Source organism: Crotalus tigris, unplaced genomic scaffold (assembly GCF_016545835.1).
Source record: "Crotalus tigris isolate CLP2741 ecotype Arizona unplaced genomic scaffold, ASM1654583v1 scf7180000023625.2024221, whole genome shotgun sequence".
Classification (NCBI taxonomy): domain Eukaryota; kingdom Metazoa; phylum Chordata; class Lepidosauria; order Squamata; family Viperidae; genus Crotalus; species Crotalus tigris.
The window spans coordinates 790,488-1,034,280 of NW_024100087.1; the positions used below are offsets into that span (position 1 = coordinate 790,488).

The window sequence follows — 243,793 nt, forward strand, 5'->3', positions numbered from 1 at the left end:
AATTAAATAATAAAGCTGTTATCCTGAGCTGTGTGGGCTATGTAGTCAGTATTTGATTTGCAGAGAAGCAGTTTCACCAGTTTTAGAATACTGTAAGCTTCAGGTGTAAGTGGAATGGGAAGAGGCATTACCTTATACTTTGCTTTAATCAGAAATACATTTTACATCGGCCTTGTTATATTTAGTCTCGCTGGGCAGCTATTTTGACAGATAACAGTTTTGTTCAAAACTATATTCTTCTGAATTCATAGTCAATATGTATCAAAAGGGTTTTATATGCTTATCACTGCAGCTGTTATGACTCTCTGAAAGTGTTTGTCTATGTAGGTTACTTTATAAAAGGTAGTCCTGAAAAATCAAAAGTAGGCAACCTGTGGCCCATAAACTAGGTAACCTACCTGAGTACTAATTTTGAAGTCCCATAGGTCTCCCCTGTATTTTCAGGCTTTCAGCTTAGTTACTTCTGCATTTGGAAGATTTAGGAAAGATTTGCAGTAAAAAATTAGATTGATTATGGAAAGAAGAGTGAACGGTATGATTTTGCAGTGGTTCTCCTCTCTCCAGGGACAGTTCCAGTCCATAGGAGGGAAACACCAAGCTTAGCTACTTTTCCTTATTGATTTCATGGAATGTCTGATAGCATTATTCAGAAAGCAGGAACAGCCAGAAAACTAACCAGGCAGAATAAAACCATTGCCTCAGGTAAGAGATGTTGCAAATCAGGGGACTCTGCCAATTTGTCTATTCATTCAATTGTGAACCTATAGGCCTTTCTGATGCAAAAAAAGAGAGTCAGATAAAAACTGTACATTCAGTTTCACGAAGATGAGTTCCATTTATCCTCATAAAAGACAAAATCAAAAGTGCTTTCAACTTGATTTCTTTTGAGAACTACTTGGGATTAGGGCAGGGCAAATTCAATGGGTAGCTATACTGACTTTTCTATATCAGATATCATAACTCAGAAGTGATGTCAGAAGATTATTTTCGTGTTCAATTGTTCAATTGAACAGTGTTTTCTAAATGTTCTTAATAGTGTTAAATTTATTACATTCACTACAGAAATTAGCTTCTCATAAACAATTTCACACTTAATTCTTTTGTTAAGTTTTCAAACTCTTGTTTCAGTTAGAAAACCTACAACTTGTTTCTTCTTTCTTTATAAACCATCCCATGTTGATATTCCAGTAGGCAGAGACAGTGTTCAGTGCATGGTATTTATTTTTAATGGAACTAGGGAACCTGCCTGACATGCATGTGCTTAGTGGAAAAATCCAGCTGAGTTCCTTAAGATTTATTCCCAAATAAATTGAGTAGAACCATATCCCTAGTCTTGCTTGACTGTAGCTGAATATGTTAAACCTCTAATTAATTTTTCTTTCAGATGCTTCAGGTTTTTAACACAAATCTGTATTTGTTCATTTTAATATTGTACTCTAATTAACTTTAATTTTTCCAAGCTATGTGATTTAAATCTGGTAACTTGGAAAGTTAATAAGATTTCTGGATACTTTCTTTTCTAACAAGGATTTATTTTTTAAAAAGTAACTGCATAAGAAATTTTAAGAAACAGGCACTCCAAGATTGCTTTCTGCAGTGATTGGAAGGCAAAAAAAAGTATGCTCAAGTAGTGTGTTGTAAAACAATTTAACCATTTCTCCAAATTCTTTCTTCCTTATTCAGTAGCCATATATTTATGTACATCATAAAATATGTTTCAGGGAAGACATAGCATATTATTTAATTCTTCACCTACAGTGCTACTGAAAAATAAATCTCACCAAGTTCTCAAAATCCTAATAGAAGTAGTAGATAGAGGATTAATGCAGATTATATTAATTCTATGAGAAGAGAACATGTAAACAGTCTAATCATATGCTATTTACAAGTGGAATCTAATCCATAAAATCTTCTTCCTCATAAATTTACTAATTCAAGGCACCAGAGATTATGCAGAATTCATTAATATATGAATCTTCCAGGCAAACAAGATAATCTATTAAACAGTAATGTGGAAAGTAGAAATGACTTTACACTAAAAATAAGAAAAGGTTGCTTTTGCAAAATGTTTGGGAATAAGTGAAGTACTGTTCCTCAAAGTAATAAACTAGCCTTGCCTCTGAAAGCTTTGTATGGCTACTTCAAAATCTGTCCAGGTGAATATGGACACATAAACTTGCAATGCTTTTGTTAGGGGAGTACAGCAAAGTGAAGCTATTGTGTTGATATATACATGCAGACAGTAGTGGGTTACTTTCAGAGCAGTTGTGTGAGCGTTCCATAGGTGCAGCTGCTTTAATGCTTTAAAGAGGCATTTTTTGCTCATGCCAATGTATTCTGCAAACTAATCATGTCTTATTTATAATCTGAACTAATTATCAGACTCAATTTTGGATCAGGAATATTGTTCTCAAAGAAGGAATGCTCAACTAGAAATCAGCAATTTTTCCAGATGCAAGCACCATAGCAAGATTTCACATTGTGTTATCAGCATAACAACTCAAAATTAAAACAAAAACAGAAATAACAATGATACATTTACAAAAAATTTAAAAAATTAAAATATCATGATGTAGAGATATTTCCAAACATATATGTGCATGTGCACACACACACACACACACACACACACACACACACACAACTAAAAGTATTGCTGATTGGCTATCAGCAACACAATAAGGGTAGAGAAGTAATTACAATTTATCTCCATGATGTTAATCCCTAATGTGGGATCTTACACAAGCTTGGGTCAGATTTCTCTTGTTTATCTCTAACAATTCCTCTGGATGTGTCCTCTGAAATTTAATCTCTTCCAAAGTTCCTCAGAAAACCAAAAGAACTTACCTCCCCTCCCAACTGATGTCCACAGAGAGAATACATAGTCCAATCCAAGGTCAGAAAGTCCCTAAGACCCCAGCCAAACAACCATCAGATCCTTGGACAAAACCCCAAGTGCCATCTGAAAACCCTCCAATATTAATAATACTGAACATGGTTGAAATATTCTAATAAGTGGGTTGAAGTCATAACAGCATCTAATAATAATAATACTCAGGGAGAGGCACAAAAATCATAAATCAACTGTTAATTCCTACTGTGCTGTCTTGATTACTTGATTCTTAGAAGTTTAGGCTGCTATTTTAACAGTGTTTTAGATTCAGCATTACTGTTTGCCTCACTATCTGGATTTCATTTTCACTTATAATTTCACCTTTTGTTTGTGATTTCATCTCCTGCTTGATGGGACTTTAGCAATTTGGTTTTCAGATTGCTGCTAGTATAGTTGATTTTCTCCTAGACAAGGAAAACAGTACAGAAAGTTTTGAACAGACATCCATGAAAAATAGTGGCAAGGGCAGTGTTTGTAAAGGCATCTTACTCAGTATGGAAGGCTTGTAGTTTGATTTATTTAGGATCTCAACAGCTTTAGCTGATTCTTGGTGGTTTACAGTCATTCAAATCAACTCAGTGAAACAATAAGGCATGCAACAAGAAACAACAAATAAAAAACAATAAAAATAAAAACATATGATATTGCATAATTATTTTGTTGGAAGTTAAATCTGCTCCATGTCTTATTCCAAGCAAGGAGAGAAATGCAGACAGAGGAAAATAAATTTGAGGCACCCTGCAATTGGAAAGGAGTTTATTGGCCCAGACACAGCAATGACAACAGCAAGCATTTCTGGGGGCAGCTGGCAAATTGATGAGTTTTTATGTTCTTGGGGCTTTGTAATTGAGATGTCTGGCTCTGTGTATCTTTTATTATTTAATTATGTTGCAAGATTTCTATTAAGGTCTGCAAGGTCGTGACCAGCCCTAAAGATAAAGGGGAAATGTAAATTCTTGGTGTTTGTCTTCCTGATCTAATTCTATCAGACTAATCTTGTCAGTTTCAGCTCCTGGTCTATTCTGCCATCTATTTGGAGATTGCTTTAGCCAAGTCCAGTTTTACAGTATATACATTGTTTTATGAATAAAACTTAGTTTCCTTAAGTTTTGCCTGCAGGCTGTTTTAGTGGAGGAAAGACTGCAGCTGCTTTATGCCTTTGTTAAGGAAAGCTTTCTTCTCCTTTAGGAAAAATATTCTATTCTGATTCTTAAAATATTCTGTGGAATAAGTGTGGGGGTGGGATGGGGGTGTTCCAGTGATGGGATCCAGCTGGTTCCCACCAGAACCAGTAGCTATTTTTTTGTTGCCCAGGCCCAGAATGGACTTCCGGAAGCGGCATCCACACAGAGAACTGGTTGTTCACATATTTGAATCCCACCACTGGGGAGTTCCTACAATTCATATCCATTAATGTGCAAATAGCCTACAGAAAATCTCTACTTTCAAGGCATTTCTAAACAATGCCAATATAGACACAACTGAATCTTTGGGAGAAGGATGTTCCAGATTATAAGAGTCATAACAGAAACTAATGCCTTCTGTCCCCAGCTGTTGTTATCTTCCGGCGATAGGGTATCTTTAGCTTTCTGATATGACTGTATTCAGTCTTCTACCTGGAGAAAGTGGTCCTAAAAATATCTCAGTGCCAATCCATGCAAAATTTTAAAGGGATCCTTAACTAAAGTGCATTGAAGTTGACATATAAGTAGTGCTAAGGTCAGGTGTTCAATTCCTAGAGTTCACTTTAGAATTCCCACTGGAATTCTTCTATCCCAGTGGTTCTCAACCTGTGGGTCGGGACCCCATTTGGGGTCAAACGACCATTTCATGGGAGTCGCCAAACAACGCAGTCCGCCATTTTTTCCCCCTTTTCCTTAGCTGTGCTACTCCCTTTTATTCTATTGGCTTTTGAAAGCCAATAGAATAGACTCTCTTGAATAGAGTCTAATTCTATTGGCTTTCAAAAGCCAATAGGAATTGTCCAGGCTGTCTCTGCCCTGCTGAGCCCGCCAAAAGTCCCATTCTGCAAATGGTGCTGCACCAGTTGAGTAGTCCTCGACTTACGACCGGTTAAGTAGTCCTTGACTTACAACCGGTTGGGAGTCGCGGCATTAAAAAGGTTGAGAACCACTGTTCTATCCACTATTATTCTATGCACTATTTACTATTTCTTCTATCCACTATTCTGGGAGGAGTGGTAGCACCGGCACCACTATAGGCATCAGGAAAGGAAAGACTGCTGTAAGATATAAACATTATGGGTTAAACATGGCTGTTAACTTATGAAAATTGTACTTAATTTGCCAGGCAGGGTTATGCCTCCATATTTTCTTTGTTTATGAAATTAAAAATAGTGGGAGCAGATCACACAACAATGCAAATTAAGTGTTAATTGTATCATCAGAGCTTAAAATTGTTCAAACAGAGCTCACACAGTGCAGATTTAATAAATTTTCTGCAGGGCTGTAGTGTGGAGTCAAGGAATTTTACTGGTCTTCTTGTGTGAATTATATGTATTTTAATGGCTTAAAAAAGTCAAAACTGAAGCCCAGACCAGATCATTGTGAAGTATCAGCCATGCCTTACCCCACAACATGCTACTATTTATTTCTTAGATATTGATGCATTTATTTCATAAATAACAACTTGTCTTGGTTGATTCTGAGAACCTATCAGATAAACTTTTATCAAAGGCTATCGACAGAAAATATATTTAGTTATTTTGCAAAACAAAGATAGCGTTTACCAAGAAGGATGGGTGGTGTTCATTATCAAACTTTTAAGAGGAAGCAATCTTAAGCTTCGCCCTGTTAACAGTAGAACTACAATCGACTAGCAGCACGTATTCAAGGAAACATTTCACAGATACATTTATTTTTTTAAAAAAATCCATTAAGTCATTAGAAAACTGAAATTCTAGTAAGTGCTATACATCAAATGCAAGCCCTATTTGTAGTAAAATAAGGAGCATCTGCAGACAGAATCAAAAATCGAGATGGTGTTGCAACATGTAACTGAGGCCCTAAAACTTTTTTTATATGTGTTTGCTTATGATGCATGTTAAAAAAATAGGGGCTCAAAATGACCCCACTAGAAGATTAGAACTATATTTTATTGAGACAGGCTACAATAGTCAACCCCATTGGATATGAGTCACAAGGAGGGGCACTTGGAGTGTTTTTTAATGATAGTTTATCAGCTTCCTGCACCTGTTGTCCTAATGGCTTCTGTATATCTTCTCCAAGATCTTCTCTGTGGCTGCTTATAAAACCGCACATTTTGACTTTCCATTCCAGGAGGATATCTCAAAATGAAATCAAGATTCAAATTTCACAATTTTTACTGCCCAGTCAACTTCTAACGTTTCTCACTTGGACAAAAGAGAGGATTTCTACCTCTTCCTTGTTAGGGTTATAGTCTAATCTGGTTTCCATATGTCTGCTTCTGACAGAAATGTAATATGAAATCTGAGAAAAAATAAAAGCAAATAACACAACAAGAAAGCCAACAGTTTCCACAAATGAGCTTAAATATAGGCACTGCTTTTAAAGAGAACTTAAGGAATCACTTTGAAGTCCTGTGCCACTTTGAACTAGAATTAGAGAAACTGAAATTAACTTAAGGAAGTTATTATGCAGGAGTGTGAAAAGATGAGGAAATAGAAGAAAGCAAAACTGATCTTAAAACAAGCTGCAGAAATTGTAACCAAGAAACAACAAAGTCATGAATGACAAAAAATATTAGGTATTTGATAAAGAATTTTAGGGAACAGTTAGAAGAGACAAGAAACAAAGTTTCAACAGCAGCTGTAAAAACACTGAAGATGCAGATATAATGGAAAAGCAAGTCCTCCAAAAATCTGTGAACTCAAAACTTCCAACTTTAAATTAAAAACTGTTCTTTAAATATCAAACTTGGTTTAGTTATGTGACATATGATATATAAAGAAGCCATTGTTTAAATTTAATCAAAACTTCAGTCCTGAATGTGTAGTGTTAATTTTACCACTGCTACACATTCCTCAGGTATGATTTCTAAATCTGATATTGTCAGCAAAGTATTTCTTCTCCAACACTGAAGTTAAATTGTTAATTGGTTTACTTTTTTCATTCAAACTTTAGGTCACATTGCTGTATGAATAACTACTTAAAGACACTTAATTAGTTGAACTGGTAAGATGTTTAGATGGAGTTAGAATCAAAGAATAAGTAATGGTAAATAGTTTGCTTATAAAAATCTGCCACATTATTATTTCATCTGCTATTATATAATATAAATTTCTTAAATTATACTAAGCTATATGCATTGTAATCTTAGTATTTTAAGATATGCCATCTGACATTTTTTGTATTTTTCTTTCTTGTTTCTTCTGTGTGAAATTCACTTTTGTATAAAGAGGTATATAAAGAACCATTATGGTGCAGTTGTCAGGTACAAGCAACCAGGTCCATATGTTCAAACTCACTACTTTATTATATTCTGTCTATTATACAAGAATCATCCCCAGACTTCTAGACTTCACCTGGGAACAGATAAATAAGATTCTATGGATCTTAAGGGGAGTTCTGGATCTCTTGTGTCTGCAAGGATAATTTCATGCTTCAGACCTACCTGCTACCTGGCTGGGTGTTTCCCAGCAGTAGTGGTTAAAGTGCTGGCCTTGCAGTTCAAAGATACATGGAGGGCACTAATTTACAACTTCCTGGATCATAGCCTAACTTTAAACTGGAACACTAGAAGAAAAACTAATAAATAAAATTCTGTATCAAATAAATATTTTGAACCTTGCCTGGTTAGGAGTCTGAAGAGGGTGGCAATCATTTACTACAATGTAATTTCATATAAAGAATGAAGGTGACTCTTAAAGTACCAAACTAATAGATTTTAGTTTAGTATAATGGAATTTCCATATCTATATCTATATCTATACACATATATGCTAAATTTTTGGATTGCTGTCACTCATCGGCACCTCAATGGACTTAGGGTCACAGCAAATGATCGAGAGGAGGCAGATGGTGCTAATGAGTGACAGCAAAAGACTTGGAGCCAACATGGACAGGGACAATGACAACAAGAAAGAACAACCAGCTGAAACGGCAGCTTCGCATATGGAAATGTCAGAAAAGCGGCGAGATGACTGCGCACGGCAGAACGCACACTCTGCACGGGCGGGGTGAAAGGAGAGGGGCAGGGCGCCGAAATTCAAACAGCTGTCAACAAGCGTGACGGAAACAACAGAGCAATTAACTACGGGGGGGCAGGAGCCAAATAGATCGGTAACACGCTCGTTAGCCAAATGGTTGGCATTACAGAGGCTATAAGAATGTGATTCCCAATCCTGGCTAGAACTCTGATGATGTCAGCAGATGCTGACGAAAGCTAAGTTTTCAAATAAATTTTTCAGTCTTGGTGATCTGTGTTTTAGTTTTTTGAATATATATATATTATTCGGGTTTTCTCCCATGTAAAATTGGAAGTGTCTTGGCGACGTTTCGACGAAGTCCCATTCGTCATCTTCAGGCTGGTGTTTTCAGCTTCGTGCTTCGAGCAGCAATGTGTGGTCTTAGCTGTTTCTTCCTTTTAACTGCCAGTGGGGGTATGAACTGATTGGGTGGGAGCTTGGCTGTGTTCTGATTGGGTGGAGGTGTGTTCTGATTGGTTAGGGGCGTGGCTGTGCTCTGATTGGCTGGGGGGTTGGCTGTGCTCTGATTGGCTGGGGGGGTTGGCTGTGCTCTGATTGGCTGGGGGAGTGTTCTGTTTGGGTGGGGGCTTTGTGCTCAGGTTAGTCTGAGTTGCAGGGGGATTTAAGATGGTGGGCTGCCTTGCTATTTTTTGGCTTCGCGTTCGTGGTCGTTCCTCATCTTCATGGTGGGTGTCAGTTTGCTTCATGTATGGATTGGAGGGGTTTAAAGTGGCTAATGATGCAGCTGTGGTCTGGCTTCTGGTTTGTGGTTGTGCCTCATCATCGGTGTGGCTTTGGGTTTGCTTTTTGCGTGGATGTGTGGTGGTGACATCCTGTGTGGTTTTTGTGAGTGTGGGTCTGGTGTCATTTTTTGTGTTAGGGAGTCGTTTGTCAATAAGGGCGGGTTTCCAAATGGCTGGTAGGCGGGAGGTATCATCTCGCTTTGTTCATGCTGTGTGGGCGTTTTTCTATCTCGATGGCTTCTCTGATTATTCTGTTATTAAAATGTTCACTTTTGGCAATGGTTCTGGTATTTTTAAAGTCAATTTCATGTCCTGTGGCTTTAAGGTGTTGGACCAGGGAAGATGTTGGTTCCTCTTTTTTGACTGAGTTCTTATGTTCTTCAATGCGTGCACTTATTCTTCTGTTGGTTTGTCCGATGTATGTGTTGGGACAAGCAGTACATGGGATTTCATATACTCCTTGATTTTCTAACTCAGTTTTATCTTTGGGGTTTCTTAGGATGATGGATATTTTTCTGTTTGTGCAGAATGCTGTTTTGATGTTGTGTTTATGGAGGATCTTGCTGATTCTGCCTGTGGTGCCTTTTATGTATGGGAGGAAGGCTTTGCCATTTTCTTGTTCTCTGTCTTGGATTTTAGTGGGGGTTTCTTTTTGGATTAGGTTTGTAATCTTATTTTTTTGGAATCCATTGGATGTTAGTACATTGGTGAGAGTGTGTAGTTCGGTTTTTAGGTGTTGTTCATCAGCTAGGCGTTTTGTTCTGGAGATGAGTGTCTTGGCTATGGAGTTGATCTGTGCTGGGTGGTGGTGTGAGAGAGCGTGCAGATAGCGGTTTGTGTGTGTTTTCTTCTGGTAGATGGTGTGTCCTAGGGAGCCATTGGATTTGTTATAGACTAAGACATCCAGGAAGGGAAGTTGGTTATTAGCTTCTGTTTCCATGGTGACTGTATTTTGGGGTGTAGGCTGTTGAGATGTGTGAGGAAGTTGTCCAGCTTTTCTTTCCCATGTGGCCAGATTATGAAGGTGTCATCTACGTATCTGAGCCAGAGTTTGGGTTTGTGATCCGATTTTTCTAGAGCTTGGGCTTCAAAGTGTTCCATGTAGAGGTTTGCAATGGCAGGTGAGAGGAGTGATCCCATGGGTGCTCCTTCTGTTTGTTTGTATTTTTGTCCATTATAGATGAAGTAGGTGTTGGATAGGCAATGGTTGGTCAGATCTAAGATGTGTTTGGGGGGGTATATTTATTTTGGATAGCTGTCAAGGCTTCTTTGATAGGCACTTAGGTGAAGAGGGATATGACATCGAAGCTCACGAGTAGGTCGCTGGGCTGTAAGTTTTGTTTCTTTATGATCTCTATAAACTGAGCCGAGGTGGCACAGCAATTAGAGTGCAGTACTGCAGGCCACTTAGCTGACTGTGTTCAGCAGGTCAGCGGTTCAAATCTCACCAGCTCAAGGTTGACTGAGCCTTCCATCCTTCCGAGGTAGGTAAAATGAGGACCCAGATTGTTGGGGGCAATGTAATATATATATATACATTGCTTACTGGTGTACACTGCTTAGAGAGTGCTTGCATTTAAAGCGGTATATAAGTCTCATAAATAAATAAATAAACTGGAATGAGTTTTTTACGTGTGAGGTGATGGATTCTGCATAGGGCTGCAGTTGTTTGGCGAGAAATTTGGCTAGGTTTTGTAGAGGTGCGCCTGTGGAGCTGACTATGGGTCTGAGTTGGGTTCCTTCTTTGTGTATCTTGGGGAGACCATAGAGTTTGGGACACCTGGATGATTTCTCTCTGGGAATGATTCTTTGCTGGATCTCTTTGCTAATGGGGGAGGCTTTTATTTTGGATCTGGTGGTTTTTTCCACGTAGGTGGTGGGATCTGTGTTTAGGGGTTTGTATGTGGAATCTTGGAGTAGGTTGGTTAATTTGGTTTGGTAGTCAGATGTGTTCATAACCAATGTGGTGTTGCCTTTGTCTGCTGGTAGGATTATTATGCTGGTATCTTCTTTCAGGTTACGTAGTGCTGTCTGTTCCTCTTTAGGTAAGTTGCTTTTGGGTGGCTTGCTGGTGCAGAGGATGTTGGTGATTTCAAGTCTGATTCTGTTAGCGTCGTCGGTGTTGATTTTGGTCAGGCTGGTTTCAACTCCACATATAATGGTTTCAGTGGGGATGTGTTTGGGAGCAACTGCAAAGTTGAATCCTTTGGAAAGGACATTGGTTTCGGCTTTGGTGAGGATCCTTTCTGAGATGTTATGCACTGTTTGTGTCATGTGTGGCTATGAGGGAGGAGGGGTTTGTTTCTGGTGTTCTTGTAGTCTTCGGAGTTTGTTGGTGTGTGTGTCTGTCTTGAAGATGGTCTGTGCTTTGGCTCTCCAGATGGCGAGTTGTTTGGATTTGTCCCAAAGTGCGGGGTGGATCTTGTTGCTGAGTTTGAGGTGAAGTGTTAGGAGATCTTTGTTAATTCGGTCTAGGAAGAATCTTTTTGTGTGAAATTCATTTCTGATTAGGGCCAATTCTGTTCTTTTCAGGATGCGTTTGGTGGCTACAGAGTTGGAGTGGAATTTCAGTTGGAAACATGTGGGGATTAAATTTTGATCTCAGCAGTTGCGTAGGAATGCGAGGTCGCATAAAATGGAAGCTCTTTGGACTTCAAGTTTTTCATAGGTCCTGGTCAGATGGTGGATTTCCTCCCCGTAGAGGTTCAATATTTGTTTTCTGAGGTTTTCGCGGGTGTTTGTATGTAGGTCTTTGGTTATTCGGGTTTTCTCCCGCGTAAAATTGGAAGTGTCTTGGCGACGTTTCGACGAAGTCCCATTCATCATCTATATATATATATATATAATTCTGTGACTGCAAACAAATCTTTGAGCAAATATGAATCTTCTAATTTATTTGACAGATGGAAAATGTGAAATTGAAGATGATAAGATATTGATTAGATATATTATGAAAATTAGCAGCAGTCTAACAATCAGTCACACTGAAAACAAGTATAAAGGATTATATAGTCATAGAAATATACAGCTTTAGTGATGAAAGCAGAGATCAATGATAGATGATAGATGACATAAATACAGATATCTGGCAGCACAAAGCTTTACTACTGATCATTTCACAATCTCTGAATTAGTGCTTTTGCAAATATCAAAAAGACTTGCCATTTTTGGAACGCAAGTTTTTCATGATATTCTATGAGCACAATTAATTTAAATTGGTCAGGGATTTTCCTGTTTTGCTGTAGTTCAAGTGAAAATCTCCATCCAAGAAAGGCAATCCAAATTAGGAAAAGGCTCCTATTGTTAATATTGGAGCATCTTTTTCTTCCCCTAATATTAATTATCACTAAAGGGAATTATTGTTATTGTAAACACACCTATATTCTGCAAAACTGATTCGTCTGTGCCTAGCAAAATTGTTTTTTTCTATGTCTAGATTTAAAAAACAAAACAAAAACCTGTTATGGTTGCTGAACATGTAATGAAATCAACATCTGTTTGGTCTCTGGTGAGAATCAGATAACTAAGCATCAAAATTTTCCCTTTTAATCTCAACATTATTGCATTTTTGAGCTACATATTGAGACTGAGCGCAGATGATTCTAGAACAAATATTTGGAGTCCTCTGTGAGTTGCAAAATGGCAAGACAGAAAGGAAAGCTTTCCTTGTCTCCTTCAGAAATACACACACACACACACACACAAACAAAAGAAATCTTCCAGTATATGCTGCTCTTAAATATTGGAGGAAGGGGAAAAAAAAATTGTTTCTAATGTGTTGGAATAATTACTACCTACATGACATTAGTCTCTACAAAACAAAATGCAAATGCAAACTATAACCCATTGCACCAAGTGCCAATTTTGCAGTGTTTATTCATTCTTCTTTTTGACAGTTCCCATAAAAATATATAGAGAAAAAAAGCTATGTGCCTGATCAAATATACATATAACAGATGAAACACAGCTGTTGTAAACTTTTCTAGCCAGAAGGGTTCATTGTGTATCAAATTCATCATCATTCTTTTAAAATTGTCAACAGGCTTAAATAGGGAGAGTGAAACCAAAATAGTTTCTTATCGTATTTTTTTTATATATCAAGTTTACCACCACCCCATTTAATACTTACTCGTGATATTAATTCTTGCCCTTTTCTAATGCATGTTTGTAATTTAATGTATATTGTTGGTTAGGAAGAGATTTCAACAGTTTCTTATTTTTAAACTGAAATATTGAATGGTATAAAATTGAATAAAATATGAACAACAGAAGTGTTTTAGTAAACAGGCTGACATAAATGTCCCCAGCATTTATATATCCCACGCTGAAAACACTAGGTGGATATATCCAGAGGAATTAATTAGGCATCAGTCCAGTTCTTTGCTCTTCAAATATTAACTTAAATATGGTTTTTTTATTTCATAAAAATGAATTACATTTATTTGCTTTCCAATACCTAAAACAGATGTTCAGGTCACCTAATGCCAACAGGGAGTCTTCATTAGTTATACAGTGTAACAGTTTTAATATAATATCATTTAGGATCTTCCACATTTTATGTAAAAAGATAGGCATTCTTTGCCAATAACAAACTAATGGAATATACTTTCCATAGCTATATTACAATTATATTCCATTACATAAGCACCGCTGATCCTGTCTTACAGACCAAAGAAATATTTTTGTTCTGCGCTGCAAGATAGTTCCAAGTGCTAATGAGGAAAAGATCCTCAAGGCTCTTTAACCCAACTGACAAATATCTCGTCCTAGTAATCCATGTAAGGACAAATGGTACAGCCATGGAATTGAAAACATTCCGAGAGATAAAAAAGCAGAAGCAGCAGGGTAAAGAAACTGAGAGCAATGGAATGACTGACTTCTTTAATAATGGAATATAGTTGCAAGGATGAAGGATTCCTGGCAAGAGATCGAGTATACCAGACTAGAATAGAGAAGAATGCACCTGAACAGCACCTTATAGAGGGCTTTAACATGAATCTTGTGGGAAGAGAACTCAGAAAATAGAACAGAACAGGGAAGTGTATCCACAATATGGAGACATCCAGTAATGAGCACAAAATACACAAAATAAGAAGGAATAGCATATGCAAAGAGTACAGGAAACAAATTGAAAAACTAAATGCAGCAAGGTAAATTTGATTTAGAAGGCATTATTGAACCATGCTGAAACAAAAGTTCATTTAAAAAAATAAGTCATGAGTGCAATGTAAAAATTGAACAATATGATTTCTTCAAGGGGAATAATTCAGACAAATGAAATGTAGAGTGACATTATATGTTAAGGAAGCACACACATATGCTGAGATCCAGAATTTGAGTGTAAAAGTCCAGTTATATGAGAGCACTTGAGTAAGAATACAGAGAAGAGGAAACAGTAAGTTACACTATTATTAGGCAGAAGGGAACATGCTTTGGGCCACTAAGCCAGTCAGAAATTCAGACATACCATGTTATAGAACTTTTAGGAAAGAGAGAATAGAAATAATGAGAGATTATAACCACCGAAATATCTGTTGGAAAATCAACAGACTAATAGATTCCCAAATCCTTCAGTACACTTGCTGACAGTCTCACTTTCCAGAAGTTTGAAGAATAGGCAAAGAGATCAACTCTCCTAAAACCTTGTCAGTGTACATTGCTGGTTAAAGAGAAAAAAGCAGGTGGAACGTGGAAGGATATTGCCACATAGACTACTGGGTCAAGATACTATGAAAAAGAAGATTGGAACATAGTTTATAGACATTTCAGAGTGTATGAAAGCTAATTTAAACAAACATTAAGAAATAATAGGGATGTCTGCACAGAAATCCATAAGTCAATGGAAATACTTTAACAATGGAAGCAAGGTTTATGTATAGATATAGGTATAGGTATAGGTTCAAGTACCAGTACAGATGCAGCTATTGTGTATATCTGTTTCAATAATAAAAATAATAGAAAAGGGAAGAAGCATATTCTGCTGCTAGGATAATATGATAGGATACCAAGGGTTGATGACATCTATGTCTATTCTTGATGTAATTCAGCCTTCTCCTGAAACTGCAAATGAATTGGAATGGACCTATGCAAAACATTAACAAATTGACAAAGGGTAATCTCTTTACTTTTCCAAGGTAATTAAAGAGATTGTTAGGGCACAATAGGCTCTCATGAAGTTTAAATATTCAGGGCCAACCCGATTATGTCTGAGAACCTTGAAGGATCTTGCAGTCATTTCAGAGCCTTCTATGATGTTTGAGAAATCATGGACATAGTGTCAGAGGAGTGGAGAATGGCAAATGTTCCTATATTCAAAAAGGGATGGGCAGGAGAGAAGACTGAGTAACTATAAACTATAAAAATATGTTGATTCTGGATAAAATATTGAAACATATGTGAATATTAAAAAAAGGGTATTGCTTGGCAAGAACCAGCATTAATCTATCAAGAATAAATAATGTCTTGTTTAATACAGAGACCAATTTAGATGATCATGAGAATGCAGTGGAAATAGTGTACTTCAGCAAAGCATTTGTCAAAACTTGCATGGCATTCTCTTATAGATATGTCAAAATGTGCAGTGGACTATGCTATTCTTGGATGGATAGAGATAGTTGAACAATTGTTTCCAATAAGAATAAATCACTAGCTTCTTGTCAGATTGGACAGAAAAATTGAGTGACTTATGGCATGCTGTCCTACATAGCTCTATTTTAGTCCATGAACTATTTGACATATCCTCATGTTAGATAAAGGGTACATGGATAAGGAATTTAAAACTATGTGTATCAAACGTGTGGCTAGAAATAGTGGGGATAGAAAACACTTCATGGGAGTGTGGATGTGGATCTTGACAAGTAGAACAATGGGAAGAACCAACAAAATGATTTTAATAAGATAAAGAGGAACTATTACATTTATTTAGGAAAAAAATCACAGACATGAATATAAGATGTAGAAGGGGAGTCTATACATGAGAGAAGAATCTGGCTATCTTGTTGACTCATAAGTGTTAAGTTCAAGATTCTCTATTCTGCATTGCAGATGGTTCTCTATTAGTAACTACTTGTTCAGCGACCATCCAAGCTTACAATGACACTAAACAAAAGGTACTTACGATCAGTTATCACAGTATTGGTTGTCGCAGTATCCCCATGGCCTTATGTACATGATTTGTGACATTCCCTGCTGGCTTCCCACAAGCAACATCAATAGAGACGCTGTCAGGAAGTTGAAAGTTGCAGTCATGCAATGTTATACTTTGCAACCACATTGCTTAGCCATGGAAATCCAACAAAGCCACTTCCAGGAATGCAGTTGCCCAAAAAATATGGAGCCGCTGGAATAGAATCAGTACAGGCCATGCCAGAATTAAGGCAAAGCTCTTTAAATGGGGAATGACCGAGAGCCCGCAGTGTGACTGTGGTGCACTGGAACGAACTATAATACAGTATATATAGTTCAAAAATGTCTCCTCAGAAAATTTCAAGGCATCTGGATGATTTCATTGCAGCCACACCCGAAACAGTTAACTTCCTTAAATATCAAATTATAACATCTATCCCATTGCAATTCTATCACTCCATATTATGATTATTTTATTATGGTTTTATCTTAATTTAATACAGTATATGATCTCCTATATAGGATTGTCCACATATCTTATACATACATACATACATACTGACAATTTATTTAAACTAAATTTGTATATCAGTGATTGTATGACATCTGCTAAATAAATAAAAAATAACATAAACATGTAAATAAGCAAGCCAGCCATGGTAATTCTGGTCCCGATTATTGTTGTTAAATAAGGATTACTTGTAGTTAAGTATGTCCAGTTCAGAATACTATATCTGATTTTAGGAAGGATGCTAACAAACCGGAGCATGCTTAGAACATCAGCCGAGATGATAAGCAATTGCCAAATATCTTGCAGGAGATATTTATAAAGAACAATTGGAGACACTGGACATAGCAGTAGAGAAGATATGGGGACACATGATAGTTACCTTTAGGTATCTAAAGAATTTCATGCAAAAGATACAGCAGAATGTCAAAGATTTTCCAGAAGATAGAACAGGGGGAAAAAAGAGTTTAAATGACAAGGAAGTAGGTTTCAGTTAGATATTTTAAAAAAGTGTAAGAATATGAGCTGTTCAACAATGGAACAGATTGACTTTGGAGGTGATGGATTTTCCTTTGCTGGAGATATATAAACTGTAAAGATGGACAGCCAATTGTCAGAGAAGCAATAGTAGTGGAGCAATTACTGATATTTTCACACTAGGCAGGGATTGAACTAGATTGGGGGTATCAAACTAGCTGCCCATGGGCCAGATGCATCACATACAGGCCACACCCACCCATCACCACAAAGGCAAAAAAAGTGGCTATACATCACAATACGTCACGTGACACAATCAAGTTTGACACCCCTGAACTACTTTTTGTGCCATATCTATTATCGGACGTTGGCGATCATGTTGGCGATCCTGTTTTTATCAGCAGCCGCACGAAAAAGTGCTGCTGAGTTTTGTCCAAACCAATCCCTTAGACCCCTGAACTAGATTATCAGAAAGCTCCTTTCTAATTTTTATATTCTATCATTTTCACTTGTTTAAAATCTATTTGTCATATTGCTTTTTTAAAAAGCACTTCTGTCTTTAACATATCTCTTCCCTACTATTTTTCCATTTTTTAAAAGATTAGCATTAAGTTCAGGCATTTGTATCATTTAAAACTGCATAAATCGTAAGTTTAAAGTTACTATAATGAGATTTCTTAATGCTGCTACAACATACAAGATTCTTCAGAAAATCCCTAAGATAAATTAGGAAACAGATAAAGTATTGCTTTTTGAAAATGTTAAGAAATCAATTTTTCAAAGAGGAATACAAACAATTAAGTCAGAAATACAATCTAGGTGGGAGTTTCCATTGAACTTTGTAATTTTTAAGTCACAAAAACATAATTGCTGCTATTCAAGGAATAACCTTGGTATGATAAAAGAAGATTTCAAGAAAGCAACCTGTAAACCTAATTGAATAAGTAAATGTGGGACATTGGAAGCTTCTTCACAGATAAAAGAATTATAAGATTAAAAAGGAAAAACAAATATGAAGTTAGTGAATACAAAAATTGAACTATCTTTTTGTTGTGTTGCATTTTTCTTTGTTTATTATGTTTATATATTATGTTAACTTTATATTATTATATTTGCAATAGTTGCAAATGATGCAGTTGAATATAAGACAAAGGAAAGGGTAAGGGAAAAATATTGTATATAGGAAAAGAGATGAAGGACAAGGGCAATGAATATACATATATATTTTCTTCCATTTATAAAAAAAATGTTAGTAGCACAACTATATACAAGGCCTCTGTTTTAAAATACTTAGTATCATTAATTATATAAGGAATAGAATAATAGACTTTGTAGAAAATTCATAATGAATGATTGTTGCAAACTAGTTTTCCTGAACATAAAATGTTTAGGTGGTATGGTTAAGACATATAATTATATAGGACTTTTAGATATACTGGGGCATAATTCTGAACAGATTGCAAACTTTCTTTTAGTGCTAATAGTTCTTAGATCTGTTATACCATTAATTATTTAAAAGGTATTTCAAGAAATACTGTATTATTTCTATTATTTATAATAGGGAAATAAACATATACTGCAGTTTGACAATAATACTATGCAAGTTAATTGCATAGACGTAGATAAAATTTTAAATGTAAAATCTCCTCAAATCAAACTTCTAATCATCTCATTGACAAACTTGTGTAGTTTTTTAGGAGGAAGAATATCCAAGTTGTTTGTTATTGCTTCTGTTAGGATTTTATTTTAAACAAATTAGTTTATTGTCCTTTGTTTAGATTTTTTGAAATCAAACTTGGTTAGGTGCTGCAACATAGTTGAACACAATTTTTTAGGACTGTGCAAATTCCAGGTCTTCTCAATCCATTCTTTGAACTCATCACAGTTGCTCCAAGTTCGGGCATCTGTCTCAAATCCTTCCCAAGGTGTTCTCGTCATGCATTAAATATAGACTATGACAGTTCCTCCAACCTATCTAGTGAAATTAAGTGGAATGAAGGAACCACTTGAAATGAGTCTGGAAAATGATTTGCACAATCTATGCGAACGATGTATTTATTGAATTGGCATTTGTAGCAATACTTAGTGTGTAAACTGAAACTGATAGATTGTTCTATAGAATTATAGTAAATAATGATTCCAAACACCAGCACAGTCAAGTACAGTTTCTTTAAACCAGATTGAGTAATCCAGAAGAAAAATATAAAGCTTTAAAATTACCAAAAAATTGGTCATTAAAAATAATGACTCTTACATGAATTTCAAATTTCTCATTGTTTTGAAATGGACACAAAATGATAGTTATGCCATTTTGTATCCATTTCAAAACAATGAGAAATTTGAAATTCATGTAAGAGTTTTTTCTTTTTTCTCTATTTATTTTTTTGTTTTTAATTTGCCAGCTGGGTACTGTGGGAGCCATTAAGAAAGATTCTGAATTCATGTCTTTCAATTCATGTACATTCTCTTTGCATTTGAATGAGCAAGAAAGTCAGAAAATATCTAGAAAACAGATCTACTTTTTACTCTGACCTTCAAAGCATGAGTAATATTTGTGGATGGATATATCTTTTCAAAATGTTAGTATTTGCAGTTTTATGGTTATGATATTCTGTTTCTCGGATGATTAATTACAATTGTTCTATTGCTCAGATTGTGAAGGAACCGCTAGGCTAAGATGGCTCATACTTCTAGTATCTTCTGGTTGCTTTTATAATGAGGATAAAATCATGTCAACTTTTACAAAAGAAGGAGAATATACATGTCCCGGAATATTGTTGCAGGATCCAATCTGGGTCTGTCACTGGGACCAGAGGTTTAATCTTTTGAGCTTTCAGACTCATGCTGGAGCCCATCAGCAGGGAACATTTCTCTAGCAGAGTGTGTAATCTGTTCTGTGTGTGGTATTTATATGGTCCCTGTTGTATGTGTTCTTTTAAATGTTGATTGGGGTATTGATGGCTGGCTATTAAGTCTTTGGCTGTTGTTTGCCTCGCCTCCTAAGTATTTGATAAATTGGTGATAAATCAGCACTCCTGTTGACTGACAAGGGGCCTCTTTCCTAAGCTTCAATCACTTCCCAGCTATTTTTGTGCCTGCTGATCCAACAATATTAGTACCTGCAAAACTGAATGTATGTCCTTGTTCATTGCGCTGTGAGGCTACCAATGAGTTTAGGTTTCCTTGTTTGACTGCTCACTTGTGTTCTTGCAATCTGATGGTTAGCTTCCTCCCAATCTGTCACAGGGGCAATCCATGCAAGGGATCTGGTAGATTACATTGGAAGTATCACCCACCTCCAAGCGATCTTTACAATGCATAATTTGTCCTCGTATGGTAGCCTCTGGGCGGTGTGTGATGCCCACTTGCAGATCTCCGAAATGTTTTTGATGTATGGCAGAGTGTGCCATGCCTATTTTCTTCCTTTCTCTACCCACTGTGTTGCACAGACATCTTGTGAAAAATTATTTTGGGTACCCACTCTGCCTGAATTGTTTACGTACGTACCTGCTTTCTAGCTATTTGGTTTGCTGTAGAACCAAGTTATTGGCAGATGTTAGAGCATTTAGGATGTGGAGAAAAGTTGAAGAGGATGACTGAAAGAGATATCAATTTTTGAGAGCTGGTTTCTGTGAGATCAGAGTGTGCAAGGGTTTTTGTTCCAGTACAATGCAAAAAATGATAATTTTTGTGTATTGGTGGCAGTTTCTGCAGCCATGTGCCCAGATTCAGGTAACTCCTGAATGGAGAGAATGTGAATAGCAGGAGCAAGATCTGCCTCTATTTGTTTGAGAGGTAATCTGCTGAGGCCGTCAGCATGGCCCATCTCTTTTCCAGGTTTGTGAATGAGTGAGTAATCATATGCTGATAGGAAAATTGACTATCTCAGCATACGTGGGGAAATAATGTGTGGTGTCTGTTTGTTAGTAGTAAGCAAACCCAGCAGAGGCTTATGGTCTGTGTAGACCATGAAATGGTGGCCATATAAGAAATCATGGAATTTCTTTATGCCAGCCACTATGGCCAAGGCTTCTCTGTCAATCTGAGCATAATTCCACTCTGCAGATGACAGAGTCCTTGAATAATAGGCTACAGGGACTTGTATCCCATCAGCCTTCAGGTGGCTAAGTACTGCTCCCACCCCATAAGGAGATAAATCGCATGCGATGCACACAGGCAGTTGCTCATTGAAATGCGCTAAAACAGCATTTGAAGAGAGCAAGGCCTTAACCTCATTGAAACTCCTTTCATGGACTTTAGTCCACTGCCATGGAGCCTGTTTGTCTAAGAGCCGGTGTAATGGCTCTGCCACAGCAGCCTTATGTGAGAGAAATGTGTGGTAGAAGTTTAAAAGCCCCAAGAAAGCTTGCAGCTCGCTCTTGCACTTGGGACTTGGGGCCTGCTGAATCGCTTGAAACTTGGATTCAGCAGGGTGGATGCCTTGAGCATCAATCCTGAAACCTAAGAAATCAGTGGAAGTGACTCCTATTTTGCATTTATCTTGCTTCAATTTAAGGCCTGCTTGGCGGAAATGAAGCAAGACAGCCCTTAATCTTTCAGCAAGATTTTGAGATGACTCTCCAGCAATGAGGATGTATCGAAGTAGGGACAGACCCCAGGAATACCATGAATTGTGCGTTCCATGACACTTTGAAATATTCCTGGGGCTACATTAACCCAAACTGCAGTCTTTTAACCTTAAAGGTCCTTCTATGTGTTACAATTGTTTGGGCCTCTGCAGTTGCTTCATCAACAGGTAGCTATTGATAGGCCTGTGCCAAATCAAGTTTTGCAAAAAGGCGCACCCCTTTGAGAGAGGCCAGAATGTGACTCACAACAGACACTGGATATGCGTGCTGTTGCAATGCTTTATTCAGTGTACACTTATAGTCTGTACATATGTGGACTTCTCCATTAGCCTTTAAAGGTGTTACTATGGGTGTTTCCCATGGACTAGAGTCCACAGGTTCTAGAATGCCCTGCTGGAGCAGTTTGTCCAGCTCTGCATCTATCTTGCTTTTGAGGGCAAAAGGCATCCTTCTAGGCTTGATCCTGATGGGCTTGATAGTTGGGTCTAAACATAATGCAATGGAAGGCCCCTTGCAGGAGCCAAGCTCTGAGCTAAACACATCAGCAAACTCCTTGCAAACTTCTGCAAGGCCCAACATTTGCAAGCTGTGAAGCCCAGTCACTTGGATTCCAAGGGCCTCAAACCGATCGAGTCCAATAAGACTCGTGAGTTCACCCCCAACTACCACCACATCTAGGAAGCCCTCAAAAGCCTTATGCTGCACCTTGAGCATAGCCTTCCCTTTCACACTGACTTTGGAATTCTGGAAGTCAGTGAGGATTAAACTCGATGGCCTGAGTCTGACTCGGAGGCCACTACTACTACAAATCTTTTTGAATGTGTCAAGTGAAATGATTGATAGAGCGGACCCTGTGTCCAACTCCATTGATAAGGGAACCTCTTGCAGCTTCACGTCAATGCGAAGTTTTTTCTTAAGGGGTTTGTGTGTCCCTGTCTTCAGAATACTCCTGCACAATGCACAGAAACCCATCCTGTGTTGGCTGGGGACCCTGGTACCTTTCTGAAACAATTCTTCCCGAGGTTGCTCCTGCTGGTGACCCAAACAGATGGAGGCAATGTGGCTTTGCTTACCACATGCCTGGCAAATGGCGGAGTGGAACCGGCAGTCTGTTCGCTTGTGGCGTCCACTGCATCTGAGTCACTGAAGAGCTACTGGGATCTTGTCTGGCTTCTCTCATGGCCGTCGTGCTGCAGGCTGGTGCAGTCAGTCTACCTCTTCCTCCGGTTCTGGATCTTGAACTTCTTGGGTGTCTTCTCGATGGACGGTTGCAATTGCTGGAGCGTTTCTCGTGAGCCTCAAGGCCTTTATAGCACCGCCTGCTGCCTCTTCAGCTGCAACTTCACGCAAGACATCTTGGAAGGTGACTTCAACTTTGGCAAAAAAAAAATTGTTGCAGCTCTCCGCTTCTAAGGCTGCAGACGAAACGATCTCTTAAATGTTCTTCCGGGTCCTTGAATTCACAAGGCCTGGCAGCTTGTCTCAAAGCAGCAATGAATTCTGCAGCAGACTCACCAGACTTCTGGTCCCTCTGCTCAAAAGCATGCCTCCAAGCAATTACAGATAGCTTCGAATGAAAGTGATCCTTTCAACATGTTCTTCAGGTCTGTGTAGGTTACAGACTCAAGCGGTGCAGGAACTACTAAATTTTCGGCCATGTCGAAAGTGTCCTGACTGCAGATGCACAGCAGGGTTGCTGCCTTCAAACCATCTTCTCGAACCTGGTTAACTTGCAGGTAGTTTTCCACCAGGGCCATGTAAGAGTTCCAACACTCCGGGTGAGACACGTCGAATTCGCACAGCCGGCTGATCTTCAACATTTCTGGCTTCTCTTAGCCTCGCTGCAACTCCGGCTGGGAAGAGGCCCATTTGCCAAGCCCACCTCCAGCGTTTGCGTACTGGCAGGTGAGTGCAGATCTGGGTGCCAACTTCCCAGCTTCTAGCTCTTTTTGTAGAGGCTAGATTCTTCGAGTTGTCTTCTTCTTTGCAGCGATCCCACCTTTGTTGCCACTTTTGTGTATTGGGGTTCGCAACATTGAAGTGACACACAAGTTGTTAACCAAGTTCTTCTTTATTTGTTCCATGTTACCACTCAGCAACCCAACAGGCTCGCAGGCCTGTTATAGTTTTCCCCACAGCCAATCATAAATCCCCTTTATTCACTCCTTGCGCCTGTGCGCAAGACCGGCACCAACCAGTCTGGTCTCGTGCAGCTTTTAAGGTTGCCCGGAACTATTTGCAACATTTCTGGGCTTGCTGAGTTTCCTCATCAAGCCCAGAACACAACAATAATAATGGGCTTTGGAAGCAGGCAGAGAAGTCCCTCAGAGAATAATTGGCTGTTCAGCTGGAGTATGTTGAGCAGTCAGCAGAAGACTGAAGTTTGGTCCTGGTGCTACAGCCTGCAGTGGGTCGGTGGCAGCACAGAACTTTAACAATATCACTAAACAGCTGCTTATATATGATTTATGGATGCTGAATTTTTTATTAGGGTCTCAACTTTTCTTTCTTTCTTCCAACTGATTTTGCAATTATTTTTCTCCTTTTTTGCCACCCACAGCTCTTTCTGCAAATGGGTAATCGCATTCATTTGTTAATAAGTAAATAACAGCAAATAATTTATTTTCCAATAAGAACCCGATAAATATTGACCCTCAAAGGTTGATGGGACTATCCAGGGACTTTATGATTAGTAAAATATAATAGTACTATCTTTGTAATGATAGACCAGACCAGGCCGGTTGGTTGTTTTGAAATAGCTATTAGAGTTCTTAGGGGACACAATGGCTCAGCTTGCCAGCTGGAAAACTGACAACCCAGGTTTGAGACCTGAGTGCCATGTGATGGGGTCAGCTCCCATTACTTGCCCCAGCTCCTGTCAATCTAGCAGTTTGAAATCATGCAAATGTGAGTAGCAATAGCTATTAGTGCTTAGATTTATATACCAGCAGCTTACAGAGTGCTTAGATTTATATACCAGCATCTTACAGAATTAGCCTACTGTCCCACAATCTCATTTTAGCTCCTCATTTTACCAGCCTCAGAAAGATGGAAGACTGAGTCAACCTTGAGCTTGGTGAGATTTTGAACTGCTGAACTGCTGGCAGCCGGCAGTCAGCAGAAATAGCTCGCAGTACTGCATTCTAACCACTCCAGCACCATTACTAAATAGGTACCACTTCAGTGGGAAGGTACCAGTGTTCTGTGTGTCTCAGCGTATAATCATGCTGGCCATAGGACTATGGAAATGTCTTTGGACAATGCTGACTCTCTTGGCTAAGAAATAGAGATGAGCATCACCCCCTAGAGCCAGAAATGACTGGAAAGGGGAAACATTTCTCTTTCCCTTTATTTATGTATTTGGTTTATAGTATATGGCTCATATACTATAAACCACTCATTCTCAGTGATTCTGGATGGCTTACAAACAATAAAAAAACAATACAAAAGAATAAAAAACAGTAATCCCCCCACCTCCCTGGTGAAAACACACAATCAAATGAGCCATACTCATACTTCCAATGTAATCTACCAGATTGCATGACCACAGAAATGACTTCAGACAACGCTGACTCCCTTGGCTAAGAAAAGGAGATGAGCACCACCCTCTAGAGCAAACATGTCAAACTCGTGACGTCATGTGACGTCATGCAACATATCACAACTTTTTCCCCATTGCCAGCAGTGGGTGCAGTTTTGGTGTGACGCATCCAGCCTGCGGGCCAGCAGTTTGATATGCCTGTTCTAGAGTCAGACAAGACTGGAATGGGGGGAAATTTACCTTTACCTTTATTAAAGTTCTTATCAATGTGAGGAACATTTCTCCCTCTGTCCTATCTGGGTCCCAAACTAAAATGTGTTCAGATCAAGATTGTTGTATTTTTTTTTTTTTACTTTGCTTTGTTTCAAGCACCATTGTACTGACTTACTTTCAAAAGCGTTCCAGGCAATGTGCAAGGTTTTAAAGCAACATTCAGGTAAAACCATAAATAAAAGATGAGAACAATCACAATATTTAAGAGTACCTACAAATAAATCAAAAGCTTCAGCAGTTGGAAATGACTATATCTGGTATTTAAAAAAATATTAATTGTACATAGTGAATTGTATTTTAGATACTTGTTCAGCTATTTGAGAAAGTTTATAAAATATACATGAGAAAATCTGCATTCATTTAAAAAAAGAAAAATGGTACTTGAGCACAATAGCCTGTCAAGGTTGAATTGCTAAAATGCCTGCTAATTTCTATTGCTACTCAACTTGCCATAGAAGTTGCCATAGAAATAGGGGGGAGGGGTAGAAAGAATCTGGAGGAAATGGAAGTTTAAGAAACTGTCCATGGACCGGGAGAACCTACAAGAATGCCAAGGTCACTAATGCAGGTGTCTGATAGAGAGGTGGACTATTTTCATAATAAACTAAAGACATGTGATTGCACAACATGAACACTTGGTGGGTGGGAGTTAACAGAAGCTATTGTTAACTAGGCAGATTTTCTCACAGGAAAATCAGAGCTGGTTTTACTTCTTCAATTCCTTTTTTTTTTATTGAAAATTTTTAAATTTTACAAAAAGAAGAAAATTCCCTTCCCCAAACCCTTCCTACCCTCCCCAACCCTCCCACAACCTTCCCAGAGCTGAATACAGGCTTAATTAAAAAAATTTTTAAAAAATCTTAAGATACATATAAACCATAAACAAATCTAAATACATTCATTAAATAAATTGTAAAATAGTTAACAACAATATATATAAAAAGAAATACAAGAAGAAAGAAACAGAGAAAAAAAATCCAATAAAAAAAGAAAAATTAAAAATTAAAAAAAATAATATCTATGAAATATCTTAAATTTTAAATATAAATTATTCAAAAACTAAATAATATTTTTATATCCAACTTATATTGTATAAAATCTATCCATTTTTTCCATACCAGGAGGTACTTCTCCTGCGATTGATCTTTCAAGAAAGCCGAAATCTTTGCCATTTCCGCCAAATAAGAAACTTTAAGAAACCACTCTTGCAAAGTAGGCAAAGATTCCTTCTTCCAACATTGCCCTACTAACAACCTGGCGGCTGTGATTAAGTTTAACATCAATATAGTCTCTTTACTATCACGATCAGAAACAATACCTAACAAGAACAATTGTGGGGTAAATTTTATCCTTCTTCTAAAAATTCTTTGGATATTCCACCATATCTTAATCCAAAAAGCTTTTATATTTTTACATGACCACCAGATATGATAATAAGTAGCATCCAAACATCCACATCTCCAACATTTAGGCTGCAAATCAGGATACATACGAGACAATTTTTTGTGGATCAAGGTGCCATCTATAAAACATTTTATAAAAATTTTCCCTTAAATTTTGGGCTTGTGTAAATTTAACATTCCTCACCCAAATAATCTCCCAAGTATCTAATAGAACCGGTTCATCAAAATTTTGTGCCCATTTAACCATACATTCTTTAACTAATTCTGCTTCTGAATCCAATTCTACTAACACCCCATAAATTCTCTTAATATGAGTTCGTCTTTGATCTTTTATTTGTTTTAACAAATTCTCCTCTTCTCTAAGCAATCCCACGTTACGATCTATCTTCCACCTCTCCACTATTTGTCTATACTGAAACCATGAGTAAGTAATATTTTCTTGTGTTAAATCTTCCAAAGATTTTAATTGCCAGTTTTTACCATCCCATCTAAGTAGTTGTGCATAAGAAACACTATCCATCTTAACTCCTCTCCTTATCCCTTCTATCGCGTGCCATGGTATAGCCCATAATGGGATTTTAAAATCACTTCTATAATATTTCTTCCAAACCCGAAGTAAAGAAGTCCTTATAATATGAGATTTAAAAACCCTATCAACCTTTTTATTAAAAATTAAATAGGTATGCCATCCAAAAAGTAAATCCCAGCCCTCCAAGAGGAGTATTTCTACATTTGTTAAATTAACCCAATCACTAATTAATGTTAAAACAGCAGCATCATAATACAATTTCAAATTCGGTACCTTGAGTCTACCTCTCTCACGAATATCTTGTATAATTTTAAGTTTTACTCTTGTTTTTTTCCCTGCCCAAATGAATTTATTGATACCTTTCTGCCATTCATTTAAATTAACCTCATTCTTTAAAATGGGTATCATTTGAAATAAAAAAAGAAACTTTGGCAGAACATTTATTTTAATCGCTGCAATTCTCCCCAATAGGGATAGTTGCAGCTTCTCCCAATTTTCCAAATCTCTTTGTATTTTGACCCACAGCCTTTCATAATTATTTTTATACAATTTTATATTAGAGGCAGATAAAATAACCCCCAGATATTTTACCTTATTAACAACCTCAAAATCTGTCAACCTAACCAAAGTCTCCTTATCCAAATTGGTCATGTTTTTAGACAATATCTTAGTCTTATTATTATTAATTTTGAAACCCAAAACCTGTCCATACTGATGTATCAATTGTAATAACTCTATTACAGAATCAGTTGGTTGAGATAAAGTAACAACCAAGTCATCTGCAAAAGCCCTTAATTTATATTCTTTTTTATTAACTTCTATTCCTTTTATCTGCTGTGATTCTCGAATTTTAATCAACAAAATTTCCAAAGTTAAAACAAACAGCAATGGTGACAATGGACAACCCTGTCTAGTCCCCTTCTGAATTGAAAACACCTCTGACAAACCCCCATTAACTATAAGTTGTGCTGTTTGCTTTTGATAAATAACACGAAGAGCTTGTAATATGTTTTCTCCAAAATTCATTTTCTCAATTAATCTTAACATAAATTGCCAATTCAGCTGGTCAAAAGCTTTTTCAGCATCTAAAAATATCAATCCTACAGAAACTTGATTGTTTTTATCTAAATATTCTAATAGGTTAATAATTTGTCTAACGTTATTCTTCATATACCTTCCAGTTATAAAACCCGTTTGATCCATATGTATTACATGATGCAAGACCCTCATAAGTCTATTAGCTAAGATTTTTGAAAAAATCTTATAATCTACATTTAAAAGAGATATAGGTCTATAATTCTTTGGTAAAGTGAGATCTTCGTCTTTTTTTTTGGAATCAAAGATATAAAAGCTCTACCCATGACAAAGGGGTCTCTAAACCCTGTAATATATTGTTGAAAAGCTCCTTTAAAGGTTGAATCAACTCTTGTACCAAAGTTTTATAATAGATAGATGTCAATCCATCAGTACCCGGTGCTTTACCTAATTTTAATTCTTTAATTACAGTCTCAATTTCTTCACTAGTAATCAGGCCATTAATTTCTTGTTTCTGATCTTCTGTTAGTTTAGGAAAATTAGCATCTTTTAAATAATTATCTATATCTGAAGCCTATACTTTAGTACTCGTATATAATTTTTGATAATATTCTAAAAAAGATTTCTTAATCAACTCCTTCTGATATACCAATTTACCATTATAATTTATTTTATCTATAATTCTCTGTTTCTGCTTCTTTCTCAATTGATAAGCCAACCATCTCCCTGGTTTATTAGCGTTACAAAATGTGTTTTGTTTCATATACAGTAAATTAGTTGCGGTTTGATCAGCCATCAACATATTAAATTGTGATTTAAGCAATTTTATAGATTCCTTAATCTTCTCATCTATGGAGTTTAAAATCAAAGCTTTTTCTTTTAATTTAATCTCATCTTCCAACTCCTTACGTTTCTGCACCTGCTTCTGTCTATGAACCTTATTCATTTGTATCAAAATCCCCCACATGTAGGCTTTACCTGCATCCCAGACCATTGACATTGAAGTTCCCTTATACATATTTAAAGCAAAATAATCCTTTAATTGCTCCTTTAATTTTTGAACATTCTTTTCTTGTCTAAATAAATTTTCATTCATCCTCCAAGATCTCCTCTCCTCTTTTTCATTAACCAATTCCATCCAAACTGGATTATGATCCATCAATGTCCTAGGAAAAATCTTAACATTCTTCACCCTAAAATATAAATCCGTTGTAATCAAGAAAAAGTCAATTCTTGAGAAAGATTTGATGTCTATCCGAAAAGAAAGTAAAATCTCTCTACTCCAAGTTATGTTCACGCCAATAATCTCGCAGCTCCCAGTCCTCTTTCAAATCAAAAAAGGCTTTAGGTAATTTAGCCTGTTTAAAAGAAATAGAGGGTCCTTTTTTGTCTCTTTGTGTATCTAAAACACCATTCCAGTCTCCCATTAGTATAACAGATCTATAGTCCAACAAAATTAGTTTTTGATGTAACAATCTGTAAAATTGTTCCTGTTGTTGATTTGGTGCATACAAACCCACTATAAGTACTTTCTTGCCATACAGACCCACTTCAATCATAACATATCTCCCTTGGGGATCAGATTCTACTAAACAGGCTGGTAAATTTTGCTTAACATAAATAACTACTCCCCCTTTTTTCCCGGGAGCAGAAGATACAAAATGAGATCCCAAACGAACATTAACTAAATATTTTTGATCTTTAGAAATGATGTGTGTTTCCTGAAAACAGATAATATCATTGTTATGTTGCTTTAGGTAATGAAATATTTTCTTTCTCTTTTGGGGGGAGTTGAGACCATTAGCATTCCACGTCAGGAGCTTTACCATCTCCCTTAACCAAAAGCCTGGAGAAGACTGCTTGAAGATCTGCCATTGAAGAATGTGCTGCAGAGCTCTTGGGTCTTGCTCCTCCCATAGGCACTGAAGCAATTTCTTGTAGAACTTCTTTAACTTCTTTCTTCTGTTGTTCCTTTTCCTTACGTCTATGGGCTGCTCGAGTCATTCTTTGCTCTTTGATCTCTGCTTGTTGCAACCACTCAGCCTGTGATTTTCCAACATCCATCAATACTACTTCTTCAGACTGCTGTTCCACCTCCTTGCCATCCAAGACTTTCTGCATCATAGGTGGTGATGAGCCTGCTCCCAGGACCGACTTATAAAACTCCTTTGCTTTAGAAACAGTGTTAAGTCTATAGCGCGTCCCCGCATGACTCACCACGATGCCCGTCGGAATCTCCCATCTAAATGGCATCAATCTTTTTTTAAGTTCATTGGCTAAGAAAGCAAACTCTTTTCTTCTTCTTAAAATTTTAGATGGAATCTCCTTTAAAATGATGACATCTTGAGCAGCAATCTGAAACCTCTTATTATAAAAAGCTTGTATGATTTCATTATGCAGAGATCTCTTCCCAAAATAGATTACCACATCTCTTGGCAGATTTCTTTGCTTTGCAACCCAAGAGTTAACTCTAAATATTTTTTCAATTTCTCTAAATATTTCCTCCTTCTCTCTATTCAGAATGGCAGCAAAGTCATTTACTACAATCTCTCTCAAGTCTTGTTGCATGTCTTCCCTCAACCCCCTGATTCTTAAAGCATACTCCATCTCCCTATATTGAGCCATAACAATATCATCTTGTGAAATTTCCATCTTTTTTTCCATGCCTTCAAATTTATCTTCCAAGATCTCCACCTTGTCTGCCACTTCTTCCACTCTAGAATCCAGCTTCTCAACCACAGAAGCAAGTCCTGTTAAAGCCATAACTATATCTTGCTTCAAAATAATATTATTCTCCACTAAAAGCTCTTTCACTTCCCCTCTAATTTGAGATACAGCATTTCCCATTATGTCTTGCATATCTTTTACCGTTACTGCTGGCAAAGGGGGAGAGGGTAGTGGTGTAGCTTTAGGTTGTTGAACTGGTAAGATCGCCGGAGAAGAAGCCACCTTAGGTACTGTAGATGTTACTTGCCGCTTTGAAGCCATTTTCAAAAAGAAAAAGTTTCGTTTCTTCTTTCCTCCTTCTTAAAAAAAAATTAAAAAATACAAAAGAAAAAATCCCTTTAAAAAAAGAGAAAAATAACAAAAGAAAGTTTAACAAAAAAAAAAAAATCTTCCCAAACCACAAATCCACTTTAAGGAAAAATTTAAATAGAAAAAACAGTCTAATCCATTACATTCCGTTTCGCTCACTTTTTTTTTTTAAAAAAAAAGACTTTCCAATCGCCATTTTACTTTCACTCTCACGAAAGAAAAAAAAAAGAAGGGAAATAAAAATCAACCTTTCAAAGTAAAGTCCAAATAAGCTCCAATAAAAAATCCTTTATCCAGCTCTGTCCGCTTTTAAAAATAACTCACCCGGTCTCTTTAAGCGTGGAGGTGGGAGCGGCGTCTTGCTTTGTCCCAACAGCTGGGACAAAGACAGCTGGGAGGCGGAGGCAACCCGAACTCCGAGGGAGCACTCTTTTCACCCCCCAAAGAAAGCTTCCTGGAGGGTCTCAGAGGCTCTACCTCTATTTGGGTGATACTCCCCTCCCCCCCTTTGCCCGGGAGGGAGGTTTTGAGCCGCAGAACAGCTGGTGCCTGCTGTTCTCTGCGGTTCTAACGCTTTCCCAGGAGGACGGCTACAAAGTAGCCGCCATCACCAACGCTGATCCACCGGAAGTCAGCACTTCTTCAATTCTGAGATGTGCACTCAATAAAGTATTATCTTTTATGGCATTTCAAAGCCTTGAAGATTCCTTGATTTTGAGTTCGCTAGTTAGACGGTTGACAGCAGCATAAAAAGAGTTTTAAATTAGGATCATGAGAAAAAAAATATAATAGTCAACATTTCCAAGTTGGAGTTTAGTGGACTTTATAAATCAAATCAAATCAATTTATTATTACAACCGAATAAAAATAAAACAAAACTAAACAGAACCAACACAAGAAGACATAGCAATATATTACCATTGATGATGTAACCAATGGGTGACCAAGGTCTGCCTAGTTTTACAGACAGTATAAAAAAACTAGTTAGCTTCAGAAAAACTGAATCATACTGACCTGACAATAAAAATAGATTGACTATAGTCTAATGCTGAATAAAAACACGTAATAAAATTGATTATAAAAGATTATTTAAAAGATCTAAAATTTTTATTTATGTTTCTGGTGAATCCCCAGTGCTAAAGTGCAGAATCTAGCCACCTGCGCCATGATCACTGCCTGCTCGTCCTTAAGCAGCCACTGGAGATAAATACGTTTCAAACAACCAGGATACCTATCAATTATGGGGAGGATATGGTTTTTCCAAATAGCTTTATAGAAAGAACATCGAAGGAATATGTGTCCAATGGTCTCCACCTCTCCTGAGCCACAGGAGCAGAGTCTTTCTGCCAATGGAGTCTTTTTATACTTGCCGTACAGGATGGCTGATGGAAACACATGGCACCGTGCAAGCGAGAATGCTTTCCGGTGATTTACTGATTCCAACTGACTAAGACACCTGGCAGGTGTAAACACGTATCTAATAGAGTCTGGAGCCAGAAACAGTGGAGCTATAACTAAGTCTGCTTGCCTCTCAATGTCCTCTACCCTTTGACGCAAGCTTTGTTTTGCTTGGTTGTAGTCCAATTTGAGAATTGAGGCTGACGAGAACCTAGTTTGGCAAGATTTTACTCGACTGTCTTGATCCATGAAGAGGAGAATTTATCTTGAAGAATTAATGGAGCAAGGCCTTATGGAAAACAATTAAGCCTTAGCCAGATGTTTAAGGAAGCTATACAGATTCTTGCTACGACTTTTATCAATCCTGTCTCCAGGTGCAGGAGTGCATTTGGGACACAGCGCGGCATCTAGAGAATTGTTCTGATAAATTTCGATTAACCTCTTTCCAGCTGAGGGTCCGAGCAAGATCTTGTAGAGAAGCTGTGCTAGCGACTTGGCTAGAAAGAGCTTAATTGCAGCTGGAACATAGTGTCCTCCCTTGTGCGGAAAAATTTAAGAATGGCATCCGCCAATCGTTGGCCAGAGGCAGATGTGTATTCTCCATGGGCTTTTTGTGAGCCAGTGGCATGGATGACCACCCCTACGCATTTAAAGGTGGTTACCTGCTCTATTTTGTGGCTATTTAAATACCATAAGTACCGTTTTGGCCTTTTTGCAAAAGCCATAACCTTTGTTTTCTCATAATTTATGTCCAGTTTATTATATTTGCAATACTGGACAAGGACTCGCAAGGCTCTTTTAAGGCCAACTGGCATCCTGGAGAGAATCACAGCGTCATCTGCATAGAGCACCAAAACAATGCTTCGGTCACCTATTTTTTGGGGGGTGGTAATTTGGATTATTTAACCATTTTACCATATAATTTATGTAAAAAGTGAAGAGCAAAGGAGCCAAAATGCACCCGTTTAACCCCCTTTTGAGTTTCAACTGACCTCAAGAGAGACCCTTGCATATTACACCTCACCTTGAGGAATGTTTTGGTATGTAAGGCACTAACAGATGGAGGAGTCTGTGATCAATTGAGGCAGCTTCCAGCTTCTCCCATAGCTTAGTCCTTGTAACCATGTCAAAAGCTGACTTAAGATCTATAAAGGCAGAGTATAATGATACAGGTCTTTCTGATGCATATTTTTCAATCAAATGATGAAGAACTAAGCACTGACCTATGGTGCCTCTCCCCTCTCTAAACCCAGCTTGTTCTTTGGCAATCAGGTTCTCAAGATCCAGCCACTCCTTTAGTTTATCTTGAAGGTGTTTGGCATAGAGTTTGCTGATTATATTTAGCAGACTTATTGGTCTGTAATTGGCAGGATCGTCTCTCTTTCCCTTTTTATAAATTGGGACCACAATTGCCAAGCACCATTCCTCTGGGACATGGCCGGTGGAGTCAATATAAGTGAATAGCGCTGCCAGGATGGGTAGCCACCACTCCATATTATTCTTTAGTAATTCAGCCGAAATGAAGTCAGCTCCTGGAGCCTTCCCGATCCTGAGTTGGCCAATGAGGGATTTAATTTCAGACTCTAAAACTGGAGGCTACTCAGGTAAATCCTTCATTATAGACCTTGTACTCTCGCTGGAGGGATCTTCATACATTCTCCGAAAATGAAGTTCCCAGGTTATAGGAGATATATGACAGTCTAATGGGGTATAGATTCTTTCAGAGTGGCAAGCTATTAAACGCCAAAATAAGGAGGAGTTTGCTTTGCTGCCACAATGAGCTGTTCCCAGGAAGACCTTGTGTCTTGTCTCTTCTGGAATGCGATCAATTGCTTGAATTGTTTTTTGAGTGTAAGTAACTGTTTAAGAATTGCTTTATTGCCATATCCAGTCTCGCTTTTGTACTCCTTGTATGCCAAGTTAAGGGCTTGCTTGGCTTCTACGCAATCCTTATCAAACCATGGTTTGGAGGTGGTACAGGAAACTGAGAAATTTTGGTCATGTGCTAATAATGGTTGTAGCTCATAAAGTAAAATTTTATATAGTTCTAAAAGTGAATCTGGTTTCCCCATTGATTTTGCTTATAAGAAGGTCACATGACCCTAGAACAATCGTCATAAATATGAGCCAGTTGCCAAGCATCTGGATTTTGATCACATGACCATGGGGATGATGCAATGGTCATAAATCACTTTTTTCAGTGTTGTTGCAATTTTGGTCACTAAGTGAACTGTTGTTAGTTGCGGACCACCTGTAAAAAGTGTGGTTTGTGTCCTTTAAAAGGTCTGCCATGGTTGTGAACAGGATGACTGATCCTGTTGTCTTTTGGCATTCAAACCTGCATAAAAGTGCTGTCCTATGTTCTCCTCAAAAGGAGCAGCCCCCAGAGCACATGTGAACAACCACTCTTTATTCAGAGAGGTTCCAAGGAACCAGAATATTCACCAGATCCTTGTTCTTGGCTGTGGTCCTCACCTCTACTTTTGTGGAGTAGTCTTTGGTTTGGCATACCTCCCTTGGAAGTGCCAAGGAAATAAAACAATTCGTACACCAATCTTCAAAGAGCACTTGTTATTATCCAAGCCTTCTAATTGGATTGGTAATAAATGGGCAATTGTGTGTGCTTGCTTATGTTTTTAAATGCATGGAGGTTCTCTGATTTGTGGCTCAGAAATGGTTTCAGCTTGAATTCGGAGACATTTCTACCCACTAGCAAGGTTATTCTGTTCTTAAATGCTTTGTTTTCAGGCGTTGCTTTAGTCTTTTTGGGGTATGTAGACATTTTTTCAGGAATAACCTGTTTATATTCACTATGAATATCTGTTCAGGTAAATGTGCTTCTGCTATGTTATCATCAAGTACAGCTTCTTCATCAGTGCTTGCAGCTTCACTTGATGTGTGCATGCTATGGTGATTACATTTTTGCTGAAGTTACATAAACCAGCCCACAGCTGGGAATGAATGTTTCTATGTACTCCTCACCTTCTTGTTTCTTCAGTGTATTGAGAAAGCTGTGTGCCTTGGTCTGAATGAGAACAAGGTTAATTAGCTTCCTCTTTTGTATATGATATTCCATCCAAAGTATAAGGAGCTTTTCCGTTTCATGGATGAGCCCTTTTCTCTGTCTTGTTAATTCATTCATGGTGATCCTTTCATTGCCTCTCTAATCCTTTCATTATCCTTTGCAGTAGTGGAAATGGTAGAATGGATCAGGCTTTCCTCTTGCACTACAATATTCACCTTCTTCCCAGCACTATACACTTTGATGATTTTCAACTGCAAATCAAAAGACCCAATCAACCCAATCAAATGTGAGTTTGAACCCTAATATGGATGTGGCTTACTGTAAGTTTTTGTCAGTACTATCCTGCTACAAATTTGTGCTACCTACCAAGTATCTGGTTCCCACACTGCATATCCCATGTTTGTTTAAGTTGTTCTTCTGATCATTTCTGTCATCTTATGGCAACAGCCATTACTGAGGCATCATAGTCTCCATTAGTGACAGAGAGGTGGCTGGATGATGCATTCAAGTAATAGGATGGATATTGTTGACAAATCATCAAAATGTATTAAGCCAAATCAAACTGTGTGATATGTGAATCTAATTTATGCTTTGTGTCATTTTTTTTTTTGTAAAGAAAACCTGAGAGAAGCTAAGAAAAGATTATTACCAAAATGAAGACTGGAATTTTTTTTTCATTTTGACATTGTTATAACACTTTTTTCCAAATGAAGATGGCACTCATGAGAAGTAAGCAGGAAAATCATCTGAACATCACCAATTTGGTATTAGGGCTGTCAGTACCTACAAATTACTCTTCGTATTATCTTGATGTGGTATTCCTTAAAAAATATTACTTTGACTTCTGGATGCTCTGGAGCCCAATGATTCAGACAAAAGGATTGTATCAGAAAGAGATGCCCTAACTTCTTTTCACTGCTAATGTATTGTGAACTCTGATCCATTTACCTGGCTGGAATTCTGAGATATATGTTGAGATCTGATACTGCTTAGCAGTATTAAGAATTGGATTCACAGAGTGCAATAACCTATGTATTGTTTAACCATGACTTAAAAAAAATCGTAACAGAATTGACTGGGTTCATACAGTTCATTAATGCATAAGAGATATATAGATAGATGATAGATAGATAGATAGATAGATAGATAGATAGATAGATAGATAGATAGATAGATAGATAGATAGATAGATAGATAGATAGATAGATAGATAGAAGAGAGAGAGAGAGAGAGAAAGAGAGAGAGAGAGCGCCTTTATTGTCATTTTACTGTGGGCACTATGGCACACATTAAAAATGAAATTTAATTGCTTGCTCTCAAAGTGTACACATACATAACACACATTTAAACATACTATATACAACATATGTATAGACCTACACCCTTACATATAAGTAACATATAAACTATATAAAACATGGTTTATATAGTCAATTAACCCAACATTTTAAGCCAAAGTATAATGTAGCTAATTAAGTTTTAGTTTGTTTTGAGAACAGGGCCACAGAGGCTACCAAAAGAATTTGATTAGTAGAGACTTGACAGATTAGGTAAGTGGTTCATGAAATAAGTACGATTCCATGAAATTCTCTAAATATCAGAAATCCTCACTATAATGCATATAATTAGAAGCGCTGCAAACTGTTTTCACAAATGACATGTTTAATCCTCTGTAGTTTAATTGTGAATCTAAAACAAGTGAAGCAGAGTTGACATACTCTCCCTTGTTAGACATATGACCATGTTCTAATTTAAAAATGTTGAGGACACCACTTCAGTTAGATAAATTAAAGGATAATGTGCTACACTAGTCTGCTCACGTTGCTAGCTGATAAATGAAGGTATGAAGGCAATAAAGTATATTTTGCTACAAAACAGGCAAATGACAATGTATAGAAAAAGATACATAAGATACATGGATAAGATACATGATCTTAAAGACATAAGTTATTTTTCAGCTTCAAGCTGCATGGGCTACTGATATGCTTCCAGATACAATTCAAGATGGGTAGTCACTTTTAAAGCCCTCATGGCTTGGTGCTGGATTACTTATGGAACCATCTCTCCCCAATGGCATCTACCTGTCCTATTAAATCCAGCAGGAGAGGTATGCTTGAGTCCTGTTACAAGAGAGTACCTTCTCACAAGACATAGGAAGAGAACATTTTTGCTATGGTGCCCACCCCAGAACATCATTCCCCCTGAGATCAGACATGTCTTGACCTTACTGGCCTTTTGCAAAGCATTCAAATCTTAGTACTGCCGTCAATCCTGGGGCCCAGACAGTGTGCATAATTGAGGGATCTTATGCGTGCTCTCTGCTGGTATGTAATTTATTTGCATGATTATTGACTGTGTTTTTATATTTTTAATTCTGTTGTAACAGTCAACCACCCAAAATTGTTTCTGAGAGATGGATGGCGATATAAATTGAATAAATAAATATATTAAGCAGCCACTTTGTGTTTTGGTCAATTGTAAAATATATTTTTAAAGTGTACTTATATTGCATTTTTTATTCTTTATCAGCTGCAGTCATCTCTTCAAAGTGATAAGAGCAGGAATCCACTGTAGGTCAGTACTATTTTTATTTTAAAACTATAGTAACAGAATCCTGAGAGTCTAAATGTGTTTTCCCTTTCCTCTCTTTATTTTTGTAAGAACTAGTGAGGAGGGTTGTTTGTTTGTTTTGTTTTTTGAGATGTTTGCTTACATTCCATTTCTATCCTGGATTCAGTCCTGTCCCTCAAAGCCACTCCTTCTGCCTTTACTTCCACCTAGGGTCTCATTAGTAAGATGGATGGCTATATAAATCAATTTAAATGAATAATAAATCAGTATTTTATCCAAGATTTTGAACACTGCCAGTGATTTTTTAAAAGAACAGCAAACTGTTATATACTTTTCCTATTCCAAATAGCTTTTGAAATGATCTGTAGGTTGCATTTGCAAAACACACTTGATCAAGTCGTTAAAGATCTAGTGGTTGCATTTGCATAATGTGCTAGCCTTGGTTGATTTTAACTTAATTCATTTTTGTGCTTTAATGAATTGTACATAACTTGTCCATGTGGTTAGTTTTTGTGTTTATGTAAGGTGTATATTGCAAAAAATGAGTTATTAATAACCAAGTTAATCATTATGGATGAATTAATTCTATTTTTGCATGGAATGTAGTGTATACAGAAAGAGAAAAAGTGTGATGGACAAGAAATACAAATATCGCTGAAGGAAAACAATTGATGCATAATACTGCATAGTTCTGTGTCTAAATAGGCAGCTAAATACATAATGGGAAAATCATAACAAGCCATTCTAATGGTCTTGTCTTAATCAAGCCAGTATAATGTATGATCCACCAAGTCAACCACAACTCATCACCTATGTCTGACTATTTTGGAGTAAATTAATCATTTTAATTAGAAAGAACATCTAATTCAAGGTCCTATTAGGCAGAGATGGATAAATGTCTGTCTAGACGCTGCTAAGTTTAAGCATTGTTGTGTGCACTTATATTAGTCTCTTCAAAACTGAAGATATCTCACGATCATTCTTTTAATGTAACTCACACATTTCCCTATTACTACTATCTATCTATCCAATTATCTTCTTTTAGTTATGATGGAAGCATCATTAGAGCTGTAGTGAGTATGGTGGATGAAAGAGTTAGAAGTAGCAATATTAATGGAACTAGAGTATAGCTTTTATAAAATTGCATTATTTACTACTATGAAAAAACAATTTATCTGTCTTAAGCAGATCACTTACTAGATTTTAATATATTAAATAATACATATAATATAATAAACTCAATATGTTGGTGCAATTGTTAATTAGAGATAGATAGATAGATAGATAGATAGATAGATAGATAGATAGACACACAAAATATGGATTTACATATATATGTATATATGTGTGTATGTGCACACACATACACACACACATACCCTAGAACAGTGGTTCTCAACCTGTGGGTCAGGACCCCATTTAGGGTCGAACGACCATTTCACGGGGGTCGCCAAACAACGCAGTCCGCCATTTTTCCCCCCTTTTCCTTAGCTGAACAGAGTCTAATTCTATTGGCTTTCAAAAGCCAATAGGAATTGTCCAGGCTGTCTCTGCCCTGCTGAGCCCGCCAAAAGTGCCATTCTGCAAACGGTGCTGCACCAGTTGAGTAGTCCTCGACTTACGACCGGTTGAGTAGTCCTTGACTTACGACCGGTTGGGGGTCGTGGCATTCTAGGTTATGCCCTAGAATGACCATTTCCTATATATATTTGATTAACCAGATAATGTTGAGAAAAAATATCCATAAAGGCTTTAATAATTTGCATGGAAATCTCATTTAAATTCTGTAAAGTGTGGTTCCTTTAAAATCCCTGCCTGAACTGACAAAAGTTCATTTATTTACACCTGATAATGTGGTGAGTTTGCTATCTTTAATTAAACGGGCTATAAACTGGAGAAGATTAAATAACACTATCTCCTCCATACATTTGCAATAGGCTAATTTCCTAGAAAGATTCACTCTGAGTTCAAGCCTGTTTTATAGCAAAGCATTTGGCATTAACCCAAGATTTGTTGTAACCATTTTAATGAAATTCTTTAAAATGCATCTTCTTGTATATGAAGGTTTCAAGTTTGGAAGCTAGACTGCAAAGCTAAGAAAACATCCTGGAAGAAGGCCAGAGGAAACCACTTCTGGATTGATGCTAAGCATACTAGATATATCTATGATGTCATCAGAAATTGGTAAGACCATCAAGGGCATGAACAATTTGGGACTGAGAGCCCTTCCTAGCCTTTTACCTTATAGCTATAATTTACTAATCAATAGGTGAGGGCTGGACAAAATTACATTTACCCTATTTACATCTAAATTTAATTTTTAAAAATAGATCCCATTAAGATGATTGCTCTTCTACACTTATTCATTCCCATCTCTGTATAATTGTTTAATGACCATTTTTGAAGATACATTCAAAAAAGGGCACATAAGTCCTTCTGCATTCAGTGTAGAATACTAGTCTATGGTGTGAACATGCTAAGACCACTTTTTCTAAATCTCTCCTCCAGTATTTTGGGGATTTTGTATTAGTTTCCTGAATTTACAGTTAGCCATCTTATAATCAGTGACACATTTGGACATATCTAATTTTTCTCCATTTCCACCTACCACCACCCGTTTTATGGCACACAAATATACACACTTTTTTTTCTTTCTTCAACGCTTTCTAAAAAGCAACAATTGCATCTTTTCTTTGTCACAGAATCATAGCATTGGAAGGGGGATTTAGGTCATTGAATCACCTTTTCGTTGCAGGAATTGAAAAAGGGTTGTCTCGCTTCTATTTAAATAAAGGCTGTTATTACACATCTCTGGGCCATTAATTCCACCATCAGATTTCTCTGATAGGAAGTTGTTTTCTCTTGCATTCAACAATAATTTGCTTTCTGTGATTAGAGGCTATTATTTTCTATCCTGCACTTTTTAAAGAGGAACAAATCTTGATCATCTTCTGGGTAACATTTTTCCATGTGTCAAAGAAATTAATCATACGCATCCCATCCTGGACTTCTTTTCTCAAAGCTAAACTTCCTTCTATCTCTCTTCATGGGACTAGCTATGCTTGTTACTCATAAAAGAGTAATAAGATTAGATAAGGTTACGATTTTTCTTGAATTATTTTTTTGTTCATAATTTTTGGCAGTTACCTAGGTAAGGTGCTTTGAGAAAAGATGCAGTCATCTGTGTTTCTCAGCCTTTAGAGATGGCAAAATTTCTGTTGAATAGAAAATTGGTTTTTCTTGAGCTTGAAACCTAAAGATGAACGATGCCAATGTTTATGTGTATTTAAAATCTTCTCACAGCATCCACACAGCATTGCAGACATGTTTCACGTATCATTAGATGAGCTAGCAAGAGGGCGGAATTGCTTCTTAAGCATTGGGTTAGACATGCAAAGGTAATATCTCAAGAGGTCTTAAGAGTTCACTGTTGGGCAAGCCTTTGTGTTATAAAATGTAATGAACTAATGAACTATAACATCATGGTACCTGAAGGGTAGCATTTTGGCCAAAACACTATTGTTATACTACTGGCCTGATTGTTCTTACTGAGATGATTTATTCTGTTACTTTTATCATTCTTTTTCTAATCTAAAGGTAAGTTATGCCAGAGCTACTGTAGGATCTGAATACTTAACATTTAGGTTATTTCATTGCTGTTGTTGTTTCCAAACCCTGTCAGTAAAGCAACACAAAGATGCAAAAAGATGATAGTCCCTTGTTCTTCCTTGTAATTGTACAGATCAAAGAGTTTCTCTTAGTCCATCTTGACAAGCAGAGCTTGTCACGTTTTCTTTGTGCTCAGCTATTATGGCCTACAGAGCCACTGCATTTAATTTCAGCCTGTCACTTTTCCCTGTAAATGCCTGGATTGGAGCTCTGACAAAATTTATAAGCAGTGTCAGCTGGTGGCATTTTCCCTTTCACTCAGCTTGAATGGAGAAGAAAGTGATAACTGACCAACGTTTCTGGAAGATGTAATTGCATTACAAAACCATAGTAATAATTATTTTAAAATGTTTTTAAAGTAAACAGATTATTTCCAAGAAGATGTACAAAAATATACATGTACTAACTGTGAAACATACAGTGAGCTGCTTATTAAATATCTAAGGAGAATATTTTGTTTTTAATTTCTGTACTACATATTGCACTTCTTCTATGCTGGAACTCAAAGCAGTATTTTCAAGGGCTCCCCCAGCACTGAACAACGAGAGATTTGTTACAGTTCAGCAGGGATGCTTGCGTATAGATTTTCAGTTCAATTGGCAAAGTGATAATTTTTGCTGTTTGTTGGCTTGTTCTAGTAAACACAGATGACTAGCTCTCGTCTCTGCTGTATCTGTTTTATTAGAAACTATACTTGTCTAATATCAGGGGAGTAGGAGTTGTTGCTTATTATTGTTTTATGTTAGTTTTTTATCTTTGTAAGACCCTGGGCGTCATTGAGAGTGAGTTGGGCAGCCATATAAATTTTCTTAAATAAATAAATGAAGCTTCAATTTTTCTTTAATTTCAGAAAAGCATTAATATTTACATAAGATACTTTTAAAAGATTAATTTTAGAAAGAATGAAAACATATATGTAGAAAAGAGGTTGATGTCTACTGATTGGAATTTAAAAAAAAAAGTTGGATTGTTGAAAATTTGATAAAGGCATAAATAACTCACCAGCACCATCTCCTGGTCAGCCATATATTTCTCTGTTAATATGGAAAATAATAAAGCCACTGGTCAAGTTTTCACACTCATTAATCCATGATAGTGTACCAATAGTTTACTGAATAAAGTACATTTGCTTATGCGCTCAAATATGTTGAAACATAAATCTTGGCTTACAAATCACTAAATCAAAACGTATTCCAGAACATTATAAATCCTGTGGAGAAAAAAATGTGGTTTTAAATAAAGTTCAAGGAAGCAGAGCATAAATAGGAGGGAAAACTTCAAGGGCAAAGTAATGTCCACATCCAAGCAAAAAAAAAAAATCAAGTTTTACTAATAAACTACAATACAGTTCACAGTAGTTATATAAATAGTCTGGCTATCATACTTAAAAGAAGTATTTATTTATTTATTTACTTACTTATGAGTCTGTATGGCTGTGGTTAAAGACACTAAGCTTGTCAGCTGGAAAACTAACAGCCCAGGTTTGAGACCCAAGTGCCATGCAATGGGGTGAGCTCTCATTACTTGCCCCATCTCCTGCCTACCTAGCAATTTGAAAGTATGCAAATGTGAGTAAATAAATAAGTACTACTTTGGTGGGACGGTAACAGTGTTCCTTGTGCCTCAGTACAGTCATGCTGGCCACATGACCATGGAATTGTCTTTGGACAATGCTGACTCTCTTACTGAGAAATAGAGATGAGCACTGCCCCTAGAATCAGAAATGATTGGACAGGGCAAACATTTCCCTTTCCCTTTTTTTATTTATATGATCTCCCACTCATTCTCAGTGACTCTGGGTGGCTAAAACAATAAATAGTAATTCCCCCCAACCCTTGGCAAAAATACACAATCAAACGAGCCCCTTGATCGGCTTCATCCCACTTTGGGTTTTCAGGCCCATTAACAGGACCAGGTCTTTAGGTCCTTGCAAAAGTGGAGGCCAGTCTCATCTTTTCAGGGATGATATTCTAAAGGGAAAGAGCGACTATAGAGAAAACCGTTCTTCCAGGGTCCGCCAGATGTACTGAAACAGGTCCCACAACATTCCCTGACTCCCCACTCTATTGGGTCTGTGGAATGTAAATGGTCTTTCAGATAACCTGATCCCAAGCCATAAAGGGGACAATTAGCACTTTGCATTGCATCTGGAAGCAAATAGACAGCCAATTCAGTTCCTGCAGGAAAGGTAACATGTACACATCTAGGTCTGCACAAAACCATACAGCCACTGCATTTTGAACTAATTGGAATTTCTGAATGCTTTTCATGTGCAATCCATGCAGAACACATTACAATATCAAGACGGGGGGGGGGGGTGATTAGGGTGTGACGGTGAGCAGGGATTGTTGGTCTAAAAAGTACGTAACTGGCGCACAATCCACAGTTCCGCAAAGCCCTCCTGGTCATGACTGCCACCTGTTCCTTGAGCAGGAGTTTTAACTTCTATTATTATATTAAGCAATAAAATTATCCTGCAATATCAGTATTTTCAGAAATCTGCATTGTGAAATTTACCTTTATTTGAATGCTTTTTATTCTACTTTCAGATTTTGGTTGGTACTTTTAGCGATTTCTACTTCCCTCAGTAATTTAAAAAATGCAGGGGCATCCAGTACTGTTCTCATTGTAATAATGTAGTAAATATTTCTACCATATAATTATGGGTAAAGTTATTTTTCAAAATACAATAACAATTAGGTTTATATAAGGAGACTCCCATCTAATTTGTAGTCAAATGGAACTTGGAAGTGCTTCAGACTACTCTGCATTTGTCTGAGAAGCTTGTCCCTATTCATTCTTCATTCTGTTGTTCAAGAAAACTGCAGCTCCTCTTTTTCATTGTCCAGCAAAATGTTATAATAAAGGGTAAAATTAATCACATAAGGATATTATATACAAAATGAGATACTGCCATCTTGTTTGAAGAAGTTAAAGATGTTCCCATTCTAGACTGGATTCAAAGTTCATTCCTAATTGAAGTATAGAACAGTATTCTTACCATACATAAGACTGTAACCCTTTACATAGCAGTAAATTTTTAGCTTTAAGGCATTTGAACAAGTCAGTGAACCAGTGCCTCTCTTCTCCTTTTCATTTACAAAGATATTTTACACTATTTATTAAAGCAGGAATATTACTTAGAAATTTACTAACTTAGATGTTTTCTTCATTATGTATGTTTGTGTTCTATACCTCAATTTCATCAAAACTCTGTAATAGTATAAGGCGTATTATTATTATCATTATTATTGTTGTTGTTGTTATATTGTGACATTTTCAAAATCTTTCTAACTTCAGCAGAATATAAGCATACAAGCAATCTACACTGAAATTATAAAAGACCCAGAGATTGCAGATAAAATTGTCTAAAGGTTAAAGAAAGATCCTTCATGCTAATTCTAACAAAATGTAAATATGGAAAATATTTTTTAAGCTTAAGTGAAGCCGTGTATTCACAGTGAGCCTAGCGGCATTCCTTTTATTGATCCTCAGAGTACCATAGAGACATCTCAGCCATTCAGTAGGTTATAAACATTTTTAATTGTACCAAAATCACATTACATGAGGACAGTCAATGCATAGCTCACAATTTTAAATCTATTAGCAGATACATTCTTTATGAGTAAAAAGTGCAAGATATATAGTGCAAATTTAGCTAAGAGGAAATTTGGTTTTGTTTCTTGGAATGCAACTTACTTCCACTTTTGCTGAAATGAAGGAATGTTCTTAGATAGTCAACCATTAGCACTATCCTCTCAAAAGACATTGTGCAATTATTATAGCTTTTCCTCCCGATTCTTTGTGTGATGAAAACAGTCAGAAACAGCAGTGGAAAACTCTGGTTTTCCTTCAGGAAAACAGTGTCATCTTGACCAACTGCAAAACTTTAGTAGGCCCTAATTGTATGCTTTGCCTAGAAGCACCTCATATTTTGTGCTTTTGATTTTAAAAATAAAAGCCCATTTATTTAAAAGGCACTTTTGTCGATTTTTTTCAAAGGAATGTGCACATGAAAGATTGGATCCAAATTTGTCCCATTGATTTTACTGAGACTTAAGTAAACAGCAAACTGTAAATTTCAATTATGTAAAAAAAAATGCACGAAACAACATAACTCCCCTAGTAAAGAAAATAATCTTATGTAAGCAAGCCAGTGCAAGAAGAAGCATCATAATACATGATTAACAACAGTATACTGCTTCTGGCATAAAAATGCCAGCATGGGTACAGAGAAGACTGCAGATCTATGTAAATACCATACAACTAGAAAAAGGCACAAGGCATGATTTGAGATTCTGTCCTCTGTGTTATTGTAGATTTCACTAGTCTTCTCCTCCACACAGCAGCAGAAGCCCCTTCCTGTAGTCACCAGATGTATCCTTCTATAAAGTACAGAATCAATCAACAATGAGTCCATATATTCTTAAAAAGGAATAGTTTTTCCAGTATTGCTGACTATTCTCTAATCATATGATGTAAACAAACTATCAAGCAAAGTATTTTTGTTCATCAAAAATCTAGAACTGCAAAACCAACACTGTCTACAAATACTACTACTAGCAAATGATAAATTCTAACAAAAAGGAAGTTTAAATATGCTGTTGCCCTTGATAAAATGCCTACACCAGAACTGGTATGTGGGTAGGCTGAGTTGATCAGAAGTATCAGATTCAAGCTCATCCTCAGCCATAGAAACTCATTAAGTGATTTGGGAGCAATCACTGTCTCAGCCCTAATGGCCCACAGAATTGTTGAGGGTATAAATTTTGAGCTCCTAGCAGAAGAGTGGAATATAAATTTAACATACAAATAATAACACAAATTCTTCAACAAACCATGATTATAAAATGCTTCTGTTTTAACTAACCTAGCTGAAACATAATTTAAAAGCCTGAAAATTAACACATGAAACACCATACTTTCTGTTACAAATAATATAATTAATGGATAAGGTAAAATTTACCTGAATTACATGGTGCAAACTTTTTGCAAAATCCCTTCTGAATGCTTGCCTAATATCAAGTAGATCTTTTTCACTTCTTGAAACCATGATTCTGATCAATGTATCATCATCAGTGCCTGCTCCCTAGTAAAACAAGGTTAAGCAACCAATTAAAGGCGCTGGGCAGTAATTCTACTAAGCCCCATTGTTCAATTCTTTCTGCTGCAGCCACTAAAACAAAGTATCTAATTTAGTTAAAACTAAATAATGACTCAGCATGATGTAGCAAATGCTGGCAACTCAAGAGGAACAATTCATTTATTATTTTTTATTGCTTTAATAACAAAGGTTCTTAAACTGTTGGACCCAATTACCCCTTTTCCCAGCCTTGAATAGTGTCATTACTCCCATAAAAAGCCAGACTCTGTCATTTTATACCAATATCTCAACTTGCTAACAAAGCAATTACAAATTGGTCCATTAGTTCCACTATATGCCCAAGTCTCCCGAGAATGGCAAATAAATTTGATAAATAAAAAAAATTAAATTAGCCCCTTGGAGAAAATTGTCTTCAGTTTTAGAACCCCTTCTTTAATGCAACTTTCAAAAAAAATTCAAACATGGGAATGCAGGTAAAACAAAAATTGTCAAAACAAATAAAAAAACCAATAAAACTAAAAAATGGCTACAGCTATGTAGAAATTGCTGCAACTTTTTAAACAACATATTGAAAATGGATCATATGATGAACACTTCACATCGTAATGTGATAATAATAATTACTACTCAATACTCAAATGTACATTTCAAATACTATATTGTAAATGTTACAAACACTGAAAGAGCTGAAAAATCCATAAAATGAAATGTTTCCTCGTTTCATTTTATTATCTGCTTTTCAATATCTTCAACAATAAACTAAGGCTGAAATCCTACAGATGTGTTCCTAAAATATAAAGTTCATTGAACACAATGAGCCTTATTTCTGAATAAATATACATGGAACAAAAAGCCAAAATATTCATGTTCAAGAAAGTAACTTAAAATATTGTCAATCTTGAGGTTGTTTAAACAATAGTGGCTGAAGATGCTGATTTTATTTAAAAATGATAAATACTTACTTTCATTGCATAAAAGAGACATTCAGCAAAATAGGCAGGAACACTTCGAGCACACTTCACTGGAAGAAGAAAAACAATCCATCTGAATCACAAAATGTTTTAACATTATTTTATCATATGACAAGCAGCTTATGTAGATGGCATTTATTCCCCTGAAGACAGAAAAGTAGTTTTCAAGTATTTACAATAAATTATTTGATCCACAATTTCTATCACACATTATTATCTATTTAAACTGAAGAGAAACAACCTTTGACAATTCTCTGATCAGAAGTATAGTGCAATCTATGACACTGGATTTGCCTAAAGAAGACCCAGGTTAGTTCTTCATTTAATTGAAGGGCTCATTGGATGACTTTAAGCCAGTTGTTCTCTTAGTCCAACCTTCCTTGTAGTAGAGGAATTGCACCACCAATACTTTGTGCTATTGGAAAGTTTAATATAAAGGGATCTCCAACTCATAGCATGTACAAACCAATTAAATATGTCCTTGGGAGATGACCGTTAAGAAGCGCCAATTTAACAGAATGCTACATTCTGAAGGACGTTACTTACTAGCATTCTTCATCTTTATTTTTGGCAAGTTGCTATACTTTCAAATTACTTCTCTTCCCTTCCTCTAGCAGAGCTACCTGTGACATGCATAGCAACATGGTTATCACCATTCCACAGCCTCTCAGTGAACTTTGGGTTGACTTCTCCTTTTATATGAGCCAGACAGCTAAGAATTTCCAAAGTTCCTAGCTAACATGGCCATGCCACTACCTTCCTCCATTGACTGGCTAACTGGTGACTAAGCAGAAACTATAATACTAATAATAATAATAATAACAACAACAACAATAACAATAACAACAACAATATAAAGTTGGAAGGGACTTGGAGGTTATCTAGTCCAACCCCCTGCTCAGGCAGGAAAGCTAAAGGGACTTTGTCTGAGCAGTTGCGAGGCACAAATGGTGACATTGCTTAGAAGTCATCAATATTAGGGCAGTGGTTCTCAACCTTTTTAATGCCGCGACCCCCAACCAGTCGTAAGTTGAGGACTACTTAACTGGTCGTAAGTCGAGGACTACTCAACTGGTGCAGCACCGTTTGCAGAATGGGACTTTTGGTGGGCTCAGCAGGGCAGAGACAGCCTGGACAATTCCTATTGGCTTTTGAAAGCCAATAGAATTAGACTCTATTCAAGAGAGTCTATTCTATTGGCTTTCAAAAGTCAATAGAATAAAAGGGAGTAGCACAGCTAAGGAAAAGGGGGAAAAAATAGCGGACTGCGTTGTTTGGCGACCCCCGTGAAATGGTCGTTCAACCCCAAATGGGGTCCCGACCCACAGGTTGAGAACCATTGTATTAGGGGGAGTTAGCTGTGCTTGACACTTCCCTGAGGCTCTGCCTGGTCATCCCCTGCAAGGATAAAGTTATCTTTTCTGCTTTATCATTTTAAATCTGGAATTAAAATAAATGAACATAAGATTGTCATGAAATTAAATATATAGAGATGATACTGAATCATTCTGTTCCAGAGAGGTATTTGAAAAGTCATTAACACTTTTTATGTAAAGACATTTCTGTTTCCAAAAAAAAATGGATCTAATCCACAGTACATCTCATTGATCCTATTTTATTCTCTTTTATAAGAGCTGGACTTAGAGTTTGCTTTTAATCAGATTGGACATTTAAAAACAGCCACTTATTAAAAGAGGAAGCAGATTAATTTTATAAGAGGTAGTCTTCAATTTATGACCACAATTGAGACATTAGATTAATTTACATCAAAAGTCCTTGCAGTCATGTCAGACGCAATTTTGTGACAATTTTTACATTTTTACATTGGCATATTTGCTCCAAAACATATTTGGAACATACACAGCGATAGAACCACTAGTCATGCCACTGCTGCTTAGGTGAGTATGATTGGCGGCTGCTCCTTGTGTGGCATGACCATCCATTTCACAGCTGCTCAGCCCAGTGCCTCCTGGGCTTGCAACAAAGGGCTTTATGCCCTAACTATAACTTACAGAGCAATAGAACTGTTGTCTACAGTGCAGCTGCTCAGTCCAAAGCCTCTGTAGCTTGTCTGGAGGTCTTTAAGTCTGGGCAATTTTGGAGTATATTGCTAGCAATCCACAAACCATCCAGACTGGAAGGAAAACTGGAAAAAACTGACAGGAAACTTCTCCTGCAACACTGTCCTGAAGTGATTTGAGGCCACTTAGTTAAATAGAATCTATGTTGCTAGAAACACAGGCCTAGCATATGCAAGCTTAAGATTAATCAAGAATAGGACTATACATTACCAACTGCCAGAAGCAGCTTTTCTAGTGCACCAGATGTTTCACGATCAATTGTTTCTTCAATTTGAAAGCCAGAAATAGTCATGTATTTGTCAAAAACTGAAAGATCAAAAAAGAGATAAAAGGTGATATCTACATTTTAACTATTACTTATTACTTACTTTCAACTTCTTCAAACAAGCTTAGAAAAAAAAACATACATTCAAACTCATATACATTCTCCATCATATGGGCAGGACAATTAAGTGGGCTAGAAAGGGGGAAATTTAAATATTTAGAAATAACATTCCACCTTAGTGTGCATCTATTATATATATTTATTAAAGTTATTAAAAACATGTATCACTACTCTTTTCAATACTACTCACCCTTTCTTAAGTGAGCTGTACTTCGAGTACCCAGAATGGTAATAAATTTTTCTTCATCTGTTCCCCATTTCAACTCCCCAGCTCTAAACAACTCCTGTTAGAATAAAAAAAAAGTTCCTCATTAATGAAAAGAAATAGTAAGATTGTTCTGTGTTCTACATAAAGCTAAGAGTCCACTTATCTTGGATAAGTGTCCAATATTAGATTATGAGTTTACCGGAGAACCTTTGAACCATCCTTAACACAATTAGTATTTTTGCATTCATTCTTTTGGCCACTTCAATATGATTCCCCATCAGTTTTCCCAAAACTGCTGCTCTCCAAATGTGTTGGACTATAATTCCCACCAATCTCAGTAAGAGCCCATTATTTTGGTCCTTTCTCATTTTCTCATGAAACAACAGCTTCACACTGTGGAATGTGGTTGTTTCAAATACTTTGTAAAAGAAAATAAATTCTAGATGCTAGTCTGTTGCTTATTAAAAAAAAACAAAACCCACACAATTTAAACCATTTCAGAATAGACCTTATAAATGATAACAAATATATAATAATGTACTTTTACACCATACTGAGGAAACTGGATTCACTTAATGACCATGTAATTTACTTAATGAGTGTGATTCATCTAACCCAGGCATGTCAAACTTGCAATGTCACATGGCAGTTTCGGCGTGATGCATCCGGCCTGCGAGTCAGCAGTTTGATATGCCTGATCTAACCACTGTAAAAATTGTCACAAATTTGCGTCTGACATGACTGCAAGGACTTTTGATGTAAATTATGGTCTCAATCATGGTCATAAGTTGAAGACTACCTCTTATAAAATTAATCTGCTTCCTCTTTTAATAAGTGGCTGTTTTTAAATGTTATTTCTATCTAATTAAAAGCAAATTTTAAGTCCAGTTCTTATAAAAGAGAATAAAATAGGATCAATGAGATGTACTGTGGATTAGATCCATTTTTTTGTCATTGAACAAATGGCCATAACTCGAAGATATTACAATCTCAGTTATTGTCAATTTCACAAGTTAATCCAGACAAGAAGCATACCCAGAAGTATTAGTTATAATTTTATTGCAAGGTCTGTTAACAGAATCTTGGAAGTCTGCAAGTATATCTCTCTTTTCCCCCCCCTTGTCTTTATAGTCCAGGAAACTAGGGAGGGTCACTTCTGACGCATTTGGCAGGACCCCATTCCTTCTGAGGACATGGCTGCCTTTTGTTACTGTATAGCTCTTCCTCTTGTCTTCCAAGGACATTCCTACATACCACTACAGCAGCGGTTCTCAACCTGTGGGTCGCGACTCTTTTGGGGGTCGAACGACGCTTTCACAGGGGTCACCTAAGACCATCAGAAAACACATATCTCGGGGCTTCCGGTGGGAGGCGACGGCGATGGCGGCTAGCTTTTAGCTGTCCAGCTGGGGAAGTGTCAGAGCCGCGGAGCGCAGCGCGCATCAGCTGGCCCACGGCTCGGAAATCCCTTCCCGGGCAAAGGGAAGGGACAGAGAACGCAAGAGTAGAGGTAGAACCCCTGAACCCCCTCTGGATTTATTTCTAGAGGGGGTGAAAGGAGTGTTCCCTCGGAGCTCTTGCTGATCTCCGCCTCCCAGCTGTTTTTGCTTCCTAGGAAGCAAAAGAAACCGCCGCTTCTATCTCCGTGTTTACAGCATTTTGGTGAGTAATTTTTAAACGGACGGAGCAGTTTAAAGGATTTTTTGTTATATTTTAGGTGTTTATTTTTTTATCTTTTGATTTTTACTATTTTTCCTCCTTTTTTTTGTTATACTAGTGAAAGGATTTAAGATGGCGTTTTGAAACTGTCGGAGTTTTTTTTCCTTTCTCTTTTGTTTTACTTTCCCTTTCTAAGGACTGTTTTTTGCTTCTGCTTTTGCTTTTGGTTTAGAATTTTTTTTTTTGAACTGTTTGCTCTTTTACTACTTATTCTTTGGATTTACTCTGGACTTTTAATGACTATAGTTTGTCTCTTTTTAAAAAAAATTTTTTTTTTCTTTCCTCCTCCCTTTTTGGCTGGAGGGGAAAGGGAAGTGACAATTGTGCTTTTTAAAATGGCTTCAAAGAGGCAGCAGCCTTCCTCAGCACCTAAGGTTATTTCTTCTCCTATAACTTCCACTGCACAGCTACAACAACAATCTAAACATGTACCACCGGCTCAGCCACCACCCTCCCCTCCTCTACCTGGACTTTCAGTACAAGAGGTTAGAGGCATAATGGGAGAGATTGTAGTTCAAATGAGAGAGGAAATGAATCAATTTGTTTCACAGATTAAATCAGAAATTAAATCTGATCTCAAAGAAGAGATAACGGGGATAAAGTCTAAATTGCAAGAAAATAATAATGAACTACGACAAGATATATTGGCAGCTGTTTCAGGTTTGGCTACTGTGGTGGTTAAGCTCGACGCAAGGCTTGAGGAAGTGGAAGACAAAGTTGACTCTTTGGATGACAAAATTCAAGACGTGGAAAGGAAGGTGGACTCCTCACAAGAAGATATTTTGATGTTTCTACAGGAAACTCATATTTTACTTAAAGACCAGAAATATTTAGTTAATGCTCGTTTGGGATCTCATTTTATATCTCCTGCTCCTGGGAAGAAAGGGGGAGTTGTTATATATGTTAAACAAAACCTACCAGCTTGTCTGGTAGAATCAGATCCCCAGGGGAGATATGTGATGATTGAACTTGGTATATATGGTAAGAAAGTACTTATAGTTGGACTTTACGCTCCAAATCAACAACAGGAACAATTTTATAAACAGTTACATCAAAAAATAACTTTGCTTGATTATAGATCAGTGGTATTAATGGGTGATTGGAATGGTGTCTTAGATACACTAAGGGATAAGAAAGGTTCCTCTCCTTTTCTTAAACAAGCAAGGCTACCTAAAGCCTTTTTTGACATGAAAGAAGACTGGGAATTAAGGGATTATTGGCGGGAACGTAATCAAGAGGAGAGAGACTTTACTTTTTTTTCTGATAGACACCAATCTTTTTCAAGAATTGACTTTTTCTTGATTACCACGGACTTGTATAATAAAGTAAAGAATGTAAAGATTTTTCCTAGATCACTGACGGATCATAGTCCAGTTTGGATGGAGCTGATTCAAGAGAAAGAGGAAAGAAGATCTTGGAGAGTTAATGAAAATTTGTTTAGACAAGAAAAGAATGTTCAAAAACTAAAGGAGTGTTTAAAGGACTATTTTGCTTTGAATATGTATAAGGGGACTTCAATGTCAATGGTATGGGATGCAGGTAAAGCATTTATGCGCGGTGTTTTGATAAAAATGAATAATTTTTATAAGCGAAATCAGATTCAGAAACGTAGAGAACTTGAAGATGAAATTAAATTAAAAGAAAGGGCTTTGATTTTAAATCCTTCTGATGAGAGTATTAAAGAATCTGTAAAGTTATTAAGGTCACAATTTAATATGTTGATAGCAGATCAAGCTGCAACCAACTTATTATTTATGAAACAAAATACATTTTGTAATGCCAATAAGCCTGGGAGATGGTTGGCTTATCAATTAAGAAAGAAACAGAGACAAAGAATAATAGAGAAAATAAACTATAAGGGTAAATTAGTTTCTCAGAAGGAATTGATTAAAAAATCTTTTTTGGATTATTATCAAAACCTATATAAATCTACTAATATACAAATGCTAGATATAAATAAATATTTAGCTGAGGCAAGTTTTCCTAAACTGACTGAGGATCAGAAATATGAAATTAATGGTTTAATTACTAAGGAGGAAATTACCTCAGCAATTCAACAATTGAAATTAGGGAAAGCACCGGGTACGGATGGGTTAACAGCTGTTTATTACAAAGTTCTAATAGAGGAGATGATCCAACCATTACATGATCTTTTTAATGGTATTTTACAGGGTTTAGAGATTCCTCCTTCATGGCGTAGTGCTTTTATATCATTGATTCCAAAGGAGGATCAAGATCTTACCCTACCAAAAAATTACAGGCCTATATCTCTTTTAAATGTGGATTATAAGATATTTGTAAAAATTTTGGTAAATAGGCTTATGAGGGTGGTGCATCATCTTGTGCATAAAGATCAATCAGGATTTATAACAGGAAGGTATATGAAAAATAATGTCAGACAAATTATTAATTTACTAGAATATTTAGACAAGAACAACCAAGTTCCTGCAGGGCTCATATTTTTAGATGCTGAAAAAGCATTTGATCAATTGAATTGGCATTTTATGTTAAGAGTAATGGAAGAAATGAATTTTGGTGAAAAGATATTACAAGCCCTTACGGTAATATATCAAAAACAAACGGCACAACTTATTGTTAATGGAGGTTTGTCGGAGGTTTTTACAATAGAGAAAGGTACTAGACAGGGGTGTCCTTTATCGCCATTGTTGTTTGTTTTAACATTGGAAATATTATTGATCAAAATTCGAGAGTCTCAGGAAATTAAAGGAATATATGTTAATAAAAAAGAATATAAGTTGAGAGCTTTTGCGGATGACTTGGTTGTTACTTTGTCGCAACCTGATTATTCTGTAGTAAACTTATTACAGTTGATTCATCATTATGGTTTGGTCTCGGGTTTTAAGATTAACGTAAATAAGACTAAAATTTTACCTAAAAATATGTCGAGTCAGGAGAAGCAGATTTTGGTCAACTTGACGGGTTTTGAGATTGTTAATAAGGTAAAATATTTGGGGGTGATGCTGTCTGTTTCTAATGCAAAATTATTTAAAAATAATTATGAAAGGTTGTGGGTCAGGGTACAGAAGGACTTGAAGAATTGGGAAAAGTTGCAATTATCCCTCATGGGAAGAATTGCAGTGATAAAAATGAATATTCTACCCAAGTTTCTTTTTTTGTTTCAAATGTTACCAATTTTGAAAAATGAGATTAATTTAAATGAGTGGCAGAAGGGTCTCAACAAATTTATTTGGGCAGGGAAAAAACCAAGGGTTAAGTTTAAAATTATGCAAGACTTCCGTGAGAGGGGTGGACTTAAGGTACCAAATTTGAAATTATATTATGATGCGGTGGTTTTAACATTAATTAGTGATTGGGTAAATTTGACAAATTCTGAGATACTTTACTTAGAGGGATGGGATTTACTTTATGGGTGGCATGCCTATTTAATATTTAATAAAAAAATAGATTGGGCTTTTAAATCTCATATTTTAAGAATTTCTTTACTTAGGATTTGGAGAAAATATTATAAAAGTGATTTTAAAGTACCATTATGGGCTATACCTTGGCATGCGATAGAAGGAATAAAAAGAGGGGTTAAAATGGATATGGTGTCTTATAGACAGTTACTTAAATGGGATGGACAAAACTGGCAATTAAAATCACGGGAAGAGTTAGCACAAGAAAATTTTACTTATTCTTGGTTCCAATATAGGCAATTATTAGATAGATGGAAGATGGATTGTAAGGTGGGTTTTCTTAGAGAAGATGAAAACCTTATTAAGCAACTGAAGGATCAAAGACAAACCCACATTAAGAGAATTTATGGGGTTTTAGTTGAATTGGACTCAGAAACGGAACTAATTAAAGATTGTATGATTAGATGGGCGCAGAATTTTGGTGAGCCAGTTTCATTGGACACCTGGGAAACTATTTGGGTGAGAAATGTCAAATTTACTCAAGCACAGAACTTAAGGGAGAATTTTTATAAAATGTTTTATAGATGGCACCTTGATCCACAAAAAATGTCTTATATGTATCCTGACGTGCAACCCAAATGTTGGAGATGTGGTTATAAGGAGGCTTCTTATTATCATATTTGGTGGTCATGCAGAGAGATAAAAGCATTTTGGATTAAAATATGGTGGAATATCCAGAGAATTTTTAGAAGGAGGGTAAAATTTACTCCGCAATTATTTTTGTTAGGTATTGTTACAGATTGTGATACAAAGGAGGTTGTATTGATGTTAAACTTATCACAGCCGCTAGGCTGTTAGTAGGACAATACTGGAAGAAGGAATCTTTGCCTACATTGCAGGAATGGTTTCTTAAAGTAGCTTATCTGGCAGAAATGGCAAAGATTTCGGCTTTCTTAAAGCAACAAACGCAAGAGAAGTTTTTTGCTGTTTGGGATAAATGGATAAAATTTATACAATTTAGATTGGGTATACAAAAATATTATATAGTTTTTTCATAAGTTTTATTTTCATATATATTATAGATAATTTTTTATATATATAAATATAAAGTTTTTAATTTAATTTTTATTTTTATTTTTTAAGCCTATATTCTGCTCTGGGAAGCTCAGGGGGGGGGGAAGGGAGGGTTTTTTTTTTTTTTTTTTTTTGGGGGGGGAGGGCTGGAGGATGGGGTTTTTTTTTTATTATTTAATATATGTATTGTTTAGTTTTATTTTTCTGTATATGTTGTCTCTTGTTTTGTATTATTTTTCCTTTTTTGTAAAATTTATAAAACTTTCAATAAAAAAAAAAAAAAAAAAGAAAACACATATCTCCTCTATCCGGCCGCCGCCACCACCCTCCTCCTCCTCCGGCTCCTCCGCCTCCAGGATGCCCTTCTCCAACAGTGCCTGCTCCTGCTGTCACAGCGGCGTCGCGCGTGCCGACGCCGCCCCAGGCAGGCTCAGCTGCGTGTGTGGCTGGGCCAAGCCAAGCCGGGTCTGGGCCGCTGCTGGAGCTGCCGCTGGGCTGCTCCACCACTGCCGCCGCTGCTTGCTGAGCTGAGCTGTGGCACCAAGCCAGTCCCCATGCCTCTTGGTTGGCCGGCCGCGCTCTGCCCCCGGCTGCCCTCCACGCCGCGCCAGAGCCTCCCCCACACTGCCCTGCCAGCCTCCCTCGCCTTCAGAGGCCGCCTCAGCCCTCTGGTGCCAGGCGCAGCCCTGGAGCTGGTGGGCAGGAGCGGCTCCTTCCCAGCTCGCCGGGCTCCAGGCCTTGGAAGCAGCCAGGCGGTGGGGAAGAGGGCGAAGCAGCGGCAATGCCCGCATGTGCGTCGGAGGCCAGCCAGCAGGACTGGGAGGGGAGAAGCAGTGCCTTCCGAGCGGGAGCTAGCGCTCCGGCTGTAGCCCTCTCATGTGTGACAAGTCGGGGAAGGGTCGTGGCAGTGAAGGGCTGTGCGGCGTGGAAAGTGGCTCCCACGACCCTGCCACTGCGATGCGCTCAGGAGGCTAGAGGGGCAGGTAGGTCCCGGGGGCGGCTGGGAGAGGGCAAGAGGTGCCGGGATGAGGATGGGGGCTTCAGGTTGGCAGGCACAAGAGGGCGGCCAGCAGCTCCGAGGCATGCGGATCCTCCGCGTGGCTTCCGAGGCCCCGGAGGTGCCGCCACCTGGCTCTCCGCCAGGCTGTCTGCCAGAGCCTCCCCCACTCCCCGGGTAATTGTGTGGAGATGCTTGTGCTTCCTTGGCAGCGCTTGTGGGCAAGGCTGTGTGCCCAGGCCAAAACGCTGTGCTTTTCCTACCACTTCTCCTCCCATTGGTCAAAGAGGCAGACACAATTTCCCTTTCCCTGGTTCTTTTCATCTGCGCTGGAAAGGACAATTTGGGCTATTTTATTACCGGTACCTGTTGCTTGTTTTATTACTTGTTGCCTTTGCTGAACCAGGGAAAATTGGTTAAAGTAATTTTCAGGATCTGCAGAATGCCTCCAAGTAAAGCCGCAGCAATTACCCAGCCAATTTTCCCTGGTAGGCCATCTGTGTGTGTCTCCAGACCTTACTGGACTACAATCCCCAGCAGCCCTAAAAAGCACTGTGGAAGAGTGGGAAATGCTGGGAGTTGCAATTCATCACCATCTGGAAAAACATGACTCTCCAAAGATCCTTCTTTCCTTCCATCCATCCATCCATCTCCTTCCCTTCCCCTTCTATCGCTCCTTCCTTCCTTTCCCCCTCAATCTCATTCCTTCTCCATCTCCTTCCTTTCCCCTTCAATCTTCCCTACTTACTTACTTCCATCTCCATCTCCATCCCTTCCCCTTCAATCTCTCTCTCCTTCCTTCCTTCCTTCCTTCCTTCCTTCCTTTCCCCTTCAATCTCCTTCCTTCTCCATCTCCTTCCTTTCCCCTTCAATCTTCCTTCCTTTCCCCTTCAATCTCCTTCCTTCTCCATCTCTGCACTACAGGTATCAATATTATTCAACCAATTATATCCTGGCAGAAACAATCTTGTATCATTCTATCTTTACTATTCAGTTGGCATTTATAGCCAGAAGATAGCAAATCATTGGCTACCTTTTTGGACCATTTTGGACAGCCTCACAAATAACTCCTTAAGATCCTCTGCCCGTTTCCTGCTTTTCCCAAAGGTGCACTTTGGGGACAATCATGACTTGGATAATTGAGAAGCTCGATAGACATTCCTTGCTTTATTTATGTACCGTATATGCCAGCATACAAGGCGACCCGGCGTATAAGACGACCCCCGTCTTTATCGCTGAGCCGCATTCCTAGAACGTCGTCTTATACGCTGGAAACTACCAGTATTTTCGGCATATAAGACTCGGCGTATAAGATGACCCCCGTCTTTGGCGCCGATTTCAGCGCTCGCAGAAGTCGCCTTATACGCCGGCATATACGGTAGTCCCCTCCTGTCCCCTCTGCATGACAATAGATACTACTTTTGAGGGATCTACTACTTGGTTACACAAAGAATATATTCATGTACTATTTGATAGCTGGCACAATACTAAGATCTTTATTAAACAAGGCATCCAAACAGTAGAGAACAAACTGTGTGAAAGCAGGAGCAGCATAAAGATGGCCCTTTTTGTCTTCTTTTTTCTGGGGGAGCACATACATCTCTCAAGCTTATTTGATTTAAGAAGAAATGTGATCTTCTATGAGCAACAAAATTATTGGTTGCTACCACTCCTCTTTCCCTATGTTAAACCAAATATTAACAGAACCACGGAAAACATTATTCAATGGACTCTTTGCTTTCCTAAGATTCCTGGAACACTTATATGCGCTGAATTATTATTACTTTGAAATAATGTTAGGCAAGTAGTTTAGCACTCCTTCTTTTAAATCCTTTTTTAAAATCCTTTTAAATCCTTCATGCACTCTGAGTAATATTAATCATATGTCATACATCAAAGTCAGCCAGTACAGTATAGTACCCTCTTCTCCATCTGGTGGTTTTCCATACATGTTTGACTTCAATTCGTATAATCTCAAGCCCTTAATATTGAAAATGTACCAAGTTATTAAAAAAAACTGGTACATTGAATAAGAGTTAAATTGGAAACAAAGAAACTAAGTACTGTCATGCACAGGTGCTGGTAGACGTCTGAGTGAACAAAGCAAGAAAGGATCAGTTACGAAACTACCAATATACACAGTGATTGCCCCACCAGCTTAATCAATCTCATTAGACAATTTTTAATTTCTTGGATACAACTAGAACAATAAATGAAATGCATTCTAAATAATATTGAAGTTGCTAAAAATGTAGTCCACCAATATCTAGAGGGAACCACTTGTTCAAGGCTTTTCCATGGATGTGAGACAGTCGTATTTGGCAGAACCTCTCTGCAAATAAAGCAAGCCTGGACATTCCTCCTCCTTTCCCCATTTCATATAAAAAGCATCAACTGGAGTTACAGGTTAAAAAGTAACTACTTCGCTGTGTAGAGGCCAGCTCCAGGTAGTTATGTAGAAACTGGACCTCCAACTCTATAACAATAGAGAAGTTTGTCTCCTGTTCAAGTCCTTTTAATTATGGCTGATTCAGCTTGCCTTTTTAAGATTAATCAAGGTCAGTTAGGTGTTGCCACTTAATTAGATACCAGATTTATAGATTTCAGTACAAAAATAATGTATCCTGTGCAGATCTCCAGGACAGCATTCCAAACTGATGTTTTTGAAGACATGAAAATGTAAAATATATCCCCTATTTCCAACTTTTAAAAGGGGATATCAATTATAAACTTTTAAAGCTCTTATTACCAACTTTTTCATTTTTGTACTGTGTTTCCCCGAAAATAGGACTGGGACTTTTTTTTTTTTTTTTTTTTTTTGCCTCCAAAAGAGGCATCAGGTCTTATTTTCGGGGGAGTGGCTTTTATACTCACCTCCAGCACCAGCTTAGCCCTGCCCAGCCGGCCCACTTCTTCTGCGGCCGAAGGAGCAGCTTCATTCTGCAGCTGCATTCTGGCCTGCAGTCAAGCCTTTCTGGAAAGGCCTGTGATTGAGAAATGCAGGCCTGGCTGCAGAAGATGCCACAGAAGAAGTGGGCTAGCGAGGAGAGGCCTAGCTGCAAGGTAAGTGGGTGCAGAGCGCATGGGGCAGCTCCACACTCTCACCCCCACCCTAGCTTGATTTTTAGGTATGTGCCTCGCCCCAAAACCAGTGCTTATTTTTGGGTTAGGGCTTATAGTAGTAGTAGTAGTAGTAGTAGTAGTAGTAGTAGTAGTAGTAGTAGTAGTTATTTTGAAGGATGAAGACAATAGTCTCTATTTTTTATTCCTCCAAAACTAAATGATACCTGTTGTCTCAAAGACCTACTTGCATAAACATTCAAACTAGAAATAATTTACTTGAGATAGTTTGAGAATGAAACCATACAATTCAAAGGGAGATCTAGGATCTACCACTGATTTGAAAAAATAATTCATTTATTTACTTATTGTGTGTGTGTGTCTATCTGTGTGTGTGTGTGTGTAATTTATTATTATATATTTATTATTCAATTATTTATAATAATTGTAGTTATACAATTATTGTTCTTCATACAAGGGAAAAATAGCTAGAATACCTGGCTTCTTTATGGTAATGATATTTCGCTGAAAAAATTGCCAGTAACTTTTCCATACTAACATCAAGCTCGTTCAATCACTTGAGAGCTCTTACATTCTTATGTCCTGATGATGCCATTTTAGATATATTTAGATGAAACAGAAAGAGGGAATCTTTACCTACCTGAGCATCTTGCTCAATTAAATTTTCTTTAATCTGGCCATCAGGGTCTCTGTTAGCCTAAATAATACAAGAAAAAGATTTATGACTCTGTGAATCAAGAGTATAAATAGTATTTAAAAATCAATGGTTATTATGTCATAATCAAATCTTTTATATCTGGATTTTCTTTCTTTCTTTCTTTCTTTCTTTCTTTCTTTCTTTCTTTCTTTCTTTCTCTTTCTTAGCAGATGCTTTGGCTTTTGAATTTCAGGTGCTCAAAGAGCTGAATAAATAGTATGGCAAAGTACCCTGAACTGCCAGTGCTATTAAAAATGCAGCACAACTGCAAGTCCTGTACCCATAAAGACAGAAAGATGGAAGTCAACTCAAGACTAGAGATAGGAAACAAAAATATCAGTGCATCCATGATATTTCTGTAGTCATATTTTGAAAAAGAAAAATTCATCCAGTTAGGCATCTTGCAGCTCCAGAACTGCATGTGACTTCCAAACCAACTCTACCCATTCACTTATCCTTCCTTTCTTCTTCCTCAAGAAAGCCTATTAGCTGCCTGCAGTATGTTTCCAAAGTCCAGGCTCAAAGATCCAAGGAACACAAGTTAACACAAGAGCAGGTCAATTTCTGAACCATTTATTTGATTTCAATCTTAGGAGCTTACTTGTAGAAGAACTACCAGCATTCGCTGATAGTAACCAGAAGTATCTGATGTTATATGATCTTCTAAATCAGCTCCATATTCTGCAAAAAAAAAAAACCTTGCATTATTAAACAAAATTTAACTTATCCCTGTATAGAACATCTTGTATCAAGAAAATTGGCTAAAAGATCTAAGCCTTCTTAGCACACATGTAAGATATTTCTCAGATGAGAATTATGATCACACAAACAGTGAGATTAAATAGAAGTTGACAAGGGAGTATGATGAAGAATTTAAGGATGAAAATTCATACAAGACAGAAACTGCTCATTGATTGCTGCGTTTCCTGACTAGTACTGATTTTTTTTCTTGATTGGTGCTATGCACTGAATGCTGTTGATTACAGACGTTGCTATTCATTGTCCCTTGTATATAATAAGAGCACTGCTTCTTACTGACCTAGCTGAAGAAGTTACAGGGTACATATATAGAGAAATCACTTCTTAGAAAGTAACTACATAAACAAAAAAACAGAGACAATCTTTTGTCTGTTTTTTGTTCACATCCTGCACATGTAGACTGATTACCTAGAAGACAAGTTGAAGGCAATCAGGCTAAATAAAACTGTACACAAATGTGTGTGTGTACATACACATACACCTTGTCTGGAATGTTGAAGAATTGAAGACAGAAAAGCATAATTATATTGTCTAAAGCACTTAAGTACACAAAATAAGCTGGAGCACCCTTGACCAATTTTTATTACAAGAAAAATTAAAACAACACATTATATACTACAGAGCACACATGTTGGAATTTTATAAAACCTCCACCCCACAACCCACAAGTTACCTTCCTGATAAGCTTGCTTTATATTCCGGATTTCAGCAGGTGTCCGAGATGCAAGAATTTCAGTCAAGACTTGTTCATCAGTTCCTGCCCCCTAAAACCAATGTAATGAGTTCATGAAATCATATTATTTTTCTTAGTATTAACAACCAAAATATCTTACAGTTCTACAATTCTGCTTTTATGCTGCAATACCAGATCAAAAATGTTTACTTTATAACCAAAATATAAAGAAATACTAGTATAACTCCAATATATTTGAAATAAACCCATAATGTTCAAGAATGCCTATTTCTTAGTTCAAAAATGCCTAACCGTATGATCCATAAGGGTGGATGAAAACTACATAAATAGATTCCAACTGACTCATACAGGAAATTGTGGCAAGGCTTATTGCTGAAATTTGAATTCCTGTAAGACATTCCTTTTGTCCAACAGATTTTGCTGATTATTATTTTTTAACTCAGAAAAGTTCAGATTGCTTCTCGTTTCTTTATAACTTGTTCTAAGGCAGGGGTGTCAAACTGCCAGCCTGCGGGCCAGTTGCATCATGCAGAGGCCGCACCCATCCCAGCTCCAGCAATGTGAAAAAAGTTGCCATACATCATGACACACCACATGACGTGGCGAGTTTGACACCTGTGTTCTAAAGTATTCCAAGCTTCCAGGTGTGCAGTGAGACACAAATATTTCATCTCAGGTGCAGAGGGTACCATGTCCCCAAGCTCATTTTTCATTTACTTTCTATATGTGTCTCTTCTGCCAACTCCTGGAGTAAATAAGAGAAAAATTAAAAACTTTTGGCAGTAATAGAGTTTTGTTACTATAATTAACAAAATGTTAAATTAACAAATGTTTAACAATAAAGACTTTTGTTATTATAATTAACAAACCTATCTGCCAGGATTGCTTTTTGAACATTTGAAATTTTACTGTAATTTCAGCAAATAGTAAAACAATCTTATATTTAATGAAGGCAACTGTACCGTATATTGGATCTTGTTTGGTATTCCAGTCTATTTAAAACTTATAAATATATATATACAGATAATATGCATAGAGCTATTTTCAGACTAGAACTACATAAAGGATTTATTCTTAAACTATGCAGATTTCTTTCTTGCAGCACCTAGTCTTCCCTAAACCACTCTAATAATTGCATTAATATTTTTCCATCTTCCTGCATTTAGTTAATTGTAATTTACTTATCTGCCAGTTCATTTAGTTGCATCTTTGTTCTAGTACTCACATACATACAAGGAATTCCTGCCAAAGGAATATATTTTAGGGATCAGTTTTTTTCTGATGTGGCATCACAAGTTAGTTTTGCTCACTAATATATAGGCAATTTCATGAATAATGACCCAATAGAAATTTATTTTCCTGCTCTGGGAATTTTGGCATGAAATACAATGCCTACCATATATTGGAAACACTTCTGCATAGAATAAATATTTTTGCAGAATTTATAGGAAAGTTTCATAACTGGCAGCTGATACAATAATGGTTATAGAAATGGATACAACTAGAGTAAAGAACTGTTTTACACAACTGACAGAAAAAAACTATATTCACATAGTCACTATCCTACTATTTCTTTAACTCACTCGCTTTGGAAATAACAGGTCAGTGATATAAACCTTATCTTGGATGTGAATATAACCAAGTAATAGTGTGGTAACTAGAAGATACAAGTAGTCCTCAACTTACAACCATAATGGGGACCGGAAAATTCATTAAGTAGTGTAGTCATTAAGTGAAATATCATATGACCATGACTTCTGACAGTTCCTGCTGGATTCCCCGTTGACTTTTCATGTCAGAAGCCATATGGGAAGGTCATAAAAGGCAATCCCATGACCAAGAGGATGCTATAACATTTAAAGTGTGAGGACCATCGTAAGTCACTTTTTAGTGCCATCATAATTAAGAATGGTCGCTAAACATTTCAATCTTGGCTTATTTGAGAATATTAAAGCATATAAAATGGCCAGTTTCAATAACATAGAAGAGTAAAAAACACCCAAGACTTAAGTGACAGAAAAAATCATATTATATTAAGCATGATTCATTTTAACTGTGATTGTTGATGAACAAGGGACAATGGCTGGGTTCACATATTGCACTAAGGAGAAGCAAAGGCAACATTACAGCATAGCACAATTTAGAAACTTGGGAAAAATGGCTAAACTTTCCAATATGGCTTAGGGGTTAAGAACTATCAGCAAGGTTGACAAGGGACCACATAAAACCCACTGTTTTTTAAGTGAGAGCATGTACATTGGTAAAGGAGAAAATGACCCCTCCTTCAGGTATCCAGATAACTACCATTTCTTACCCTATCAGAGACGCATAAATGCACCTGCTCTTACGAAGAGATGGATGATAGCCATGAGCTCTTCAGAGAGAAACTTGTAAAGTTCTAGTTCCTGAGGTGGAAAAGTAAAAACTAGTGCAACTGGATGGGCCAGGAGAAATAATCAATGGCTGCTTGTTCTAAGCTTCAAAAGTTAAAGAGATCTAGTCACTCTGCAATCAATATTAACAGTACATTTTTAATCATTAACACAGAGTGACTGCCATAAAATACCTTTCCAAAGTTCCCTCCTGCTGCTGCTTCTATGGCTGAGAATATAAAGAAAAATCACCTGATTTCCCATCCTACTTCTTTCTTCTGTCCAGCAGCTTATTGAAGTTATCACTTGAATCAGGTGATCAGATCCTAAGTATTAGGGGTTTTTTCCACTGACTCAGTAAGTTAAACTGTATCTATCTTCTTCCAAATATTAGCATTAAAATCAATATTTGGCTGCAATGCTACATAGGGATTTTTGTTGAGTGACAGTATTGGCAACAAAATTACCTACTATCACAAAGTTCCATGGAATATTTTGAGTAATATTTTTAACTCACATGCTGAATTTGAATGACAGCAGAAACTGTCTACAAAAATATTAATTATCCACAACTTGCATATTATAGAACATTTTGTTATGTAAGTTAAAAGGGACAGTCAAAATAATTAGGGAAGAGGAGGTGGAATATTTTATGACAGGGCTGAGAAATGTCTCTTAAGTAGGAAAAAAGGTAACAAAGAAGATGGCATGTTTAAAAGGCATGCAGTAACAGAAGATGCAGAAAAGGCAGAAAGGAATTTTCTCTTTATCACTACATTAAAAACTGATCTCATAAGGGAAGCAACCTGACAACAGTTTGGAACTCATAGTTACATAATAAGGCTGTGCAGTAATCTTGAGTCTGTGGGCAAAAAGGTTCCCTGTGATTGTGGAAAAAAGTGCAACTGCTTTAGTTCCAGAAAGATGCTATATTTGCTGCATAGCCCTATTTTATACGCACATATATATATTATGTGGTGATAGCTATAATTATCTTGCAAAGCGAATTCAGTTGAATTAATCAAATAGAAGTTGCTTGCACTTTTGTGCCTTTAATAACTTGGACTGGGTGCTTATTCATCATTTCATTCCACTTTATCATATTTTTTTTCCCCAACCATCAAATAGCAACTATCCTATGAGCATCTACCCTCTACATTTATACACTTACGTTCTTAGTCAATTCTTTATCGCACCCTTTAGTTATTGGGATTATTCAAAGTCCCAGGTCATTACATTTTGTTTAACATCACATGATTTAGAGCAATATGTAAATACAGTCCGTGTATCTGATCTTCCCTTCCAAAGATACTTTTTCCCATTCAGTTTCTATTTGCTGTCTTATTCTTTTTTTCTGTGTCAGTTCTCTGGGCACTGAGCAATCCTTGTTTTTTTCCCAAAATCTTTTTCTTTCTCTTTTCAATTTCATGGGTTCTCCTAATCTCTCTCTCTCTCTCCCTCTTTCTCTGTCTCTCACTCACACACAGTGTTATTTTAATTCAGTAAGCAAAAGCATTCAAAATATCCTTCAAAATACCACAGGATGGTTATTATCTTCAAATACAGTTTGCGTTTTTCTGTAACCATTTTGCTAATTCCTATCCTGGAGATAGATTTCCTCTTCCCCTTCTACTTTGTATACAGTTTATTTAATTAATACAAAACAGTTGTAAGGAGTTGCCTAAAAATTGTCCAACAAAGCGGTATAAACTGAAATTCAAACATAAATGTAATTTAAAAGGTGCACTGTTACCTGAAGATTATATTTTACATAGTTTTATACCAACACTCTTATTCAAGTCCATAGGTAATGCTAAAATCTGTTGAATTGAAAGTAAATTTTATTACAATAAAAACACTATAACCAAACAGATCAATTGTCATAATTGTTAACTTCAAAATTAAAAGGAAAGATTCCATCCTAGATAAAAGAACTTTTTAATTTAATGTTGTGCCATTCATTTTACCTTAATGGCATGTTTTAATGCATGAGCATCATAAATCCGTTCAGGTCTCATCAGGGAAACTATGAGTGTCTCCAGTTTGCCCGTAAGTTCAGATTTAAGGTCATCAACCATATCCTAAGTGACAGAATGAAGAATGAGTAATTAATGAGAAATGCATATCAATGCCAGTCTTTCAGTTATAGTTATTGCAGTATCACTTATATTATTAATATCCATATAAACGTATGGAGATATATACATACATTCTCTCTCTCTCTCTCTCTCACACACACACACACACACATACACACACGCATTTACACAGAAATGAAGAGTAAGAGAAATAAACAAATAATAACCAGCCAACCAAAAACATTAACTATCATGAAATATCTGTAATATGAAAAAGCACAAGTAGAATCACCTGCTTACCCGGCCAAATAAGGTTTTAAATTGTACTGCAATTTCCTGGCGTTGTGCATTGCTTCTGCCCACTAGAACCTTCAGGATTGGCTCTTCATCAGTTCCTTAAATTATGCAAGTTAAAATAAAATCATTCACTGAAAGAACACCAGTAGTTTATAAATGAATATAAATGAACACATTATGTCCTTATATTCATATTCTTGAAATCATATCTTACTTGGAAAACTCTATTTTAATGTAAAGGTAGTCCTCACTTCTTAAGTGACCACAACTGGGACTGGCAACTCAATCATTAAGCAGAGCAATCACTAAGTGAAATATCATGATTTTACATTTTTATTTCAGCTTTCCTTTGCTTTACATTCCTGTAGAGGTCATAAATGCAAGGATTCTCTCAAAGCTACCTTTTTGTCACCACTGTTACTATGAATAATGACTAAATGAGTCAGTTGCTACAGTTACTACACGCTACACACACACACATATATATTCATAATCAAAAAAGTAGAATGTATATGAGTTGTCACCCATGAAAATATTTGCATCAAAAGGAGAATTCACAAAGAAAATCAGTTTGTAATATCCACCTTTACTTTATTCAAGCACTGTTTTCTAACCAAAGCTGTGTGGATAATTGAGAATAATTATCAAGGCCTATGCTTCTTTTCAAATCTAAGATGCCTGAGCATCTTTTAAAAGAACAAAAGCAAAAACTGGCAGTAGAACTTGAAGTAATTCTGACTCACACCACATAATTAGGTAGCCAGTAGGATTTAACTATGTGACAACTTTCACAACAGAAAGCATATGTATGCACCCTCATTAAAAAAAAAAAGACTCTGAACAAAATTGCACAGCTTGTGGGTTTGATACTACTGACTAGCAAAAAGTTTCATAGAATTTCCTCCACATTTCAACACACCATTTGCCTCAATATTCAGTATATGTCGTAGAATCTCCAACTAGACTGAAGGGAGGGGTTAAGAGGGGGCCGAGCTTGGAGTTCTTGCACTGCAGGAAGTGGAACAGGCCTGACCTCCCCTAGAATCTCTAAAATCCTATTTGACCATTCCCAAGGAAATACAGTCAATTAGCAAGACTCTTGTAACATAGGTGACCAGCAATAAAGCTTCTGTTTGAGACTATCCCCAAGTAGTTCTGGATGCTTCAACCTGACAACATAAATCAACATTTTGAAGAAAACATCTGTTTCCTATTCACTATCTGGCCTTCAGAATTTGTTTTGCATTAATAAAAGTTAAGATAAAGTTAAGTCAATATTTGTTTTGTATGAATAAAAGTTAATGGCTGTCTCAGTATCTTTATCTTAACTTTTCAGGAATTCCAGTTAAAAAAAAAACTAAACACCAAAACAATAGTTCTATTGTCCTGAAGAAGATTCTACATAGTAGTCTCAAGGGTGTTTTTTCCAAAAGGCTCTGCCTACAGCCTGGCGTTTGATCAAAGTTTAGGCACCATTTAATAATTCAGAGAAACTAGAACATGTTCAAAGAGCAACAGTGGCAACAAGGGGACTATGAAGAGAACTGAAAGACCTGGCAATGTTTTAATTTGGATTCTTATACTATAGAAGGATTTGGTTTCAATGGCCTAAATGGCCCCTTCCCATTCTAATGAATGTTTTCTTATTATGTCACCCTGACCAGCTCAAGGTTGACTCAGCCTTCCATCCTTCTGAGGTTAATAAAATGAAGGCCCAGATTGTTGGGGACAATTGCTGACTCTATAAACCGCTTAGAGAGGGCTGTAAAGCACTATGAAGCAGTAGATAAGTCTAAGTGCTATTGCTATCAAATTCCACTTATGCAAATGCCAATTAAAAAAATGCCAAGCCAAAGCATAAAGAGAACTTGATGATCACACTAATACATTTCTGATCATTGTAAGGTTTACTTTCAATTTTATCTCATATGCAATCAGAATCTCTTGAACTTTATTTTAGCCTATCTGTCTAATGTTTACACTGCAGAAGGAAGCCAACTTTATTTCTGAACATTCCCTGAACAAATTAGTTCCTGATCCAGATTATTAGGAAGCCTACACAATGAAGAGTCCCTGCCACCGAAACTTCAGCCCAAATGCACGGCAGACAGGAAGGAGAGGGATGATTACAGAGAGCTCATCTTCGCACAATTGTAACTGTATGTAGGGAAAAGTTTCAATAGGGTGTTATTTTGCTTCTGCTTACCCAATCCTTTCATTGCCTTGCGAAGAACTTCAGCATCAGCTCTGGCATCAAATCCAGGGAAATCTTTTACAGTACCTCTTGTATACTAGAAGGAAAATAAAATTATGTTCATGCAGCATCCTTTTAGTAACATTATACTGTAAAACTGATAATCAAGAAGCATGAGTTATAAAATCTAAATGCTGATCCCTTAGAAAAGATAATCTGTTGTATACCTAATAGTAATTAATCCATATGATCTGGCACAATTTGCAAATTCATGGTAGGATTAAAATATTGAGTACAAAGCTTTCTTATATGGTAAAAGCTTGAACTCAAATATTACAAATCAGATCTGGAGCAAAGATTGTAGAATTTGGAGGTTTAAGAATCTGATTTCTAACAATCCCTTAGGAAGGCATTTGTGGTCTCTCTGTGTAACAAAATGATGTGCAATTGTGTATGTGTTTAGGCGCTCTGTTACAGACAAGAAGAAAGAACATTTCCACAGTTTACTGATTAAAAAAGGTGTTGAAAGTTAAAAATAATTTTCTTATTAAAAATAATTTAATAAGAAAATAGTTTAACAATAGCTTCCTGGCAGCTCTTTCATAGCACAATTATATTAAAAATAATTCATATTCTGTGATTTATATAGAAGCTATATGGAAATCAGTTATAAAGAGCTTACACCCTGAAAAAAACTTTGATATCAATTAAATCAGCTAATACAATTCTGATATATAATTTATAGTCTGTCTAACCTGTATATGTAGTAATAGTCCTAAATATGCAACCAGTCATTTGATAATTCTGACGAATAGTTCCAACAATTCTAAAGAGTGCTAGATTGGAGAAACTATTCTGATGAGTATGTGACATAATTAACTATTAACATGCAAGAATCATGAAATAATATTATATTCTTAGACCTTCATTTTCTCAGTTGTTCACCTGAATCAGTGATAAACAATCCACAATATTTCAAATGCTGAACTTAAATTCCCAGCAGCCCCATTAAGCATGCCCAATTGTAAGTGTTGCTGGGACAACATGTCCCACAACATGTTTAGTAGAACAGGATTCTTGCCTTAGTCTTAATTATTCTAGATCTCATCTCATTACAGGAAAGTGGTAGCATGAAACCTCAATATTTCAATCTAAGGGAACATTTTCAATATCAGTACATTTCACTGTAGAGGACCAACTACTTCCTTATTCTTAATTTCTTAGAAACTAGCTATATTCTTTATTTCCAGAAAGGAAACTCAGATATTGCTTGTTCAATTATTAAATATTAAGTCCAGATTATTGTTAAAAATTAGCAAAAGGGACTGGCATAGAAAGCCACCAAAACTGAGTGAAAAGAAAATGTATAACTGCCATGTGAATATTAGTCATTTGGAATTTGGCAACAGATATATGTCTTTTGAATCCTGAAATGGATCACCATCTCCTAATGGAACAGCTATCCTGACAAACAAAAACAACCATACTGATAGTTCTTATATTCTCTGGCAAGTGGAAAGAATAACTAGTCTTCCTCCCTTTGAGGCTGAAGAAGTACAGTATGAAGATTCATTCCAGCAGTTAGCCATCAGTTCTCTCCAGCTCTTAAATTCGGAGAATGCTGACAGCTGCTTGGTTGCAAAAATGGATGCTCCCAAGTGACCTCCTTTGCTGCATATAACAGCTTCTAATGGAAAATTATATAAGAATAATTATGAATTATTATGGGCAAAAGTACAAAAGGATTTAAATGATTGGAAAAAGTTGCAATTGTCGTTGTTGGGGAGAATATCAGCGGTAAAAATGAATGTTCTACCAAAGTTTCTCTTTTTGTTTCAAATGCTACCTATTTTAAAAAAAGATGCAAACCTGGATGAGTCGCAAAAGGGTATCAATAAATTTATTTGGGCTGGGAAAAAAACAAGGGTAAAGTTTAAGATTTTGCAAGATGCCCGAGAAAGAGGTGGGCTTAAAGCACCTAATTTGAAATTATATTATGATGCAGCCACCTTAACTTTGATAAGCGATTGGCTTAATTTAACAAATAAAAATATTCTTTCTCTTGAAGGGTGGGATTTATTGTATGGTTGGCATGCATATTTGATTTTTAATAAGAAAGTAGATCAGGCTTTTAAATCACATATTTTAAGGAATGCTTTTCTTCGAGTTTGGAAGAAGTATTATTATAGGTTAAATTATAAAATACCTATTTGGGGGATTCCTGGACATGTAATTGAGGGAGTTTCTAAGGGGATGAATTTTTATAAAATTTCATATAAGGAATTATTAATTTGGTCAGGTACTGATTGGCAGTTAAAATCTTTAGATGTACTAAGACAAGAAAATATCTTACAGTCATGGTTTCAATACATACAAATTGTGGATAGGTGGACTGTAGATATGAAAGTTGGAATAACATTGGGAGATGAAAATTTGGTAATTCAGATTAAAGATCGGAATCATGCTCATATTAAAAAAATTTATGATGAGTTACTAAAACTGGACTCGGAAACAGAGTTGGTAAAAGATTGTATGATTAAATGGGCCCAGAATATCCAGGAACCGATTTTATTGGATTTATGGGAGACTATTTGGATTAGAAATGTTAAATTTACACAGGACCAAAATTTGAGGGAAAATTTTTACAAAATGTTTTATAGGTGGCGTTTGGATCCTAAAAAACTGTCTTGTATGTATCCTAACTTACAACCCAAATGTTGGAGGTGTGGTAGTACTGATGCAACTTATTTTCATGTTTGGTGGACCTGTAAGAATGTTAAAGCTTTTTGGATAATGATTTGGTGGAACATTCAAAAGATTTTTAAAAAGAAGATAAAGTTTACTCCTCAATTATTTTTGTTGGGTATTTTTATAGATTTAGATGTTAATGAAACTATTTTAATGTTGAATTTAATAACCGCAGCAAGGTTACTTGTAGGTTTATATTGGAAGAAGGATTCGTTGCCTACTTTAGAAGAATGGGTATTCAAGGTTTCTAATTTAGCAGAAATGGCAAAGATTTCTGCTTATTTAAAGGATCACACACAAGAAAAATATATTAGGGTATGGAGAAGATGGATAGATTATATTCAGAATAAATATGGAACTTTAAAGTTCCATTTATTTTATGATTAAATTTTTTCTTGAAAGAAATAATAATTATTATTTATAGAATTTTATAATAAATGATTTATAATAGATTTGTTTATGTTATTATGAAGTTAAAGTTTAGAGGGAGTTAAGGGTTAAGTATGAATTTGATTATTGTATAATTTTTTTGTTTTAAAAGTTATAGATTGTGTTTGTTTAGTTTACAATAACTCTGTATTCTGCTCCAGGAAGTGGGGGGGTAGGGGGGGATGGGTGGGATTAAGTTGGTTAGATAAATAGAAATGTTAATGTATAAAATAGGTAGAGGAATTTAGAGAGAGATGCCACTCGGGTATCTCCCCTGAACTGTATCCGAACAGGGATGAGAGGGGAGGAGGAAGGGAGGGAAGGAAGTAGGTTGGGAGGAAGAGATGAGGGGAGAGAGGTGAAGAGAGGAGAGAGGGAGGAGGGAAGTAAGGAAGGAAGGTAGAGAGGGCGGATACAGTCAGGGGGGAGATGGACGAGCGACACCTAAGGTTTTATGTATGAATTTATTTCAAAGGTATTTTATATATATATAATGTATTGAATGTATCAAATGTATTGAAAAATGAAAAATAAAAAAAAATTAAAAAAAAAGAATGCTCCCAAGTGACCTCCTTTGCTAATCAGTTAGCTGCCAAGCACTTCACAAGAAAGGCATGTATTATTTATTTGGCCAATCAGACACTAGGAATGCCTTCTTTCCAATTTACTATAATGTGCAAGCCAGATCAACTCTGACTGCCCTTCTATTGGAAAGGCTGTCAGAGACCTACTTTTCTGATGGTGGTAGGAAAACTATGAAAACAATGCTTCTTCTAATTAACAAGGCCAACCAATAACCCAAGGAAATTAGCTGTTCTGGGCAATTTATTCAGTTATATTATGAATGAAAGCAAAAACGTATATAATCTGAGTGCATATTCTAGATGTTCAAGATGGAAAAGAAAAAATGGAATCTGATCTTCCAACATTAAATAATTGGATTATGTATGTCCCTTATTATTTTCATCCCTACACTTTATTGAAATACAAGTGCTCACAAATTCCAATAGGTATCACAGAGGAAACAATGTAATCACTGAAAACTACATGCAGCATTTTGCAATAAATTTCCACACATACATGAAAATACAAATAATTCCATGCAAAGAACTATCTGAGACCCTAATCTTGCAAGTAACAACGTAACTAGGATTTTGTTGTGTAAATGCAAAGGGAATCAGTTTGGTGGAATGATTAAGGTGCTGACCTAGAAATGAGGAAACTGAGTTTTAGACATGAAAGCTTAGACATAAAAGCCAGCTAGGGTACTTTGGGTCAGTCACTTTCTGTAAGCCCAACTCATTTCACAGGGTTGTTGTTATGGGGAACCTAGGAAGACGGACAGAAAGTGAAGAGGAACTAAAGAGCCTCTTGATGCGGGTGAAGAAGGAGAGTGCAAAAGTTGGCTTGAAACTCAAAATTAAGAAAACCAAAATCATGGCATCCGGCCCTCTCAATTCCTGGCAAATAGATGGGGAAGAAATGGAGGTAGTGACAGATTTTATTTTTCTGGGCTCAAAGATCACCTCAGATGGGGACTGCAGCCAAGAAATTAAAAGACGCTTGCTCCTGGGGAGGAAAGCTATGGCAAATCTAGACAGCATACTAAAAAGCAGAGACATCACCCTGCCAACAAAAGTGCGTATAGTCCAGGCCATGGTTTTCCCAGTTGCAATGTATGGCTGTGAAAGTTGGACCATAAGAAAGGCTGAGCGCCAAAGAATTGAGGCCTTTGAACTATGGTGCTGGAGAAGACTCCTGCGAGTCCCTTGGACTGTAAGGCATTCAAACCGGTCAGTCCTAGAAGAGATCAACCCCGACTGCTCTTTAGAAGGCCAGATCCTGAAGTTGAAACTCAAGTACTTTGGCCACCTAATGAGAAGGAAGGACTCACTGGAGAAGGGCCTAATGCTGGGAAAGATTGAGGGCAATAGAAGAAGGGGACGACAGAGAATGAGATGGCTGGATGGAGTCACTGAAGCAGTAGGTGTGAACTTAAATGGACTCCAGAAGATGGTAGAGGACAGGAAGACCTAGAGGAACGTTGTCCATGGGGTCACGATGGGTCGGACACGACTTCGCAATTAACAACAACAACAAAGGAAGACGGAATATTATCTATGTTCACTGCCTTGAATTACTTATAAATAAAGGCAGAATAAAAACAATCTAAAAAATATATACTAAAGAAAAGAAACAATGGAATTAATTATGTAGTTAACTTTTAGACATTTGCAAGAGAAAAACCCAATTTTTCAGGGATTGGGGTTTCTTCTGACTGAATGCCGGCCACCATACCTATATTTCTATTAACCAGCCACCAATACAATGAATACTACTTGAAGCTGCAGGAAGAGATTTCAGATCAAACTATTTGTGAATGCTCAGCCGAATGGGGAGCAAGGAAAAGTGCATGGAAGAAATGATAAGCCAAAACTCTAATCTCCAAACTAGAGCCCTCCTTCATTCTACAATTTTTACCACCTATGGTCAGCATGACTGCTGATCCTTGCTGTAGAATATAATAGCTAACAAAATGAAAGCATTTGGAAGATAATGCTGGCCAAGAGCCAAAGAAAATAATGCTCCTCATTGGGAAATGCAAAGCAAACAAAAAACCAAATTAGGGTCAAATCAAACAAGATATTCTAGAGTCATTTACTAATGTTTGCTTTACTTTTAAATGAAAGTTCATTGTTGTAAACCAAAGTTAAGGCAGGTGAAATACTGTAACTTGTTTTCTTTCTTTATTCCAATGTTATTTGGAACTCATGGGGGAAATTATGTTTTAATATCTATCTTTTCCATAGAGGAAGTAAGAAGATAGGAAATATTTAGAAGATAACATCAGGATGACCAAAGTCCCACACACCCACTCCCCCCCCCTTTTTCATCAATCAACCTTATGGGATTGGATTTTATCTTGATTAAACACATAAGTCTTTCATGAAAGAGGGAGAGTAAAGATGAAGTCACTGTCTCTTTTCTCCCACCCTCTGCTCTGTGCTGACCTTGAGGGAAGAAGGCCAGTCAGTCATCCATATTTAACATACTTTGTTACCTAAGAAGCTTCTGCACAAAATGAAAACCCCAGAAAGATTTTTTTTCAATCATGTAGTGTACCTATGGTTAGAGATGCTATCTCTTACATAAAATTGACTTTAACTCCATAATTCAAAAATGTACAATCTGACATCTTTGACCAAATGTTGTCTCAAGAGACAATCAACTCTTGTCAACAAATTCTAATGTTTAATATTAAAAACATAAATTATTACATGTATGAGGGCAGAATAATTACTATTTGTACTTTAACTGCATTTCATCACAAATGAAAGCAATTCAAAACTCTGTCGTGTTCTGGACTTAACTATTTTTATCTTATCCTTTGCATGCTTCTCAAAAGCCAATTGTGTTCCATGGCCCAGGAAAAAAGCTACAAAACATTCTGAGCCAGACAACACTTTTACTCATGTACACAAATGTAAGTTATTATATTTAGTGTAATTTAGCTATTTTATTTGGGAATTGCATATATTGCCACAGATAATTCTGTAGAAAGATAGCTTTCATTATATTATTTTCTCTATTAGCATTCAAATTAGATTCTAAAATTATTGTTGTCTCTTCTTTTTATTATAAACATTTAATCTTGGGAGAACCTATTTCTACCAACTTCAAACATTTACATTCAGGCATACCACATTTTCTACAATTATGACCAATCTTTTGGTTATTTTCTATTTAACCAGAAATAGCATTAGAACAATTCAGGAACAGCTTGGACAAATTGGTAGAGACCAAGGGCTACATTTAACTTTTGGGGCAAGTGACTGAGGATCACAAAACAGATGGATTATAGCACATATATATAGACAGGTTAAGTTTGAGTACACTACTTAGTTTTAATTACAGCGCAGCTATTTTGGATCATATATTTTTCTTCACTCGAACGTCAGGAAACTGTAGAGCTCAATTTAGACATGTTTCCAACAGGTTCGAAAGGGACTGCTGAAGATGCACAAAGTCCTGAGCATAGCCTGACCACACCCAATTTAAAGCGCTATGTCAAAAGCGGCAAGTTCTTGCTTTCCTAGTCTATGTATTTTGAGAATCATCTTATACATTTATTGCATTTATTATATATTTATATTTCCTTTGTAGTTTTTTTGAAACGACATAAACAATTTCCTATTTGCAGCTACTATGGAAACAATATTGTTAGAAGTGAAGGTTAAGAAAACTCCAATTACAAATTAGCAGGTAAATAATGTAATGTAGAAGGGAAGTTATTCTAGATATCAGGAAATGGCACTACAATGTAACATAAGACTAAGCATATATAAGATTATCTTAACTGCAGTTAAGACTGAAAGATTACATTACTGGCATACCCATTTCTCATACCCCATTTTATTTTTGATGGATTTCTTTGAATATTGCATCTCCAAAATAAACATGATGTAGGAGAAGCATGGAGACCCTCCACTTGATGTTGTGTTCATTTCTTTGGGAACTTTTTTAGGACAATTGGATGAGAAAAAGAAGCCTTTTCCATCTGTCTAGAAATCTCACTCTATTTCCTAGACTGCAAAGCAAAATGTTAGGAATCCTGTATCCTTCTCCCTTTGTGAAGAAAAAAATGGGTAGGAAATTTAAAAATGGACAGAGAGAAACAGCTCTCTGGTGTGTTTAATGGGAAAGCAGACTTTGAGGAAACAATTCTAAATACCAGTAGTTGGGCGTTTTTTCAAAATCCTCCAGTAGCAACTAAAACTAGAGACAAAAGGCTACTTTCAAAAACATTCATATGATTGTTTGTGAACACCTACATAATGTCCTGTTTAGTTTATGGCAGACATTTTTAAATTTGTGTACTATAAAAGGGGAAAAATATTTAAGAATGCATTTTTTTCTTCATTTCCATTAACACTCATTTTAAAAATATTGCTGGGGCAGAAAATGCAAAGTATACCCACTTGAATTGCTTTAAAATACAAAATATTAAGATTCAGAACATAATTATACAAAAACATTAATGACTTTTGTGTCATAACATATTGGCATTTGTATCAAATTAAGATCAAAGCATAAAAGGAACCATGAAAAGATACTACACCTTTCTTAAGAAGACTTCCAAGGACTTTAAATAATTAAAGCACCATTTCTAGGTATAGTAAAAGCAAAACAACATACCGTGTTTTTCAATGTGTAAGATGCCATTTTTTCCTGCAAATACCCTGTTCAAAACTCAGGTGCATCTTATACAAATGCAGCGTCTTATACATGAAAAAATAATGGTAACCTCTGCAGCCCAGGGCATGCGGGTTCTTTACATGCCACTGCCATGCCGCCTGGTACAGGAGGATATCGCTGACCCGAGATGCCACCTGGATGAGGAGAAAGCTGGCCCGAGATGCCACCTGGTGCTGAAGGATCGCGCTGCCCCAAGGATGCCACCGATCCCACTGAAGCCACCTTCTATGACCCGTTTTTCACCGGTGCAGCTCGGGCTGAAGCCATCAGAAGCCCGGGGAAGCCACCTCAGTAGAGTGATTGACAGCTGAGGGGGTGGGCGGGACTAAGCCCGCAGAGCGCCGTCTGATTGAAGAAAGTCACCTCCCTTGTGTGATGGCATGGCCACTTGTTTTAAGTGCCACTAAAGACGTGGTTTAATATTTAAAATGTTTATTTCTGAATTTTTGTTTAGAAAATTGGGGGCCGTCTTATACAAGGGTGCGACTTATAGATGGAAAAATACAGTAATCGCAACCCTACCAAAGTTAAACATATAAAAAACCAAGAAATTGAGTGTTTGCCAAGCGAAACTGTTTTGGCTGGCTGCCTAGAATAATGATATAAAATTATAAAATGCAAAGGATCAAAGATAAAAACAATTAAAGTCACTAGGTCCAGAAGAGGAGGAGGGAAATGAGGTTGTTTAACTTCTATTAAAATATACATTCAATACAGAGCAACAGAAGAATAGACTTATCTCCTAACAATAACTATCAAAACCAATTGTAACCTACGTTTACACATAATGCTACTTTTAAGGAAATAAACTGATCTTAGTTGTTTAACAGATTATCAGAATACCCCATACATTTAAATAAAAGGGGGTAGTCAATCTCCCTGTAGAATTAGCAATACAGAAGAACATGAGCTGTGGTTTCTATGGCACCAGTGTCCCACAAGGGGTTTTCCTGCATTTTCCTTCCAAAATAATATTAGTTATTTAAACTTCCTACTTCAACGTATTAAATAATAGTCTTGAAACTACTATCAAACTACTCTCCATTTCTATTCCAATCCAATGCTGAGTATTAGAAATCTAAGATTTGAAAAAAAAATAGATCAAGATTTCAGACTATTTGTCCCATCATATCTACTGAGAAGTGATCCTCTGCATGTTCCCATTGTCCAGCCGGTAACACAAGTAGTCCTCATTTAACAACCAGTCACTTAGCAACCGTTCAAAGAGCATATGACCAGTTCTGGAGTTCTAATAGCCACAACTCCAATATCACCTGTGGTCATGTGATTGCATTTTGGATACTTGGCAATTAGCTTGCATTTATGGCCATTTGAAGCATTCTGGGATCATAAGATCACAATTTCTGGTGTTTATTTTCACTTTCAAGCAAAAAAACACCCATTGAAGAAAATGAGTTCCTTTAATGGCCATTGTGTTCATTTAACAACCGTGATGTTCACTTAAAGACTGCCACAAAAAAGGTCAAAATATCATGCAAGATCATATGGTGACCCACTTAATTACTGCCACAACTTATGATGATAATTCTGGGCTCAATTACAGTCATAAGTAGAGGACTCTCTGTAGCTCTACTTTTCACATGGCCAGACATGTCTGAAGAAGAAAAAACATGCATTTTGCTTGGCAAGATGACTTCCTTCATGTAAATTGTCATCCTAATTAACAATGATAAAGCAATCATTGTTAATTAATCAGATCAACACAGATTGGCTTCCCTTTAGAATTTTTATGCAACATACCAAGATTGGAAGGTAGAAAAGATGTGAATTCAGAGTTATGCATTGCTTCATTTCATACACAGGCTTTATAACATAATTTTAAATTATATTGTGAATATTATTTATAATTTCTGAAAGTTTCTAATTCCCACGTCCGTATTCATAAACATTCCAATAGCAGTTTTATTCCCTCAATTCAGTGACTGAACTTTTTAGCAAACACAACCGACAGATGTTCCATATTGCATCTATCAAAGTAGATAGATTATATAATCTATTAAAACATGATGAGACAAAGAGCTATACATTTGAAATACTTTAGTTATTTCAGTTCAAATCAGTTTCTTTGCTACTTAGTCATTTCTCTGGGGTTATGAAATGAATTTAGGATCCATTTAACATAATCTACACAATAAGTGTTCAGAGGAGTTCATTTGTTGAACCACTTGTAAAGCTATCTTCACTTTGGAACTCTCCCTTATGTTGAGCTATAACTGCCAATGTCCACCCAACACAAACCAAGTTGGTTGATATAAATTTTCACAACTGTAGACCAAAATCTGGAGGCCATCAAGTTAAAGAAAGTCCACATAGGATCCAGAAAGTGTACAATCTGAAGTGAGCTATGCCTGAACAGCATCAAGCAGTTCAGGCATTAAAAGTTAGAGCATTTAACTTTTATAAAGTAAATGACATTTGGGACTTTTGAGTCATACTATGAATGACCTCAGTTCATCACATTCCAGGTTATCATTTTTGCAAACTTCAAGAAAACTCTGTAAACTTACTTCAGATTTAGTCTGATTCAAAAATATTCAAAAAAATAATTTGACTTGTAAAAAAAAGATATAGAACAGCCAATCCAATACAAAAATGCAAAAAATGCAAAAAGAATGAAAAGGAAATTCATTATGTAGTTATTGGTTCATCTTTTCACTGCTAAAAAGAAGATATACCAACTCACACCAAAAATTTGCAGTGCAAGAAAAAGTTGGCTAAAAGAATGGAAAATGGAAGAAAAGCTTGACGTGGAATCATTTGAGCAGGATGAGATCATCCTGTTCCCAACTTGGCCTCTTTAAATATTTAGATGAATTTGCCCAGATCAAATCAGCCTAGAGTTACAAGAAAAACAGAGAGGAAGAAACTGTCCTATATCCCCAAACAGGGATTTCTTATTTCCTGTCATTTATCTTCAGAGTAGCTGGCAAACGATAAGAAAGCTAACTGGTTGGCTAGGAATTCTGGGAGTTGTAGTCCCAGCACAGCTGGAGAATATCACATTGAGGAATACTAACGTAAAATGTCATAAGTGCAGGGAGCAGAGCCACCAGAGTTGAGTCAGAACTTAAGGGGGGGAAAAGTGGGTTAAAAAGTTATTCTTTTCTTAAGGCCAAACGTTCTTTTGGAATTTCAAGCTAACTGGATTAAAAAAAAAACAAAACTATTTCGCAGGAATTGCTGTGGGAATCAAATGAATGACAGGTCGCCCTTCGGGGTTTAAGGATCGCTGTGGGTGAAGAAATTTCATTGAACAAATGCACCACAAAATTGTCTTGCAAAATGGCGGGAGCGTTACAATTTATTTATATGTTCATCGAATTGATCGGCTTCTTTCAAAATTTGTTCCGCCCTCTTGCAAGTTAGTTTTAAAATTACACAGCGAGGAGAAAGCAAGGAGGGACTTACCTTTGCCATGGCTTCGGGGATTGTTTAGGCGAAGACCAAAAGCTGCAAGGAAAAATGAGGGACAGGGTTACGCTTCGAGAGTTCCAAAGAAAGAGCGGCCAACAAGTACCGCTACCCAGGAAACAAGCCTATAAAGCCGAAAAAGCAGGGCAGCTCTCTTTGGTTTCTTCCGAGCAGCTCCGGTTCCGGAGTACCTCAGTAGGCACCCCCTCCAAATCGGGGTGCCGATTCCGGAGTACCTCAGTAGGCACCCCCTCCAAATCGGGGTGGTCTCTGCTGAACCCCAACTTTCTGCCACGGGCAAACGCCCGAGCACTTTTTCCTGCCACTTTTCCACGCCCTGTTGCTCCAAGCTGGGTTCAGCCAAGGCCTCCGAGATAGAAAGACCGATAAGCGGAGCAATAAGAACGCTCCGCAATGGCTTCCTCCGCTCGACCTTTCGCTACTTTCTAGCCTCAGTTTTAGCTTCCCGAACTAACTAGGGCTCGGAAAGCAGCCCCCACCTCCGATACGCACCGTAGCCTTAAAATGAGAGGGCGAAGATGCGAGACGCGACCGCCACTCGCGAAGCAACGGAAATTGGACAGAGCCGGAGAAAGTGTGCGTCGCTCTCGCGGCCTGCCACACCCTGCGCTCAGATTCTCCCCGTGGCTCCCCGCTGGAGTCGGTCGTGGTCTTCCTGCCTGGAGCCCCACCCCGGATTACTCTGCTACTCCTCGGCACGGCGGGCCCTGGGTGTCTCTTTCCTTTTCCTCCCGGCTCAAATGATCACGAAAGTCGGCGACTTAATAATGGGCGGATGCTTGAGACGAAGCTCTTTCTGGGTCATTATTGGTCCTATGCTTTACTTACACCCACCACTTGCACAATTAAAGTAACAAAGGGCAGTTGTAATAGTTGCAGCTGTCCTGTGATAAAAGTCTCAGTTCAGGGACCGCAGTCGCCCTACAAACGAAGGCATTCTTTGTTTCATCGTGGTAAAAATCATACCCTCATTCACACAATGAGCTACATCTATCCACACAACATTTTCAGACACAAATAATGAAATTGGCAAAGCTGTGAATTCAAAGAAATTCACTTCCTAGTAAATGGTTATAAAGAAGAAAGATCCATACTGTATCTAATCTAAATAAACCAAAGGATTTGCCTGTGGAAATCTGTCCAAACAGGCGAGCTGTTTCTTTGAACAGAGGTAGTTACCTTAAACTTGTGGCTATTTTTAGTTATTAATCATAAATAACCAAAAATTATAATTTCACTAGTAGGTTTATGCAGAGTTAAATGTTCAGTCTGGTGGGTCATGATATCTATGTAGATCTTCAAAAATATGGAAACTGTTGCAGGTGATTTGTTCCTTCCTCTTGAAGTTATGCCATTTTCCACCCATTAAAACCAAAGATGTTTTGAACTATGTAGTTTTTCTGCACCATTTCAGAAATGAAATTCATAAATAAGAAAAACGGATTTTATGTGTGCAAAAAAACCCTCTACTGTCTCTCTCCAGAAATATTCCAAGTTTTTTAAATTGCCATTTTAAAATAAAAATGATGAAAGTAAACCGTGTAATAAAGTTAGGACAACTGAGAACTGGCCTTAACATTTTTAAAATTCATAGAACCTTGGAATTCCTTTGTGAGCTTTCTGATAAAACAAAACAGAGAAATCTGTATGCTGCAGAAACTAAGTTGAATTAGCCCAACTACTCTTTGAAATCTCTAAGATAGAACTAACGGAAATTCCACATAACAGTTGAAGTTCTGTGCTGCTCCCACCTATACTGGGGGGAAAAACTTTTAAAACTTCAGTCTAGATAAAGGTTTGTTGGCAAAGGGGTCAGGCTGCTGCTCAAGGCAGACTGGACCCATTGCAGACCCTGATTAGCAGCCCTTGCCCTGATTCTTAACCATCCCATCCATTTTAAGCTGGTATGAGTGTGTCTATCAGAGTTCCCCTTCTACTTTTAGGGATTGTTACCTTTTCATTAGTCCCCATTCTTTTCCTGGTTATCCAGATGTTTGCACATAGTGATGGTTTCACATGTTTTTCCCATATTGTGTCCTTTAACCCTTTCCTTCTTTTTTCCTTATGTATGTATGTATATATTTTTCTTACCATTTCACACTACAGTATTTAAAGCAAATGTAATTTGATGACCGGAAGCACTACATTATTTTGGAGGCAAAAGTCAACCTAACCTTCCTGGCTGGACATTGAAATCCAATGTAATTGATGAGTATTTATTTGGGAAAGGTTGTTATGAGTAAATAAGCACCCACCATGGTATTCCTGGGCATTATCACCATCCCCTTCCTGAATGCAGGAACAGATCAGGTCCTCCCAGTCCCCCGCCTTGTAAAGTTTTCCAAATTTCATTCAAAATTGTTTTTATATCCGTGTTAATTTGAATCCTTTACAATGGACGGTCTTCAACACCTGGTTTCAAACTGACAGATGCAATTTAGTTGGTTGCAGTGCCTGCCAGGCCTTTTTTTCTCAAGGGCTGGTCACTGTCCCATGCAACCATTTCATCCTGGGCTGCCAAGACTGCTGTTCTCTGATGATTGGCAGCTGTCATTTCCCCATAATCTTGTTGTTGATTTAACAATGGGCTGTTAAGTCAATGACCTATCCTCACCACTTGAAGGGCATGCTTCATTCAGTCCTTATATCTCCTAGTGCAGTGTTTCTCAACCTTGACAATTTTAAGGCATGTGGACTTCAACTCCCAGAATTCCACAGCCAGCATTGCTGGCTGTGGAATTCTGGGAGTTGAAGTCCACATGCCTTAAAATTGTCAAGGTTGAGAAACACTATCCTAATGGGCACCCTTTTGGATTCTGTCCAAGCTGAATGAAGCATGCTCCTTTACCCAGAGTACTGCAGGCCTTTCCTTTTCTTCCCTTCTTTTTCATTTTCTTTTACATCTTCAAATGGCAATAGGAATGTTGCTAGTTTATTCCTATGATATTCTTCCTTGCTACAAAGTTTCCATACACCAACAGAAGAGAAAAAAGATGAAAGAACGATCTTATCTCCTGCTGCTTTGAGCCGCAGAGCTGCAGAGCAAGGATCATACCACAAGAGGGGGAAAACAATCAAAGCAACAAAAAATGATTAAAGCAATTGTTACTATCAAAGATAATTTGCAGAATGGTGTGTAATTCTATGCATTCAAACATCTGGGAAGCCAATGGCAAGAACCTAGAATAAGTGGAAGAAGAACAATACCTCAGTGGTGGGCCCAGGCAGGCTGATTCACACAAGAGCCAGCCAGCAAGGTTTACTTTCTCTAGATGGGTGAAAAGGGCAAATAACTGGAGAATGACCCATCAGGTCCTTCAGTTGCCATAGTTCTGAGTGAGCACCACCATGGCCCCTTACCACCCCACCACAGTCTGAAGTGGAATTTCTTTCTTTTTTTTTAATATTTTTTTATTTTTCCAAACTCTCCCCCATACATATACCATAATACTTATCAGATATTAACATACATTACCTCCACACTCACATACAGATACTTTTAACAAAATGAAATACATACATACACATAACTTTGGTGTTGCTCGCCCATTTCCCCTTTCACCGTATCCACACTCCTTCTTCTTTACTTCTTTCTCCCTTTCTTCTCTTCCCTACTTCCCTCTTCTTCCTCTCCTCTCCTTCACCACTCTCCTCCCCTTTCCTCTTCCTCCAGCCTTCCTACTTCCTTCTCCCCTCCTTTACTCTTTTCTCTCTCCTCTCCTTTCTTCATCCCTCTTCAGATACAATTCAGGGGTAATGTCCGAGCAACTCCTCTCTCCAAATTTCCCTATCTGTATTATATACAATAAGATTAATACTTCTATTTCTCTAACCTTCTCGGTATATACTTCTATAAACATTTATAAAGCCTGCAGTTATTCAATACTGTGTCGCCTGGGTCTCCCTCCTTATCTGCTCCTTCTTCTTCCATCTAAATTGATGTTAACTATCTTTTAACTGTATTCTCTTTTCAGCCAATCATAAAAAGTTCCCCAAGTTTCATAGTAGTCTGACTCTGTTTTACCTTTAATTGTCATTGTTAGTCTATTCATTTCTGCACATTCCAATATTTTCCCAATCACCTCTCCCTCTGGGGGGGCTTTCAGTGCTTTCCAATTTTGTGCAAACACAATCCTGGCTGCCATAATTATATGAATAATTAAATATGTTTTTTCTTTATTGTATTTCTCTGGTAGAATACCCAACAGGAATATTTCTGGTCTTAGTTCTATCCGTTGTTGTATCATCTTTTCTATCCATGTTCTAATTATATTCCAATAAGTTTTAGCTTCTACATACGTCCACCACATATGGTAGAAGGAACCTGGTATCTGATGACATTTCCAACATTTCATAGACCTGTGAAGTGGCATTTCTGAAGTTGCCTCACAAAGCAGGTGGGAGCCCAAGAGAGACCAGCAGCTCAGGCTGCAGTATGGAATTGCCCAGAGTCTACTTTCTGGTTAGTCGCCCATCACTGTACTTAGCTTGGCACAGTACCTATTGGTGGCAATAACAAATTGAATCTGGCTACTTTTTGGAGATAAGGGCAGGGCAGTGAAAGGATAATTGTTAGTTCATAATGTCACATGGCATAAAAAGAATAGCACAATAATCATAGACAATTGTTTCAACAGTTTATCCATTCAGGAACAAAAACAAAGATGAGTTATTGCTATATTTTCCCTCAAATATTCCAAATGGCAACATGCTAGTCTAAGTAGAATAAAAGCTTTTCTGTTGGAAAAATCTTCAGGTATGGGGAGAAAATCAGTAAAATGGTCTCTACCGTGGTGGTTCAAGGCCTTAAGTCTGTTTCTCAATGCATTCACTTCAAAGATCTCTGACCCCAGTAAGGGCTTTTTCAGGCCCAGACATTTTCAAGAATGGAGCTGAGAGACTCCAGTGAATAGTTTTTTATTACATCTTTCTTCTAAAAGGCATTAGATCTATTGGTAATGATGAATTTAATCAGGGACTACCCAAAAGACTAATTTCATCCAAAAATTTAATTTGGAAAATCTCATATAGTTCTCCATGAAGGCAAAGATGAACTCAGGAATGTGTTATTTACATATAAGGAAATTTTGATAAGTTTCTTAGAAATTTGAACTGTACAGTTTCTGAAGCACTCCAATCTTTGAGGCAACAAAAAATATGCAAAGTACAATGAGAGCCCAGCAAATCAACCCAAAAATGTATTAGTAGCTGTTGGAACAAAATTATTAACAAAATTACTTAGAATAATAGAAACCATCTAGGCATGGACTGAAATATCATGGAATTGATACAACAATACACTGGGAGATTTTAAATAACATTCCAAATATTTTTTTAAAAAAACTTGATCTGTTTGATTTGAAAGCCATTAATTTACCATTTATTTGACTATTTGCAAACTGTTAGCAAACAGAAAACCTTTACTTCTATAATAGTTAATTCCAAGTTCTTTTTTATGATAAAATGCTGCAAATCCTCTCAAGTGTCACCAGAGATCAAGCTGGGTTTCTGAAACAATAACTGCACCATCATCGTAAAGTAGATAAGATAAGAGTTATTGGCTAAATTAAGAGTGATATTCTTTTTTGATAGAGTATGCCACAGCTTGATACCCTACATGAAAGTAATTGTTATTGTGAGACCTCCTGTGGCAGCATGTCTAACCTGCAGATAGCTATTTGTGTGCACTATCGTGATCAACTACAATAGTTGTCAGCTGATGGAGGGGCTCCCAGTTTTCTCCACAACCTCACCTTAGCAGTGAAAAGCTTTCTGGGAGTCAATGAAAATGGCATAAAGACTGAATGTGTTCCACACTGAAGCCATCTTGTTCCTTGTTCTAAATCTCCTCTTACATTAACTAATCAAGTACTGAATTGTATGTAACAATGTTCAGTGTACAGTTTGCTGGTGATACTTAGCAGTAATGTTATTTGCTTGGAACAATAGAGAAGTCAGTTGTCATTACATTCTTCAGGGGTAATTTTTCTCCTTCCCAGTCTAGTCTTCCGTTTGGGGATTTTCTGGCAGTATATCATTACAATATTAATCAGGTCCAACTGGTTTTAACGTTTCTGAAATCAGCCAAGATGAGCTAGGCTTTGTTGTTCTTCCTTCCTCTCCCTCCCCAATATAATTGCCTTTGAAGAAAAAGAATGCACATAAAGTCCATATAAATATATGAGACTTAAATGGTAGATTGCATCTGAGAATAAAGTTCATAAGCTGAATATGTTGAGAACAGGTATTAATGAAAGATGGTAGATAATTTATTGATTGGTTACATAGTACATTTTGCTCACTGGCGAGAGTGAATATCAATGATGTTCAACATGTATTCTTGCAACAATATATGTACACCCTTATTTGGTTTCTTACGTTGTCTGTGCTTTGTTTTATTTCGACCCATTTTTATGTGCATACAAATAAATTCAAATGACACACAAGTTTAATAACTTAATATTAAAAATAAAGAAATGGGATAGCATTGTTACATCAAGTGCCTTCATACAGAAAAATATATGATATCCTGTGATATCCACAATTGCAAATACCTCAGAAAGAGTTACTATGATAATTAAAATTGGGGCAATTACATGATAACATATATTTTAACAAATGTTGACATTTGTAATGTCTAGAGCAGCGGTTCTCAACCTTTGTGTGACGGCGACCCCGTCACACGGACGCGCCACACATGCACGGCGCCGGCCCCATGCACGGCGCAAATGTGCGGCGGCGCCCCCATGCACGGCGCAAATGCGCGGCGCCTCCCCATGCACAATGCAAATGCACGGCAGCACCCCCATGTGAGGCGGGCATGCACGGCAGCGGCCCCATGCGCGGCACTGCCCCCTGAGGGGGGCAAATGGCGGATCGCGTTGTTTGGCGACCCCCGTAAAATGGTCGTTCGACCCCAAATGGGGTCGCTACCCATAGGTTGAGAACCGTTGGTCTAGAGGCAGTGAAATAACTTGCATCATATATTAAAACGTAAGTCCCAAATAGCAGCATTTGCATGCTGACATCATTTTACCTCTTTTGCCATTCACAAATATTACTATTTTGACCAAAAAGAGATTTGCAGACAGTGAAAAATAGATTCAATGAGAGTTCGTAATAAAAATCTTTTGTAATAGACTATCATCATTTTGTATACATTTTGTTTTAGAAAAAAAAAGTGAGGATGCTTGAAGCATTTATATCTCCCCTTAATATTGTAGAAATGTTTTACTCAAATGAGTAAAGAACAATATCTATGTATACAATCTTTTATTTAAAAATACTTTGTATTGTTATTTCTTTTTTGCATAAAGACAAGAAACCCTGAAGTTTTAGCACCACTGAATTTTTGTTTAATTACTACAGATACATGTATAAGTAGAATTCATACATCTAAAATTTATTGAAGTTTCTTTCCAATAATGTATATTATTGCTGCCATAGATTGATTATATTTCATTCATTCTTGTATCCACATTTCATAAACATTTTGTATTTGCAATGATATAAAACATTTGATCAATTCTTGTATTAAATTATCTGGTTTATCTTTCTTAATTGTAATCAAGTTATTTTTTTCCAAAATCCTCTAATTTATTTCCAATATCATAAGAGTATTATAAATTCTTTCATCAGGGAATGCTATTTTAAAAATAGACTTTCTAATCTACTTATTACATGTATTCTATTGCATTTAGATCCTTTTTGTTTTTGTTTTTAAACAGTGATGCATATTCATACTAAATCAACACATTCACATAGAATAACGATTTCCCAATCAATTTTTGCATGTATGTATGTAAAAAAAAGAGAGAGGGCGGAACAGTTAAGGCAGTCACAGGGAATCAGGAAGAGTGGCCCTGTCACGAGGGCAGTGAGTAGGCAATTGGATCAGCAAAGGGATAAAAGGAACTTCCCACGCCCTAAGCCCCACTCTGAGGACGCTGGCAGAGGACCAGCAAAAGCTAAGTTGTTTTAATCTTGTATATAACTGTTTTTATTGTTTTAAATGTTGTTTTAATAATAAATAACTGGAGTATACTCTTCCCGGAGATCGAAGATTGCATCATTGAACAATATATATATATGTTTTCTGAGGTTTTCGCGGGTGTTTTCTCCCACGTAAAATTGGAAGTGTCTTGGCGACGTTTCGACGAAGTCCCATTCGTCATCTTCAGGCTGGTGCTTTCAGCTTCGTGCTTTGAGCAGCAAAGCAGCAAAGCACGAAGCTGAAAGCACCAGCCTGAAGATGACGAATGGGACTTCGTCAAAACGTTGCCAAGACACTTCCAATTTTACGTGGGAGAAAACCCGAACAACCAAAGACCTACATATATATATATACATACACCAAACCAAATGTCAGAAAAATAAAATAAGATGAACACTATATCATTTCACAGGATTGTATAAAACATTGCAATCATGCATCTTACAAGTAGTAAACACAGGAAATATCCCCACTTCCATATAATGCAGTGGGTATTTTTTAATGAGTTTAATAGATTATCATTTGTTGTTGTTAATTGCAAAGTCGTGTCCGACCCATCGCGACCCCATGGACAACGTTCCTCCAGGTCTTCCTGTCCTCTACCATCTTCTGGAGTCCATTTAAATTCACACCTACTGCTTCAGTGACTCCATCCAGCCATCTCATTCTCTGTCGTCCCCTTCTTCTATTGCCCTCAATCTTTCCCAGCATTAGGCTCTTCTCCAGTGAATCCTTCCTTCTCATTAGGTGGCCAAAGTACTTGAGTTTCAACTTCAGGATCTGGCCTTCTAAAGAGCAGTCAGGGTTGATCTCTTCTAAGACTGACCGGTTTGAACGCCTTGCAGTCCAAGGCAGGAGTCTTCTCCAGCACCATAGTTCAAAGGCCTCAATTCTTTTGCGCTCAGCCTTTCTTATGGTCCAACTTTCACAGCCATACATTGCAACTGGGAAAACCATGGCCTGGACTCTATGCACTTTTGTTGGCAGGGTGATGTCTCTGCTTTTTAGAATGCTGTTTAGATTTGCCATAGCTTTCCTCCCCAGGAGCAAGCGTCTTTTAATTTCTTGGCTGCAGTCCCCATCTGAGGTGATCTTTGAGCCCAGAAAAATAAAATCTGTCACTACCTCCATTTCTTCCCCATCTATTTGCCATGAATTGAGAGGGCCGGATGCCATGATTTTTGTTTTCTTAATGTTGAGTTTCAAGCCAACTTTTGCACTCTCCTTCTTCACCCGCATCAAGAGGCTCTTTAGTTCCTCTTCACTTTCTGCCATTAGAGTGTTATCATCTGCATATCTTAGGTTGTTGATATTTCTCCCAGCAATCTTAATTCCAACTTTTGATTCATCTAGCCCTGCCTTTCTCATGATGTGCTCTGCATATAAGTTAAATAGGCAGGGCGACATTATACAGCCTTGCCGGACTCCTTTTCCAATTTTGAACCAATCAGTGGTTCCGTGTTCGGTTCTCACTGTTGCTTCTTGACCCGCATATAGGTTTCTCAAGAGACAAATGAGATGGTCTGGTACTCCCATCTCTTTAAGAACTTGCCACAGTTTGTTGTGATCCACACAATCAAAGGCTTTTGCATAGTCAATGAAGCAGAAGTAGATGTTTTTCTGGAACTCCCTAGCTTTCTCCATGATCCAGCGTATGTTGGCAATTTGATCTCTAGGTCCTCTGCCTCTTCGAAATCCTGCCTTTACTTCTGGTAGTTCTCGATCCACATACTGCTGGAGTCTAGCTTATAGGATTTTAAGCATAACTTTACTAGCATGTGAAATGAGTGCAATGGTGCGATAGTTTGAACATTCTTTGGCATTGCCTTTCTTTGGAATTGGAATGTAAACTGACCTTTTCCAAGCCTGTGGCCACTGTTGAGTTTTCCAAATTTGCTGGCAAATTGAGTGTAGCACTTTTACTGCATCGTCTTTTAAGATTTTGAATAGCTCAGCTGGAATACTGTCACCTCCACTAGCTTTGTTGTTGCTCAGATTTTCTAAGGCCCATTTCACTTCACATTCTAGGAATAGATTATCATAAACGCTATTAAATAAAAGGGGTAGATTTGCACATATATAAAATGTTTATTCAATTCACAGATATCCCAGTCCATTCCCAATTTTTAAATTCATTCTTGAGTGGCTCTCCCCAACATAATATCTTTCCATAACTTCCCAGCAGAAGGCTCTTCTTAAATTTGATAAAAAGTGACTTTTTCTCAAAGAGATTACCATTATTATTGTTCTTAACAGTAAAACTATGTAGCAGTATAATTATGAAATTCAAACTGAACAAACATTGAAAACTCTGCATAATGTTTATTTCTTTAAAATGTTCCAGCTTAATGGACCTTTTGGAATAATGTGTAAATAGAACATTCTGTTCTCTTTATTATTAGTGATAAAGATCAGTGCTTTTTAAGCTACTTGTTCTTATTTCAGACTCAGAATTTGCAGAAAGATAAGTGCACAAATTAAAAGAGAATACAAATTTTATTTATAGAAACAAAGGAAAGACATGAATGAATGAAGATTTTGATATCTGAAATTTCATTCTGGTTTTTCATTTACTTTAACAATATCTAATATTCAGGCACTGTTATAGTTATATCCCAAAGAAGTATCTGATCAAATTTGTAGTAGGAGGAAGAAACTTTTATTTATATGTAAATTTTAATTGATATTGTTTATTACTTAGTCATATTTATCTCATTCCATAACCATTATTGATTATTCCATGATTTGTTTATTCTCTAAAGACAGCTATCTTTTTATCCAGGTTCTCTTTTTGTTTTGTTCCCCCCCCCCGCCAAAAAAAAGCAATCCAATTATATCTTTGTTTGCTTGTTTCAAGAACAAAGTGGCCCAGCTTTCAGTTCTAATGCCAAGCAGTATAGGAGATCCATCTATAAATAAAAGATAATCTCATCTGAGCAAAAGCATTAACATTATATCTTGTGTAAATTAGCAGATTGGCAAAACTAGGCAAATTATATCAGGGCAGTCACCATGCATACCATACTCCAGTTCCTAAATAAAGAGAAGCAGTGAAAAATTGTCTCTCTCCCCTAATACCTAAATTGTATTCAGAACTGATAACAACATATGGCAGAGTTGATAATAATATTTGGCAGCCTTGAATTGGCTTAACCTATTAATAGAGAAGGTGTTAGAAGAATTGAACCAAGCATTTCTCTCCTCAGAAAATTATTTGATAGTTTGGAGAAGACTGGCATAATACTGAAGTCAGATTAAATTGCATTTCATATACAAAAGACAGCCAGTTAATAGTTAGGTTTTAGAGTGCACTACTTGGGAATAGCAAGCTAGTTTAGGGAATACCTGACCTCAGAAAGTTCTGTTCCCCAGAGAGGATAATGGCTGTTATCCTTTGGAAGGATCCACCCTATTCCCCACACCCCAACTCCAATATCTGCCTTTTAAGATTTGTAGAGGCATTCCTCCAATCTGGGAGATATAAAGAGAGGATAAGTCCCAAACTTAATCTAGGTCTCAAATCATTAAATCTGTATTCTGTATTGAGGCTGCCCAATCAGCTCTCTTTCAAACTGTTGTGAGGCTAAGGAGCTCGGCAGGATGAAAACCCAATTTCAATCTTGCAGCTAACTCAATATTCAATTGCAAACAATGGACTCCCTCAGCAATCTTTAAACAAAGAATAATCCTCTTTTGTAACATTCCTGAATTTGAAAGCCTCAGGACAAAGATGCAACCAATTAATTATACAAATGAGCTATTCATAAGAGTCCCAAAACTGTATCTCCCGAAGACTAGTTTACAGCAGGATTGCACAAAGATTTTAGAGCCAAGACTATGTTTGCATTTGAGCATGGGGAACATGCCAGGAACTGCAGTTTAAATTGCTAGTGGGGAATAAAATTGGTGGAACCATGATATAAATTTAATTTAATTTAGTTGGCATTTCCAGTATATGTAATGAGAATTAATACATTTGAATGAAATACAATTATTTTGCTTATTCTTTAATGATTTGGTGATCGTAATCTCTTGGAAGTCTTCTGGAGGCTAGGCGTTACATAATGTCTCTAAACTTATATTGCCTTCATTCATTATAATATTGGAGAATTACAGGAATAGAAGTCTAACATATCTGAAAATCAGGTGCTTGATGAAAGATAGTTAAAATATCAAGAAGTTGCTGCAGACCCTGTTTGTCAAGTAATTTCTACTGGTGAAGTCCAGGAGAAGAGTCTTCTCTGCCGTGGCTCCTGCCCTTTGGAACACTGGGCCCCACAGTGAACCGCACCCACCCTTTGGACCTTTCATAAAGGCTTGAAGACTTGGCCTTGCCAGTTGGTCTGGGGCCCCAACACTGTAAATTATTACTATTATTATTAAGAGTATTTATTGCTTCAATGTTTCATTGGCTTTTAATGCTTGTAAGCCATGCAGAATCACCTCTCGCCGAGATGGGCAGCAAACAAATCTAATGAACAAGTAACAAAGTAAGTAAGTAAAGAAGTAAGCAAATAAAATATTACATGCTATAGTACTTGGAAAATACAGAGGGAATATTAAAGGATGAATTCAAAATGTCTTTTTTTATTTGGCTATTAATATTTCAATTTTATTGTGTAAGCCAGTTTCAAGGTAATATTACCAGGATACAGGTTTTAAATAATTAATTTCACTCAATTTCCTCTTAATGTAAATAAAATTAACTAATCTCTTGCTTTTTTAAAAAAAGTCATTTTTGAGTGCCTTTTAGTTAGCAATTAATCAAGCAAGCCTTATCATTCTACTTATTATACCTTGTAATTTATACTGTTTTTATCATTTTCCTGCATTTGGTCAATATTTTTCTAGTCATTAGTTGCTGTTAATGATAAGTAGCAGCACTTACTATGAGGACATTAGTGCCAAACAGACAACTGCCTATTTTATTTTATTTTTTTGCAACTTTTGCTTAGAGCTGAAATGGACCAATCATCTCATCTACCATAAACCATCACTGATTCTTTGTTATCACTGTTTGTTTGTCTAGTCATCTCCAGATTGTTGATCCATTAATTCACTTGAAAAAGGTCTGAGGTTACAAAACCGTATTTGTTATTTCATGTAGCAGGCAAAACAACTGCCATCCTAATCATCCCAAAGAATATTCTTTCAAAACAATCATCAGATGTTCCTTTAGTCCAGTTGTTCTCAACCTTTTTAATGCCGTGAACCCCAACCGGTCGTAAGTCGAGGACTACTCAACCGGTCGTAAGTCGAGGACTACTCAACTGGTGCAGCACGTTTGCAGAATGGGACTTTTGGCGGGCTCAGCAGGGCAGATTCAGCCTGGACAATTCCTATTGGCTTTTGAAAGCCAATAGAATTAGACTCTATTCAAGGAAGTCTATTCTATTGGCTTTCAAAAGCCAATAGAATAAAAGGGAGTAGCACAGCTAAGGAAAAGGGGGGGAAAATGGCGGACTGCGTTGTTTGGCGACCCCCGTGAAATGGTCGTTCGACCCCAAATGGGGTCCCGACCCACAGGTTGAGAACCACTGCTTTAGTCCCTTTATCAAATCAGAAGTTATTTCATCTGCCATACTGGTAGGCATTATTCCACAGTTGCTCTTTTAATCTTTTTTTAATTTATATTGTTATTGATGGATACAAATTATTACATTATCTCATTTTATTGGAAATTTACCATATTAACTGTATATAGTTTTACCTTACCTTATTTGCTGCCTTTAAAATATACTGCTCAAAAAAAAAATAAATAAAGGGAACACAAACGTATAGGATCCTATACGTTTGTGTTCCCTTTATTTTTTTGAGCAGTATATATAATATAAACCACACAGAGAGAGAGAGATACATATGTATACATACACATGATACAAAATTCATAGGTTTAAAATGCTTATTAAAGAGATCTTCTGAGACTCTCCTTAACAGAAATTAGTAAATAAGAAGTCATATTTTTGATGAGGGAGGGAGGGAGGGAGGGAGGGAGGGAGGGAGGGAGGGAGGAAGGAAGGAAGGAAGGAAGGAAGGAAGGAAGGAAGGAAGGAAGGAAGGAAGGAAGGAAGGAAGTTGGGAGGAGAATGTACATATTGCAATTCAACATTAATGTGGAAGCAGACTGTAGTTCAGGTTGACTATCTCATAGCATGGAAGTCCTGAGGAAGTAAACAGGCATTAATTTAAAAAACATTACAATTATCATAATAACTAAATAATCAGCAATTCCCTTTTATTTTCATATCCCATCCATTAATTGTTAGGGCCATTATGAAAACAAAACACTAAACATTAAAACCCTTTGTTCAATCCCACAACTCTGTATAAAAATATGTTTTATATTATTTCTCGTTGAATTTCACACTGGATTTCCACATGGGCTTCATATCTGAATTGGTTACATTCTCAAGTTGCCACAAAGACCTCAGAAAATGTTTAATAAGACTTGGTTACAATCATCCTGTGGCTGCAGATGTAAAACCCTTATGGTATGGGCTTCTCTTATTATTTTTACAAATAAGACCAACATCAATATGATTGAGAATATATCCCTGGAACATAGGTTAAGGATACAAACAAGCTTCATGGTTATATCCTAGTATTGACAATCTATCAAGAAATCAGAAACTGTAGATTTTCCATGCATAAGGTTTTCCTTAAAACACAAGACATTTATACTTGGTATGCTGCAATAGATTTATCAGCGTTTGAATTAGTCTTAGAAAAATTAAATTACTTTCAAGCAATATAGATCAAAGTTTTTGAAGTTTATTATATAATTTCTAGGGCACAACAAGAAATAACAGGTCAAAGTTCATTAAAAAAAGATCCAATTTAGAACTAAGGAGAAATTTCCTGACAGTGAGAATAATTAAGCAGTGGAATGGCCAACCAGCGCTCCATCACTGCAGGTTGTCAAGAAGAGACTGGACAGCCATTTGTCTGGAATGGTATATATAGGGACTCCTGCTTGAGCAGGGGATTGGACTAGTCACTAGAAGACCTCCAAGGTCCCTTTCAGCACCATTAATCTATGTTATATGTTCTAAATTACTATGCAATTTATTAATTGCTGTTTTTGTTTTGTTCCTTTAAATCTATTGCATTGTATCCATTAATTCTATTGCTTTTAATTACTATGCATAATCAAATAAATTTGGCCACAGAAGTTAAAATATAATTTACATAAATTAGTATATTGCTGGTAAAAGCAATAAAATATGGTTCAAATTTACAGACAGGGAGAAAGTCATATTTGCACATTATTGTAAGATAGATACTACAACATATTAACCACATTGTGAATAAGTGGTGTGCAAACAGCTTTTTACTCCTGCTTCACAGATTCTAAACAAATTAGTTAGGGAAAGGATAGTGATAGGACAATAGGGTCTATATGTTTCAGACCCAGGATGTAGCCAAGATGGAATCTGCAGCTGAAGAAGTTGTATGTATCAGGTGAATGTAACTTTTGAACCAGAGATTGTTCAAACAAACCATAAATCAATTTCAAACAAGTCTTTTTAATACCTTACAAGTCCTGATTTGTTACTGTACAATCCTGAAATGAGAGATCATAACACAGTATCCCTTCTGAATAGATCCAAAATATACTCCAAGGCTGGTGAGTATTTGGATTTCACGAGAATAGGAATTTGGAATTTCATTAGTCAGGCAACATTGAACTCATATAATTCTAAGATTTTATTAATGTTCAGGATAACTTTTATTGCTTTATAGCAAGTACAAAGAGTTGATTCATGGTATAATGGAAAGACAAATTTACTCAGCTCGCAACAGTGTGGGTTGCTTCAGATAATGGCATAAGGAAGAGATGGTAAAATGGTAAAAATTGATAAAAAATGACAAGGAATGATAAAGTCAAAAGAGATTATAGCTTAGCTCATATGCTGATCCTTGATAAGTGCATCTCAATAAAGAAGAATCCCACAACATCCAGTACATGTAGAACAGCCTGACAATGTTTCTCAATCTCAGCAGCTTCCAGATGTGTGAACTCCCAGAATTCCCCAGCCAACCATCTTTCTTACACTTTATACTAGACTAGGAAGAGATAGATTAGAAGGCCTGAGGTAACATGGGAAAAAAAGGCATTTAGGGAGGAACAGAATAGGAATTGTTGGGCTATGCAAACACTCAATATTTTTGCAATATCATGAAATAAACAAGTATTCCTTGCTAAACATGTAAGACATATTCCAATCAACCATTAAAGCCAAGTCTACTACATGTAGAGGGAAGGTTGTTTTTACTATTGGTAGCATTGCACCTTTATATACATCTACAACACAGCTGTCAAACTCGTTGCATCACGTGACATATCGCGACGTATTGTGACTTTTTTTGCATTGCCGGAGCTGGGGTGCGCGGGGCTTCCGTATGATGCAACCGGCCCATGGACCAGCAGTTTGACACCCCTGATCTACAATTAAGTGAAATTCTCACAATAAGATGGATGATGAAATGTAGTCACATAGAACACTTCTCATTAAGCTAACTGTATCACATTTACACCTAAGTAATTTTGATGAGGGAGAGATAGTTTTGTGCAGTGGTTGAGGCAGCAGGCTAGAAATCAGGAGACTGTAGTTTTAATTTCATCTTGGGCCAGTCATTCTCTCTCAGCTCTAGGAAGCAGGCAAGGCCAAACCACTTCCAAAAACTTTGCCAAGAAAACTGCAGGGACTAGTCCAGGCAGCAGTTAGGAATCAAAAACTGACTTGAAGACATTTCTCCCCTCCCCCAAAAAATAAAATGGCTAAGCCAGCATCTTATATCCTGCATTGAGCCTTGTGAAAAAACGTTGCTTCTCTGATATGTCACCTGCCTGAAAATTACAATTATCAGACCACAGCTACTGCAGTTATTGCCAGGACCTGACAAAAACCCTCCCTACACATACCACACATATACAAATAGTCTAATCATTAGCTTCCATATAAAAAATCAGGAGCTCTTTACAGTATAGAAATGAAACTATTTAACTATGTGGATAATTTTTCTATCAAAATGCAAGTTAATCTCCACCAGTTAACTTCCAACCTATTCCAAATGGCTCATAGTCACATATTTCTTCTGTAATGCTGATGGTCCTGCTAGTGCAGTGGTTCTCAACCTTTTTAATGCCGCGACCCCCAACTGGTCGTAAGTTGAGGACTACTCAACTGGTGTAGCACCGTTTGCAGAATGGGATTTTTGGCGGGCTCAGCAGGGCAGAGACAGCCTGGACAATTCCTATTGGCTTTTGAAAGCCAATAGAATTAGACTCTATTCAAGGAAGTCTATTCTATTGGCTTTCAAAAGCCAATAGAATAAAAGGGAGTAGCACAGCTAAGGAAAAGGGGAAAAAAATGGCGGACTGCGTTGTTTGGCGACCCCCGTGAAATGGTCATTCGACCCCAAATGGGGTCCCGACCCAGAGGTTGAGAACCACTGTGCTAGTGGACAATAAATTAAACTATCTAAATAAAGACACACATATATTTTGAAGATAACAATATGTTCAAAGGAACAACAATGCTATCTTACCTAAGAAATCAAAAAGATTAATTAAAGCCAAAAGTTTTAATAGTCTAAAGGCAAAGCCAGGTATCATCACTGCAATTTTTTAAACTGAAGCCACATCTTGATTCAATGAAATCATTATAGTGTCCACTGAAATGTTAACAGTATTCCAGGGGTCCTTAGCAGCTTTAAGACTTGTGGATTTCAACTCCCAGAATTCCCTAGCCATTCCCACAAGAAAGCAGACCTCTGCATTTATGTCCCTATCTTGCATGATTCTGGGCTAAGCTAATCTATAAAACAATATATTAATAAACAGATATTAACTTATTTAAACTAAGAGCAGAGTTAATGTAAAGGATATATATGAACAGTATCAAAGGGACTTGAGTGATCATTATCATTTAAATTAGTAAACAAAAATGGAAAGAGTAAATGCAAAAATGGAGAAAATTGAGACATTTAAAAATATAACAGATATTTGGAGCATTTCTTACTCCAATATCTCTGTAAACCTGAGACTTCAAAGATTTGCTCAGGAAATTTGAGCCACTTAATACCATTTGTATTGGGGCTGCTTTATGCATATTCTTTTGACCAAAAGGTATCTTAGACAGGTTGTAGTATAAGCATGTTCTGCAATATATACAGAATTTAGACCCCCCTCTCCCCCCCCCCAAAGTTATCAAAGCCAGTTTAAATGAAGAAATTAAAGAATGGCTTTGGAATTGATATAAAGTTTCTTTTTTACTGTAAGTAGAATTCTTTCTAATTATGAGTTATCAAGCCTTTTCAAATTTAAGAATTCCAATAATTCCAACCTTATCACATTTGCCAGACTGGAACCTAAACCTTAGAGGAACTTATTTTGTGATTATTTCAGGCAGCTTTCTCAAAGCAAATTCTGGGAGTGGGAGCCAGAAGATTCAGGAAGGCCGTTTTGGATCTCTCCAATTGAATCGGAGAGTGCAAGCTGAGGATGCGGCTGAAGCTGGTTTTGAAATTATTATTTCCCAGCCCCAAAAACCATTCTGTCGCTCTTGGATCACGCATCCCAACTCCAAGATCAACCCACCGAGACACACCTGTAGCTGGTCCTTGACACTCGGGGCGTACTTCGTCCTTTACTCCAGGCGGGGGCGCCTCGTCTTACAAGCTTTGCTCGCGGCAGAAGCCCCAGGGCTCTCTCAAGGAGGGGCGCCCTGGCTGGAGGGCGCCGGTACTGGCGACGGAATTCTTCAGCTGCTTAATGACCCCGAAGAGGAGCAGGACGAGCAGGAAGAGCAGAAGGAAGAAAAGCGCGAGGTAGAGGAGCAAGTTGAATTCCCACTCCATGGCGCCGCTGAGGCCATCCCTCACTAACTGCCCCGCGAGGCCTCCTGTTCCAAGGAGGGGGCGAAATCGGGTTATTCAGCCGCCCCGGGCATCTCTTCATCGAGCTCCTCCCGCTACACACATACACGCTTTCTTCGCCTAGTCTGGGAGCCAAACGAAGGAGACGCGGGAAGGACCGCCAGAAGGTTCTCACCGACTCTGGTTGGGAACAAACAACAACAAATCAGTTCGTCGCGGTAAAGAGCTGGCGCTTCTAAGGGCTGTTTTCACTCACAGACCCCGCTGAAGGAACACGCAGAGACACACGCACACGCCGCACTTGAACGGATTGCTTAGCACAGTCGCACAGATAAATGTTCCGCGCGTTCAAGATCGGGTCTCCATAAGTTGATTGAAAACAGCCAAGGGGGGGCCGTCGGGTGAGGCAGAAACCTTCCCCCCACCCCCATCAAAATAGCAGGATCCCGGCAAGAGAAGCCGGCCAGTGCGGCCGCTGCTTTTGACCAACCTATAAACCCGGGGAAAGGCGAGCAAGTGGGAATAAGGGTGGGATTGAAGGAGCAACGGACCGAGCACCGCCAACTCTACGGACGTAAATGGACCACAGCTCCCGTCAGCCCCCTCCCAGTGGGCGCTCGAGACCTTTGGAGAGCATCAAATCTGGAGCCCCGCCAAGCGAGACGCAGAGGGAGAGCGGCTTTTCTGACATTAAACGAGGCTGCCTAGATCAGTGGGTCAATGCTGTCCTTTCAGAAAGCGGTGAAGTTTGTTACTGTTCGCGCTAGAAAAAAAAATTACAGCGAACGTTTCTAGCAGACTCCCAACAGCCCTGTCGCCCCCCCCTTTTTTTGGGGGGGGGAGCACTGTGCTGAAGAGGGTCAGGCAACACGTCTTGCCCTTCTGCACATTCCAGCCAGTTTTGCATCCGCTTCTTGATTCAGAAATTCTCGAGTTCCTGAGCAATTATTTAATGCCTCATAAGTATGTAAGGGATTGTTTCTTTTAACTTTCATTTGGAATTCTTAGGTGGAAGGATGGCAACAGTTGATAGCATCCCCCTTTTTTGTACTTTGATTTCATGTGTGGAATTTCCACAGAGGCAGCTAAAATGCAGACTTTATTTATAAATATATAAATATGGAAAGGAAAGTGATATAAGTCAAGATAACTCTTTAACTACAGACATAATCTGAATGCATTATGCATTATTCAAATTATGCATTCTATTTACCATTGACCAACTAAAATACCCACTGAAAAACACTATTCATTTATGAACAACATAATAGTCTGATCATTGAACATAACAGATTAATAGTTCAATCAAAGATTTAAAAATACATTAAAAAACTTTTAACAGTCAGTTTGATCTACTGGCTAAGACATCAGATGAGAAACCAGGAGGCCATGAATTCTAGTCACTCCACCTTAGGCATGAAAGTCAGGTGGATAACTTTGAGCCAGTCACTCTCTCAGACCAACCATCTCACAAGTGCAGAGAAGAGGAAGTAGTAGTATGTATGCTTGCCTTGAGTTATTTACAAAGCAAAAAAGGTGGAATAAAAATCTAATAAATAAAATCCATTATAAATTGCTTGTTCCAGCTACCATTATTCCTTTGGCTTGTGCTCACTACTAGAGAAATCCACTTAATGGTGTATGTGGACTGCACAACCACATGAGGAAGCCTTTAGATTTATAATTTTCTTATCCATCCCATGTATTATGAAGGAAAGAGAATAATGGCTTTGGAAATGTAGATATTTATCCATTATTTATTATTAGATTTATATCCTGCCTTTCTTTGCATGACTCAAGAGTAGCATTCCAGGGCTCCATCTCCTATTTTTCCTCAACAACCCACCTGTAAGGTGGGCTAGGCCAAAGGACAGTGAGCAGCCCAAAGTTTCTGGTGGTCATGATGAGGAAGGACTAGCCCCTTTCCCGTTTTCTTGTCCACCACCTTAAACACTTTATGAGATTCAGAGTTTGTGATCCATTTATCTTACACTCATCCTCTTAAAAATGAAATACTATGTATGGCTTTCATTGAATTGGTTCTGCTCCTCTGACTCTAAACCCAATTGCTTAATTATAAGCACTATTTCATTATAGGAAAGACAATACAGTGCCAATAATAAAATGGGTATTTATATTTGTGTACATATCAACTGCACCTGATTATGCCATTGTTATAAAAATAAAAAATAAAGTACTGTGAAAAATAATAACAGTCCAGGCACCCGTGCATGTCCAGAGCCCTTTATCATTTGCTGCACTTTTGATTGTCACTAGGGGACTTCCAAGATTTGAGGTTCCCTGACTTTGATACTACTGGAAGAATCTGGACAGACTTTGAAAGATCCACTTCTTCCAATTCAGACTTCTCTTAACTTCTAGTTTACTCTTTCTGTGTATAAATTATATTTCAGAGATTGAAGAAAGTCAAAATAACTACTTGCTATTAATCCACAAAGTGCTGCATTATGTAATGGCAAGTTCATTCCAATCATATAGTGCATGGACAATGAGGCCACCTGGTAGGAATTTGTGGAATTATGAATATAATGCTGTCTATTTACATGGCATTTTATCAAGAATAAAAGTGCAGGTGTTAATCCAAAGAGCTTGCAAATAAGATTGTCACTAGGAAGATAAGAAGCAAAGGAAAAGAGGAAACCATATGCAACATTTCAGTTAAACACATAGATTCTATGGTTACAACAGATATTCAGTCTAAAGATTAATCCATGATGCTTTAAAATGCCATTTTTGTACAGGATTTAGTGAAAAGATTCATAGAAAAGTGCTTATGGGCTATTTTAATCCTTAAAACTTTCCACAATATTTATTTATTTATGAGGTGGCTCATGAAAGAGATTAGATAACCATGATACTGGAATGGTAATGTTTGTGCTTTTCAATTTCACTTTTCCTTGAGTTTCCAGGATAATCCAAGCTTTTAATTGACTGATCAAGAAAACCTAATCATCACCACCACTACTAGGAAAAACATAAAAGGTTTTTTTTTTTTTAGCAATGTAAATAGCATTTGTTATGACATAGCTTTCAGGTATTGGACAAAATCTGGAGTCACAATAAATTTGTTTGTCTTTAAGATACTACAGTGACTTTATTACAAGACTAGGAAACTGATTATAGAAGGATAAGAACAACATAGGCAGATTTTTAGAGTCTATCTATGTTGTATTTGTGTTCAAAACTCCCATATTCAGCTGGAATAACTTGATGCTTAAAACTTCTTAATGAGATATTTTGATAACATACAGTATGCCAGTAAGCTGGAAATGGTACCTTAATCCTGCCCACTTATTTTATATTGATCCTACTATCAATTGTGCAGTTCACATTCCAACTCAGTGATTTTTCATAAACAGATCTTTGTTCTATCTAAACACAATTGAGCATATTGCATAAATGAAAGCATTTTAAGGCATCTATTTACACTTTATACATAAGTGACTGCATTCCAATGTTTCATCTATTTGTACAAAAGTTAGATTACATTCACATTTAAACAGTGAGTTCTTGCATATTGCCACCAATAACAAACAGCAGTTTGGATTTTATTTACTAATCCTCCAAACTACTTTATTTTGAACAAGAAACCATTCAGAAACTCCAGTTTTCTAGTGACAAAACAGATAAAGGAAGCCATTCCTTTGGCTTTCTGTAGGAATAAAGTTCTTTCCAAGAGCATGGAGTAGAATTGCAACCTTTGCCCTGATATAAGATAGTTTGCAAGGAACTGAGCCTTTGTAAAGCTGCTATCAAATTTCTCTTCTGTGCTCAGGGACTCACACATTTTTCCATTGCTAAAGTCATAATGATCACAGTAGTTTCTTTTGCTGTGTCCCATAGGAAAAATATGTCTGCTACTTTACCACAACTTAGATTGTAGTATGTACCTCATAAGAGTAGTGTGTGGGCTACCTTGAGATTATCGCAACTTCATATTATAATCTAGCTTGGGTTCCCAACCCCTGGTCCATGGACCAGTATCGGGCTGCAGACTGACAGCAACCAGGCCACACAAACAAGCAAAACCCCATTGCAAGATGCAGGCAGCACATAAAACCACACCGCCTCCGGTCCATGGAAAAACCTCTCTCCACAGAACCAGTCTTTGGTACCCAAAAGGTTGGGACCTCTGATCTAGCTCACAAGCTAACCTATCTTTTGGGTTTAGTTGTCCATTAGACCAAGGATCCCCAGGCCCCGTTCCATGGACTGGCACAGGGCCCCAGCACGCCAGAAACAACATGTCCACGGAAACAAAGCCCCTCTGTGGGATGCAGGCAGCATGCGAAATCATGCCCCCTCTGGTCCACGGAAAAAACCTCTCCACAGAACCAGTCACCGCTGCCCAATTGGTTGGGGGCTGTTGCATTAGATGATAGACATATGATCAGCAAGGCATTGATCACATAGATGTCCCATCTGGCTGGAATTTTGATATCAGGTAACGACAAATCAAATCTGTTTGCATGAGACTTGTAGATAAAAACTGCCCTAACAAAATCAGGTGAAAATTTCTTTTTTTAAAAAAGGTAAACGCTGAACAGAATATTTTGTTAAATAATTTATGATTCTTCACTCATTGCACTGATTTGCATCTTCATTCCTATGTGGAAGGCCAAGAATTTGCCAATGTTTATTTTTGTTTATGGGACAAGAGTGGGTGTGTAAAAAGATGTCCTTTTGCCTCAAGTTGCAAGCCACCTTAAGTCATATTTGCAAAGGAGTAAATCCAGAGTTTATTTCTGAATAAGCTTTGATAAGATTGCACTGTCAACTGTATTCTTACAATAGTGTTAAAGTTTAAATCATCAGTGCATGTTTTTTTCAATTGAATGTTGACATTCCACATTTGATTGCAGTGTTATTTAGAATGTTATGTGCCGGTCTCAACCTACTTCGTTTGCTAAAAACTTTCTCTTTCAACAGCATGAAGTATGGCATCTTGATTACACCAAAACCAAAATGAAATTCTTTTATGTTAACTTGAAAGAAAATTAACTCCTAGAGGCTATTCTTTCTAGACAATCAAGCAAAAGTGCTTACTGATGGTGAAACCTTATTGTGGAGACATTTCTCATACTGTATCTGATGAAACAAAAGCCAAAAACTATTTAGAGAAATGAGAATTAAATTAGTCTCAGGCTTTCAACAGAACCAGTCTTGTTATTGGAGAGCAAGACTAGCGCCCCGGGAAGCAAATATCATAGCATTCCACACCTGTGGTCTTGAGCCTGGGTGGCCATTTTCTGGACTAGATGACATCTCCTTCAGTCCTGCACCTCCTAAACTAATTAAACAGTTTATCAAAGTCTATAGCAGAAAACACTGCAGCTTCAATTATTAGTCCAGATTGTTTGTTTTGAAAGTGACAGGTGTACCATTTCATCTTCTGCAAAAGGCAGCAAAACATTTTTCTGTTGCTACGTCAAGCTATTATTCTGTATATTACCCTGAAAAGACAGGTGTTCATTAGGAAGTTGGTACTGTAGTGTAAATTAAATTTTAAAAGATAATAATAAATACCATTTTTAGTCCTGCATTTTGTTTTCTATAGCAATCAGTCTTGTCTTCCTTCATTTATCCTTTAGTTTCCACCTCCCATGTTCCCTGGCTTTAAAGTCATTCATCACTACATCTTCTATAAGGGAATTCCATAATGAAGTACTTTTTAATTTAGTTTCTACATTTATTTCTAATCAACTTCATTGGATGGAATCCTTCACCAAGCATTTTGAGAAACAGAACAAACCTTTCTACATTTCCCGTATCATGCATGATTTCATATTCCTCAACCAACTTCCAATCCCTTTCCATTGTTTTTTTTCCCTAACCCTCTAGGTGCTCTACTTTTTACTTTCCTCTATTTATAAAACTGTTTAGTTTTATTTTAAAAATTGTATTTTATAATTAAAAATTATAAACCTGAGACAAGACTGCTTCTTTTCTGTTTGTAGCATTTTTTATTCATTTTTTTAAAAACTGGTTTCTAACACAATAGATTATGACTGCACATATGACATGTGATCCAACCCACTGCACCTGGGGATTCTATGAGAAACAATAATTATTGTTTAAAAGGTCCAGATTTGATATTAAGCATGCAGCCATTGCCTGCCATGCAAGTGGAATAAATGCTATGTTAGAAGGAATGAAATCCACTAAAGACCAAGACTAAGACATTTTACTTGCTTACTTAATGCACTGATGAAACATTCATAACTAAAATAAACTATAGCAAATGATATTTTACAATATTTGGCCATTTTAAAATCTTATCATAAGAGCTCTTATAACAGCTACTTATGAATTAAAAGTGCAGAAATGCTACACTGTTTTTGCCAAACATATTGTAATATTTTGAACCACGAACAAGATTCCATAAAAAGAATCACCATCTGACAATAGATGCTTAAAGATGTACTAAAAAGTAAAGCCAAATTATTTAAATTGGTTTATACCCATGAATCTAAATAGGATTTCAGATTGAAACTAAGTCTTTAATACCAGATAGCCACAACATATTTCATAATTCTGTATTTTTAAAAATCCTATATTTGCTAATATATGTAATACAAATTTTTACAAAGTTTAAATTTTCCCCAGAAATCTTATTGAATAGGATTTATTCCCAGGAAAGTATTATATAGTGTATAAACCTGCAGCCATCTGGATGTAGTCTACAGTCCCATTACTGTACTTGATATTACACTGAAATCACATTTTATCTTACACTAAAGTATTTATAACTTACTTGATTGCCCCACAGTTGAAGACAGAAAAACATTTCTGATATAGTTCTAAAAACTAGTATGTTATACTGGTTGTAACTTGGTTGTAACTGCTCCAGTCTGCAGTAACTTCTCCTAGTATAAGTTATCTCTTCCTCTGACAACAAAAGGCCTACAAGTCCAAATTTGTTTTAAGATGAAGGATTGAAGGATACCATTGCCTTAAGGATATAATTTGTTCAAAATAATAGAGAATTGCACTAAGTATTAATAATGTTTGCTTCTGCTCAGAAATCCAAATGAATATATTTCATAGTCTTTTAAGGAACATCTAGATCAGTGGTTCTCAATCTTCGTAATGCCGCAACCCTTTAATACAGTTCCTCATGTTGTGGTGACCCCCAACCATAAAATTATTTTTGTTGCTACTTCATAACTGTAATTTTGCATGAATCATAATGTAAATATCTGATATGCAGGGTGTATTTTCATTGTTACGAACTGAACATAATTAAAGCATAGTGATTAATCACAAAAACAATACAGCAATGCTCGCTGGAGAAGCTTACTCTTCCTTACTCAAAAATGTTGGGAGGGAGGGAAGGGGAAGGAAGGAAGGAAGATTGAAGGGGAAAGGAAGGAGATGGAGAAGTAAGGAGATTGAAGGAGGAAGGAAGGAAGGAAGGAAGGAAGGAAGGAAGGAAGGAAGGAAGGAAGGAAGGAAGGAGAGAAAGATTGAAGTGGAAGGGATGGAGATGGAAGGAAGGTTGAAGGGGAAAAGAAGATTGAAGGGGAAGGAAAGAAGGAAGGAAGGAGAGAGATTGAAGGGGTAGGGATGGAGATGGAAGGAAGGAAAGAAGGAAGGAAGGAAGATTGAAGGGAAAAGGAAGGAGATGGAGAAGGAAGGAGATTGAAAGGGGAAGGAAGGAAGGAAGGAGAGAGATTAAAGGGGAAGGGATGGAGATGGAAGGAAGAAAGGAAGATTGAAGGGGAAAGGAAGGAAGGAAGGAGAGAGATTGAAGGGATGGAGATGGAAGGAAGGAGATTGAAGGGGAAAGGAAGGAAGGAAGGAAGGAAGGAAGGAAGGAAGGGAAGAAAGAAGGAAGGAAGGAGAGATTGAAGGAGAAGGGAAGGAAGGAAGGAGAGAGATTGAAGGGGAAGGGATGGAGATGGAAGGAAGGAAGGAGATTGGAGGGGGAAGGAAGGAAGGAAGGAAGGAAGGAAGGAAGGAAGGAAGGAAGGAAGGAAGGAAGGAGAGATTGAAGAAGGGAAGGAAGGAAGGAAGGAAGGAAGGGAGGGAGGAAGGAAGGATCTTTAGAGAGTCATGTTTTTCCAGATGGTGATGAACTGCAACTCCCAGCATTCCCCACTCTTCCACAGTGCTTTTTAGGGCTACTGGGGATGGTAGTCCAGTAAGGTCTGGAGACACACACAGATGCCCTAGCAGGGAAAATTGGCCGGGTAATTGCTGCGGCTTTACTTGGAGGCATTCTGCAGCTCCTGAAAATCACTTTAACCAATTTTCCCTGGTTCAGCAAAGGCAACAAGTAATAAAACAAGCAACAGGTACCGGTAATAAAATAGCCCAAATTGTCCTTTCCAGAGCAGATGAAAAGAACCAGGGAAAGGGAAATCGCATCTGCCTTTGACCAACGGGAGGAGAAGCGGTAGGAAAAGCGTGGCATTTCGGCCTGGGCACACAGCCTTGCCCGCAGGCACTGCCAAAGACGCACAAGCAGCTCTGCACAATTGCTCGGGGAGGAGGGGAGGCTCTGACGGGGCCTCAGAAGCCGCACAGAGAATCCGTGCGCCTCGGAGCCGCCAGCTGCCCTCTCGCGCCCAACCTGGAGCCCCCCATCCTCATCCTGGCACCTCTTGCCCTCTCCCAGCCGCCCCTCCAGGACCTGCCCACTCCTCCAGCCTCCTGAGCGCCATCGCAGCAGCGAGGTAACAGGAGTCCCTTTCCATGCCACACAGCCCTTCACCGCCACGACCTTTCCCCGACTTGTTCCACGCGAGAGGGGCGCAGCCGGAGCACTAGCTCCCGCTTGGAAGGCACCACTTCTCCCCTCCTGGCCCGGCCAGTTGGCCTTCGAGGCACATGCAGGCATCACCGCTGCCTTGGCCTCTTGCCCGCCGCCTGGCCGCTTCCGAGGCCGGTGCCTGGCAAGCCGGGAAGGAGCTGCTCCTGCCCGCCAGTCCCAGGGCTGCGCCAGGCACCAGAGGACCGAGGCGGTCTTCAACTGCGAGGGAGGCGGACTGGGCGGCGCGGGGGAGGCTCCGGCGCAGAGAGCAGCCAGGGGCGGAGCGCGGCCAGGCAACCAGGAGGCGTGGGGACCGGCTTGACGCCGCAGCTCAGCTCAGCCAGCAGCAGCGCGTTGCCAGAGCAGGGCGGGAATAGAGGGGGCGGTGGTGGCAAGTCATGAAAGCAGCATCCACACGTTCAAGGTGCAAACGCCTTGGACGGTTTGGCTCCCCCACCCCTTTATTTACTGATCTGCCACAAGCTCGTGCAAACAAGCGCCGAGGAGTTCTAAACGAGTGGTCATTTAAAAAAAAAAAAGCTTTAAGCAACGAGGCAGAAAGAGGATCTCGCTCACGGCTCTTTTTTTCCCTTTCTCGGCGACTGGAAAGGCAGCAGCCAGAGACGCTGCTGCACAAAGGGAGGCGGAGAGAGGGGCGAGGGGGAAAACCTCACTCAACTTTCACCCTTATCAGACCTGATTCCCTTCTGGTCGACCCCCACCCACCCGCCCGCCCTTCACCTGCTGCTACAGATCGATGCTACCCCTCGGGAGTATTTTGCCAGGCTTTTTTTTTTTTTACCTTGGCCCTGCACTTCTCCCAGACAGAAGCCAGGCAAGAGGACCTGAAAGACGCCGAGCAGGAGATTCATAGCCGTGGCGACGCGGCAGTAGCTGCTCTGCGATGGCTAGCGCAGCCCCGCCATGCTGCTTTGGCAGCTGCTTTTCTGTCTGCCCAGCTGGCTGGCAGAGCTAGCCTTGAGCAGAAATTCTCACTAGTGTCTCAGTTCCTAGGACCATCGGAAATAGTCTCTATACAGGTAATGCCAAATATGCAGATATATGCAAATATTTACTTCCAATGAAACTGAGCTAAAATAGGAAGGTTTTAGGAAGGAGGCCTGTTTTAATCTCTGAGAGAAGTCTATTCCATAGGGCCACTGCAGGGAAATTCTACTGTTTTGTCAAAGTTTGATAAGCAAAATTCCACACTAAGAGAAACTAACAGAAAGAGGAGATAAAGATAGAGTTTCTGGAAGAGAAAGCAAAAGCACTGTTGAAAACAATCGCAAAAATGAGTTGAAAAATTAAACAACCATAGGAAAAGAGGCCAATGTGGAAACATGAAAATGAATTATTTGAAAATGTAACAAAACAAAACAAAAATCACATTAAGATCACCAAGAAAGCATACAATCAGATAGTTGAGACTTGTGGAGCTGATGTCAGTAAAGCAAAGGCTCAAAATTAGCAAAGGTTACCAAAAAACACTAAAAATAATATAGTTTTTAAAGATATGTTCAAAATAAAATAAAATAATAAGTATACCAAATTCGTAATTAAGTCAAAAATTAATAAAACAAAGCAAAGCTACAGAACTTCTATCCAAACAGTAATAGCACATCTGTCAATCCAACTTCTCTAAAACCCCCACAGCAGGACCATTTCACACCTATGCTTCTTAGGCATATTAAACTTCACCTGTAGACAATGATTCGCTTAAAAACGAATTTCTTTAACATTAATAAAGGAATATTTTAGACATCATAATGATCAGATTATCAAAATGCAACTGTATACAGATTTCCCAAACCCCTTCGAACTTGTATAAAGTGACTCTAAAGAGGTGCAGCTGTGTCGATGAGTTTCAACAGGACTTAGATACTGCATATCCGTCTTAACAATCGTCAAAACTTTCGCGCTTGAATGCAAAGGCAGTGTAAAAAAAAATGGTTTTATTATGCAGTGGCTCTATATCAGGAATGGGGAATCTCGACTCAAGCACTCCACGTCCGTCAGCCGCGGCTAACGAACCGCCAGAGCCCGATGACCTTTAAAAAGCTACGGACTCCCCATCGAGGCTCCAGGCAGAGGCTGCCAGAAACCCAAGCCTCTCTCTTTTTCTAACAATTTCAATTCACAGAGTCGCGCTTTAATCTGCGCACGCGCACTTATGAAACCTCTTTTTTTTACGTTACGTTCCATTTTACGGCTGGTTGCCAAGCAGAAACCGAAAGTCGTCTTGACAACGTTTTTCAAGTTGCGGCCTATTGCTAAACGGCGCCCGTTTATGACGTCTGGAAAACACAGAGGGGTAAAGAAAGAACGCGACCATTTGAAGACGAGGGGAACCAGTAGCTGCTATGAAGGAAACGCCACTCTCTAATTGTGAGAAGCGGTTCTTGCTCCGCGCTATCGAGGAAAGGAAGGTAAGGGACGATGGATGATAATATCACGTGCGCTTCAAACTCGCTTGCGCTGAGGCGCTCGTGGGACGTATGAGTATTTGTTTGCGCATGTGCTTGGGGTGAGAAAGCGGCTTCTAGAAGAGGATGAACTGTCTTTTGCCATCCACTTTAAAAAAAAATAGATCTTTGCTTGAGATTGATGTGCTAGAAATTGTAGATGTTTTCAGTGAAAGACTTCAGGCATATAATAATACAAGTTGACTGACGAGATCCTGGTAGTCTTCAATCGACTGCAGAGTCTTTCCTTGGACAGAAATCCCAGAGGACTAGCTTTAGATACTCTGGGCTCATCACGGTGTAACTTACGGATTGTTTTAACTCTAATAGGTAGTACAGCATTTATATGTTCTTATATTGCAGTCCTAAATTAGAAATGCCCAAAGTGAGCATCAACATATGAAGAATTTTTTATCCTTGAGCTACAAAGATTTCTGCTTGCCCTTTTCTCTGAACTCTAAAACTCTTCAAAAAGTAGCACTATAGAGTTACAGTTGAAGTATGCAAAACCCCTACACAAAGTTTTGGCTGCTCCCTTGGATTTGGGCAGTCTTTTCTCTATTCTCGTTCTCATCTTAAATGACTCTATTGTTTGATGTTTATAGCGTCTGGATGGGCGACAGTGCTACGATTACAGAAACCTTCGCATTTCTTTTGGTGTTGACTATGGCTGCTGTATTGTGGAGCTTGGAAAAACGAGGTATCCAGTGTTCTATAATTCTGTGTATTGTATTTAATAGCAATAGCACTTATATACCGCTTCACAGTGCTTTACAGCCCTCTCTAAGCGATTTACAGAATCAGCATATTGCCCCCAACAATCTGGATCCTCATTTTACTGACTTCAGAAGTATGGAAGACTGACTCAACCTTGAGCGGGTGAACTGCTGGCAGTTGGCAGAAGTAGCCCGCAGTACTGCATTCTAATCACTGTGCCACCATGGTTCTTGGACTTGTAGTCTGCTTTTCAAAAAAAAAAATTTTTTACAAAACAAATTTTAATATAATATAAATTACAAGATATAATGAAACCATACAGGATGTTTAATGCATTAGTCAATGAAATAACAAAAAGATACAATAGAATAGCAGTAGTAAATTGTTTGATTAAAAGCTTATTTTTAAAAAAATAACACAGTGTTGACTGAAATGAATTTATTCTTAAACCTTTTACAATGATTATCCAGAAAGTGCCATATTTCCTCCCTAGGAGATGATTGGATAATTAAAAGAAAAGTTTATCCTTCATACATATTGTTACTGTAGTTCTCGATAATGCAACAGATAGCAGTGTAATTGGTACTAATACTCAGTCGGGCTTATGCAGAAGTTAAATATATAACATTAACTCTCTTAACATTTTCAGTGAGCTGGAAAGAGTTCCCTGAAAGTCTGGAAGCAATGTAAATATTGCTTATGAAGCAACATAAATGTAGAGAAGAAGCAGTTGCTTTGATTTATATCAAACAGCTATTCCACACCTACCTTATCTTCTACTTGATAGGAATTATAAAGGCACTGTGCCATTTACTACTTTCAGCTAGGTATCCAGTGAATAAATTCCAGATATATTTCACTTTTATGTTAGTGTAGAATTTTAAAGTATCTCCTTGCCATTTTTTCTATTAACTAATAAGGGCCTAAGATTTGATTTTAAAGACTGGGTCTTCTTTTTGCAGAGTTCTTGGGCAAGTGTCATGTGAACTTGTCTCCCCAAAGCCAAATCGTGCAACGGAAGGCATACTTTTCTTTAATCTAGAGCTGTCACCCATGGCATCACCAGCTTTTGAACCTGGAAGGTATGTTTTGCCCCCACCTGCGGTAACCAAAGGAGGATTCAAGTACAACATTTCTGGTTTTCTTTATATAGGTAAATGGAGCTGGTGATAGGCTTTATTTAATAAAATAGAAAAAAATAAAATAATACAGCAAAATTACAAATTTTGCAAGGGATTATAATGCAAATATGAAACTTTACATAAGTTTTAATACAAAAAGTTATGCTTCATTGTAATTGGAATTATATAATCGGTATTTATATACAACTCATTCATAGATCATAAGTAACATCAGGCCAATTACAGGGTAATTGGAACCATAAATTTCTCCTTCAAATGTTGAAGAGTTAATATTTTGGCAATTATCAGGGCATGGTGTCTATGGAGACTTTCAGTCATCCAGATCATAGTTGTCCCAAAGGTGCTTTTTCACGAGGCAATTGGACTTTCTTACTTTTCTTTGAAGACGTTCCATTTCTCATCCAAAAGCTTCTTCATCTCTCAGAGCTGAAGAAGCTTCTTGGATGAGAAGCGAAACGTCTTCAAAAAAACAAAGTTCAGTTGCCACATGAAAAAGCATCTTTGGGATATCAGGGCATGGAGAATCTGTTTCTTTGTCCATCTGTCAATTTCCATGCAATGTGTATGTAGTTCAAAAGAATGTACATATCTGAAAATATTGAACTTTACTCCAAAGTTTATGTCCCAAACCAATGTATGGAAGTGCTTCTTCCCAGAGCATAGTAACTTTAGGAATACACAAAAATATATATTTTAATGAAGTGTTATTCTGATTACATTTCCAGGAATATTTTTTTTTGTACAAACACAAATTTAGATATCTAAGAATTTTGAATTATTACTGTAATCTGAGATTTTGATATTGAGATCAAGGTATTTTATCTTTATTTTTTTAGAAAATTTATGTTGCCGCCTATTCACACATGGTGACTGAAGGCGGCTTACATGGATATAAAAACACCATATTGTTTCGATAAAATGAAGCTCCCCAGTTCCTTTCTCCGTTTAGCTTTTAACATATGCATATTAAATTGATTTATTAAAAACAAATATTATTGAAGCTTTTTGTAAAATGTAGTGCTCCTTTCTAATAACCTAAATGTTTCTGAGACTGAAAATGCAGTTGATCCAAAATGATATTTCATTAAATGTTGAAATTTAAATATCGCCAGTGGTGACAACTTACAAATAGTTTTTATTTTTTAACATAAAAATGATAATTCATTGTTACCATCTACTTATTCATATAATGTAAAGATCTCAATGTCCTTTCAAATCTTCCACAAAACCATTTTTTACCAATTTTGAGAGCTGGTTTACTTCATAATGTCAATTTAGTTTGAGACAAAAGATAATACATTTTTTCTGGAAACAATACTTCAGTTTTTGAATTTATATAATAAGAACCATAGCAAATGTATTATATTTTGAACTCAAAACAATCAACTGAAGATGTTCAATATAAATATGTCAAGAGTTCAGGAAGGGAAATTTGCTCTAAAATGTCTAAATTTGATACTAGTGAAAAAGTATGCGAGATGCAAAATCAAGATTTGGAAAACCTGAATTCCCATCTTTAGCTGACAATGGCTCCTTTTCAAAGATATCTTTGGGACTCAATGAATTCCTAGAAATTTAAAAAACAATGTATTGAGTTTTTGAAAATATTTTCTGAATATATAAATTGTATGTTTTTTTAAAAAAAAAACTCTAGGCAATCTGAATTGCTTGTAAAACTGAATCGGCTGCTAGAAAGATGCCTAAGGAACTCCAAGTGTGTAGATACTGAATCTCTTTGTGTTGTTGCTGGTGAAAAGGTGTGTAGTTATATGAATTCCAGACAATATACACTGGAAAATCTAATGACTTCTTTTTTAGAATTCATATATTTTAAAGTAAATTGCATTCTTTTGCATATATAAGATTTTCCAAACTAGAAAATCCTATTATAATCTGATGTATAATTTTACATACAATAACAGTGTTTTAGATTTTCCAAGTCCCTTTTTCATAAATTTTAACTTATGAATTTGCAATCTTTATACCACTTTGCCTATAAATACCATGATATGTTATATTTATATTTTATGTTTATTTTATTATTTTAATGCTGGTTGTTTTAATTGTTTGTTACGCTGTGTTAATTGTGAACCCAAGTCATATACATGGAATGGGTGCCCCATAAATTTACTAAATAAATAAATAAGTGATGGATTTACAGATAGTCCTCAACTTATGACAGTAATGGAGCCTGCCCATTTGTGTCAGAAGTTGAGGACTATGTTAAATGAAGTACATAATTAATGACCTCCCCGTCCTGCTTTCCCCAGTGCATTCAGTAAATGAATACACGGGTCATTAGGTATAGCATGGGCTGACAAAGGAGTGGGGGGAAACCGTGGGTGGCCTAGTGCAAACACAGGCGCACCCACGAGGCTCCCTCACCCTCTGAAATATCCCATGCTCTACCTCTTGCTACGTGGATTCCCCAAATACCTATGGGCCCCCTCCATACCACAACCTATCACAATTGCACACTTTTGAAAATATCCAGAGCTCAGGAAATTGGAGTAAAGAATGCCACTCTCTTCTTGGGCCATTGCTGTGCCACATGGCACAATTGAGAAGAAATACTGCTGGTTTTGCTTCCCTTGCAATCCTTTCCTCCAAGCGCCAGACGCGCTAGCCTGGCTGGCATTCAGTGAGCTAAGAAGAAATCATACCAATTTTGGTCCATTGCAATTCTTAGCTCCTTGAACACCAGGGTAATGCAACAGGGGTTTTGGTCCGTTGCAATTCTTAGCTCACCAAATGCCAGCATTATGGAAAGAGGAAAGAAGTGTGTAGGAACGTGGTCTTGTGTTCCTACACATTTCTCCCCTTCTTGCAAAAAGCGCTTTTGCGAAGAGGAGAGAAACCTATAGGAAAGAGAGATTTGCCATTGGCTGCATGCCTTCTCTCTCCCACCATTAATGCAAGATTATCAGGGCTAATGTTGGTGGGGAGGGAAGGGTATCATGTAACAATGAAAGGAAAATAGTTTCATCAGTGTCTGAGAGGACGACTGCTTTTCTACCACATGGCCCAGCTTGTTCTCCTTTCCTACCCTGACATCTGGAGATCTTCAAAAAGTAAATAAATGATAGGTGACAGTGGGGAGGAGCACATGGAACCTGGTGGGCTAGCATAGCTGAAAATTTTCAAAGTGTACACAGTATTTGGTAAAATTGATTTAAATTGCATTTGAACAATTATATAACTATTGGTATAAGTACCGTGTTTCCCCAAAAATAAAACTCAACTGGAAAATAAGCCCTAGCATGATTTTTCAGGATGTTCATAACATAAGCCCTAACCCCAAAATAAACCCCATTTAAGATCATCAGCTAGACCAGTGGTTCTCAACCTGTGGTTCGGGACCCCATTTGGGGTCGAACGACCATTTCACGGGGGTCGCCAAACAAGGCTGTCTGCCACTTTTCCCCCCTTTTCTTTGGCCACGCCCCTGGCACCCGGTGATGTATAAGTGGTTGGGGGTCACCACAACATGGGGAACTGTATTATGGGGTCGCGGCATTAGAAAGGTTGAGAACCACTGAGCTAGACGGTTGCATTTAGTACCGTATTTCCCTGAAAATAAGATCTAACCGGAAAATAAGCCCTAATGCGTTTTTTGGAGCAAAAATTAATATAAGATCCAGTCTTATTTTTGATGAAACATGGTATTTTGGTAGCAAAATATTGTGTATGGGATTTTGAATATGATTTTTCTTTGATTATATCATAAACATGCTCCTGTGTGTATGGACTTTATGTAGTGTGAAATTAATTACCAATGTTAGAAAGCAGTATTGGCTGCTCTTTTAGAATTTTTTTTTCAAAATATTTCATACATCTTTGGGAAACCAGCAGGGGCTAGAGATTTATATATGCATGGTATTACATACCTATTATATTGACAGTTTTATTGTGTATATTTTTCTAGATTTTTTTTATCAAAACACTTGCTAAATATATTTTTTTGAAAATTTATGTTGCCGCCTACTCGCACATGGCGACTGAAGGCGACTTATAGAACAACGAATTAACTGTTTATTTTTTTTCCTGAGGTGTGGCAAATTCGTGTGGACCTGCATTTACTGAATCATAATGGAAACATTATTGATGCTGCAAGTATAGCAGCAATAGTGGCACTATGCCACTTTCGGAGGCCTGATGTTTCAGTACAAGGAGAAGAAGTAACATTGGTAATTTTTTTCTGAAGTGGGAATTTAAAATGACCTTACTCTTGCATATTTTACTTTTTTCTAAAATTGGAATGGGAATGGTCTGTAAATGTCTATTAAATTTAAAAACAATACAGTATTTTCAGATCTTTTAAATCTATTATTTTCCTTTGGAACCAAAGAATTATGTCAATATAATCAAGGGGATCAAAGCAAGATGCCTATATATATTTAGATAGTAAGCATTTTTTAGTTACAACATAAGACTTCTGCTGGAAAATAAAACTTAAATATAACTATTTAATCTGAATTACTTAATATAGGTGATATTCTTTTCATTTTTTAAGGTTCAAAGTCTGTTACAATAAATCAGTATAGCCCCTTGCTTTGTTTTAGCAAGCAAACATGACTTTAACATTTAGGCTCTGATTATCCATATAGTTTATGTATTTATATTTGCATATGCAGTTGGCTAAGCAAAATACTGTTGTGTTGAATTCTTTAGTATACACCTGAAGAAAGGGATCCTGTCCCTCTGAGTATCCATCACATGCCTATTTGTGTAAGCTTTGCTTTTTTCCAGCAAGGGTAAGTTAACATTACTTTCAGTTTTCTACTATTACTGTGCACCAATAAGAGTATTCTGACATGTACACCAAAGTAATCAAAGAAACTTCTTTAAAATGTGATAGTATGCAAAGTTGATTCTCGTTACTGACTTGAGCTGTCTTTTTAAAAAAAAGTCAGAAAATGTTTTACAATGAATAATATTGAAAGATCAGCATTTCACAGTTAAAGTGAATGAATTTGATTATTATTTCTGTTATATTAATTTTTTACACTGTCTAAGCCCAGTGATTAACAGTGCTTTGCAGAAAACATAGAGAACAGTAAAACAATAACAGATAAAAACACAGAGAACAAAAAGTATATATAATAGTCAAAAGGAATCTTACGAAGCTAAGGGGAGAGAAGGGGAAGTGTATTCAGACCTGCAAGATTCTGTTACAATAACTCTATAACACAAATAGTACTAGCCTCTATTACTTTGGTTTTCTAGACTTGTCTTCTTGAAGGGATGACATAACAGATTAAAAACAAAGAACCAAAGCTGGCACAAACTAAACAACAAACAAAGCAAACCCACAGTATCAAAAAAGGGCCTTTATTCATCCTCTCCTCACCTGGGGAAAAAGGTTCTCTGGAAACCCAGCAGACTGGGGACCGTCTGACTCATTCTAGAGGAGAGGCACTGCAACAGAGAAGAAATGCTTCCAGGTTCCCAATAGATGACATTGTTTAATTGAAGGAATCCAGAGTGCACAAACTCTTCGAAATGTATAGAATTAAAGCCACTTTTGAGAATATAACTTAAGTCCTGCTAATATAGTTAAGATTACTCTTTTATCTACTAGATTATTTCATTTACTAATTTATTTTCCATTTCAACGTAAAATCTTATAGCTTGTTCTAAAATGGTTTCAGGACTTACTTACTAGTGGATCCCAGTGAACAAGAGGAACGTGTAATGGATGGCCTCCTTGTAATAGCCATGAACAAACACCGTGAAATCTGCACCATTCAATCCAGTGGTGGAATAATGCTACTAAAAGAACAGGTAACATGGAAACTTTTAAAACTGGAGCATTACCTATGGTACTTTTCTTTTAAAGGGACAGTCTCTGGGCCACAACTGGTTAATTTCTTCTTTCCGTATGATAAACATTGGGTTTCAAATTCATTTTGATTTCAGCAAGAAATTTAAAATTAATGAGTTGGATTCAAATTGCTCTTAATAGAATTAGAGAAGAATCCTTTTCTTCTCACTTAACTCCATCTTTTACTTACCACGCTATTCTAGAAGATCTTAGCTTCTGAAAATGCAGTGGAGAAGAACTAGCAGTTGCAATTAAAAAAAGAAATGCAAAACAGATCATCTCCCCCCACCCCATTTTTCCATTGTCTTCCAATAAGGGGGAAAAGGGAGAAGGTTGCCCTGTCAAATACAAAAGGAGATTTCTCAACCCCACTCTTTCTGATACTAATTTGGGGGAAAGGGGTAGAGGAGAGTGCAGGAGGTAGGGATCAGCAGATAAAAGATTGCAGGAGATGTAAGGGAATTCACAAATATGAAACACTTGAAGAAAGCCTTTGGATTAACTGGGCACAATCTTGAGTATTTGGAAAGACAATGTAAAATAATTTGAAAATAAATTTCAAGGAATCGCATATTGTGTGGCTAGAATAGGAAAAGTTAATTCAGAATTGCAAGCAACTTAGAAGCTGATAGAAATTCTAGGAAGAGCTAGTCACCTGGACAAAAACAATCAGGAAAAATGGGAGACAGTATTCTGGGTTTTCATAGAGGTAAATTATTTTGATTCTGTGGTAAACAGCCAAGCAGACCCTCCTAGAGAACGGAGTTAGAAGCTTTCAGAAAAATTGCAGAGGGGAAAAGAAAGGAGACATTCTTATTAATGTATGTGTGTGTGTGTTCTAATTATACAACCATTTATCTCACCAAAAGTGACTCTGGGTGGCATACATCGAAGCTAAATCAGTGAATAAATAAATAAAACCACATGATTATAAAAACATTTAAAAATATAAAAATAGAGCAAACAAGGAATTAACAGATGAAGAGATATTAACTCACAAGTTTACCCATCCCCTGGAATCCCAAGGCTCACTGGTATAACCAGATCTTAAGTAACCATTAAAAATTCGCAAGTGATGAGACCAACTTACCTCAAAAGGGAGAAGATTCCACAATGCGGGCAACACCACAGAAAAGGCTAACCACTTAGGGTCTACCAAATGTAGCTTCCTAGGCAATGGAATCTGTAACATGCCCTCTCTGCTAGATCTAGTGGTGTTGCAGTTGAAATCTGGGAGGGGTGGTCCCTCAACTTGGCTTCATGCCATGAAGAGATTTAAAGGTCAATACCAGCAGCCCGAATTGGAACCAGAAGCAAATTGGCAACCAATGCAGCTCATGGAGCAGAGTTGTAATGTATGGACTGCTCATACAGCTGCATTTTGCACCATTTTGGATACTCCTCAAGGGCAGCCCTATGTAGAGTGCATTGCAGTAGGCCAGCCAGGAGATGACCATATTATGAGTGACCATGAGTAGGGGCCCTCAGTATAGGAATTGATGCACAGTACCAGTTTGGTCTAGTGATTAAGACACCAGGCTGGAAAGTGGGAGATGGAGTTCCAATTCCACCTTAGCCATGAAAGCCACCTGGGTGACTTTGGGCCAGTCACTCTCTCAGCCCAACCAACCTCACGGTTGTTATTTTAGGGAAAATAGGAAGAGGAAGATGTATTGGATACGTTTGCTGTCTTGAGTTATTTCTAAAAATAATGAAAGGCGGGATGCAAATAAAAATAAACAACAAAGTTGTGCAAAGGCGCTCCTAGTCATGATTGCCACCTGCTTATCAGAGGAGTTGTGAGTCCAGGAGCCCCCCCCCCCCAGACTGCACACAGGGTATGTTTGGGGCAGTACAACCACATAAAGTAACAAAGATGATATAGTTTGCTGCGTCTCTGCAGGAAGCAGGAAGGGCAGGAGAGAGCTAGCTAGCCCAGCTAGGCTGACTCAGGAATTCTGGGAGTTGAAGTCCATGAGTCATAAAAGAGACGAGGTTGCCTACCCCTGATCTTGATGGACAACAGCCTGAAGCTTGTCAGGTGAGCAGCAGATAGGAGAGGGGGGGGGGAGAAAGAGAGAGAGAGAGAGAGGAAAGAGAGAGAGAGAAAGAAAGAGAGTGGGGGAAGAGGAGTGGCAGACCAAGGGCAGATAGAGAGAGAGAGAGAGAGAGAGACCCTTTTGACATCTAAAATGAAGATAACACTGCATATATCCTTTTTTTACCTGTGTGTGTGTGTGTGTGTATGTATGTGTGTGTGTGTATATATATATATATAGATATATAGATATATAGATATATAGATATATATACACACACACATACATACATATACATATATATATATATACACACAAACAAACACACACACACCTATAATAAAGGTAAAAAAGGATATATGCAGTGTTATCTTCATTTTAGATATCAAAATGGTTTTGCGGCTCCCAGTGTTTTGTTTTTGGTGGGAAACGGGTCCAAGTGGCTCTTTAAGTGTTTTGGGTTGCCTACCCCTACTCTAGGCACTATGATAAAACATACACAACATTGTTTAACTCACTAGAAGCAGAGGGGAAAGTATTAACCCCTGTGGCAAATTGTTCCTCTAGCTCTGACTTGAGGTTGTAATAGATAGCCATTCAGAAACTGCAAACCAGAAATCAGTTATGGGAGAGATCCTTTTTGTCTAAAGTACAGATGAGCTAGCTAGCAAACTATAACTCTTACACACAGGAGGAAGGTAGATTCCAGTTGGATATTAGAAAAAAAAAGACCTGTACAGTAAGATCAGTTTCACAGTGAACTAATAATCCAGAGAGGTACTGGGCTCTATATTCACTGGATTTGTTCAAGATTTGTTTATTGTTTCAGAGATGATTTCATTTGTATTTTTGCCCTAAGCCGGGGAGCGCAATCTGAATACTTTATGGCCCCTTCCAACTCTTTGATTCTATGATTCTTTATAAAGAGTAAATTAATCCAGTTTAATTAAATATGATCTTTTATTTCACAGTTCTGATTTTAACAAGTTTGTCAGTTTATAATTCTTTAATTAAACTTCATTTTAAATGTAGAAGAGTAAATCTTTAGTAGTTGAAAAAGAAAGTAAATCCTAAAAATTAATAATGGAGCTTCTTCAGACCATGGTCTGAATTGTTCTTCAGTGTGGATTCCAAGACTTGGGATTACCCACTTGCAAATACTCATGGGAAAAATACATTCTGCAATGAAATAATTTACTTGCATTATGATTTTCCACAGGTTTTGAGATGCAGCAAAATAACAGGAGTCAAAGTAGCAGAAATCACTGAATTAATTCAAAAAGCTTTGGAAAATGATAAAAAAGTTAGGTGAGTTTTTTAATGCTGCAGACTAATGGCTTTTAATGTGGTCTATTATAAATTGATACATTCATGTTTGTATAATGTCTGTCTGGTAATTAGAAAAAAGAATGTGAATTGAATGGTGCTTTCTGAGCTTGTTTTCAAACATTTCATTATCCAACTAGGAAGTGATATTATGAAATATCTGCAAGCAAATGAAGAAAACATTAATAAGAAAATAAGGAGAGCTTCATAAAATTCTATTTTCTGAAGCTGGGAGGAAAAAGGAGAAGGTGTTCTATTCCTTTGTAGGGATAGTTAGAAGTTCTGTATGTTGGAACATTTCTCATTTTTCAAAATATCTTCTTCCCTATCTTTGAAAAAATATTTTGAATAAATGTGCTCTATTCCCATGAATTCCAGAAAATTATATTTAAGAAAAATTAAGTGAAAACAATAAAAATCCCAAAAGTGAAGGTCACTGCAAAGTATTAGACTTAAGAATTATTTATTTCCCACAGTACATCCGGAAACCACATTCCAGAGGAATTCTTAAGGGAAAATAATAATAACACATAATTTGTCATCTAATAGTTTTCCTTGTAAGTGGCTATATCCATAATGGCAACCATTTTGTAATTGTAATATGCTGCCAAAATTTCAGATTATGTACACAGACAGAAAAAGTTTGGGGATCGTTGATTGAGAGATATGGAACAGAGTCTTGCTTTTATATATAATTTCATGGCAACGTTAGTCTCAGTGGCATTACCATTTCATAGTAATTGTTTATTCCTGCCAGATTATCTGGCTTTCACATATTTATAGATAAATGTTTATTATCTTGATTTTTTAAAAAATATTGAAAAAGTTCAGCTTGCTAATTAAAACAGTTGTGATGATTATTTTTCTGTGAATTCATTATCTTGCTTGGAGATGATGATGTTAGATATTTGGAATATACTTAACTAAAATTGTATTTTAGAATAGCTCTTTAAGTGAAGCCTAGACAGAAATCTTGATCTTCAATGCAAAATTTTGCTTCTTTTCTCTTTCATTGTCTCATCCCTATCCTAAACTTACATATCAGAAAGAGCTAGTAGTAGTTTCTATTGTGAATATGCTGAGAACACATCCATTTAATTTCTTGAATTGAATAAAAGCATTTTAAACTTACTTTGACTTTATCTACTGAGACATTTAGAAGAAAATTAAAATGGAGTATGATTATGTTAATGGTTAAATATTCACAAAGAAATAAAGTATCTTTTGGTTCTTAATCTATATTTTGATGCAAATGTGAACTTCTAAAGGAATTTTTTCATTTAATAGGAAAGAAGGTGGAAAATATGGATTTGCTGAATCTATTCCTAATGAAAGAATAACTGCCTTTAAAATAGAACAAACCTCAGTCAATACTAATGATGTACAAGAGCAAGCTGAAGAAATAATTGCCAAAGCATTTCCTGCTCCAGAAGTGTATCTTTTATTGAATCATAACAGAAAATCAGATGGTTGGACTTCTGTGCTCAAGATCATTTTAATATCTTTAAAAATTATTGTTTCATTATTCAGAAAAGAGGAAAAAATAAATTAAGAAAGGAAACAAAAACATTGCATGTAAAATCATTCAGACTGATTTTTAAATTCATCATTTTACCTTGATTACATAGCCTAATATTGATCAGCGTTCCATTGTTTTGATAGAAAGCCAGTTCATAAATAGAAAACCACATATTGATGTTTACAATTGTGTATCTTGCACTGCCTCACTAATATTGAAGAGTAATAATACTTTTGCTGCCAACCATATCAATAAATCCATAACTCTTCATTGAAGATAACTCCCAAGTTTTGGGTATATAATTCAAGAGTATGTTCACATTTTTAAACCTTATTGACCTTGAACACTGTACATAAGTTGCTTCTGGTAAGATGGGTATACACATTTAATAAATAAAAGTTAAGAACATTAAACTAAACTTAGGAAATAGTCGAATGAGCCAATATTGTAGAATCAAATGTCCCAACAAATTTTAAACATCCTTTGAGATATCCAGTAAATATGGAGAAAAATCTAAAACATTTAAGGATGTTAAATTAGTCATATTTTCAGACGATGAAAAACAATATTTCCTAGGACAATTAGCCATTGATTTGTTTATATGGCATATTCCAAATCTTTATTCTTGAGTATAGACATACAGTTAGAATCATCCTACAGTCTATGTGACATTTAACTTTGCAGAGAAGTCCCAAAATACGAGTACATCGAAACCTTCAGGTCTGTTGTCTGGTAGCAGATATCAACAATAAAACTACGGGTTTTTTTGTTTGTTGATCACTATAGTGATTGGAGTTATTTTTTGTGTAGTATTTGCTAGAAACAGACTGTATTCATATGCAGGTGGTCAATTGTTCATCTCTTTTTCGTATCCTTCCTTTCCCCAAAATTATAAGACAAATTTGCAAGATTATTTCTCCAAAAATATGACAAAAAATGAGAATCATTCTTTATCATGTTACAATACATTTTAGGTAAGACCTGATTTTTCCTTAATAAAATTAGCTTGTCCAAGCCTGTATTATGGGCCTCAGGCACAGCTCAGATTGGAGAAGGACTTCAGAACTCGTGGGCAGATTTTGAGGAATCTGAAATGGAAGATGAAGATGGCCAGGATGAACCTCTAACAGTAGAAGACCAAAATATAGAGATGGGGGATGTTCGTATTGGAACCAAAAATCAGAAAGGTTAGAATACTTTTTTTTAAAAATATGTGTAGAAAATTGCATTCAAGTTGAAATTTATTTTTGTAAATCTGTTTTTACTTTTGTAGGTAATGATAGATAAATAGATAGATAGATATAAAGATATAGATATATACAGATATAGATATATATGAAATTTGGAAAAGTTTCATCAGATCACATGCTGCTTTGTTTAAAATCCTTTCTGGCCTTCTCTATAGTTAGCAGTGAACTGTCATGTGTCTGATTAACGAAACACTTCAAAGAACTTTCAGGCATTTTTTTAACCTAAAAAGCCTTTATTAGTATTACAGAGATGTCAGCACAGCAAAGTGGAATGCTAAGATCTGAATTTCCCTTCCTTTGCACATAACATTCCAGGCATTTCCCCTCCCCTATTTTGGGGTCATGATTCACATCTTCCAATTAACTTGGAGGGCAAAGATTCGCTTCCGTTTCTTTTCCCTCCATCCTCTTCTGCTCTGCATTAACTCTAAAAATACCAGACAGTTCTGCATATTGTCAAAGCAAGAATATACAGTATTTGCAGCGTTGACATCAACATTTTCAAAGTTGTTCTCACATTTCCCAAGTTTCTGCAAATAACTATCTGTGATTACTATGCAGGAACATTGCATTAGGGGTGCTAAAATGGGGCAAAGCTCATTTAACAACAGCAATAGAAATTTTGGGCTTAGTTGTGATTATAAACTGAGGACTACCTATAAAGTATTGCTGTTAAAGGACATCAGTACAGTAGCAGATTGGGGCATATGCCGTGTCTTTCACTGATAAAAAGGGGTAGCATTTATTTTATTAATATAGTGAACCTTTAACTGATTAATGGAGCAGATAACCTGTTCTTTTTGACACAATTTATATACCATTTGTGTAATAACATTGATGTGCAAAATTACAGATAGTCCTCAAGTTACAAATGAAATGAAGGCTGCCCATTCAATTTGTAACTCGGCGATTCATAGGAGTGAATCTCGTACCTTGAATGTGATTTACTCCCAGCTTTTGTCCACGAATTTGCTAATTTAAATGCGTGGACGAAAGTGCCTCTCGTTAAGTGAATATGCAATATGTCAGTGTGGGGAAGGCCATGGGGGAGCCTAGTAATGGAACAGGTCACCTAAGCCCCCCACCGAGATACCTGGAGTCCCCACAATTGCTTCCCCGCCCAATCCAGCCACTCCAGATCACTTAACTTGTGAAGATCTGCCTCCACTTCAGCCTGTTTCTTTCTCTGCTCCCGGCAAGAGTAGAGGGAGGCCTCCGAAGCCCAGAACGGACCTCTGGTGGAACGTAAAAGCTTCCCCTGGCCTCCATTCTGGGTCTTGAAGGCCTGGAGCCCTTCGAGGCCCAGAATGGACCTCCGGAGGCCCGTGGAAATGTCTCCCGGACTCCTTTCTGGGTGGCAGTGGCCCGGAAAAGGCTTCTAACACCTGGATTGGGCCTCCGAAGGTCCGCAGAAGAGTCCCCCAGCTTCCTTTCTGGGGGGGGGGCAGCAGCCCAGTAAAGGCCTTTGATGCCCATATTGGGCCTCCGGAGGCACGCAGAAGCTCCCCCTGGCTTCGGTTCTGTTCTCTGCAGAGAACTAAAGTACCGTGAGATCACACAAGATGATCTCGCGGTACTCGTGCCACTGATCTTGCATTACTTTAGGCCTCCATTCTCTGAACATACCGAAGGCCTAGACCAGCCAAGAAAGAGAAAGATCTTGATCTTCGAAGGTCATTATCTAAGGCTTAGTGCCTAGGGAGACCCGGGGAGGGAGGGAATAGCCAGGGTGAATGTTGCAGTACCACTCTGGTCATTTGTAAGGGTGAATGACTGCCGTGGTGCAGCAACTTTTGTAAATTTGGGAGTATTTTGTAAACACTAGGGGTGCTTATTGTGTAACTTCGAATTTTCGCTAAGTGAATGCTCGTAACTCGGGGGTTACCTATAGTCTATTCCATGTGAAATGTACTGCAATGTACTGTAAACGGGCTACTTCTGGTGAAGTGAAACTGCTATAACATAATTATAAACTTTGCTGCCAGTATAAAAATGAGCAGTTGCTATGGCTTGAAATCTTGTTTCAGTTTCCTTCTTCCACAGCCCCTATACATAAAGCATTTTCCATCTGGCCAATAACACTTGAAAATATGTGCTATAGAAATTTTCTATAGCATATGGAAATGTGTTTCAGAGTCTGCTCAGGGAAGATGTTGCTGTTAGGTTTGGTCTGATTCAGATTTACATGTATTATATATCGTCAAATTGATGTCAATCCTTAAGAGACAACATAATTGTTGTCCAGGATAGATTTAGATGCTGTAGGATTTAAAAATAATATACCAATATTTTTTTTTTCTGTCTTGAAGAAGAGGCGATTGTATTATCGGACAGTGAAGAAGAGGATGTTGTTATTCTAGAACCCGAAGTAACACCAAAGAACAGGTAGGGGCACTTTCTGTTTTACAAAAAGTGGGAGAGGGAATATTGGAATATTCTAGAATCTCCCAAATGTTGCATTTTTCTCTTCATGTTGATCATCATCAGGTTGGCTTGAAATAACTATTCTAATATACAGTAGTTCAGTATTCAACATGTGGTCTGGACCCAAAATGGCCTTTTTGTTATTTTCTGAAGAGAACTACTATAAAACCATGGTTATGATTTATAAATCTCTCTTGCTGACAGATCTTGGAGCCTTAATTTCTTTCAGATTTTGATCAAAAAAGGAAAGAGACAGGTGTCTCTTCCGAAGAGTGGGAGGAGCTAATACTGTTTCTTATCTTATTCATACTTAAAGATGTGATAGATCACAAAACGTATCAGAAAAATTCAGTAGAAAAAATGTTTCTGAAAAGATACTTTTTTCTTTAAAATTAAGAAAAGGGGATAGTGGAATAATTCGTATTTTGTGTTAAATTATAAAATGGTTAGATATAAAATAAATAAGTTTGAAGATATATCACAAACCAAAAAAATGAAAAAATGCAGGCTGTGTCTATCAAATTTAAAGGCAAATTTTCATGTAAAGTTGAACAAAGTTATTTTTTTAAAGATCAAAAATAGAAGTTCTAGAGAATAATAGTATTTGTTGTTTTTTTTAAAAAAAGCTAAATTAGAACATCTTGTGGCAAAATATTTTTATTTATTAATCAAATTTACAGTATATAGCTGCTCATCTCACCAAAGGTGACTCTGGGCAGAGAATCAGAACAAAAAACATACAATAAAAATGTTTTGTTAATAAATATATTTTGCCAGACCTAGTGGAGTGAGCTGATGTAATCGGGAAGAGGCAGTCCACCAGATGGCCCAGTCCCAAATTATGAAATGCTTTAAAGCAGTGGTTCACAACCTGTGGGTCGGGATCCCATTTGGGGTCAAACAACCATTTCACGGGGGTCGCCAAACAACACAGTCCGCCATTTTCCCCCCTTTTCCTTGGCTGTGCTACTCCCTTTTATTCTATTGGCTTTTGAAAGCCAATAGAATAGGCTCTCTTGAATAGAGTCTAATTCTATTGGCTTTCAAAAGCCAATAGGAATTGTCCAGGCTGTCTCTGCCCTGCTGAGCCCACCAAAAGTCCCATTCTGCAAACGGTGCTGCACCAGTTGAGTAGTCCTCGACTTACGACCAGTTGAGTAGTCCTCGACTTACAACCGGTTGGGAGTCATGGCATTAAAAAGGTTGAGAACCACTGCTTTAAAGGTTAAAAATAGTGCTTTGAATTGGACTCTGAAGCAAAATGACAACCAATGCAAGTTGGGGAGTAGAGGTGTAATATGTGTTGCTCTAGGAATGCACACAATTGCCCACATCACTGCTCTCTGTGCCAGTTGACACTTCTGGATATCTTCAAGTAGCCCATTTAGAGTACATTGCAGTATTCCAATCTGGAGGCAACTAGAGCATGAGTGACTAAGCAGGAGCTGCCAATCCAGGAACACCTGACCTGTCCCCCCTTTTTACTCCCCAAAGTGGAAATATTGGTTAAACAAGCTGTATCTTTCTACATAGCAATTTCCAAAAAAGTACTAACCACAAGTTTAAAAAGTCAGTTCGGTGACTTCATTATAACCTTTCAGGGGCTTGCAGTGCTACCTGAAATTGACTAGATGTTTATTATACAAATTGTCACTAAATGAGGAATGGCTGTGTGAGATTTTGGTGGCATTTGAGACAAATCACACTGAATCATTTTGAACTCATTAAAGTTTCAGGATACTTATCTAAATGTAATTTTTTGGGCTAAGACTCTAGCTTAATCGGTTCCTGTTAAATAACTGTAAGCAAAGCTGCAATTGTTTGCCATTGTAGGATTTGTAGTTTGTACTATGCATAAAATGACTAGGTAGGACAGAAAGTTACAAAAATATACATAGCGTTGTTCATTGCCTACATAATTGAAGCCAACTTTACAGGTAAGTGTGCCTAGAGCACACACACAAAATTGCAACCTTGTATGACTATTTTTATGAGTTCAATTGTATCAGTGGAAATAATTATTTTAATTTCCACAGAAGAAACCAGAAATTAGAAACCACAAAGAAAAACCCAGCTGGCAAAAATAAGAAAAAACGAACAGTTTGTTAAAAGTAATCTTATTTTTTGTCTGTTCTGTTAAACTTTTCCTGCTTAAAAGAAACATCATTTGTATTATGCAATTCATAGGAATACTGTATGTCTTTGTATATATTATTAATTTTCTAATAAACTTTATAATGCTGAGATAAAATATTTTGCAAATTGTCTTTGTAATTGTTACTCTGTAAACAAATCTTAAGGTTGGATTACTCAAACATTTTGCTGCAAAAGGTGGAATATTTTATGTTCTTCCCCCTTCCAGTCTTTCTAACAGATAACATCTATGATTTTTATCACTGGTGAAAAAATAATTTGGAGATGATTGATTGATGGTTAATGAAAACCAAGAGGAAACAGACATATCATCTATTTTTCAGAACTTGAGAAAACAGGAAAGCGAGCATTAGTTGATTGGCCATTCCTTCTACAGAAATAAGCTGAACTGGGTGGTATTTTCTTTGCATCAATTCTTTGACATTAAAATTTTCTTATTGAACTTCTCAATGAAATAGGTTGACCAGACCATATATGCCCTTTTGGTTGTTTGACCATCAGGTTTTTTCCCCTTAAAGCTAAGTTTTGCTTGTTGTATTTGACCTTTCCCTTTGCTATGGATGTTTCACAGTATGAAGGTAGCAGACTAAAAACAAAACTTTTCAATATGCAAAATATATTTTATAAATCAAGTAACTGCCGAGATCCTTTTAGAGGATTTTATTTGCCAGCTTCTAGATGGTTACACTTAGGTCTTTCCATGCATTTATTTACTGGGAGCACATTTCAAGCATTAGTTGCTTATAAGAATTAATTTTTTCTCAAGTATGAATATAAAAGTCTTCCATCGATAAAATTTAACCCTTCAAACATATAAAATCTGGTATTTGCCCAACATACACACCGCTTCAATCTTGTTTTTGAACTTCAAGATTATACCAAGAGTAGAAGTGAAAAAGTACTTAACCTAAGGATCCTAACCACCTGAAGCCAGGATACAGAGCAATGTGCTCCTCTAGCAACTTAGTTAAAATTGCCATTTAGCAGTAGGAACTTTGTATCACCCCACTGATTGCATGGCTGTTTCCTTTGAGGGTCAGGAAATTGGCTTGCTCAGTTGCAAACACCTTAAGTTAGTCTGATTCATGAACTAGGTTAGCAGAAGGCAGGTTTTTAATTTAATCAGATTTTTTTTTAATGGCAGAAACTACTTTTACCCTTCTTGTTATTGGAGGCTCTTCCTTTACATTCCAGACTCACTGGTTTGAATAAAAGCTATTAATGCAGTGTTTCTAAAGTTACTTAAGTGGCATATTTAAAAAGAAAAAAATCACTATCCTTAATAGCTGATACAGCCTTCAAGTACAATAGAGATCTTGCTAGCAAAAAGTGTCACAGCAGTTTTCTCAAGTTCATCTACTGAGCACTTGCTGACTATTTGAAATATACTGTTGTAACTTTATTATATGCAGATATTTCATTGAACTATCTTGATTTGCAATTTTTAGAGTGAAAATCCTCACACTGGTCAACTATTTTAAAAAGGTTGAACAGTGCCACTCAGCAGTTATACCTGCATGGTTTAAGTCTTTTTCAGCACAGCATTAAAGGAGCGCTATCTAAGCACATAGAACAAGATTGCATGTACAAAAGTTTACATTAAAACGTTATAAAAGTATAAAACCTCATAATTAGCTATGGTAATATACCAGATTGATTGAAATCTACAAATTTAAAACTGTACATTTACAATGGACAATATATAGGTTTGAAATCTCACTTATATTGTTATAATAAATCTAGTGTCTCTGGTGGGTCAATGAGCGACACCGCATGGTATCTGAAAAAGATAAAAGTAACATGAATATAATTTTTTACTATTTTACAAAAGTATTTGTTTGGCTCTTTCTATATACAAATCTAGTTTAACATAACCTCTATAATTATTTCAGTTACAGCATCTGCATTCAAGGGTCAGACTTACTTTACAGTCTTGTATTTCTCTCTGATAGACTGTTGTGTATGCTGTGCTGCTCTGCAGTAGGTCTTATGGAGGTCTAGGAGACAAGGCTTAATAGTTTCAATTGTATATCCTGTCATTGCAGCAAGAGGATCTGTCTGTAAAGGAAAGTTAAATATTTGAAACCTAAGTAATTCTGTTCTTGATGTTCAATTGTCATTTCAATTGCCCAGGTAGAAGAGATCATTCAGCCTAAGGCACTTGTAGAAGTGTGGTTTATAGGCTCCCAGAAACGGGTAGCTAAGTTAACTACGTTAACTGATAATACATTCGTGCTTCAAAGCACCTTTTTGGAATTGAATCTGAAGCCTTTTAAAAAAATTCCTTATGGCTGAATATGTATCCTCGATTACCCTTTTCAGTTCCGTCAAAAAAATAGAAATATGCATCATGTCAATTCTAAATATCTAAAAGACACTATCTCCAGCTATCCCTTGCTTCTAATCAATAGCTCTAAAATGATCCATGGTGGTACAGTGGTTAGAATGCAGTATTGCAGGCTAACTGCCCACAGCCAGGAGTTCAATTCCAACCAGCTCAAGCCTTCCATCCTTCTGAGGTTGATAAAATGAGGACTCTGATTGTTGGGGGCAATATGCTGACATTTAGAGCAAGCAACTAAATTTCATTTTTAATGTGTGCCATTCTGCCCATAGTAAAAAATGACAATAAAGGTTATCTATCTATTTGTAAACCTTTCAAAGTGCTGTAAAGTACTGTGGAACAGTTTATAAGTCTAAGTGTTATTGATATCTACGCTATAGGCAGATTGATGTAGGAGTAGACAGTCCTGTGTTAATGCACATTTCTGACAGACAAGTTGGAAGGGGAGGAATTGCTTTTATACGTACCCAAGTTTTCCCAGAAATTGCATAGTTTGCTATATGAAAAGCTGCTGCAGCTATTACTGATGGCAAGTATTTCAGATATGTCTCTGCATCAATTAAACTTAGTTCACCCAAATACTGTAGAAAAATAGAAAGCATAATCTTCATTTCTAATATTCTTGTAAATTTTCTAGCAAGTAATGCAAGGTCAAAATGTAAAAAAAGTTATAAAACTATTTTTAAGTAAGAGTTCATTGCAAAGTATTATATCGATCAAGGTATTAGTTAAAAGCCTCCCTGTTTCGTTACTGATGAAAGCTACAGTGTAAAGGTAGAAAAATATCCAGTCTTTGAGTTACAACCATTTGTTCAGCAACCATTTGAAGTTACAACGGTATTGAAAAATGCACTTATGACCAGTGCCTGAACTTATGGCTGTTGCAGTACTCCCACAGTCACGTGGCCAAAATTCGGGTGCCTGCCCATATTTACAATAGCGGATGCTTCAACTCCTCCCACCCACCTTTCTCCCATGTATCCCCTTTTGGCCACCTGCCTTGCAGGCATGAAACCCCAGAAATAAGTCAGGAGTGCCAGGATTGCCATCGTAGGCCAGTATGGTGTCTTGTTTTATGACTGCACTGACTTATGTCAATTCCAGTCCCAATTGTGATCATAAGTCAAAGACTACCTATATTTTGCATATAGGAACGTGAAGAATTTGACAATATGCTGAGCCTTCACTTCTCTGGGATTTTTTTTTTTTTTTTAGCCGCATAGCTAGAGCAGTCTAAAATGAAGGCCTTTCTTTCTTTAGAACTATTTTTAAAAGCAGTATATTCTCAAAAGACACTAATCGTAACAGATGAACTTTTTTAAAAAACTGCTTCTGATATATTCAGATTCTCCTTTAAAAAAATAAAAACAGTCCCAACACTTACCATTGCTAAGTTTTCCACTAGGGAGCAGGCTGGCTGATGTAAGAAGTATTGAGAAAGGAATTGATTTATTGTAGGAGCTGCCAGATCAAATGACAGAACTTTTAGGACTAAGTGCTCCATTCTGAGAACTTGTTTCTTTGTGTAAGTGTCATCTGTGATATAAACAAATTCTGCTACTTCTGGAGGGTAGATTTCTTCAAACTTTCTACAGTGGGAAGAAAAGCACTGTTATATAATCAAACACCAAGTGTTTCTTTTTCCACAACTATATAGGTTCATAGAGATACTATTTGGTCATAGTAGCTAGTGTTACCCTTTATCCTACACTGCAGGTTCTTACTGCCAAATGCTTACCTGCACGTTCTAGCTGGGAAAAATATTAAAAGTAGAAATCCTCAGTCTGTGGTGGGTGTTTTAACTATTAATCTAAGTTTTAAATATATAGTTAATATATTCTCTGAAATATATCCTGGGTTTGTATTAAGCATCTTTATAACTGCATTTCAGAAAATACTGTCAGGTAAAAGAGAATTTGCACATATTTATCTTTAATGTAGTTAACAGCACATTAAAGACATGATAGTAAATGCAATACTTCAAACTTATCTACTTACGATGCCAACAGCATAGCTGCAGTTCCCACAAGCTGAAGTTTTCCTCGTAGCACTGACATTGAAGAGAGAAACCTATCGATGTAATTTACAGCCAAATGCAAGGTTTCATTTTGTAGTTTGTATTCTTCACCAACTTCCACTAGCCAGTCCACAAGAATAGCCCGCATATTATTTGTAATATCAGGTTGTTTCTTCATGTAACCCACTTTCGGTTTGCATTTCACCTGCAAAGAGATTAGCAATTACTTTGTCACTTTGAAAGTCTTCTAGCTTCTATATGATAATATTGATTTATAATTAACTTACTACCCTATTGCAAAAGTGCCATCAAGCTTTTAAAGTTTTATCCTAATTGGTACTTCTACACTATTAGCATATTAAACTTTTAAAAATGAAATTCCATCCACTTGCTCTGCATTAGTTACAAGGCAGCCATGTAAATATACCTCAAGATGAAAGAGGAAGACATATTTAAAATATTCATGCTCAAAAACATTTTTATATATATTTAATTAATTTTCTAGTTTTGCAATCATAAGTACTTAACAAACAACGTGTTGTCTGTGTCCATTAGTAATTCAGTGGTACATATTAACTTCCTCAATCTAAATCCAATACTACACCATCCAGTGCTTCCTCTCTTCTTCCGGTGATATACATTTTTCCACACTAGGCAAATACAATTCTTATTGCTGTTAATACATATACAATTGAATATCAACATCTTTATCACATTTTTCTAATATTATACATAATATCAATAGTGTCAGTTTAAAATATCTTTTCTAACCAAAACATATCTCAATTGCATTTGCACTTAAAATCTATTTGTTCAATCAATATCCTGTTTTTTTCGCTTTTTAAAAATTTTTGATTAATGTTCAAAGTGTCTATTGCTTATACTTTTCTCATAATAAATTATATTTGGGTAACCAAAAGCTTCCCTTATTCAGACCCTCTTGGCATTTTCATATTTCCCTTCTCATATCAAAATATAGTATTCTAGTTGCAGATCCTATCTTTCTAGTTATAATACTTTTATCTATTCTCTTAGCCATGTTCAAACATCTATTTAATATAATATCCCACCTAATGGGTCAAAATCTGTATTTTCTTCAGCTTGCTTCCTTTGCCAACTAACTTTCCAAATCAATGCATTTGAGTTATCAAGTAGTTCTTCATCTATTTTTGTTTATATTATTTGGAATAAGAAAGACAATTTGATCAAAGTATTTTTGGAAGAATGCTTAGCCCATTTATATTCCTTAAACAGCCTCCCTCCGTCTCCAATTTTCCACAATTCTCCTAACAGCTTTATCTTCCATTCGATCAGCTCTTATCCTCAAATGTGTTCTGAGATCTTGACAAGTAAGATATCTTTTCCATTTCCGATATCACTACGCCTTCTAATTTTTCCTTTGTGTTAGTCTGTCCGTTGATTCCTTCTTTTAGGTCCTCCATCTTTGGATCCACTTCCTCTAATTTTCCTTCTATTTTCTGGGTTACTAGTTCCTTCTTTGTGGTCATTTTCTGAATTTGTAGGTTTAAATTAGAAAATTGTTCTTTTATCTCCTTTGCGTTATTTTTAGTCTCATCATGAGCTAAGGCAATTGTCTCTTGCATTGATTTCAATGCAGAATTTATTTCTGAGATTCATCAACATTTTCTTGTTGGTATGTCAAGCTGGGGGCTTTGAAGACAAGTGTTAGCCTTAAATGGTAAAAAACCATCCCTAAGTACAGAACATCCATTTTGTTTTTGTCTGTGGTCTTTATAATCCAATCTATTTGGGGATTTAAAACATTTCAGTGAATTGTCATTGAACCCCAAATTATCCAGCCAGCTTATCAGTCCGTCCTTAAGCCTCCCCTAAACAAATATAAGCAAAATTCAAGTTTTTCTGTCCAATGAAAACAATATTCTTTCTGTCCAGAGAAAAAAAAGCAATTAAAAATTGTTCATCAGTCAAAGGTTTATAATCCAAATATTTCATCATCTCAATCAGTAATGTATGTTTCTTCCACAGGGAAATAGCTCTAAAAGTCAGTTAGTATTTGTATTCGTAATCCCAACAGGCCAGTTTCAAAATAGCTTATTGTCTCTGCCACACAGATAAGCAGCCCAAGGGGGGGGGTTCCCCCTTTTCCCAGGTGTAGTCTTCAAAAGTAAAAGTTTCCAAGGACTACAAAAGTCTTATCTGAGTCTGAGTTTCAAGCCAAGTTTCCTTTAAGCATAATAGATTGTAGTGCCATGATTTGCCACTAGATGTTATTGACACCATCTTCCAGCTTTTTAAATCCAAACTAATATTGCAAGCTTTTCGAGTCTCTTTTCTAAAAAAGTCTCAAAAGCATTTTTAGTCCCCAAATTTCAAAGCTATATATCTGTATTGATTCCAAATTAATATTGTAATTTTCTGTTTTCCCCCAAGCAAATAGTTCACTGCTTTTCTTTTCCTGAGGAAATGGGGCAATTTCCCTTCCCTCTCTCATCAGGGAGGATTCTTTGCTTTAGACAGTTTTTTTCCAGCCAAAAGTCATAAAGGACAGGGTCTCACCCAGTTCCATCCACATTGCTCAAAAGTTGCTCGTTAGTGCTTATTTTCTTCGGTTGTCAGCAGCTTCTGCCTGGCCATATGAATGTAGCCAGTCTTCCCCCGCCGGTTTGGAGGGCTTCCTCAGATCAAACAGAAGGGTCGCCACCCCTCCGCGATCAAGGATCCCTTCTTTCTCCATTGCCTCTCCTAGGCAACTTTTGACCCTTTTTAGGGTCCCCAGCTGGGCGAAATCGTATATGGAATATAGAGCCCCATCTTCCTGCATCCATCACGCTGTGACATCTAACCGGAAGCCCTCAAAATTTATTTTTGATATAGAAAAAGTATTGGATTATCCACTAGCCATATAAGAGCCGAGGTGGCGCAGCAGTTAGAGTGCAGTACTGCAGGCCACTTTAGCTGACTGTGTTCAGCAGGTCAGCGGTTCAAATCTCACCGGCTCAAGGTTGACTCAGCCTTCCATCCTTCCGGGGTAGGTAAAATGAGGACCCAGATTGTTGGGGGCAATGTGTATGTATGTATGTATGTATGTATGTATGTATGTATGTATATATATATATATATATATATATATATATATATATATATATATATATATATATATATATACACACATACATACATACATACACACACACACATACACATTGCTTACTGGTATACACCGCTTAGAGAGTGCTTGCACTTAAAGCAGTATATAAGTCTCATAAATAAATAAATAAATAGCTACATTTTATAAAGATAGACAAGAAAGACAAAACAAGCTTCCTTTTTGATCAGTTGAAACTAGACTCCAACCCTCTCTAATGCCATTACTTGGAGTAGGCGGCTTTCAGAGATGGTAATTATTACATGGCAATGTGCTTTATAACGTGCTGCCTTTGAGGCCTCTTGACAAATTCAACTGGTGCAATATACTGCAGGCCAACTGAGCTTTATTGTAGTCATACAGCACCAGTTTTATGAGCTCTATGTTGGCTCTGATGGGTTTTCCAGGTACAGTTCCAATGCTTATAAAACTCCAGATGGATTGATTTCTAAATATCTTCAGGACTATCTCTTTGCACACCCCTTTCAGGAGGGAAGCTTAAATCCACGCTAGATGTTCAGATATTAGCAAAATGAAATCCGGACGTGGTTTCTGTTACTGCCTCTTCATTTTGAAATAGCCTCTCTTCAGTAAATGGCGGATACCCTGATGGTCTTTAGAAAGGTCTTGGAAATTGTATTGAATGACATTTCTTTTTATTTATTAAATTTATTTGCTGCCCATTTCACTTCAAAATGAAATTTGGTAATTGTTGTCAAATTTTAAAATGGATGCTGAGGAGTGTCAACAACATGTTACTTCACTGTTTTTATTAATTCATGTATGTTCTATTTTTGTTTCATTGTCCAACAACCAAAAGGCATACTGGAATTATAGCAATATAAAGAAACTATTAGACTAGAATCTTGTCCAATCTAAACTAACGAGGTGCACCTTAATCTAGCCATTCTCAGATTAGAGCTAGCAAGAGAACTGAGTATTCAATGGTAGCCATTTACTCTTTGTCCTACTTAATTGTATAAAGGGCGTTAGTGACCTTTCAAACACGTGCTTACCTATTCTTTTTCAAACTCGGTATATAATTGCTTAACCCAGACAAAAAAAGATACAAGGCAATTTAAAATATATGAAAGGAATAAGAATTGATGTGCCCCTGTAACAGAACTGAACTGCATAGGCATTGGTTTAGCCTGGTATAATTTAATGCACATTCTACAAAGGAACCCGTCACATATATAAAACAAGTAATGTGGTCTTCTGAAGAATCATTTTCTTCAGTTTCTCTGGACCTTTAATATATTGTACTGAACATATTATGACACTTATTAGTCCCACAAGTTTCATTGAAATTCTACTCTGGAAGATAGACTTTTCCTTGTTGCACGCGAATAGCCCTGCAAGATCCCAATATGCTCATGTCAGGAATTAGAAATAGTTACATTATAATATCACTTCTACTGACCAAGCAAAAGGGGAAAACTCTCAGGTATCCTTGCCCAACATTTCTCAAATTTGGAATAGACTAGACATAGTCACGTTTAAAATTCAACTAGATGGTTTTCCCCCCATTAGCATAATCAGTTCTTACCTCCATTTCTCTAAGATACTTATAGATATCCTCAATATAATCTGGAACATGGTTTACATTAATTTTCTGTTCTGCTTCTATTGACATATCCATAATACTCAGTGACCCTAAAATGAAAGGTATAGGTAAAATGTTTAGGCTTATGAAGCCTCAAATATAAAGCAAGCAATGTACTACAAAAAACTTAAGTTCTTTCAAACCCAAAGTTGCTCTTGATTGCAGTGTATGTATGCCATGATCTCAGTATTTTAAGAAGCAATATAAATCCATAATAGACATTTCCCATTGTAACTAGTCTTAAGACTTTCAGTGGTCAAAAGCCATATGAGTGATATCCACAGATAAACCGCTAAAAAGATTCTTCATGGTAAAATAGAATGAGTATTCACCAATCTTGATGTAAGCTTCAATGCACTTTCTGCAGGCTCAAACTACAGTTCACATAATGCAAGATCCTGTATTCACCTCCTTGCTTTAAATTCAGGAAATAGCAAGGGAGTGGGATGAATCCTACTTGAATGGCCATGAGCTTCAACTAAGCTTCCAGACCTTTTGGACATCACAGGAAGTAGGCTGAAATTTAAAATGGCCCCAAGTAATAAAAATATTAGTGTTATGAAAATAAGGAATAAGTTCACGAAGGAACAGATGGTATCAGAGCAACAAAGTACAGGAAACACTTATTTTACTTCATAATTTCATTTAGTAACAGACTGGATAGAAGGAACCCTCCTCACATGAACATGCACCGTGACAAAAATGGTACTATTAAAAGTACTTTTGAAACACTTTTCTACCTCTCTAAAGTACATTAGCAAAGTCTGCAATATTAACAGAATCCAGATTACTTTAAGGTTTATACTGAAGGTAGAATGCAACTGACACATTCAGTCTTAAATTAAAAACCAGTGACAAAAAACCATTGAGGTTTAAAGCAAAACTTGAAATCAAAATATACTTTTGAAGCTGCATTATATGTAGAGTATACAACTATTATATCACAAGTAATAGAAGCCAGGAAGTTCTTGGTTTTTCAGTGAGATGATCTTGTGAAAAATAGCTTTTCACTGAAAGAAATATGTACAATTGCCATAGTTGAAATTGATTAAATCTGAATTTTATAATACCATAAACAAAAAGAAGCTGCAAAAACAAGTGTTATATTTAGCAGAGGCTTTAAGCGTAATCAGAATCAATCACTACAATATATATTTTTTAAAATAGGATATTACCCTCACCAGAACTAAGATCCATTGGATTATCTATAGGAGTAAGAGGTTTTCTGGTTCCCATTGAAGCAACAACTGCCTTCAAACCTATGGTCTCTTCACAGGATGAGATCTTTTTGCTGGACATATGTTTCTTTTGTCTCCTGTTATCAGGCTCATCCAAGTGGATAGTAAAAGCTGGCTGTTTGTTTCCCATTTTACCATTGGGGACACCAAGATAATTCTCATCATTTGTACTCCAAGGTATTTGACTAAGGGAAGCCTGTAAAAAGAAGAAACACAACAATCAGTCACCTAGTACTTCACTCTCCCAAATGATGTTTTTGCCCATACATTAGGAGGTAATCTTTCAAAGCAAAGATAGCACATTGCAATACAATGTGGTCCGTGTTATAAAATACAACTGAAATCACTCATTCTAAGTGAAGATAATGGGAACAGGCAACACCAGGTGAGCAAAAGTGGCTGAACAGAATACTAAGCCAAAACCAAGTTGTCTTGGCATGTTGCAGGAAATGGATCAAATTTCTTTGCAGCCCTTTAGGCAGCCAGTCAGTGTTCTGCTGATTACTATTAAACACATTGCTCAACAGTTCTGCGTTGAATAATCTATGATCCATTTTCAGCTATCCATAAAAATGGATGGCATCAAAGCTATCTCAAGCTTCAGAAGAAATCATAAATGTATGACATGGCTTGTTTGGCGGTGGCCTAGCATGTAGCCTGAGTATTCAGAGTTTTTGTGAGGGACAGGGATCAGAACATTCATTGTTACAATCATAGACTTTCGACACAGATATTCTCATCCAACGTGAGTCCGAAGGGCTTTCCAACGGCCTTTCAGTGCGACTATCCGCATAGTTTGCTAAGGGAAAAGTGCTTTATCCAACAGCAACAGTGGCCCAAGCGTTTGTCCACCTGGATCAAACAGAAACGGTAGGGCCTTCTGCCGTCCAGCGAGCAGCCTAACTTTGTCTCTACGTGCCTGCGGAAGGCGACTCGGTAGCCAGGCCAACACGCAGAAAACATCTTCCCTCCGCTTTCAAAAAGGCCATGAAGCGTAAGAGGACCACGCTGGCTGCTCATGCCCCTTGCCACAGCAACTCAGGAAGAGAATAGGAGAGCTTCAAGATGGCGGGTAAGGGAGGTGGGGTGTCTCTCGACTTCGGCCAGGGAGACGGGCATCCCGTCCAAGCCGGCTGAGAAGGACAAAACGCCTTACCTGTGCTTGGGTGGAGCGGCGTTGATTAGCTTGCAGAAGCCCCAAGGCCAGTCGGTGTCCAGGAGCACCCGCAACCTTGGGAACCTCTTTTGCCCCCGGCGGCACATTTTCCTGGTTCTCCAAGTCCACTGAGGTGCCCGTCAGCATGATGCTGTGCTGACAGTGGGACCTGCAAACTGAGCTGGAGGAAGAAAAAAAAAACACCCGCTCGCTGACGCTGCGGCCCGCTCTGCTCTCGCCGTTCAAGTAGCCCGCGACTATTGAATCCACCAATGGAAAGGCGACTCTTGTACGTCACTGCAACGTCACTGTTGATCGCGAGAGTAAAAAAAAGGAGGGGCGGGAAAGAGAGGGCGCGGGAGAGATCACGTGGCTCTTGGGTTTTGTGATGCTCTGTGCTTGTTATTCTTGGGTTAAAAAAAAAAGTCCAGTCTCAAAAAGTCGCGAGCCGTAAGACTTGCCACTTCGTGCGCATAATAGGTTGAGGCGGAGGCTCCAGAGTTCAACAGCTCTGTTCCTCTATTCGACGCGGCTAGACTAGACCAAACGGAACTGGGGCGTGTCAGGTATTGTTTTCCTATTCAGCTCCTTTTGCCACGATAGACACGTTTTGGGGTAACAATATGTAAGCGGCTTGGCATTACTTTCTGAATGTCTTTTTCACCTTTCGAGTCTAATTTGTGGCCATACTGACGTTATTTAGCTTTATCCACGTGTAGGCAAAGCGTGGTTTATTCAACCCTGTTCGTTGGATTGGCACAACGGAGAGATTACTCCGTCAAATCCATTTTCTCTTATGGTGTTGTCTTATGGCTGTGTCCTTGGTATATAATATCGTTTATATTGAATAACGTTTTTGTCTTATTCCCTGGGCTACTGGAAGTCCCATTTATTACGGATAGGAACACTGTAAGAATGTTAATAAAATTATTTTTCTTTGTCCAGTATTGTTAAATTAAAAAGCAGCCAGTACAGTCAGAATTACCATATTACTCTGATTTTCTGCATCAACATTGAAAACCAGATATTTAACAAGCTAAGCAATATAGTCCTTCAATCACGAAAATCTTTTTTTTTTTAACCATGAGTGTAGTGGCTGGGGCTTAGTGGAATTTCTCCCATGCACAATAAAATAATTATTACCTGCCAAGATGATTCAGCCTTCATTGGAAATGATTTTTTATCACATCATAGTATGGTATAAAAAAGTCCGAACTTGTATTTTTGGGCTTATCTAAATGTGGCTTATCCAAATTTCATTTGTGCCTAAGTTAATCCTTAGCAGCTTCAGCAAAAATGCTTTTTATCTATTATAATTTGGGCTGAAGGAAAAGTTGTAAGAGTTTTTCCCAATGGCTAAAGTATACCTGTACTCTGTGCGGGGCTCTGCCTCTCTGAGGCCAAGGGCATGTCAATAGTGATCACACATGCCAGATTCTACAATCTCTCACCAAAATCCCTTCCAAGAAGTTTGGTTTTTAACAATAAATTGCAACCTTTGAAAGTAATTCAGAGGTAATACATTTTATGAGGAATGGGAACAGAACAACTACGTTGTGTTACTTTATGCACTAAAAGTAAAGAATCTTGATATTAATAAATATGCAATTGTCTCCTCAAGCCTCATGATGGCAACTGGCAGTTTAGAATTCTTTCCCTCTCTGTCTCCCTCCCTCCCTCCCTCCCTCCCACGTGGTATCACAGAACACAACACAACAATTCAGTAGAAATAAAAAGACTGTAATATATATAAACTATGTAAATGAAACACAAGTTTTCTTCATTTGCATCTTGATATCTTCTCCTTAAAGACAATTTCATTGCTTTTTCAGTTCTTGTAGTTCAGGTAGCACTATCAAAAAATGCAAGTAATGTATTTTGATCATAGCTTCCTAAAATTTCCAGAAGCAGAGGAACTTTGGTTTTCACATTTGTACCTTTGAACTTAAATTTGTCTATGAACAAATCAGTAATCATACCTGAAAAATAAAATATACAAAACATTAACTGATCAAAATCAGAAAACTATTTTATGTACTACTGCAAATGTTTAATAAAGCACAAAATCCATGGGAGGTCATTTTATGAATGATCTATAAAATATAGGTCATGTGGAATAATCTGAATGAAATATAGCTATAGTTTAGAAATCTTAATAAACAGAATATAGAACCAAAGAAATCAATGGTAGGTTTTTGATTACTGTGCAGTCAGTTTTCATGTATATTTATTTTAAATATATAACTAGCTCATTACATATGTATTTTCTACTTGCAGTATTCAATATGGCCAAAGACAGTAGGAAGACCTGTTCCAAGCAAAGAAATAAACAATGATCCCTAGCGTCTGGAATATTTCAAATATTTATTTGTATTAAATTATATTTACATATACTTTTTCTATTAAAAATAAAGCACTTCTATATATATTATCCACTACTTAACTATTTCCATCCTTGTCTTTTATATAAATAATTTGCATTGTGTGTTTAAGGGCTAAAATGTCTTTCATCAAAAGGAAACAAATATTTGACAAGAATGACACATTTGTTTTCCCAGAATTGCTAGAACAAGAATAGTAGAAAAAGGTTAATGAACTAACCATAAAGTCTTTCAAGAGATGTTGGCTGTTTCTTGTGTTCTTTGAGTAGCTGATCTGACTCTTCCAAAATATTGCGGTATTCCGGAATCAGGAAATCCATGTTACCTTCATGAGCCTGCAATTCCTTAATCAGATAATAATAAATTGTTAACACAATAAAAAAAATTCAAGTAAAATATACAATAGTTGGAAGATTATATGAATCCAGTTAAGAATCCAGGTAAATGGATTGTTTAATCAAGTCACAATTTTCTACTAAGACTATAACCTGAAGGTTCCCCTATTTTTTAAAAGTTAAAACTCAAAAAAGACATGCAAGCTGTTATGCAGTATTTTCAGAGACTACACTGTGGGTGTGCTACAGCCTGTTAGCAATTTCTTATAACAGCTGCAACCAGTATCTGTAATCTGCTCTTTATAGCTGCATAATCCCAGGAAAACACGTTTGAAAAAAAGTTTTGTTTTTTCAGCTACATAAATTAAAAACACCTTATTGTTTACAGGTGTTTGATTCACATATAAATTTATTTCATATAAACTTAAATTATATAGTTTGCAAGGCTTGCATTACAAACACAGCATTCTGTATATTTATATGTTTAAGATACTTCTAATCTTCCCAATAACCAAAATACTTCAGAAGATTACAGGTAAACAAATAGAAGAGCCATAAAATAGATTTAATAATGTAAGAAGGAGATGAATGGTTAAAATATTATGATGTATTTATAATCAAACAATTGCAAATACTTTTATATTTGTAATTCATTATTCTTTGCTAATAATTATCTTTTGCTAGTTACTAGTCAGAATGCAACTAGTAATATTTGAAACTGGCATATATTAATTCAGACTGTTTGCCCACTGACCACAATATTGTCTGTTCTGTTTTGAAGCAGTTCTCCAGGTAAAGATGATTCCTTCTATAATTTTAATTGCAAGGACAAGTTGGAATGTTCTATATATAAAAGCACACATTCTATTACTTATTGTCACTGCATTACTGAATTCTAATTTTTTTAATTCTCAAATATCATGACTAATTGCATATTAATAGTTTTTCTAGGAATACCTATCATGAAACAAACTGATGGTGGAACTGAACAGATCCATTTGATATTCCAGTTTAATGAATAATCACACTATACTTTATCAACAATAATGTTTAGTCTATTATCTGATTATCACTTTTATAAGTTGTCCAAAGCTGCTGGATGGTATGTAAATCTATTAAATGGAGAAATCCTATAGTTTTGAAAACAATTAATAAACATTTAATACAACAAAAAAGATTACACAACAAATAAGCAAAACTATCAACTAACATTAAAGACTTACTTTTAAAGCATCTATTAGTTCAACTTTTTTAGCCAACATCAACTGGTACTCTAATTTTGGATGGATAAGGTTTAATGTATGATTCACAGATGCTTCATTCATATCTAAAGACCCAACAAGAAAAAAAATTCAATAGCTATATATTTTATATACAGAATGAAATCATAAAATGTAAGGGAATCTTACCACATGATATATTGAGGTTAATTTTCCTTTTAGTGGCTTCTTTAGAGAGTACATCCTTGAGAATGGATATTGTGGATATATTGTCAGATTTGAAATAACCCTCACCTTTCCTAAATAAACAACATAACACCCATTTAAAATAAAGAATCTTGGGAAATTATTGTAATTCTAAACAGCACAACTAATACTTTAAAGTATTTTTATGAGTTGGCTAACGTTTATTAAGTAGTTTGGTCCCTAATGTAAATGTTTCCCAATTGAGAAGTTTTAGATGAATTTCAAAATGATTCTAATCATTATAACTCTTCAAACAAGTTTGATTAAACATCAGTTTTTATTAACTCATTTGTTTAGAACTGAAGCATATAAAAGAAGAACTATGGAGAAAATCCATTATCTGTTAAATAAAAAGGAAAAGTTGTAGATATTTTTAAATTGAATTTTCAATATTATCCTTTCTAAGATGTATTTTATATATGTGACTACACCACTAGATACACATCAAGGCTATTGATATTGTGTGCAGGTAGTCCTCGACTTACAACAATTCATTTAGTGACCATTTAAAGCTACAATGGCACTGAAAAAAGTGACTTATGACCATTTTTCACACTTAAGACCACTGCAGCTTCCTCTTGGGTCACATGAACAAAATTCAGATGCTTGACGACTGATTCATATTTATGACAGTTGCAGTGTGCTAGGATCATGTGCTCACCTTTTGTTACCTTCAGATAAGCAAAATCACTGGGGAAACAAGATTTATTTACTATTGAATGGGATCACTAATGGATGATGACATAAAATTAGATCAGTGTACCATGCACAGATACCCTCTGGGTGAAGAAAAATTGAGGTTTTACTAGTCAGGATAAATTTTAAGTGAACCCTCGGTTAATACTTTACGAAATTTAGTAGCAGCTACATTTTATGGTGGGGCTCTTCTTTTAGCAGAGTGGTTACGATTACCAATTAAAGAATAGTTGGAATGGTTGGAACTGTTTTTAGGTTATACAGAAACTGGCTACATTCCATCTGTTTTGAAAGCAGAACCAGAAGTAAGCAGAGGGAAAGAACTATAGACCTGTTTATCTACAACAGTTGAATTCCTCCTGCTTTATTATGTCACTGGAAAAATACATATTTAAAACAAAATGTCTATCTGCCAGTTAGGCTAAAAAAGTTAATATGGTTCACAAAAAGGTGCTCTTGTATGCTGAATTTTTGTGATTGATCCTGAAAACTCATAAATTAGCACGTTATTTTTTTTATAAAAGGTTGTTTGCTTCAATAGTTGTTTCATTTTACCGGTAAGTACATTCAAGCTGAGTATCCAAAAAAGTGTTCTGAAAGTAGAAGCTGACATTCTCCCCCACTGGTGTCTTTTCAGGAACTTCAGGCAAACAAAATACAATCCAGGAATGTACTTCAGCAAAACTGAACTGTCCTTTGAGAGTCAGTGTATTCATGGGTCTGGATAACAAGAAAATAAAAAATAAAGAATAAAAATAAAATATAAAATAAAAATAAGATTAACTTCTTTAAAATCATTAAAAGAAAGTCTGCTTCATTCACAAGGACACAGATGTAAGAAGTCATTCAAGTCATTGCCTCAGAAAATTGTTTTCAGTGCCAGAATGAGATTAAGAATGGTGCCTTGTAATTTTCATAATTTGGAGGCTAAGCACATTTATGCAGAATAAATTAAAATCAATAAAAGTTTTTTTAGTAAAGATTTGAAATTATAACATCTTTCAAAAGTCTTCACTTCAATACCTTTATTCAAACTAATTTGCAATTTAGATTCAATGTGCGACAACTCTAGAATAATACCTATCATGGTCAAGGCAACGTGTCCTCTGATGAAGTGAAAGAGGCTTAATCTGATACTGCCGAACTTGACAAGTTTTAGGTTGAACTCTTGGAATGACATATGCTTGCAGAGTTCCATAGCGACCTTCAATTGATAGAATCTGTTCAAGGAACATAAGAGTATAAATCAGCAGCTCTCAACCTTTTCTATACCCCGCACCCATAGAATGCTTCTGATATATTCTTGCACCCCTTCGAAAAATTTGAAATAACGGCAACAAATTATACATATACACTATAATTTTGAAAATCCAAGTTTTTGTACCCTTTGGAATATTGTCTGGCACCCCCAGAGAGTGTGAGCTCCCCTAGTTGGGAACTCCAGGTATAAATGTATCTGAATTTAGATTAATATCCAAAATTTCTAGTTCTTTATAAAAAAAATCAATCTAAAATAGCTTAGAATATTCATATGTCTTGTTATTTGGTGATATTCATTATATTTTAAAGCTTGTAACCATGGATAGCAATTCAGCTACCAGCTACAGTACTATTCTGTCTATTTAGAAATCTCATTGAACTCACTGGAAATTACATTAATCCTAATATAAGATTTCACTAAACACTGCTTAAACACTGCCATATATAGAGTGTTTCAACTGCTATATTAAATTAATATGTGTAAAATTTCTTGAATATTCTTTATATAATGTTATATTGTGACTATTTGATAAAAAATGCCAGAGACTATACTGATACATAGATATAGATATACTATGATCACCCTACAGTATTAGATTGACAAAGTGCATGCATATCATGTTATACTATTTGCAAAGATGTTTAGAATTTATATTTTTACTAAAAAAGTGAAAAAAATATCTTTAAATACAATTATAATGCACCTTAAATTTTTCTTACTCATTATATTCTATCACTGCCAAAGAAAATATACTACTTTATGAATTTGTAAATTTATGGAGTTCTATTCCAATAATTTTAAACTCTGCCTATTATTTAAAACATTTTGTCTTTAAATGAAATAATTATGTCATTCTACTTTAACTAGGTTTCATCTAATTCGTTACTGACTATATATTGAAACTGGTATCAACACAACTGCCTTCTTAAAAAAGACTTCATTTAGATATACAAAAAGAACTTCTAAGAACTATTGAATTAACGTAGCCTGTAGTAAGCCAATAAGCCTTCACAAAGAACTAGTTATTTGAAAATTGGAAGATGACAAGTAATTCCATTTGAATAAAATAGGGAGGGTTAATTAATTTTCAAAGGTCAACTTACAGATCATTTTTATGCATAGCATCTATTTATGCCACATTAATGTTGCATATTTGAAAATTAGTACGTAAGTTCAAGAATTGGATATATAAATTCTAAAACAAAAATATCTATATTTTTCAGGACTACTGCTGCTCTGTTCTGAATATGCTTTAAAATTTGCAGTTTTGTAATAGAGTCAATTATCTTGTATAAATCATTACCTTAAGTTCTATTCGGGTGGTATGTACTTGACACCGATAAGTAGCAAGGAGGAAGTTACCATTTGGCTGTGAAAAATGTATAGTTGGAACAGTAAATTTAGAAACTAGAATAGAGATTCAAATTTGATCTAGTATGAACATAAACATTTAGTATAAGCATTAAAAAGTCAATTTAAATTTTGTTAACTATCAAAGAACTTGAGAACATTTAACACCACCAATTTTCTTTCTGAAAGAAGAAATTTAATAAGTCAATAACTCAAATGTTATGTGACTTAAAAGCATTTTTATTAAAAACAAAATTTATTCAAATTGATTAACAACTTTACTTTCAAATAGATTTGAAAGCCAAAATCTAGTTAACTGTATTAAATTAAAATGTTCTATAGCAATTGCACGTACCTCAGATTCACAGTCGGTAAAACTGACCACAGCTGAATTTTTATCCACATCCTTTAGATCTATAGGAACATCACACTATGATGACAAACATTATCAAATTAAAGGACAGTTGAACATATAGGTAATTCAAGTCTCTCTTTATACAGTCATTAAGATTCTTGTAAAACCGTAGAGTAAAAAGATATCATTGTCTAAAGAAGGAGCTGCTCCTAAGATTGTTTCACACTTTGTTTTCTTTTTAATTATGCCCAATATTTCAATACATTAGACATTATTAAGAGAGATATTTATCCCATAAAATAATTAGTATCTGATGTGACTCAACAGTTATGTACTGTACACTATATAAACTTTTTTAATACACAAGCATGACAAACTGTCAGAAATTTAAAAAAGAAATTACAAGAAACTCATGTCACATGTGATTGACTAATCCTTAGTGGAAATATTGTTTAAATCTGGCACTCATGTCATTACTCCATTAAAATAATGTATGTTTTTTTTCTGTTGGCCCCATAAAATAAAGTATGAATTCATGAGAATATGTTAACTAAACAGAACTGTAACTAAAGGGAAAAATTCAAAGTTAAGTGTATCAGTTAAATAAGATAGGATTTTAAAACACAGTAATTTAGTTGAAATCTATCCATTTCAGGATTTCCGGTGAGGACGGCCAACTGATGATACATCCAGGGAGAGCTCCCTGAAAGGGTTTTCTCTAGATTGTCACTTTTTCAACTAACAAAAGGAACTGGCATTCCTTTAATTTAGGTTAGGGAGAGCCCTAGAATCACCCCACAAGCTCCTCTATAATGCAACTGTTTGCAAGTAGCTTCAGGAGCTGTGCTTTGGAGTGAGCTGATGAGTCGTTAGCTGGAGGGCGGGGCTGCAATCAGTTTGTTGTTGAAAAAACAACCATTTGGGAATTTATTTTTCAAATGGACAATAAATTGTGCCTTTCATTTCTTCATCACTTTTAGTGATTATTAGCTTTGTTAAATTAAAAGAGGTTCTCTTTAGCCATAGCCTGTTACTTCTTTTTGAAGATCTGCACTGTTTGGGGGACTTATTATTGTTAACAAAAAAGAGGGTTGCTGAAGGCAAGCTCAAATAAGGAAGCATGGAGTATCTTTTTTAAAACTTTGATGGAGAAACATAAGGGTTTTATTTTATTATTTTAAAGTAATTTTTAGCTTGGTGTGCTTTACTGTGGGTGGTTAAAACTTTCTAATTTTTATGAACTCTGATTGGCCAGCAATTCTTAAATAACTTATTACAAATTTATTCTTTGATCATAAGAGGGAGTTAAGATGGAGCGAGGATTTAAGCAAATTATTAGAAATGTGCTTGAAAACTTCTTAAATAAAACTCTTCACTTTATGGTTCAATTATGTTCTAAGGATATTACAAAAACTGAAACTACTTCAGAGATGCAATTATGTGTAGAAAGTTATCAAACCACTGAGGCAATTTCACAAGTAGCTGATAATGCAAAAGACACAACTGCAACTCTGGAATATAAATCTTTATTATGATGATGGTTTTAAATGTCCCAGCGCAACTGAAAGAAAAGTTCCAAGAAACTCTGCATTTCTCAAGAAGACAAGTTTGGGACCTTTTCTTCATGGATACTAAGAAAGCTGAGAATTCCTTCATAATTACTTGATAGATGTTCCAGAGAAGAAAAAATATTTTATTTTATGAAGATAAGCTGGAAGGAGTGACTTAAATTTAATGAGTTATTTGGAGTTAGGATGGATTCTTATCAATCTGATACATGTAATAGAAAGAAATTTAAAGTGCTTAAGTAATTCCTAAAGTTTGTAAAATATTGAAAATGTACTTGAAAATATCTATGTTAAGAGGAAGTTAAAAAAGATGTATTAGAATTTATTGATTTTACAAATACTTTTAAAGAAAAGTTTGGAGTTTTAAAATGGTGTAAAGAAAGTTTTTTTCTTTAAGGTTAGAGAATCTGAAAAATTACAATAAATTTTGCTAATATAAATGATAATAGTCTATAAAAATTAATGTGCAAATAGAAATATATATTTTCCATAACAAAAAATAAAAGTAGAGATGCTTAAATTGATTCCTTTATTCAAAGAAAAGAATATATATTTGTTTTTATTAGGAAACTATATCTGGATTTTGTGGTTGTGATGGAAAAATGAAACTCTGACTTTGGTTTTGCTGGTTAGATATGTTTGTTGTTATAGAAATGGCTAGTATATAATTATTGTACAAAAGTAAAAACTTAAGGTTGTAATGTTATTATCTTCTACTGTGCTAAAATGTCAACACATTTTTTTTCTTTTTCCTATCTACCCCACATTCTCCCCTTTTCCCTTTTTCCATTTCCTAGTTCCCATTATTTTTATTTTTATTTGTATTTTATATTCTGATAAACTCAGAAGAAACCTTCCATTTTGAGCTGATTTTCTATATTTCAGTTTTTGTCAATACACATATCTGTCCTAATTCTGTGCAAGTATAACCCTCAGAGAAAAATTATATAATGTTAGGATTCATCTACTTTAAAGATAAGGAAGCATCCTGTTACCAAGACCTACTATATTGCTATAAACAGACTCTCACCTGTAACAAGACAATATCAATCGCTGCCTGGACTTCTAAAACAAGGCTGTAGCTGGCATCATCTTTATTTAATGCAAATTTATCATTTATACTGAATGTTGGGACTGCTGAAATAGCAGTGCTGGACTGAGAAGATTGCTGGTATTTTTCACGTTCTTGAAGTACTTTCATCTGTAACTGATCCAATTCATTCCTATGACCACACAATAATTAGCAAACATAAAATTAATATATATTTGGGTATGTATGCATGTTTATTTGCATGAGAAATGGAGAAAGAAAGAGAAGAGAGAGAGAAGGTAAAATGGCACTACTTAGAATAAAACTACCTCGAATATCTCCATGAAGAGATGGGCAACAAATAAATTTAACAAATAATAACACCATCAAACCACATCTGCCTTTCCCAGGTCCTTGGAAAGGACTCAGTAGGTAGACAAAAATGCCAAATGTAGCCTGAACATTTGGCTGACTGTGATGGACCATAATAATAGAAATAAATCCATTAATGTTAAAGTTATAAGCAGTAGAACTCTGTTTTGAAAATATATAATAGATTTTAAATGCTGGAATTGTATTTCCCTAATACTAGGTCAAAACTGTGTTAAATTAAGATATTGAGACTCTAAAAAGAGTACAGAGAAGAGTAACAAAGATGATCGGAACTGGAGACTAAAACATAAGGAACGGTTGCTGGAATTGGGTATGTCTAGTTTAATGAAGAAAAGGACGAGGGGGGATATGATAGCAGTGTTCCAATATCTCGGGCTGCCACAAAGAAGAGGGAGTCAAGCTATTCTCCAAAGCACCTGAATGTAGGACAAGAAGCAATAGATGGAAACTAACCAAAGAGAAGCAACCTAGAACTAAGGAGAAATTTTCTGACAGTTAGAACCATTAATCAGTGGAACAACCTGCCTCCAGAAGCTGTGAATGCTCCATCACTGGAAGTTTTTAAGGAGAGACTGGACAGCCCTTTGTCTGAAATGGTATAGGGTTTCCTGCCTGAGCAGAGGGGTTGGATAAAAGAATGTGTACAAATAAAAAGTCCTATTAAAAACATCTGTTTAATTCATCAGTCTACTGAAAACCTATCATAACTTCTTGTAGCACTTTTATTTTAACCACAATCTGATTCTCCAGCACTGGAGATGGATAATCCACGCAGTGGGTTGAGACTGTATTCCTGGCCAATCAGATCAGTCAGCCAAAGTTGCCACGCCTGTCCTGGACCATGATTCTCCAGTCTTGACTGATCTGGCCACACAGAAAGACGTACAACTTTGGCTCCTGGGCAGGTATAGTTCCTTTCCATTGGGGGGATTTTCTTCTAGTAGCTGAAATTGCTTAGTTTAAAAGTTAATTAGAGATAATTTAATTCAATTTAATTGATTACTCAAAAATTTCCTGGCTAAATTGTAAGACTCAGGAAGTCAGATTCCCTACAGGAGAAACCACCCTCACTTAAAAGGGGGAAATCCCTAACTCCCCTCCCTAACCCAAACCCCAACCACCTTCCCACAGCCGGAGCAGCCGGCAGCTGCCTTAAACAAACGGGGAGGCTCGTGCAACCCCTCGCGTTAAAAAGAAAGAAAGAAAGACAGAAAGGCAAGCAATTAGCGAGGGGAGTGGAGGACAAAGGGGACGCATGCTGGGAGGGAGATTGATTAAGGGAAACAGCTGGTGTGCGAAGGAGCAGTCTCTTTCACTCACCAGGCTGCTCAGGATTTTTAAACGAGGCGCCATTGTCTGCACAGCTGGGAGCACGCACGGCTCTTTGTTACAACCGCATGTGGCATAGGCAGCCTTTTTAGCACAGGCGCAATAATCTCCTGCTCCTTTTAACACATGCGCAGTAGTCTCCTGGCAGCGGCGGCCATATTTTTGTCCAAACGGGATCTAAGGCTCCCTGAGAAGCCTAGGTTCAGCCGCTGGAGTGAATTAATAGGCAAGCAGTACTGGGGTACTAAAGCATCTATTATTCATTCAGAGACATTCAAATCAGACACATAGCTGCTGGTTCCAGGACTTGGTGTCTTCAATCTAAAGTAAATAAGAACCTTTCATAACTAACTGTGTTTAGTTGCCTTTGGCTCCTTCCGGACTTCGGGTCCCCCATTAGTGGCCCGTACGCTTCTGGATTTAGTGGTGGGTTCCAGGCATCCCCAGTCGCGTGCCTGTCCTATCCATCATAGTCAAGCCGGGTTCCAGGCATTCCCATTAGCGTGCCTGTTCTTATCCGTGCACAGTGACTAACTCTGACAATTTTGCAGAGTCTGCTCCTGAGTTCCAGACGCCCCCAGTAGTGCGCCTGTCCTTACTCAAAGTTGGAGCTCTCCTACTACCTGGGTCCCCCCTATCGCGGCCCGGCGTTAGTGGAGAATGGAGGAAGCAATCATTCCCTCCACTGGAGCCGCCTTCATCCTCTGGAGCACCCGCTTCAGAGGATTCGGAATCCTCTGCAGCCCCTAGAAAGGCTGCAAGGAAGTCATCAAAGAAGGCTGACAAACAGGCAATCAGAAGACACCAAGCCCTAGAAAAAGAGTTCGACAGAGCCCAGAAAAGGGCCAGAATTGAAAATAGGCAGAATGGGGGGATAGGTCCTGATCTACCGCTGGGTCTCCCTTCATCCCCACGGGCCATTTGGTCATTAGGGAACTCATCACAGTCCCAAACAGAGGGTGGGATAGGCGAATTCTCATCGCTCTCCCGATCCCCCTCCCCACGGAGGTTACAGGAAACCCCGAGGACCATGCTAACCACAGCACCTGCAGGGTCGCAGGCAATGGTTACTCCTCCTGCATTGATGGGAGATCTGCTAGCTACCCTAATAGCACAGGCAGTGGACCGTGCATTTGAGGCCAGGGCTCAAACTTCCAAAGCCAAGCCTCTAGGACTTAGAACGAGGCATCGGGAGGAAACGGAGGACCATCAGGACCTCTCCTCCTTCTCAGACTCGTCGGTTTCCGAGGAAGCTTACCTGGACCAGCCAGGTACGTCACAAGGGATTCAAATGTCTGAGGAAGAGGAGGACACCTCACCTCAAGGGCCGTCCTTCAGCGGCCTGTTTAACCCTTCTCTTTTTGTTACCATTCTGCGCAAGGCTGAGGCCACAGCACCTCTGGGGCATGGGACACCAGCGGAGCCTGTCACAGTTGACACGGAGGCTGAGCCGACGTTCGCCGAAAAGGTAACCACTCAACACCGCATACCATGCCCGACCATGTTCCTAAACACAATAAGGAAACAGTGGGCAGCGCCAACCTCCCTACCGCTTCCTAGCAATGCGGAGAGGAAGCTATTTAACGTAGCAAGGGAGCTAGAGGGAACATTGGAGGTGCCAGTGGTGGACGAACCCATAGGTCCCCTGATATTGGACACGGCCATATCAGGAGATTTTGCTGAGGCTCTTAAAGCCAAGGACCGAAAGAGTGAGTCCAACTACAGGAGAACGCACCAGGCAATAGCTTGGGCTACCAGGGTGACTACCTCCGCGTCCTTTTTCACCAGAGCCACACTTTGTTGGCTCCGTGAGTTACAGGGCCGGGTTCCCATGGAGGATATACGCACTCACCAGGAACTCAGCAAAATGGTAGCGGCCATGGAATATGCGTCGGACGCGACACTTTTAGCGACCAGGTTTTCAGCCAAGGCAATGGCGGCAAACAACACGAGCAGGCGCATCCTCTGGCTAAAGAACTGGCAGGCGGATACCAAATCCAAGTGGAAATTGGCTTCGGCTCCGTACCAAGGGGCAAAGCTGTTTGGTGAGGCACTAACGCCATACCTGACAGAGAACAAGGACAAGCGCAAGGTCCTTAAACACATGCTTAAAAGGCAGGACAAGAGACCCGGCTCCTGGGGAAGGAAACAATCCTTTCGTACGGAAGCCAGGGTCAACTACTTTCAAAATTCCCAACCCTTCCAAGCTAGACAGGATAGGGAAAGACAGGGGGACAGACAGAACACAAGACATAGGCAAACGCAGGGAAGACGGCCCTTTCGGGAGAACAACCGCCCCTTCCGCCGTACCAGATGACTCCCACCCAGACCTTCCCATAGGGGGCAGACTAGCAAGGTTTGCTCCCCAGTGGGAAGAGACCACCACGGACGTATGGGTCAGGACCACCATACGTCATGGTCTATCTCTAGAATTTCTCTCAAAGCCCCCGAACCGCTTCCGCCCATGCCCCTGTCCCACAAACCCAACAAAGAGAAGGCTCATGAACGAGGCCGTTCAGCACCTTCTAAACATACGGGCCGTAGAGCCGGTGCCTATGAACCAGAGAGACCAGGGGTTTTATTCTATCCTCTTCGTGGTCCCAAAACCCTCGGGGGGTTGGAGAGCCGTTTTGGATTTGAAAAGGCTAAATTTCTACATAAAATACCGCAAATTCAAAATGCAGACACTACGCTCCATCCTTGGAAGCGTAAGGAAAGGGGATTTTCTGGCATCGATCGACCTCACGGAGGCATACTTGCACATCCCTATCTCTCTGGCTCACCGCCGCTTTCTACGGTTTGCCTACAGGGGGCACCATTTTCAATACAGGGCACTTCCATTCGGCCTGTCATCAGCGCCCAGGGTGTTCACCAAGATTCTGGCGGTTCTGGCAGCACACCTAAGAAACGTACCAGTCAGAGTCCAGTGCTACCTGGACGATATTCTAATCCAGTCATCGTCCGCCCAGCAGTCTCGGGCGGACCTAAAGTTAGTGATAAAACTGCTGCAGGACCACGGCTTCTCGGTGAACTTTCCAAAGAGCCATCTAACCCCAACTACGAGAATACTCCATCTGGGAGCGGTCATAGACACAAAGGAGTGCAAGGTGTACCTATCACAGGAACGCCTCAGCAGCATAAAGAAAGCCGTAAAACAGGTAAGCCGCGGTCAGTCAGTGACGCTGGTCTGCCTCTCCCAGCTGCTAGGGAAGATGATATCGACCATAGCAATAGTTCCTTGGGCAAGGCTGCACTCAAGAGAACTGCAGTGGTTCATGCTCCCGTTTCAGAGACAGCAAATCAGTGCATCCCGGAAGAGGGTAGGCATACCTCTGAGAGTACGACACTCCCTCAGGTGGTGGCTATCTCCAGCTCTCCTCAGGGGGTCCCCCTTCAGGGAACCAGACAGAGTAGTAGTCACAACAGATGCGAGCTTATTCGGCTGGGGAGGCCACTTGGGGACCAAGTGGACACAGGGCCGCTGGTCAGCGGTGGATCTCCGACACAACATAAACTGGCTCGAGCTGCGGGCTATTCACCTAGCGTTAAGGCATTTTCACAGCAGCATAAAAGGCAGGCACGTACTGGTCCTGACAGACAACGTGACAGCCAAGGCCCACATAAACCGTCAGGGGGGCACACACTCTCGCTTGCTCTTGGCCAAGGCCCTCCTACTGGGGGCCTGGGCGGAACAAAATCTGGCCTCCATAAAGGCCGACCACATATCGGGGGAGGCAAACATCCAAGCAGATCTGTTGAGCAGATCAACAATAGATCACTCAGAGTGGCAACTACACCCGAGGATCTTCAGGGAGATCTGTCACCGCTTCGGGCTTCCCCAGGTGGACCTTTTTGCCTCTCCTTCCAATGCCCACCTAACTCGCTTCTTCTCCCGATTCCCATCCAGGGGAGCAGAGCAGACGGACGCGTTACGGAGCCCATGGCCAAGGGGACTCCTGTACGCGTTTCCACCCTTACCTCTCCTTCCGGCGGTAGTACGCAAGATTCTGCGGGAAAGGGCCGAGGTAATCCTTGTGGCCCCTTATTGGCCAAGGAGACCTTGGTTCGCAGACTTGAGGAGTCTCTCCCGCACGAATCCATGGCGGATTCCTCCGGAGAGGATCTCCCTCAAGCAGGGGGAGATCTCCCACCCAGAGCCACAATGGCTACAACTAGCCGTCTGGCTCTTGAACGGTCAATTTTAGCCAAGGGGGCTTGCTCACAGGGTGTAATTAGGGTCATACAGGCATCAAGGCGCCCCTCCACGAACCGTATCTACGAGGCCACGTGGAGAAGCTTCCAATCATGGTGCTCTAAACAGGAATTGTTACTCGAAGGGATCACAATTCCCAAGATCCTAGAATTTTTACTAGATGGCCTAGAGAGGGACCTCTCGCCAAACACGCTGCGCAGGCAAATCGCCGCCCTCTCAACTATACTTTCTGCCAGCCCCGGTGAATCCTTGGGCAAGCATCCCTTAATACGATCCTTCCTCAAGGGGGCTGCGAACATCAGACCGCCAACCGTGCACAGGTATCCATCGTGGGAACTACCACGAGTACTACAAGCTCTTACCAGAGCGCCCTTCGAACCACTCAAAACATGTGACATTCGCTACCTGACCCATAAGGTAGCATTCTTAGTAGCTATCACGTCAGCTCGACGGATATCCGAGTTAGCTTCTCTCTCAACGAGGAAGGACCTGTGTCATTTTCACAGGGACAAGGTAGTCCTAAGAATAGACCCTTCATTCATTCCAAAGGTCAACTCCTTTTTTCACAGATCACAGGAAATAGACCTACCAGACTTCTGTCCAAACCCAGCTCATCCCCTGGAGCAACAATGGCACACCTTGGACGTACGAAGAGCACTAAGACATTACATTTCGCGCACAGCGGAATTCCGACGCTCAGAAGCGCTTTTCATATCCTTCCACCCCGCTACTAGGGGCCGGAAGGTCTCGTCCTCTACCATCGGTAGGTGGATTAGGGCATGCATCACTGGGGCATACCAGGCGGAGTCCTTGCAAGTCCCCAAGCATATCACGGCCCACTCCACAAGGAGTGCTGCCACCTCAGCAGCATGGGCCATGCAGGCTTCTATTGAAGAGGTATGCAGGGCAGCCACTTGGGCCTCGCCCTCTCCATTCATTCGCCATTACAAAATCGGCAAGTACTCCTCTGCAGAGGCCTCCTTCGGTAGGAGGGTTCTCCAGCAGGTTCTAGACCAAAGTTACACACGGGACCAGTCTATTCCCCAACCCAAGGGACAATAGGCTTTGGTATGTCCCACTGCGTGGATTATCCATCTCCAGTGCTGGAGAAGGGGCGTTGACTTACCTGAACGCCTTTTCTCAGCACGGAGATGGATAATCCACACCCACCCTTATAGGCTAGGATAATAGGGTATATTTAGTGGAGCCAAAACGTCTTACTGTCAGTCAATGGCTGCGCTCGAGTCAAGACTGGAGAATCATGGTCCAGGACAGGCGTGGCAACTTTGGCTGACTGATCTGATTGGCCAGGAATACAGTCTCAACCCACTGCGTGGATTATCCATCTCTGTGCTGAGAAAAGGCGTTCAGGTAAGTCAACGCCCCTTCTAGGGTAATTCCAGCAATTCCAACTATAACATTGAATCTGCTTGGCTGGTTAAGTCATTTAGAGACAGTCTACTGCAGTTTCTCTTTTATCCCCTCTATGAGGTCGATGGATATGAAGTGTGAGCCAGAGAGAATGGCCCCCATTTTATGGAACATTCTCTGCCTGAGCTTTCTCTAAAAGTTTTACAAAAAATTTTACAAAAAAAGTCCAAAACATCATTATTGCATATTGATTTTAAATAAATGGTGACACTGATGTTGTTTTCTAATTATTGATTTCAATTATTATTTTTAACGTATTGTTTTAGACTTCATTGGATCCCATACAGAAAAGAGGGATAAAATAAAGACTAAAACAATGCATTAAAAACAATACCGTATTTTAAATCAGTAGTAAAAAATAGTACATCAAAGTCACCATTTATTTAGTCCTCAACTTACAATGACAATTGGGATCTGAATTTCCATTTCTAAACATGCAGCTATAAAACATGACTATATCACTTAGCAATGGCAATCCCTGCAGTGCCAGTTGCCAAATCCCATAGTCGTTGGACGAGGGTACTTTCTACCGATTTCCCACAACCAAGTCAGAGGAAAAGCTGGCAGGAAGTTGCAATTGTGCTAGGATGCAGGAGGATACACTAGGCTGTGAGGGAGGAACTATGAAGGGAGGCTGCACCAGTGTGAGGGAGACACAGCGATAGGAAGGTTGGAAGGGTTATGTATGGGTGCAAGGGAGGCACAGTGAAGTTGGAAGGTGTCCAAGCGTCATGGTGAGATTTAGGGAAGGTGTGTGGGAATGGCCAGTATGGCAGAGGGGCTGGGGAAGGCTGCACAGGTGGTAGACCCTTATCCCAGCGACTTCCCTGCTGATTTTCCTATTAACTTTCTGGGGAAGCCAGCAAGGAATGTCACAAATGGTAATCATGGTTATCACGGGTTACTGCAACTGGTTGTAAGTGTGAGCTGGTTGCCAAATGCCCAAATCATGAGCACGGGAACTGAGACAGCCAGAACTCCAAGACCAACTTTCATTCCGTACTATCATAACTTTGAAAAGTTGCTGAATGAAGGGTTGTAAATCAAAAACTACCTGTAGTTTGTTAGGGCATGCTTTGTAAATAAATATCATAAAATATCCAATCCACAGAGGCATAATATAAGGCTATATTAGTGGTTTTAGCTTCGTTTATACTACTATTTCAGATTGTATAACTATTGTTTATGAAACTGGTATCAAAGATAGTACACCTCCCTTGGTTTTCACTAAACACTAGTCTGCAAGAGTTTTAGACTGCATTAACTCAAAAGTTTGCACTCTATTTAAACTGGGGAATTCTGACCTAAGGTTAAACTAGGAAATTAAGCCAGATATATGACAGGAAGCAAATCTGCTTATGGTATACATAATAACGTCATAACAATATTAATTTAACTTGTTTTGATTGTGTAGGCCATTAAATGTTACCAAACAGAGAAAGTGGGTTATAAAATCTATTTTATTCTCAAAGAGCATAAACGGTATCCTGCAGGGGAACTTACAATAAAAATGTTATTGCAAAACAATAACTGAAAGTTTAATAGCAAATTATCACAAATATTTGGCTGGCCATTTACAGCTAAGCAAGTATATAGTTAGGGTGCACTAGTGGCATAAAACTACTCAAAATGTGTGCCACATTAAGACAAAATTACCACCTCAATATTATTTTTGCATTTTCACAAAATTGTTACATTACCTTAAGGACAAAACTTTATTCTGCATTTCATGAGTCAATTTTAATTCATCTAATCCACATTCTCCATGAATGGATTCTGTAGTTAATCCAGACACCCATCCTAAAAAAAATGAATATATTTTTTAAATTTCAGATTCCTATTGTTATTCAAAATTTTAAGCACTTCTATTCAAAGTCAATGAATCCATAAGTTTAAAAAAAACTCTACATTGTGCCAGATAGCAATGTTTTATTTATTTATTAAATTTTTATGCTGCCCACATTGCCATAAGTCATATGTTAGAGAAGAAGCATTGTTAAGAATTGGAAGTTATATGGAACTGTAGAAATTCAAGACTGGAAGGTGAAGAAAATGTCTGCTAGAACTGCTCCCCAAATGCTCTGCAAACAGACCCTCACATTACTGAAAATAGCCAACAGAAAAGGTCCATCATATAGTGTTGCTTACACTATATAACAATGATCTGCAAAGCAGAGTTGACAGAAATAAACTTTTTCTATGATTTCACAACAAAAGTCATCTAAAGTATGCAAAAGAAAATCTTTGTAAGACTGAAACTATTCGAACAAAGTGCTCTGGACTGATGAAATATGTAAAAATCGAACTTTTTAGCCACAACTACATAATACATTTGAAGACAAAAAAGTAATATTTTGCTACCATTTTTTTGGAAGGTCAACATGTCCTAAAGATTAATGTTCAAAGTCACTGAAAAAATTGAAGCTGAAAAAAAAATATTGAAATTGCCTTCACAGCAGTCAGACTAAAATATTTTTGAAGACTTGTGGGGATTTTTCACCCCTGTAGTGAATGCAAGGAGACCTAAAATATTTCTAAACTATAGGAGTTACAGAGTGAAAGAAAAATTCCCAAACAAAGAATAGACTCTAAACACAACCAAAAGACATCTTACAATGAACGGTGTGGATAGGTGTCCAAAAAAGAGCTAGGCAATATATGTAACAACTGGGTTTTTTTAAAAGTATTTTATTCTTGTTAAATTGAAATTAAACTGAAAAGCTCTAAAAGTAAAAGTAAAATTAACCTGAAAATGTTGCTGTTACAATCTCATCATAGCCCTCTTTTCCAACACAGCCACCTTGGATGGATGTGACACTCTCTGATAACGCCTAACAACAAACAAGAACTGTTAACATATATTTCACATAGGTATTATCTGCTTTTTGTTATATTCTCTTCATTGTATATCTTTCTCTACATTTCTTTTATATAAGTCTATGGCACTTCTGCATCTAGACAGTACAATTTTAATTACCACATTTAAAAAGGGATATAATAGTCTGAAAAGGTGCAGAAATAGGCATTCAAAAAGGCAGCTGAAAGAGGACATGACTAAGTCAATTTGTAAACACACTCGAGAAGATGCTAGTTGACTATTATGGGAAACAAAATGCAGGACTACGATGGGCTTTGCCTGATCCAACAGAGATATATTTATATTCTTCTAAATTCACATATAGCAGCCACCTTGCTAAAACTAAATAGGTAAGTTGAGCTTTGATTAAGAGTAAGCAATGAACCTCAGGTATACTAGCTTGAATTCCATGCGGGTGATAAAGCAGAATATAAAACTAAGAAAATACCTTTATGAAACCTCTCCTATTATTTCCAGAAAGCATGACACAATATGATTTTTTTTCTTATTTACTTAATCAGAGAGAGAGAAAGATTTCCTAGCATTTTGACTGATAAAAGTCTTTTGTAGATGATTTAATTCATAAAAAATGCTTGAAACAAGGCAATTCAATTATTTAGGAAAATATAAACATAATAAATTGTCTTATTAAATAAATCTATTGTGTAATAGATTTACACAATATACTTACACATTCATATTTGAGAACAGGGCTCTTTTCAGTTTCAAATTTATAGATTTCTATTATTCCATCATCTCTACCAATGAGCAATTCTTTAACACCATCTCCCAAAATGTCAAAACTATCCATACATAAGATGCCTGGCAAACAGAATATAAAACAGGTATTTATCTGTGTGTGTATGTATGTGTATATATATGTGTGTGTGTGTGTGTGTGTGTGTGTATGTGTGTGTGTGTGTGTTATGTGTGTGTGTGTGTGTGTGTGTGTGTGTGTGTGTGTGTTCAATGATGCAATCTTCGATCTCCGGGAAGAGTATACTCCAGTATACTCCCGGAGATCGAAGATTGCATCATTGAACAAATATGCCCAGGATTCGTATTTTTATAACCATTAAGGATATATATATATATATATATATATATATATATATATATATATATATATATATAAAATAGCTATTTATATTTGTTATCATAATAAGTTATATTAGATACTAGATAAGGCCTACAATTTTTGCTAAATTTCAAACCAATCTGATTGAAAATTCTACAAATATAGTAATGAAAAATGATAGAATCTTATGTACAGTATTTACTATTTTTGTTCCTTTTTTTGAATAATATGTTTTTTACCAAACTGCATAAAAAACTGTTACAGGATGCTTAGGAAAACAACACAAAACACTTACCGCCTCTTTTTTTCTCATTTCCAATTTTCCATTTTTCTACTGGAGAAACACCAGTAATCTGTACCAAGCCAATTTTGCCATCAGATGTCCCAAACAAAACTTCTTCACCAGAGTCACCTAGAAATATAAATTAAAACTATTATTAGAATAATCTTTGAGTAGACTTCTATCTATTCAGTGGATTCCCCAAAAATTTGTTTTTTTAAATTTAAGTTTTAGGAAATAAAAAAACCACTTTGCTTCATTTCCATCACTTTTATATAAAATGGATCAGAATAATTCTATGTTATAGAAAATACCTATATAGTATGTGGAATTATAACAATACTTTATGAAAATCAGATTCATCATTTTAATAACCTTTAAAAGACTTCTAAACATTCTACTTACCACCATTTCCATTGTTCAAGGCCAGAACAGCAGGTGGACCTGGGACCTCCATTTCATACAGTAAATCTGAACCCTCAAAAAAATGAAATGGAGATACTGTTACTTATGGCATAATCCATAACATTTAATTTTAATTTAAAAGAAGAGATAAAGATTTTTTAAAAAATTTGAAAACTGCATTCCTGCTTTTAGAATGGAATGAAAACTGAAGCCTTGATTGTCAACTGTATTCCCCTTTTAAACTTAGATATTTAAAATCCCTACTTGAAAGAACAGTCCACGGGGACCTGAATTGCAGACTATCCTATTCCTCCTGGGCTTTGACATATACGTTACTAGCAGAATTGCTAAGTTGATAGACAAGGCAGTTCATGTAAGAATCCATTATTCTGAACAGATCAGAGTATTGTGGAAAGGCAATACATTTATCTGAATGTTGGTTCTTTGTATTTAGCAGATATATATATTACTGTTGTATTTTTTACCTATTATTTTCTGGAAATAGACATAGTTATACTTTTATTTTTTTAATATGATAGTAAGACTAATCAATCAATGAACTATGTAAACTGTCAAATTATCAAAAACTGGAGCCTAATTCATCTAATTCATCCCCAAAATATACATTTACTCCAAACTAGATTACAGACCCAGTCAAGGAACTAATGATTTCTGAACTGCTCCAGAATATAAAATTAAGCATCTGCAGTTCAGTTAAGCTTTTTTAAAGTTTTACTCCTTAAATCACTGCCTAAAACAGAATGTTCAGAATCAAGAAAGCTTTCAAATTCTTCTTCTCAAGACTAATTTAGTACTTTCTACCAATCCTTGAGCAGGCAAAGAACTAGACTAGCATTAAATTTGCTGTTCCTAACGCTCTTCCTTATCCTTCCATGTTACAGAGAGCTTATTATCCAAAATAAATAATAATAACCTTTCATAAAACAGAAGTTTTCCAAGTATATATTAGCTTTTATTCAATTTACCAGAATTGCTGCAAACAGGTAAAATTTCCTTGTAAATGATTGTATACAATTATTGGTATGAACAGATGAACAATATTCTATTTAATTGTACTAATTCACCTTTTAATTGCAATAAATAACAGTTATTACTAATACACTGGGCTACAATAATGGCAACAAACAAAGAAGGTTTACCTGCAAAACTCTAAGAACTCTATCTTGACATGCTAATACTGGTATAATGCAAGACAGTTTATCTGGTGGAAGACAGAGAACATCGTTGATTTTATCCCCTGATAAATAATAGTGCTGATCCTTACAGTCACAGTAATGGTTATAAATGTAGCTTGCACCAAGAAAGAGATCTGATCCAGATATATACCTAAAATAATAACAGCACTGTAATTAAAACTTAAAAAAAAGTAAAGCACTAATTTGGGAACATTATAATTTGTTAAGTATTCATACACTTGTTATCAACATAATGAGCCAATAAGAAATCCATTTCTTTTTTCCTCTGAAAGGAAATTTTTACAATTCTTTGAATACTACTAAAAATGTGGCAAGTACTTTTGAAATGTAGTTGTGATTACAGTATAGGACTAAAAATAACAACTGTATTCTATTTATACTAAAATAAAATGTTTGTCTATAAAACATAGCCAAAGGAATGATTTTTGAAAAAAAATGGCTACAAAAATTAGCTTTATAAATAGCAAGTGCTAGAAAAAAGCTCAAATTTATTGAGATATAAAAGGGAGAGAAGAGAAAACACAATCAAGTTTTCAAGATTCTGTTACTATAGGCCAGGAGTAGGCAACCTTGGCTCTTTTATGACTCATGGACTTCAACTCCCAGAATTCCTGAGCCTACCCCTGCTATAGCCTATCAATAAAACATGGTTCCAGTCAAAGCTTTGCAGTCTGTTTCCGGATCTGACCTAACTTGAAGATCTGTCAGAATGGAGTTTTACTTCCCCTATCAGACATGGTCTACAATTTGAGAGTTCTCCTGGATATACAGCTCCCACATGAAGAGCAGGTAAGATCTATGGCTAGGAAGGCTTTTGCACAGGTATATGTAGTCATTTGCAACTATTCTGGAATCAGAAGGTCCTGCTCATGGTTAATCCCTCCTGCAGTTTGGGAATATTTTAAAATGTTCCTTTTCTGGGTGATAAAGAGAGAGGGTTCTCCAATCTTTCTGGGCTCGTGGACTGGAGGGAAGGACAGCAGCTTCAAAATTGGTGTGCATGTGCACACAGGGCCATGCACACTGGTGCAGCACTAGCGGACCCGTTCGCACATGCAGCATGCACTGGCACCATGCGCATGCGTGAATGGCTGTGCACCCCCTGGCGGCTAGTGTCCCCATTCACGGATGCGCGAATGGCTGTACAACCCACGCATGTGTAAACGGGCTGCAGACAACCCGCGCTAGAGTTCCCACTCACGCCCGTGCGTATGCGCAAATGAGGCCGTGGACACCAGCGCAAGTGGGAGGGGATGCACGTCCACAAATGCACGTACCAGCCAGCCATTTCTGCACCTGCTGGCCAAGAGCCCATGGCCCGGGACTAGGCCGCAGCCCATAGGTTGGGGACCCCTGCTTTATAATATGCTGGTGAGATTTGCTCCAGGATAAATTAATTATATGGATTTTCTTTTTGTCCATGTGTGAGATTCAGTTATTTTTAAGTTAAATATAGTTAAGTAACGAAGCACCATTACGTCAATGTTTAATATACTCACATAGCTTTGATGTTTTCAGTGAGGTTGGTGTTAAATGAAAGGAACTGTTTCCCTTTTTTTGTGAAACCTCGAACCTCTGAACCAGCAGCCACAAAAATTTTCTCCTGAAGAGTATTAAGAGCACCTCCCAGTTCTAATCGTGCAATCTTTTCTCCTGGCAAGGTCTTGAATACTGGCTAAAATACAAAAAAAAAAGTATGTTCTGTATCATTACAAAATAAAGGTTAATAGGATTTGAATCACAGAAAAAAATAGGTAATTCTTTCTATAGTCATACAGCATTTAAAAATGTGATTCTTCAAAATGGTTATCTTTATAATTAGTTGGCATTTTACAGTAGTAAGTTACTTTATTTTGTTAATTTAAGTGTATAAATCAATAAATAAACTTACAATAGCTTCTCCTTTTTTTATCCCAAAGCAGGTAATAACACCATCATGGTCTCCAGTAACAACCTTTAAAGTAAAATAATATATACTATTATTTTAAGCATACAAAGGAAAACCAATCCTTTTTATTGGAAGTATAGCTATACACTCGGATCTAGATTTTTTTCTCTTCTGTTTAATTCTTCCACTTAAAATGCTTGTGATATTTCAAAATGGTTCTCTTGTGAAAAAATAAGTTTTGTGAAATCATTTGAATAAAATGGGTGCAAAGATAAAATATCACAGGCAAATATCCAAGGAGGGAATTCCAGTAAAAAGCCAATTTAATGTGCCAAACCTGGAAGAATTAAACTCATGGGCAGAAGAGATATAATTGTACTTAAAGGATAAAAAAGAAAAGATGCTAAGGCTATGGAGACTGGGAAAGAAAGGACAAGTAATTTATGTAGAAACTAGAGGAATGGTTTATAGTCAGGATGGATATTGTAAAAGAAACCTCAGGAAAATAATAGAATGAAATTAAATAATTGATTTAAATTGTGCATGTACTAGATTTTTGTCATAAGAGATATCAAAACTATACTCAAGTGATAATATAAAGGGAATGGATATAGATAAATATTTACAATCAGTACATTTTCCTAAACTTTCTGCGAAACAGCAAAATGGGATGAATTGTTTAATTACTGTGGAGGAAATTGGCTTAGCTATCAAGCAGTTAAAGGTGGGAAAGTCTCCAGGAACAGATGGATTGACATCGACATATTATAAAAATTTATATGAAGAAATGTTGGAGCCATTAAAGGAGCTTTTTAATAGTATCTTGCTGGGAGCACAAGTTCCTCCTTCTTGGAAAAGAGCGTTTATATCATTGATTCGGAAGGAGGATCAAGATCTTACAGAGCCTAAGAATTATAGGCCGATATCATTATTAAATGTAGATTACAAGATTTTTACAAAACTTTTGGCAAATAGATTAATGCAGGTTATGAAGGATTTGATTCACAGTGATCAATCAGGATTCATAACAGGGCAATACATGAAATATAATGTTAGACAAATTATTAACTTAATTGAGTATTTGGATAAGAACAATCAGATTCCTGTGGCTTTTATATTTTTGGATGCTGAAAAAGACTTTGATCAATTAGATTGGCAATTCTTATTCTCACTGGTAGAGAAAATGAATTTTGGGGATAATTTTTTACATGCACTTAAAGCCATATATCAGCAACAATCTGCTCAAATTGTTGTTAATGGGGGATTGACTGAGACTTTTAATATTGAAAAAGGGACAAGACAAGGATGCCCATTATCTCCATTGTTATTTGTTTTGACATTGGAGATTTTGTTGATCCAGATTCAAGAATCAACAGTAATCAAGGGCATAAAGATAAGAAAAAATGAGTATAAATTACGGGCTTTTGCGGATGATTTGGTTTTGATTCTGGAACACCCGATTAGAGCGGTTGATTGTCTGTTAGAACTTATAATACAGTATGGAAAAGTTTCTGGTTTTAAAGTCAATAACCATAAGACTAAGATATTATCTAAGAATATGTTAGCCAATGACAAGGAAAGTTTGGTTAAAGCCACAGGTTTTCAGATGGTGAAAAAGGTTAAATATCTGGGAGTATATTTAACTGCCTCAAATGGAAAATTGTATAAAAATAATTATGAATTAATTATGGGCAAAAGTGCAAAAGGATTTAAATGACTGGAAAAAACTGCAATTGTCATTGTTGGGGAGAATTTCAGCTGTAAAAATGAATGTTCTACCAAAGTTTCTTTTCTTGTTTCAGATGATACCTATTTTAAAAAAAGATGTAAATTTGGAGGAATGGCAGAAGGGTATCAATAAATTCATTTGGGCTGGGAAAAAACCAAGGGTTAAGTTTAAGATTTTGCAAGATGCCCGAGAAAGAGGAGGACTTAAAATATCTAACTTGAAATTATATTATGACGCAGCCGCCTTAACTTGGATAAGTGATTGGCTTAATTTAACAAATAAGGATATTCTTGTTCTTGAAGGGTGGGATTTAATGTATGGTTGGCATGCATATTTAATTTTTAATAAGAAAGTGGACCGGGCTTTCAAATCACATATTTTGAGGAGTGCCTTACTTCGAGTTTGGAAAAAGTATTATTATAGGTTAAACTATAAAATACCTATCTGGGGAATTCCTAGACATGCAATTGAGGGGATTTCTAAGGGGATGAATTTTGATAAAATTTCATATAAAGAATTATTAACTTGGTCAGGTTCGGATTGGCATTTAAAATCTCTAGATGTATTAAGGCAAGAAAATATTCTACAGTCATGGTTTCAATATTTACAAATAGTGGACAGGTGGACTGTAGATAAAAAAGAAGAAATAACACTAGAAGATGGAAATCTGGTTATTCAGATTAAAGGTCAGAGTCAGGCCCATATAAAAAGAATTTACAATGCTTTAATAGAATTAGACTCTGAAACAGAATTGGTTAAAGACTGTATGATTAAATGGGCTCAGAATATCCAGGATCCGATCCCATTGGACTTATGGGAGACAATTTGGATTAGAAATGTTAGATTTACACAAGCTCAAAATTTGAGGGAAAATTTTTATAAAATGTTTTACAGATGGCATTTAGATCCTAAAAAATTATCTTGTACGTATCCAAATTTACAACCCAAATGTTGGAGATGTGGTAATATGGATGCGACATATTTTCATGTTTGGTGGAATTGTAAAAAGGTAAAGGCTTTTTGGATTATGTTTTGGTGGAACATTCAAAAGATTTTTAAAAGGAGGATAAAGTTCACCCCTCAATTATTCTTATTGGGTATCTTTGTGGATTTAAATGACAAAGAAACTACTTTAATGTTGAATTTATTAACTGCAGCAAGGTTATTAGTAGGCTCGTATTGGAAGAAGGACTTGTTGCCTACTTTAGAAGAATGGATATTTAAAGTTTCTAACTTTGCAGAAATGGCAAAAATTTCTGCTTATTTGAAGGATCATACACAAGAAAGATATATTATTGTATGGAGAAGATGGATAGATTATATTCAGAAAAAATATGGGACTATAAAGTTTCATTTATTTTATGAGTAAATTTTATAGTAACTGTTGTAAAGATTTGTTTATATGACTTAATTTAAGGGGAGTTAAAGGTTAAGTATGATTTTTTTTCTCTTTTATTTTCTTTTTTTCTTTTTATTATTGTTAACTTTCTTAATAATAACCCTGTATTCTGCTCTGGGAAGCAAGGGGGGGGAGGGTTGAAGGTGGGTGGGTAGGTGAGTGGGTGGGTAATGATAATATAGACATGGTAAACGCTTGGGCATTTCCCCTATGCTGCCTTCATATGTGTGAGAGGGTGAGAGGGGAGGAAGGAGTAGGGAGGAAGTAGGATGGTTAGAGGAGAAGGGGAGGGGAAGAGAGTAGGAGGGGAGGAGAGAAAGAGGAGGGAAGTGGGGAAGGATTAGAGAGGGTGGACGCAGCCTGGAGGGAATGGGCAGGTGGTACCAATGGTTAGGAATTTAATTGTATTTTGTATGAATAAATGGAAAATAAAAACTTTTTTAATAAAAAAAACAAATATTTATCATGTTCTAAAAATAACATGATTTGATGCCAAAGTATATGTGAATAAATTATAGAAAAATTAAGAAGTAAGCTTATGAGTTTTAAAATACACAACATGAGAGTAAGTCACAAGATCATTATTTATATTTTAGAATAGTACACAATAAAGTAAATGTATTTTTTCTATACTGAAGGATTCTGGAACAAAGGGAAATTGTTTAGTCTAACTTTTGCTTTCTTGGTTTTTGTAATCAGCTTTTGCACCAGAGAAATTTCATGCAAGTGTGGGAAACATATACATGGATGGAATATACTGAAGGAGAGAATAAGGGAGTGCAGAGGAATGATTGATGTCTTTCTTATGATGTAATGCAGTGGTTCTCAACCCTTCTAATGCCACGACCCCATAATACAGTTCCCCATGTTGTGGTGACCCTCAACCACTTATATATCACCGGGTGCCAGGGGCGTGGCCAAAGAAAAGGGGGGAAAATGGCAGACAGCCTTGTTTGGCGACCCCCGTGAAATGGTCGTTCGACCCCAAATGGGGTCCCGACGCACAGGTTGAGAACCACTGATGTAATGGGTCTGTTGTCTGATTTTCATTGGCTAACAAAGTTTATAAAGCAATGGTACCAACTTTCTAATGCATGGCGCTTCTGGACATAACTCTACCAGCATTCCAGATTGTGGGCCACCCAGCTGCTTAATTTGATCAAATAAAGTGCTGCTTGATCAAGAAGTCTCCACTTGGGTTATCTGATTAGATTGATATGGTATCTCAAGTTCAAGTAAGGGACTGGGACCTTACATTTCTATTTTTCTTTTTAAGAAAAAAGTATAATTTTTAAGTCTGATCTTTATCACATACAATTATTTTAATAAATACACTTCTATATAGCTTTGAGCTCCTGAAAAAAGTATAGAATATGAATCAAATAAATAAATACCTTCTGTGTAGCTTTGCGTCCTGATGCAGGGAGCAACTTCATGGTTTTCTGAGATATCACACCCACCTAGTTGCAAATAAAAAATGTTAGTATTTATATTTGACTCACCCATTTTAAAACCAATTTTCATTTATCAAAATTTCAGTACACTATAGTTATAGAGAAAAACAAATACTTAAATTATTAAAATGCATGCTTCCCAAAATGATATTGGCTTTCCAATATATCATTAGGTATGCATGCATATGCTTTTGCTTTCTTTTTATATGTATACAGGCAGTCCTCAACTTAAAACTATTACTTAGTGCCATTTAGTTAAAATGGCACTGAAAAAAATGTGATTTATGACTGTCTTTCAACACTTATGACTTTGCACAATCCTTGTGGTCACATGATCAAAATCTGGACGCCTGGCAACTGGCATATATTTATGACAGTTGTAGTGTCCGAAGGTCATGTGATCACCTTTTGCAAAGTTAATGGGGAAGCCAGATTCACTTAACAACCGTGTTATTAACTTAACTGCAGTGATACACTTAACAACCATGACAAGTCGTAAAATGGGAAAAACTCACTTAACAATTGCCTTATTTAACAACAGAAATTCTGGTCCCAATTATGATCGTAAGTTGAGGGATACCTGTATATGATACTAGGTAGAAGAGTAAGAGATTATGATTCAATTGCATGCATGCTAAGTAGAGAATTTTTTCTTCCACTCTGTTGTATCTGATTTTCATCAACTGACTGGATAAAACCCTGCAGTTTTCTCACCAAGGTTTTTCACAAGTGGTTTGCCATTTTCCCCTTTCCAAGTCTGAGAGAAAGTGATTGGCCCAAAGTCACCTAACTGACTTTGTGACTAAGATAGAATTAGAACTCAAGGTATCCCAGTTTTTAGCTTGATGCCTTAATCATGACAACAAACTGGCTCTCTCTGTCTTTACTCATTTTAATTTCAAAATATCCAGTCTTAAATTTTTTTACCTTGGAAATATTGCAAACTCAAAACTCTTAAATCTTCAAAGCAGTGAGTTCAACATGATTTGTATATATTTATTAAGGTAAGCCTCCCTCAAAACAATGGAACTTAATGGCAATTAGGCATAAATCTTTGGATTTGCTTGCTCAAAGAGCAAGTGGCAACCATGGCTAGCTCTATTTAGTGCATTAACTCCAGGTGACATAAAACCATAAGCGCAAATTATAACACCCTAACAAAAAATTAACAACTAGGACAAAAAAGCCAGTTAAATTTTGAGGTAGATCATGCCACAAGTCAGACATCACATCCCAAAAAAATATGCATTGTTTCAAGGAAGAGACCCAAAGAGCGCCTATTCTATTGGAACAGGTGGAATACAATTGAACACAAATAAACCAAAAAATAAACTAGTCCTATGTGCTAAAGAGCATTACAAACACCTTGAATCCCACTGTAAGCATGTACACTCATGTAGAGGTATTAAATGGACATAATGAGGTACCCTTATAAGTACTTATTCTGCTACATTTTGCACCAATTGCAGTCTCTAGGTCAGTGGTTCTCAACCTTTTTAATGCCGCGACCCCCACCCGGTCGTAAGTTGAGGACTACCCAACCGGTCGTAAATTGAAGACTACCCAACCGGTCGTAAGTCGAGGACTTTCCCTGCCTGGAAGCGCCGCGCATGCGTGGTGCCGCCCCCTGCACCGGCTGAGGCGTAGCTGGCAAGCGGCAGAGGTGGAGCAGGCTTCCCACCGGCTGGGCCACCAGCTAGCCCAGCCCAAGGGAGGTAAGGCACCCGCCGGGCCCCATGTGTGCCAGCAACCCTCCCTGCGCCCACCGGCCTCCCACCTCTGGCTCTCTTTTACTTACATTTTTAGTAGTTGCTCAGCAGTGAGGGGTGGAAACTTCCAGACAGCTCGCCTTCGCTGCAGACAACTTGCAGCACCGTTTGCAGAATGGGACTTTTGGCAGGCTCAGCGGGGCAGAGACAGCCTGGACAATTCCTATTGGCTTTTGAAAGCCAATAGAATTAGACTCTATTCAAGAGAGTCTATTCTATTGGCTTTCAAAAGCCAATAGAATAAAAGGGAGTAGCACAGCTAAGGAAAAGGGGAAAAAAATGGCGGACTGCGTTGTTTGGCGACCCCCGTGAAATGGTCGTTCGACCCCAAATGGGGTCGCGACCCACAGATTGAGAACCACTGCTCTAGGTAATTTTCAAAGGCAGCCCCATGTAATATGCATTTGCAGTAGTCAAATTGTGAGGTGACTAAGGCTTGAGTGACCACAAGCATTGCCTATTTCAGCAATGGTCATCATTAGCACACTAGAGTTAGCCACAGCTCTCACTTGCTCTTTGAACAGGAGTTGCAAATCCAAGAGGACCCTACCCTCTATTGTGAACTGGGCTTGTGAGGAAGCTTAAGGGACAGGAAAACAGGAGTTAAGAATAAAGTATAGAAACACTGAAATATGAAGTAATATTGAATCTTTTAGATAAGGTCCTTTTTAAGGATATACTAGGGTTACCAGATCTGAGTTGCAGAAATATGGATACCCAAGAGATGGCAGGAAAGAGGTCTGTATCTTATTATTACTGGTCATCTAGACCAGGGCTTTTCAAGCAGTGGTACACGTACCACTGGTGGTGCTTTGGTGGTACGTGACCATCCTAGACAAGTGTAGTCAAGGAAGGGAATGAACTGAAGCGGCAGCAGTGCCACATAAGCCTGAGGAAGAGACAGCTGGAGCTGCACAGCTGTTGGGGCTCAGCAAAAGCTCCAGGATCAGCGCCGGACTCCAGCTGTTTGGCGCTTCCAAGAGAAGCGCATAGCTGGAGGTGCACCAAAGAGAAAAAGGAGGGGGGAGAAAGGAGAGGATATAAAAGGAAGTTTTGGCAGGAAAGGGAAAGAAAAAAAGACAACGGGAAAGAGAAGGGGATGGAAAAAGAGAGACGGAGAAGTGCAGCCTTGAGAGGAATCAACTGGAGGTGCACCAAAGAGAAAAGGAGGAGGGAGGGAGAGAAGAGAGGGCATAGATGGACGTTTGGGCGGGAAAGGGAGAGGAAAAAAATAGACAATGGGGAAAAAGAAGGGGATGGAGAAGAAACTGTGGAAGGAGAGCCCAGAAGTCAGGGAGGAAAAAAATAGGAGAAAGAAACTGGAAGGAGAACCCAGCAGGCAGGCAGGAAGAAGAGACGGGAAAAGAAACTGAAAAGAGAGCCCAGCAGGTAGGGAGTGTTGAAAGAAAAATCTTCATTAGGATCCAGACCAAGCCGGGAATAAAAATATGGAGATTGCTTTAGAAATAAGGTTGTAGTTTATTGAAGAGCAGAGCCAGACAGAAATGAGGCTCTGGGAAAGCTGACCACATGTTGCTGGGAGTGGTGGGTTTTTATACCTTCTTGGGCTTTTGTGTTTGGAGTTGTTCTTTTGGCATGAACTTTGACCTGAGGTTCAGTGTGCTTTTCTGGTATTCTAATGGTGGTGGGTTAATCCTATTATGTCCCAAAGGTCACATCCTGCTTCACTGGGGCTGATGACTATGTCCTGTGTTAGATTTTTTGGGTGTGAGAGGTTGTTGATTCTAGGGATCTTTGTCTTTCTAATCCCATCAGCTCTAAGCTTCCTGGCTCCAATCTTTCTGACAGGATTATCACATCTGCATTTCTACAGACCTGGTTTCTGCTTGGGGCAGAGATACTTGGGAGGGGGGAGGTCCTGCCTAAGATTTTCCATTATTCCTTTGGAGAAATATAATATTTTTCCTTTTTAATATTCCCCAAACTATTTCTTTCTCTGGGGGGGGGGTTGCTGTCCTCTTACAGGAGGAAAAAGAGAGAGGAGAGGGAGCGAGGAAGAAGGGCTGACCAGCCAGCTGACCACCAAAGTAGTGGTGCATATTAATAAATATGGATAAATTCATCAAACATTTATCAGTGCAGAGGGAAAGTGATTCAGCAAAGGAACCACCACCAAAGAAATTAAAACCGGTACTTTCCCCCTCTTTTTTACAGTTTGTATCATTTTATTAGATTATAGAATAAAATACAAAAATACAAAAGCAAATAATAGGACACAATGGGGAGGAAGAAGGGAAAAAAGTGAGGGGGGAAAGGGAAAAAGAAAAGGAATTGACTTCTGACTTCCTCTGTTGCAGTAGAATGAAGCATTAACATCGAACCTCAACTTTTTACTTTTCCATAATAGTATAAACTAGCCATTACAACAAATCAATCTAATCAGTAAAACCCAAAATCCCCCCCTTCTTTTTTTTAGTCATCAAGTTTTTGACACCTTGCTAAGCACTGGTGGTACTCGAATATTGTCATGTCCTAAAAGTGGTACAATCTGTGAAAAGGTTGAAAAGCCCTCATCTAAACTTCTGCTGCCCAGATCTTTTAGCCCCAGTGATAAACAGGGATACAAAACCCCATATTTTTCTGTATTCCTGGTATACCTCTGTGGACCCAGATCCTAAAAATAAGAAATTAAATGTATTTGATTAATACATGAGATTTTGTGTCAAGATATCAGTATCTCAAGTAAGTGAAGTACTTGATTGAAGCCAGGGTATCCCTGAGATCAAAGCAGTCAGGATGGTGGTTTCAACTTTTTTATATATGTGTGTGTGTGTGTGTGCAACTGATACATGATAAAAGGGGCAGGGCTCTAACCACAAGCCATCAACTTGATTTTTTGACTGCAGCTGCACGTTATTTCATTTTATAATAATCCCTCTGGGGTCTATATTAAACTATGCATGCCTTCTTCACTTTGCAGTGTGCTTGTTTCCCATCGTTTTAATTAGAAAAGTTAAAAATAATTAAAATTAGTTAATCACTTATCTCTCATATTAGCATTCTCAGAAATTTTCCTAAAGCTTCCTTACTAATAAAAAAATCTCCAATGATGGAAGTTTAACTAACAAAAAGATAAAAGGTAACTGCAGGTTATACTTTAATACCCAAAAAATTGTTGAAGAGTCATATTCACATGTCCTTATTTTTTCCCCACTGGATTGATTATATTAGACGAACTATTTGAAAAAGAATTCAGTCTTCTCTTCCTGCAACTCATTGATAATGCTACTTCCCAAGCAGGAATTGTCAAAATGGTGCCATCTAGATGGGTGGGGCTACAATTCCAATACTGCCAATAGGTCAATCCCTTTGTAGGGTTTTTTTCGGGAAGGCTGCCATAGACGTATGAATAGGGGTGGTCTGCAGTAATAACTGCATAGAGAAAGACTAAAAACGATGCTTCCGGGGGAAGGGGCGCAAAACAGCCTACACTCGCTGTCACAGGCATCGCGTCCGCTCGCTGTACCTGCAGGTAATCCATCCGGTTCAGACTCAGTTCCATGGCAATGGGCAATGGGCAAGTTACCAACGCTGGCTTCGGCTTCCTCTTTCCAGTTCTCCGCGGGCATCAGTATAGAGAAAGCTTACGGCCTAAACACTATCTCAAGGCCTCTCGTTACTATGGTGACGAGGCAGATTTGCGTAAACCCGACAATGCCCTGGTTTTTAATTGGAGGCGGTGCGCTCTTGGGCAGTACGCTTCGCTTTAAACGCGCCTCGTGATTGAAGAAGGAGCTGTCACTCAAGTAAAAAGAAAAAAGAAAAAGAAAAGAAAAAATCCTCAGCTCGGGATAAAAACTCAAGAGCATCTGAAATCCCCAGGAAGAGGGGAAGTTAGTCATGAGAGCGAAGTGTTGGATTTAGCACGAGAACAAAGCTGGGTGGGGAATTGGGCTGAAATCCACACATTTCAAAGTTGTCAGGTTTGAGAAACATCTGTTTAGACGAACGCCTTTTATTATTGCATAAACTTTCCATTCGAGGCGTGTGTTCAGGCGGGCGCTACCCACAGCTTACTGAAACGTGTTGTATATGGTTAGCCAAGAACCGTGGTTTACTCAGTTAATTTACGGGCTTATACAATTCACTACAATATAACTAACAAGTGGGTATAATATGTTTTTTCAGTGGTGCTGGGCAAAATAATCAGTGTATGCAGCATTATTTTTCCATATCTCTGCAAATTTGGAGACCTGGATGAGAATCAGTAAGTGCTAAAAGTCCCACAGTCTCTCCACATTTAATCTGTTTTCTTGTACATTATATTATTTCTGTGTGATTTAATTCCAGCAAATGCCTAGTGATTTTAGGGACTTAAAGACACAAGTCTTAAAGCCGCCAAGTTTGGAGACCCTCAGAGAAAAATGTGAACAGATTTTAAATAGTAACTTGCAAAAAAAATTGTGAGAAGTTGAATTTTGAGTAGAAGCAGAATTGATCATAAATGCTACGATTAGTGAATACATTCAGTGCAATTTGTATCTGTTAAACTTGAGATTCATGTGATTCCACATGGCTTAGCCTAAGATCAGTAAATAACAGTATTGGATTATATAAATTAGAATATTGTAATCACCTCTTACCAGGTTGCAGTAGAGAGATACGGGAGGCCATTTACCGGTAGCTCTTCGTTCTTTCAGCTCTTCCTTAGCAGCAAGTATGTTTAAGATATTTTGCTTCCGAAGATCTTACATAGTTAGCTTGTGTGACCTGCATTCAATGACTGCATTGAATAAATCATTGGAAGTTCATCACTGGAAGTAGATGATGCAAACACAGCTAACAGAACATTCAGTGATGTCTGAAGTTCATTGCTTTCTTCTTTTCTAATCCTTTTTTCTTTGGGTGATGCACATTAATCTTCATATAGTAAGCATTTTGGGGACAGGTGATTTGAATATTATTCATTTTATATTAGCCACTAAGAACTTTTTCAGCTAAATGTCAGAACAAAAATTAATAGATTAGTACAGATAAACTGAGATATAGAATCATTTCTTTTTAAATAATCAGTTCAGATCAAGCTATTTTACACTCTATATTTGAATTTTACATAGTACTGAAAAAGTATCCTACAAATGAAAGTTGAAATCAGAATTAGAGCAAATGCTGTAGATAATTTGGAGGTTTGGATGTAAATAAAATTCCAAAAGCAGTCTGTATTCCATATATTTCTAGTTTATTTTTTTCCAGATAGGGCAGCCTTAAGTGCAGCAGCCTTCCTATCTCCTCATTCCTTAGATCAAATTCAAACATAAACCTTCCTTGGCTTGTTGTTTTTATAGCACTTCACATCATCCTCCTTTTTAAAGTTCATATTTCTCCAGATCTTTTGCTTATTTTAGTCTTATTTTAAATACTTTTTATAATCTCAGAGAGAGAGAGAAAGCAGACCAAAAAAGTGACCTTTTTTCACTTATGAGTTGCAACATTCCCATAGTCATGTGATCAGAACTTGGATGCTTGGCAACTGATTCATATTTAAGACAGTTGCAGTGTCCCAGGGTCATGTGATCAACTTTTACAATTTCTTACAAGCAAAGTCAATGGGAAAGCCAGATTCACTTAAGAACCCTGTTACTAACTTAACAACTTTAGTGATTCACTTAATGACTGTGGCAAGGTTGTAAAATGGGACAAAATTCACTTAACAAATGTTTCACTTAACAACGTAAATTTTGGGCTCAATTGTGGTCATAAGTTGACATTTATCAAAATCTTAAATACTGTCCTCTTAACTCTATTCAGGAAAAGTCTCCAAAACAATTTCTTAAAATTCCTTTAAAGTCATTTAGAGCCTAATAATGATATATTAATACATATGCTTGCACAGTTCATAAAGATTAAGTATTGCTTGGCTTTGGAAAGGATAAATATAATGGTATATAAAATAAAACTCTGGCTATCAAATTTGTGTAACAGTTTTAGAATATAGAAGTGTAGCCCATTGCTTATTTGAATGAACAGGATTTCACTTCTATCACCTACCCCAAACCCACAGATAATAGTACAAGAACAATATAAGTCCATAAAGTATGAATATTTTATTTAACAAGTAAGCATTAAAGGCTTTAGTTAGAACAATGTAACAAAACTTCAGCCTTGCATAGGATCTGGGATTTAAAAAAAAATTACCACATGAAAATGTATGTTTTGACATTTTGCATTAACTAGAAGTAAAAAACAACAGCAACCTTATTTCGTATTCTTAAAGCATATATGATACAAAATAAATGTAAAAGCGTTATTAACATTATAATTACATTTTTACTTTCACTGTTAGACATTCAGTTCTATCGCATAGCTTTGAGCTTTCTCAAAAAAAGTAAATAAGTGGACATGATTCAGTGAAATTTAAGCTAGAGGTATCAGATCTGGGCTGCAAACATTTAAGATTTTCAGTATCTTTTTCTTGCCATCTTGTAATCATTCAGGTTTTTGCAATTCAGAATTTTTTTCCTTCCTTTCTTGAAGTGTGTTTGATTCTCAGAGAGACAAACTAGACAAGTCCCTGCAGTTTTCTTGGCACGGTTTTTTCAGAAGTCGTCTGCCATTACTTCCTAAGTCTCAGAGAAAGTGACTAGCCCAAGATCGCTCACCAGGCTTTGTGCCTAAAGTGGGACTAAACCTATGGTCTCCCAGTTTCTAGCCTGATATCATTAATCACTACACCAAACTAACTTTCATAGTAGCCCTGGCTAAGTACTTAAAACATTTTCAGTTCTGTAGTACAAACTATTAAACTTTATGGCCTACTTCTAGATAAACATGCATAAGATCAGACATTACAATGGACTCATTGAAATCAGTGAAATTCAAAGCAGTTCTAGCTAATTTCAATGGATCTATTCTAGGCACAATTACTTCCTGAAACAATCCATTAATTTTAGAAAGCTTATATCTTTAAAATGATCATGCTTAACTCTTGATTCATTTCAAGTAAGCCCTCCTGAGCTGGCTGAACTTTTGGTATTGTATCTCATAAAAATCATTCACAGATGGGAACAGACATGCAGTACAATCTACAGTATTATTTTTTTTTCATTTCCTACAAATATTCATTTTACTAATAGAAGTATTAGCAATGAAAAATTATTTAGATACAATTGTACTGTATTAAATAAATGCAAAATATGCGTTATACCTGAAATAAACTTAAATTGTTTGCATGTAACTTCATAAAATTTTCTAAGACTTTATTTCAAATGAAGCTGTACATAAAGTCATTTAGTACTAAAAATCTACATATTTTCAAGTATGAATCACTCAGAAATATTATTGCCAATGCTTGTGCTATAGTCAAAATCCAGGTAATTATCTTGAAAATGTCATTTGGGATCATTCACATCTTGAAATATTTGGGTTGAGTTTTTCACTTAATTTATGTATGAGAATTGCCAATTCCTCTGTTGCTTGAGATTTGTCTTCCAAAAGTTCATAGCGAAGACTAGAAATATCTTGTTTAATTTCCTTTAATTCACCTGTATAAAAACAAAAAAACCATTTAACATAACTTGATAAAGTATCAATCTGCTACATTGTTTATTCATAAGACCAAGCAGTTGAAGTTCTTCAATTTATATTGATGAATCATCACATAAACAGATATTCAAAGTCATTACAACTGAAAGTTTTGAGCAAATGTGAAATAATTGAAAGATGAACTGTAACCTTCACTTTTTCCAATTTGTTTTCCAGACAAAAAGTTTCACATTCAAGCAATGATGCTATATCTCCAGATGGAATGGGATAACTCGCCACAGCCAACTCACTACAGCCAACTTGCCACTGTTTACTTGCCATGGCCAATTTGCAGTGGCCAGCTTGCCACAGCACAATTCACTGCGGGACAATTCAGCAATTCAATTTAATTATTTCAAATTTTTTTTTAAAAAAATTGTCATTTGGTCCCTCCTTTGGCATCCTCTCTTTAATGATTCTGTTTGACTATTTCTTCAATATTAGTGTAACTCTCGTGTCTCATTGAGTTGTCCTGTGGTGAATTGGCCATGGAGAATTGATAGTGGCAAGTTGGCTCTCCAGAGTCTTTAATGACCTGCAGACATGAAATTTATATAATGTTCTTGAGGTAAAATTCCTCAAACAAAGAAGCAAACATAACCTCCTCTCCAGTTTGTTATCTTAAAAACACATATAAATGCATTACAAAGAAAAGACACAATCCAGCCAATTTTAAGTATGTTTAAATCTTCTTAACTTCAAAGATTCGGCATACGGTGTATTAATTTTGAAATCAGTAAGTCTGCATTTTGTTTAGGCATATTAAAATTACCCTTCTTTGATTTTCTGGGAGCTTTGACCATCACATCTAAAATATCCAGTTGGGGGAGGTTTAGTGTTATTAATCAAAAACAGGTACACTTCACAATCAGGATAACTATTGTAGAAACTAATCAAATTTACTCATTTGTCTCATCATATGGGCATTTAAATGAACCTATATAAATCAGCTATATAGTTATTTGAATTCTACATATTTTGAAGATATTCTTCATATAATAAATGTTATTAGAATATGATTTATTCAAGCCAGTTAAATCTCAGCAACATCCAATCTCTCTAATATAATTTTTCAGATTTGGAATTCATATGAACAAGAAGTTGTTAATTCACTATGTTGCACAGTCCTATGAATTATTTGACAAAAATCCGAATTCAAAGAACATTTTACCAAGTAAGAATTCATAATATTATTTACTTAAAAAGTAAACAGTAGGGAGCTTGGCTTGATTTTAATTTTCAGAATAATGTGTTATAATATGCATTATAAAACTATACTAAAAATCCTGACATTCATTTTAAGAGCATGCAGTTTGAATAAAAGATCTGTAATCTTAAAACTGCATAGCACAATTAGTTTCAAAATTTGAGTTTTTTCTAATGTTTTCCGAATACAAAAATAAATAAGATATTTGAAACTGAATTTAAAGAAATTCTGAGATCTTGTTTGTAATGGGGAAGGGATTCAGTTTTACCTAGGAAGAGAAACAAAAAGCTAAAAAGAACCCCCTCACTTCCAAATATAAATTGTAAATGGTGTGCATGTTTGTATGTTTATCAAAATATCAAGTAACTTTTTTATTTTCTGTTGTAAAACTTTTCATATCTTAAAGCAAAACATTACCCCAGAGAGATTTAGGTCATGTATATTTTCTTTTTTTATCAGCTAATTTTAGAAGCGAATCCAACTCGTGGATATTTCTAAAGGTTAAGACTGCTGCATTTTGAAGATTTAATATTTTAGTTATTTTCAAGTATTTAATCTGGCCTATACAGTAGTTAAAAGATTATTTTTGTAAAAGTAATTTATCCCAGTGCAAATCATTTATTAATTTAATGACTTTAGTTTACTAAGAAAAACACTATGTCTATTATTAGATACACTATTTTCTCCACTTCACTGTTTTTACCCACATTTACAGTGTTAAATATCTGTTTTGAAGCCCAAAGCAGAAAGAATCATTCCTCCCATAATCCAAATCTCTGATTTCTCCGATCTCCAGCACTTTTCATTTTTTTCTTTTACATTTATATTACCGTATGAATAACTCAATAGGCCAGTGGTGGTGAATCTATGGCACGGGTGCCAGAAGTGGCACTCAGAGCCCTCTCTGTGGGCACGCATGCCATCACCCCAGTCCTAGGCCTTCAGCTGGGTTTTATAAAACCTTTTTGCTTTAGGTTCAATCAGTCAATTTCAACTTCTCGCGGGAAAAAAAAAGATCTCGCAAAGTTGGAATTGATTGATTGAACTTTTTAGTCCCACCCAGTCTGCTGTTACCACCACAGCCACGGCCACCCAATGGGCCACACCCACCCGGCACCCGACAATGCATAAGTGGGTTTTGGGTTGCAGTTTGGGTACTCGGTCTCTAAAAGGTTCGCCATTACTGCTATAGGCTCTTACCTTCATTGACTTCATCATTTTCCTTGTCTACCTGGGCTTTCAAAACGTAACGTTTTATAAGTCTCTTCATGATTTGCTGTTGGAGGGGAAAAACTTAATCAAATTTGTATTTATTTACTTGCCATCCTAATTTTAAATGCATGCTCCTGTTAAGTCCTGAAAAAATATCTGAATCTTCAACTGTAATAAAGTCAGGCTACACGATACAAGTTACAGGATTTAGTTCCATTTTAGCGCAGTCAAACATTCATTTTCAAGTTTTTACATCGAAAGTAGAACTAGACGTTCAACTGTATAGTCTTAAATTCCTTTTTAAATTATAATTTTTATAAAAATTATATCTGTATAAAAATCAATTAGCACAACAAAGAACAGAAGTTTGGGGCATTTTTGTATTCTCGTTTTAAAATTAAGGGCATTATATGAAACAAATTAGAACAATATACTGGGGAAGAAGCTAAACAAGAAAAAAACAGCTTACTTTGAATGAACTACCTCCCCTGATTCAATTTGTGTATCCCTGCTAATTATTCTTACTCTTTAACAAACACATACCTAGGCAGCTCTTGTGAACAGGACTTCATAGATAGGTGAGTACCCCAATTCTTCCCCAAATTTCATTCAAAAGGACATGTGGGTTTGTCCACATTTGCACACATGCACATGCCCTAACACCACTAATTTTCCATGTGCTCCTACAATATTATATTTATCTTATTCACTATTCATAGGTCAAAAGTCTTATATTGGTATTATTGGTACTGGTATAAAAGTAATATTTTCTTATTTAACATAATTGAAATCTTAAGTTTGCAGAATTGCCTCTGTTTTTCTAAACAATATTTAGAGGCAAATTAGATGACTACAATGTGTCCGGCTAGTGGTGTTTTTTGGAATTTTTGGAATGCTTACTTGTTCCATTCATACCTGTCCCACTGACCTACATTCGTTTTTGACATCAATTTCTCTCCCCAACAAGGGAAAAAAAATATGATGGAAGACCTCTTGTATTTCCTTTAGACAGGAAAAAAGACACATCTGTGCTAATCCACTGAACCAGTGGCTTAAAATGCAACACATTTTCTTCATTGCTTTGGTTGTTAATTTGTCCATTTCCCGTATTTGTCATTATCAGTCATTTCCCCTTTTCATTTGAAGAAAAGGAAGTTACTGTACAGAAATGCAGGAGATACTGTATCGGAGATATTTAATTGCAAAGTAATGGCAGTATTTGCCTCTTCTCTCAGGCTATTTCTGTTCTGTTGTCTTCCCATGTACTATTTTATTTTGTGTTATTTTAACTTTGGAGAGGGAGTGGTACAAGACCAACTTAGAGAAGTACAAAGAGACTTCTGAAGTCATCATACTTATTTGAAACATTTTTGTCACTTCTGTAAAGTCATCTAGATGCAGTTTAAAAGTGAGAGAGTTCTTAACCTTATGAAATGCATAAACACATAAGTACACTAAGTTACCCCCCTTTCACCCTGGTACCATTTATATCAGTATCTGCAGGACAGAAGATAGGTTGAATTAGAATTAGAATCAGAATAAAGGTGGAAGTGACCTTGGAGGTCTTCTAGTCCAGCCCCCTACTCAAGCAGGAGTCCCTATATCATTTCAGACAAGTGGCTGTCCAGTCTTCTTAAAAGCCTCCCACAATGTCTGAAGGCAAGCTGTTCCACTGGTTATTGTCCTCCCTGTTAGGAAGTTTCTCCTTAATTCCAGATAGCTTCTCTCCTTGATTAGTTTCCATACGTTATTTCTTGTCTTGCCTTCTGGTGCTTTGGAAAACAAATTGACCCCCTCCTCCTTATGGCAGCCTCTCAAATACTGGAATATTGCTATCATGTTCCCCCCTAGTCCTTCTTGGCCATTCCCAATCCTACAACCATTCTTCATATATTTTAGTCTCCAGGCCTTTAATCATCTTAGTTCCTCTTTGCACTTTTTTCCAAATTCTCAACATCTTTTTTTTGTAATGTGGTGACCAAAACTGGATGCGGTATTCCAGGTGTGGCTTTACTAAGGCTTTATAAAGCAATACTAATACTTCACATGATTTTGATTCTATGCCTCTGTTTATACAACCAAGGATTGTATTAGCTTTTTTGGCTACTGCCACACGCTGCTGACTCATGTTTAAGTGATCGTCCACTAGGACTCCAAGGTTTTTGAGCCAGGTTTCGCCTAATCTGTACTTGTACGTTTGGTTTTTCCTGCCCAGGTGTAAAACTTTGCTTTTGTCCACATTAAATATCATTTTGTTGGATAGGGCCCATTGTTCAAATCTGTCAAGATCTTTTTGGATCCTGAGCTTGTCTTCTGGAGTGTTGGCTATTCCTGCCATCTTAGTGTGATCTGCAAATTTGATGAAATCCCCTTCCATTCCCTCATCTAAATCATTTATGAAGATTTTGAAGAGTACTGGGTCTAAGACAGAACCTTCTGGTACCCCACTGCTTACTTTCCTCCATGTAGATGTAGTACCATTAAGGACTACTCGTTGCGTACAGTTTGTCAGCCAGTTACGAATCCATTTGGTAGTTATGCTGTCTATCCCACATTTTTCTAGCTTACCAAGAAGTGGATTGTGGTCTACTTTGTCAAATGCCTTGCTGAAGTCTAAATATACTATGTCCACAGCATTTCATTGGTTTTCCAGTATCCAGCACCTGGGTTATGAATCCCATAACAGCCAACATAGATACAGATGCATGCACATACAGTAGACTCCTTCCAGCAGACAATTGTAGTGAATTGTCTACAGGAAGTGGCCATCATTAAGTGATGCGAACACGGAAGAGGGATTGTCTGGATGTTCCAAGTTGTGCTCTGCTTTAATAATTATACAGTGAGGGGAAAAAGTACAAGTTTTTAAACAAGCAGTGATATAATGGACAACTGGAATTTTATCTCCCAAGAGGATGTAAGAAAACCTTTTACAGTTAAACACATAGAACACTAGGTATGCAATATGTCTGATTTTAACCATAAATGGAAAAAATCTAAATGCATTTCATAAGAGTTTATAATGAATTCACGTTATCCAAATAAGTGCTTACCTGATAGCGTGAAGATTGGTTGAGAATACTGTTAAAACTGTGTGATTCAAAAACTCTTGAGTTGGACTGAGAAAAGAGATTTAGCTAGAAAACAATATATTTGAATTAAAATAGCTTCCATAATATTTGCAGTTACTATATAAGATGCTAATACTTAATGACTGATTACAGAAATTATTACCATTCAGGATAAAATTCTGAAAGAAACAAGTTTCAATTTGTCATATTACTAAAATATATATCTATTCCTAGATTGAACAATGCACTTAAATAGAAATATATTATTTTAACCATTTCCTAAACCAAACAGATATAAAAGAATGCTTATTCCTGAAAAACAATTGTTACTGTACGCATCTTACATAGCCTAACAACTCCCCCATAGCTTGTGCTTGGGTTGAACAGGACATTAGAACTAAACAATATTTATAACAGTAAAATAAATAGTAATGCACTGAATATGAGAAAAATGTGATTAGATTGTCAGAAGTGAAACTTATATTTTTGGTTATTTTTCATGCAACTGACAGCATAAAAAAAGAAAACTTCTCATTATTAATAGTGAGGCTCAGCTACTGCAGCATAGCAAGTGCCTGCTAGGATAGGAGCCACTGACTCAATCAAGACAAAGAAGAGGCAGCAGTAAAGAATGAAGGCAAGGATAATTCTAACTGATTGATGGCACATTCTTCAGACATCCAGTATGCCCAGGTTTTACATTAAAAAAACAAAAATAAAGCCCCTTTTCCTTGAAAAAGATATTAGATACCCAAATATGCATGAAATAAGGAATAATGTATGTAGTCTTTGTCCTTGATACTGGTTATGCCTTATATCATATCCTTCATACAAGCACATTTTTTTGCTATTGAAGTGACATAAGGCTTGCATTCTTCTAAGTCATTTCTAAGTTAAAAAGGGAATTAATTACACGTGGATCTGAGATAATGGCAAAAGGTAGCATTCCTAATGTATGAGCAATGTCATTTAGCTGAATTGAAAAGAGCTCCTGCACACTTTGAATTAAACACAGAAGTCCATGGGTTTCATTCCCCTTGCTTGCACATGGAAAGTTTTCTAATCCATCTACATTTCAGGTGAACACTTTTTATAGTGCAGAATGCATTCAACAGCATCTCATATTATTTTAGCTACTTATTTAAAAGGACAAAACTATTCTAGAAATCTCCTTTGAAAAGAAAGGAATAGTAAAAATCATTATTGTTATCATTATCAAGTTTCATTTGTCTTCTCCCTAAAAATATTCCACCGAAGAAATACTATTTCATATCTGTACTGTATCATCTACACTGCAATACATTTACATACAGTCCAGTCCATATTTCCTAATGCAATAAAGCTTCATCCCTGAAAGAGATGTGGAGGCAGGGATATCAAATCTATCTTATTATAACCAAGACACCTCTTTCTCAGGACTGTTCCCAAGAGCAGGAATCTAAGTACTTATTAATGAATCAGATTTTTATAATAAATGCATTTAAGCGAATACATGATGGGGGGGGATGCAAAATCTAACATCTAACTAATTACAAGACTAAGAATTAGAGAATAAGTGCTTTTTATTGAAAGCAAAGATAGAAGTACAGGTAGTCCTTGACTTACAATAGTTCATTTAGTGACCATTCAAAGTTACAATGGCACTGAAAAAAGTGACTTATGACCATTTTTCACAGTTATGACCTTTGCAGCATCCCCATGATCATGTATTAAAATTCAGATGCTTGACAACTGGTTCATATTTATGACCATTGCTGTGACTCAAAATCATGTGATCACCTTTTGTGACCTTCTGACAAGCAAAGTCGAGGAATTGGGTTACTAACTTATCAACTGCAATGATTCACTTAACAACTGAGGCAAGACAGGTAGTAAAATGGGGCAAAACTCGTTTAACAAATGTCTCACTTAACAACAGAAATTATGGGTTCAATTATTGTGGTACAGATAGTCGAGGACTATTTGTACCATAAATAAACTGAGATTAAACAAAGAGCAGGACAGTGATAGACAATGTAAATCTTAACTCTATACTTCACTGCCCCTTGTGGTCACTACATTATGAGGTGATGAGGAGTCACAGCCACTGAAGGTCCACTATATGTACTCTTCACTTACACCAACTGTTTGAAGTTACAACAGGATACCCCCCTCCAAAGTTACAACCCATCCTTAAAGTTACGACTGCCGCAGACAAACCCTCATAGTCACAGAACAGCATTTCAGGCACTTGACAACCAGTTTGCATTTACAACTGGTTGCAGCATTCTACAGTCACATGACCACAATTTACAACATTTTTGCTAGTTTTCCAGTAAAAAATATTCATTCAGAATAGATTTGCTTAACCCTGTAATCACGTGGTTAACAAACATGCTTCACAACCACGTGGTTTACTCAATGATCATGGTGATTTGCTTTTCTACCATTGTACAAATAATTGTAAAATCGAGTCAAGTTATGTGGTGACCCATTTAATGACAACAATGACTTGTGACCAAAATTCCAGGCCCAAATGTGATCATTAGGTGAGGACTACCTCTAGTCTTTTTTTTCTTCTCATTTAGGTGGATAAATGGATATGAACCGATACTGACATTGCAAATATGCAGAATTTAAAGCAAGAAAGCATGTCTTTTACATGAAAACTATAATTTAGGATTCAACAAATTAAACAAAAATAAACACTGTATGTGTGTGTGTATGTGTGTGTGTATGTATTATTTGGCTTTTCTCCCGCGTAAAATTGGAAGTGTCTTGGCGACGTTTCGACGAAGTCCCATTCGTCATCTTCAGGCTGGTGTTTTTGACTTCGTGTTTCTATGAGCAATGTGTGATCGTAGCTGTTTCTTCCTTTTAATTGCCAGTGGGGGTATGAACTGATTGGGTGAGAGCTTGGCTGTGTTCTGATTGGGTGGAGGTGTGTTCTGATTGGTTAGGGGCTTGGCTGTGCTCTGATTGGATGGGGGTTGGCTGTACTCTGATTGGATGGGGGAGTGTTCCGTTTGGGTGTGCTCAGGTTAGTCTGTGCTCAGGTTAGTCTGAATTGCAGGGGGATTTGAGATGGTGAGCTGCGTTGCTGTTGTTTGGCTGCGCGTTCGTGGTCATGCCTCATCTTCATGGTGGGTGTCAGTTTGCTTCATGTATGGATTGGAAGGGTTTAAAGTGGCTAATGATGCAGCTGTGGTCTGGCTTCTGGTTTGTGGTCATGCCTCATCATCGGTGTGGGTTTGGGTTTGCTTTTTGCATGGATGTGTGGTGGTAACATCCTGTGTGGTTTTCATGAGTGTGGGTCTGGTGTCATTCTTTGTGTTAGGGAGTCGTTTGTCAATAAGGGCGGGTTTCCAAATGGTTGCTAGGCGGGAGGTATCATCTCATTTATTCATGCTGTGTGGGCGTTTTTCTATCTCGATGGCTTCTCTGATTATTCTGTTATTAAAGTGTTCAGTTTTGGCGATAGTTCTGGTCTTTTTAAAGTCAATTTCATATCCTGTGGCTTTAAGGTGTTGGACCAGGGAAGAAGTTGATTCCTCTTTTTTGACTGAGTTCTTGTGTTTTTCAGTGCGTGCACTTATTCTTCTGTTGGTTTGTCTGATGTATGTGGTGGGGCAAGCGGAGCATGAGATTTCATATACTCCTTGATTTTCTAACTCAATTTTGTCTTTGGGGTTTCTTAGGATGGTGGATATTTTTCTGTTTGTGCAGAATGCTGTCTTGATGTTGTGTTTGTGGAGGATCTTGCTGATTCTGTCTGTGGTGCCTTTTATGTATGGGAGGAGGGCTTTGCCGTTTTCTTGTTCTCTGTCTTGGATTTTAGTGGGGATTTCTTTTTGGATTAGGTTGGTAATCTTATTTCTTTGGAATCTGTTGGATGTTAGTACATTAGTGAGAGTGTGTAGTTTGGTTTTTAGGTGTTGTTCATCAGCTAAGCGTTTTGTTCTGGAGATGAGTGTCTTGGCTACGGAGTTGATCTGTGCTGGGTGGTAGTGTGAGAGTGCGTGCAGATAGCGGTTTGTTTGTATTTTTTTCTGGTAGATGGTGTGTCGTAGGGAGCCATTGGATTTCTTGTAGACTAAGACATCCAGGAAGGGAAGTTGGTTATTAGCTTCTGTTTCCATGGTGAACTGTATTTTGGGGTGTAGGCTGTTGAGGTGTGTGAGGAAGTTATCCAGTTTTTCTTTTCCATGTGGCCAGATTATGAAGATGTCGTCTACGTATCTGAGCCAGAGTTTGGGTTTGTGATCAGATTTTTCTAGAGCTTGGGTTTCAAAGTGTTCCATGTAGAGGTTGCCAATGACAGGTGAGAGGGGTGATCCCATGGGTGCTCCTTCTATTTGTTTGTATTTTTGTCCGTTATAGATGAAGTATGTGTTGGATAGGCAGTGGTTGGTCAGATCTAGGATGTGTTTGGGGGGGGGGGTTATATTTGTTTTGGATGGCTGTCCAGGCTTCTTTGATTGGCTCTTGGGTGAAGAGGGATATGACATCGAAGCTCACGATAGGTCGCTGGGCTGTAAGTTTTGTTTCTTTATGATCTCTATGAACTGGAGTGAGTTTTTTAAGTGTGAGGTGATGGATTCTGCATAGGGCTGTAGTTGTTTGGTGAGAAATTTGGCTAGGTTTTGTAGAGGTGAGCCTATGGAGCTGACCATGGGTCTAGGTGGGGGTTCCTTCTTTGTGTATCTTGGGGAGACCATAGAGCTTAGGGCATCTGGATGATTTCTCTCTGGGAATGATTCTTTGCTGGATCTCTTTGCTAATGGGGGAGGCTTTTATTTTGGATCTAGTGGTTTTTTCCAGGTAGGTGGTGGGATCTGTGTTTAGGGTTTGTATGTGGAGTCTCGGAGTAGGTTGGTTAATTTGGTTTGGTAGTCAGATGCGTTCATAACCACCATGGCGTTGCCTTGTCTGATGGTAGGATTATTATGCTGGTGTCTTCTTTCAGGTTAAGTAGTGCTGTCTGTTCCTCTTTGGGTAAGTTGCTTTTGGGTGGCTTGCTGGTGCAGAGGATGTTGGTGATTTTGAGTCTGATTCTGTTAGCGTCGTCGGGGTTGATTTTGGTCAGGCTGGTTTCAACTTCACATATAATGGTTTCAGTGGGGATGTGTTTGGGAGCGACTGCAAAGTTGAATCCTTTGGAAAGAACATTGGTTTCGGCTTTGGTGAGGATCCTATCTGAGATGTTATACACTGTTTGCTTCATGTGTGGCTGTGAGGGAGGAAGGGTTTGTTTCTGGCGTTCTTGTAGTCTTCGGAGTTTGTTGGTGTGTATGTCTGTCTTGAGGGTGGTCTGTGTTTCGGCTCTCCAGACGGTGAGTTGTTTGGATTTGTCCCATAGTGGGGGTGGATCTTGTTGCTGAATTAGAGGTGAAGTGTAAGGAGATCTTTGTTGATTCGGTCTAGGAGGAATTTTATATATGTGTATATATATGAACTAAACTTACCCTGGATTTTGAGTTACCTATTCCCATTTCCATGTCTTTCTGTAATCTTTTCCTTCTGCACCTCAATAACTTAATGATCTTCATGAAGAAATAAAAGAACGATTTGGGACTTGGTACAAGGCTAAATGGGGGTGGTAGGGTTTTTCCATCATCAAAGTACGATAGCCAAAGTTTGGAACGAGCAAATTTCCACTCCACATCACTGTCATCCTGTGTCAGAAACAAAATAATTTTCCATTCACAAGTAATTTTCTTCTTTTTATTATGAAGTAAATGCTGCTACTTTCTCATCTTTTCAGAATTTTATTAGTCTAACTATAAATATAAATATCTAGATCTACTGTTTTGTCAGAAAAATCTCTACTTATAGAAAAGTATATTTTAGGCACTTCCAAAAGCTTAGGCCATGGATAGGCAACCTTGGTTCTTTTATGACTCATGGACTTCAACTCCCAGAATTCCTGAGCCAGCATGGTTCAGCTAGGAATTCTAGGAGCTGAGGTCCATGAGTCATAAAAGAGCCAAGGTTGCCTACCCCTGGCTTAGGCAAAACAAGTTAAGTTTTTTATTATCTTCCATTAAACAACTGACTGCTTTTGATAAAACAATAGAAAAATTTTATTTATATTAATTCACACCTTAATTTGATTGCTAGGTAATACATCTTAAAAATTATATATCTAAAGAAAAAAACAAAAAAAATTGATGTAGGGAAATTGGTGATATCAGTGATTCTTAACCTTTTCACCACAGACCCCCTTTAAATATATTTTGTGGCCACAGACCATGGTCACAAACCACCAAGACTTAAGATTTAAATCATAACATTTCTTCAAGCCTTCATGGATCCCCTGTGAGAACATTGTGCCCGCCCCCCGAGGTCCACAGACCATAGGATGAGAACCACTGGGCTATATCCATTTTCACAACTCAGCAGAGGAAACTATCAAAATCAAAATTATTTCTCAGTTCTAAATATACGAATACTATTGAAACATACCTCTATTTCTTGGTATGAGCTGTTAATCATTGCAATCAGCATGTTGAGTAAAACCACAACCATTGTTACATTATATATTCCATATAATACATAACCAATATTTTCAATGAACTTATGATCATATTTGAGGACAACTGATGTAACTTCTGATAAACCAAATATTGACCAAAATAAAGTCTTAAAGCTTTCTTCAACACTGCATGAAAAGAAAAAAAAGCATTAGAACATTATTACAGGTTTTATAGTTTAATTAGCTTAATAAACAAAGTGATAGAGGGCTTAATGCACACAACATAAAATCTTTTTACTGAGAAACTGATTGAGCTACGCCCTATTGTATACGGCCAATTAAATTTGTAGATGTGGAGCTATACTCTTTAATATAGTAAGTCACTATTTCTGATATCTTTAAATATCAGATTACAACCTTACAACTTATATTGATTCATTGTCAAACAGAAAATAATTTCAAATTCTAAAAAATTACCAAACAGCATCACAAGAATGAATGGAGACAGCAATCTAGCTTGACATTATACAAAACTAGAATTGAATGATATTTTACTAAACATCATTTAGTTGGATTTCTGCAACATAAACCACAAATTTCAAGCCACAATAGCTGGATTTACATACGAGCATATACAGCTGGGTTTACACATGAGCATATACAGACACAGTGCAATAACCACGATACAAAGGTAGGCTTCTCTCAAAAGGTTTGGAAACTAAAAAGAGGTTCTTAATTGACAAGCTGCTATAAAAGTGCCATTTTATAATAGTGATTTTTGCCAATAGAAGGCTTTTAATAAACACAACATTAATGTCAGCCCATGAGCCCAACAAAATCTAATGTTATAGTAGCACTATACTGAATATATATTGAAATATTAGAAACAATTATAGCAAATAAACATAACATAAAATATTAGGTAAATGCAAAGAATACATAAATTTAGAAGTCTCCGTTTTTCTGTCAACCATTCTGTTACTTTACAACTCAAGGTGAACAAACTGGTGCCCTTTTGACATTTTTATAACTTGTACAAATCCTTATATTAAGTATTCCAGCTGTAGGTAATGTGTGTGGAAGTCTAAAACATCTCAAAGACCCCAGATTAATTAGTCTTGCAATGACTGATTCAACTGCATTCAAAGCGACAAATGTTAGAGTTGTTTTCTGGTACTGCAGGGCTAACTTCAGTTGTATAGACCAGTGGTGGTGAACCTATGGCACAGGTGCCAGAGGCGGCACTCAGAGCCCTCTCTGTGAGCATGCGCGCTGTCACCCCAGTCCTAGGCCTTCAGCTGGGTTTTATAAAACCTTTTCGCTTTAGGCCTCCGCCGCCGTGTACAAAAAAAAAAAGGTTCAATCAATCAGTCAACTTCAAATTCTCGTGGGAAAAAAAAGATCTTGCAAAGTTGGAATTGATTGAACTTTTTAGTCCCACCCATCTGCTGTTACCACTGCAGCCACGCCCACCCAATGGGCCACACCCACATAATAGGCCACAGCCATCCGGCACCCAACGATGCATAAGTGGGGTTTGGGTTGCAGTTTGGGCACTCGGTCTCTAAAAAGTTCGCCATCACTGGTATAGACAAACTACCTTTTTGTGCAGCTACAGATACTATATTGTGTCTTTGAAACAACTATTGTGTGGCTGCTGGTCAGTCTCTTCACCCTCTTTCTCAGGTGTTTCTAAAGCTTTTTACTCATGTCTATGTTTTCACATATCCAGCTCCTTTAACTTTGAATTTCCTTTCCTTCCTCCTTAATTTTATCATTGTCAAGTTTAATTTTAATATCCCTTCCTTTCTTTTTCTTACAAATCTTTGTAAAAAAAAATATCCCTGCAAACTGTTTCGGTATAATTGTCAAGAAAACTCCATAAATGTACCTTCCTATGTATGTAGTCATCAAACCTTTCAGCAAATTTGATCAGAAATAAGTACAGTAATAATTGTTTCTGCACTTTTTACTTACGTAGTAAAAGCTGCATTTACTTTGGCTCCAAGATAGTAAGAGTACAGTATGAACATTCCAATCATAAAAGCAAGAAATACCATAATAAAAAGAACCATAAACTTGAAAATGTCTTTAACAGTTCTTCCAAGTGAAATCTGCAGTGGTCCGAAACTCTCATTTGCAGGTAAAATATAAGCAATCCGAGAGAAACTAAGCACAACAGCAATTGCATAAAGACCTTCCGATATGATTTGTGGATCAGATGGGAGCCATTTATCTCTAGCTAAATTTAATGACATAAACAAGATTGTTAGTTTTATCTATTTGTTCACTGTATTGCCAAAATAAAAACAATTAGCAGTTTTATGAGTCTATTTCTTTCTGTTTGTGTTGTGTCTATGTATGTATGGTTTAAAGATCTATGTAAATATTTTCAAATAATTAGAGCTCAATAAATATTCTGAACAATATTTTCTCTGGACCAATCAAACAACAATTAGTTATCCTCTTTAGAAATTCAAACTATAGAACATTTTTACTTTAATATCTTTTTTCAGATCAAACTAGTTTGCTTTTTATAAATTAAAATAAGTAAAAAGAATGACTAGTAAAAACTAATTAACAACATCCTAACAGCAAAAAATATATAGCTAAATTTAATAAGAAATCACAATTCAAAAGCAGGAATATAGAGTCTATGACTAATATACAGCCCCATAATGCCTTGCATAAAGTGTTGCTAAACCTGCCATGTGGGTTAAACATAATATGTGTTCAGGCCCTGTCCAGTTGAGAGTTAGCTACCCGTACTTTAAAGACTATTAGCCATTCTGATATACCAGAGTCATGGCAACATTTTTGAACTTACCATAAGTAAAATACTCTATATCTGGTGGAAGTGTGACTACAGAGAGATCTGTCTCCTGAATATATTTGTCCACATAGTTTTGTGCTTTAGTAGCTTGTAAAAAGGCCAACAGTCTAGCTGTGAAAGCAGCAATAAAAATAGATAACATTCCAAAATCGAGAACATTCCAAAGCTGCAGAATGTATTCACGGGGTCCTTCTAGCCAGAGTTCTTTACACTCAGACCACATCATACCTGAAAAAGAAATGCAATGAAATCCAGCTAAGAGTTATTAAGGAAGCAATCCAAACATACCAACCTGAGATTAAGTCTCATTAACCTGATTAATTTAACTTTTTTTAATAGACCTGCATATGACTATACTTTCAGACCAGAAACAAAAGGCATACACATGTCAGAATGACGCAGATGTTTTCAGGCCTACTCACATTGTATAACATGCCAGTGCATACTATTACAAATTATACTCATGAAGTTTCTTACATAAATGAAATAGATGGAATTGGATCACATAGTAGCAACATCCACACTATTAAAGAAATACATTAAAATGTCCCTAAATATTGGACTAAAATCATTGCAATATCAGTTACTTAAAAACTTAATGATTAATATGTGGGGGTCACTGTACAGTACAACAATGTTTCTCAACATACTATTGCTATCATGATTTCCAAGGTAGTCTCTAGTTTAGAGTTCTTTTATTGTATGCTATCTATATTATTAATTCCATATTTTCTAGAAATCTGCTGAGATCTATTTATCATTATGGCGTCATGCAGAGATATCTAAAAAAATATGCACTGCAATAAGGGAGTGATAAGATATATACATACCAAGCACCCATATCATGATCAGCATCTCTGTCCAAGTGAACTGAGTTGTCTTAACTCGAAAGATCTGTTTTGGGTAATCAATAACTGTTTCATTTGGTAATACTGAGATGCCTTCAAATCTATCTGAAGCATTAAATACTAGTAGTCCCAAGAAAATAATGAAGGAGGCTGCATGTGCCACAAATTTCATAAATGGACTCCGGAGAATTTTCCCAAGCTAAGAAGGCAAAGTAAAAGTATGGTTTTTGCTTTGACTTATTTTTCATCTATACATGCTTTCATTTTCAGCAAATAGTCTAAAGGCATAAAATACATTGGGATTTCCCAACTTTTTCATCTTGTCCATAAATAGTACTAAACCATGTGGGTTTTTTTTTATTTTTGACCAATGTATGAGCTCACTTATTATGTCTTAAGTTGGAATCAGATGAGACACCTTTTTTTAAAAAAAAATTGAAAACAATGGCTTATTTATATTAGTGAAAACCACTTTATTTTCATCATTACTGCCAACAAAAAGTACACATAAAGTTCGAAGAAGGGTTTCATATATTTTGCAAACAAAACACACCCAGTTTATTCATCTTATAGGTACAGTATGTGTGTTTAAATAATCAAACTCAAAATGAATTGGAAATGGCTGTTTCCAGTTTGAAATGGTTTGTTCTCACCTAATCAGGAGAGCTCCAACCTGAAAACAGCCGTTTTTGTCAACTTGGGAATCTTCTGAGTAAGGCATTAAAGGTTGGAATACTTCTAGTGAAGTCTGAACTGCTCATTTTGATTTCAAACATTTAAAGAAGTTTTTGACCACTCCATTTTAGTTTTTTAAAACAATACATCTTAGATTAGTCCTGCATTTAGGTATGACAGATACACTGCCCAAAACCCATTTATAAGAGGGAAGTGCATAAGAAGCAAATCCTGTTCTGTAGGTTAGTGTTTCTTGCATTCCATCTCTACTAGTTCTGAACTAGTATAGATGAAATGCAAGGCCAGGTTGTGCTCCTGATACATGGAATGTCAACTATGTGCTCCCTAGCTCCGCTATAGTCTTTCTATTAGCAAACTACAGGAAGTGTTGTTGGAATACATCTATAATTCTCTCTTTATCTGCTTAGCTTTCTTTAAGCATACTGTTAGTCTGGTGGAATCTGGTGGAATTTTGCAAGCACTGCCTGAGAACTTGAGATGAAGGCATTCCTTGGTAAACCAGCCACCCATTCATAGTAGGTGAATTAAGGAAATTACGGCACAATACCCTACTGGATAAGAAAAGTATTAGCAAGCATAATTTATAGTGCTTTGATATTATCTATGATCAGTTCTCTTTTCCAAATTGAAAGATACGGTAGCATTCCCTGATTGTACCAATAGAGGAGTCCCAATGACTCTTCCCCCATGTCCAACTATTAAAAGAGCTTCCCCCCCTTTTCAGTCCATTGAAAAAAATGGACATTTAGTTATTTGTCTGGCAAACATGGTTGGACAAAGTCCCAGAATATTACAACCAGCCAAGTTTCAACTCAAGTTTGCTCAGAAGTAAAACGCTATTAATAAGTCTAACTTCAATAGAACAAGTTTTTGTGTGCACATGGTTTGCCATCTTTTTATTATTATTAAAATAATACAAGGTTGCTTTGATCCTTTAAGAACAAATGTATTGCAAAGGTAAACACAGTGTGACTCACTGCCTTTAGCTCTGTAGAAGATGGAAGAGATTTCTATCTATGTACAGAAGCTTAAATATAAATAAGCCTATATATATTCCAGAATCATCTGTGCACAGAATGATGATAAAGTAAGGAAAATAACATATTCTGTTCACTATACTAAGTGAAGGAAATCAATAATTAATATGATGGTTTCTACTGTACAAAAATAATCAGCATAGTTACATTATTTTTAAAGAAAAGCTTTCATACAAAGGTATTTTCCCCAAAGTTAATTAGTTTAAATGTAAGGAAAGAATATGAAGGGGGGGGATTCTGTACCCTGCTACATGGTGCGATCCAGTATCCTGTGGCAAGAAATGGAAGGCCCAGTGCAACAACCAGCACAACCAGACACTTGATAGCTATGACCTGTTCTCGTAATCCTGAAAGGTTTTCATACCAGATGGTCAACAGCTGTTGCTGACAGTTAGGATGGGCTACAAACTGTGGGAAAACAGAAGAAAAATCAAGTTACACAACATTGTATTTAGTTTTTTGCATCACTACAAATTTCTTTAAAATACAAGTAGTCCTCGAGTTATGATCACAATTGAGCCCAAAATTTCTGTTGCTAAGCAAGATAATTAAGTGAATTTTGCCCTATTTTATAACCTTTATTGCCACAGTTAAGAGGATCACTGCAGTGATTTCCGGTTTTGGATCGTGGCATGTGCAGCCATGTGAAGAAACTCCTCTCTTTGCCGGCTGCTTTCCCTCTGCCGGTAGACCCTTAATCAGGTCGAAAAGTCGCCCTGGAGGGGCGACTACCGTTGAGGCCCTCTTTGACTGTGGAAGGGCAGCAGCTCCTTCCGCGATCCGAGATTGCTCCTTAGGGCCGACAGAGAAAAGATCGGCCAGTAAAATGGCCGATCACTTTGCTGCAATAACAGAAAGTCAGAAGAACATCTAAGCGTAAAGAACCACCATGGTTGATCCGGGTGAGACTTTCTTTTCTTAGCCCGTTCCTCTTTTTTGTTTCCTGTAAAAAACATTTTTGGAATTATTTCCCTTCTTTGAGAGAGCGTCGTTTGTTAGTGTGGGAAGAGAAGCTTTGAAAATGGAATGAAAATTAATTTTAATTGACTATTTTTTATTTCTATTTACTTTGGGGCTTGAAAAAATTCTTATTATTGAATTTTATTACTGGATTTAGTTTATATGTGAAGAATATTATTTTTTCCTGATTTTGCCAACGTCATTTTTGGTGTCTGGGAAGAGATTTTATAATCTACTGAGGATACCCTGTGGAGAAATTAAAATTGCAACTTTTTTTCTGTTTGATGCTGAGATTGGTTTTGACCTTCAGATCATCATAAAAGAAAAAAAAAACAAAGAAATTCAACAGTTGTTAAATCCTTGGGGGTGGACAATGGCTAAATGTTATTAAACACAGCCTCCACTAAAAGATAACAGGACTATCTCTAGTTACTATGGAAATAGAGAAACCCTATTCACAACTCAACTGTAAACTTATATTGGAAAAAAATCTATGAAGCCACTGAGCAAATATGTGTTCAAATAAAAGAGATTACCACAGAAATAAAAAACAGAAATTCTACTCTGAACTTACAAACCGACCCTCAGACTTCATTTGACTATTTTACAGATCAAAAAACAACAGAAGAGGAATTAATCAACACTAAAGAAGATTTTATGTCATTCTATATTACAACCTATTGAGACTCCTGATGACCAAAAAATGACTTTAACTAAACCATATACAATTGCAAAAGTAACAGAAATGGATGTGCAAATACAACTGATTGAGAACTATGAAAATTTTGATAACCAACTACTAACCACAAAATTGGACATAATTGTCTTACTCAGCAGAATCAAATGTCGAGACTTGAACTTTTAAAACAACAAGGGATTATCTACAAAGGAGTCAGGTTTCTAAAACAGATGAGGGGACATTGATATCAAATGATATCACAAGGAATAAAGAGAGATTTTTTGTTGATATAGAGGCTCTGTTATGGAAACCTGCTTGGCACAAAAAGAAAGCTAGAATAAGACTGAAGAATGTCACCTAAAATTGTATGCAATGGGTTAAAAAGGCTTTTTAGATACGAATTGACTTAAGGTTCAAGATTGGTAAATAAGGCGTTAGAGATTAATTAAATATGTGAACTTAGTAAGATGATGTCTTTTCTGTATTAATATGTTTGTTGTGGATATAACAATTATTCAGATTGTATATAAATTTTACTGAGTGGGTTAAAAGAATTTTACATAGATATTGATTGATTGATAGATTATAGATTTAAAATAGATTAGAAATGTATTTTTTGGAGTAATATTCTTGTTTTTAGGAAGAATAGCTATTTTGTAATGGAAGGAGAATAAGAGGAATTTCTGATAAAAGAAGAAATGATATTAATAAATGAATTACTAGATTAAAAAATAGAATACTTGTAGAAAATACAAGAATGTTATGGTTGAAATAATATATGTATTTTAGAGATAAGGATTATGTCAAGGAAAAAGAGAAAGGAGGGACACCTGAAGTGTTAATAATATGTTCAGCTAAACCAAATTGGAATATGGTAATTGTAAATAGTAAAGCTTAAAACAGGATTTGGATTTATACAGATGAAACGTTATTGATGACTGTTCTGATTGATTGAATTTTTATTGAAAAAATATATTAATTTGAATATATTATATTATTTGAGGGAAATAGAGAGGAGTTTTTAATGATTTAATCTGAGTTATATATGTATGATTTTGTTTTTGGATAATTGATTACCCCGTTACCACGTTGTTTCTCAAGCACCTTGTTGTAAAAATAAAAAATCAATAAAACTTGTTTAAAAAAAAGAAGAGGATCACTGCAATGTTAAATTAGTAACACAGTTGTTAAGCGAATCTAGGCTGCCCATTGACTTTGTAAGAAGGTCGCAAAAGATGATCACATGACCCCAAGACACCACAAGTCAAAAATATGAGTCAGTTGACAAGTGTCTCAATGTTGATACATGACCACAGGATGCTGCAATGGTCATAAGTGGTCATAAGTCACTTTTCAGTGTCATTTTAACTTTGAACAGTCACTAAATGAACTGTTGTATGTCGAGGACTACCTGATACAAGTAATCCAAACACTTTTGGGGTGTGTGTGTGTTTGTTTTATGATTGTATTTATTGCTTTATCAATATTAAACTGCTCAGAGCTGGTTTTAAGATAGGCAGCCGCACAAGTGTTTCAAATAAATAAATATGTTGACAATAAAACTAAAATAACTTGAAAATTTAAAAGTCAATTTCAGTGTCGTCTGTGTGGAAGGGGGTGAGGGACAGAGCAAGACAGAGACAGAGAGAGAGAGAGAAAGAAAGAAAGAAATTGTTACCTTTGACCAAATAAAAAAGTAGCTGATTAAGTCAATGATTTAAATTTTAATACTACTGATTTAAATACAATTATTTAAACTTTAATACTACTTGCTACTTGCAAGATTTTTAAACTTTAATATCTCATCCAAATCAGAAGCAATTTATATCCAATTTATGTCTCTGCTGGATACTAGCTATGTCTGAGGTACCAGGTTTGAATGCTAAAATATGTTTTGTTGATTTATGAGCAACAGAATATAAAATTGAGTAGAGGTTATCTGTCTTCTTACGGACTACTGTTACTGGGAGATAAATTTTAAAGCCTATTTCCAAGAACTGAGTTTTAAACCTTACTTTGATGCAACAGAAATACATGATGCCTATGAGAGTTAATTCATTGGGAAAGAAACAGATACCAGAATAATTTTAACAGCAAAATTTATTTATTCAGTTTCTACAGCTGCCCACCTCAATCAATGACTCTGGGTAGCTTACCGTTAGAAATTTTATTTTTGGATCCAGTATCAGTCATATATTCTTCTTGTAGGGATTTCTACTGTGTTTCTACTGCCAGCACTAAATGTCTTTTTGGCTTAGACATACATTAAGTCTCTAATGTGACAAAGCTGGATGGAACAAGGAAAGATATAGTGTGGCCTATAGACACTTGATTAATACAAAAACAAAGGAACACATTGCTACTAAACAAATAAAAATATTTTTAAATAGTTCACTTGCTTCTGTAAAGTATCTCTAGCCCTAAGAATATCCTAATTTTGTCTCCACATAAGGAGGAGATATCTCCAGGTTTAAACTCTTGAGTCTTTTTCAGATCTGTTTCCTACCTACACTTCCTAAATCCCTCTTCTCTTGTTCCCTCCTCTTGAAATATAACCTGGGAGAAACTTGATGGAAGGGAAAAAACTACTTGCAATGTACATTAGAAGCAAGTTTCAGTGGCTGGGACAGAAGAAAGCAAAAATTTTATTTAGTTCTATTTTCATAAATCAAAGCTCTAGTGCAAGATATAAAGTGTTTGTTGTACCAGTGAAAGGGTTTATTTCAAATTTTGTAGCTGGGAGAGAATACATATTTTGAATGTAGAAAATCCTAGCACAATTGTCCACAGTATGGTGCTATCTAGGCAGATTTCTGAGTGGCTGGAGCATACAGTCTCAGTTTGGCAAAGACAGCACTTACAGTATAACAAAGAAGCTATTTAGGTCCATTTAAGTTAGCAGTCTGAAAAGATACTCTAAGCTAAATGTCTCTGTTTTTAGTAAAAACATCCAGAAAGAACAGAGGCAGCCTAATGAGAAACACATTAGTTATTATAATATTGACAGATCCATTGTCCAAGTTGGATTGTAGCTTGTTTACTAAAGCAAAGTCCAATAAATACAATATCTTCCATCAAACCAATAATGAAATGGCTAATAAGGTTCAGGTATTATCTTTAATTTCCATTATAAACTACACTTATAATTTAAGGCATCTATAAAAATTAGAAAAATCCCAAGCCCTATGCTCTGCATATTAAGTAATGCTGGCATTCTCACTGGAAATTATGTATGACAGAAAAATTGTGTCTTTTGATTATGTTGCCAGTACAAGTTGGTGGTTTTGTAAGATTATCAGCTTCTAAAACTGTATATTAATAAATCTGCATGTTGCCACTTAAATATAACACTGTTTTTTTGAGGAAAATGGATTAAATTATAAGCTTCTCCAAATATTTGATGCTATTAAAGACTTCCTACTGTATTAATTCGTATTGTACCATTCTATTCTATTATTAGATATATTTATTTAGCATGTTTCAAAGTTGCTAACATCACAGTAACACTTCAAAAAGCTCAAATGAGATTGGAGATAAAGCATTAAAATGTTAACAGTTGTTTTTTCTTTGGGTGAAAATGGATTTGTTATTTTGGTCATTATATGATTGTTTTTTCTCATTTAGAGGGCAGTAATTGCCTATAAATATATTAATGAAATTGGTTTATGTGCAATAGGGATATATAGATGGCAAAATAGTAGGTGAGACCTCAAACAAAATGTTGCAATATAGAGCGGGTCTATTCAGCATTCTAGACCAGGGCTTTTCAACCTTTTCACCCATTGTGCCACTTTTAGGATATGGCAATATCCGAGTACCACCAGTCACCTAGCAAGGTGTCAAAAACTTGATGACCAAAAAAAAAAAAAAAAAGGAAAAAAGTGATGAAGTACAGGTAGTCCTTAACTTACAACAGTTCACTAATGACTTTTCGAACTTACAATGGCACTGAAAAAAGTGCCCCCCAAGCCAAAGCCAAGCAAGACGCCTGCCCGCCCGCCCAGCCGCACTCTTCCTCCTGTCCGAGGTTTTCATTGTTGTGAGCATTTCTGTTGAGGATTGGCAGCAGGGGTGAGGTGGTGTTTGGTTTTTATTCCCCCCGTCTGCTGGGTGGTTGCAGCAGGTTTTAATCACTTCACATGACCCTGGGACACTGTGACCGTCATAAATATGAATCAGTTGCCAAGCATCTGAATGTAAATCACAAGACCCTGGACATGCTGCAACATTCCAGCTGATCGGCACTTCTTCTGGGCTTAGCAGAAGCGTCAGGATCAGTGCTGCTTTCCAGCTGATTGGTGCTTCTTCAGGGCTCAGCAGAAGCACCAGGATCAGTGCCGAGCTCCAGCTGGAGCCTGGCGCTGATCCTGGCGCTTCCACTGAGCTTTGACAGCCCTGCAGCTCCAGCCATCTCTCGCTCAGGCTTGTGCGGTGCTGCCACGTGTTCAGCTCATTCCCCTCCCCCGCTACTTTTCTAGGATGGTCGTGTACCACCTGCCAGATGCCAATGTACCACAGGTAGTACCCATACCACCGGTTGAAAAGCTCTGTTCTAGACAGCTGTGCCCTATCCCTGACTTCATCTCCTATCATATTATTTCATTTTATCGCTATTCTGTAAGGAATCTTCTTACAGACAGGTAAATGTGTGTGTGTGTGTGTGTGTGTGTGTGTGTGTGTGTTTGTTTCTTTTTGCAAATGTTCAATAGATGAGTTTTCCCAATGTCATAGAAGAAACATTGCTTTAGATATCTAGTCAGGTAATGAAACATCTGCAGGCAAACAACCAAGCTCAGAGAGAACCAAGGACTCCACAGAGAAACGTGTGCCTATCTATAGACATAGATAGATCATAGATAGATAGATAGATAGATAGATAGATAGATAGATAGATAGATAGATAGATAGATAGATAGATAGATAGAATCCAATCATTGCAAGAAAATCACAGCTTTTTATTTAATTTAGCTAACTCAAGAGTTCAGTTTAATTATTATGACAAGTTTAATTAACAGCAACATAATAATTATAATTCAAGACCTGATTTTATAATGAAGTCAGAGATCATACCATTCCTTTTCTTAGTCTGGTGTCTTCCAGTTATTCCAGACTACAATCCCTGATGTCCACACCCAATTTACTCTACATCTGCCTTTTTTAAAATGCTCAAATACAAGTAAGCTGTAAAACTCTTTGGGAAAGGGCTACCCTTGTCAAGATCAGCACACACTGAAAGAAGAAAATTGAATCAATTAATCTTACACTCTTCTATGGCAAAAGCAAAACCATTTCACTTATACAGGCATTTTAAAATAAAGATAAAATAGTTTTGGCATCAACTGATATTTTTTCCTTCTTTTTAATCCCTCATACATCAGGGAGTCAAATTTTCTGAGCAGGTAGCATATATAGAGTTCCATCCACTTGTCCCAATCCCAATAACTGGGCTTAAACTAGCATAAATAAAAAAGAAAAACATCGTCATGATCTGTATTTAACATGCCATGTTAATTTAAACCAGTGCTTCTCAAATAGTGGGGCGCGCCCCCATAAAGGGGGGCTCGTTTGACCTCGGCAAATACTGTCATATTGGATTTCTAGATCGGATCATCCGACTCACTCGCAAGCGGCAGCCCGATGCGGAGGACAACATGACCGCCAACGCACGTGACACATGCAAAGGACCCGACTGGATAGACATGATGCTCTATCCTGATTGGCCAAACCCGCCCGTGTGACTTTTAGACCCGGAAATCGGTCCTCTGTACAGAAAAAAATTTTTTACAGTCGCGCGGGGGGCGCGAAATGTTTTCTTCTTCCTAGGGGGGCATGACAGAAAATAATTGAGAAGCACTGATTTAAACCTACAATTGAGCCCAAAATTTCTATTGCTAAGCCCAGAAGTTGTTAAGTAAGTTCTGCCCCATTTTACAGCACTTTTTGCCATGATTGTTAAGCAAGTCACTGCAGTTGTTAAGTGAATTAGGAGGCTGTTAAGTGATCTAGCTTCTCTCATTTACTTTGTTTGTTGGAAGCCAGCAGAAAAGGTTATAAATGGCCTCGGATCAGTGCAACTGTCATAAATACAGTATATGCCTGCCCAAATTTTGATCACGTGACTATGGGGGCACCACAACGGTTGTAACTGTGAAAATCGTCACATTTTTTCAGTACCATTGTAACTTTGAACAGTCACTAAAATGAATGGTTATAAGCTGAGGACTATTTGTATTACAAAAACAACTAAGATTCACTGACAGCAGGGATGAGCCTAGTTCATTAACCCATCCTTATAGCATTATCTACAGCCATTCACCACCTCCATCAATGAAATCCTGAAAAGAACAAAAGAAAGTAACAATCACCAAGGTTTCCAGTGAATTCCAGATAACCACTCATCCATTCTTACCAATTTAGATATCAATTTTGTGAGGAAAGCTCTTTTTTCTACTGAACAGTATTACTCAAACCTGAGAGACTCATCAGCTCACAGCATTAACTGCTACTAGGGCATTTTTTCCTTAAGGGTAATATTAAAGCATCATATTTAACAGCATTCTTTCAATACACTGATTTCACTGGATTATGAACACGCACATACTGTAATGCTGTTTAAAAGTTTCTCCAGTATTACAAAAACAGGACTTTAGTAGTAAAATTTGAGAACCAAAAAAAGGCCTTCTGCTAAACTGTGCCTTAAGAACATATATTCATTTTTTTCATGGGAAGGAGCATGCACATTTATAACTGTATCTTTCAAATTCATCTAGGGCTGTGTATGTTATGGACCGTCTCATATTATCTTACTGCCTAAACTCTTAATTTTGCCCTATTTTGCCAAATGCAAATTATTAAGGAATTATCAGCATTTTTTCCAAGGAATTCCACGCCAGCAGAAGGAAGTCATTAAGTACACCATTGAACTTGGCTTCCTATAGATGATTTGTACTCCATTAAACATATGAGCAGGAAGGAAATAGTATAGGATGAGATGGAAAAAAAATATGCTTAGTCAAAGAATCAGGTGTTCCATTAGCACACTTTCTCTCAAAATAAAAAGTCCTTGACCACCACATATATAATCAAGAACTTTAAAATGCATCAAATGTTGTTTTAACAATGGATGAGTCTAAGGACATTATCCACATCATTTAATCAGAGTGGGGCATCTCAGAAAGCTTTCTTGAATGAGTGACTGGCTTTAACACATGGAGATTTATATTAGAAGCCATGAAAAAGCATGCAGTGTCTGAGAATATACTGTAATGGTAAATGCAGACCCACTCAAGTGTCATAAATCCAGGTGTCATTGTAGCTCCATCCTGTAATCATCTGCCAGTAGAGTATCAGGATTACCCAAGGTAATCTTCCATCAATAATGTACCCAGAAAGCATTGGCATTTAATTTTTTTATACTGTAGTTCCTTTTAAAAAAATAGAAACTTATCCTTAGCAAGGATTTGTTTCTCTTTAACTTTTGTCTAGAAATATTCCACACATCTCATCATAACAGATACAAATTCAAGATGATCTACAACCAAACACCATTGTTTCAGTCCTGAAAATTTTTCTAGAAATTAACTGGAAATAATAAAGCTGCATTTTGGTATGGGCATGATGCAGCAGCATTCCACTCTGAAAACAGTGGCACAATATGGTCACTTGGTATAACAGTGGTGGGCATTTTTCAAGGCAAGCGTTATTTTGGATATAGCAATATTATTATTATTATTATTATTATTATTATTATTATTATTATTATTATTATAGTTAAATCTAAGCATGGTTTGCACAGACAAAATGTCAGCTCAATATATGCGAATGCATGTCTGTATGTGCATATAAGTATGGGTGTATTTGTATGTTATGTTTGGAATTGGATTTTTATCTATATTTTATTATGTGCTTTTTATTGTCTGAGCATTGGTGATGAATGTTGTCCTGATCATTTGTCACTTTGTGATGAATAAAGTGGAGATATGGATATAATGATTAAAACTGTAAGATTCTTGTTGTTTTATCAGTGAAAGGATTTAGAGAAAGTTTCTCATTGCTAAGAACTTCCATTAATGATGCCACAGTTAATAATCCTGGAAAGGAAGCAGGAGAAGGAAAAAACAGAAGGATGGTCAGGATGAAAAACTGCAAGCTTGGTCTTTTCTATTTTCAGTTTAAGGCAGCAAGAATATACCAATCTGGAAATCCCAATAAAATATTTGGAAAGCAAAGAATAAATTAGAGAACCCAAAGGCATAAAATGCAAAGTGAACCAAAGTCTAAAACCAAACCCAGAGAAATATGGAAGTATATAGGGAAAAATTGAGGGAGAAGGGGTGTTATCTTACGTGAACGCCTTTTCTCAGCATGATGGAGAATCCACGAATGGGTTAAGTGTGTCTTCCAGCCCAAATTAGACCAAATCAGTCAAGTTGCCACGCCTGTGCTGGGCGAAGCTAATGACTGTATGACGTGCTGGCTCCCAGATCCCTAACACTGGACCTGACTGCGGATAAGGGATGGGGGTGGATTCTCCATTCATCATGCTGAGAAAAGGCGTTCAACACCCCTTCTCCAGCATGAAGAATGGAGAATCCACAAATGGGACTTACCAAAGCCCTCTAGTCCCTATGGGTGGGAAGCAGACTGGACCTGTGTCGCCGTCGCCGGCACTACCTGCTGTAACACCTGTCGGCCAAAAGAGGCCTCCGCAGAAGCAAACTTATCGAGCTTCTAATGCCGCACAAAAGGGGATGCCGAGGACCACGTCGCCACCCTGCAAATGTCATCTATGGACACTTGTGTAGCCCATGCAGCAGATGTAGCGGCACTATGGGTGGAGTGCACTGTCAGATGATTCGGAACCAGCAAGGAGCACGTCTGATACACCCCTGTGATACAGGCCTTGATCCACCTGCCAATGGTAGCAGAAGAGACCTTCTGACCCTTAGAGGCAGGTTGGAATGAAACAAAAAGGGCTTCCGACCTGCGAAAAGCATCTGTCCGCTTGAAGTAATAACGCAACACCCTGCGGACGTCCAGAGTATGCCACTGCCATTCCAAGTCATGAGACGGGTTAGGACAAAAGTCCGGTAACATGATTTCTTGTGCCCTGTGAAACATGGTGTTAATTTTGGAATGAAAGAGGGGTCCAGCCGCAGGACCACTCTGTCTTGGTGAAGGACGCATAAGTCCTCTCTGACAGAAAAAGCTGCCAGCTCCAAGATGTATCTAGCCGAGGTAACCGCAACCAAGAAGGCCACCTTGAGAGACAAGGACCGTAGTTTGCAGGTTCTAATGGGCTCAAAGGGCGATTCGGTAATGGCCTGTAGGACCCGTGATAACTCCCAAGTGGGATAATGATGGACCACGGGCGGTTTGCTGTTTGTGACTCCCTTGAAAAAGTAGCGGACCCTGGCGTGCTGAGCCAACGGCACCGAGTTGTTACAGGTGAACACTGTGGAAAGGGCCGCCACCTGTCTGTGTATAGTGTTGGGCACTAAACCCTTATCCACGCCCTCCAACAAACAGTCCCAAGAGCTGTGGAACAGTCATCTCCGAGAGAGACAAGTGACTCCTTTCACACCAGTGACAAAAATTCCTCCACATGGCATCATAAATGCGATTCGCCGCCGGCCTTCGGGAGGCTTGAATCATTGAAATCACGGTTGCCTCGGCCAGTGTGGCGCAACGAATGTCACCTCTGCCCGCACCTGTAGCATTTTCCTGATGACTACTGGAATCAGAGAGAGAAGGGGAAAGGCGTACAGCAATCCCCCTGGCCATGGGCTGCACAGGGCGTCCGCTCTCTCCGCCCCCAGAGAGGGGAATTGAGAGAAGAACCGTGGAAGCTGAGAGTTCGCCGGAGAGGCGAACAGGTCTAGAACCGGTTGACCGAACCTCTGCGAGATCTCCCTGAAGAGATCCGGATGCAGACGCCATTCTGAATAGTCTACTGTCAAGCGGCTCAGATAGTCCGCCTGTTGATTCGCCTCTCCCGAGATATGCTCGGCCTTCAGAGAGAGGGGATTTTGTTCTGCCCAGGATCCCAACAACTGAGCCTCGCCATGAGAGACCAAGATCGAGTACCGCCTTGTCGGTTCACATGGGCCTTTGCCACCACATTGTCCATGAGGACCAGCACATGGTGCCTCGCAACCTTGTTGCGGAAGTGGCAAAGGGTTAGATGTATAGCTCTGAGCTCCAACCACTTGATGTTGTGCCTCAGGTCCAGCCGGGGCCACCGGCCCTGAGCCAACTGAGATTGGAGATGCACTCCCCAGCCAAACACACTGGCATCTGTGGTCAGGGTCAGCAGATGGTTTCCTTGAATAGGGACCCTTTGGCAAACGCTGGGGAGGTCTACCACTGAAGAGATCTGAGGGTCTGGGATGGAACCCGTACTCTTTGAGTGGAAGAGCTTGTGCCCAGTCTTTGGAACGGGAGCAAGAACCATTGAAGGTATCTGGCGTGTAGTCTGGCCTAAGGTACTATAGCAATGCAAGGTATCATCTTTCCCAATAGTTGGGAGACCAGAGCCAGAGACACTACACGCTCCCTGCGGATCTTGAGGACTGTGGTTCAAATGCTGACCTGACGCTCCCGAGACAGAAAGACCTGGCAAAGGTTTGTGTCTATTATCGCGCACAAGTGCAAAAAGCGGTTGGAAGGTATCAGGTGGCTCTTTGGAAAGTTGATCGAGAACCTGTGGTCCTGGAGCATCCCTATAGTTAAGGTTAAGACCGCTTGGAAGTTCAGAGTGGAGGATGACTGGATTAGAATGTCGTCCAAGTAACATTGAACGCGGATCGGTACTGATCTGAGATGTGCGGCGAGTACCGCTAGGACCTTGGTGGACCCTGGGAGCCGATGAGAGGCCGAACGGTAAACCTTGTATTGATAGTGGTTGTTGGAATAACTGAACCTGAGAAATTATCGGTAACTCGGATGGATGGGAATGTGGAGGTATGCCTCTGTAAGGTCTACCGATGTCATGAAGTCCCCCTGTTGGACGCTGGCCAGAATGGACTGGAGTGTTTGCATTTTGAATTTGCAATACGAGAGGTGGGAGTTTAGGCCTCTGAGGTCTAGTATCGCCCTCCAACCTCCTGAGGCCTTCAGGGCAATGAAAAGGATGGAGTAGAAACCCTGACCTAGTTGGCCTGTTGGCACCCTCTCTATGGCTCTTATGCTTAACAGCTCCTCCATGCTTTACAGGATTCCTTGACGGGGGGCAGGCAATGAAATGTCGTGGAGGTCTTGTCACAAACTCCAGAGACAGTCCATCTCTGATGGTGCTTAGCACCCAAACGTCCGTGGTTGTGTTCTCCCATTGGTGGATAAAGTAGGTTAGTCTGCCACCTATGGGAGAGATCCTCCCCGAGTCACTTTGGTCTACGGAAAGGATGGCCTCCCTTGCCTCAAAAGGGCCGCTTTGTTTGAACCTGTTGTCTGGATCTGTCCCTGTAGCCGGACTGGTCCAAGGAGCGGTCCGGCCCTGCCGGAAAGGGCTGGGAGATGTTCCCCAACACTGAGTCTGGTCCCAACTGAAAGGCGGGGCAGCGGCCATACAGGAAGAACCGTCGGTCCGACCTTTTGGAGAGGTGGTAAAGTACCCTCTGTTTCTCCCTGTTCTCTACTAGGTAGGAGGTGAGGGCCTCACCGAAGAGATGCCCGCCGTAGTATGGGGCAGCGGCCACTCACCATTTGTGTTTGGTATCAACTCTCCAATTCCTGAGCCAAAACAACCGATGTGCGGCGATGTTGGAGGCTATGGCAGGGGCCAATAATCTGGCCACTTGAAGAGAAACGTCTGCCATATATTCCAAGGCTGCCCGTAACTTAGTTATGTCCTGATGGACCCTTACCTCTTCTGGAGAAATTCTAGCTTGGAGTTCACGGAGCCAGATCAGGGAGATCCGGGCGAAGAATGACGTTGAGGAGGGCGCCCTTATTGCTCATGCCGAAGCCTGGTGTATCCTGCGGAGGGAAACCTCGGATTTTTTGTCCTCAGTTCTCAATGCCTCTGCCATATCCCCTGGTACCTTGGAATCTGAAAACAAAGGAGTTAAGGACTCATCCACTCCAGGCATGTCCAGCGCCTCATTTAGTGTCGGTACCATATCTATCAGTTTACGGTCGATCCCACTGAGGGTGGAGAAGGTGCCTGGCATCCCCATTGTCCCTGTACGGGTTTCAAAAACATGGGAGGGCAAGGGATTTGTTGATGTTTGACCACCGGTTCGGAAAACAACGGGTTGGTGTCCTGACTAGGCAGCTGTTCAGGCACCGAGGGCTGCTCCGGGCCGATCTTACCGGTGGCGCAGGCCTTGCGGAGCAGAGATGAAAAGAACATGGGATTGAACAAGCCTGTAAGGGGGGGAACCTCCGAGGAAGTTTCCTCATCATCCGACCTCTGACCTTCCACGTGGCCATAGTCCACATAATCTGAGACCTCACTCCCACGAGTCTAGGGGTGAGTCTGAGTGCGGGTAGTGATAATCACTGGATTGCGAGAGAACCGGAGATGCCAGGGAGGTCACTGGGGCAAGGGACGCCTGTGGGTGCACTGTGGACATCATTGCTTGTGCAACCACCTGGGAGGTCATGGCCTGTAATTGGTCAGTGAAGGATGGTTGCTCTACTGGCCAAAGTCCCGCTGCAGTGGGGGTAAACGTAGCCGTTGTGGCCTGTAGATGGCCCGCAAGGGACGGCCTCTCTAGAGGCCTGAGAAGCGCAGCAGATGGTTCAAAGGTGGTCTCTGGTACCTGATTGGGTTCTCGAGACCCTGGTTCCTCTTCAAAGAGGAAAAGGTGATCCTGACCAAGACTGCATTAAGGGCCCTGGGCAGTGTTCTGTTCTGGAGACCATGTAGGAATGGGGGACACGATGTGTGGGCCACCCAAAGGCGACGCAAGAGTGGGCGGGGGTGAGCTGACCATCCTCTCTACCGCAAGCTTTTGGGCCCATGAAAATTGCCTCTCCAAGGCACGATGTCTGCAGCCGGCCTGTTTTTCAGCCACCTTGGAGGCCCTCTTGTCTAAACTGGCCTTGGTTTTGGCCTTAATTCTTGCAGCTGCTGTCGGATTGGATGACTTATGCTTTGTATGTCCACCAGAGGTGGAAGCCTGTGGCTCGGTGTTATCCGCCATTGTAAATCGGGAGTTTTCAGCGGAATGCTGAAGCGTCCCGGTCTGCAAGAGATGTGGCTACGGCCCACCGAGGTGGGACTGGCCTATACGTGGATCTGTGAGGTCCGGCACACCGGCAAGCTCGGAGTCACACTTAGCGACGAATGTCGTGCGTCACTAATAGTGATGGCCAGAGAGGTGACGAGCTACTGTCAAAGCTAAGTGTTCTTTTAGTGACAGGATCCTACATGTCTCAGTGGCGGCTCCAACGGTACCAGCCGATCCACTAGATGCAGACTGTGGCAAACAAGTTATAGCAGAAGAGGCCCACGAGCAATAATTAGCAATTGATAAAGGTAGTTATGCTTGGCAATTCAAACTGGGTTCGATGCCCTGACTAAATATGGTATCCTGACTCTTTGTTTGTGGAAATGCCACAGAATTACCTGGACTGGTACTCCATCCGGAGTTCTGGCCAGCTAAGTTCTGCCACGTTCTAAAATAGCAGCCGCAATAAATTTGATGTCCCAACAACTGAGCCTCAGAGAACTGAGTGTAAATTGAGTCCCCCGGCAATGTAGATTGAAATGAAGCTATCTGCTCTTCTTCAGGCCTCCGGTAAGGAGAGATCCCAAATGAGTCAGAATCCACAAGGAAAAAGTGCCAGAAAAATTTTAATAAATTAGATACAGCCGTTGGCCGTGTGGCACTCCAAAATGGCAGCCGTGGCAATCGCTGAGCGATCCTCGAAGCGAGGGCTGTTAATCTATCGAGAAGTAGCCTCTTTTGTCTCCTGGTAAGAGAGAAATAGGAGCCGAAAATGGAAATGAGCCGATCGCTGCGCAGTACTCAAAACGGTAGCCACGACGATCAGCTGAGCTGGTCCTGGGAGGCTGCTTAAAACAACGAAGTACTTTCGCAAGGATTTTACCGATCTGGAACAGCGCTGATCCCAGTGCTGATCAGATGGAGGGTAAATGGAAGAATCCACGAATGTAGTAAAAAATGTGTGCAACCTGCTTTCTGAAAGTGTCTGGGAGCCAATTTACCACGTCCATCTAGGCTGAGACCAAATCGAAACTGGGGCGGGACCCAGCCCAGCACAGGCGTGGCAACTTGACTGATTTGGTCTAATTTGGGCTGGAGGATACACTTAACCCATTCGTAGATCTCCATTCTTCATGCTGGAGAACAGCCATTTACCCATCTTATCTGATGCATTGAAACCAAAGTGGGAGAAGGAGATCAGCCATTTACCCATCTTATCTGATGCATTTTGCATTTGTATTACTCTGACAGTTCATCCAGATTCTAAGCCCTGTGCATTTAAATGGAATAGAAATATATGTACCGTAAATGCCGGCGTACAAGGCGACCCGGCATATAAGATGACCCGCGTCTTTATAGCCAGGCCGCATTCCTAGAACGTCGTCTTATACGCCGGAAACTACCAGTATTTCCGGCGTATAAGACGACTCGGCGTATAAGACGACCCCCGTCTTTGGCGCCGATTTCAGCGCTTGCGGAAGTCGCCTTATACGCTGGCATTTGCGGTAGTAAAATAATCGCCTGTATCACATCCAAATATTTACATTTGAATTAAATGGCAATGGAATTAAAACCAAAATAAGAATACAGCATCCTCTTATTTATTAAAAAAAATCCAAATCCTGTTATTGATGCTGAAAGTAGAAGCACAACATGGTTGTTTCCTAGCTTTAAATATGTTTTAATAGCCAAAAACAGACATACACAGAACAGTATTAATTGGATTATGTATGACAGTGCCTACCATCTTTTAATTTTAAAAAGGCCAATTTCACTCCTATCTTTGACATCAGTTTATCAGCATGTTATTTCAACAGAGCACAAAGCTAAAATTGACACTAAAATGTATAAGATTATTAATGCAGGCAGGTTTGTGACAGAGTTCACTAGATACATTGTTTGAAAGACAATTCTTTACCTTTTTGACTTCATATTTAATTGCCAGTTTGACACGACTCAGGGAAGCTCTATGCCTCTGAATTTCAACTGGCTCTGCTTCCAAATCTCCATTTAGAATGGCTTCCACCTCTTCAGAATCCCGACAGAGATCAAGGACACCAACAACAAAATCCTTGCATTGCATAGACAACTTCCGATAATCATACTAGAAGACAGAAATATGACAGCTTCTGAGCCCTTAAGTCACATAAAAGCATTGTCCTAAATAATTTAATGGTTATCCATCTTCCTGTCTTGGACATATTTTCATAATTATAAATGATTCTTTGCCTGTCTTTTTTCATGTTATTTAAGTGATATTTTACAGTGCACAGAAATGCATACACATACGATAATTAAGAAAAACATCTACGTATAAAATTATTTGTTAATGGAAAAATTTCAATAATTGCAAAAGAATGATGTTTCGGTAGGTGTGAGAGATTATGACACACACAGTGATAGAGGACTTTTGGAAAGATAAACACAGCTTCAGGCCTGCAAGGATTTTTAGCTTACAAGTTTAAAAGTATAGAGCAAATATTAAGGAAAGCAAAACAGACAGGCTCAACATGTCCATTGTCATGCATTTACATATTACAATTCGAGGTGAAGATTCTTTTGTTTTAATATGTTTTATTGATTTCTGCAATAAAAATCTTTAGTACTTGGTAAACAATGTGTTGTCGGGGTTCATATATTTAACAACAATCAATAATAGTTAATTTCTATGATTTCATAATCAACATACTAACTAGAAATACCTTTCCTTGATCCTCTGTTCTTCCAATAATATTTTCCTTTTACCAACATTGAGCAAATACAGTTCTTAGTATTCTCAATCCATATAAAGTTGAATATAAAGATTTTTCTAATATTTATATGGATAACAATAGCATCAAGATGTAGCGTCTTTTCTAATCAGTTTGTTTTACAATTGCGTTTGCAAAAAATCATCTTATGTAAATGCTGTAGGTCCTGTTTTCAGAATTCTTATTTAAATTTAATTTTCCCTCAGTAATCAAAACGTTCCTTGTCAATTATAATTTTCTCAAAATTGATTATATTTAAATATCCAAAACATTTCATACATTTAAATCATCTCAGTATTTTACATTTCCCGTATCATAAAAAAATACTAAACTACTTGTAAATCATATCTCTCTTATTATAAAACCCATTCATGTCCAAATTGTAACTATTTTTTAACCATGTTCAAACAAATATTTAATCATATAGTACTCCATCTGTTAGGTCACTCTTGAGTCTGGCTCTCTCGTATTCTTATTTAAGCTTAATTTCCCCTCAATATTCAGAACATTTCTTGTCAATTATAATTTTCTCCAAGTTGATTACATTTAAATATCCAAAACATTTTGTTCATGTAATTCATCCAATTATTTTTATATTTCCCATATCATAAAGAAATACTATACTATTTATAAATCATATCTCTTACTATAAACCCATTCATATCCAAAATTTAACTATTCTTTTAACCATATTCAAACAAGTGTTTAGTCATGTAGTACTCCATATGGTAGGTCAAATCATCTCTCTCGAGTCTAGCTCTTGCCTTCTTCTTTTGCCAGGCAGCTTTCCAAATCAGTCTGTTCAGCTTGCCAGGGGATTCTTCCAGTATTTTATAAGTGTTGTTAAAAATGAGAAAGACAAATTGAGTAAGGTGCTTTTGAGGGGGAGTTTCACCCATTTATATTCGTCAAGAAGCTTCCACTTTCTTTCTCCCTCAATTTCTCTTTTCATCTTTTGTCCCTCCAATTCGAGTGGTTCTCCTGACAGCATTATAATCCATTTTATCAAATCTTCTTTCTTATCTTCAGTTTTGTTTTGAAGTCCTGAAAAATAGAATGTTTTTTTCCATTTCTAATATTATAGCAAAATCTTGCAGATTTTTCTTTGTCTGTGTTCAATTATAATTTCCTCCATCTTTGGGTCACTTTCCTCTGGTTTTTGTTCTATTGTCTGATTTATTTGTTCATTCTTTGTCATCATTTTCTTCACCAGGTGAAGATTCTTAATAGCAGCTTACAGCATACTGCACATTACAGAAATACATCTTAATAAATTCAACTAAATCACAGTCATGTGTTAAAGATGTGTTAAAAATGATTAGGGGACTGGAGGATAAAACATGTGAAAAAGGGTTGCAGGAATTGGGTATGTCTATTTTAATGAAAAGAAGAACTAGAGGCGATATGATAGCAGTGGTCCAATATCTAAGAGACTGCCACAAAGAAGAGGGGAACAACCTATTCTCCAAAGCACCTGATGGCAGGACAAGAAGCAATGGATAGAAGGAGAGAACCAACCTAGAACTAAGGAAAACTTTCCTGACAGTTAAAACAATTGATCAATGGAACAGTTTGCCTCCAGACGTTTTGGGTGTTCCAACACTAGAGGTTTTTAAGAAAAGGTTGGACAACCACCTATCTGAAATGGTATAGGGCTTCCTGCTTGAGCAGAGGGTTGGACTAGAAGACTTCCAAGGTACCTTCCAACTCTGTTATTCTGTTAAGTGGGAAAACCATGACTTTGACAATGTGTATCTTTGTGTGATGTTTCTGCACTTAGAAACTTTAAGCCTGGTTAAAGATAAAGGCAAAGGTTTCCCTTTCCAATTGTGTCCAACTCTAGGGGGTGGTGCTCATCTCCATTTCTTATGAGAAAGAGAGATAGCGTTATCCAAAAACATTTCCATGGTCATGTGGCCAGCATGACTATAAGCTGAGGCACATGAAATGTTGTTACTTCCCACCAAAGTGGTATCTATTTATTTACTTGCATTTGCATGCTTCCAAACTGCTGGGTGGGCAGAAGCTGGAACAAGTAACAGGAGCTCACCCCATTGCACGGCGCTTGGATCTCAAACCCAAGCTCAGTGTGTTTAACTGCTGAGCCATCGCACCACTCCAAGCCTGGTTATAGAAGAGCAAGGGGTACTGTCTACAGAAGCTTGAAGATTAAATTAAGAAATCAATACCGCCCCTCCTCCAAAAAGATAAAAATGTTAAAATGTGTGCAGACTATATTCAAATCAGTTCAAAGCATCCAGTACAACTTTGTGTTCAACAATTGTTTCACTCTATGCACTCTTAGGTGCTTTAGTTATATTCCCCAATATTAGCTCATACATTTGGCAAGAGGAGAAACCTGGCAATGAATCAGGTTGCAAACTCATCTCAGACTAAAGTGCTGTGGTCAGCTCCACATAGCCTTATTTGTCATAAATTATAAAGCTCTAAGTGATTGATTGTAGTAACTGAATCTTTAAGGAAAACTCATGGCTGTCAGATCTGATCTAATTTTTGGATTCCCCCCCCCCATTTGTTCCCTATCTGCAGCATTCTATAATATCTTACCCAATGAAGGGTTTGATAAAACTCAACAGCTTACACTTTTGTCTCATTTTGTTAAAGATATTATCCAAATGTAAATTTCAGATCTTTTTATAATTTTCAGTCACTCTGGCTTATTATAAGAAATTAAGGCTAGAGGAGAAATTATTTTCACAAATGTTGCACGAAGTTACAGAAATAAAATAGATAAATAGCAATAGCACTTAGACATATATTACTTCATAGAGCTTTACAGCCCTCTGCAGCAGTTTAGAGAGTCAGCATATTGCCCCCAACAATCTGGGTCCTCATTTTACCGACCTCGGAAGGATGGAAGGCCAAGTCAACCTTGAGCAGGTCAGGATCAAAGGAACTGAATTCCTGGCAATGTAAGCAGAGTTAGCCTGCAATACTGCATTCTAACCACTGCACCACCATGGCTCTTCATTCTATAAATGAGGTAAATGAAAGCTCCCAAAGCAGTGTTTGAATTGTCTTCCAAGTGTGATTCAAGGTGCTTATTCTCAGTTATAAAGTTTTTCATTGATTACAACAATGGATATTCATAGGTCCATTTTTCTCCAATCATTTCTTCCCATCCTGTAAGATAGGTTGTCAGTCCTATCAATAAAAATCTTATGGGACCCCAAAGGTACATCTTTTCTCTGGATAGCATTCCTGGAGATCCCTATAATTCCAGCCACATTCTTTATGATAACTTTAAAAATCTAGTTTTTCTAGCAGGTCTAGGCCAGGTCAATTATGAATTTTAATGTTTTTAAAATATGTCTGAAATGATGATTTTAGGCTTAGGGTCTCCTTGAATTACTCACTGTCACGCAACCTTATAAAATGCTAGACTTAGCAACAGCAGCACATTTTATTTCCAACAAAACAAATGATTCATCTTTAACATTTCTCTGTATATTCCTTATAGGCCTGTTCTCAATGATACGTACTTTATTTAACTTAATATAGCCTGCAGCTTTTTCTTTAATGTGCAGTCATGAAGTTACCTGTAGGCTTTCTTGATTAAAGAATTTCATTTTAGAGCTGCCTTCAAATGAGTTTTAATCTTTTAAAAATATTTTAATCTTAGTGTCTTAATTTAAGGTGCTGTATTAAATGTTGCATTTTTTAAATATTTTTCACTGCTCACCCTGAATCCAAGGTTTTAAATGGCAGAAAAATACAGTACTGCAATTCCATGCATTGTTTCTAACACCACCAAAATAATTTGGATTTATTTCCAGGAAAGTGGAATTTGAAAAAAATAAAATAAAATGAAGCCATAAATATTAGCTCCTTCATTTTATTTCAATCACATCCAGAATCTTTAGGACATCTTGAATCCTGCAGCATTTCATTCTGAACATGCCCTAAACACTGCTTAAATTATGTTTAAAATATATCTGCAAAATATATAAAAAAAGGGGGGGGGGACAGAACAACATAGCAATCACTTTGTATTTAAGCTATAACCTAATTTGAGGTATATAAGCCACTATAGTTGGGTTTATATATTGCATTAAGACATACAATAATGTAATTGCTTTATTTTGATTTAGTAAGCTATGTAAGCCAACCCACTGAATGAGGAAAATATTTTCACAGTGTTGAAACAAAAAGAAATTTCTATCCCTAGCACTGAAACTATGAGGATATATTCCTCAGTCCAGCCCACAAATGAGTACCAAACTTGAGATAATTAAAAAACAGGGGAAAGGAATGGTGTTCTTGCACATACTGAAAAGCTGAGCTGAGCCTATGGGAAAGTTCTAATAATAGCCACAGCAGTAAACAAGAATGTAGGAATCTGACACAGTTGAAATGATAATTAAATATGATCTGACAGTTCTGCCTACTTACATACATGTAATTATATCTAAAGTAGTGCAACAATTTCTTTACATCGTAGCCACATGACTTAAACTGCTCAGAAACTACGCCACAATAAAAATGCCAGAATGTACAACATATATTACCATAGATTCTATACATACCTTGCAATGTTGCACAATAGGAGCCTAGTATCAACTCTTAATTGAGCAATTACATAAAGCAAGGATCTTTGTAAAATGACTAATACATTTTAAAATTATTTTGGAAATAATATACTAAGAGGGCTCACCTATGAGGCCTATAGAAATTTAGAGTTGATTGGTTAAATTGCTATCAACAGTGACAATTTATTTCTAACTGTTTCGTTGTTATCATGTTCCTATAGCAATGGATCTAGAAACTGAGACCAACCACTTCTCCTTCACTTGGAAAATGGTTTGGAAGTAGCTTCAAAGGGCCTGCCACTGAGTTGGATCTGCTTTAACTAAAATGTATAACAGGTCAACAAAAAGCCATTGCATCAGGCTTAGGCATTTTATGGCACACAGGAAAGCTACATTCATTCTAGCAAGGGAAAGAGAACACAGGAAGAAAATGTAATGCTCTACATGTCTGTTTTTTGTTTTCTCCAGCAAAAGGCTTCAACTCAGCCAAAGCCTTATTTTATTTATTTAATTTGTATCATTTGTATAGCTATCTTACACAAGAGGCTCTGGGCCGCTTACAAGATTGAAAACAAATGTTCTATGTTGGTTAGCATCTGAGGTATATGAAATTGCTATTGTTTTAAAGTCATTGTAGGTTTTTTTTTTAAAAAAAGCCTTGCTAAGCACAATATAGGGTGAGAAAGAAATGATAAAAGCCAATTAAAATGTACTGTTAACTAGTATAAGAGTATGAAGCAAATTAAATTCTCCCCATCCCTAATTGATTCTGCTTCTTAATCAGTGTTCTCTCAGCAATTACTCTTTTCTGCAGCTCTCATAAATTTAAGATCTAATAATCACAAGAAATACTCTAATGGACAGCTACTGCCATGCTTGATTTTTGTAGAGTAAGAACAACTTGCAAGTTACTACATCAACAAAAGATCAAAGCTTACTAAGATTTTGTAAATATAATTAGCTGCACTCAGTTGAAAATTTCCTGGATTCAAATTATGACATTTCTATATCACACTCTTTGGACAAATAATTACTGCATTCATATATCAATCTAATCATTATTTTTAAACTATGGATTGTTCATTCAGCTAAAATAGTTGGATATATTATCCATTCATGTCAAGCCATATTATGTCTTGTTTGAACCTATTTTTTAATTTTCTTCCCAATATGAAATGAGAAATAGCGTATTTCTTCTAAAAAAAATTTTTGTTAAATTTCATTTCAAAAATTATCCATTTTTATTTCTTCAACTAAAGAAAACCTGCTGTATTTGAATTGCAATACCTCAACATGGGTTTGTTAAAAACAGATCATGCCAAACAAATCTTATCTCATTTTTTTGACAAAGTGACTAAATTAATGAACCAGCGAAATGCTGTGGACCTAGTACACTTGGATTTCAATAAGGCATTTGACAAAGTAGACCACAACCTATTTCTTGGTAAGCTAAAAAAATGTGGGATAGACAACATCACCACTAGTTGGATTTGTTACTGGCTGAGAAACCACACTCAACATGTAGTCCTTAATGGAGTTACATCCACATGGAGAGAAGTATGCAGTGGGGTACCCCAAGATTCTGTCTTAGGCCAAGTACTCTTCAACATCTTCATAAATGAATTAAATAAGGAAATAGAGGGGAACTCATCAAATTTGCAGACAACACCAAGCTGGCAGGAATAGCCAACACCCCAGAAGATAGATTCAAGATCCGGAAGGTTCTCGACAGAATTGAACATTGGGTCCAACAAAATAAAATGCAATGGGGAAAAAAATGTTTTACACTGAGGCAAGAAAAACCAAACACATAGATATAGAATAGGTGGCGCTTTTTTTGTGGCTGCAGCACACTGTTGGCTCAAAAGCAGTAACTGCAAGAGGGATCTAGGACTGCTAATGGACAGCCACTTAAATATGAGGTGTGCTGCAGCTGCAAAAAAGCCAATTAATAATGGGATAGAATCAAGATTACATAAAGTGTTAGTACCACTTCATAATGCCTTGGTAAGACCACACTTGGAATACTGCATCCAGTTTTGGTCGCCACAATATAAAAAAGATGTTGAGACTCTAAAAAGAGTGCAGAGAAGAGCAACAAAGATAATTAGGGGCCTGGAGGCTAAACATAAAGAATGGTTGCAGGAATTGGGTATGTCTAGTCTAGTCTAGTGAAAAGAAAGAGGTGACATGATAGCAGTGTTCCAATATTTGAGGGGCTGCCACAAAGAAGAGGGGGTCAACGTATTCTCCAAAGCCCCTGAAGGCAGGACAAGAAGCAATAGTTGGAAACTAATAGATGGAAACTAATCAAGAAGAGAAGCAACTTAGAACTAAGGAGAAATTTCCTGATGGTTAGACTAATTAATCAGTGGAATAACTTGCCTCCAGAACTTGTGAGTGCTCCAATACTGGAGGTTGTTTAAGAAGAGATTGGACAATCATTTGTCTGAAATGATATAGGGTCTCCTGCTTGAACAGGGAGTTGGACTAGAAGACCACCAAGATCCCTTCCAACTCTGTTATTCTGTTAAGAATCTAATGTCAGAAAAATTTATTCTAGGTGTTACTGTCACTGATACAATCACTGTCAGGAGGAGTGTCTGCAGGGGTATCAAAATCTAACATGGTGGCAACAACCATTCAATCATAGCTATGTCTCTTTTTCACATGCAGCACAATGAACATACAGAAGGGCAAGGCTTCAGTCTTTGAGTCTTTGACCCGCTTTCTCAACTAGGATTGAGGTTTTTAGGTTTTTAGGTTTCAGGTTTTTATCACTTCATTACAAAACTATTTTTGTAATTCTAACTATTGTCAGATTTTACAGTATCTAGACACATAAATTATCTAACAGGAAAGGCAGTTCCAAATTACATACATACAATAATGGATCACCTTAGCACAATATATATAAGAAAATCTGCAAAGCTGCTATAAACTGAGAACACTTCACTCATCATATTGCAGAAAGGTCATTCTTATATGCCTATTGCTCTATGAGTTTATAATGTAAATCAAACACAAATTTTTAAAATGAAATGATTAAACATCAAACTATTTAATCTGAATATAATGGCAGTTATACAAAACATCAGATTTGCAAATAGGTCAAGTTTTAATTTCACAGCAGTTGCTTTAAATAATAAATATCATTGAAGCTGAACTGAATTGCATAATATGACTGGACTCTGATTTATTCATTTCTATGTTTTAAGGCAGGCTAATAAACATACAATGACCACCAATTTTTGCTCCTGCATCATCCCACAAATACATACTCAAACACAAATCAACATGTATTTTCTTCACAGTTCTCTAGACTTGAAACAGTTTCACACATTAATGTGTTTTCTGCCTGCTTATAATAATTTAAGGGAAAGTTAATTTAAAAAGTGTAATCTAACAGTGACCCTGAAAGACCCTATTGAAATGTTTGTTACAGTTGGAAAGACGTGTCATTTGTATAACTAATTTTGTTTACAATCTGTCTCTTCTGACTCATTTTTTTCTTTTTCAGTAAATGAAGATTTTTCAGGGGCTAGAATTCTAATTTTATATACTAGTTGATATGGAATCTGAACAAACACTCACAAAAAAGGAGCCAAATAAACAATGAAAGAAATCAAGAAAAAATAGTATAATCAATATAATTGTGATGTTAAAATATGTAAACACGGGGAGAAAGTGAACAGTACAATTATACACATTTTAATAGAATCATGGAACTGTAAACACATACCTATTATACAGTGATCATAATATTATTTAGATGGGAAAATGATAAAAGCATTCAAAATTCACATGATACAAACCATAATGTTCAAAAGTTGTGAATGGACATAAGAAAAATCATTTATTTGTTAGATTTGTATAATAGAGCTCAACACAATTAACAAAGCATTTCCTTCTTATTTTCCTTACAACAACCACATTGCAATGTAGATCGGGCTGGCCTAAAGTCACCCAGGGACTTTAATGTCTACAACTATCTGAGCCTGGGACTCTTATGTACCAAGTCCAATACTTTAATCATTAGTTATTTAGGACCTAAAATTTGGATACTCATTTGGTTTTCACAGAGCTCATTTTTCATTATTTTATTTGGTACCTACCAAGGCAAGTACCATATTATTTTCATTTGAAGCAAAGCTATTTTTCAAAGGAACGTTACATCATAACAGCAACACAAGCAGGATTAGATAAGGCTTGAGTCGTGGATGTATGGCAATTGCCAGAGTCTGTACTCTTCATTTTAGTTTTTTAAAAAATAACTATAACTAGCATGCTAAAAAGCAAATACCAAATCCATCTTTCCAGATTAAAAAATAATGCTTTTTCCCCTGCATGTACCTATAAGTGCATTCGTAGAAAATTAAAATGATTGGGGACTTCCAGAGCTTTTTTTGTCATAGAACATCCAGAACAGAGTTCCGGTACCTTTTTTGGATGGCACCTTGTAGGGCAGGCAAGGCGGATTGTATAACGTGTGTGAGTTCTGGCACCTTTTTTTTTTTTTTTTTAACAAAAAAAAAGCACTGGGGACTTCAGTCCATTGTTTGATTTAGAAACCTGGCCATTTACCAGGACAACAAAAAGTCTGGTACAAGCACCCTAGAGTAGAATTTAGGAATCTGTAGGAAGCAATCATCCCAGCTTAAAGTTTGGCAAATGGAGAGCTATTTAATTCAATAAACCCAGCATAGTGTTCATTTTATACGATGTTCTCAAAATTCCAGATGTGCCCATTGACCCCAAAAAGAGTAAGAGCCTTCAGATAAAATGCAGAAAAATAATGTAAAGTCAGAATAGTGTAAAGCAAGAAAAGAGAAAGTATGAAAAAAGAGACTTACCTTGAATTCCTTTTCAATATTAGCCAGTTTGGCAAGCTCATTGCTAAGTTCTAGAGCAGTGAGTACTGGATCTTCACTAGATAAGGATAGATAGGCTGGACTGGCCAACCCTTTGTATGCATTTATTCTTGATCTAGAATGGCTAAAAGAATCAATCTTCTGTTTCTCAGTGCAATCATTGCACTTACAGAAATAATCATGGGGCCTCTCTATTCTTGCCCCTTTTATTAGCAGCATGTGTACCACTTCATACTTCTGACAATGAGCAGCTAAAATGATGGGTGTGATGTCTGGGGAGAAGCGGGTGCCATCTTCATCATAAGAATAAAAGTCATCATCTTGGAGTTCCTGCTCACAAGGGCTCAGAGTTAGCCGCTTGCTAGCTGCAAATCCAGGATGATTCAAGATTGCTTCCACAATCCGGATATATCCTTTGCTGATTGCAAGCAACAGTGCATCTCCAATCCGTGCCAGATTCTCTTTCTTTAACAAAAGTTCTGTCACTTCAAGATGTTCATTGCCTACAGCAAGCTGCAAGGCATTTTGGCCCATATAGTCAACGCAGTTCACATTTAATGTTTTTGACTCTTCCAACATTTTGCGCACCACAGGAATATTCCCATATTCTGCAGCATCCAGAAAACGCTCTTCCTCAGCTGTGAGGCTTGTGCCCCTGTCGTTAAACATAAAAGCTGGACCTCTGATAGCTTGTCGTCTTCCCTTTTCTCTCATCATAGTCACTCGTCTCAAAGAAGGACTTCCATCAATGAACCTACTGAACAAAAAGAGTCATTATGGGAATTTTTCATCGTAGTATCTCTACAGAATCTAAACCAGCTTCCCTCAAACAAACTCCTTTACCCAATAATCTACTGTTCACACTTTATTTTGACAGTTGGTCCCCTCTAAATAATATTGCATTGTAATGGTAAGATAGTCTAATTACTTTAAGACCCTGTATAAATAAAAAACCCACCAGGAATAATTGTCCAAAAGATCTATTTAGAAAGACAAGAATATTCACATGTAGGATGTTCGTGGTATTATATACACTATGGTGGTCATAATTAGTTTATCTATCAGAGACAACATAGTTTTATAATTCTATCAATTAGTTTTAACATTTAAATTCCATAGTATTTTATTATCTGTGTTTATAGAGTTAATAGTGAATTATTTCATGTGTTTCTATTGATTTTAGAAAATATCTAGGCTTTCTGAATTTGTACTTTGTAACATATATTAGTTGCATAAAATGTTGGTTAGAGATTGAATTATGGTTTGAAATAAATTTTTTACAAAATGATGTATCATTGGCATACATAGATAGAAAATATTTAAGACACAAATATTAATGAAACCTGAAACTTTTATTTTAGGTATTATGGACAAACCAATTGAAAAACAGTTTGAGACACTATTTCTTTGTATGGTGGCTGCTGCAAGGATTGTATATACTAAGCATTTGGAAAAAAGGGAATGTTGACTACTGAATAATGGATTTTAAAACTGACTGATTTAGCAAAGGCAAAACTAACTGCCTTGATTAGAGACACCAGATTAGGCAACTTTATAAGAGACTGGAAGCCATTTGTGGATTTTCTATAAATTAAATGACAGATGGTGAACAGAGGGATTTGAAGATTAGTGTAATGTTTAGGACAACCTGTTCACTGGGTTTTTTTTCTTTTACATATATATTGTGATTAGATGTTGGGTCAATTTGATTATTAGACAGATTTCCATATCTGTGATATTTGTGTACTTAATATAGAATTTTGCTAAATATAGATGGGAAAGTTTATAACTATTTGAGACCTGTTACATAAGGGGAGAAGAACATATTAGGTTTTTTATTTATTTTTCAGCATCCAGACATGGTAGATTTCTTATGTTTAATATTAGATCTATATGACATTTGACATTTTTTCTTTTCTTTTTTTGTACACAAGCTTTTTTTTCTTTTTGTTCGTGTGAATGTTCATTTTTCTGTTTTTCTGTTTTGTTGATAAAAGCAAATATGTTTTAAAAATGTTTCCTAGTGATCATAATAAAGTTAAAGATTTTTAAAAAGGAAAAAGATAACCTAATTTACAGTAATAGCATTCACTATACCTTTCCATATCTTTTTATCTTCTTACTCCTTACTTCTACCATGTCCACATAATACTTAATAATAATTGGCTTTTTTAAAAAAAAGATTAATCAGATCCATCCCACCAGTCTATATTTTCCCTTGCAAGCAACCTATTTTAGTTCATATCACACCAACTAGGAAATAAATTCAAATTCAAGATACTATTTCTTGTATCAGAGTTGCTTTATCGATGAGATGAGCAGCATATAAATTTAAGAAATAAAATTTATAGAGAAAAGGTATTATAATGGATTTGCACCATAATTCCAAGCCAAATTAATTTGATATTTTTCTTTTTTTTTTTATTTTATAAATTTATATTTTATATAAATAAATAAATTTTATTTATTTTATTATGCTGCAATGATAATTGTACCACGCTGCAGTCCTAAAACTTGTTGAGTGAGCAAATCTTGCCAAGTTATGTGCAATTTCATTTAATTTTCCAACTGAATTTTTAAAGAAACTAACAAATTGCATCTATCTAAGGTATTTCTCTCCTTTTGAAGTGAAAACATGAAAGTACAATTCTCAAACTGTCATACCTCATCAAACAAAAATAACAGATTACAAAGCAGGACATTCAATTTTCATTCTGCTACAATCAAAAGATTCTGAACAGTATATAAGATAAGAAAGGCATCCTGGAAACTAAGAATTTCCCTGAGGATGGACTCCAGCATGAGTCCAAAAGCTTAGAGAAACAAACTTCTGATTCTGATGACCAACTCAGATTGGATTTTGCAGTATATAAGATACTTAAGATATTTAAATAATCTGTGGCAAATAACATTTAAAATGTCTAAGTTAAAAGCAAATAAAAACATCTTTACACATTAAATTCCAATCAATCATGAAAGGGCTTTCTCTTTAGTCAATTAACTTCAGAACCTCTGGAAGAAATCCAGCTTCACTATCTTTCAAAAGGTCAGGAAAGTTCCACCTCATGGGGTGAAATGATACCATAGCAGAGGATGACCGCTTAGCCTTAGTCCTCATCACATCACAGAAGTGATGGCCCACCAGTAATTTCTCTTAGCATATTTTGCTATGGATAGAATGTTTTACAGTAAAAGTATTTCTATTTACCCCAATTTAAAATGTAGTAGAAATCATCACAAAAGGCACAAAAAGAAGTGATAGCAATCAGGCTGTTTCAAGTGCGGAAAAGCTGTTTATCAGAAGAAAATATTTAATTTACTCTCTGACAGATAATACTGCATGATGCTTGCTGCCTAAGTGGTAAATCTGTTGGGTATTCCTTCTGTTCTTATGGATTGTTTTTGTTATTGCTATTATTCAGACTCAATTTTAAACTGACTGGAGTAAACTCTTATTTTTAATGACTTCCAGTAGAAAGAGACTTACATTTAAATTGCACATGTATATCCTTACTGAAAGTTTAATAAAATTAACTTATGGAAACAGGAACTGTAACTCTGTTGGAAAAAAATGGCAATTAACCAGTATCATTACTTTTTATGATGGTGTGAAATTTTATGTATCAAGCCAGGAGCACTTCCACTTTGTAGTCATGTATCTTTCTGCATGGTTCCTTAAACAAGCATTACTGCACATCAAAGGTGGAAAACATCTTCCGCCTTGGGAAGCTTTGAAAAATACAAAGGGTCTGTGATAGAGATTAGAAAGGGCCGGAATTTTAGTCCCCTCTGAGGTAATATTTCTGCTTGAGTTTTCATCCATTCTGACACATTGTGGTATGTTCACCCACATTTGCTTTCTTGAAAACTTTGTAATTTGGCAATTTGCCACTACATTTTTGGCAGCATAATATCCAAGGTATCTGGGGCCAAAAAAATTAGAGAAGAACTACAGCAACTATGTACAGACCATGGGCTGCTTATTCCAAATGTACTTTTTTATATACCCTCAAGTTTATTTCACTGCTTCCTTCATTCTAACAAATGTTGACTGGCTAAAGGAATGTACTTTTTAAAAATTAAATAATATGATCATAATATTTTACTTTTGATAAAAGAACTATACACACATCAATCTAACCTAAGGTGCAGAATTACACAGCATAAAAGAAATATTATACAGTACTAAATTTGTAAATGTTTACATATATGGACTTTTTATAAAAGTATATTAATATTTAAAATGATAAATATATATTTCTGTTCTGTTTTAAAGGCTAACTAATACAATTTTATTATTTAACCATATAACTGCAATCCTGAAGCCAGTTATTACTGTTAAAAATCTGCCAAACATATTTAAAAGCACATTAATTCTACCTTTATTAAATTGCTCTCAATGGTTGCAACTAAAACATTAAAGCAGGTTTATGCAACTTGGTATCTTCCAGATATGTTGGATTATAATCTCTACCATGAGGAATTATTGATTCTACTGATTGAATATTGAAATCCCATATTTCCTGTGGGTACTGGACTAGGACATGTCTTCAACCACCCTTTTAAAAATCCACTTTGAAATAATACTCTTATCTTATTGAATATAACTGTGAGATATTACTCTTAAATTAAATTAAATAACCCTTAAATTGATAGTAAAACTAAGTCATTATATATAATTTGACTCTGACTCCCCATCACTAATAAAGAAAAGCTTGAGAAAACTATTGCTCTCAAAGTCTTCTTGTTGTTCACTATCGGGCATGATGTTGGATGAAACTGCTTTTGATATGACTCAGATTTATTCCTTTTTTATCATTATACAAACTATCAGATCCAATAAAGGTGTATCAGTTCTCCATCTGGTTCCTTCTCAAAGAAAATCTCGTAAGAGCAAATGGTAAAAAAGCGTGGCAGATCTTGCAAAGGCATTTAAATATACGGTTTGATAGTAAAGAAATGTAATTCTAGAAATAAGTTAAAGGTCTCATCATTTTAGGATGATTAATCATTTATAAGAAACCTTCAACTTTGAGCTTAGTTTGGCTAAAAAGAAGAATAGGAGTTTTTAAATAAATTAGCAATATTAGTCTAATGCTGGCAATGGAAATAAATATTTTTGGGATTTGAGCCAGTTTTAGGATTTCCTAAGTGGAGAGAATACAAGATGGATTGTAGAATTCTTTTTTTTGCCAGGAATGTTCTATGCAATACCAAATCATTAGAATCCAACATCGCTATGATTGCTCTTTTATATTTGGATGAGTATCATCATAAACACAATCACCAGGAATTTAATCACCATTTAATTGGTACTGCTTTTAGTATTATGCTTTGCCATACCAGCTTCATTAGCATGTAATACATACTTCTAAGCACATGAGCTGCAATCTAAGAAGCTTCCAAATTCCAGCCATCAATATCTCAAGCCTTTAGAATGCAAGACTAAATTAATTTGGAATAGTGCCACGTTCTTCTTACCTTGGGTGTTTGTGAAATTCAGAGCATCATAATTATGGACATTTTTATATGTTTGAACATTTAAAATTTAAAAAGCCTCTTGATTTACCAGTGACTCCAACTGCTGAGCTCACCTGTGGAACTACTGCACTATCAATTAACAATGATTAGAAAAAAAAAATCAAAGAAACTTGCTACTGTCACCTGTGTTCTCCAACCCTTGATTGCGGTTTCTGTGCATTTGCCTGGTAACCTATTAAACAAAAATCCTTCTAAGAGAACATGAGGAGATAATGAGAGAAGATGAATGGTAAAAAATTCAAATGAAAAACCCTGGATATAATAGCTCCATTATAATGTAGTAGCAAATACACATTCAAAAGCCTTTTATAGCTGAAGCGGGAAGAAAAGAATGAAAAAAAATAGCAGTTATAAACAACTCATGGCAAACACCAAGATAGAGGAATTTCCATGAACATATCTAAACTTTTGTGAAAAAGGGGAGAAAAAAATTTATTGTAAATGCTGTTTAATTCAAACATAAAAATTTAAAGCTATGTACAGGTACAGAAAGGCAGGAGATAAAGCAAGAATGCTGTCCAGAGTCATGCTTTTTTTGGGGGGGGGGGCATACAAATATGATAGATAAATAAAACAAAAATAAATCCCTTCCAAAAACAGCCTATTGTCTGATAGGCTGCAAAGGTATGGCAGATGCAATAATTCCAGAAATAATGATATCTCAAACAAAAAAACTGCTTTTTATCATTTGGGAATATGCTGAGGAAGAAAAATGCAGTGATCGTGAAAAGGTTTCAAGTTGTGCAAATTGCCAGTAGGGAGGGGCATGTGGCTTTGTATGGAAAGAGATTAATAGAACGCCTCTAAAATGCAGTTCTGGAAGAAAACATTTGTAAGAAACAGAGTTGCTGATTCTTTAAGGGACCGTTCATTCAGTAATGCAAAATAGTAAAGATATCTTACAAAAATCTACTAAATATTTGACTCTAACTTATTCCTGAGGACATACAGGAATATTTCTGAGGTTTGAGGTATACAATGGTATACATCAGATTATGAAACAAACTTCTAACTGGTATTCAGCCAGAATCCCAATATCTCTGATATCTTACTAGTTCAGCACATCCTATTACACTGATTGAGAAGCAAGGTACCATCACATATGTTGTTACAGTAGAACTGATCAGAATGAGGCAGATTTCAGAAAATGCATTCCAATAAACAGCCTTCAAGAAACTGAAATACAAAATATAAGCCTGAAATTAGTATTTGGATGGGATTTCACCAGGATTCCTCAGAATTAAAGACTAGACTCTAACACAGGGAGAGGAGGATGAAGAGAAGAAAAAAGGGGGACAATGTACAATTACTTTTATACTGTCACCAAGAAAACCATATGTGGACATGTCATTAGGACTTGAGTGTGCTTGAAACAAACGTGACTATTAGTTCTCCTTCACATATAAATCATATTAGACAATCAAATTATTTCATTATTTCGTTATGATTTTATTGAAATTACAGTACACACACAGTAAACTATAAACTTTAGTTTTTCTAATTACTTTTAAAAAACTATAATAATGGATGATAGTACACCTATCATGGTTCAGAACATTTAAAGGATTCAAATGCCAGCTGCACTAAGTTTTAAACAATTGATTTTCTCTTAGAATATAATTACTGTATATGGAGTTAGATAAGAATAGCTTGTCCATGATCCTATAGCCGTTCAAGATTTTAATTTGCAACTTTCCAATTGACGGTAGTACATAGAAGTGCTACACTGCAATAATACCTAATTCTTAAATAGGCTTTGTATTCATTTTCTAATATTGTCATAGAAAAAATGGTTATAACATAGCACCTCTTAACATAAAAAAACCAGTGTTATAGAAAAGCGGAACATCAATATATGGATGCAAGATCTCAGAAGAGAAACTGACCTAGTTGATCTGATTTATTTGGTTCCTATAGCTGGGAATTGTGCTTTATAGGCTAGAATCCAGCACACAACTTCACTACCTCTTAGAAGTAATTGCTATGCATAACTGCAATCACTTTGGCAAATTACAAAGAGTGGATGTCAGCTCACACTGTGGCCCATAAAGCATGAAACCTCTCTACAGAGACAAATTACAGATAGTCCTTGACTTACAACAGTTAATTTAGTGACTGGACTGAAAAAAGTGACTTATGATTGTTTTTCACATTTACTACCGTTGTACCATCATGGTCATATGATCAAAATTTGGATGCTTGAAACTGGTTCATATTGAAGATGGCTGCAGTGTCCTGGGTCATGTGATCCCTTTTGTGATCTTTTGACAAATAAAGTCAATGGGGAAGCCAGTTTCACTTAACAACTGTGTTATTAACTTAGCAACTGCAATGATACATTTAAAACTGTGGGAACATCGTAAAATATCACTTAACAAATGTCTCATGTAGCAACAGAAAATTTGGGCTCAGTTGTGGTTGTAAGTCAAGGACTCCCTGTATATAGTCTATTTTACACTAAAGTAAACCATTATCTCTAGAGGTAGGTGTTGCAAATATGAATAGTAATAGAAATCTTGACTATCTTGCTACACAAGACTCTTTTAAACTAAAACACTATACTTTATACATATAAAACACCTCCTCATAATCATTATGCTGGTTAGGAACTGTAGCTTTTGTCATTTGTCAAAGGTACATTATTTCTGCTATCATGTTCTATAAAAAATGACTCCTTACTAAAATGCTCTTTAAAATGACGATATAGAAATGATTAGATCAGAAGTCAACTTTTAAAAGCTCAGGCACAACTGTGAAATAATCTAGAAACTATTTCCTTCTTATGCAAGTATCACCTTAAATATTACATGTTTTCATGTACAAATGCCAGAATCTCATACAATATTTCATTTATTCTGTCTTTCTACACATTAGGGTTGTTGTGTTTTTTAAATCAGTTTCATTTTGGAAATTTATGGCTATCATTTGAGAGCTAGTGCTTCAATTGCAGCTGTCCTCAGCCCCTACTCATTGATGTCATCCTGATTTGTGATCAGGGCAGGCTTTATAGGCAAAGTCATGGCTTTTTCTCAGGTAGTTTTGCTGCTATTCTCTTTTAGCCAATAAGGAAAGCATCCACTAATAACATCAGTGAAGAAGAAGTGGGATGGATCTGATTTCAGGACATCACTGAAATTCTCAAGGCTGTTCTATCTGCATCTCCTCCCATATTTGGGCAGCTCCCAGTTTAAAATAATGTGAAGGAAACAAAGATACAGAAAGGCAATATAAGAGAAGTAGCTCCAGAGAGGACAGAGGTACACACTGCTGGGATTGTGATAATTAGCTAGGATCAGAGGAATTAGCCAAAAATGACTAACTCCTGGCCAATCAGTCTTCTTCTTCAGGGAAAGGAAGTAATTGAAACTGACAAACAGGGAAAGAGGCAAATAAGTACAAAAGCTTAGAAAGGTAGGGATGTTAAAACTTACATTTCAGAGCAGTGTAAAATGGAATAACTCACATACACACACACACATCTTCTTCAAACAGAAATAGCAAAACTTTGGGTAACTTGAACAAGAGTTGATGTCAAAAGCGGCAAGGAGAATATGAAAGGAAGACAAGAAATGAAATGCTAATAAATAGGACAAATGCTGTGAGAGGGAAATAATTATAATTGGAGGGGGGGGGGTAATGCCCTCACTTCCAAGCACTCTCAAAATAGGCCTCCAATCTCACCTTCAACATGCAGCTACCTTATTTCCATAATGAATGGCAAAGTATTACATATTTTACAAACCTTGCACCTTTAGTGGGATTGTGTTAGCTTCACAGAAAAGTAATAGTTCCAAAATGGTACACTATGACAACTTAAGTCTGGGATAAATATTGTATGTCCCAAAGGGAAGATTAGTGTCTTTTATATAAGACTGAAGTAGTGGCAAGATTTTTTACTAGTCCTGAGTTTTATCAATGCAAAGATTAGATAGATAGATAGATAGATAGATAGATAGATAGATAGATAGATAGATAGATAGATAGATAGATAGATAGATAGATATACTGTATATAAAGATATTATATATGCATGCATATTGATATACATATACATCATATACATATACATATATATATATATATATACACATACACATATGGAATGTAGTTGTTAAGTTAGTAGCACAGTTGTTAAAAACGCGATTGCATGATCCCAGGACATTTCAACCATCATAAATATGAACCAGTTGCCAAGCATCTGAATTTTGGTCACATGACCATGGGGATGTTGCAAAGGTCACAAGTGTGAAAAATGGTCATAGGGGCCACTGTAACCTGAACAATCACTAAATGAACTGTTATAAGTCAAGGACCCCCCACACACACACACACTGTAGTTAAAATATTTCTAATTAAAAGTTACAATCAGGGGTTCAGCATCTTACTGTAATTCATTTCATCATTGCGGATTAATTTTTGTTGCCATATAGACATACAAGGCAAGTTGAAGGAAAGGTAATTTATTTTGTAACCAGAAGCATAGCAAAATGATTACATCAATTCAAGAGCCTGAACTGACACAGTAACTGGAGTTTCTTTCTTGGCAGCTATTCAGGTGGCTTGAGAAAAACACCCCTGACTCATCTGTTCCTATTAAATAAATGTTGTCATTGTCAATTAAATGTATTCAGCAGAATATTAGAACTGAATTAATGTCTCACAATTCCATAAATTAAAGCAAATTTGGAGAAAGGTTTTACGAATCCTTCTCACTGGACACTTCATATATATATATATTATATATTATATATCTCACCTCAGAAAACAAATATATATATATATATATATATATATATATATATATATATAACAATTATTTTATATGGAGAATCAGTGTGGTGTAATGGTTAAGATGCTGACCTAGAAACCAGGAGTCTGAGTTCTAGTCCTGCCTTAGGCATGAAAAACTGGCTGGGTGTCTTTGAGCCAGTCACACTCTCTCAGCCCTACTCATCTCTCAGGGTTGTTATTGTGGGGAAAATAGGAGAGAGAAGTCTGAGGAATGTTTGCCTAATGTGTAGAAAGACAGAATAAATGAAATATTGTATGAGATTCTGGCATTTGTACATGAAAACATGTAATATTTAAGGTGATACTTGCATAAGAAGGAAATAGTTTCTAGATTATTTCACAGTTGTGCCTGAGCTTTTAAAAGTTGACTTCTGATCTAATCATTTCTATATCATCATTTTAAAGAGCATTTTAGTAAGAAGTCATTTTTTATAGAACATGATAGCAGAAATAATGTACCTTTGACAAATGACAAAAGCTACAGTTCCTAACCAGCATAATGATTATGAGGAGGTGTTTTATATGTATAAAGTATAGTGTTTTAGTTTAAAAGAGTCTTGTGTAGCAAGATAGTCAAGATTTCTATTACTATTCATATTTGCAACACCTACCTCTAGAGATAATGGTTTACTTTAGTGTAAAATAGACTATATACAGGGAGTCCTTTGCCACCTTGAGTTACTTATAAATAAAGTTGGAATAAAATAAAATAATCAATCCCCGAAAAATTGTCTCTTTTCAACGATTGTGGAACTTTCTTTTATTATTGTTCATGCTTCAATAAGCCTCAGCTCAAATTAAGCTTTCACCTGTTTTCATATTGAGCATTTCAAACCCACATATTTATGATTCTATTCTAAGATCTGTACCTTCCATGCTTGATTTCTCAGCTGCCTTTTCTATTGTTTTCCTACAGTTGTATATTTGGATATATCCTGGTACAATGATAGAATTCATTGGGCTGGGTTTAGCAGCTTATATAAAAGCACATTATGGTAGTCTTATGGCTTAGTTTGATACCATCCAATTATGATCCATGATTAAAATAAACATGGCTATGTATGACATGTGTAAATAAGTGTTTGAGTGATCTAAATCATACTACCTTTTACCCAGAAACTGTAAAGGGACAGTACTGATCTTTGTATATAGATCCCTGCTTAGTCCAACGTGACATTCCAAATCAGTAGACTAGAATAGGGGTCCCCAACCCCCGGTCCATGGACCAGTACCAGTCTGTGGCATGCCAGCAATCGGTCCACACAAACAAGCAAAGCCCCATCAGTGGGATGCAGGCAGCACACAAAACCACACTCTCTCCAGTCCATGGAAAAACCTTTCTCTACAGCAGTGGTTCTCAACCTTTCTAATGCCGTGACCCCATAATACAGTTCCCCATGTTGTGGTGACCCCCAACCACTTATACATCACCGGGTGCCAGGGGCGTGGCCAAAGAAAAGGGGGAAAAAATGGCGGACAGCCTTGTTTGGCGACCCCCGTGAAATGGTCGTTCGATCCCAAATGGGGTCCCGACCCACAGGTTGAGAACCACTGCTCTACAGAACCTGGTGCCCAACAGGTTGGGGACTTCTGGACTAGAATGTGTGAATATGTGTGCTAAATTGTAACTCCTTAACCAATAGTCCCCACCTCTTTTAATTTCAAATATTTATATCCTACAGTTTCTATTTTAAAAACACATATTTCACCATTTCTAGTTGGCTACTTTGTTAGTCACCACATTACTGAAACTGGGGCAATCAAATATATTGAAATTTGTTGGTAGTGGACCTATCTGTTATTTCCATTGTTACTGATTCCCCCCCCCCCACTTCCTTGCCAGATATGGGACAGCAGCATCAAGACACTGAGAATTCTACTTCTGTTAGAATCTAAATTTTGAAAGTTCTCTCAAAGTTTCTCCCTCATATTTGAGGGAGGGGGAATTAATTATATTATGCATAGCTTTTGTTTGTTAAGGCTACATCTTAAAAAAAAAAGAGTCATTCCATGAGAGAGAGAAATCCTACAACTGTAAAAAAAAATTATGCAAGGATCCTTAATCTAAAGGGGCAACCTCAGCATTGTTAAAATAGGCAAGTCCAGTCCATCTGTGCAGGAAAGAGAAGAGTCAAACTTCGAGATGCCAGAATTAAATTAGGAGGCTACAAAAAAGTACGGACAATCACAGAATGAAAAGTGGTATCAATTCCCAATTACTGAATTAGCTAAAGACCAAGAAATCGCGATTTAGGAATTCCCGCGGGCCATTACACCACACCCCTTCAATACAACTCCTAAACATTTCTTCTCCCGTCAACCGCACAAGGAGCTTCCTCCCCTTGAAATATTTATTTCTAATATTTATTCTTCCCTTGACTTTAAAGCCTGCTCTCGACCGACTAACTGCATCCTCTTTTAGCGAAAGTCATTCACAACTGCCCACAACTCCTGGGAGCTGCCACGGCTGGTTCTCGCGGACAGAGGGCGACCGCTCTGCCCCGCCGTCCGATGCGACAAAGGACAGCCCATAGCCCGTTACGGGATCTCCCTCCCTCCGAGAAGAGGCGCTCTCCCACCCCTTAGCCCAGGCAGACTTTAAAAGCTTACACATCGCCCACCACTGGCAGGGGCGGGTAGCAACCGGACATTTCTCGCTGGGTTTTCACCGCCTGGTGCTGGGGAGGCTCCAGCCCGCCATTGACCCCCCTCCACCCTCGACGTGCTCGGGGTTGCTGTGAAGGCGGCGGCAACGGGGGCTCTTCTTCAGAGGTGCCTTCCTCCTCTTCCTCCTCCTCCTCCTCCTCCTCCTGCTGCTGGGTGAAGGTCACGCTTCCCCGCTCCTTGATTCTTTTGCCCGTGACTGACATGCCGCGGCGGCGCCTTGGCTTCAGCTCGGGAGGCACCGACCGCCCCTCCTTTCAGTTGCTGGTTGTTGCTGAGGGGCAAAAGAGAAGCAGAAGGCGCCGCCGGCGAGCGAGCAGCCAGCCGGCCGCTGGAGAAGCTGCAAATGTTTCCTCCGGGCCGCTTTCGACCCCAGTAGCGCCGCTAATCTGAGAGAGAAGCCTAACAGGAGTCCGACCAGGGGCAGAGAAAGCACAGGAACTGGAAAGGCAGAAACGAGGCTCTGCTGTTACCGCCGCGCCTTTTCACCGCCTCGTGCTGCGGCTGAGCTGAGGGACGGAAGACACTGGAGGGCGTCTGCCATCTGAAGATAACAGTCCGTCAGCGATCAGAAGACAAGGAGCAGGACTCCTTCGTCCCTCCCGATCAGCAACATCCGCATCAACTCGAGGAAGCGCGGCGCCGGGCAGTTAGAGAAATTCCGGCCGCGGTGCAACTTGGCCGCTGCGTGCAAATGCTCTCCGAGCAGCCCGCTTCCAGCGCACTAGCCTTCAAGGCGCGCGTTTGCTAATGGAATCGGCTCACCCACGTGTACTACTTTTAAAGAGGCGAGCATCCCTTCCAATGTGAGACGTGATATCACCTGCCTGTCATCGGTGCCCTTCCGCCTTTTCCCTCAGGCAAACAGGCCGGTCCTTGTGCAAATCAACAAATGCAGCTTCGATCCACCACGAGAAAAGAGCCCATTCGGCATCTTCCCAGCTCCGCGGCCGTTTTTTGACTAACTGTCCTTGAATGAAGGAGGAACTTAACGCGTGTAAGAACCCATCGAGAATTTCAGTTCTGTCTCCTTTATTTTTACTGTAGGCGGTGCAGGAAGCAGTTGTAAGATACTAGAGGACAAAACGAACCCTGTTTTGCATTTTGTCCTTGGGTACTGCTACCTTGCTGTCCTCGCGTGGCTGGGGAGCACCAACCGCACCGGCAATGGGACTCCTTTATCTCGCCCATCATTTTCTGGATGTGCAGTGGGGAAAGCACAATTGTATCCTTCACTATGAGCTGCCAAATGCCTTAGGCCAGACTTCTGTGCCATGAATTTAAAAAATAATAATTAAAAATAAACACTCTAATGAACTCCATATAGCATGTTGAACCTTAAGCTGTCTAACCAACCTTTAGTCTAGCAGGCTGTGGAAACTCAGTTCATATGCTTTTTATGGTTCAGTGCACCATAAGAACCTAGAGATTTGGGTTCATTGAATCAACTATCCACCCTTCAGTTAATTGAGGATAACTATATCATATGAATATAGTCTATACATATTAAATAACCTTCCAATAGTTGTTACCTTAATGAATGGTCCCTACAATGATGCATATTAAGCTTTACCATACCATTAGATTTTATTGCTCTATAATGTTACTGTTGTTTCCCAACTATTTATTTAAAAGCCTACCAAGCTTGAAAGCTTCCAATCCATGCATTTGATGAAGTCTTAGATCCATTAAATCTGTACTGTAATGGTATGTTAGCCTTTAATGGGCCATTAGTCTAATTATATCAAGTACAATTATTACAGTAATAAATAATTATTATAAAGGTTTCAAGGATCAATTTAAATATGGTTCATTAAACGATCATTCTCAAATCTAGGGACCTAAAAGCTTCTTATAGCTGTTATATGCAGGCAATGTGAGATAGAAAGAACAAGCCATTTTAAACTGAAAATTACAAATTATAGATGAATAGTTTTCAGTTTTATTTACAGTGGTTTTAAAAATATTTATGTATACATATAATTTATATGCATAGAATTAAAATAAATTACATTATAATTGTTTTATTTAATCAAATTTATATTGGTTAAATATATAAAATATGTAGTTTTTTCCTAACATAATGTATAAATTTGGTTTTTCCTGTAAACATATTTCCTGGTTTTATTAAAACTACAAGTTTAATTGCATCATAATTAATACTTAAGTTAATTAGATGGAAATCACTCTTGATAGAGTTCTAATAATTTTTATTTGAAAATCTCATGCTGCATCACAAAGCTGTGAACAAAAATCTTTATAAATGTAAAATTAGCATAATGCTATCATGCTTTATTCTCTTTATTGTTTTATTAAATATGTTTGATTTTTATTAATTTTGATTTTTTATTAAATGTGAATCATGGCCTTGTTGAAACCTCTATTGATGTGTGTGTATGTTTGTGTGTGCGTGTGTGCGAATAAGCACAGGACTTCTAATTAATATACTTGAAATGTATTCCTTCTTTCCTTGCAACAGATAAGATCTTTGCCATCTACAGAAGGTATCATATGATGTGATCAAGAGGGGACTTGGAGGCAGAGATCCAGTTCTCTCTGAGCAAAATGGAAAGGGCTGCCTTATATAATTTTTAATGAGTGAAGCACTTTAAAGCGGACACTCCTAAGACTAGAAAATTCAGAGTCTTAAATTAACTAGTTTCACTGCAGGGAGCATTACGAACAACAGCACTCCAAGAAAACAGTACATTTGACTGCTGCGACTACATTTTAGCTTTACTTGGATTGCAGAAGTTTTTGCAACACACACAACACAATGTTCAGACTGAATTGTCATTGTCTGTATTCCTTTGCCATTCAGCTCCAGTCCTAAAGTGCCTTTCCCATTTAAATTCCCGCTTATGAAAACCTCTGAAGTAAGGGTCACATTTGTCTGAAGGAGACAGCTCTGTCATGAAACATTATGCCCTAAGAACCTGTTTTTGCTGCAACAGGCTAACATGGCAGTCCCTCTGGAAATCATTTTCCCATAGGCAATTTTTTTTCTCATTGACAACAGTTATTTTTAGTAAGTAATTACACAAAGAATCTTTGGGCATCAAGATTTAATTTCCTTCTTGCACTGAGTTCAAAGTATTATACGTATTTCTAGGATACAGCAATTCTTTTTTCTTTTCTCAAACAAGTCCCAAAAAAGACTTTTGGTTTTTACTTGGAAAAGCCAAGGATCAACTTCCTGAAATGGAAATACGTATGTTTTCTAAGGGGAAAAATAATGTGCATATAGTTACATAAATATTTGTAATATGAATATGAATGAATAGGCTATTTGTTGATATGTGATGACCAACCTCAAAAATGTTAAAATATTTTTCTGGAAACCCCACATGGAACATTTTAGGAATTAGCTCTTACAAATGTCCAGAATTTCAAAATTCAGAAGATCCAAAATAAAGTGATTCATGTAGTATATTCATAAATAATAATTAATGGCATAATCAAATGTCAAATATAACAATGATTTGGTCCACTTTCAGCTATTCTACAGCATATCCTTGACTATAGAATCTGGCTGCTATTAGAATCTGCTAGTCTATCTGTCATAGAGTCATCATTTCACTGGGAAAATAGTTTTATAGTAGTTAGTAGATCTTAAAATTAGGACTCAGTGCTTAGTTATTTTAAAGTTTGACAGCATGATATATACATTGGTCTTAGTCAGCCACCCAGAAAATGTCCTAAGAATAAATCAAGAAAAGTATTATGGAAGTCTCTGTAAAAGTTAGAAAAGAGAATGACTCAATAACTCAATACCACACTGAGGTGTAGAAGGCAGAGGAAAGGGCCTTGAGGGACAAGAGGAAGAGATGCTGCCAATGTAATAGATAACAGAAACTTGAGCATGAGGCAGAAATGTAACAAGTAAAGTTCTCAGACAAGTGTCTTCCAAGAGATTTGGATGGGGAACAACAGATTTTGACTCAATCCTGGTAAAACTGAGTGGCTTTCAGTTTGGAGGCTACCTGGTTCTAGGAATTTAGTATCTTTGGTTGCACTTATCAGCGTACATTCTGGGGGCCTTTTTGCATTCATGACTCCTGCTCAAAGAGGAGGTGACATTTGTGCCTAGAAAGGCTTTTGTACAGCTTTGAGTTGTGCACCAGGAGTTGTGGATCAGGAAGCATTACACTCACTCATTGCTCATAAAATCTATATTTCCTGTATAGATCACTGCAATGTGGTCTAGATGTGGCTGCTTTTGAATAATATTCAGAAGCTTCAGTTGGTGCAAATGCAGCAGTGCAGACAGTTCTGTGCATACTACACCTCTGCTGTGTGAGCTGCATTGGTTACGAATTTGCTTTCAGATCCAATTCAAGGCATTGGTGATAACCTATGAAGCCCCGCATGGCATGCAGACAGTTTATTTGAGGACCGTCTCTCCTCAGTGACATCTACCCAATTGAAGGGTCCCAGGAGGAGCACCCTTTTCTGCTGCGGCACTTGCCATGTAGAACATCATTTTGAAGTCAGGCTGGCCCTGAAATTGATGGCTTCTGGAAGGACTGAGCTTTCCTGGTGATTGTACTGTATGACTTTTAATCGTTTGTTAGAATTAGAGGAGCATAATCTGAGGTTCAAATGACATGGCTTTTTACAGTACGATAAAGTTAAAAGTTAAAGGAATTACAGGTTCATAAAAAGGGAATTAAAATTAATGTGGATTTTAAATATCTTTATGTTACAGATGACCATATTAAGAATATGGAAGCGATATAAACTCAGGCTGTGCCTGGAAATATCTTTATTGATTTCAACAGAAGAAACATTTTATAGAAAAGAAACAGTGGACAAAACACTTGATGTATGTGCAAAAAAGCTAGAAGATTTTGGGTGCAAATGCATGCGTTGATTCAGAGGATTGTTTGGAATAAATAGGATGTTATAGAAAGAGGAGAGTCACAGTGTAACTTTAGAGAAAGAAGTAAATCTACAATAGTATTTATATACTATAAAGAAGATCAGAATCGATTTCTTTAATTTTTTTCTATTTTCTTGAATTTTTATTTCCTTTTATTCTTTTTGCATTTCA

The 243,793-nt window shown here is 37.3% G+C and overlaps 6 protein-coding genes and 2 long non-coding RNA genes across 16 annotated transcripts; 3 read left to right on the forward strand and 5 right to left on the reverse strand.

Annotated features, from left to right (window-relative positions):
• Positions 1 to 45,527: 45,527 nt before the first annotated feature.
• Positions 45,528 to 82,744, reverse strand: ANXA5 (annexin A5). 2 transcript variants are annotated; one of them, XM_039320178.1, is made up of 13 exons: positions 82,470 to 82,744; positions 81,954 to 81,995; positions 70,104 to 70,188; positions 67,901 to 67,995; positions 67,490 to 67,603; positions 63,130 to 63,220; positions 62,299 to 62,378; positions 61,641 to 61,697; positions 50,735 to 50,828; positions 50,370 to 50,465; positions 48,070 to 48,128; positions 46,970 to 47,092; positions 45,528 to 46,388 (listed from the first exon to the last, which is right to left on the reverse strand). In XM_039320178.1, exons 2-13 carry the CDS (start codon positions 81,960 to 81,962, stop codon positions 46,329 to 46,331), a joined length of 963 nt encoding a protein of 320 aa, XP_039176112.1. In that variant the 5' UTR covers positions 81,963 to 81,995; positions 82,470 to 82,744; the 3' UTR covers positions 45,528 to 46,328. The 2 variants fall into 2 exon arrangements, with proteins under 2 accessions (XP_039176112.1, XP_039176110.1); XM_039320176.1 differs by lacking the exons at positions 81,954 to 81,995; positions 82,470 to 82,744 and adding an exon at positions 78,465 to 78,773.
• Positions 82,745 to 100,368: 17,624 nt separating this feature from the next.
• On the reverse strand, positions 100,369 to 103,911 carry SMIM43 (small integral membrane protein 43). 2 transcript variants are annotated; one of them, XM_039320205.1, is made up of 2 exons: positions 101,403 to 103,911; positions 100,369 to 101,031 (listed from the first exon to the last, which is right to left on the reverse strand). In XM_039320205.1, the coding sequence occupies exon 2, from the start codon at positions 100,831 to 100,833 to the stop codon at positions 100,648 to 100,650; it is 186 nt and encodes a 61-aa protein (XP_039176139.1). In that variant the 5' UTR covers positions 100,834 to 101,031; positions 101,403 to 103,911; the 3' UTR covers positions 100,369 to 100,647. The 2 variants fall into 2 exon arrangements, with proteins under 2 accessions (XP_039176139.1, XP_039176138.1); XM_039320204.1 differs by having other exon boundaries at positions 101,342 to 103,911.
• Positions 103,912 to 111,866: 7,955 nt separating this feature from the next.
• EXOSC9 (exosome component 9) lies at positions 111,867 to 130,584 on the forward strand. Of its 2 annotated transcripts, XM_039320151.1 has the most exons (12): positions 111,869 to 112,056; positions 112,698 to 112,792; positions 113,772 to 113,891; positions 115,606 to 115,708; positions 118,001 to 118,138; positions 118,623 to 118,705; positions 119,603 to 119,735; positions 123,034 to 123,122; positions 124,428 to 124,574; positions 125,665 to 125,846; positions 128,219 to 128,294; positions 130,370 to 130,584. In XM_039320151.1, exons 1-12 carry the CDS (start codon positions 111,991 to 111,993, stop codon positions 130,440 to 130,442), a joined length of 1,305 nt encoding a protein of 434 aa, XP_039176085.1. In that variant the 5' UTR covers positions 111,869 to 111,990; the 3' UTR covers positions 130,443 to 130,584. The 2 variants fall into 2 exon arrangements, with proteins under 2 accessions (XP_039176086.1, XP_039176085.1); XM_039320152.1 differs by lacking the exon at positions 118,001 to 118,138 and having other exon boundaries at positions 111,867 to 112,056.
• A 548-nt stretch (positions 130,585 to 131,132) lies between these two features.
• Positions 131,133 to 142,233, reverse strand: CCNA2 (cyclin A2). The gene is made up of 8 exons (XM_039320153.1): positions 141,976 to 142,233; positions 140,763 to 141,015; positions 139,525 to 139,631; positions 134,830 to 135,053; positions 134,216 to 134,420; positions 133,299 to 133,412; positions 132,412 to 132,545; positions 131,133 to 132,267 (listed from the first exon to the last, which is right to left on the reverse strand). The coding sequence occupies exons 1-8, from the start codon at positions 142,120 to 142,122 to the stop codon at positions 132,216 to 132,218; spliced, it is 1,236 nt and encodes a 411-aa protein (XP_039176087.1). The 5' UTR covers positions 142,123 to 142,233; the 3' UTR covers positions 131,133 to 132,215.
• Positions 142,234 to 142,312: 79 nt separating this feature from the next.
• On the forward strand, positions 142,313 to 144,413 carry LOC120297486. Its single transcript, XR_005553806.1, has 2 exons — positions 142,313 to 142,541; positions 144,253 to 144,413. It is a non-coding gene; the product is annotated as an uncharacterized LOC120297486 (long non-coding RNA).
• BBS7 (Bardet-Biedl syndrome 7) lies at positions 143,695 to 177,517 on the reverse strand. Of its 2 annotated transcripts, none has more exons than XM_039320149.1 (19): positions 177,347 to 177,517; positions 172,031 to 172,096; positions 167,512 to 167,574; positions 167,120 to 167,295; positions 165,564 to 165,750; positions 164,404 to 164,476; positions 164,014 to 164,130; positions 163,332 to 163,462; positions 162,530 to 162,614; positions 161,484 to 161,583; positions 152,418 to 152,610; positions 149,820 to 149,894; positions 149,418 to 149,483; positions 147,934 to 148,073; positions 147,409 to 147,573; positions 146,101 to 146,210; positions 145,915 to 146,018; positions 144,577 to 144,700; positions 143,695 to 143,954 (listed from the first exon to the last, which is right to left on the reverse strand). In XM_039320149.1, exons 1-19 carry the CDS (start codon positions 177,380 to 177,382, stop codon positions 143,818 to 143,820), a joined length of 2,148 nt encoding a protein of 715 aa, XP_039176083.1. In that variant the 5' UTR covers positions 177,383 to 177,517; the 3' UTR covers positions 143,695 to 143,817. The 2 variants fall into 2 exon arrangements, with proteins under 2 accessions (XP_039176083.1, XP_039176084.1); XM_039320150.1 differs by lacking the exon at positions 177,347 to 177,517 and adding an exon at positions 173,889 to 173,938.
• Positions 177,518 to 177,655: 138 nt separating this feature from the next.
• LOC120297487 lies at positions 177,656 to 201,380 on the forward strand. The gene is made up of 3 exons (XR_005553807.1): positions 177,656 to 178,087; positions 182,478 to 182,575; positions 200,330 to 201,380. It is a non-coding gene; the product is annotated as an uncharacterized LOC120297487 (long non-coding RNA).
• On the reverse strand, positions 180,349 to 241,375 carry TRPC3 (transient receptor potential cation channel subfamily C member 3). Of its 5 annotated transcripts, none has more exons than XM_039320144.1 (12): positions 238,687 to 241,375; positions 225,727 to 226,498; positions 215,492 to 215,677; positions 199,003 to 199,167; positions 197,009 to 197,225; positions 196,173 to 196,406; positions 195,323 to 195,587; positions 193,336 to 193,531; positions 192,336 to 192,545; positions 186,874 to 186,957; positions 183,809 to 183,884; positions 180,349 to 181,361 (listed from the first exon to the last, which is right to left on the reverse strand). In XM_039320144.1, exons 1-12 carry the CDS (start codon positions 238,944 to 238,946, stop codon positions 181,219 to 181,221), a joined length of 2,808 nt encoding a protein of 935 aa, XP_039176078.1. In that variant the 5' UTR covers positions 238,947 to 241,375; the 3' UTR covers positions 180,349 to 181,218. The 5 variants fall into 5 exon arrangements, with proteins under 5 accessions (XP_039176078.1, XP_039176077.1, XP_039176080.1 ...); XM_039320143.1 differs by having other exon boundaries at positions 225,727 to 226,501; XM_039320146.1 differs by having other exon boundaries at positions 238,698 to 238,822.
• Between the last annotated feature and the right edge of the window lie 2,418 nt (positions 241,376 to 243,793).

Bases quoted from the DNA above. Each gene is read 5' to 3' on its own strand.
- ANXA5 (XM_039320176.1), bottom strand. From the start codon at position 78,491: ATGGCATCTTACACATTGAAAAACACG. The intron at 67,996-70,103 runs GTAAGCAGAAGC...GCATAATTTAAG, and splicing joins CAAGGCAATGAAAGGATTGG to GAACTGATGAAGAGCCAATC. The intron at 50,466-50,734 runs GTGAGTAGTATT...TTGATCTTTCAG, and splicing joins TACAGCTCACTTAAGAAAGG to TTTTTGACAAATACATGACT.
- SMIM43 (XM_039320205.1), bottom strand. From the start codon at position 100,833: ATGGAGTGGGAATTCAACTTGCTCCTCTACCTCGCGCTTTTCTTCCTT.
- EXOSC9 (XM_039320151.1), top strand. From the start codon at position 111,991: ATGAAGGAAACGCCACTCTCTAATTGTGAGAAGCGGTTCTTGCTCCGC. The intron at 112,793-113,771 runs GTATCCAGTGTT...TTCTTTTTGCAG, and splicing joins GTGGAGCTTGGAAAAACGAG to AGTTCTTGGGCAAGTGTCAT. The intron at 119,736-123,033 runs GTAACATGGAAA...GATTTTCCACAG, and splicing joins TAATGCTACTAAAAGAACAG to GTTTTGAGATGCAGCAAAAT.
- CCNA2 (XM_039320153.1), bottom strand. From the start codon at position 142,122: ATGCTGACGGGCACCTCAGTGGACTTGGAGAACCAGGAAAATGTGCCG. The intron at 135,054-139,524 runs GTAAGAACTGAT...ATCTCTTTGCAG, and splicing joins AGTATCTTAGAGAAATGGAG to GTGAAATGCAAACCGAAAGT. The intron at 134,421-134,829 runs GTAAGTAGATAA...TTCCCACTGTAG, and splicing joins GCAGCTATGCTGTTGGCATC to AAAGTTTGAAGAAATCTACC.
- BBS7 (XM_039320149.1), bottom strand. From the start codon at position 177,382: ATGGAACTGAGTCTGAACCGGATGGATTACCTGCAG. The intron at 148,074-149,417 runs GTAATGATTTAT...TTCCTTGAACAG, and splicing joins CCACCCGAATAGAACTTAAG to ATTCTATCAATTGAAGGTCG. The intron at 143,955-144,576 runs GTTAGTTCATTA...TTTATTTTTCAG, and splicing joins ATCTCTTGAAAGACTTTATG to GTATGATTACTGATTTGTTC.
- TRPC3 (XM_039320143.1), bottom strand. From the start codon at position 238,946: ATGTCAGTCACGGGCAAAAGAATCAAGGAGCGGGGAAGCGTGACCTTC. The intron at 193,532-195,322 runs GTAAGTAAAAAG...CTTTTCATGCAG, and splicing joins GTAAATGCAGCTTTTACTAC to TGTTGAAGAAAGCTTTAAGA. The intron at 186,958-192,335 runs GTAAGTTTAGTT...ATTGTTTTCTAG, and splicing joins TAGGTAACTCAAAATCCAGG to CTAAATCTCTTTTCTCAGTC.